Here is a 288,358-nt window from a genome sequence, read left to right as displayed (position 1 = left end):
CAGATAGCAGGGTGCTATTAGCCAATGGGTGTTCATGTATTGTTTTGTTTTTGGATGATAATACTGTATCATATGACTGGGGACGGGGTTTTGGCGGGGAGTCGGAGGAGAGACGGGGAGGATGGTGGACATGCAGAGAGGCTCCAGTCGATCACTTCGGGTGGTCCCGAGCCGTGAGTCGACAGGATCCGGGTGGTCGTCAGGAATCGATTGAGCTCCAACGGTTGCGCGTGAAGAAGTTGGACTTTGATAAGTCTTGGTGCCTTTTTTCATTACTTCCTTTTCTGTATCGAATTTATATTAATGTCATAGAATTAGTAATATCTATAAAGTGTACTTGGTAAAACGTACTGGGTGTGCTGGCTGATGATTGATGTTTGGGATTGATTCGGGTGGCAACTGACTCCGTGGGAAACGTTGAGGCAGGTGCTGGGCGGGATTTCCCCTAGACATATAAGAGCCAATATAACTGAGCGTTACATATAGATACACTCAGGTTGACTGGCTGAAGGAAAGATTCAAGCCTATTAGTAATCCTATTGTAATGTACCAAAAAGCAAACTGACAGTCTTCTTTCTTGAAGTTAGAATGTTGTATACTGGATTTTTTAAAGCCATTGAAAATTGTGGGAATAATCAATATATGAACAAAAAATCTTGTGTAGGCCATGCCATTCATTTCCTTAATCCTACTTCCTGATGCTAGAACTGGTTTTGATGCTTTTACTGACAATGTTTCCCATAATAATTAAAGATGTCCCCAGCTGCATTGTAAATCATTATGTCAACATTCCTCATTTTATCTTGTTGCATCACAATGTGTTGGCATGCTGGGACCACAAGGTGGCCCGCTAGACTACATTTCCCACCTCTCTTTCCAAGTTAAGTCACCATCTTAATAAAAACTTGCATCTATTTTGTCAGCCATGTACAGAGCCAAAAATTATTAACATAACCATTATGTTCCAGTTTCTTCCTTGAAAGCTGTTCTGGAAACTGCAGCATTTCAGTAGGAAGTTAAAGCAATTACCAAACCAAGCTAAAAAATGTAATATCCAACTGTTCAGTCTTCCACTTTTCTGCACACTATGAAATTAAGGGTCGCACAGAGGGATTTTTAAGCAAACTGTTGACGAGTGCACTCTCAGGTACCAAGACAACTTTATCCTAGCCATTCATTTGTATACAGTTGAGCCTACATTAAGTAGTGCTACATTGTTAGCTGATTAGTAGTGAACAAAATGAGATAATGATCCATGATTATAGATTGACTGATAACATTTAAGCCTCCACTATGAGAGCTATTTTTTGCATGGTCAATAAGGCACAATTTTTTCTCTGGTTCTAACAATTTGCTAATCCTGTAAGAGTTCCTGCATTATGAAAAGGACAGACTGTAGAGGACGTCAGCATCTTGCCTCTCCATTATGAGGTGTTCATTAAGATAAAGGATTTTCTAAATCTGTAAAAGCAGTAAAATTACTTCTGCTTTTAATCCTAACCATGGCAACACCTGAACCATCATATTTCGATTCTCATTATCTCTACTGTTGTTAAAAATTCCTTACAGTATGCACTCACCTGACTCTACATCTAATAAAATTGATGAAGTACATCATTGTTAATAATGATCCACATCCATCCATTTGTCCATCAACCTAATGTAGAGTATTTAAAGCAACACACACAAAATGTTGGAGGAACTCAGCAATTCAGGCAGCATCCGGCGTTTTGTTCAAGTTAAAGTCTAATGATTATTGAATGCAGCCAAACAAAACAGCATTCCTCTGGGGCCACAGTACCAACAGCCACACACAGCACAAGGCACACTTAGCACATGTAATTATGATTGCACAAGAAACACACAGTCACAAGGAACATAGCCCAAGTAGCTGAGTGTCATGGTCTATATATTGATGGCACACAGTCACAAGGAACATAGCCCAAGTAGCTGAGTGTCATGGTCTATATATTGATGGTGCCTGTAGATTGTGTGTGTTGATCTGTGAACAACTGCCGTTATGTTGCAAGTGAAGAATTCTTTTTTCCATCCCAAACATGAAGTGTTGGTGCTATGATTCATTGAGCACATCATAAGAACCTTATCTATATGTTCGGGGATACAGATTTAGAAACATAGAAACATAGAAAACATACAGCACAATACAGGCCTTTTGGCCCAAAAAGCTGTGCCAAACATGTCCCTACCTTAGAACTACCTAGGCTTCACCCATAGCCCTCTATTTTTCTAAGCTCCACGTAGCCATCCAGGAGTCTCTTAAAAGACCCTATCATTTCCGCCTCCACCACCGCCACTGGCAGCACATTCCACTCACTCACCGCTCTCTACTTAAAAAAAAATTACCCCTGACATCTCCTTTGTACTTACCTCCAAGCACCTTAAAACTATGCCTTCTCATGCCAGCCATTTCAGCCCTGAGGAATAGCCTCTGACTATCCACACAACCAATGCCTCTCATTATCTTGATCACCTCTATCAGGTCACCTCTCATCCTCCGTCACTCCAAGGAGAAAAGGCTGAGATCACTCAACCTATTCTCATAAGGCATGCTCCCCAATCCTGGCAACATCCTTGTAAATCTCCTCTGCACCCTTTCTATGGTTTCCATTTCCTTCCTATAGTGAGATGACAAGAATTGAGCACAGTACTCCAAGTGAGGTCTGACCAGGATTCTATATAGCTGCAACATTACCTCTCAGCTCCTAAACTCAATCCCACAACTGATGAAGGCCAATGGACCGTATGCCTTCTTAACCACAGAGGCAACCTGCGTAGCAGCTTTGAATGTCCTGTGGACTCGGACCCCAAGATCCCTCTGATCCTCCACACTGCCAAGAGTCTTACCATTAATGCTGTATTCTGCTATCATATTTGACTTACCAAAATGAACCAGCTCACACTTATCTGGGTTGAACTCCATCTGCCACTTCTCAGCCCAGTTTTACATCCTATCAATGTCCCATTGTAACTTCTGACAGCCCTCCACACTATCCGTAACACCCTCAACCTTTGTGGCATCAGCAAATTTACTAACCTGTCCCTCCACTTCCTCATCCAGGTCATTTATAAAAATCACAAAGACTAAGGGTCCCAGAACAGATCTCTGAGGCACGCCACTGGTGACTGACCTCCATGCGGAATATGACCCGTCTACAACCACTCTCTGTCTTCTGTGGGCAAGCCAGTTCTGGATCCACAAAGCAATGTCCCCTTGGATCCCATGCCTCCTTACTTTCTCAATAAGCCCTGCATGGGGTACCTTATCAAATGCCTTGCTGAAATCCATTTTCACTACATCTACTGTTCTTCCTTCATCAATGTGTTTAGCCATATCCTCGCAAAAATTCAATCAGGCTCGTAATGCACGACCTGCCCTTGACAAAGCCATGCTGACTATTCCTAATCATAAATCTCTCCAAATGTTCATAAATCCTGCCTTTCAGGATCTTCTCCATCAACTTACCACCGAATGAAGTAAGATTTACTGTTCTATAATTTCCTGGGCTATCTCTACTCCTTTTCTTGAATAAGGGAACAACATCCGCAACCCTCCACTCCGGAACCTCTCCCGTCCAATGATGCAAAGATCATTGCCAGAGGCTCAGCAGTCTTCTCCCTTGTCTCCCATAGTAGACTGGCGTACATCTCATCTGGTCCCGGCGATTTATTCAGCTTGATGCTTTCCAAAAGCTCCAGCACATCCCCTTTCTTAATATCTACCTGCTCAGGAAGAAGTCCCAATGACCCAGAAAACTGAATCCCTGCCCCCTGCTCCAAGCCCTCAGCCATGCATTTATCCTCCACCTCATGCTATTCCTATACTCACTGTCTCGTGGCACAGGCAGTATTCCCGAGATTACTACCTTTGAGGTCCTGCTTCTCAACTTCTTTCCTAACTCCCTGTAGTCTGTTTTCAGAACCTCCTCCCTTTTCCTACCTATGTTGTTGATACCAATATGTACCATGACCTCTGGCTGTTCTCCTTCTCACTTCTAGATATCATGGACATGATCAGAAACATCCCGGACCCTGGCACCTGGGAGGCAAACTATGATCCGTGTTTCTTTCCGGCGTCCACAGAACCCTTAACTGAACCTCTAACTATAGAGCCCCCTATCACTGCTGCCATCCTCTTCTTTTCCCTACCTTTCTGAGCCACAGGGTCAGACTCTGTGCCAGAGGCATGACCAGTGTTGCTTCACCCAGGTAGGCCGCCCCCCCCGCCCCCCAACAGTACTCAAGCAGGAATACTTATTGTTAAGGGGGATAGCCACTGGGGTACTCTCTAGTACCTGCTTCTTGCCCTTCCCTCTCCTGACTGTTACCCACTTCTCTGTCTCCTGTGGTCCCAGGATGACTACTTGCCTATAGCTCCCCTCTGTCACCTCCTCACTTTCCCTGACCAGATGAAGGTCATTAAGCTGCATCTCCAGTTCCCTAACGCAGTCCCTAATGAGCTGCAGTTCGATGCACCTGGTGTCTCTAGGACCTCCCATATCTGACACCGAGCACAGAGAACCGGCCTCATATACATACTTTCAGTCTTTATTCTAAACAGATAACCTGCCTGGCCTCAACCCTTTATCACCGAAGCCCTGTTGAACCAAAGCCTTCCTACTCTGTCTCCCACTACTCCATTGCCCGCTCCTCCAACACCCACTCTGAAAATCTGTCTTCCTTTTAAACTCTTTCCGCTGTTCTCACTGGCTGACCTCCATGTACTTGTGCAGTCGTGCCCCGTTCAAACGGCTGAAGAAATAACCATCACCTTGTCAACTCTGTTCGCTTTTAAAATCTTCTCGCTGTTCTCACTGGCCGACCTCCATGCGCTTGCGCAGTCGTGCCCCGTTCAAACCGCTGAAGAAATAACCATCATCTTTTCAACTCTTTCTGGATAATTGGGACCTCTTCTGGGGCCGGTGGGACCTCTACAAAAGGGACAGGCTGCACTTGAAACCAGGTTGGGAGTGGTTTAAACTAATATGGCAGGGGGATTGGAACCAGGATGATCGAGCTGAGATGAGCTGTCAAGTTTACAAGTAGATGATGGGCGTAAGATGAATGTAAGGAAAGCAAGCCCTACTGAAGGATTTCAGCCCAAAATGTCGACTGTGCTCTTTTCCTAGATGCTGCCTGGCCTGCTGAGTTCCTCCAGTATTTTGTGTGTGCTGCTTGGATTTCCAGCATCTGCAGATTTTCTTCTGTTTGTGACTTGATTACTACACTGCAAAGTCTCTTCCAGGGATGTCTACCCTGAAGAAGTTTAAATTTTTCCTTCAAGGAGAGTTCAGTGAAACCCTCTCTCACTGCTCTACCTCTGTGATCCCTGCTGTTCTCCAACGCTTTGACCATGTCCTTACCCAGACCTGCTACTACAGCCATGTATCCTTTCTGGGAGCATACCTTCACTGCTAGCTTGTATCATATGGTTTCCAGATTCGTTTTCAAGTTCCTCGATTTCGACCCTCTGATGAGGGTCTCACAATCAATTGACTACTTCTCCCAAACAAGAGAAAATCTGCAGTGGCTGGAAATCCAAGCAACACACACAAAATGCTGAAGGTACTCAGCAGGCCAGGCAGCAACTATGGAAAAAGATTAGATTGGTTGTTGTGTAGTAACCCAGACCTTATTAGGGAACTTAATGTAAACGAACCCTTGGGAGATATTGATCATAATATGGTTGGACTCATGCTGCAATTTGAGAGGGAGAAGCACAAGTCACAGATATCAGTATTGCAAGGGAATAAAGGGAACGACAGAAGCATGAGCAAGGAACTTGCCCAGCTGGTTTGGAGGAGGAGACTGGCAGTATGATGGCAGATCAAAGGTTGTTGAAGTTTCTGGGAATAGTTCACAAGGCGCAGGACAGATATGTCCCACAGAGGAAGAAGTTCTCAAATGGCAGGGGTGGGCAACCGTGGCTGACAAAGGAAGCTAAGAACTGCATAAAAGCTAAGGAAAGGGCATATGAGGTAGCAAAAATGAGTGGGAAGTTGGATGACTGGGAAGCTTTCAAAATCCAGCAAAAGACAACTGAAAAAGCTATAAGAAGGGAAAAGACGAAATATGAGGGCAGACTAGCCAATAATATCAAAGTTTTTTCAGTTATTTAATGAGTAGAAAGAGAGGTGAGAATTAATATTGGACCACTGGAACATGATGCTGGTGAGGATATGATGGTGGACAAAAATGGCAGATGAACTAAATGAGTACTTTGCATCTGTCTTCACTGTGGAGGACACCAAGCAGTGTGCCAGAGGTCCAAGAGTGTTAGGAACAGGAGTGAGTTGCATTGCTATTACAAAGGAAAAAATGCTAGGCAAACTTAAGGTGGTTAAGTCACCTGGGCCAGATGGACCACACCCTAGAGTCCTGAGAGAGGTTGCTGAAAAGATAATAGATGCATTGGTCATGATCTTTCATGAATCACTTCATTCTGATGGTCCTAAAAGACTGGAAGGTTGCAAATGTCTCTTCACTCTTTAAGAAAGGGGGAAGACAAAAGAAAGGAGGAAGAGAAAAGAAAGGAAATCAGTGGTTGGGAAACTGTTGGAGTCTATTATTAAGGATGAGGTTTCAGGTACTTGAAGACTAATTATAAAATATATCAAAGTCAGCATGGTTTCTGTCAAGGGAAATCTTGCCAGACAAATCTCTTAGAGTTCTTTGAGGAAGTAACAAGCAGGGTTGACAAAGGAGAGGCAGTGGATGTCATTTACTTGGATTTACAGAAGGTGTTTGATAAGGTGCCACACATGAGGCTGCTTAAAATACAGGAAAGATACTGGCATGGATAGAGGAATGGCTGACAGCCAGGGGGCAGCGAGTGGAATAAAAGAGGCCTTTTCTGGTTGGCTGCCGGTGACTAGCAGTGTTCTTCAGGGGTCAGTATTTGGGACCGCTGATTTTCACATTTTTGGTCAATGATTTAGATAATAGAATTGATGGATTTGTGTCAAAGTTTGCGGATGATACAAAGATAGGTGGAGGGGTAGGTAGTGCTGAGGAAGCAATGTAATTGCAGCAGGACTTAGACAAATTGGAAGAACGGGCAAAAAGTGGCAGATGGAATACAGTGTTGGGAAATGTATGATAATGCCTTTTGGTAAAAGGAACAATGGTGCGGACCATTATCTAAAGGGGCGAAGGTTCAAACATCAGTGGTTCATGGGGATTTAGGAGTCCTCGTGCAAAACTCCCAGAAGATTAATTTACAGGTTGAGTCTGTGGTAAAGAAGGTAAATGCAATGTTGGCATTTATTTCAAGGGGAATAGAATATAAAAGCAAGGAGATAATGCTAAGCCTTTATATGACAGTGGTCAGGCCACACTTGGAGTATTTCCAACAGTGTTGGGCCCCATACCTCAGAAAAGATGTGTTGTCATGGGGGGAGTCCAACGGGGGTTCATGAGGATGATTCTGAGAATGAAGGAGTTAGCATATTAGAGTATTTAACAGCTTTGGGCCTGTACTCACTGGAATTTAGAAGAAAATGGGATAATGTCATTGAAACCTACTGAATGTTGAAAGAACTAAATAACGTGGATGTGGAGAGGATGTTTCCTATGGTGGGGGTATGCAGAACAAAGGGCTGAACCTCTAAATTGAGGGAAACCCTTTAAAACAGAAGTAAGGAGGAATTTTTTTTAACCAGAGATTAGTAAATCTGTGGAATGCTCTGCCACAGACTGCGGTGGAGGCCAAGTCCATGCGCATATTTGACATTTCCTGATTGGTCAGGGCATCAAAGGATATGGTGAGAAGGCAAGTGCATGGGGTTGCGTGGAATCTGGGATCGACCATAATGGAATGGAGAGCAGGTTCAATGGGCTGATTGGCCTAATACTGTTCCTATGTCTTCTGGTCTTATGTTGACTACAAGAAATTGCTCCATAGAATAATCCTCCACTTATCAAGCAATTGTTGTCAAGGTATGAAGATTATAAATAGTTCAAGTCCAAATTGACACTCAACCATACTTGAGCACCCTTGAATATTGCTGAAAGAAACAGTGTTACTCCGGAGCCAAGGTACAAAACACAGTACCAACAGTCATACACAGCACAAGGCACAAATAGCACATGTAAGATAGCAGTAAAATATAGTCACCCAAAAAATATAGTCCAAGTCCCTGAGTCCATGAATGTTGCAGCAGTCTATAGTCGAACACAATATGGTTTGTCTTCCGCCCAGCGAACACTGGGGGGGCAGCACTGGCTCCAGTATGGATGTTGTGCTACACCACTTCCAACACCCTGGTGGAGCACCTGACTCTGATGCCTCTGGCTCTCCTGGGCTACTGTAAACAGGTGACACTACAGCTTGATGGCCAGTCCTCTTTTCAACCAAAGTCACGCAGCGCTCCCTGCATCTGCTTTTGAGCTTTAAACCTAGGGACTTGAATATCTCAGCCACCTCTATGTCAGCATCAGTGACACAGAGATAATTTCATTCAAGCTTTAAACAAGTGAACAAGATCCATTTACAGTTATAGATCTAAGCACACAACTAACAGGAAAGCAAACCTGCTAACATTTGGCATCAAAGGTAGATTTCACAAGCTCTCAGGACCTTGAAGCAAATTGTAGATCATTAGACGTTGGAAATTTTATGCTCCCTTAGCAAAATTTTAATATGTGCTAAACCACTTTTAACTGGATGCTGGGCAACAGGAACTTTATTAAAGGTGTCTGCAAACCAGGCATGGGTCTGAAGTTGCTGTGGATACAATCCTTTCACAAGAAAATTTTGACTTTTCCTCCAGTCAGTAATGACATCTTTAATAATAGCTTATAATATTTCTCCTGTGATTCATGTTAAATTAGCTGGCAGTTTCCTACATTCCTTCCTTTTTGAATAAACAGATTACATTTATCATCTTCCAATCTAATAGACCTACTCCAGGTTAAGTAAATATACAAAAATAAAAACCACAGCATCAATAAATAATTAGAAATCTTAGGGTGAAGTCCATCAGAACCCAAAACTTGTTGGTGAGTAATTCCCACATTATCGTCAGCTCAAATTCCTTATGGAGGTTGGAGGGGGAGAACGCTAGAGATTGAGGCTCAGAGGGAAAAAGACTTTATTCTGCTCCTATGTCTTATGGTCTTATGATTTGACCTTCCCTTTCTTCTTTGCATTTCTAGTAGTTGTGCAATTGTTCAAGCCAAGTATGATGCTGTCCTAAGGTGGACCCTTGGGTGGCTGTAGAGACTGACCAGGGATCTACATATTCTGGAGCAGTGTGGGCAAGAGTACATGGTGGCAGTGGTTCGTAGCTGGTCTTTTGTTTCTTCAGTCTCTCCTTTCACTGATGCCAATTGTTCTCTGCAATACAGCCCAAGTTTTTCTCATTCAGCAAATGTCAACCAGGTCCATGTATTGAGGGCAACGTTTTCCCAATTTTTAGATGTAATGTTGAATTTCTTCAGGGTGATTTTGATGTTATCTTTGAAACGTTCCTTTGCCCAACAGGCGTGAGCTAACCTTCCTTCAACTGGGAGGAAAGGATCTATTTGGAGAGACGTGAGTTCGGCATACAGAAGACATGACCTATCCATCGGAATTGCTGTTGCTATATCAAGGTGGAGATGCTGTTCATGTCGGCCGCATCCAGTACACTGGTGTTAGTGCATCTGTCCTTCCAGCTGATTTCGAGATCATTTGTATGTGTCTTTGCTGGTATTGTTCTAGGGCAGGAATTCCCAACCTAGGGTCCACGGAGCCCTCGGTTAATGGTAGTCATGCATGGCATAAAAAAAAGTTCGGAACTCCTGTTTCAGGGTTTTCAGGTGTCTACAGTAGATGGTTCATGATTCAGCATTTTGGCAATTCTGAATGACAATGTGACTGGAGTGTTACTTGTCTCCTCCTCTATAGTGAAGGCTGATGTAAAATACCAGTTTAATTCATTTGTCATCTACTTTACCACCAATTTTAATTCCCCAGACTCACTAGAAAGTGAGAACCAAATGCTTACTTTAACTCTTTTCTTTTTTAAAATATCTATAGAACTTCCAACTATCTGTTTTTGCATTTCTGACTAGCTTTGTTTCATATTCTATTTTTTCCTTATATAATACAATAAGTAAGCTGAAAATTGAGTTTATTTTCATATGCACAAGTAATATGCGGTGCAGGTGCACTGAAAATCTTGCTTTTACAATGAAAATCATAGACACATAGATTCAGTCAACACAGAGGACATAAATTATACATGGGTTTTACATATATTATACAAGACAGTGAAGAAGAAAGACTACAAAACAATAAATCCGTGTAAAAAACACAAGTGGAAGCAAGAAGAGAAAAGAGACTGCAGACACTGAAATCTGGAGCAATACACAAGATGCTAGAGGAACTTAGCTGGTTGATCAGCACCTAAAGAGGGAAGTGGACAATTGAAATTAGAGGTCAAAAAACAGGTCCATAGCAGTGCCAAAGGTAGTGTGAAATGTTCTGTGGCTGAGCTAAGATTAGGGTGTGCAGGGCAGTTGGTAGAAAATAGTTCTTCATAAACCTTGTGATATGGGACTTCAGGCTTCTATACTTCCTGCTTGATGGTGGTATAGAGAAGAGGATCATAGGAATCCTTGGTAAAAGATGTAACCTTCTTGAGGAAGAACTTAATGGAGATGCTGTCAATAGTGTGGAATACTATGCCTGAGATAAATTGGGCTGTGTCCACTACTCTTTTCAGACATTGTGTGTTGGAAGTGCTGTATCAGGCCATCACGCAACTCATCAGTAGAGTGTAGAGTGCACCTATAGAAGCTTGTTAGAGCTTAGGCATTCAGACATTCTTTGCTCTTTTCAAATGCTGTCCAATCTTTTATAAATTTATGATTTTTCTTCAGCCTTTCTGGTGACCAGAAGAATGCCAAAGCAGGAGGTCAGATAGTTTAGAAACTGTAGATTGAGAGAAAGTTGTTTTTTTTTTCTAAATTTAATTGGAATAGGGAAGTTTAGATTATGAGGACACTCAGTTCTTGTTTATTGTCATTTAGAAATGCATGCATTAAAAATTGATACAATGTTCCTCCAGAACAATATCACAAGAAACACAGGACAAACCAAGACTAAAACTGACAAAACCACATAACTATAACATATAGTTACAACAGTGCAAAGCAATACTGTAACTTGATAAAGAGCAGACTATGGGCACAGTAAAAAAAAAGTCTCAAAGTCCTGATAGCCTCATCATCTCTCCCTGCCATGAACCTCCAAGTGCCGCAAACTTGCAGATGCAGCACCATTGGAAGCACTCAACCCAATCTGTACAAAATTGGTATAAAGAATTAGAGAAAATATGTTTAAAATAGAGAGCTATATATGAAGAATTAGATTGATTTTAGCAAAGATTGAAAGGGCAACACAATATCATGGGCCATAGAGCCTGTACTGTGTTGTATTTGTCTATGCTCAGTGGGCAATATCCCACCCCTGGGGCTGGTGGGAGTTTCTAAAGGGGTGATAAATACAAAGGGGGTGGTGAGGCACTTAGGAGCAAGAAGGGCAGCTAAGGCCTTGCAGACAACTTAAGGGATGAATTACTTATTATAAGTATTTGATCAGTGCCTCATTTTTGATTACAAAGATCACATAATCACCTCATCTCTTGCTAACTCCCCATCCTCTTAGATATATACAAAATGCTGGAGGAATTCAGTAGGCCAGGCAGCATCTATGGAAAAGAGTACAGTTGACATTTCAGGCCAAGACCCTGCATCAAGACCTATTCTTTCAGACTTTGCTCAAAACACTTTATAGTTGTCTTCGAGGGGGTTCAGTGAGGTTTCAAGTAAAGTGTGGGGCCTTGAGGCCAAGAAGCCTGAGGCTAGTAGCGAGTTTATGATTGCTTCTACTTCTTAACAGTCACACTGATTAAAGCGTCAAGGAAGGTTGAAAATCATTGAGGACGAGAGCTGAAAGCGGGCAGGTGTTCCGTGCAATCTACCTGCATGTGACTAGTCTCTTTTTAACTTTTGTCCGCTGCTCCTGGAGGAAGGTCCTTGTGTTCAAGTGCAAAATAATCTGCAGATGGTGGGGTCAAAGCAACACTCACAACACGCTGGAGGCACTCAGCAGGTCGGGCAGCATCCGTGGAAAAGATCGGTCGACGTTTCGGGCCGGAACCCTTCATCAGGACTGTAGGGGGAAGGGGCAAAGGCCCTATAAAGAAGGTGGGGGGACGGTGGGAAGGAGAAGGCTGGTAGGTCCCAGGAGAAAAAACAGTAAGGGGAACGATAAAGGGGTAGGGGAAGGGAGGCAGGGAGGTGATAGGCAGGAAAGGTGAAGAAAGAATAGGGGAAAACACAATGGGTAGTAGGAGGAGGCGGAACCAAGAGGGACGAGGTAGGCAGCTGGGGGAGGGGGCAGAGTCACATAGGGATAGGGGAAGGGGGGGGGGAGGAAATTACCGGAAGTTGGAGAATTCTATGTTCATACCAAGGGGCTGCAGACTACCTAGACGGTATATGAGGTGTTGATTTCTCCAACCTGAGTTTAGCCTCATCATGGCAGTAGAGGAGACCATGGCACTGACATCTTCTACAAACCCACTGACTCTCATAACTACCTCAACTATACCTCTTCCCACCCCGCCACATGCAAAAATGCCATTCCCTATTCCCAGCTCCTCCGTCTCCGCCGCATCTGCTCCGAGGATGAGGTTTTCCGTTCCAGGACATCTCAAATGTCCTCTTTCTTTAAGGATCATGGTTTCCCTTCTGCTGTCATCAATGATGCCCTCACCTGCATCTCCTCCATTTCCTGCACTTCGGCTCTCACCCCATCCTCCCGCCACCACAACTGGGACAGAGTTCCCTTTATCCTCACCTACCACCCCACCAGCCTCCAGATCCAGCACATTATCCTCCGCAACTTTCGCCACCTTCAACAGGACCCCACCACTAAGCACATCTTTCCCTCTCCACCCCTCTCCGCCTTCCGCAGGGATCGGTCCCTCCACGACTCCCTGGTCCACACGTCCCTCCCCATGGATTTCCCACCTGGCACTTATTCCTGTAAGCGCAAGTGCTACACCTGTCCCTACACCTCCTCTCTTGCCACCATTCAGGGCCCCAAACAGTACTTCTAAGTGAGGCAACACTTCATTTGTGAGTCTGTTGGGGTCATCTATTGTATCTGGTGCTCCCGGTGCGGCCTCCTCTACATCGGTGAAACCCGATGCAGATTGGGGGACCGCTTTGTCAAGCATCTGCGCTCTGTCCGCCACAACAGACAGGATCTCCCAGTAGCCACCCACTTCAACTCTGCTTCCCACTCCCATTCAGATATGTCCACACATGGCCTCCTCTACTGCCATGATGAGGTTAAACTCAGGTTGGAGGAGCAACACCTCATATACCGTCTAGTGGCTGGATGGGCGACCCCAGAGAGTAGTGGTGGATAACTGTTTGTCAGATTGGAGGCCGGTGACAAGTGTTGTGCCTCAGGGATCTGTACTGGGTCCAATGTTATTTGTCATATACATTAATGATCTGGATGATGGGGTGGTAAATTAGATGAGTAAGTATGCGGATGATACTAAGATAGGTGGAGTTGTGGATAATGAAGTAGATTTTCAAAGCTTGCAGAGAGATTTAGGCCAGTTAGAAGAGTGGACTGAAAGATGGCAGATGGAGTTCAGTGCTGATAAATGTGAGGTGCTACATTTTGGTAGGACTTATCAAAATAGGACATACATGCTAAATGGTAGGGCATTGAAGAATGCAGTGGAACAGAGGGATCTAGGAATAATGGTGCATAGCTCCCTGAAGGTGGAATCTCATGTGATAGGGTGGTGAAGAAAGCTTTTGGTATGCTGGCCTTTATAAATCAGAGCACTGAGTATAGGAGTTGGGATGTAATGTTGAAATTGTGCAAGGTATTGGTGAGGCCAAATTTGGAATATTGTGTACAGTTCTGGTCACCGAATTATAGGAAAGATGTCAACAAAATAGAGAGAGCTTAGAGAAGATTTACTAGAATGTTACCTGGGTTTCATCACCTAAGTTACAGACAGAGGTTGAACAAGTTGGGTCTTTATTCTTTGGAACGTAGAAGGTTGAGGGGGAACTTGATAGAGGTATTTAAAATTATGAGGGGGATAGATAGACTTGACGTGGATAGGCTTTTACCATTGAGAGTGGGGGAGATTCAAACAAGAGCACATTAATTAAGAGTTAAAGGGCAAAAGTTCAGGGGTAACTTGAGGGGGAACTTCTTTACTCAGTGAGTGGTAGCTGTGTGGAACGAGCTTCCAGCAGAAGTGGTTGAGGCAGGTTTGATGTTGTCATTTAAAGTTAAATTGGACAGATATATGGACAGGAAAGGAATGGAGGGTTATGGGCTGAGTGCAGGTCGGTGGGACTAGGTGAGAGTAAGAGTTCGGCATGGACTAGAAGGGCCGAGATGCCCTGTTTCTGTGCTGTAATTGCTATATGTTTATGTGATAAGCCTTTCAATCCATGAATAATTTTCTTGACCCTCCTTTGAATCTTCTCTAATATCAGCACATCCTGTCTTAGAAAAAGGGAACAAACTGCTCACATTACTCCAAGTGAGGCCTCAACAGTTGTTTTATAAAGCCTCAACATTTACATTCTTGCTTTTATATTCCAGTTCTTCAAAATGAATGTTAAAATCGCATTTGCCTTCCTCACCACAGACTCAATCTGCAAATTAACCATTAGGGAGTCCTGCACAAGAACTCCCAAATCCCTTTGCATTTCATATTTTTGAATTTTCTCCCCATTTAGAAAATTGTCTATGCTTTTATTTCATCTACTGAAGTGCATGACCATTCACTTTAACCAACACTGTATTCCATCTGCCTCTTCATAGGCCATACTCCTAATATGTCTTAGTCCTTCTGTAGTCTCTCTACTTCTTCAAAACTACCTGCTTTCAACCTATCTTCATATCATTCGCAAACTTGGTCACAAAGCCATCAATTCTGTTATCCTAATCATTGATATATAACATTAAAAGAAGTTGTCCCAACACAAATCCTTGTGCAACACCATCTGTCATCTGTTCCAAACCTTTATTTCCACTCTACTTCCTGCCAATCAGCCAATTTTCTATCCATGCTAGTATCTTTCCTGTAACACCATGGGCCTGTAGCCTGTTAAGCAGCCCCGTATGTGGGAACTTGTCAAAAGCCTCCTGAAAATCCAAGTAACGTAACATCCACTGATTCTCCTTTGTTTATTTTGATTGTTATTTCTTCAAAAGAATTCCAACAGATTTGCAGGCAAGATTTTCCCTTAAGGAAACCATGCTAACTCTGGCTTATTTTATCATGTGCCTCCAAGTATCCCAGATACACATCCTTAACCATCAATTCCAACACCTTTCCAACCACTGAGGTCAGAATAACTAGCCTATCATTTCCTTTCTCCTGTTTCTCTCCAGTCTTGAAGAGTGGAATGACATTTGTAAGTCTCCAGTCTTCTGGAATCATCCGAGAATTAGTGATTCTTGAAAGATCATGACTAGTGCCTCCACAATCTCTTCAGCCACCTCTTTCAGAACCCAGAGGTGTACACCATCTTATCCAGGTGACTCATCTATCTTCAGACCTCTCAGTTTCCCAAGAACCTTCTCATTCGTAATGGTAACTTCACACACTTCATGACCCCTGACACCTGGAACTTCACCATACTGTTAGTGTCTTCCACAATAAAGACTGATGCAAAATACTTATTCAGTTCATCTGCCATTTTCCTGTCCCCCATTACTACCTCTCCAGCAGTCCATTATCCACCCTCACCTCTCTTTTACACTTTATGGATCTGGAGAAACTTTTGGTATCCTCTTTAATATTATTGGTTAGCTTACTTTAATATTCCATCTTTTCTTTCCAATTGACTTTTTCAGTTGCCTTCTGTTGGTTTTTAAAAACTTCCCAGTCCTCTAACTTCCCACTATTTTTTTCTCTATTATATGCCCACTCTTGGGCTTTTATGATGGCTTTGACTTTTCTTGTTATCCACAGTTGTGTCATCTTTCCTTTAGAATACTTCTTCCTCTTTGGAATGTATATATCCTATTCCTCCCCAATTGTTTCCAGAAATTCCAGCCGTTGCTGCTCTGCCATCATCCCAACCAGTGTTTTTTTCCAATCAACTCCTCTCTCATGCCTCTGTAATTCCCTTTACTCACTGTTACACTGATACATCTGAATTTAGTTTCTCCATTTCAAATTTCAGGGTGAATTCAATTATATTATGATTACTTAACTCTAACAGTTCTTTTACCTTAAATTCTCTAATCAATTCTGGTTCACTGTACAACACCCAATACAGATTAGCTAATCCCCTAGTAGGCTCAACCATGAGCTGCTCTAAACAGCCATCTCCAGTGAGCAGTTTCAACTTCCTCAGTATACACAACACTGAATATCTCACCGGGACTGTATGTACCAGCTCTGTGGAGAGAAAAGCACAACAGCGCCTCTTTCACCTCAGATGGCAGAAGAAGTTTAGCATGAGTCCCCAAATCTTCAGGACTTTCTACAGGGAACCATTGAGAGCATCCTGACTGACTGTGTCACCACCTGGTATGGGAATTGTACTGCGATCAATTGCAGGGCTCTGCAGAGAATGCTGCGGACAGCCCAGCGCATCTGTGGGTGTGAACTTTCCTCTATTCAGGATATCTACAGCAGCAGGTGTGTAAAAAGGACCCAGAGGATCATCAGGGATTCCAGCCACTCCAACCACAAACTGTTTCAACTTTTTCTGTTGGGCAAATGGTACCGTAGCTTTAAGGGCAGGATCAACAAGCTATGGGACAGCTTCTTTAACCAGGCCATCAGATTGATCAGTAGACATTAATCTGATTTCATATCTGACTGTACATTGATCTGATTGCATATCTGACTGAACATCGATCTGACTGTGTATCTGACTGGACATTGATCTGACTGTGTATCTGACTGTATATGTGACTGGATATTGATCTGATGGTGTATCTGACTGTACATTAACCTGACTGTGTATCTGACTGTACATTGATCTGACTGTGTATCCGACTGTACATTGATCTAACTGTGTATCTGACTGGACATTGATCTGATTCTGAATCTGACTGTACATTAATCTGATTGTGCATATGACTATACATTGATCTGACTGTGTATCTGACTGTACATTGCTCTGATTGTGGATCTGACTGTACATCGATCTGATTGCATATCTGACTGTACATCGATCTGACTGTATATCTGACTGGACATTGATCTGATTGTGTATCTGACTGTACATTGATTGGACTGCGTATCTGCTGTACATTGATCTGACTGTGTATCTGACCATACATTCATCTGATTGTGTCTCTGACTGTACATTGTCTGATTGTGTATCTGACTGTACATTTATCTGACTTCATATCTGGTTGTATGTACATGCATACAAAACAATTATTTTCATAGAAAATAGGTGCAAGAGTAGGCCATTCGGCCCTTCAAGCCTGCACTGCCATTTATTATGATCATGGCTGATCATCCAACTCAGAACCCTGCACCAGCCTTCCCTCCATACCCTCTGATCCCCCTAGCCACAAGGGCCATATCTAACTCCCTCTTAAATATAGCCAATGAACTGGCCTCAACTGTTTCCTGTGGCAGAGAATTCCACAGATTCACCACTCTCTGTGTGAAGAAGTTTTTCCTAATCTCAGTCCTAAAAGGCTTCATCTTTATCCTCAAACCGTGACCCCTCGTTCTGGACTTCCCCAACATCGGGAGCAATATTCCTGCATCTAGCCTGTCCAATCCCTTTAGGATCTTATACGTTTCAATCAGATCCCCCCCTCAATCTTCTAAATTCCAACGAGTACAAGCCTAGTTCATCCAGTCTTTCTTCATATGAAAGTCCTGCCATCCCAGGAATCAATCTGGTGAGCCTTCTTTGTACTCCCTCTATGGCAAGGATGTCTTTCCTCAGATTAGGGGACCAAAACTGCACACAATACTCCAGGTGTGGTCTCACCAAGGCCTTGTACAACTGCAGTAGTACCTCCCTGCTCCTGTACTCGAATCCTCTCGCTATAAATGCCAGCATACCATTCGCCTTTTTCACCGCCTGCTGTACCTGCATGCCCACTTTCAATGACTGGTGTATAATGACACCCAGGTCTCGTTGCACCTCCCCTTTTCCTAATCGGCCACCATTCAGATAATAATCTGTTTTCCTATTTTTGCCACCAAAGTGGATAACTTCACATTTATCCACATTAAATTGCATCTGCCATGAATTTACCCACTCACCCAACCTATCCAAGTCACTCTGCATCCTCTTAGCATCCTCCTCACAGCTAACACTGCCACCCAGCTTCGTGTCATCCGCAAACTTGGAGATGCTGCATTTAATTCCCTCATCCAAGTCATTAATATATATTGTAAACAACTGGGGTCCCAGTACTGAGCCTTGCGGTACCCCACTAGTCACCGCCTGCCATTCTGAAAAGGTCCCGTTTATTCCCACTCTTTGCTTCCTGTCTGCTAACCAATTCTCTATCCACATCAATACCTTACCCCCAATACCATGTGCTTTAAGTTTGCACACTAATCTCCTGTGGGGTACCTTGTCAAAAGCCTTTAGAAAATCCAAATATACCACATCCACTGGTTCTCCCCTATCCACTCTACTAGTTACATCCTCAAAAAATTCTATGAGATTCGTCAGACATGATTTTCCTTTCACAAATCCTGTCTGATGAATTATGTATACAGTCCTACTGCTTGGGCAATATCCTCCCACATTTCCCTTCCTTAGTGCCTCAGCAGAACAATGGAGACACAACATAAAGATTTTCACTTCCTCTTGTTGTGTGCTTGATGTAATAAATAAAATTCTATTGTCTCTGGAAACTCCCACTCTTAGAATCCAATACCAACCAGATTTTCCCAATCGACCTACATACTGAAATCCCCCGTAACTGTGGTAGCACTGCCCTCTTGGTATTTTCTATCTCCTATTGTAATTTATAGACCACATCCTTACTTGTGTTTGGGGGTCTGTGTACATCTCTCATCAGGGCATTTTCACCCTTGCAAATCCTTAGCTCTAACCACAATTATTCAACACCTTCTGACCCTATGTCACCTCTTTCTAATGATTTGATTTTATTTCTTATCAACACAGTAATGCTGACCTCTCTGCCTTCTTGCTTATCCTTTTGATACAATGTGTAGCTTCAGACATTTAACTCCCAGCTATAATCTTCTTTCAGCCACACCTACATCATGCATGCCAATCTGCATCAGTTCTACAAGTTCACCTACCTTATTCCATTTACTGCGCACATTCAAATATAATACCTTCAGTCCTGTATTCACCCTTTCCAATTTAGTTTGCCTTTAATGTTGAAACACATCCCATTGACTGCAATTTTGCCCCAGCAACAGCCTCCCCTCACTACACATTGCCTCTGTTTGTAAACCAGCTACCTCATCTTCAGCATTATTATCAGCTTTTTCTATAATATTTCTTGCATTGAAATATGGACAGCCCAGGACACTAGTCGCACCATGGTCAACCTTTTGATTCCTAACTTTGTCTGAGGTTTCACCAACATCTGCCTCCACAAACTCTCCACCAACTGTTCAGGCAGTCTGGTTCTCACCCCGCGCCCCCACCACCCCACAACTCTATTTTAACCCTCACCATACAGCATTAACAAACCTTCCCACCAAGATATTAGTCCTTCTCCTGTTCAGCTGTCACACCTTCTCTGGAAGAGAGCCCAATGATCGAAAAATTGTATGCATTCCCTCCTACTCCAACTCTGAAGCCATGTATTAAACTGTATAATCTTCTTAGTTCTGGCCTCACTAGCACATGACGTGGGTAGCCCTGGAGGCCCTGCCCTTTAATTTAGCACCTGACTTCCTGAACTCCCTATGCAGAACCTCGTCACTTGTCCTACCCATGTCATTGGTAACTACATGGACCATGACCTCTGGTTTTTCACCCTCCCACTTTAGAATAATGACAGCTCAATCCGAGATATCCCAGACCCTGGCACCTGGGAGGAAGCATACTATCCTAGAATCTTGTTCACAACCACTGAACCTCCTGTCTGTTCTCCTAATTAACAAATCCCCTATCACCACAGTGTGCCTCTTTTTCCCCCCTCCCTTCAGAGTCACAGAGGTAGACTCAGTGCCAGAGATCTGACCACTTTGACTTCTGTTTGTAAGATCAACCTCCTGACAGTATCCAAAGTTATATTCTTGTTGTTGAGGGGATGGCCACAGGGGGACTCCGCACTGTCTTCTTAACCCTTTTCTCCTTCCTGACTGTCACACAGTTTCCTGTGTTCTGTAGCTTGGGTGTAACTACCTCTCTATACGTCCTATCTATCACCTCTTCTTCCAGTTCCAGCTCTGACTCCGACTCCTTATTGTGGATAACTAGAAGCTGTAACTGGATGAACTTCTTGCAGTTATAGTCATTAGTAACACTGCAGGTCTCCCTGCCTTCCCACATCCTGCAAGAGGTGCATTTCACTATCTTGCCTGGCATCCCTATTGTCCTAATTGCGCAGATATAAAGAAGTGAAGGGAAAAAAAACTTAACTGAGACCTTTTCTTTTCTTTTGCTTCCTCTGACTGAAGCCTCCCTTCACTGAAACTTCAAAGAGCTAAAGCCTCAAGATCACCACTCTGACTCTGTCCACTCAGATGGTGGCCATTGAGCTTGACCCTGTCTCCCTCTAATTTGCTCTTGCTAATCAATCCCAAATGCCGATTGGTTACTGGTTAAAGTTCTATATCGCTGTAGACATGCACTGCATTTTTTGTACTTGGGCAGTGGACCTGAGTGAAATTCTCTCTTTTCAAAACTTGTGATGTCTGAATTGGTTGCTGGTCAAAGCTCTTCTATGCCCTTTCTTTGGCTTTTATGTTGGCTTTGACTTCCCTTGTCAGCCATGGTTGTGTCATCCTGCTTTTAGAATACCTCTTCTTTGGGATGTATATTACCTACAGCTTCTAAATTACTCCCAGAAATTCCAGCCATTGCCACACTGTCGTCACCCCTGCCAATGTTCCTTTCCAATAAAATTTGACCAGCTCTTCTCTCCTGCTTCTGTAATTCCCTTTACTCCACTATAATACTGATACATCTGACTTTAATTTCTCCTTCTCAAATTGTACGGTGAATTCTATTAAATTACAATCACAATTCCCCTAAGAGTTCCTTTACCTTAAGCTCTCTAATCAATTATATTCCATTGCACAACACTCAAACCAGAATAGTTGCTCTCCTAATGGGCTTAACCATGAGCTGCTCTAAAGAGCTATCTTGTAGGCATTCTAGAAACTCCCCCTCTTGGGATCTAGCACCAACCTGATTTTCCCAATCTACCTGCTTAAAATCACTCATGACTATCATAATATTACCCTTTTGACATGCATTTTCTATCTCCCATTGTAATTTGTAGACCACGTCTTTACTACCGTTTGGGGTCTGTATATAACCCCCTTCAGTATTTTTTTACCCTTGCAGTTCCTTAGCACTATCCACAAAGATTCTACGCCTTCTTTGTTTTCTTTGTTTTGTGGCTGTCTTACTTTGATAATAAATGTACTTTGAATCATTGAATCTTTGTACTTGGCATATCATGAGAAATCTGTACTGAAGAAATCATGTTATTTCTCTGTCTGATCCCCGCATTTTGGCCATTCTCTGCAGTAGTACAGTGCTAACTAGTATGATTTCCATACTCGAATCATACAGTGATGCAATTACTGTGAATTAGATTATGGTGTTCAATGGGGTAATTTTCAGAAGCTGCCCTTTGGAATGCTCTTGCCCTCCTTTTCCCTCACCCACAGCCTAACTGAGATATCGCTGCCTCACTTTATGTACTTTTAGGCTGTGAGTCAGTTATTGTCTGAGCTATGATGACTTCATAATTTTCCCCTTTTATTGATCGCAGCATCTGAAGTTGGACTTAAACAATAGCTGATTGACTATGGATGTTTTTCCAGAACAGAAATGGCAGAAGCAGACCAACAAAAAAAGAAGAGAAACAGTGCAGTGTGGAGTATGTGAAATATTGATTTATAATATAATAGCAACACGTAAACAACAGAAGCCAATGTGTCTATTATTTGAAAAATTTTTTTCAAATAAGGTAATGAAACTATTTAAGTTCCTTGAACAAAAACTCAGCTTATTTTCAGTCAATTTGCGAAAACTTTCAGAAATAGAAAACACTTTAAAACACGTTTGCCAGCACTTGACAACAAAACAGTAATGCTTTGTATGCTTCATAAGACGTTTCATTGTTCATTGCTAAATCTGAAAGGCCCCATACAATAGAGAAGAACTGATTTTGCCAGCAGTAATGGAGGGTCTGACTACAGTTTTGTATAAGTCACCAGAACAAATAATTAAAGCAATTCCACTCAGTGACAGCTCTGTTCAAAGATGTATAGATGAAATATATGAGAATGTCGAAGACACATTGTGCAACATATTTAGGACAAAAGAATTTGCTCTGTAGTTGGATGAGTCAACTTTGCCGGGCAACAAGTCTTTGCTTCTTGATTATGTTCCCTTCATAAAAGACAAAATCATGACTTAAGAGTTGTTATTTGCAAGGGGACTAGAAACAGATACAAAAGGGGAGTCAATGTTTCAAGTTCTTGAGCAATTTTTCAAAGGGAAGGACATTCGACTCCCCAACATATTTGCTTGTGCAACAGACGGGGCACCATCAATGTCAGGAATCTACCATGGAGATATTAATTTTTTGAAAAATGCTGTATCTAACAGATTTATCATTCATTGTGTAATTTACAGACAACATCCTATCACAAAAAAATCTAAGCGATTGGCTTAACAAATCATTAAATTGTAGTTGCGCGCAAACACACTACTCTGGAAACACACAGAGGCAGAGAGAGCTGAACTCAGAATGCCTTTACTGATTCAAAATCGCGCTCTTAAATCTCCCCTCCCATGGGCCCCTGTGACCCGCGGGGCGAACGTGACGTCAGACTGTCCCCGAAAGGTCCGCCCCGAGCGGGTAGTTCCAAACGTGCTACCGCGCGTCTGCCCCCAGCTCCCGATGGCAGTTCGAGTCCCACATGTGTGGGCTGCCACCCACCCCCCGCTGGAAACATCGATCGGGGGAGTGGAGCCCTTGGTCTGTGTGGCTTGCCTGGGGGGCCGGCCTCGCCGGCGCGGTGCGGCTACCCTCACTGGTTGCTCAATGTCCAAGTGTGCTGGTTTGAGGCAGTCCACTGTAAAAGTCTCTTCCCGGCCACCCACCTCCACGACACAGGTGGTTCCATTGTGCCAGATCACCTTGAAGGGTCCCTTGAGCGGCCACTGTAGAGGTGACCTGTGAATGCCCCTGCGAATAAAAACATACTCATGGTCTCAGAGGTCTTCAGGGGTGAAGGATGGCATGGGACCATGCCTGGAGGTTTTAACCGGTGCCAGGGTCCCTTCCTTGTCCCGCAGTCTCGTTAGCACCGCTACTGGAGTGTCTTCCGAACCTCGGGCCTTTGGTACATAGAAACATAGAAAATAGGTGCAGGAGTAGGCCATTCGGCCCTTCGAGCCTGCACCGCCATTTATTATGATCATGGCTGATCATCCAACTCAGAACCCCGCCCCAGCCTTCCCTCCATACCCCCTGACCCCCGCAGCCACAAGGGCCATATCTAACTCCCTCTTAAATATAGCCAATGAACTGGCCTCAACTGTTTCTTGTGGCAGAGAATTCCACAGATTCACCACTCTCTATGTGAAGAAGTTTTTCCTAATCTCGGTCCTAAAAGGCTTCCCCTCTATCCTCAAACTGTGACCCCTCGTTCTGGACTTCCCCAACATCAGGAACAATCTTCCAGCATCTAGCCTGTCCAATCCCTTTAGGATCTTATACGTTTCAATCAGATCCCCCCTCAATCTTCTAAATTCCAACGAGTACAAGCCCAGTTCATCCAGTCTTTCTTCATATGAAAGTCCTGCCATCCCAGGAATCAATCTGGCGAACCTTCTTTGTACACCCCCTATGGCAAAGATGTCTTTCCTCAGATTAGGGGACCAAAACTGCACACAATACTCCAGGTGTGGTCTCACCAAGGCCTTGTACAACTGCAGTAGTACCTCCCTGCTCCTGTACTTGAATCCTCTCGCTATAAATGCCAGCATACCATTCGCCTTTTTCACCGCCTGCTGTACCTGCATGCCCATTTTCAATGACTGGTGTATAATGACACCCAGGTTGCACCTCCCCTTTTCCTAATCGGCCACCATTCAGATAATAATCCGTTTTCCTATTTTTGCCACCAAATTGGATAACTTCACATTTATCCACATTAAATTGCATCTGCCATGAGTTTGCCCACTCACCCAACCCAACCAAGTCACTCTGCATCCTCTTAGCATCCTCCTCACAGCTAACACTGCCACCCAGCTTCGTGTCATCCGCAAACTTGGAGATGCTGCATTTAATTCCCTCATCCAAGTCATTAATATATATTGTAAACAACTGGGGTCCCAGCACTGAGCCTTGCGGTACCCCACTAGTCACCGCCTGCCATTCTGAAAAGGTCCCGTTTATTCCCACTCTTTGCTTCCTGTCTGCTAACCAATTCTCCACCCACACCAATACCTTACCCCCAATACCGTGTGCTTTAAGTTTGCACACTAATCTCCTGTGTGGGACCTTGTCAAAAGCCTTTTGAAAATCCAAATATACCACATCCACTGGTTCTCCCCTATCCACTCTACTAGTTACATCCTCAAAAAATTCTATGAGATTCGTCAGACATGATTTTCCTTTCACAAATCCATGCTGACTTTGTCCGATCATTTCACCACTTTCCAAATGTGCTGTTATCACATCCTTGATAACTGACTCCAGCAGTTTCCCCACCACCGACGTTAGGCTAACCGGTCTATAATTCCCCGGTTTCTCTCTCCCTCCTTTTTTAAAAAGTGGGGTTACATTAGCCACCCTCCAATCCTCAGGAACTAGTCCAGAATCTAACGAGTTTTGAAAAATTATCACTAATGCATCCACTATTTCTTGGGCTACTTCCTTAAGCACTCTAGAATGCAGACCATCTGGCCCTGGGGATTTATCTGCCTTCAATCCCTTCAATTTACCTAACACCACTTCCCTACTAACATGTATTTCACTCAGTTCCTCCATCTCACTGGACCCTCTGTCCCTTACTATTTCTGGAAGATTATTTATGTCCTCCTTAGTGAAGACAGAACCAAAGTAATTATTCAATTGGTCTGCCATGTCCTTGCTTCCCATAATCAATTCACCTGTTTCTGCCTGCAGGGGACCTACATTTGTCTTTACCAGTCTTTTCCTTTTTACATATCTATAAAAGCTTTTACAGTCCGTTTTTATGTTCCCCGCCAGTTTTCTCTCATAATCTTTTTTCCCCTTCCTAATTAAGCCCTTTGTCCTCCTCTGCTGAACTCTGAATTTCTCCCAGTCCTCAGGTGAGCCACTTTCTCTGGCTAATTTGTATGCTACTTCTTTGGAATTGATACTATCCCTAATTTCTCTTGTCAGCCACGGGTGCACTACCTTCCTTGATTTATTCTTTTGCCAAACTGGGATGAACAATTGTTGTAGTTCATCCATGCAACCTTTAAATGCTTGCCATTGCATATCCACCGTCAACCCTTTAAGTGTCATTTGCCAGTCTATCTTAACTAATTCACGTCTCATACCTTCAAAGTTACCCCTCTTTAAGTTCAGAACCTTTGTTTCTGAATTAACTATGTCACTCTCCATATTAATGAAGAATTCCACCATATTATGGTCACTCTTACCCAAGGGGCCTCTCACGACAAGATCGCTAATTAACCCTTCCTCATTGCTCAAAACCCAGTCCAGAATAGCCTGCTCTCTAGTTGGTTCCTCGACATGTTGGTTCAAAAAACCATCCCGCATACATTCCAAGAAATCCTCTTCCTCAGCACCTTTACTAATTTGGTTCACCCAGTCTACATGTAGATTGAAGTCACCCATTATAACTGCTGTTCCTTTGTTGCACACATTTCTAATTTCCTGTTTAATACCATCTCCGACCTCACTACTACTGTTAGGTGGCCTGTACACAACTCCCACCAGCGGCTTCTGCCCCTTAGTGTTACGCAGCTCTACCCATATCGATTCCACATCTTCCCGGCTTATGTCCTTCCTTTCTATTGCGTTAATCTCCTCTCTAACCAGCAACGCCACCCCACCTCCCCTTCCTTCATGTCTATCCCTCCTGAATATTGAATATCCCTGAACGTTGAGCTCCCATCCCTGGTCACCCTGGAGCCATGTCTCTGTGATTCCAACTATATCATAATCATTAATAACAATCTGCACTTTCAATTCATCCACCTTATTACGAATGCTCCTTGCATTGACACATAAAGCCTTCAGGCGCTCTTTTACAACTCTCTTAGCCCTTATACAATTATGTTGAAAAGTGGCCCTTTTTAATGCTTGCCCTGGATTTGTCGGCCTGCCACCTTTACTTTTCTCCTTTGTACTTTTTGCTTCTATGCTCATTTTACACCCCTCTGTCTCTCTGCACTGGTTCCCATCCCTCTGTTGTGAACTAACCTCCTCACACCTGGCCTCTTTAATTTGATTCCCACCCCCCAACCATTCTAGTTTAAAGTCACCTCAGTAGCCCCCGCTAATCTCCCTGCCAGGATATTGGTCCCCCGAGGATTCAAGTGTAACCCGTCCTTTTTGTACAGGTCACGCCTGCGCCAGAAGAGGTCCCAATGATCCAAAAACTTGAATCCCTGCCCCCTGCTCCAATCCCTCAGCCACGCATTTATCCTCCACCTCATCGCATTCCTACTCTCACTGTCGCGTGGCACAGGCAGTAATCTCGAGATTACTACCTTTGCGGTCCTTTTTCTCAACTCCCTTCCTAGCTCCCTATATTCTCCTTTCAGGACCTCATCCCTTTTCCTACCTATGTCATTGGTACCTATATGTACCACGACCTCTGTCTCCTCACCCTCCCACTTCAGGATATCTTGGACACGATCAGAAATATCCCGGACCCTGGCACCAGGGAGGCAAACTACCATCCGGGTCTCTGGACTGCGTCCACAGAATCGCCTATCTGACCCCCTTACTATCGAGTCCCCTATCACAACTGGCCTCCTCTTCCTTGCCCTACCCTTCTGAGCTACAGGGCCAGACTCTGTGCCGGAGGCACGGCCACGGTCGCTTCCCCCGGGTAAGCTGTCCCCCCCAACAGTACTCAAACAAGAGTACCTGTTGTTAAGGGGCACAGCCACCGGGGTACTCCCCATCACCTGACATTTCCCCTTCCCCCTCCTAACCGTGACCCACTTGTCTGCCTCCCGTGGCCCCAGCGTGACCACCTGCCTTCCACTCCTCTCTATCACCTCCTCGCTCTCCCTGACCAGACGAAGGTCATCGAGCTGCAACTCCAGTTCCGTAACGCGGTCCCTTAGGAGCTGCATCTCGATGCACTTGGCGCAGATGTAGACGTCCGGGAGGCTTGGAGACTCCAGGGCCTCCCACATCCGACACGGAGAACAGCAAACTGCCCTCACAGTCATAATGCCCCTCTCCTCAAATAGCAACAGAAAATGAATGTCAAACCTTCCTCGCCTCGCCCGCTTCCGCCTAAGCCCGTTGAGCCGAAGCCTTAAGTCTTCACTCTGCTCCTGGCTCACTCCGCAGCCCGCAAACTACGCTGCCCGCGTACAAACTCGCCTGAGACATTCAGGGGGGCGCCGTAGACCAGTTCCACCAAGGAGGTGTCCAAGTCCTCCTTGGGGGCTGTATGGATGCCCAGTAGGACCCAGGGAAGCTCATCTGTCCAGTTGGGGCCCCTGAGGCGCGCCATCAGGGCCAACTTGAGATGCCGGTGGAATCGCTCTACCAAACCTTTGCGCTGGGGATGGTACGCTGTGGTCTGATGCAGCTGGGTGCCCAGGAGCTGCGCCAGTGCTGTCCACAAACCAGACGTGAACTGCGCCCCTCTGTCGGAGGTGATGTCCGTTGGGAGGCCGAACCTGGCGATCCAGTTTGCAATGAGCCTCAGTGGACATGTCTGCAAGCGGAATGGCTTCCGGCCATCTGGTGAACCTGTCTACCATGGTAAAGATATACTTGGTGCCCCAGGAGACTGGCAGGGGGCTGACGATGTCCATGTGGATGTGTTGGAATCTCCTGTGCGTCGGCTGGAACTGCTGGAGGGGAGCCTTCATGTGCCGATGGACTTTGGCGGTCTGGCAGTCTACACAAATGCTGGGCTTGGGGAACTGGTGGATGGCCTGGACCTTGTCTGGTAGGGGAACTGCGCCATGTCGATTGACTCTGTGGCCCAAGAAGTCGATCTCCGTCAGCCTGAACTGGCACTTCGCCTGATTCATTGCCAGTCCGTGGTCGCTCAGGCATTGGCAGAGCTGTCACAAATGTGCCATGTGCTCTTGGTGCGAACTGCTGGCCACTAGGATATCGTCCAAGTAAATGAAAACGAAATCCAGGCCGCGTCCCACCAAGTCCATGAGCTTTTGGAAAGCTTGGACTGCATTCTTGAGATGGAAAGGTATCCTCAGGAATTCGAACAAGCCAACCTGGGTGATGAGTGCTGTCTTGTGCATGTCGTCGGAGTGCACTGGGATCTGATGGTATCCCCTGACCAGGTCGATTTACGAGAAGATGGTCGCTCCGTGTAGGTTCGCTGTGAAGTCCTGGATGTTGGGTACCGGGTATCTGTCAGCGGTTGTGGTGTCATTGAGCCTTCTGTAGTCTCCTCAGGGCCTCCATCCTCCTGCGGACTTGGGCACCATGTGCAGCGGGGATGCCCACGGGCTATCTGAGCGGTGTACAATTCCCATCTCTTCCATCTTACGGAACTCCTCCTTGGCGAGGTGGAGCTTGTCGGGTGGGAGCCTGCGAGCTCTAGCACGCAGCGGTGGTCCTTGAGTGGGGATGTGGTGCTGCACGCCATGCTTGGGATCGGCCGTGGAGAACTGAGGGGTGCCTATGGAAGGGGATTCCACCAACACCTCGGCGAATTCGTTACCCAAGAGGGTCACTGAATCCAGGTGGAGGTCTGGTAGCCTGGCTTCTCCGAGCTGGAAAGTCTGGAACGTCTCAGCGTTCGCCAAACGCCGGCCTTTTAGGAGGCAATTGGCTCGTAGGAATTCTGCCCCTAGCAGTGGCTGTGACACCACTGCCAACGTGAAGGTCCAAGTGAAACAGCTGGACCCGAAACACATTGAGATAGTTCGCTGGCCGTACGTCGGAATACTGGTGTCATTTGCAACGGTGAGTTCAGGGCCTGGGACCGCGTTACATAGAAACATAGAAAATAGGTGCAGGAGTAGGCCATTCGGCCCTTCGAACCTGCACCGCCATTCAGTATGATCATGACTGATCATCCAACTCAGAACCCTGTACCAGCCTTCCCTCTATACCCCCTGATCCCTTTAGCCACAAGGGCCTTATCTAACTCCCTCTTAAGTATAGCCAATGTACTGACCTCAACTGTTTCCTGTGGCAGAGAATTCCACAGATTCACCACTCTCTGTGTGAAGAAGTTTTTCCTAATCTTGGTCCGAAAAGGCTTCCCCTTTATCCTCAAACTGTGACCCCTCGTTCTGGTTACGAGTGTCTATGTTCAAGGGGGGGAGTACGCAGATTTTGGCCCCGGTGTCTACCAGGAAGTGCCGCTCGGTGTGTCGGTCTTAGAGGTACAGGAGACTGTCTCAGTTGCCAGCCGTCAGAGCCATTAGCAACGGCTGGCCCCGCGGTTCCCAGAAAAGCACATGGTGGACGGCAGCAGCAAGCGCCTGAGCCCCATCTTTGGTGAAACACCATTGTTCCGAACTTTCGTCTTTTTCCCCCATGGGTCTCGACGGCTTCAGTTGCGGGGCCTGGGCTTTTGGGCGCACGATCATGGCTAGGCCAATGGAGGCTGCTCCACGTTGCTTGGTCTGCCAAAGGACGTCTGCTTTAGCTGCAACCCTGCGTGGGTTGCTGAAATCCTCACTCGCGAGGAGGAGGTGAATGTCCTCTGGCATTTGCTCGAGGAACAACTGTTGAAATAAAAGGCACAGCTTATGGCCGTCCATGAGCGCCAGCATATTATTCATGAGCTCGGATGGTGTGTGGTCGCCCAGGCCATCCATGTGTAGGAGCCGCGCGACCCGTTCGTGGCGGGAGAGTCCGAAGGTACGGATCAGGAGCGCCTTAAGCGTAGTGTACCTGTCCTCCATTGGTGGCTGGCATAGGAAGACAATGATCTGGCCTGCCAACTCCTGGTCGAGCGTGCTGATCCCGTAGTAGTACCGTGTGGCGTCAGCTGTAATGACTCTGATATTAAACTGCGCCTCAGCCTGCTTGAACCAAACGTGGGGCTGAGTGGCCCAGAAGGTCGGGAGCTTCAGACAGACTGCGCTGTGCAAGTTGCTCGAGCTCATGGCTGGTCGCTGAGTAGCCGGCTCCAGATGCCGTCTGGAAAGTCGGGGTCACCAATATAGTCGTGTGCAAACAGGCTACTAAGGAAACGCACTGAGGCAGAGAGAGCGGAACTCAAAATGCCTTTACTGATTCAAAATCACGTGCTGAGAATGTTCTATGAGTCTGTGGTGGCCAGTGCTATCATGTTTGCTGTTGTGTGCTGGGGCAGCAGGCTGAGGGTGGCAGACACCAACAGAATCAACAAACTCATTCGTAAGGCCAGTGATGTTGTGGGGATGGAACTGGACTCTCTGACGGTGGTGTCTGAAAAGAGGATGCTGTCCTAGTTGCATGCCATCTTGGACAATGTCTCTCATCCATTACATAATGTACTGGGTGGGCACAGGAGTACATTCAGCCAGAGACTCATTCCACCGAGATGCAACACAGAGCGTCATAGGAAGTCATTCCTGCCTGTGGCCATCAAACTTTACAACTCCTCCCTTGGAAGGTCAGACACCCTGAGCCAATAGGCTGGCCCTGGACTTATTTCCTAGCATAATTTACATATTAATATTCAATTATTTATGGTTTTATTACTATTTAATTATTTATGGTGAAACTGTAATGAAAACCAATTTCCCTCGGGATCAACAAAGTATGACTATGACTATGACTATTAAATCTCCCCTCCCATGGGCCCCTGTGACCCACGGGGTGGATGTGACGTCAGACTGTCCCCAGAAGGTCCGCCCTGAGCGGGTAGTTCCAAACATGCCACCGCGTGTCTGCCCGTGGCTCCCGATGGAGGTTCGAGTCCCGCGTGTGCCGGCCACCACAAAATACTGTTATTACAGTGGTAAATAAAGTCAGTCCACACTCTCAATTCTCAAATATTTTTCAAACTTTCTGTTGAGAATGATGAACAGTTTGAATGCTTGCTGTTGCACTCAGAAATCATATGGTTCTCAAAAAGAAACTGCATGACAGCCTTTTATGCCTTTTTTTGAAACTATAAAAACATTTTTGAAGACTGGAATGTTTCATTCAATAATCATCTCAAGAATATTAGATATGTTTTTGCTTATTTCTCACAATTATTTGTAAAGTTTAATGAAATCAATCATCAGTTACAAGGAAGTGATATAAATCTCCTCAAAATCAAATCGGTTGTCTACACATTTCTGTGTAAATTAACCCTATTTAAGTGCAACTTTAGCCATTGCGAACTTTTCCAATTTCCGAATCTTTCTGAGTTGGAAGTGGAAGAAAAATACCAGATGTTGATCTTCAGATATACTGTGCCCACCTGGTTGAGCTGTATAAAGACATGTCAGAAAGATTTCAAGACTTCCTCTCGATCCAGGTTGCAAATTGGGTAATGAAGGTGCAGGATGGTTGCATGTACATGCTGAATCAAGGCAGCAGGAATGAGCCAATCTTTGACTGCTGGACTAAACTTGAAGGTGGAACCAAGACGAGGGAAAGTCGAAGGGCAAGGCAGAACTGCAAAGGTCGGCTCTGGGCTGAACTAAGGCGGTGGATTCTGGGCCCAAGAGTGTATTGAAGGGGCAAGTCCAGGTACAAAAGTGAGGAACCATCCACTGTTTGGCCAATCTAAACACCGGACCAGATTGAAAAGTCAGGGTGTTGGGGTTGGTGCTGAGGGATGATCCACTGTTCAGTTCACTGCAGTGTGAGGTTCACTCGTCCCTGCACTGAACTGGGGCTGTGACCTGCAACTAACGAGTTACAGCGATGACTGGCTTTATGGCTGTGGATTCACTTTTGTGAAATTCAGTTCTGAATGTTATTTGCTTATTTTTATTATTAGATGACTTATTTCTCTTTTTGGGTGTTTGACAGTCTTTTTTAATGGTTTCTATTGGGCTTCTTTGTTTTGTGGCTGTCTGTAAGGAGACAAATCTCAAGGTTATATATAGTATACATAGCTTGATAATAATATATCAAGAATTTTGGCTGCAAAAAGAAATCTCTGAATGCTATCCTTCCTGCGCTGTGGAAAGTAGTCAAGATGTTCTTTCTTGCCTGGCAGCATCATGTTAAGTGGAGTGCAGTTTCAGTGCAGTACCCGACATCTTTCAAAGCACTGAAACAAACTGCAAAATGCTGAATGTGGGCATCTGAAACTCCTTCTGATTGACATTCAGTTTACTGTCGAGAAGTTGTTATCCCTGCACCAAGCCCATCCATCTCCTTGAAAGGTGTAAAAGCAATGAAATAGTGAATATTTGCTATACTAAAGTATGCTCTAAAATTTGTTGTTGAAAATTGTTTTGCTGTAATTAAATAACAAAATAATTTTATTTGCAGCTTTAAATTGTTTCAATTTTTAAATTATTTGACACTGCTTTCAATTTGCAGTTCCTGTTTTCTTTCACTGTGCATCATAAATCAAAATTCTCTATCGTTTTTATGTAATGGCTGCAAAGGGTGGGGGGTGGGTGCTGGGGTTGTGGTCTGCGAGCTAACGGGGTGGTAACACAAAAAAGAGTTTGGGAACCACTATTCAATGCTCTAAGATGACAATTATTTGCTTGTTGATTGGTATACATTTATGCTAAAGAATGTAATGGTATCGAGAAAAATTAGCACTTTTTTCATATAAATCAGCAAAGAAGATATGCATCCTATTTGATATTACTAATCCTGTACAAAATCTATCTCAGAGAAACACAGAAGTCAGCAAATGGTGGAATCTATCGCAACAAAAAGTCTGCTGGAGGAAGTCAGTGCGTCGAACAGTATTTGTGTGGAGAAAGGAATTGTTGATGATTCAGGTCAAAAGTCTGCATTAGGACTATAAATTTATCTATGAGTATTTGAAATTATTAAAATTCATACAGAACATATTTTTCCAGTCTCCTCTCACAACAACTTTTTTTCCAATTCCAAACCCATGCACAAGTGATAGAAGGAAACAATGAATTTAAAAGTGACCATTTAGCCTGTAAAGCAGGTAAAAGTGTTTTTCTGTTTGTCCTGTTTATCTTTTCTTCTAAGTAGGTGACCATGGGATTTCTGTACTTCATTGCTCCCATCCCTCTCAATCAAGTCTTTGTCATGGTCCTTGATGGAACGGGAAGAGATTTGGCCGCTTTATGTTGAATGGATTTCAGACAATAATGAAACAGACCATTCTTCATTGGCTTGTGCCACATGTCTACCCCCAACCATTTTCTTCCTTAAACATAGGTACAGAAAGGCACAACAGCAGGTCATTCACCCCCTGCAGTCTGTGCTGAATACCAAACAAACACAACAAAATCTTGTTATCCCTGTATCCTTCACTTCAAAAGGTCCCTTGCAGAACAAATCAACCCCTGAAGTGTGTTGCCATGGCATCCGCAAAATTGAGCAGCAATATAACTGGCAGCTATATTGCTCAGGAGGCAGATCCATGCAGACTCCCTCACTTTGCCCTTTGGCTGTTTGAAAAACCTTTTTATCTGTTTTTCAATGGTAATCAGAAATTTGAAGAAAGTAGTTAAAATACATGTAAATAATTTAAAAAGTATAATATAGAATAGTACAACAAAAAAAGGCCTTTCAGTCCACAATATTGTGCTGAACTAATTAAATCAGTTGCCAATTGCTTAACTAAACTAATTGCTTCTGCCTAACCGAGGTCCATATTCATCCATTTCCTGAATATTCAGATATCTATTCATGAGCCCCTTGAGAAGGCCATTTTCATATTTACTTCCATCACCATCCCTGGCAGCAAATTGCAGGCACCCACCACTCTCTGTGAAAAAAACTTGCTCCGCAGATTCCCTTTGAATTTAGTTAGCTCCACTCGCCTTAAAATCATGCCTTCTGGTAGTTAGACATTTCAACCCTAGGAAAAAGATATCAGCTATTTAGTCTATCCAGGCCGCTCAGCTATCATATCTCTCCTCAGCCTCCACCACTCCAGAGAAAGCAACCCATGGGTCTGTACAAACTCTTCATATTCAGGCAGCATCCTGGTAAACCACTTCTACACCTACTCCAAAGCTTCAATATACTTCCTTGTCTTTAAATACTTTCCACATGTTAGATGTGGACTTGTCCAAAAACATTGGCTCCAAATCAGAACCAGAATCATGTTTATCATCACTGACATATGTCATGAAATGTGTTGTTTTGTGGCAGCTGTAGAGCACAACACATAAAAATTACTACAATAAATAACTAGAGCAAAAAAGGAATTACAAGATAGCGTTCACAGGTTCATGGATCATTCGGAAATCTGTTGGTGGAGCGGAAATAGCTGCTCCCAAATCACTGAACATGGGTCTTCAGGGGATTGAATCTCCTCCCCCATTATAGTAATGAGAAGAATGCATGGCCCAGATGGAGAGAGTTTAAGCTACCTTTCTGAGGCATCACTTTTTAAGGATGTCCTTGATGGTGGGTTCCTGCCTAAATACACTCATAATTTGTCCTGCTCTAATGTAGTACTCTTCCACAAGGTCCATACTTATCCTTACCTGTTGCTTTCTTCAAACTTAAGGAGTTGTGATCTCGGCTCTGAACTGTTCTCCCACTGAAAAGTCAGATGCCTGGCCTGGCTCGTTATCTAACACCTACATTCACTGGAGTATCAACATAATGATTTAAGAAACCCTCTTGTATGCATTGAACAAATTCTGCCCTGCCTAAACTTTTTGCACCGAAGTGATGCCACTCTATACTACGGAAGTTGAAGTTACCTACTACAGCAACGCTGATGTTTATACACCTTTCCTTAGCCTGCCTTCTTATCTGTTCCTCAATGTCCAGAGGCTATGGGGGGTGAGATCTGTAGTATCATCTCATGCTTTTTTAAAATTTTTGAGTTTACCCATACAGATTCAGAGGATGAGCCCTTCACTTTATCCCACTGAATGCAGTTGTGATATCATCTCTGAGTAACAGTGCAACTCCATCCCCTCTTTTAGCTATTTCCCTATCTTTTCTAGAAACCCTGGAACATTGAACCTGTCCTTCTCTCAACAAGAGAGAAAAGGCTGCATGAAGTTTGTCAGATCTGTGGCTCACCTCCAACATTACAGAGATCAGCTGTTTAGATGATGATAGGTATTATTTTGATTTCTATATCGCTACTATAGCATTCATAGCAAGAGGATTCGAGTACAGGAGCCGGAAGGTACTACTACAGTTGTACAAGGCCTTGGTGAGACCACACCTAGAGTATTGTGTGCAGTTTTGGTCCCCTAATCTGAGGAAAAACATTCTTGCCATAGAGGGGGTACAAAGAAGGTTCACTGGATTGATTCCTGGGATGACAGGACTTTCATATGTTGAAAGACTGGATTGATTAGGCTTATACTCTCTAGAATTTAGAAGATTGAGGGGGGATCTGATTGAAACATATAAAATTCTAAAGGGATTAGACAGGCTAGATGCAGGAAGATCATTCCCAATGTTGGGGAAGAAAAAAAGGAGGGGTCACAGTTTGAGGATAAAGGGGAAGCCTTTTAGGACCGAGATAAGGAAAAACTTCTTCACACAGAGAGTGGTGAATCTGTGGAATTCTCTGCCACAGGAAACAGTTGAGGCCAGTTCATTGGCTATATTTAAGAGGGAGTTAGATAAGGCCCTTGTGGCTACAGGGGTCAGGGGATATAGAGAGAAGGCAGGTATAGGGTTCTGAGTTGGATGATCAGCCATGATCGTACTGAATGGCGGTGCAGGCTCAAAGGGCCGAATGGCCTACTCTTGAACCTATTTTCTATGTTTCTACGTTTCTTACTACTGTAAACTTTCTTGTTTTTCTTTCCGTATTACATTTGTGCTAGTTCTAATAAAGTGTTTTCCCGTGGCCTTGAACAAGTGCTTGTTTGCAAATGCATATGCGAGTACTCCGAGCTGAATCAGAAAAGAACACAAAATGAATTTTAAAATAATTTTCATTGCAGAGCCTCAAACAAAATAATGCTAATGATTCAATTTGAAATCATTTGGAAATGCTAAAGTGGATTCAGACACAATAGGGTCTATGGAGAAAAGTAACTATTCTTTCACCTACAACATAAACAAATAAAATACATCAATAGCAAGGACTTAGTGCAAACATTTGATTTTTATTTTAAGATATCATGAGAATAGTATATTGGACAATGAAATCTGTTTGGATTTCTGAATAAGATAAAATAGTGATTACTGCATGAAACTGAATGAGGGGAAGCAATTGAGGATGTAAGATAAGATGGAAAATTATACCACCAAAAGGGATTTTTTTTCTAAAACTATTTTCGAAGCTGAATTGGAATAAATCGCCTGGGTGCAACTCATCAAAAGATATTTATCTAGGTTTAGTATTTATGCTAGTAGAAATCCACAAGAAGTAGATACAAATAGTTACTTGATTGCTTTCTCTGGAGATGTCAATGTCCTTGCCTTGTCTAAATTGAACAATAAGAAAAGTGACTTCAAAGGCATGTTCGTCAAGACATTGATATCATTGGGAATGAATGGGAGCAAAGCAGGCATGTCTGATCTTTTGAAAACTGATACACAGCTTAATAGCATGAACAAGATAGCAATATGTGTGTGTGTGTGTGTGTGTGTGTGTGTGTGTGTGTGTGTGCATCTGCCTGTAGTTGTACAATGCAATTTCATAATCAGTATCAGATTCAGGTTTTATACCACTGGCATATGTTAGGAGATTTGTCGATTTCTGGCAGCAGTAGTTACAATAGGTAATATTAACTACTATAAATTACAGTAATATATATGTAGATATACACAAATATATATATTTGAGATTCAAATGCAATATGGAAAATCCTGATTGCCAGGCGAATTGCTCTAAAGGGAAAATCTTCAGACAAGTATAATCATCAACATGATTTGGAAATCGTTGAGGTGCCTCAGGAAGGTGAGAAAACATTGTAAAACAGAAATGCACAGCACATAGCCCATAGTGAGATTGACTTTGAGTCGATTCGGTTCGAATTAAACAAATCAGTACTTGTTAGAGGGATTACATTAAGAGGGACATGCAAAAGTAATCAAGACAATTAAATATCAAGAGAAAAATACCTCGGAGATTATCCACAAGATTTCTATGTTTAAAATGGAGCACTAGAAAAATCATGAGGTTCGTGATGTCTTGGTTACATAGCAAATTATATCTATACTTAGTGATAACTTTATTGGGTGAATGTGTATACCTGTTTGTTAAAGTAAGTATAATCAGCCAGTCATATGGCAGTGATTCTATGCATTAAAGCATACAGACATGGTCAGGAGGGTCAGTTGTTGTTCAGACCAAACATCAGAATGGAGAGGAAATGTGATCTAAGTGATTTTGACTTTTGGTGCCAGATGGGTGGTTGAAGTATCTAAGAATCTCCTGATCTCCTGGGATCTTCATGCACACACTGTCTCTAGATTGTACAGAGAATGGCGTGAAAAACAAAAAACATCCAGTGAGTGGCAGTTCTTTGGCAAAAATGCCATGTAAATGAAAGAGTTCAGAGGAAACTGGCTCAAGCTGACAGAAAGATGATATTAACTTAATTGTGTGCAGAAGAGCATTCTTGAATGACCAATATGATAAATTGGATGGGCTACAAAACAAAAGACCATGAACATGCATACAGTGGCCACTTCATTAGGTACAGGAGGTACTGAATGAAGAGGCCACTGAAAGCTTTTCTATACCAGGATGTATTACTTGGAAATATGTTTAAACAATTTGGTCAACAAAGTAAATGATGTAGTGGGCTCAGTGAAGAAGGATAAGAATTAAGACAAAGTGAACAGGTAGCACTTTTCTCCCTCAGGGCTGGGCTGAGGGAATTTAAGAAGCTGATAGAGGAATGAGGTTTTAAGATAAAGCTTTTGACTGTAATTACTATTTTGCCTTAAAGGAATTAAAGCATAGTAAGTGAACAAACAACAAGTGGACGATGTCTATTTCAAACAAGAAAGTAGTTATTGCGGGGTAAATACACAATAGCTGGGATGAAAGGTGAAGCATCCGTACAGATCATCACAGAGGTCTGCTCTAAAACTGAATTCCCTTTCAGTGTTTCTCACTATCAAGGTACTGTTAGATTGTGGTTTAATATTAATGACTGGAAGTCAGACTTCAGCCATTTCAATAGGCTGAAGCATGCAGTGCATGTGCTAATTCTATTAAGAAAGTCTGATCTTTATGGACGTATGTTGCTCATTTAGAGTATTAAACCTGACCTGTGGTTTTCAGAGACACTGCTATTTGCTGCCACGGAATTCAGAATCAAGTTCAGCGTCACTGGCACTTGTCGGGAAACTTGTTGACTTGCGGCAGCAGTACATTGCAATACATAGTAATAAAAAAACCATAAATTACAGAAGTATATATAGAAACAATTAGTTAAACTAAATATGTAGTGCAAAAAGAGAGGGAAAAATACTGAGGTAGTGTACATGGGTTCATTGTCCATTCAGAAATCCGATGGAGGTGGGGAAGAAGTTGTTCCTAAAACGTTGAATGTGTGTCTTCAAGCTCCTTTACCTTCTCCTTAATGGTAGCAATGAGAAGACAGCATGACCTGGTTGATAGTGGGAGGCTAAGGTCCATGATGGAGCTGGCTGAGTTTACAACAGTCTGCAGCTTTTTCTGATCCCTATGCAGTGGCCCCTCCATACCAGACAGTGATGCAACCAGCGTGTGCTCTCCTCTGCTTGTAAGTTTATCGACTTACAGACAGTGGGTCAACACTTTTATGGTGACAGTGAGAAGGAAAGGAGATAGGAAGGTCCCCTTGTGAAGGGGTTGGGAGAGGGGAGGAAAATGGGGAAGGGATGGGAGGAGTTAACTGCACACAGGTATCCCCAACTTCTAACTGTTGAGCAGGTGTCTCGTGGACCTGAGCTTCCTTGATCAGCAACTTACTGAGTCACAGCTGAACAGATCAAAGGATTTGGATTAGTGCAAGACAGTGGCACTGAGGTAAAAGATCAGTCATAATCCTTTCCATTTGCAGAGCAGGTGTGAGCTGAAGTAACTGACTCAAAGCCCCTCACTGGATCTTCAAAGAGGCTTGCTATGTTAGAATAAAAATTACTGTTTTTTCATCATATATGCAACCTGAAGAAATAAATGCAGTACTGAGCCATTCAGTCCCTTGTGCCTGCTCTAGTATTCAGTAAAAAGGCTGATCTTTTACCAATGCACGACTTTCTTTACTAACCTTTGATTCCTTTCATAACCTTTTCGGGAACAAATTAAAGAACTGAGCATCAGTAGCCCTCCAAGTTTTTAAATTATACAACTGCATACCTTCATCTATATTTTACACAACAGAGAACTTTATACCCTCTGGATGAAGCCCTTTCTTCTCATCTCTGTATTTGTGTCCTGAATGGAGCACCTCTCATTTTGAGACTCAGATCTTAGTTCAAACAGCCATCCAGGGATATCCAACCTATCAAGCCCTGTAATAATTCTGTGCATTTACCTGCAATCACCTCTCTTCCAAACTGTGTGCAGTTCTGGTCTCCTACCTACAGGAAAGATGTCAATAAGATTGATAGAGTGCAGCAAGCATTCACAAGGATGTTGCAAGAACTTCAGGAGATAAGTTATAGGGAAAGATTGAATAGGTTAGGTCTTTAATCCGTGGAGCATTGAAGAATGAGGGGAGATTTGATAGAGGTAATCACAATTATGAGCAGTATAGATAGGATAAATACAAGCAGACTTTTTCCACTGAGGTTGGGTGAGACTAGAACTAGAGGTCTTGGGTTAAGTGTGAAAGGTGGGATGTTTAAGGAAAACGTGAGGGTGAACTATTGCACTCTGAGGGAGTGAAGTGTGGAATGTACTGCCAGTGGAAGTGATGAATTCAGACTCGATTTCAACAGTTAAGTGAAATCTGGAGAGGTACGATGATGGGAAGGATATGAAGGGCTATGGTCCAGAGCAGGGTCAATGGGACTAGGCAGCATTATAGTTCTGTAAAGACTATAATGGGCAAAGGGCCTTTTTCTATGCTGAACTGTTCTCTAAACCCAGTCTCTTTAATCTTTCGTCATACAACAAACTTAGCTTCCCAGCAATAAATCTTAACTTCACTTCCTCATTTGCAACAATAGCTTTGCTTAGGTAGAAAGGTGAGGTAGTACACAATGTTCCATATACCTTGGGGGTCACTTTAATTAACTTAGAGTTTATTACTTTGAACATGATGTACTCCTTGCTTTATTGAGTTCTTATGCAAGATTGCAAATTTTAACCTTTTGATTGAAATGATGCCATTAAATGAACAAAGAACCGAGAACAGTACAGCAGAGGGACAGGCCCCTCAAACCATGATGCAGTGGAAACTATTTAAACTAATGTCACTCATCCCTTCTGTCTGCACATGGTCACTTCATATCCACGTGCACTCATGAAGGACTGGACCCCATGTGGAAAGGAACAGCAGGATCCCCAGGAGGAGACAGAATTAAGTGGTTAAATGTCAGAGTCAAAGTCTTGGAGGAGAGACTAAGCAACAGCACGAGGTAACTCATCCTCACTGACACAAACTTATGCATCCCAGGAGCGGCGGACAGCAGGCTCATGACAAACTAGGAACAGAGGATCAGCAGGAGCCCCACAAAGAGTCAGGAACGAGAAGTTAGTCATTGGAATAGCAACAGAGTTTCAGAGCAACTGAGCAAAACCACAAGACATTTCATTCTCCCTAACACAATTACCTCACTAAGGTACTACTTCTTATTTTTAATGGTGATTGGCAGTCCAAAGTAAAGGTGCATTACAATCACCAAGTGGACTGGAGTGTGGTGTAGAGAGTTGCAAAATAAAACCCCTGCTTGTTCTTTATCAAATGAAAACTAAATTATCCCCAAATGTCCTACAGATTTTAAATAATGAAAGACAATATTGTGAATTAAGTTAAAGTCACTTCCATAACTTAGTAAAGTTTCTAAATGAAAACTGTCAGCCCCCAAAGCAGTCTGCATTTGCTTTCTTTCAACTTTGTATGCTTCCCATTGTCTGTCTGTCTGTCTTTATCTTGTTTTACGGCGGTTGGCATCCAGCTTAATGGTGCATTACCGCCACCCTCTGCTTCAGAATGTGCACTAGACATACATTCTAAATCCCTTCACCCTATCGCGCGCACACACACAAACCTACACTTCACCCTCCCATCTTTGACCATCTTAGTATCCTATTCCTGTTTATTCGTCATATTCTATAAAAAAACCCTGTGCCCCTTAATAACGCTAAAAATACCCGGACTTGTGCTCTCTCACCCCACTTCCCATTGTAAACAAATGTGTTCCCAATAAGGCACTGCATGGGAGTTCTCTTTAAATAATCATAGGAAACAGGAACCATGTGCCAGCCACAATTACCTTGACAAGATTAAACTGAAAACACAAGTGCTTGCAACACACACAAAATGCTGGTGGAACGCAGCAGGCCAGACAGCATCCATAGGAAGAAGCACAGTCGCCATTTCAGGCTGAGACCCTTCATCAGGACTGACGAAGTGCTTCACAACTCTAATTCAGATAATTATTAGTAAATACAAGTGGTCCAAAACCTGAGAAGCTCAATGCTCTATGGCAAATTGCAGGGATTCTGACGGTGCCTATCTGGGTCTTTATAGTCCAGGTTAACACATTCTCTGCATAAACCACTTCAAGTTAAAGTTTATTGCCATTCAACCATACATCTGGCTACAGCCAATGAAACATTGTTCCTCCAGAGCCAAGGTGAAAAACACCATACATATGGTCACACATACACACACATACACACACACACACACACACGGCACATAACGTCACAAAATAATATTAGCACAGGCCTCTGATTGACATGGCCTGAAGATTGACAGGTTGACATAAAGTGCGAGAAGCACGTTTATGTAAGACAGTATGATGTTACTGGCACTATCATATTAAAACAGTCATATAAGTATGTGGAACAGCAGCAATAAAAGTTGAAAAGTGATAAGTGCAGGATGAGAGTATGTCTGTGAATTGGGGAGGAAGGAGGAGAGGGGCAGGGGACATTCAGTGAAGGTGTACAAGTGTGCTGGGTGGCCTGAATATCTGCTTTGAACTTTCCCATTTCACCTTAAATGCATGCCCCTTATTGCATTAAAAAATAATATTAACTTCAAGCATTGATGATGTTGTTATTCAACATTTAAGAGAAACACAAAGTGTTGGAAGAACTCAGCAGATCAGGCAGCACCTATGGAGGAGAATATACAGTTAACGTTTTGGGCCAAGATCCTTCATAAAAGAGCTCAGCCGAAAATATGTGCTGTTTTTACTCTCCATAGATGTTGCCTGACCTGCTGAGTTCCTCCAGTGTTTTATGTATGTTGCACAATAAGACCGTAAGACCATAAGACAAAGGAGCAGAAGTCGGCCATTCAGCCCATTGAGTCTGCTCCGCCATTTTATCATGAGCTGAACCATTCTCCCATTTAGTCCCACTCACCCGCCTTTTCACCATAACCTTTGATGCTCTGGCTACTCAGATCAATCTCTGCCTTAAATACACCCAATGACTTGGCCTCCACTGCCGCCCTTGGCAACAAATTCCATAGATTCACCACTAAGGAACTGATGCCTCACCAACAAGGGAAAATCTTCTGAGCTGGAAATCCGAGCAACACACTCAAAATGCTGGAGGAACTCAGCAGGCCAGGCAGCATCTATGGAAAAGAGTACAGTCAACAGTGAAGTGGGATCCACACAAAAGCAGGATCTCCTAGTGGCCACCCATTTCAATTCCACTTCCCATTCTGATATATGTATCCATGTCCTCCTCCACTGTCGTGATAAGGCCACACTCAGGTTGGAGGAATAACACCTTAAGTTCCATCTGGGAAGCCTCCAACCTGATGGCATGAACATTGATTTCCAGTAAAGCCCCCCCTTCACCATTTCCCATCCCCTTTTCCATCCCTCACCTTATCTCCTTGCCAGCCTATCACCTCCATCTGGTGATTCTCCCCCTTTTCTTTCTTCTTCTATCAGACTCCCCTTCTCCAGCCCTGTATCTCTTTCACTAATCAACTTCCCAGCTCCTTACTTCATCCCTCCCCTTCCTGATTTTACCTATCACCTTGTGTTTCTCTCTTTCCTCCCCCCCACCACCTTCGAAATCTACTCCTCATCTTTTTTTTTTCTCCAGTTCTGTCGAAGGGTCTTGGCCCAAAATGTTTACTGTATTCTTTTCTGTAGATGCTGCCTGGCCTGCTGAGATACTCCAGTATTTTGTGTGTGTTGCAAGGAACTGATCTTTGTTGTCAAAGATGCCCATCACTAAAAATACCTGATACCATGCCCTCTGCTGTCAAGTGCTGAGGAAGATGAGCCCCTGTATAGTTCAAGATCTAAAGCAAAGGAAAAGACACAATTCTTCTGTGTTAATGGCTTCATAAATGTTATTATGTTCGTATTTGTTCAGATAATAGCAGCTTTACTCATAAGAAGTGAAGTTAAACCATCCCCACTGTCACGTACCCCGTGACAGGTTAAAGAACCAGCAGAAATAGAAAACACCTTGGAGTCTGGTATTGTGGTTAAATTACGCTCGTTTATTAGTAACTACACAATACAGTAATATAAAATCAGATAAATCAAACAGGTTAGCAATGTTCATGCATATATGTGTGTAAATATAAAAACCAAGCTTCTTCAAGCCTAGGGGATAAATGGATACAGTCTTCTGATGATGGATAAAGGGAATCAGTTAATTTCATGGTATTGAGTTGAGTAGTAATGGAGAGAGAGAGGTGTTGTGGTTGTCCAAGTAAGCCGATGCCGTCGATTCTTCCCATTGTCCTCCAAAACTTCCAAGTTAGCCAAACTTGACCAACTTAAGAGCACCATCTTCAAGTGATAGTCTACCAACCCAGAAGAAGATTAGACACACTAGTAGAATCCACAGGGTCACTCTTTCACACGCTAATAATCACAGATCAATCCTTCACAATCGATCCTCAGTCCCACACTCCTGGACACCTGAACAGGATAGTGGTAACTTCACCACACCTTAGTGAGTCTGCGTGTCTTGTGAAACAAGCAATTACACTGGTTTAAATACTGTTGTGCTGAACACCAGCTGTCCATCAAGTAGCTCCTCCCTTCTCTCTCTGTAGGAACTCAGAAGCTGGCAGTGTCCTTGCAGAAATTCCAAACAAACTGTGATCAGTCTTCGCCTCTCTTTCCCTTAATTACAAGGTGTTTGTGCTGTACAGCTCTCTCTCTTTTTAAAAGCACAGTCCATAATGAATAATCCTTCAGATCTCATCACACCTCCCTCCTTTTAGGAAAAATTTTGATCAAGGAGCAAAATTTTTGTCTTAACTAGCGATTATACAGCTGAAAGCAATACATGTGTAAGTATCAGGTAACATAGTAAAGTGTATACAAACTTGAACTTAACATCCAGACAAGCAGTCTGCTATAATGTTGTCAGTACCCTTCACGTGTTTTATTTTTAGGTCATATTCTTGCAAAATAAGACTCCAGTTTAATAACCTTCTATTCTTATCCATCATTTTCCCCAAAAACACTAACGGATTATGGTCTGTGTAAACCACAAGTGGTTACTGGGCAGGACAAACAGAGACTTCAAAATGTTGTAAAGCCAGAATAAATGATAGCAACTCCTTTTCCACTTTGGAATAATTTTTCTAGTGTACATTAAATTTCTTTGAGAAATAAGCTACTGGATGTTCAATTTCATCATCATCCTTTTGCAACAATACTGCCCCGGCAGCTTCATCACTAGCGCCTGTCGCTATAGAGAATGGTTTTGAAAAATCAGGTGCTTTGAGCACAGGTTGGTAACACAGAATAGTTTTTAGTCATTCAAATGCCTCCTAGGAAAGGTCTCTCCATACAAATCTATCACTCTACCCTAGGAGTTTTGTTAGGGGGAGAGCGATGTCTGTGAGGTTCTTACAAAACTTACGGTAATACCCAACCATTCCTAAAAACCTTCCTAACACTTTCTTGCCCATCGGAATGGGAACCTCAGCAATAGCTTTAACCCTGGCCTGCACAGGAGCCAGTTGGCCCTGGCCTACTACATAGTCAAGCTAGGTGACAGTGACATGGCCAAACTCACTTTTAGCGAGGTTTACAGTAAGATTCGTCTTGGGCAGCCTTTCAAACAGTATCTCTACTGCTGAGATATGCTTTTCCCATGTGTCATTCCATACAACCAGATCAACAATATAAGCTCCTGTATTTCCTAAACCTCGAATCACAGAATTGATCATCCTTTGGAATGCCCTGGAGCATTTTTCATCCCAAAGGGTGAAACATTGTACTTATACAGTCCAGATGGTGTTACAAACACAGATATTTCTTTAGCCCTTTTTGTCAAAGGACCACAGCAGTACCCTTTTAGCAAGTCAATTTTTGTGAGGCATTTAGCCTTTCACACTTTAACAATACAGTCATCTACTCTCTTTTCTTGTTCTTTCTTATTTCCAATTTCTTGTTCAACCATTTTACTTCTCTCTAAATTCATTCTGTAGGGATGCTGTTTGATCGGCTCAGCTGAGCCTACAATGACATCATGCACTGCAGCCGTGCACTGTATTGGAATGTCAGGGAATAAATCTTTATACCTGTACTTCCTAATTAATTCTTTCAATTGTTTTTGCTGTGCAGGCTCCAAATGATGGACTTCGTTATCAATGTTTTTCAAAACAATGGAATTCCCGAGCCTTGTTGAGACTATCCTCGCTACAAGCCTCAATGACTCCACTTTTTTTCATAACAGTACTCACAGGTGCTATCCTATCATACCAGTGTTTCATTTTAATTTGAGTGTTCTGCAAATTCTGCTTTGCAATGTCACAAGCCTTGCTAAACCTATCTCGAAACTCCAAAACATTATCCACCACACTGATACATACCTTCGGATCAGACCACTGTTCTCTGAGGAAGGCGAAAGGTCCTCTGGGCCTGTGACCGAAAACCAGTTCAAACGGACTTAACCCCAATGATTCTTGATTCGAATCCTTAACAGCAAACAAGAGTAGGGGAGCCCCCTCACCCAAGTTTTTTCCATTTTCCACACAATATGTTTTAATCATGGTCTTAAAAGTGGAGTGGAACCATTCACAGGCTCCCTGGGACTCTGGGTGATATGCAGATGACACAATGTGCTTAGCTCCCAGTCCTCTAACTATCCCCTGGAATGCTCTGGAAGTAAAGTTACTACCCTGGTCAGATTTAATTTCTTTGGGAAGACCTACCTGTGTGAAAAACTTGATGAGTGCTTTTACCACAGTCTTGGCCTGGATATTTCTGAAAGGCACTGCTTCGGGGAACCTAGATGCAGCACGCATAATTGTTAACAAGTACTGATGACCCGCTGCAGTCTTTGGCAATGGATCAACACAATCCACTATGACCCCAGAAAAAGGTTCACCAAAAGCAGGTATCGGTTTAAGTGGTGCTACTTGAATAACCTGATTAGGTTTCCCCACAACCTGGCAGGTATGGCAAATCTTGCAAAAATTCACAACATCCTTTCTTAAATTAGGCCAGTAGAATTCCTTCATAATCCTGTTTGATGCCTTTCTCCCTCCAAAATGTCCACCTAAAGGCATACTATGAGCCATGTTTAAAATTTCAGCCCTGTAAACTTTCGAAACCACTACCTGGTGCACAATAGCCCAATCCTCACTTGCAGGCACAATGGATGGTCTCCACTTCCTCATTAACACCCCATCCATAAGATAATATCCTACTGACTCTCTCTGAACCTCCACTTCTGTGAGAGCTGTCTCCTTTAAAGCCACAATTTCAGTATCTCACTTCTGTTCCTCTATAAATTCTTTCTTAGATAAGGACAAGCCTCTCTCATTCACCTATCTCTCATCAGCTTTACTACCCTCTAAGTCCTACTGGAATAGGGACGGCAAGAATGTCTCTGATAAATCATCATGAGCATCAGCAGACTTTTTAGACATGCTTCGAGTGACTACGCAGGCAGGGTAAACATCTGTCTCCATGTGTGGGTCATTAGCAGCAGCTTTGCTCGTTAGCTGAATTGCTGGATAAACATCACCTTGGATAGGCGTCAACTAATGTTAACTAAACTCAGCACTTTCACCAGACTTACGAAAACCATGTGTATATTGTAAAAAAATCCCAAACAATCCATTTATTCCATTCCTACAACCTTCAACTCGATCTGTCTCCATAGTAATCTCTGCAAATGGCCTCTCAAAACCAAAACAATCCTTTTTCTCCACATCACAATCGTGAAAAGCAACTCCATAAACTTGAAGGTGTTTACATCCAAATGTTAAAACAAAATTCAACAGAGTGGCATATACTTCTTTAGCAGGCCATTGTCCTGAAAGCAGGGTCAAAGGGTCGAAACCAATCCAACCTTCACAAGTACTTTATTCAAAATTCCTGAAACAGCACTCTTCTCAATATCTTTAGTAACATTTACTTCACCAATTTTTATCTCATCACTAACTTTTAGAACATTGCCTATTACAAGTGACTGAGAATCCTCAATATCCACTGGCACCAAGGTTAACCCCATATTCACTGAACCAAGACCATCTGACATAAAAGGGCTACATTCCTTTTCAGCCGAGTCAGACACCTCAGACCTTAACTGAGCTTCAACACAAGGTTCAGTACCCTGTGAATTCACAGATACTTCAAAAACCTGAACACAGGCAATCAGGACAGCTGCCTCTTCTAGGATTTCATTACTAGTCCCAGTTTCAAATTCAAGGTTACCCTGATCTTCCCAGCTACTCTCTGGGAAACTCTCAATCCAGAGTAAACTCAACCTCGTGGGTTAAAACGACCTTGTCTGCTATCTTAGCAGACACCCACAAGGTAGCAGCATGCTTTTCATCTCGGTATTTTGGGAACACGCTTCTCAAATTCTTCAATCAACACAAGCTCTTTCGAGCTGTAAAAATCAGCAGGGTCCAACACTAGACAACCCAGCTACCACCTCTCCCTCTTGAACTGTCTCTGTTTTTCCGCCTCTCTAGCCTCATGGACCCTCTGCTTTTCTGCTTCATCATCCTCGAGCTGTTCTAATTGCAATTCATACTCCATCTTTAATTTTGCCAACTGAAGCTGAACCTCAGCCTCAGTAAGTACTTTACCTTCAGCAAACACTTGCAACGCTTCCTCCTCAAATGATCCTTTGGATACATAATGCTGTGCTATTAACGTCTGCATCTGAGCCCTCTTCATTCTAGTAGTCACCTTAACTTTTAACTTATGAGTAATTCCCACCAACACATCCCTTTTACCATCATCTAATGCTTCAGGGGTGGATTCTGCCACAAACCTATTAACCTCAAACTCCATTTCTGCTGATATTCCACTCATGCAAAGCAGAAGGGATTTTCCCCAATCATTTCAAATGAGCCCCCAAACAATTTGTTCAAATCCTGGACGCAGGTCCCAATTTTGTCACGTACCCCGTGATGGGTTAAAGAAATGGAAAACGCCTTGGAGTCTGGTATTGCAGTTAACTAACGCTCATTTATTAATAACTACGCAATACAGTAATATAAAATCAGATTAATCAAACAGGTTTAGAAGCTGGCAGTGTCCTTGCAGAAATTCTAAACAAACTGTGAGCAGTCTTCGCCGCCATCTCTCTTAATAACAAGGTGTTTCTGCAGTACAGCTCTCTCTCTTTTTAAAAGCACAGTCCATAATGAATAATCCTTCAGATCTCGTCGCACCACCACTGGGCACATCTACAAGGTGTGCTATCATAAGAACGCAGCATTCATCATCAACAACCCCCTCCATCTAGATCACGCTCTCTTCTCACTTGTACCATCAGGAAAGAGGTACAGGAGCCTTAGTTCCCATGCTACCAGGTTCAGGAACAGTTATTATCCCACAACTATCAGGCTCTTGAACCAGAATGGATAACTTCACTCACTCCAGCACTGCAACACACACAAAATAGTGAAGGAACTTGGCAGGGCAGGCAGCAGCTATTTAAGATAGTACAGTTGATGTTTCAGGCCGAGACTCTTCAACAGGTCCTGCTGAAACGTCTTGGTCTGAAACGTCGACTGCAGTCCTACTGAAAGGTCTCGGCCCAAAACGTCAACTGTACTATTTTCCATAGATGCTGCCGTGCGTGCTGAGTTCCTTCAGCATTTTGTGTGTGTTGCCTGGATTTTCAACATCTGCAGAGTTTCTCTTGTTTGTGATTGCACCCCAACACTGCACTGATACCATAACCTATGGACACACTTTCAAGGATTCTACAACTCATTCCCATTAGTCACTTCTGATTTGTTTATTATTATTTTGTTTCCTTTGTTTTTCTTTTTTTTTGCACATACTTGCACAATTTATTGTCTTTTGCACATTGGTTATTCATACATCTTTTTTGTGTACAGTTCTTCATTGATTATATTGTGTTTCTTTGTACTTACTGTGAATACCTGCAAGAAAACGAATCTCAGGGTAGCATATGATGATATATACATACTTTATAATAAATTTACTTTGAACTTTAAAAAAGGAAAAGCCAGAGACTTTTACAATGCTTCTACCATCTCTTTTTTAATACTGATTCTGATTTAAGCTTGATTAATACTGTACTGTTTATGCATTTGTATAACAAGTGGCATTGGTTTCAATTGTTACATACCTTATGGATGTCTTGTGACTGTCTTATGACCATGATGTAATCGTGTGTCTTATAAGCATGATGTAATGGTCTTGCGGAGGTCACATGATGTAATTTTCCTGCTGATGTGAGATCACGTGATGGCATGTTCACCATGGATGTAAAAGGGAGACCACTGGTGACGCAGTTAGTTTCAGTTCAGATCGTCAGTCAGTTACTCTGTTTTGCTGCGTATTCGGCTTATGGGCCAGTTTTGTTTTAAAGTGGAGTTCGACTTTCTATTGTAAGAAGTATTGGAGAGTGAAGACCTTACCAAAGTACAGGAATTCGCCGAGTTGAGTAAAGCTGATATCGTTTGGCAGTTTTGGAGAGGATTGACCTTTATTGAATCTTCGTTCAATAAGAAGTGAGCTGCAACTGAGATATCCCCTGCTAAAGTAGGAAGGATAGTGCAGTGTCTATTCTCCAGAGGAAAAGGTCAGTTTCTTTAAACTGTTTTATTTCTGTTGTTGTGAATCCTGCGGACAAGGCAGGTTCCGGCTGGGGTCAGCTGTAACGTAATGTTCTCAATGAATTCTTTACTTCAGGAAAGTCTCCTCTAATTGACTGTATAAACCCCTTGGACTTTCAAATTTACCATTCTAAGAACTGTGTTCGAATTTACCACTTTAAGAACTGTTTTCGCATTTACCCTTTTAAGAACTGTTCCAGAGTTGCCGTATAACCGTTAACTTCCAGTTACTTTAGTCGTTTAAATACATTTCTCTATTTTTGAGCAGAGTTTAATAAATGTTTGTTTGTTTTTATAAAACCTGACTCGATTCCATATTCATTGTTGCTGGTCACGTGACACAATACACTGCCAAAGCAGTCTCCACTGTTCATTTATAATTGACTCTTTAATAAAGGATTTATTTAGAAAATCACAGGTTTTCTTAATAGCAATGCCAATGGCCTAAAGACTCTGTACTTGAAACACAGAATTCAAGAATCATATTCAATAGTTCAGGAAAAAAAAGACTTTTGAGTGTAGGTTTAATAATTTCAGCCATCGTCTCATTATCTGCACAGCTGCACTGATTTTGATAAGGTGATAAGGTTACCCTTGTCATTTCCCTGCCTCTTTAATTTTAACCATCAAGCAGCCCTTGGCCTGTCTGGATAAGTGCAATCTCACTGATTCCCTTTCAGATCATTTCCACAGGTCAGATGTTCACATGGATATCTTTGCATATTGACCACATCTTATCATATAACTCATGTCCTTGCCTGCTGGTACAGTGGAAGATGTAGTTCTGAATCCACTCAGTTCAAGACTGTAACAGAATGTGCTGATATCTTTATATAGAGTCATAGAATACTACAACAAAGAAACAGGCTCTTTGGCCTATCTAGTCCAAGCTGATCAGATCTTCTGCCTAGTCCTACGTACCTGAACCCATACCATACCCCTTCAAATTCCTCCAATCAATATTACTATCCAAACTTCTCATAAATTGAATTTGCGTTCTCACTTGCGCAGGGAACTCATTCCACACTTACATCACCATTTGAGTGAAAAAGTTTTTCCTTTGATTCCTCTTAAATACTTCACTTCTTCTTCTTAAGCCCATCACCCCTACTGGGGCATAAGCTGCTGACAGCGGCTCACAAGATCCCTCAGTGCAGAGCCAGACTTTTAAGTTGGCACTTCTTCTTGTTGTATCCTTCCTCTTCCAGGGATGATGTCTTTGGAGCTTCTGATGCCTTGTCTGTAGTTCGAGATTTTTACAGGATGGCAGGCTAGCCCCATGCCCAACCTTCGTGCCTTCGTAGCTGGGCTTGGGATCATTCATGGTGGCATTTAAATATTTCTCTTTTCATACCAAACCTATGACTTCTGCTCTCAGCTAGCCCAAGGGGAAAAACCCTACATGCATTCACCCTATCTGTACCCCTCATCATTTTGCATACCTCTATAAGCTATCCCCTCATTCTCCTGCATGGCACCAAATAAAATCCTAACCTATTCAACCTCATGATCTGGAATTCGCCAGTAGAATTGTCCAACTCTTCCTCTTCCAAAAAAAAATTCCTAATACCCACATCACTGTTCATCTATCAAATTTTGTTCTATATTGCTGCCTGGAAGCACTTTTGGAAACCTTACTGTTAAAAGTGCTCAATAAATGTTAATTATTCTCAGAAATGTGAGCAGTGTAATGTGGCAGTCCCATTACTGGATGATTGAACAGATAACTGGACTATGCATTTAAATCTCAGCTGACCTGATATGGCATTAAAATTCAATTTATAAAGTAAATCTAGAATTAAAACCTAACACCTGCAATGATCATTTGGTAAAAAAAACATCTGCTCTCCTATTTCCTTTCAGTGAAGGAAACCCACCATTGTTTAACATTTTGACCAGTGTGTGACTCCAAATTCATGGCATTGATTCTGGTTAAGCCACTGGAGAAAGAAACTAGTAGATGATGCAGGAGCCTTTACTCAGTGATTCTTTTGGAGTCACTCTCAGTAGGACCTCCCCCTACTCAAACACATCTCATACAGTGCCGATAAAAAGGATCCCCCCACTTCATAATTTTCGTCTTTTATTGTTTTACAACATTGAATCACAATGGATTTAATTTGGCTTTTTGATAACGATCAACAGAAAAAGACGTGTGTCAAAGTGAAAACAGATCTCTGCAAAGTGATATAAATTAATTGAAAATATAAAACACAAAATAATTTATTGCAGAAGTATTCACCGCCTTAAGTCAATATTTAGTAGATGCACCTTTGGCAGCAATTTCAGCCTTGAGTCTGTGGGGATAAGTCTCTATCAGCTTTACACATTTGGACTCCGCAATTTTTCCTCATTCTTCTTTACAAAACTACTCAAGCTCTGTCAGCTTGCATGGGGATCATGAGTGAACAGCCCTTTCCAAGTCCAATCACAAATTCTCAATTGGATTGAGGTCTGGGCTGTTACTTGGTCACTCCAGGACATTAACTTGGTTCTTTTTATGCCATTCCTGTGTAGCTTTGGCTTTATGCTTGTGGTCATGGTATTGCTAGAAAACAAATCTTCTCACTAGTCTCAGTTCTCTTGCAGACTACATCAGGTTTTCCTCTGGGATTTCCCCGTATTTTGTGCATTCATTTTGCCCTCTGTTTCACTCCTTCTAAGTTCGGCATGACAAGCACTGACCACACTTCTTGCTGCGATGACGTCAGGATGTTTTGAGATCCGGCTCTTCTTGATTCGCTTCACAGTCGGCAAACTCTTTGCTGCTTCTGTGTGTGTGTCTATAAGCTGTTGATAGTGGTTGGTGGCAGTCTTTTCCTCCTCCCTTTCCAGTGGCCCGAAGCGGTTTCTCACCTCCACTGTGTACTGGGCTTGAAGAACAGGTTGTGAGGAGAATGCCTTCCAGTCTAGCTTCTCCTTGGGACCTGTGGCTTTGGGTTGCCGCAGGCTCAGTCTCACTTGCATTGACACTACTCTGTGATCAGAACTGACCGAGTTGAAAGTGCTGTAGGCTTCTGTGTTGATCACAGAATTACGCCATTTTGTTCTTGCGAGGATGTAATCGAGCTGTTTCCTGTAGGTGGAGGCTCTGTTTTTGTATGTCCACAGTTTACCAGCTCGCTTCTTGAATTGTATGTTGGCAACAATGAGATTGTGTTCCTGGATGAAATCAACTAGATATTGTCCATTTATGTTGGTAAAGTCTCGGTATGAGTATGGAACATCTTCCAGTATGACCTGGGCATTAAAATCGCCGAGCACAGCCAGGAAGTTAGGTGCCAGTATTGAAATGACAACTTCGTGAAGTTTCCTTCTCCTTGCTGCAGTTATGCTTGTCATGCTGAACTTAGAAGGAGCGAAACAGATGAGCTAAGAGACAAGTTCAAGACAGCAAAGAAGAATCTCTTTGCCACCTACGACCCACTGAAGGAAGATAAACTAGCTGAGAGGATTAGAGAGATAGAGGCTGCTAATGAAGACAAGCAGCATGGAGAAGCATGGCGTCTAGTTAATAAGATCAGTAGATGGAAGAAGTCCCCATCAGGTCAAATAAGTGGTAAAACAGCAGAGGACCATGTCCAGACATGGTTTACCCATTTTAAGAACCAGCTGGGAAGCTCTCCCATGATCACAGAAGAAGAAGAGGACATACCCACGATACTAACGCAAGTCGACATCGGTGATGGCCCATTCACCGTTGAGGAACTGAAGAAGGCCAAATATGCACTCAAACAGGGCAGGAGCGCTGGACCAGATAGGATACCACCAGATGTCCTGAAGAACTGCGACCTGGATGACATCTTGCTGGACATACGTAATACGGCACTGATGAAAGGCGAAAAACCAGAATGGTGGTCACTCTCAATCCCAGTCCCCAAGTTTGGATCCCTCACAAAGACAGATAACTACCGCGGTATCAGCTTGATCTGCATCTTAGCAAAGCTATACAATCGGATGATCTTGAACAGGATTCGCACCGCCATTGACCCTAAGTGAAGATTCAATCAGAATGGTTTTCGGCAGAAGCACACAATTGTAATGCAAATACTTGCTCTCCGTAGAATCATCGAGCAAGTCAAGAAGAACCACCTACCAGCCGTGCTTACTTACATTGATTTTCACAAAGCTTTTGACTCCATTCACCGAGGTGAAATGCTGAAGATCCTGAAAGCTTATGGAGAGCCAGGCCATCTACTGAGAGTGGTAGAGTCCAGCTATACCAAAACTATGGCAAAAGTTGTATCACCAGATGGAAAAACAGCAGTGTTCGAGCTCCTAGCTGGTGTGCTGCAAGGAGACACTCTGGCACCTTACATCTTTATAATCGTCCTTGATTGCGCTCTGCGTCAAGCTACCAAAGATCATCACAAGCTTGGTTTTACCATAAAACCAGGGCGAACCAAAAGGGTCAGACCAGTTACGCTCACAGATCTCTATTTTGCAGATGACATAGTCCTGCTCTCTGACTAGATGGAGGAAGCACAGTAGCTACTGACAAAAGTGGAAATTGAGTGCAATAAAGTTGAACTTCACCTAAACGTTAAAAAGACAGAGTACATGGTGTTTAACTGTGACGAAGGTACTTTCAAGACCGTAGAGAATGATGCCATTAAGAAAGATTTTGACTACAAGAACCTGGGGTCAAGAATGATGAGTTTGGAGAAGGGCATAAAGATACGGAAAGCACTGGGCTATGAATGACATGAAGGAAACCTGGAAGTCGAACCTAACCAGTGGGCTTAAAAAGAGGACTTTCATAGCAGTCATAGAGTCCATTCTCACGTACAGATGCGAGATGTGAACACTCTCCAAGACTATGCAAAAGTCTCTAGATGGTTGCTATACATGAATGCACTGGATGGCTCTTGACGAGAGTTGGCAACAGCACATGACAAGCGTTGAGCTCTGTAACAACCTACTGATGCTCACCACTAAAATCGAGGCGAGAAGACTGCAACTAGTGGAGCACTGTCTATGCCACCCCGAGCTACCTGCCAGCCTAGTCATCATATGGGAGCCCAAGCACGAGAGGATGAACCCTGGGTGCCCTCCCAAGACTATGGTCAACACGCTCCTGGAAGATAGTGGTGCAGCTAATGTAGATGAATTGAACACACTGATAAGGAAGAAGGAGAAGTGGAGAGTCCGTCATCGTGCCCGATACTGGCCCCTTAGGCCTGAGATGATGTAGTAGTAGTAGCATTTTGCCCTCTACCTTCACAAGCCTTCCAGGGCCTGCTGCAGTGAAGCATCCCACAGCGTGATGCAGCTACCTCCATGCCCCCCGGTAGGGATGATGTTTTTTTGATGACGTGCGGTATTTGTCTTACACCAAGCATAGCGTTTAGTTGATGGCCAAAAAGCTCAATTTTGGTTTCATCAGACCATCGGGCCTTCTTTCAGCTGACTTCATAGTCTCCCACATGCCTCTGGCAAACTCTAGCTGAGACTTCATGTGAGGTTTTTTCAACAGTGGCTTTCTCTTTGCCACTCTCCCATAAAGCTGTGACTGGTGAAGCACCCAGGGAACAGTTGTAGTATGCACAGTCTCTCGAATCTCAGCCACTGAAGCTTGTAACTCCTCTAGAATTGTCATAGGTCTCTTGGTGGCCTCCCTCACTAGTCCCCTTCTTGCACAGTCTCACAGTTTCTGAGGACAGCCAGCTCTAGGCAGATTTACAGCTGTGCCTTATTCTTTACATTTCTTGATGAATGATTCAACTGTACTCCAAGGGATATTCAGTGACTTGGAAATTTCCTTGTATCTATCTCCTGACTTGTGCTTTCCAATAACATTTTTGCAGACTTGTTTAGAGTGTCCTTTTGCCTTGACGGTATAGTTTTTATCAGGATACTGACTCACCAGCAGTTGGACCTTCCAGATACAGGTGTATTTTTACTAAAATCAATTGAAACATCTTGACTACACAGGCCTCCAACAACATTTCCATTTAACCAATTATATGACTTCTAAATCCAATTTGCTGCACCAGTGATTCTTTGGTGTGTCATATTAAAGGAAGGTGAATACTTGCAAATTATTTTGTGTTTTCTATTTGTAATTAATTTAGTTCACTTTGTAGAGATCTGTTTTCACTTTGACATGAAAGGTTTTATTTTCTGTTGATCAGCGTCAAAAAAAAAAGATTAAATCCACTCCACTTCCAAGGGGGTGACTACTTTTTATAGACACCATTTATCAAGAGGTTGAGCTGTTTTCTTTGGAGCAGCGGAGGCTGAGGGGAGATCTGATAATGGTTTATAACATCATTAGAGGCATAGGTAAAGTAGATAGGGAGTATCTGTTTCCCAGGGTTGAAATACCTAATACCAGAGGGCATGAATTTAAGGTGAGAAGGGGTAATCTCAAGACAGATATGAGGAGCAAGTTTTTTACGCACGAGTAGTGGGTGACTGGAACTTGCCGACCATGATGCTGGTAGAGGCAGAATACATTTCTTCAGGGACTTTCAAAAGACGTTTAGATCAGCACATAAATGTGAAGATATAGATATTTTGTAGGCAGAGGGGATTAATTTAGTTGGCCATTTGATCACTAATTTAATTGGTTCAGCACAATATTGTGGGCCAAAGGGCTTGCACCTGTGCTGTAGTGTTCTATGCTCTAAAGATCCAATTTTTAGAACTTAGATAACAGCATGTGATTCGAATTGTTGCAATGAATTCCATATAGTATTTATAATGGCTGGACACTGTAACTGCCAAGGCACCTCTGAATTTTCAAACACCTTTGCTCTAAAAGTTTAGACAGCAGAAAATGTTGACACACAAGATTGTTGTGGCGAGGGCTGACTCACTGTGTACAGAAATATCCCTATTATTTATAGACAGAACAAATATGCCTTTGACAATGTTTGATGTTCTAAGCGACAAAAAAATCTGGAATCTTCCTTGATCCCTATCAAAGTAATACAAAATAATGAAGCTGAATGTGTTTGATACAGGCCAATTAACATGCCCCGTTATCTAATGTTTAGTTGACATATAACAGGATGTCTTACTGTCAAGTCCGTTTGCAGAAAATATCTCCTGAGTAGCCCCCTGCTGTCAGTCAATAGACTGTTCTTTGTAGACGGTTCTGTGTGCATCTAAAGCTGTTAATTTAATTTCCAAACTGATTTCTGCTTGTGATCTACATTTGCACAGGTTGCTTTGAAGACTGATTCTCGTTCTAATTAACTAGCTGCTTCTCCACTCCATAAGTCTTCTAGTCATTTACTACCATATGCATGAGTACATGTATGCACAGGTGCGATTAAAAACTTATTTGCAGCAGTAGATGACACATGGCATCTGAAGCACAGCACTTGCTGGAAAAACATAAACATACATTATGCAAAATTATATCAGAAGGAAAATGATCAGAATAAAACAGCTAAAGTGCATTGTAGTGCAAAATGGTCAAATTGTTGCTATACTGAGGTCGTGATTAAGGATGTACAGTTTGGGTCAAGAACCTAATGGTTGAAAGGATGTGGCTGTTCTTGAACTTAGTGGTGTCGGACTTCAAGCTTTTGTATCCTCTGCCCGTTGGTAGTGTAACACCCTGGGAAAGGTTTCACTGCTGTGGGCTCTCTGTAGAAGCAGTGTTTGGGTTGTGGTTAGAGATAACGGGTGCATTGGAATGTGAGCCGTCCAGTGAGGGGAGTGTGTTTTCATGCTGTGTGCCTGACACCGAGGTGATCTGCGTCTTCTGTTCGGTGGAAAATGGACAGAGATGTCAGAAAGGGGAGGTCGTAGACACCAGAAAGGAGTGGTCTTGGACAAAGCCTGAGGAAATCAACAAGGATCAGAGAAAGGAAAACCGTGAGCTCCAACTTGTGCACATTAGACTGTTTCATTAAAATGGGCCCTTTCCTTTTTGCTTTACTTTACTAACCCTTTAGTCAAATTAAGAATTATAAAGCTAAATAGTTTAATTGCATATGGTGTACTATCTGTTATTTCGTAGTACTGATTTGTCATGACTTTGCTTCGCGAACAAAGATTTAGGAAGGGGCTGCCACGTCTTCTGCGGGCTCACTGGTGGCTGACGAGGCCAATACAGGACAGGCAGGCCCGGCCACAGCAGGAGGATTGTTGTAGATGTGGGCGTGTCCTTCAGCCTGCGCAATGGTTTTTTAGGTGGAGTGCAGTGTGCGCGGTACTGGCCCCACCCTTTATACCCAGGGTTCATCTGCCATAGCCTAGCTAGCTGGGACGGTGACAGCGAGGTTCTCGGGTCGTAGGATTTACGTCAGAGTGCCCTTCTCTGAGGTGGATGGCCTGACAAGGCCAACGAGCTCTACCTGGCCGGGTTTGGATTCAGAATTGTCCTTCTAACGAGCTAACGAGCCCAGCCTACCCATCCAGTTATACCACCAGACACTCGGTAACAAATCACACAGCATCCACACAAACAGAAGGTTTTGCACCTCAATCTCACACATCTGGTGGGGCCAGAGATTGTCTTCCCAAGACTTACTCAGCCGTCAGAACCTGACGGGTCACAATGACATGGCCCGGATGATGGTCATTTTTGATGATGGGGGCAGCCCCCCCTATAGACACTGCCAATGGTGGAAAGGACTGCATCTGTGATGTACTAAGCAGAATCTACTACTCTCTGTGACTTTTCACACTCTCGTACATTCAAATTGTCATACCAGACCATGATGCAACCAGTCAGAATACATTTAACGGTACAACTGTAGGAGTTTGTTAGATCACTTGATGATAAGCTGAACCTCCTTATCCTCCTAAGAAAGTAAATATACCCTTGATTGCGTCTCTGTGCCAGTCAGGACAGGAGTACCCAGGAAGTTAAAGCAGTCTCACCACTACTGATCCTCCAGTGTAGATTGGCACATGTTTGCCCTCTTTCCCATTCCTGAAGTCAGCAATCAGCTCTTTAGTTTTGCTGACACTGAGTGAGAAATTGTTATTGCCCCACCACATAACCAAGTATCCCATCTCACACCAGTAAGCTGACGTCACTTTCTGTGGTCTGTCCAAGACCAGTAATGACATTAGCGAGTTTGAACATAGCATTGGAGTTGTGCTTAGCCACACAGGCATGTCTATTTAGAGACTAGAGGAGAGTCTAAGCTGGCTGCCTTGAGGTTTACCCAGGCTGATGATCAGCAATGAGGACATGTTGTCACTAATGCTTGCTGATGAGGAAGTAGAGTATCCACTTGCACAGTTAAGTAGAGAGGCCCAGGTTTTAAAGTTTAATTCTTTCTTTAGACAGGAAAGATAGGCCCACATAATCCCTAGCAATGGCAACGTGATTTACTTTGAACTAATCTCTAAAATCCAGTAATCATCATCTACTTTCAAATGGTAAGTACAGATGGAGCATAAAACTTGCCTTGTCAGCGACGTTCCAATCCAACAAACAAATAGCAAGATATTATTGGCTACGAAGCGTCGTCAGCATCTGGAATATTATGGAATTAATCATGCCTCTCCTTCTGTTTGCTCCTTCATTCAGTGAGATCGTGGCAACCTTCTCTTTGATTTTAATATCAACACTAGCGTGGGCAACTGAAAGGTAAAAATAATGCAGATTCAGGAATTTTTGAAATAAAAATAGATGATTCTGACAATACTCAGCAGGTCAGGTAGCACATGTGGAGAGACAAACAAAATGATTTATTAAATTAGATTATGAGGACATTCAGTCCTCGTTTATAGTCATTTAGAAATGCATGCATTAAAAAATGATACAATGTTCCTCCAGTATGATATCACAGAAACACAGGACAGACCAAGACGGAAACTGACAAAAACCACATAATTATAACATATAATTACAACTGTGCAAGCAATACCGTCATTTAATAAGAGCAGACCATGGGCATGGTAAAGGAAAAGTCTCAAAGTCCCGATAGCCCCAACATCTCACGCAGATGGTAGAAGGAGAAACTCTCCCTGCCATGAGCTTCCAGCGCCGCAAACTTGCTGATGCAGCATCCGAGAAACACCCGACCACAGCCGACTCTGAGTCCGTCAGAAAACTTCGAGCCTCCAACCAGCCCTCCGACACTGAGCACCGAGCACCATCTCTGCCGAGCGCTTCGACCCCGCCCCGGCCACTAAGCAACAGGCAAAGCCGATTCGGGGCCTTCCCCTCCGGAGATTCTGGATCACACAGTAGCAGCGGCAGCGAAACAGGCATTTCAGAAGTTTCATCAGATGTTCCTCCATGCTCTCACATCTGTCTCCATCAAATCAGGATTTTGCACGGCACCCTACTTGACAAATAACAGATATTCATCAATGGACTGGCCGCGCACGCTGCATCGCGTCGCCATCTTCTCCTCCCCTCTTATTTTTCAAATTGTAAGCTTTTAATAAAAAGTTAGAAATGAAACAATTTTAAATTACAGCATAAGGTGCAGGAGGGGAGAGCGATTAGAGTTATAGATTTATTCAGCAGAGAAACAGGTGCATAAGTCCCTCTTGTACTACCTCAAAGCACTAGGTAATGAATTGATCTGTGTGAACAGTATGTAAGACAGGTTTTTCACCAATCCGCAGTATGTTTGTTCTTTAGGTATCATGTTCTATGACGTACTCAGTCATAGATTTTCCACAACCATGATTGTTCTTGGCAAATTTTTCAACAGAAGTGGTTTGCCATTGTCTTCATCTGGGCAGTATCTTTACAAGATATGGTGACCCCAGCCATTATCAATACTCTTCAGAAATTGTCTGGTGGCAGTGATCACATAACCAGGACTTGTAATATGCACCAATTGCTCATACGACTATCTACCACTTCTCCCATGGATTCATGTGACCGTGACTGGGGGCGGGGGCTAAGAAGGAGCTATACCTCACCCAAGGGTGAACTGTAAACTAGCAATGGGAAGAGCACCTTATACCTCTTTTGGTAAAGGTGTATTTTCACCCTGTTACACAGTTCTTCAGTAAAGGTGACAAAAATAAACTAATTATCAATTTACTAAATTTGTCCATGCTGACAAAGTTGACTAATTGTGTTAGCCAATCTTGTCCATGCCAACCAAGTTCCCACCTGAACTATTCCAATATACATGCATTTGGCCCCATATCCCTTGAAGTCTTTCATATCCCAGTACCTGGTTAAGTGACATTTCAACATTGGACCCACCTCTATCACTTCCTCTGGCAGCTCTTTCCACATATTCACCATTCTCTTTGTGAAAAGTTTTCACTTTAAATATTTCCCCTAGATCCTTAAATCTGTGTCCTCTGGTTTGGACTCCTCTACCCTCTGAAAATTTTTTGGCCATCCACCTTATCAATCCTTCTAATGAGATTAGAATCCTTCTAATTTTAAACACCGCTGTAAGACTCCTTCATTCTAGGGAAGGAAAAAACACATTGTCATGAAAGGTGTTGCTTTGTAGAGGCAGTACGGTGCAAGATCTAAAATGTACAATAAGATACAAATAAATGAATAAGTAAATAAATGGAATTACAAGATGGTGCTCATGAGTTTATGGAATGTTTAGAAATCTGATGGCTGAGTGGAAAAACCTGTTCTTCAAACATTGAGTGTGGGTCTTCCGGTTCCAGAACCTCCTCCTTGATGGTAGTAATGAGAAGAGGGCAAGTCCTGGATGCTGAGGGGCTTTCATGATGTATGCCATCTTCTGGAGGCACTGCCTCTTGAAGAAGTCCTCGCTGGTGGGGAGGGTTGTGCCCATGATGGAGCTGGCTGAGTCTACAATTGGGCACACTGGAGCCACCATACCAGGCAGTGATGTAATCAAACACAATGCTCTCCACAGTAAATTTATAGGAATTTGGAAATATTATCTAAGTGAAGACATTGTTATAATATAGGAATCACAGCAGCCTATTTTTGTACAATAAACTCCCACATAGTGACTTAACAAACTGTTCCAGTGATGTAGACAGAAGAATAAATATTATTTTTGGCATTAAGGAGACTTCTGCACAGATTAAAATGCACTAGTTTATTTCAAATCAGCTAAGCATCAGGCCCATGCTGTGGAACATAAGCTGCCCCTAAGCAATGGTAGAGCAGTTGCTATCAGAAACAAATTCAGCAATAAATGAAAGGATCAAGTTCTGAGAGGATAGCAAAATGAAAAGATTTGTTTCATGTTTCTATGGATATACCCTAGAAATGTGAGTGAAATCTGAATCTTGGGGCAAGGCGTTCTCTCAGTTGTGTGATTAATCAGCTCCTCCGTTACTGGAGATATAGCCTCCAACCTTTGGGCATGTTTGATAGATTCACTGGGCTGTTATTCAGTCTTCTAGATGCATGAAGGAGGTACGAAGGTCAGTAGCCAAGATAAGAGAATAACTGAGGGCAAAATGAGTTACAGAGTGGCAATAAACAGGATTTTTTTTTAACAAACTGTAATGAAAAGCCAAATATATTATAACAAATTGTCTGAAAAAGAAGGAAACTAAATGAAAATAGATTTATTTTTTGTGTACTGTATTACTTGGACTGAAAATATAAACCTTCAGCAAGACTTTCAAATTAATTCAATAGAAGGGCTAGCTGGCAAAAAAGATTAGTGATAGTGAATTTAACCCATGTTGATAGGATGCATGCCATCAGTCTCTGTTGGTTACAATTGATTTGAATAAAATGCATTTTGACATCACTAAACCAAATCACAATGAACTTTCCAGCATACCCAACATGTTCATAAAGGCAATGAGCTTGACTTGGCAAAATTTTTTGATGAAATTAAGTGTGTAACTGGAGAAGGCCTGGACAGAGTGGATGTGGGGAGAATGTTTCCTGTAAGGGGTGAGACTGGACCAGAGGGCACAGCCTCAGAATAGAGGGACATCAATTTAGAACAGAGATGAGGAGGAATTCCTTTAGTCAGAGGGTAGTTAATCTGGGGAAATTATTGCCACAGATAGCTGTGGAGGCCAAGTCATTGGGCATATTTAAAGTGGAAGTTGATAGTTTCCTGATTAGTTAGGGTTTCAAAGGTTACAGGGAGAAGACAAGAGAATGGTGTTGGGAGAGATAATAATAAATCATCCATGATGGAATGGCAGAGCATTCTCTATGAGCCAAATGGCTGAATTCTGCTCCAATGTCTTACGGTCTATGGAGAAGCAAAAATCTTGTTTATTTTGAATATATGCAAGAGATGAGAATATTACTATAAATTTAAAACAAAATATGAAAATAAATACAGAAAACTATGCACAAAAGGAATAGCGGTTATGTACATCAGTTCATAGACCAATCAGAAATCCTATAGAAGAGGAAAGGAAACTTGTTCCTAAAATATCGAGTCTGGGTCTTCAGGTTACTGTACCTCCTCCTTGATAGCAGTAATGAGAAGAGTGCTTGCTTTAGATGATGAGACTCCTTAATGATAGATGCTGCCTTCTTGAGGCATCATCTTTTGAAGATGTTCTTGGTGGTGGGGAGATCTGTGGTGGAGCTAGCTGGGTCTACAGCCCTCCAAAACTTTTTCAGTCCTAGGCTCCATGCAGGCAGTGAGGAACCAGTTAGAATGTATGTACATCTGTAGAAATTAGATAGAGTCTTTGGTGATATAGTTTTAAGATAATTATGGTTGAAGAACTGGACTTGTCAGGTTGAGATTCTCAACTGAAGAAAGGCCATTTTTAATAGCATCAGAAAAGATCTGGCAGGTGTATACTGGCATAGGTTGTTTTCTGACAAAGGGAAGCTTAGTAAGTGAGAAGTGTTGCAAAGTGAAATATCAAGATACAGAATCTATATATTCCAGTTGGAATAAAAGGTAATATTATCATGTTTATGGAACCTTGGTTGTAAACATCAAACAGTTAAGCACAGTCCAGGTCCTTTGACCCATGATGTTCTGCCAACCTTCTAACCTGCCCTAAGATCAATCTAACCCTCCTTGGTGTCACGTACCCAGTGACGGGTTAAAGAACCAGCAGGAATGGAAAACACTTTGGAGTCCAGTATTGCTATTAACTAATATTATTTATTAGTAACTACGCAATACAGTAATTTACAAACATAAATGCAGATAAATCAAACAGGTTAGCAATGATCATATATAAGTAAGTGTGGAATATATATACATGAAAACCAAGCTTCTTCAAGTCTAGGGGTAAATAGATAGTCTTACGACAATGAGTAAAGTTCAATTCAGTTCATGGTATTGAGTTGAGTGGTGATGACGAGAGAGAGAGGGAGAGATTCGAGTCTTCAGTTGAGCTGACGCCATCGATCTTCTCGTTGTCCTCTGAAATCCTTTAAAAATCACCGACTGTGACTTCAACAAAGGGGACCGTTTTTCTGTGGTGGAGCTATCAACCCAGGCAAGGGTTGGACACATGGACAACTCCCCACCGGTCAATCCCTTTCCTCACAGCAAGAGCCACTGATCGATCCTCCAAAAAGCCACTTTTTCTGTGGGCACAACAAAGCTCATTCAGTGTCCAAAAACATGTGCCTGAGGTCTATCATCTGACCTTCTATTTATCTCAACATACTGAGTACCAACTGTCTCTCAAATAACTCCTCCTTCCTTTGTCTGTGTAAGATGTGCACTAGCATGCTATGTCCTTGGGAAGTATGAACACGCTGCTGAAAAATCATAACATCGATTGTACATCAAATAATGCCGCCCTCGGTCACCATAGCGACTTACGAGCTGCTCGGTGCTCTCTCTCTCCAGCTCAGCAGAAATCCAAAAGTTACTCCCAGTTCCTCCTCGTGCCTTAAAGTGACAGTCCAAAAGTTAGTCTTCGTCTCTCTCTCTCTCTGTCTCTTTTCAAAACACAGATGTCGGGGTCAAATAACTCTCTCTCTCTCTTTTCAAAAGCACAGTTCATAGGGATAATCGAGCACAGTCTATATGGGCAATTTAGGACCCCGTCACACTGGTCATCAATCAATTCCCCAGTCTTTCTGGTGTTGAGTGCAAGGTTGCTGTTGCAACCGCATTCAACCAGCTGATCTACCTCACTGCCGTATGCCTCCTTGACACCATATAAGATTCTGTCAATAACAATGGTGTCATCAGAAAATTTATAGATGGAATTTCAGCTCCATCTAACCACATAGTCATGACTGTAGAAAGGTTAGAGCAGCGGACTAAGCATGCATCCATGAGGTGCATCTGTGTTGTTTGTCCATGATGAGGAAATTGTCTTGATCATCTTGATGAGAAAGACCTTCTTCAGATCTCTTCAGAACCTTTTGCCTTTACCAACATCTGCGTCCTTTAGCTTTAAACGGCTCTGTTAAGTGAGAAATAAAAATCGTTACAATCTACTCCCATTACAAACCCAACTCCCAGCCTCCTCCGCTCTAAGGAAAGCCAACCCTAGACTATCCAGTCTCTTGTCAGTCACCTTATGTACAGACACACGTGCCTAGCATCACTTTATGGACATACAGTCAATCTATGTATATAAGCTATATGATGTGTTTATAGTTATTGTGTTTTATTATTATTATTGTGCTTTTAGCTTTTGCTTTTTTTTTGCGCTGTGTCGAATCCAGAGTAACAATTATTTCATCCTCCTTTACACTTGTCTGCAGGAAATGACATTAAAGAATCTTGAATCTTGATTATTCATAACTGAAACATCAGGGTGAATCTCCTCTATTCTCTTCTATTGCTAGTTTAGTTTCTGTCGATTAAATTGTATCTGTTGGGAACAGGCAATGATTCCTGCCTACTCCAGTTTAGCAGCTCTGAGCAAGCCTTGTGGCACTTTTGTGTTAACAATTGTAGCCTTGACAAAAATGTGCCACTGACTCTGAATTGCTTTGATCCAGAATCAGAAGAAACCCATTGTTTAAAGGGCAAGTTACTTTGTTCTTACTCTACCCTGACCTGGGCTTTTGAAAGCAAACCACCTAACACAGATCGACATGAAGAGGTGTGGCTTTCTAAAGAAAAGTGCTTGCCTCTGGTGAAATCTTCAGGCAGAAAGCACAGGTGGAAATCAGACAGATAGCTCCCTCCACATGTGGCCTGTTCTACCATAGCTTGAAGTGCCAGTTAGCTTATATATTTGGTGATGACTGACAATTTCAAAAAGGAAATTCTACATCCAGCATTGAGGAACTATTTCAAAGTTTGCACCATGAAGTGAAAATAGTTTCTCACTCTTTGCTTGCAGACAAGATGTATTTAGTAACTAAAAAAATAATCACTTGCATTTCTTGCAAACTGCTGTAGTACTAAAAATGAATATCATGTTTAAAGATTTGACAGCCACTATTATGAACTTACCTTCTGAAAACTCAGTCTAATTGTGCTGCCACATTTATCACCTTTTTATTCTTATGGATCATGGAGGGGCATGTGTTGACATAAGCTATAACTGCTTCCTGTTAGAGTCTGATTCATTAATCAGTAATAACTGTGTGTAAATTACTTAGTGACTGGAAGGGATATTTTTTTTATCAGACTGACTCAGAATCAAGTTTGTTTCACTAACATAATTTATAAAATTTGTTGCTTTGTGGCAGCATAATAAATCACAATTTACAATAAATCATGCAAGAAAAGGACTGATAAGGTAATGTTCATGGAAGATCCTTAAATCAAATGGCAGAGTGGAAGAAACTGATCTAAAAGATTGAGTGTGCATCTTCAGGCTCCTCTGATAGTAGTGTTAAAAAGAGGGCCTGTCCTGGATGGTGAGTATGCTTCATGATGGAAACCAAATTTTTGCATAAAGCAAGACTGCCTTTAAATTACCCTTTGGGTCCTGATGCCATGTATCGACCAAAAGTATTGAAAATACCATTCCTCCCACTGATGATGCTCAACCTGCTGAGTTCTTCTAGCAGACAGTTTCATGCTAACAATTTAGTAGATTGTCAATGAGGCAATAGATTTGTAGAGATCATGGAAATATAGATACTCTTGACAAGAAGGCAACATCCAACATCAAAGATCCCCACCAGCTAGGCAATACTATCTCCTCTCAGCTACAACCAGCAGGAGGTACAGAAGACTGAAGTGTCACTCTATTAGGTTCAAGAATAGCTAATTCTCTTCAACTATATGACAGTACATGGGTTCTCTTCTAGTGACGGCATCACCGTACAAAGAAAAAGATTTCAAGGTTTCACCTAGACTCAAGGGTGGGGGCAATATCCTTGTGGACAGGTTTGGTAGAGATATTGGGGAGGGTTTAAACTTGTTTAACTAGGGATGGGAACCAGAGTAATAGGTCAGAGATGGAGCTGTTTGTCTAAAAGTAGTGCAGTGCATAGAGAGATTGTGAAGAAGGATAGGCAGTAGATGGGGCATAATAGCTGTCAGTGTGAGGATTGAAATGTGTCTACCTATGTCAGTATGCCATTTATTCACTGTAGCTCAGCATTTAACTCCAACATTCCAACAGTTCTAATTGAAAAGCTGCAGAACCTGGGCCTCTATACGACCCTCTACAAATGGATCCTCAACTTCCTAACCGGCAGACCACAATCTGTGCGGATTGATGATAACATCTTCTCCTCGCTGACTGTCAACACTGGCGTACCTCAGGAACGTGTGCTTAGCCCACTGCTCTACTCTCTATACCTGAGACTGTGTGGGTAGGCATTGCCGAAATGCCCTCTATAAATTTGCGGATGACACAACTATTGTTGGCAGAATCTCAGATGGTGATGAGGGGGTGTACAGGAGTGAGATGTACTAGCTAGCTGAGTAGCAACAACATTTGGTGTCAGGAGTAGGATACCTTCGTGACTCATCGTGTGGCCAGTGATCTTAGCAGTCTAAGTGGATGAGATTTTTTTTTAAATTAGCACTCACACTTGGATCTGTTCAGGTCAATGGACAACGGGAGCACGAGGTATCATGAACACGGAGAGCTGAACTGGTAGATATAAAGGTGATGTGTGCGCGTGCATGTGTGTTAATGTAAGTGACTAAACTTCGGCCTTTAAATTGGTGAGACAGAGCCATCACTTGTGAAGGGTGGGTACTGAGGCTCGAGCTGCCACAGTGGGGTGTGTATATTCATTTGGGAAGCTGCATTTTAGCATATATGTTTTGTGAATGTGATGCAAAGGAATACAGCAGGCATCATGAATTCAGGTACTCGAAAGTGGTAGATTGTGAAGTACATACTCTGTGGTTTTAACTCTGCAGTTTAACTGGTACCCATCATTTATATTTTGTGCAGTGTGGGGATCAGTGTGGAAATATTTCAGGGAGAGGTTTTACCCAGATATATCTGTCAGGATGGCACCTATTGAGGTCAGGCAACGTCAGGTCGAGAACCCTGATGATTCAAGCCAGCCCGTGACTCTGATTACAACCATTCATGAGCCCTTCACCCCCGGGGAGAAACAGCACTTTGTCAGAGTTGTCCACACTTAAAGTCGCATGTGGGAATTCAGAATTCTGGCACAAGCTCGAGGAAATGGTTGAAATTCACCAGATACACCTAAACATATACACATGTTGTAAAAGCGAAGTGCTCGAGGAATACGTTGGAGAGTATGGCCAGGGGGTGCGGATGGTGCATGGGCAACTACCGGGAATGCTGGTGATGAAAAAATATATCGCTCTTTTAATGAGGAAGTGAGGCAGGGATTGGGGGGAGGTGAGAGTAACGATAATGGCAGTGATTTAAAGAGCTGATGAGACAGCTATGGATTATGCAGAATGTAAATATTGAGCATATAGGGAGTAGTCAGGGTTGGATAATCCAGCGATGGACAATCCAGTCTTCCTGAAAATGTTGAAGGAGAGCCTGAGCTCAGCCCACCAGGAAGTTTTAGATTTAGGCATAGCGGTAGGGCCGATCTATTCTGCGACAGTTTCATAGACCAGTCAGATAGACCAAAGAAAGTACAAGAGAAATAGTAAAGTGGCTACAGTGGATGCAGCTGCCATGATGTCCCAGAGGGTTTGTTTTGCTTGCTGGTGACCAGGACATGAAACAAGGAACTGCTGGAGTAAACATGGGAGGGCAAAGGAGTTGATATGCTACAGGTGTGACTTACCGAGACCTGGTTGGAGGCAACATGCAAAACAAAGGACAGAAGTAGGTGAGATTCACTGCTGACACACAATCTCTCACCCCATCAGTGACCAGTCTGACTAAATGACCAATTCGACTGGCGATCAGATTATAGAGCTGGTGAAGATGGCTTCTGGGCCAGAAAAGATTTGGCAGCTCTGCCAGTGCTGGTGACCCACAGATGTCCTGAACAGTGGGCCGGCAATACGATAAGTTAGTCGACACAGGGGCACCGGTATTGATAACTGACCTACCCTTGCCAACAATCGGACAGGCTATTCATATTACCGGTGTAGGAGGGAAAACAGTGAAAGCAGAAAGAAATGAGTCAAAAATACTAGAAATACTAAAACACTACGGGATACTCAGAGAAACTGCATCAACTCTTAACTCACCTAGATGGCCAATAAAGAAGGCCGATGGATAATATTGATTAACAACAGTCTATATCACCCTTAATAGACATAGACATAGTCATAGACATACTTTATTGATCCCGAAGGAAAATGAGTTTCATTACAGCTGCACCAACCAAGAATCGAGCATAAATATAGAAATACAAAAAACCACAAACAATCAAACAATAATATGCAAACTATGCTAGATGGAAATAAGTCCAGGACCAGCCTATTGGCTCAGGGTATCTGACCCTCCACGGGAGGAGCTGCAAAGTTCGATGGCCACAGGCAGGAACAACCTCCCATGACGTCCAGTGTTGTATCTCGGTGGAATATGGCCGGCGTCCAACAGCAAAATGTTCAATATCAGGTCTACAAACACGTTCCTCGATCGTAATATGACCAAGATTGTACCATCCGTGTTAACCAGAACAGCAAGCCCCTGACTCCTTTATGCTTACTGCTCTCAGTGCACTTCCGGTCAGCCCGAACGGTCTGGAAGCCCTCCATGAAAAAGTTTTGGTCGGGTATGACCACGTGCAGTCCAAGTGGAGAACTCCTCTTCTCCATAAGTCTCTGTTGTCCTCTTTCCTCGCCTTTTTGATCCCCCTCTGCATCCTCTGTGTGTTTTCCTCCAGATTTCAGCCGGTGTGTCCGCCGCTCTGTTTGCTAAACCAGCCGGCATAAGCACAATCAGCTGGTCCCTGGAATAAACAATGCGGCCATCCTGCTGCCACGCTAATGAGACGTGTTCGAATGTAACTATTTCCAGCGCTAAAAACCCAAATAAAACTCTCTCCACCAGCATGTTAGAGAGGGCGCAGCTTCAACATGTTACCGTGAAAAAAATACAACAAATAACGTAAGTTAAAAAAGTAAGAAGAAAAAAGTAAGAAAACTGGTCGGAACGGCTGTAGCAGGCTGCATGCACGACCGGCGCATGTGCACTAGAATGAGAGCATGCTGAGATTGCATCCCATTGTGGGGAGCCCTGCAACAATCCTGAATGGTCTGTCTCCAGAACAGAATGTTTTTTCAATCCTGGATATCAATAATGGATTTTGAGGGCTCTCCTTAGCACCCGAGTCCCTTGACTGATTTGCCTTCGTCCTGGGTATTCAGCAATATACATGGACCAGACTCCCCCAGGGACTCCACAGCAGCTCGGCCATTTTTCATAAGGTCATAGTGCAGACTTTGGAAAGCTCTACCGGTCGACCAGTTTACAATATGCAGATAATCTACTGATTGCTTTGGAAGATGAAGCAGGTGATTTACGGCGATAGAGATACTGCGTGAAGAGGGGTTTAAAATCAGTGCACACAAGGCTCAGATAGGAAAGCTAACCATACAGTACCTAGGCTACACCATTTCCCGGGGGAAGAAGGACATGTCAGATGACAGGCGTTCAGCAGTCAGCCTCATGCCCGCCCAGTAAATGTGAGCAAATTAATGGGTCTATACAATTACTGTCGTAATTTCATACCAAGTTTTCAGCATTAGTGGCCCCGAAACAGGCTTTGATTAAAGGAGGGAAGCTCCCTTGGGAGAAAGTAAGATGGGGCCAAATAAAGAAAAAGCCTTTACAGATATCACGAAAAGGATGGTCTCCGCACCACGCTAGGATTACCAGGGGTGGCTCACACTTTCTCCTATACGGCAGTGTTGGGGGAGAGTATTATAATGCAGTAGTGGTGAAGGACCATGCGGACACGAGAAGGCCACTGGCATATTATTCAACAAAACAGACACTGGTTGTAGCAGACTTCCCCGCGGCATCGCAGCTTTAGACTGTCCCTCCGGGCAGCGCGGGATTCCCGCTGTGTTACAACTTTAGACCGTCCCCCACGGGCAGTGCGGGATTCCCGCTTTGTCACAACTTTAGACTGTCCCCCACGGGCAGTGCGGGATTCCCGCTGTGTTACAATTTTAGACTGTCCCCCATGGGCTGTGAGGGATTCCCACTGTGTCACAACTTTAGACTGTCCCACAGGCAGTGCAGGATTTCAGCTGTGTTACAACCTTAGACTGTCCCACAAGGGCAGTGCGGGATTCCCGCTGGTTACAACTTTAGACTGTCCTCCACGGGCAGTGCAGGATACCGGCTGTGTTACAAATTCAGACAGTCCGACGGTCAGTGCGATATTCTGGCTGTTTCACAGCTTTAGACTGTCCCCCACGGGCTGTGAGGGATTCCCACTGTATTACAACATTAGACTGTCCCACATGGAAAGTACAGGATTCCCGTTCTGTTACAACTTTGGGCTGTCCCACACGGGCAGTGCGGTATTCCCGCTGTTACAAGTTTAGACTGTCCCACGGTCAGTGCGGGATTCACGCTGTCACAACTTTAGACTGTCCCCGACGGGCAGTGCGGGATTCCCGCTGTGTCACAACTTTCGACTGTCGCCCACGGGCAAGACGGGATTCCCGCTGTGTTACAACTTTAAACAGTCCCCCACGGAAAGAACAGGAATTTTGCAGATGCTGGAAATTCAAGCAACACACATCAAAGTTGCTGGTGAATGCAGTAGGCCAGGCAGCATCTATAGGAAGAGGTACAGTCGACGTTTCAGGCGGAGATCCTTCGTCAGGACTAACTGAAGGAAGAGTTAGTAGGAGATTTGAAAGTGGGAGGGGGAGGGGGAGATCTAAAATGATAGGAGCAGACAGGAAGGGGAGGGATGGAGCCAAGAGCTGGACGGGTGATTGGCAAAGGGGATATGAGAGGATCATGGAACTGGAGGTCCAGGGAGAAAGACAAGGTGGAGGGGGGGGGAACCCAGAGGATGGGCAAGGGGTATAGTCAGAGGGACAGAGGGAGAAAAAGGAGAGAGAGAGAGAAAGAATGTGTGTATATAAATAAATAACGTATGGGGTGCAAGGGGGAGATGGGGCATTAGTGGAAGTTAGAGAAGTCAATGTTCATGCCATCAGGTTGGAGTCTACCCAGATGGAACATAAGGTGTTGTTCCTCCAACATGAGTGTGGCTTCATCTTTACAGTAGAGGAGGCCGTGGATAGACATGTCAGAATGGGATTGGGATGTGGAATTAAAATGTGTGGCCACTGGGAGATCCTGCTTTCTCTGACGGACAGAGCGTAGGTGTTCAGCAAAGCGGTCTCCCAGTCTGCGTCAGGTCTTGCCAATAAATAGAAGGCCACACTGGGGTAGTCTGTTGTAGTTTGGCATACTGACCTCTACCTTGCTGAGGCACAGCGACAACTCCCGGATACCTCCTCTTATTTACCCCTCGATCGTGACTCCACTGAGGAGCACCAGGCCATTGTCTCCCACACCATCACCGACTTTATCCGCTCAGGGGATCTCCCATCCACTGCTACACACACCTCCCGTTTCTACCTCCTACCCAAGATCCACAAACCTGCCTGTCCTGGCAGACTTATTGTCTCAGCTTGCTCCTGCCCCACCAAACTCGTTTCTGCATACCTCGACACGGTTTTATCCCCCGTTGTTCAATCCCTTCCTACCTATGTTCGTGACACTTCTCACGCTCTTAAACTTTTCGATAAGTTTAAGTTCCCTGGCCCCCACTGCTTTATTTTCACCATGGATGTCCAGTCCCTGTATACTTCTATCCCCCATCAGGAAGGTCTCAAAGCTCTCCACTTCTTTTCGGATTCCAGACCAATCAGTTCCCCTCTACCACCACTCTGCTCCATCTAGCAGAATTAGTCCTTACTCTTAATAATTTCTCCTTTGGCTCCTCCCACTTCCTCCAAACTAAAGGTGTAGCTATGGGCACCCGTATGGGTCCCAGCTATGCCTGCCTTTTTGTTGGCTTTGTGGAACATTCTATGTTCCGTGCCTATTCTGGTATCTGTCCCCTACTTTTCCTTCGCTACATCGACAACTGCATTGGCGCTGCTTCCTGCATGCATGCTGAGCTCGTTGACTTTATTAACTTTGCCTCCAACTTTCACCCTGCCCTCATGTTTACCTGGTCCATATCTGGCACCTCCCTCCCCTTTCTAGATCATTCTGTCTCTATCTCTGGAGACAGCTTATCCACTGTTGTCTACTATAAGCCTACTGACTCTCACAGCTATCTGGACTATTCCTCTTTTCACCCTGTCTCTTGCAAAAATGCCATCCCCTTCTCGCAATTCCTCTGTTTTCGCCGCATCTGCTCTCAGGATGAGGCTTTTCATTCCAGAACGAGGGAGATGTCTTCCTTTTTTAAAGAAAGGGGCTTCCCTTCCTCCACCAGCAACTTTGCTCTCAAACGCATCTCCCCCATTTCACGCACATTTGCTCTCACTCCATCCTCCCGCCACCCTACTAGGAATAGGTTTCCCCTTGTCCTCACCTACTACCCCACCAGCCTCCGGGTCCAACATATTATTTTCCTTAACTTCAGCCACCTCCAACGGGATCCCAACACTAAGCACATCTTTCCACCCGCCCCGCTTTCCGCAGGGATAACTCCCTACGCGACTCCCTTGTCCATTCGTCCCCCCCATCCCTCCCCACTGATCTCCCTCCTGGCACTTATCCTTGTAAGCGAAACAAGTGCTACACATGCCCTTACACTTCCTCCCTTACCACCATTCAGGGCCCCAGACTGCCCTTCCAGGTGAGGCGACACTTCACCTGTGAGTTGGCAGGGGTGATATACTGCGTCCGGTCTTCCCGATGTGGCCTTCTATATATTGGTGAGACCCGATGCAGACTGGGAGACCGTTTTGCTGAACACCTACGCTCTGTCCGCCAGAGAAAGCAGGATCTCCCAGTGGCCACAGATTTTAATTCCACATCCCATTCCCATTCTGACACGTCTAACCACGGCCTCCTCTACTGTAAAGATGAAGCCACACTCATGTTGGAGGAACAACACCTTATATTCCATCTGGGTAGCCTCCAACCTGATGGCATGAACATTGACTTCTCTAACTTCTGCTAATGCCCCACCTCCCCCTCGTATCCCATCTGTTATTTATTTATATACACACATTCTTTCTCTCACTCTCCTTTTTCTCCCTCTGTCCCTCTGACTATACCCCTTGCCCATCTTCTGGGTTTCCCCCCAACCTTGTCTTTCTCCCTGGACCTCCAGTCCCATGATCCTCTCATATCCCCTTTGCCAATCACCTGTCCGGCTCCTGGCTCCATCCCTCCCCCTCCTGTCTTCTCCTATCATTTTGGATCGCCCCCTCCCCCTCCCACTTTCAAATCTCTTGCTAACTCTTCCTTCAGTTAGTCCTGACGAAGGGTCTCAGCCTGAAACGTCGACTGTACCTCCTCCTAGAGGTGCTGCCTGGCCTGCTGCATTCACCAGCAACTTTGATGTGTGTTGTACCCACGGAAAGTGTGGGATTCCCACTGTGTTACAACTTCAGACTGTCCCCATGGGCAGTGTGGGATTCCCGCTGTTTTACAGATTTAAACTGTCCCCCACGGGCAGTACGAGATTCCCACTATGTTACAAATTTAAACTGTCCCCCACGGGCAGTGCGGGATTCCCGCAGTGTTACAACTTCAGACTGTCCCACACGGGCAGTGCGGAATTCCCACTGTGTCACAGCTTTAGGCTCTCCCCTGCGACCAGTGCGGGATTCTCTCTATGTTATAACTCTAGACTGTCCCTCAACGGCGATGCGGGATTCCCACTGTGTTACAACGTTAGACTGTCCCCCACGGGCAGTGCGGAATTCCCACTGTGTTACAACTTTAGACTGTCCGACGGGCAGTATGGCATTCCCAGTGTGTTACAACTTTAGACTGTTCCACACGGGTAGTGCGGGATTCTCGATGTGTTGCAATTTTAGATTGTCCCACAAGGGCAGTGTGGGATTCCCGCTGTGTTACAACTTTACACTGTCCCTCACGGCAGTGCGGGATTCCCGCTGTGTTACAAATTTAGACTGTCCCACGGTCATTGCGGGATTCCCGCAGTTTCACAGATTTAGACTGTCCCCCACGGGCTGTGCGGGATTCCCGCTGTTACAAGTTTAGACTGTCCCACGGTCAGTGCGGGATCCCGCTGTGTTACATCTTTAGACTGTCCCTCACAGGCAGTGCGGGATCCTGCTGTGTTTCAAGTTTGGAGTGTCCCACGGTCAGTGCAGGATTCAGGCTGTGTCACAACTTTTGACTGTCGCCCACGGGCAGGATGGGATTCCCGCTGTGTTACAACTTTAAACATTCCCCCACGGAAAGTGTGGGATTCCCGCTGTGTTACAACTTCAGACTGTCCCCATGGGCAGTGCGGGATTCCCGCTGTGTTACAAATTTAAACTGTCCCTCATGGGCAGTGCGGGATCCTGCTGTGTTTCAAGTTTGGAGTGTCCCACGGTCAGTGCAGGATTCAGGCTGTGTCACAACTTTCGACTGTCGCCCACGGGCAGGATGGGATTCCCGCTGTGTTACAACTTTAAACATTCCCCCACGGAAAGTGTGGGATTCCCGCTGTGTTACAACTTCAGACTGTCCCCATGGGCAGTGCGGGATTCCCGCTGTGTTACAGATTTAAACTGTCCCCCACGGGCAGTACGGGATTCCCACTATGTTATAAATTTAAACTGTCCCCCACGGGCAGTGCGGGATTCCAGCTGTGTTACAACTTTAGACTGCCCCCACGGGCAGTGTGGAATTCCCGCAGTGTTACAACATTAGACTGTTCCACGTGGGAAGTGCAGGATTCCTGCTGTGTTACAACTTCAGACTGTCCCACACGGGCTTGTGGGATTCCCGCTGTGTCACAGATTTAGACTGTCCCACACGGGCAGTGCAGAATTCCCACTGTGTCACAGCTTTAGGCTCTCCCCTGCGGCCAGTGCGGGATTTCTCTCTGTGTTATAACTTTAGACTGTCCCTCAACGGCGGTGCGGGATTCCCACTGTGTAACAAAGTTAGACTGTCCCACACGGGCAGTGCGGAATTCGCACTGTGTTACAACTTTAGACTGTCCGACGGGCAGTATGGCATTCCCAGTGTGTTACAACTTTAGATTGTCTCCCACTGTCAGTGCGGGATTCCCGCTGTGTTACAACCTTAGACTGTCTCCCACGGGCAGTACGGAATTCCCACTGTGTTACAACTTTAGATTGTCCCACACGGGCAGAACGGGATTCCAGCTGTGTTACAGCTTTACACTGTCGATCACGGGCAGTGCGGGATTCCCGCTGCCGTTACAACTTTAGACTGTCCCTCACGGGCAATGCGCAATTTCCCGCTTAGTTACAACTTTAGACTGTCCCCCATGGGCTGTGCCGGATTCCCGCTGTGTTACAACTTTAGATTGTCCCACACGGGCAGTGCGGAATTCGCACTGTGTTACAACTTTAGACTGTCCGACGGGCAGTATGGCATTCCCAGTGTGTTACAACTTTAGATTGTCTCCCACTGTCAGTGCGGGATTCCCGCTGTGTTACAACCTTAGACTGTCCCCCACGGGCAGTGCGGAATTCCCACTGTGTTACAACTTTAGATTGTCCCACACGGGCAGAGCGGGATTCCATCTGTGTTACAGCTTTACACTGTCGATCACGGGCAGTGCGGGATTCTCGCTGTGTTACAACTTTAGACTATCGCACACTGGCAGTGCCGAATTCCCGCTGCCGTTACAGCTTTAGACTGTCCCTCACGGGCAATGCGCAATTTCCCGCTTAGTTACAACTTTAGACTGTCCCCCACGGGCTGTGCGGGATTCCCGCTGTGTTACAACTTTAGACTGTCCCTCACGGGCGGTGTTGGATTCCTGCTGTGTTACAAATTTAGACTGTCCCTCACAGACAGTGCTGGATTCCGACTGTATTACAACTTTAGACTGTCCCCCACGGACAGTGCGGAATTCCCACTGTGTCACAACTATAGATTGTCGCTCACGGGCAGTGCGGAATTCCCGCTGTGTTACAACTTTAGATTGTCCCACAAGGGCAGTGCGGGATTCCCGCTGTGTTACAACATTAGACTGTCCCTCACTGCAGTGCGGGATTCCAGCTCTGTTACAATTATAGACTGTCGCTCACGGGCAGTGCGGGATTCCTGCTGTTTTACAACTTTAGACTGTCCTACGTGGGCAATGCGGGATTCCCGCAGTGTTACAAATTTAGACTGTCCCAATGGGCAGTGCGGGATTCCCACTGTGTTACAGATTTAAACTGTCCCCCACGGGCAGTGCGGGATTCCCGCTGTGTTACAAGTTTAGACTGTCCCAATGGGCAGTGCGGGATTCCCACTGTGTTACAAATTTGGACAGTCCCACACGGGCAGCGCGGGATTCCCGCTGTGTTACAACTTCTGACAGTCCCACACGGGCAGTGGGGGATTTCCACTGTGTTACAACTTCAGACTGTCCCCCACGGGCAGCGCGGGATTCCCGCTGTGTTACAACTTCTGACAGTCCCACACGCGTAGTGCGGGATTTCCGCTGTGTTACAACTTCAGACTGTCCCCCACGGGCAGTGCGGGATTCCCACTGTGTTACAACCTTAGACTGTACAACGTGGGCATGCGAGATTCCCGCTATGTTACAACTTTAGACTGTCCCCCACGGGCAGTGCGGGATTCCCACTGTGTTACAACCTTAGACTGTACAACGTGTGCATGCGGGATTTTCGCTATGTTACAACTTTAGACTGTCCCACGGGCAGTATGGGATTCCCAGTGTGTTACAACTTTAGATTGTCCCCCACTGTCAGTGCGGGATTCCCGCTGTGTTACAACGTTAGACTGTCCCCCACGGGGAGTGCGGAATTCCCGCTGTGTTACAACTTTAGGCTGTCCCTCGCGGCAGTGTGGGATTCCAGCTGTGTTACAACTTTAGACTGTCTGCATGGGCAGTGCGGGTTTCCCGCTGTGTTACAACTTCAGACTGTTCCACGTGGGCAGTGCGGAATTGCCGCTGTGTTACAAGTTTAGACTGTCCCCCACGGGCGGTGTGGGATTCCTGCTGTGTTACAAATTTAGAGTGTCCCTCACAGGGGTAGTCTGTTGTTGTCTGGCGTACTGACCTCTACCTTGCCGAGGCACAGCGACAACTCGCGGATACCTCCTCTTATTTACCCCTCGATCCTAACCCCACTGAGGAGCACCAGGCCATTGTCTCCCACACCATCACCGACTTTATCCGCTCAGGGGATCTCCCATCCACTGCTACACACACCTCCCGTTTCTACCTCCTATCCAAATCCACAAACCTGCCTGTCCTGGCAGACTTATTGTCTCAGCTTGCTCCTGCCCCAACGAACTCGTTTCTGCATACCTCGACACGGTTTTATCCCCCGTTGTTCAATCCCTTCCTACCTATGTTCGTGACACTTCTCACGCTCTTAAACTTTTCGATAAGTTTAAGTTCCCTGGCCCCCACCGCTTTATTTTCACCATGGATGTCCAGTCCCTGTATACTTCCATCCCCCATCAGGAAGGTCTCAAAGCTCTACGCTTCTTTTTGGATTCCAGACCTAATCAGTCCCCCTCTACCACCACTCTGCTCCGTCGAGCGGAATTAGTCCTTACTCTTAATAATTTCTCCTTTGGCTCCTCCCACTTCCTCCAAACTAAAGGTGTAGCTATGGACACCCGTATGGGTCCTAGCTATGCCTGCCTTTTTGTTGGCTTTGTGGAACAATCTATGTTCCGTGCCTGTTCTGGTATCTGTCCCCAATCTTTCCTTCGCTACATCGACGACTACACTGGCGCTGCTTCCTGCACGCACGCTGAGCTCGTTGACTTTATTAACTTTGCCTCCAACTTTCACCCTGCCCTCAAGTTTACCTGGTCCATTTCCGACATTTCCCTCCCCTTTCTAGATCTTTCTGTCTCTATCTCTGGAGACAGCTTATCCATTGATGTCTACTGTAAGCCTACTGACTCTCACAGCTATCTGGACTATTCCTCTTCTCACCCTGCCTCTTGCAAAAATGCCATCCCCTTCTCGCAATTCCTCCGTCTTTGCCGCATCTGCTCTCAGGATGAGGCTTTTCATTCCAGGACGAGGGAGATGTCCTCCTTTTTTAAAGAAAGGGGCTTCCCTTCCTCCACCATCAACTCTGCTCTGAAACGCATCTCCCCCATTTCACGCACATCTGCTCTTAGTCCACCCTCCCGCCACCCTACTAGGAATAGGGTTCCCCTGCTCCTCACCTACAACCCCACCAGCCTCCGGGTCCAACATATTATTCTCCGTAACTTCAGCCACCTCCAACGGGATCCCACCATTAAGCACATCTTTCCCTTCCCCCCCCCCCCACCGCTTTCTGCAGGGATCGCTCCCTGCGTGACTCCCTTGTCCATTCGCCCCCCCCCCCCCACCAATCCATCCCCACTGATCTCCCTCCTGGCACTTATCCTTGTAAGCGGAACAAGTGCTACACATGCCCTTACACTTCCTCCCTTACCACCATTCAGGGCCCCAGACAGTCCTTCCAGGAGAGGCGACACTTCACCTGTGAGTCGGCTGAGGTGATAGTCTGCGTCCGGTGCTCCCGATGTGGCCTTCTATATATTGGTGAGACCCGACGCAGACTGGGAGACCGCTTTGCTGAACACCTACGCTCTGTCCGCCAGAGAAAGCAGGATCTCCCAGTAGCAACACATTTTAATTCCACATCCCATTCCCATTCTGACATGTCTATCCACGGCCTCCTCTACTGTAAAGATGAAGCCACACTCAGGTTGGAGGAACAACACCTTATATTCCGTCCGGGTAGCCTCCAACCTGATGGCATAAACATCGACTTCTCTAACTTCCGCTAATGCCCCACCTCCCCCTCGTACCCCATCCGTTATTTATTTATATACACACATTCTTTCTCTCACTCTCCTTTTTCCCCCTCCGTCCCTCTGACTATACCCCTTGCCCATCTTCTGGGTTTTCCCCCCAACTTGTCTTTCTCCCAGGACCTCCAGTCCCATGATCCTCTCATATCCCCTTTGCCAATCACCTGTCCGGCTCCTGGCTCCATCCCTCCCACTCCTGTCTTCTCCTATCATTTTGGATCTCCCCCTCCCCCTCCCACTTTCAAATCTCTTACTAACTCTTCCTTCAGTTAGTCCAAATGAAGGGTCTCTGCCTGAAAGATAGACTGTACCTCTTCCTAGAGATGTTGCCTGGCCTGTTGCATTCACCGGCAACTTTGATGTGTGTTGTCCCCTCAGAAAGTGCGGGATTCCCGCTGTGTTACGACTTTAGACTGTCCCCATGGGCAGTGGAGGATTCCCGCTGTGTTACAGGTTTAGACTGTCCCCATGGGCAGTGCGGGATTGCCGCTGTGTTACAACTTTGGACTGTCCCACAAGGGCAGTGCGGGATTCCCGCTGTGTTATAAATTTAGTCTGTCCCACACGGGCAGTGCCGGATTCCCGCTGTGTCACAACTTTAGACTGTCCCACACGGGCAGTGCGGGATTCCCACTGTGTTACAACTTTAGACTGTCCCACGAGCTGTACGGGATTCCCACTGTATTACAACTTTAGACAGTCCCCCACTGGCAGTGTGGGATTCCCGCTGTGTTACAACTTTAGACTGTCCCTCACGGGCAGTGCCGGATTCCCGCTGTGTTACAATTTAAGACAGTCCCACATGGGCAGTACAGGATTCCCGCTGTGTTACAACTATAGATTGTCCCACACTTGCAGTGTGGGATTCCCGCTGTGTTACAACTTTAGACTGTCTCCCATGGGCAGTGCGGGATTGCCGCTGTGTTACAACTTTGGACTGTCCCACAAGGGCAGTGCGGGATTCCCGCTGTGTTATAAATTTAGTCTGTCTCCCACGGGCAGTGCGGGATTCCCGCTGTGTTACAATTTTAGACTGTCTCCCACAGGCAGTGTGGCTTTCCTGCTGTATCACAGCTTTAGACTGTCCCATGTGCAGTGCGGGATTCCCGCTGATTAACAACTTTAGACCGTCCCTCACTGGCAGTGCAGGTTTCCCGCTGCTTTACAACTTTAGACTGTCCTACGGGCAGTGCGGGATTCCCACTGTGTTACAACTTTAGATTGTCTCCCATGGGCAGTGCGGAATTCCCGTTGTTTTACAACTTTAGATTCTCCCAATCGGCAGTGTGAGATTCCCGCTGTGTTACAAGTTTCGACTGTCCCACGCAGGGCAGTGCAGGATTCCAGCTGTATTACAACCTTAGACTGTCCCCAGGGGTAGTGCGGGAGTCCCGCAGTTTTACAACTTTAGACTGTCTCCCACGGGCAGTGCGGGATTCCCACTGTGTCACAACTTTAGACTGTCCCACATGGGCAGTGCGGGATTCCTGCTGTGTTACAACTTTAGACTGTCCCTCACAGGCAGTGCGGGATTCCCACTGTGTTACAACTTAAGACAGTCCCACACGGGCAGTACAGGATTCCCGCTGTGTTACAACTTTAGACTGTCCCACGGGCAGTGCGGAATTCCGTTTGCGTTATAACTTTAGTCTGTCCCTCACCAGCAGTGCGGGATTCCCGTTGGTTTACAACTTTAGACTGTCCCCCACGGGCAGTACGGAATTCTCGCTGTGTTACAAGTTTCGACTGTCTCACACAGGGCATTGCAGGATTCCAGCTGTATTACAAACTTAGACTGTCCCCAAGGGCAGTGCGGGATACCCACTGTGTCACAGCTTTAAACTGTCTCCCATGGGCAGTGCGGGATTCCCGCTGTGTCACAACTTTAGACTGTCCCACACGGGCAGTGCAGGATTCCTGCTATGTTACAACTTTAGTCTGTCCCCACTGGCAGTGTGGGATTCCCGCTGTGTTACAACTTTAGACTGTCCCTCACAGGCAGTGCGGGATTCCCACTGTGTTACAACTTAAGACAGTCCCACACGGGCAGTACAGGATTCCCGCTGTGTTACAAATTTAGACTGTCCCACGGGCAGTGCGGAATTCCGTCTGCGTTATAACTTTAGTCTGTCCCTCACCAGCAGTGCGGGATTCCCGTTGGTTTACAACTTTAGACTGTCCCCCACGGGCAGTACGGAATTCTCGCTGTGTTACAAGTTTCGACTGTCTCACACAGGGCATTGCAGGATTCCAGCTGTATTACAACCTTAGACTGTCCTCAAGGGCAGTGCGGGATACCCACTGTGTCACAGCTTTAAACTGTCTCCCATGGGCAGTGCGGGATTCCCGCTGTGTCACAACTTTAGACTGTCCCACACGGGCAGTGCAGGATTCCTGCTATGTTACAACTTTAGACTGTCCCACACGGGCAGTGCAGGATTCCTGCTATGTTACAACTTTAGACTGTCCCTCACGGGCAGTGCCGGATTCCCGCTGTGTTACAACTTAAGACAGTCCCACATGGGCAGTAGAGGATTCCCGCTGTGTTACAACTATAGATTGTCCCCCACTGGCAGTGTGGAATTCCCGCTGTGTTACAACTTTAGACTCTCCCTCACGGACAGTGCCGGATTCCCGCTGTGTTACAACTTAAGACAGTCCCACATGGGCAGTACAGGATTCCCACTGTGTTACAACTTTAGACTGTCTCCCATGGGCAGTGCAGGATTCCTGCTGTGTTACAACTTTAGACTGTCCCACGGGCAGTGCGGAATTCCGTCTGCGTTATAACTTTAGTCTGTCCCTCACCAGCAGTGCGGGATTCCCGTTGGTTTACAACTTTAGACTGTCCCACACGGGCAGTGCGGGATTCCCGTTGGTTTACAACTTTAGACTGTCCCACACGGGCAGTGCGGGATTCCCGTTGGTTTACAACTTTAGACTGTCCCACACGGGCAGTGCGGGATTCCCGTTGGTTTACAACTTTAGACTGTCCCACACGGGCAGTACAGAATTCTCGCTGTGCTACAACTTTAGTCTGTCCTACGCAGGCAGTAGAGTGAACCCGTCGTAATGATGGGAAAACTCATACTACACACACCCCATAGCATTGTAGAGCTCCTGAATACCGGGAAGCTGAGAGCAGTAACTGGCAGCAGAAGGGCCGGTATTCAGCACAGGCATCGAACACAACTGCTGAAAGCAAAGAGTCTGACCGCAGAGATGACATTAGTTAAAATAAAAGCTCAGCAGGAGGGGAATGGTAAGGAGCAGGAAGGGAATGAGTGGAATGACATCAGTGTGGAGAAGGCAGCAGAGGGTCAAGAGGCAATGGAAATTGCAAGTGTGCAGGAAGAAACGATGGAACCCAGTTTAGTAAAACTAAATGAAGAGGTAAGAACACAACATAAGAGCAGGAGTCGGCCATCTGGCCCATGGAGCCTGCTCTGCCATTCATGGCTGATCTGGCCATGGACTCATCTGCACCTAGCTGCCTTTTCCTGTGTGGTACTGTTGGGATCACATCACTGCTTTGGAGAAGTCAGACTTCAGAAGTTCGAAAGTCCAGGTGCAAACAAGGGAAGGCCATCATAAGAGTGAAAAGTGTGAACAGCATAAGTGTGAACTTAGAGACACATTTAGATGCATAGCAGCTGTGATCAGGTTTGCATGACATTACCTCCTATAAGGAAAAATCTAGCAGCATAAAGGGCATGATGCTTCACTGCCCAATCTTTTATGCTTACTTTGAAAAGGCAAGTGAATGCACACTGTGCAAGTTGTGACCTCATGACCTCTGTCTCAGAGGCCGATGTCGGAGCATCCTTCAAGAGGGCGAACCCCTGCAAGATGTCAGGCCCTGAGCAGCTTCAGCTCCTGCATGATAACATCTCCGAGGTTCTTACTTGGGCCCAGCATGTTGATGCAATCAAGAATAAGGCTATACATTACAAGTTTAAAAATTAGCATGTCATCGCGTAGTCTAGAAAATCTCTACATATGTAGTGTGAAGTGCATTGTGGTTAGTTGCATTACCAGCTGGTATGGAGACACTAATGCACAGGAGCAGAACAGGCCTCAGACAGTTGTAGACTCAACCAGCTCTGTCACAGGCTCCAGCTATCCCAAAATCAAGGGCAGTGCAGTCGACAAAAAAGCCTTGCAGAGGGTGGTTAGGGGAGCAGAGAAGGTTATTGGGGTCTCCCTACCTTCTGTCCAAGGCCTCTTTCAGAGTCGATGCCTCCAGAAGACACAGTACAGCATTAAACACCCCTCACACCCTCTCCATGAACTGTTTGTTCTTCTGCCATCAGGCAAACGTCACAGGAGCATCAAAACTAAAACCACAAGGCTACTAAACAGCTTCCTCCCACAGGCAGGCAGACTGCTAAATAGCTGCTCCACCTGACTCTGCTTTGGACACTTATAACTTGATTTTAACTGAGATGTGGCTGCTGTGTTTTACTATTTATTGTTATGTTTATTATTTAGTGTTGTGTTTGTTATGTTATGATTGCGCTGCCCCTGAGAAACGCTGTCTCATTTTGCCCTGCAGAGCTGATGTACGGTTAGAATGACAATAAAGTTTTTTTGAATCTTGAATCTTGAAAAGGTGCTGCCTCAAAAGCATAGCATCCATCATTAAGGACCCATGGAAAATTACCTCTTCTCAATAATACCAACCGATAGGAGGTACAAGAGCCTCGAGGTACACCCTCAGCATTTAAGGAACAGCTTCTTCCCCTCTGCCATCAGATTTCTAAAAGATTCATAAACTCATGACACTATGTCACTAATCTTCTTTTGCACTATTTATTTATATTGTAACTTACAGGAGTTTTATGTCTTAGACTATGCTGCTGCCACAACACAACATATTTCACAATATATATCAGTTATAATAAACCTGATTCTGATCAACTTCTATACCTAGAGCAAGCAAAAAGATGGAGGTACACAAGATGGCTTTGGGGCCATTATCAACGAGTCTATTTTTTTAGATAGAGACACAGACTGAAAATGCTGGAATCTGCAACAAGGCGCTGGAGGCAATCGGTGAGAAGAGCAGCATCAATGCGAGGAAAATGGAAATTGACATTTTGAATCAAGACCCTTCATCTCCTAAGTTACAGAGAAAGGTTGAACAAGTTAGGTCTTTATTCTTTGGAGGGTAGAAGGTTGAGGGGGGACGATAGAGGTGTTGAAAATTATGAGGGGGATTGATAGAGTTGAGGTGGATAGGCTCTTTCCATTGAGTGTGGGGGAGATTCAAACAAGTGGACATGAGTTGAGAGTTAAAGGGCAAAAGTTTAGGGGTAACATGAGGGGTAACTTCTTTACTCAGAGAGTGGTGGCTGTGTGGAACGAGCTTCCAGCAGAAGTGGTTGATGCTGGTTCGATGTCGTCGTTTAAGGTTAAATTGGATAGATATATGGACAGGAAAGGAATGGAGGGTTATGGGCTGAGTGCAGGTCGGTGGGACTAGGTGAGAGTAAGAGTTCGGCATGGACTAGAAGGGCCGAGATGGCCTGTTTCCGTGTTGTAATTGTTATATGGTTATATGGTTAAATTTGGACTTAAGAATAGAGGGGAAATGGCCAGTGTAACAATGTGAAGGGAAGGGGGTGGAGCAACAATTGGCATGGAATAAGATATATCTAGGCATAGAGCGGTGATTTGCAAATGGAGGAGGAGAAAGTGGAAATCATGACAGAAGCTGGGAGGTGATGGGTGAAGTTGACACTGGACTAAAGATGATGGAATCTGAGAGGAGAAGAAGGTGGAGCATGGGATCAAGAGAGAGAGGTGAGAGGTAAACAATGAGGGGAGGTGAGAGGTAAACTATGAGGGGAACCGCACTAGTGGGAGGAATATCTGGGTTATAGCAGGTGGCGCGAGTGTTGATGGGGAAGAAAATAGGATGCTTGGGTGGGGAATGCTGGATTTTTAGATATTAAGCAGTCAAGGGATGTAAGGTGAACATTGCTCCCTCTAATTTGTGAAGACCAGTATGTGCAAAAATCTAGTGTTGTGCAATTCTTTGCCCAGTGACAAAAATATGTGCACACTGAAATTTATATATAGAGGTAGTCATTTTAACAGTTAGCAAAACACAGACAACATGAACTTTTATCTCCTCTGGGTCTTATTGTTTTCGCTCATTCATCTGCACTCTGACAAAATGTACATAGCAGACCTATAGTGGGTAATGTAGGATTTTCTCGCCAGAGCTTTTGCACACTGTCTGTATGCGATTTTCTTGCTAATTGATGCTTCAAAAAGTGAAGTTTCCAAATATCACAACACTTCTTTCCACTTGCAAATTCTCCAGCATCTTTTGCATCGCCACAATACACATAGGTTAACATCAGTTTCTGTATTGTACATAAATATTTCTCGGAGCTGCACATTCCTGACCTCATGAGCTTTCGGTGTAGCAGTTTCTACTGTTTCATTAAGCCAGTCCGCTTTAAATGAACTAGCAGCTCCTTTGTGCTTCAGCCCTCTGCTTCTCTGGAATTCAACATAGTGCATCAATAAGCCAGTTCTAAAGTCTGCAGGCAAATCATGCAAGCTCCATATTATCAACATTGCCCGCATCAGAAACCGGAAAAGGAAATATGATTGCATACGATGATGAAATATACTTCATGTGCCAACAAGGCAGAGGGTGATATCCTTTTGTGTGCAGTTTAAATTCTTTTGTACGTTAGTAGCAAAACAGGGAACATTGGTGGTGGGAGTACCCTTCTCCAAGGAATGTCACCTTAGAAACATAGAAACATAGAAAATAGGTGCAGGAGTAGGCCATTCGGCCCTTCGAGCCTGCACCGCCATTTATTATGATCATGGCTGATCATCCAACTCAGAACCCAGCCTTCCCTCCATACCCCCTGACCCCTGTAGCCACAAGGGCCATATCTAACTTCCTTTTAAACATAGCTAATGAACTGGCCTTAACAGTTTGCTGTGGCAGAGAATTCCACAGATTCACCACTCTCTGTGTGAAGAAGTTTTTCCTAATCTCGGTCCTTAAAGGCTTCCCCTCTATCCTCAAACTGTGACCCCTCGTTCTGGACCTCCCCAACATCGGGAACAATCTTCCCGCATCTAGCCTGTCCAATCCCTTTAGGATCTTATACGTTTCAATCAGATCCCCCCTCAATCTTCTAAATTCCAACGAGTACAAGCCCAGTTCATCCAGTCTTTCTTCATATGAAAGACCTGCCATCCCAGGAATCAATCTGGTGAACCTTCTTTGTACTCCCTCTATGGCAAAGATGTCTTTCCTCAGATTAGGGGACCAAAACTGCACACAATACTCCAGGTGTGGTCTCACCAAGGCCTTGTACAACTGCAGTAGTACCTCCCTGCTCCTGTACTCGAATCCTCTCGCTATAAATGCCAGCATACTGTTCGCCTTTTTCACCGCCTGCTGTACCTGCATGCCCACTTTCAATGACTGGTGTATAATGACACCCAGGTCTCGTTGCACCTCCCCTTTTCCTAATCGGCCACCATTCAGATAATAATCTGTTTTCCTATTTTTGCCACCAAAGTGGATAACTTCACATTTATCCACATTAAATTGCATCTGCCATGAGTTTGCCCACTCACCCAACCTATCCAAGTCACCCTGCATCCTCTTAGCATCCTCCTCACTGCTAACATTGCCACCCAGCTTCGTGTCATCCGCAAACTTGGAGATGCTGCATTTAATTCCCTCATCCAAGTCATTAATATATATTGTAAACAACTGGGGTCCCAGCACTGAGCCTTGCGGTACCCCACTAGTCACCGCCTGCCATTCTGAAAAGGTCCCGTTTATTCCCACTCTTTGCTTCCTGTCTGCTAACCAATTCTCCACCCACACCAATACCTTACCCCCAATACCGTGTGCTTGTTGTAGTGGAAAGGCTTATGAATTCCTCAAATCCCAAGAGTGGAGTTTAGCCATCTGGAGCTTGGCTCCTGGTCGAGTCACTCATGGCAGTAAGGTCAAAAGCGAAGTTCCAGACAAAGGGTGACCCAACCAAGGCCTCAACACTGGAGCTGATGGAGGGTGATGACACATCACAACAGCAGTGAAGGTGGAGAAAGGCCGCAGCAGTGAAGGGTTCCCAGTCATCTTGCATTCCATGTCACGAACCCCGATCCCATTTTGTCAAGGCCTGTGTGGTGGCTGTCTGTGCATCAGCCTCCCCACATTAAACGAAGTCACGCAGAGATGTTCTCCACTTACGTAGACCCTGGATCAGCCTCCACAGCCACCTGAAGACACACCAATAGACAACCTCTTAGGAGACTTGACTCCAGGGATCACACAACCAGATGAATGTACAGAATTGGCATTCAGTAAGATATCAGTAGTAAATTTATTGAATAACCAAGGGCCACAAGGGCAATCCATGCTCTATTTCTTAAGTTCTTAAGCCTTATAAATTAGTGACTTTGGCAGCAAAGGAGAGCAGTAATTTATTACTGATGCGCTTCCTGTCCATATTAAAGTACAACTTCAGAGGAAGGTCCATGTAACATGTTGAACATGTAATTAGGTCCAAAAGCATGGTCCTCGGGCAGAATTTAGTATAAATTTCTGGTTTAAGATGGCACTATCGAACACGTGTGACAACTAACTGGCAACAAACTTGACTAAGAACATTACTAATAATACCTTTTCTGAAGTAAATTATAGTAAATTATCACCACAAACAACAAAGAGGTGAGTGAATTCAAGGGATGACCCATGCTGGTACATTACAGAATTGATGCAGATGGACTGAGCCATTCGGAGAGTTGAGGCAGAGGAGATCCGATGTCTGTACAACTAGCCCAGGGGCAATGTGGGATCACTCTGAGAGTTGAGCTGATTTGGAGAAATTGAGAGCGGCTTCGGACGGGAGGCGAAATCTCGGCCCAAAGTGAGTCACTGGGTGGCGTGTTCTGCGCCTAGAGCCTTTTGCTGCAGCAGTGCTGGGTCCTAGTGTGATGCTGTTTGGTCAATTTAAACACTAGTTCCAATTTACTGGAAAAATAGCGTGTCAGGAATGGAGGTGAGAGCCGATTTTGTGTCCTCTTCTGTGATGTTCACTCCTCCCTCCATGGCGTTGAGGCGATGAAGGCTGCCCCGGCTGCTGTGCTTCGTACCTGCTATTATGATGGACTGATACCAAGGCCTGGGCCTACTTCGGGCTGCTCAGGGATTCGGATCTAAGGACTCCATTTTGTTTGGAATACTGTTGCTCGCTTCTGCAAACGTATTTGCCTGCATGGTTTGTGTTTTTTTTTGTGCATCAGGTGTTGGTCTTTATTTTATTTTTATTTAATTGGGTTCTTTCGATTTTCTTGCTTTGCGGCTACCTGTAAGCAAATAAATCTCAAGGTTGTATAATTTATACGTTCTTTGATAATAAATGTACTTTGAATCTTTGAATTGCCAAATGATGTCTTGCCGCTGACACAGTCCTTTTCAATGAGCGAAAGATGCGGTCTCACAATGTTTGTGACTACTCTTGGGTTAATACAGCTATTCGGTGAACTGGAATCAACTGTTCTCCACGATCACACAGTCTCAAAGTAAAAGTTTATTGTCATATGTACTTGTATGCACAGTGCAATGGGAAACTTACTTGCAGCAGCACTACAGGTACATAGCATCAGATGAGTAGCATTCACAAGAAAAACAGCTTAATCATCAATTATACACAATTTTGCAAAAAATAGCATAGTTAGAACAAAATAAGTCCGTTGTAGTGCAATGTGATCAAGGTGGTCCAAATATTAATTAGGGTTGTGCATTCTGACTGACAAATTGAATGATTAAAGAGAGTCATATCCAACATGTATTCCTCTCCCAATATAACTACAATAGATGATCTCATTATTACTTATTTGCGGGAGCTACACGCGTTGTAATTGTCTACCATATTTCCCATGCTATGACTGAAAGCTATTCAAAATTACCTCCCTAACTATAAAACATTATGTAATGTCTTAAGATTATTGACAGGTACCATATAAATTTACATTCCCATTTTCTTCCATATCATAAGTGCCCATTTCTCAATATTACAACATTTGGGCATGACAGAATGTGAATGACAGAAATATTGCCAAACTGCAATCAAACTTCTGTTTATGCACTACTTCTTTTAATTTAATATACATATATAAACTTACTGTAATTCAGATTTTTTCTATATGTAAGGGGGTTTCGTCTTTTATGTTACTGCGGAGGCTAATTAAAATGGCTTCTTTGTTATGCTATAATCGGGAATGCTTCTTTGTTATGTTAAATGCTGAGAAAGTCTTTAGCTAGACATTTGCTTGGGTTAATACAGATAGCAGGGTGCTATTAACCAATTGGGATAGTTGTTATGGTTTTGGTGTATTTGAAGATACTGTATGCGCGGGGTTTTGAGGTAGAAGGCGGGAGAGCGAGACAGAGGATGGACCAGGTGCTGTGATGTCCGCTAAAGGGGTCGGACCCCGAGGAGGGCGTTCGGCGAGGAGACGGAGACGGACTCGTGTGGAGTGTCTGGTCGACCACTGTTGTTGGTCCCAGGCAGCCGGTCGAGGTGGTCCGAGGGGTCACAGGGTGAAGAAGAAGGTTCTTGAGCTCCAACTGTTTTGTGCACGAAGAGATTGAACTTTGATGAGTGTGGCGCCTTTTATTTTCCTTTTATATTTTATTCTCTATTAATTATATAGTTCCAGTAATATCTATAAACTGTAAATTATTTAATCGTATCTGGTGTATTGTCTATTATTTGGGCGGGGTGGGGTACATCACACAGCATCCACACAAACTAATTACCCAGTTTGGTGGGGCCAAAGCTGTTTCCCTAGACAACAGCGAGCCGAGCGACCCTGAGGGTAGCCAGGGGGGCTACATTGTGTGGGCTTTGTCTGGGATTGAGTCTGCTGGTATGCTGTGTGGGTGCCCTGTTTAAATCTGTAATGTGTGTCTCTGTGGGTTATTTTCTGGTGATTGCTGTATGCGTTGTGGGTGCGGTCTTTGTTCGAGTTCAGGCTGGCATTGACGAGTTGGAGGTGGCACTCGGGGCTGTCCATGCGGTTGGGAGAGAGAGGAAAGAGTGGTCTGATTTGGAGGTAGGGTTCTATATGTTCTAGCTCTGGCAGGCTCCGCCTGGTGCTTGGGATAGTGTCCACCCCAAGAGGGGTAGAGGCGTGCGAGACGTGGGCGGAGTGGATCTCTCAGTTGTTAGATGAGTGGCAGTGCTCGGTTGAGGGAGAATGACAGGGAGTGTTTGAAAGTTTGAGTCGGCGGGCTGGTGACGATGTTAGAGCTGTCAGGTTCACTTACACCGTAGTGACAGCTGCCAGTTATTTGAAAGAGGGGGGAAAGTTTTCAGCGTGTCTTCTCTGGCTAGGAGGGCGGCTAAATTGCTTGCAGTGCCAGGGGGATCATTTCAGGGGATCAGCCCCTGCTTCAGTTGTTCAGCTGATCAGAGAGGTGTCGGGAAACTTAGTGGAGGCCCAGTGGGGGAATGGCTTGGGGTCTCTGGGGAAGCACGTTCCCAGCAATGTACCAATGAACTTCCGCAAGGAAAAGACCCTATTCCTGAAGGTTTAGAGGGACCACGCCCCAGGGTGTCGTTATGAATAGAGGGAATTGATGCTAAAGCTATCCTCGACCCCGGGGCACAGATCAAGTTGTTGTACAGTTCGTTTTACAACAGGTGTCTGAAGCATTTATCCTTGACAACCGCAAGGGCACCGGAGACTTTGGGTACTAGTGGCAGTAGTTATCCAGAAGACGATGATTGGTTAATGACCCTGGAGTTCATGGAGGCATTTTCTGGGCACCCAGCATGTCCAGTTGCTTCTGAGGACGTGTGTAGCAGCCTTGAGCCGGTACCGAATTTAAACGAGACCCAGTGGTGGTACGGCCTGGGGAAAGTATCTGAGGGTGAGACCCTCTTAGTAGATGCTCCGAACTACCACGAGGGAGGGGAGTTGACCGCTGAAGACACCTCAGTGAGAGAGAGGTCGCGGCAACTGGATCCTAGCGGCGTGGAAGATGAAGGCAGAGTGTGTGTGGATTATGCGATGTGGTTTAATGTGCTGCATCTGAGGAGTGGATGTTGCCAGATCCTGAGGAGTGCGGCTGTTGAGCTGAAGACGGCCGTTACTAGTTCCCTAGGATTCTTCCGATCCGAAAAGATGCCCAAGGGCATATCCGGACCCCTGCATCCTTCCCGCGGGGCATGAGGAAGACCACGGGGGAAGTGAAGGTGTGTGGAGTTTTGGCGTATGTGGATGACCGCCTAGAGCTTGGATTCGCCTGGGGGGACTATGAGGCGAGGCGAGGCGAGTGGCTGAGCCCGGGCGACCGAAGCGAAGTGTCAAATGTGGAGGAGTTTTTGGCCAGAGGAGTTTGGTGCAATGTGAGGAAAATGACCCGACATACCAGTTGAACTTCCTGGTGTTGGAACGGACGGTGGTGGACCGGGGGATGGAAACCCAGGTCGTCAATCTGAATGAGACAGAGGGGAGAGAGGGGATCTGCACCGCTGAACTGAGTGCTCAGAAATGCCGGCTGGAGACTGAGTGCCGTACTTGTGGGACGACCATTGCAGACTTGGAATTCATGCTCGTCAACGTGGAGAAGGAGCAACGGAATTCCAAGCCAACACTGCGGCATGTACTGATGAATTAATCCAGCGAGAAGAAACAATGACCCGCCTTCGAAGGGATTAGTGGAAACTCAAGATGGCGATTTAGGAAAGATTGGAAGACGTACAAGTTGGGGAAGATCAAGGAAGTGTTCTGAGTAAGGCCAGCAGAAGACCGAGAGCCCAGGGAGGGGAGTTTGACTACACTCCGGGAGAGGTGAAGAAATGGAGGACAGATCTCGGGAAAGGGAGGCAGACACTTGAAAGGAACCTGAAGATGACTATCACGAGTTTAAATGAAGTGGAAAAACTGAAAGTTGACCTGGAAGACGTCCTCAGGAAGAAAACACTGGAGGCTGAACATTCTTTAACTGCTGCTTTTCAGGTCAGGGTATTAGAAGCTGGTGGGGTAACTGCGTCCCAGATTGAGATGACCAAGGACCCTGAGTCAGAACTGCGGAGGCTGTGGCGAGAGTTGAAGGAGTCCCCGAAGCTGACATCTCGACTGCAGGAGGCTGAAGGGGTAGCCCCGGCTAAACGTTTCAGTTGGGAGAAACTTAAACAGCAGCTACCAATCGAGGGAATGAGGAAGAATACGGATTCGAAGGATGATGTGCTGCACATGTGGTACATGCTGCCTTTCGCTAACTTCCCTGTGATTGAGGAAGAGACCTTTGGCCCTTCTCCCACTGAGTCAGGTGTAGTGGGGAGGGCTAGCTGTGGGCAGTCTGAGTTACAGCAGGATCAGGAAGGAAGAGAGGCAGGGCCCCGGACATGGGACAGGGGGCTCTGAGCTGTAATGGTGGCCTGAGTGAGAGAGGAGTTGGCAAGCAGGTCCGAGGTATCCCTAGTAGTGTCTGAGCCTTTTGGGTTTAGGTGAGGGGGTACGGAGGTCTCGGAGGGTTAAGAAGCTCCCAGATAGGTTGGCCTACGTAGCGCCCGTGGGACGAGCGTAAGGTCCACTGTTTGGGGAGCACTGTCACTGTACGTATCTGTGTATGTGTGTGTTGTGTGAATGCAGGACTGGTTGGTGAGTTATTTAGAAGTCATGAGGACATGACTTTATTAGGTGGGGGGAGAGTGTAAGGGGGAATGCTTCTTTGTTACGTTAAATGCTGAGAAAGTCTTTAGCTAGACATTTACTTGGGTTAATACAGACAGCAGGGTGCTATTAACCAATTGGGATAGTTGTTATGGTTTTGGTGTATTTGAAGACACTGTATGTGCGGGGTTTTGAGGCAGAAGGCGGGAGAGTGAGACAGATGATGGACCAGGTGCTGTGATGTCCGCTAACGGGGTCGGACCCCGAGGAGGGCGTTCGGTGAGGAAACGGAGATGGACTGGTGTGGAGTGTCTGGTCGACCACCGTTGTTGATCCTAGGCAGCTGGTCGTGGTGGTCCGAGGGGTCGCAGGGTGAAGAGGAAGGTTCTTGATCTCCAACTGTTTTGTGCACGAAGAGATTGAACTTTGATAAGTGTGGCGCCTTTTATTTTCCTTTTATATTTTATTCTCTATTAATTATATAGTTCCAGTAATATCTATAAACTGTAAATCATTTAATCATATCTGGTGTATTGTCTGTTATTTGGCTGGGGTGGGGTACATCACACAGCATCCACACAAACTAAGTACCCAGTTTGGCAAGGCCGAGGCTGTTTCCCTAGACAACAGTGAGCCGAGCGACCCTGCGGGTGGCCAGGGGGGCTACATATATTTATTATTATTGCATTGTACTGCTGCTGCATAGTTATCAAATTTCACAACATCTACCGATGATATTAAACCTGATTCTGATTCAAAATAGAAAGGCTTTGTTTAGGACCCAACACGAAATCCTTGCCAGTTCCAGTTAAAACTTCTATGGAGCAGGTTTAACATTCCATGGAACACAGAATGAGTAATCTATTACACTCTTTTTAACCATTTCATGGAATCAAAGAGTGATAAAGTAGAGAAGAACATTGCTAGACAAGTAAATCCAGAGGTCTGCACTAATGACCTAAGACAAGATTTCAAAACCCCTGTCAGTGGCTGATGAATTTTAACTTAATTTAATCAAATAATCTACAATGGGAATCTAGTGACCATGAAAGCCCATCTGTTTTATTAATGTCCCTTAAGGGAAGGAAATCTTCAGCCCTTATTTGGATTGGTTATAGATAACTTAGATGTGGTTGACACTAGATTGCAAGCCTCTCAATTCTATGAAACCACTATGAGGCAACATATTGACCTGTATCATGCCAGCAGCATTCATGCATTTGTGACTGTGCACTGCAATATGCAAATATGAGAACAGATGGCGGTGTGTTCAAAATACCTCTCCTCTTCTGGACTCACCACTGACTCTAACAGCTTTCTGTAATAATAGAGCTACTTTGCACCCAGCCCTTAACATTACACTGACCAGAGCTGGCGTATCCGTGAAGATGGCACTGCTGAGACACGGCAATGCTTTGCAGGCAGCAAACAAAATTACTAGCAGTTGTACTTTTTCAGTAACAGAATCACTGTAATACTGTATATAGCTTGTAATTTCCCACTACGTGGTATGCTGATGACTTCTCTAGGCTTGTCATTTCTGTGTATCCTGAAATAGTTGGTGAACTGGTTTCTGGAGAATGCAGGTATGGCCTCGGTGGACATTGCCAGAGTGGACTTGTAGCCAGAATGAAACACTGGGCTGGCCACTGGTGTAGTGCCATCAACACTGGACTTGAGACCAGTGGTCCAAGGTTTAAATCTGGCCATCTATTTGAACAATTTGCATCCATATTGGGTTGAATGTCAAGGCAGCAACTCAGCTTCAGGTTGCTGTCCAATGCACCACAAGGAACATAAAATCTCAAAAAGAGTGGGAGAGCCCAAGTCCGAGAGTGGAAAATGAACTAATGTTTGGCCAAATTAAGCACCAAACCAGTTTAAAGTGATTAAGGTGTCAAGGCCAAAGGCAGAGGAAAAAGTTCAGGTCACTACTGTGTAAGGCTTTACTCACCTCAGCCCTGAAGCTGGCTCCATGGCTGTGGCCTGCAGCCATCAGGCATCAGGCTCCCGGACTGGCTGCAGTACTGAACTGTCTCTGCAGCTGTGGACTTACTTTCACAGATTCTGTGGATTGTTTATTTGCATTTTTTATTGTTTGCATGATTTGATCTTTCTTTTGGATGTATGACTGTCTTTGTGGTGTGAGGTTTTTCATGAATTTTATTGTGTTTCTTGTTTTGTGGCTGCCTGTAAGCAGATGAGTCCCAGGGTTGTATATGGTATGCATACCTTGATATAAAAGTGCTCTGAATTTTGAACTTTGAGCTTTATCCAGTTATAACCACCTGAATGGGGTCTACAAACTTCAATTTTAGCCAAACATCTTGAAAAACAAACATAAAATCTGCATACATAGTCTGAAAGAAAAACAAAAAATACTAGAAAACTTAGCATTCAGTTATAACTGTCTTTGCTACTAAGAAGAAATTGTTCTTTTACTCAAAGTTCAGAAGTTCAAAGCTCAAAGTAAATTTATAATCAAAGTGCTACCCTAAGATTCATTTTCTTCTGGGCATTCACAGTAGGATAAAAGAAATATAAAATGTATTCAACCCCTTGGAAGTTTTCATGTCTGACAATATTGAAATACAGTGGATTTAATTTGGCTTTTTTTGAAACTAATCCACAGAAAGACTACTTCGTGTCAAATTGAAAACAGATCTCTACAAATTAATTACAAATATAAAGCACGAAACATTTGATTGCACAACTATTCATCCCCTTTAATATAACGCAACAAATCATCACTGGTGCAGCCAATTGGCTTTAGAAGTCATATAATTAGTTAAATGGAGATCATTATGTATAGTCAAGGTGTTTCAATTGATTGTAGTAAAAAGGTCCAACTGCTGGTGAGTCAGTATCCTGGTAAAAACTACACCATGGAGACAAAAGAAAACTCCAAGCAACTTGGCGAGAAAGTTTATTCAAAAGCACAATTCAGGAGATGGATACAAGAAAACGTCCAAGTCACTGAATATCCCTTGGGTACAGTTAAGTCAATTATCAAGAAATGGAAGGAACATGGCACAGCAGTAAACCTGCCAAGAGCAGGCTGTCCTCAAAAACTGAGAGACTGTGCAAAAAGGGGACTAGTAAGGGAGGCCACCAAGAGGCCTATGTCAATTCTGGAGGAGTTAGAAGCTTCAGTGTCTGAGGCGGAAGAGACTGTACATACAACGACTGCTGCCCAGGTGCTTCACCAGTCACAACTTTATGGAAGAGCATCAAAGAGAAAGCCACTGTTGAAAAAAGCTCACATGAAATCTTGGCTAAAGTTTGCCAGAAAGCATGTAGGAGACTTTGAAGTCACTTGGAAGAAGGTTTTATGGTCTGATGAAACCAAAATTGACCTTTATGACCATCAGTCTAAATGTTACATTTGGTGTAAGCCAAACACCACTCATCATCAAAATCACACCATCTCTACTGTGAAGGATGGTGGTGGCTGCATCATGCTGTGGGGATGCTTCACCGTAGCAGGCCCTGAAAGGCTAGTGAAGGAGAGGGTAAAATGAATGCAGCAAAATACAGGGAAATCCTGGAGGAAACTTGCGGCAGTCCCAAGAGAACTCGGGAGAAGATTTGTTTTCCAGCAAGACAGTGACCCCAAGCATGAAGAAAAAGCTACTACAGGAATAGCTTAAAAACAACAAAGTTAATGTTCTGGAGTGGCCAAGTCAGAGTCCAGATCTCAATCCAACTGAGAACATGTGAATGGACTTGAAAAGGGCTGTTCACTCACGATTCCTGTGCAGTCTGACAGAGCTTGAGCAGTTTTCTAAAGAAGAATTGTCTAGATGCGCAAATCTGATGGAGACCTATTCACACAGACTCAAGGATGTAATTGCTGACAAAGTTACATCTACAAAATACTGACTTGAAGGGAGTGAGTAAATATGCAATCAATTATTTTGTATTTTATAATTGTAATAAATTTAGATCAATTTGTGGAACTTTGTTTTCGCTTTGTCATGAAAGAGTCTTTTCAATTGATTGGTGTCAAAAAAGCCAAATTAAATCCAATATAATTCAATGTTGTAAAACAATAAACATGAAAACTTCCAGGGGTGGGTGGGGGGTTAATACTCTTTATTGGCACTATACAATAGAATCAATGAAAAACTACACACAAAGAGAGACAATCTGTGCAAAAAGAAAAATAAACAAATAATAATAATAAATAAATAGTAAATATAAATGTACTGAGAATATGAGTTGAAGATTCCTTGAAAGTGAGTCCATAGGTTGCAGAATTGCTTCAGTGATGAGGGAAATGAAGTTATTCATGAAGTTACTCAAAAAAGGTATGTGATCTGAAATGTTTTATTTATATTCATTTAATTTATGATAAACATCTATTTAATCAACTGAAGATTAATGCTTTATAATATTTTTAATGAATTATTTATGTCACCTTTGATTATTTTAAATATTAGATTAGATTAGATTCAACTTTATTGTCATTGTGTCGAGTACAGGTACAAAGCCAATGAAATGCAGTTATCTTCTGACCAGAAATGCAAAGAATAGTGTTATTTACAAAATAATTGTGAATAAAAACTAAGTGCTACAGCACCCAAATATAAAAGTACTGAGACAGTACAATATGGGTGCAATATTGCTTAGCACTGTGATCTGAGGTTCAGCAGGGTCACAGCCTCAGGGAAGAAGATCTTCCTGTGCCTGCTGGTGCAGGAGCAGAGGCTCCTGTAGCACCTACCAGATGGGAAGAGGGTAAAAAATCCATGGTTAGGATGAGATGCATCCTTGATAATGCTTTTCGCCCTGCCCAGGAAACGTTTATGGTAGATGTTCTCAATGGTGGGTAATTGGATGCCAATAATCCGCCGGGCAATTTTCACCACACGCTGGAGTGCTTTGCGGTCTGATACGGGACAATTGCCATACCACACTGAGATGCAGTTGGTGAGTATGCTCTCAATGGTACAGCGGTAAAAGTCCATCAGTATCCTGGGACAGACATGAGCTTTCTTGATGTTCCGCGGGAAATAAAGGCGCTGTTGCACCTTTTTGTTCAGGATGGAGGAGTTCAGGGACCAGGTGAGGTCCTCAGAAATGTGGACACCAAGGAATTTGAAGCTTGATATACACTCCACTACAGCTCCGTTGATGTAGATGGGGACATGAGTGTGGCTCCTAGCATGCCTGAAGTCCACAATGATCTCCTTGGTCTTCTGGGTGTTAAGGGCCTGGCTGTTGTCAGCACACCACACAGCCAGGTGCTGAACCTTGATGCCTGTAGGCCATCTCGTCATCCCCTCTGATCATGCCAACCACCGTGGTGTTGTCTGCGAACTTGATTATGGAGTTAGAACCATGTACAGGAACACAGTCATAGGTGAAAAGGGAGTATAGAAGAGGGCTCAGCACACAGCCTTGAGGCACGCCGGTGTTCAGGGTGAGAGTGGAGGAGGAGAAGTTGTCTGACTTAACTGATTGGGGTGTGTTAGTCAGAAAGTCCAAGGTCCAATTGCAGAGGGATGAGCTGACACCAAGCTGGCGAAGTTTTGCAATCAGGTTGGAGGGGATCACAGTATTGAATGCCGAACTAGTCAATGAACAGCGTTCTGATGTAAGAGTTGGGGCTGTCCAGGTGGGTCAGGGCAGAGTGAAGTGCCGTGGAGATGGCATCCTCTGTTGACCTGCTGGTGTGATAGGCAAATTGATGGGGGTCCAGGGTAGTGGGCAGACAGGATTTCATATGTGATAGAACCAGTCTCTCAAAGCACTTCGCAATGATGGGGGTGAGTGCAACTGGGTGGAAGTCATTCAGGCCTGTGGCAGTGGAATGCTTTGGCACTGGCACGATGGTGGCAACCTTGAAGCTTGTGGGGACAACTGCCTGGGCCAGGGACAGATTAAAAATGTACGTGAAGACCCCAGCCAACTGCCCTGCACAGACTCTGAGCACACAACCAGGTATTCCACCCGGACCAGCTGCCTTCCGTACATTCACCCTGCTCAGGGTGGTGCAAACATCGGACGTGGAAAGTGAGAGAGGCAGTTCACCAGGTGGGAGATCCGCTTTGAGGGTGACCTCCTTGTTCTCTCGGCCAAAGCAAGCGTAGAAGTGATTGAGCTCATCAGGGAGGGAAGCAGAGCTGGAAGGGGGCACAGTACTAGTCGGTTTGAAGTCTGTAATGGCCTGTATGCCATGCCACATGCTCCGGGGGTCCGAGGAGTTGAAATGCTCCTCAATTCTCTGTTTGTGTTTAGGCTGAGAGATTCCCCTCCTCAGGTTGGTCTTGGCTGAGCTGTAAGCCTCCCGGGTCTCCAGACCTGAAGGCTGAATCTCTAGCTTTGAGCATGAGACGAGCTTCTCTGTTCATCCATGGTTTCTTATTGGGGAAAACTTTTATTTGTTTTTGTGATGTCACTTTATCTACACACTTGTTGATGTGCTCAAGGACAGAGTTGGTATATAAATCAATGTTAATCTGAGATTCTGTGGTAGTGTGGGCAGTCTGTGTGCTGGAATTGGTGCAGAAGAGCAGAGTCAGCACCCTTCAGCCAGATCTTAATAGCCTTATTAAGGTGTTAATATGTATGATTCCTTAAGGTTGTTATAGCCAGGGTGGTAACGGGCACAAGCTCGCATTGCATACTAAATGCTCCCAGTGTCGTGCACCTCAACTAGCCTCTGACAACCAAGTTAGCTACTAAGCCTGGTGGAACTGTTTCTATTGACAGGAGAAAGGGCAAAAGCAGGTTACTGATGCCTCAAAACCAGGGCAGATGGGGCTCATCAGCCATGGTTGGCAGCTCATCTAGGAGAAAGAAAACTCCTATCTCAAACATTCCCTGCATTGCAGCTATACCCACTCATGCGGAAGGCTTTGGGAGTAAACCCCAAGGTAAAAATATGGAGCTGGACTCTACTATAGAGGTAGGGTTCAACCTTCTATAATTTCCTGGTTTATTCCTAGAGCCTTTCTTAAACAGCTAGACATTAGCTATCCTTCCATCATCCTGCACCTCACCTGTAGCAAAAGATATCTTAAAAATTTCTGCTATTGCCCTACAGTTTCTGCACTAGCATCCAGCAGGGTGCGAATGAACTAATTGTCAGGCCTTGGAGATTTAAAAATAAAGGAGGCCTTTCAGTACATCAGCTTGTCATCACTTGCAAACTATTTCATTTTAACTTGTTATTGATGCTTTGAGAACTTTGGCATCCGTATGTGGGTGGGCAAGAGGAGCATGATTTAATATGGCTCTTTGGATAAATACCACATTCAGTTAAAGATGAAATTTGTCCTGATCCCCTGCTCCTTCCACAGTGTCATACAAATGGTTGACTTTGTGCCAAGCATGGCTCTCCACTGGCAACAAAGAGATCTCTCAAATTCAAGCCAGCCCCTTCTTCTTTGGGTTTTCCCTCCCTAATATGGTAAGATTCAATTCCTCAACCAAAAATGTTCTCACAGTACAGTCTGGTCATGGATGTAGTATTGTCTACATGAGGAAGTTAATGTGAAAATGGGTCTTTCAATGTGAGTAATCTTAATGAGGTTTATTCTCCCATTCTATTAAGAAATTCTAGCATTTAGTTTGCAAAACTATTTTTAAAGAAAGTATTATCATAATTTACATAATAATTATATGCAAACATAGCCCATTACCATGTTAAAGTGGATCGTTTTTCATGCTGTGGTAAATAAGCTGATTTGATGTTGGTTCTATTTGTTTATATGAATTCATTACAAATACTGTATGTATAGTTGAATACAGCATACAAAATATAGCTAGCTCATTATTAGATTTTAGTGTTATTTTATTAACTGATTGGTTACTATAGTTATTTGACCACAGGGCTGCAATCATTTATACATCTGTTCCCGCCATAGAAAATGTTATTTCAGAAAAAGGACACTTGCAAATAAATCTGTGAAGCTCTCAAAACAGATTACAAGTAAAAAATGCAACCCCGGTTATATCACCGACTGTGAAAGACTGGGAACCTTGAATGATTTAAAAATGACTGTCCTGCTGTTTTCATAAAGCATACATAAGCTGAAGAGAAATGGTAAGATGAGGCAGAATCACTTATCTGGTAGAGGGTAGAGAGATAGATACAGAAATGTACTACCTGCTGTGAGAATTAATAATTATCAGATTTAGGAATCTGTCTGGTTAATCTCATGAGAAGCTGAGCTGGTAGAAAAAGATAGACTACTTATTCCTGAATCTTCTCAGTAGTTTCCCAGCATCTTGAGCATTGGTCGCACCAATGAGCCATGAAAAGAATATATGGAATGAAGTTTTGGTCTCTGTGTATGTGTTACTATAATTAGCAAATATTATGAAGTGGGCTTATGCTTTCATAGGACAGATCTTTCAAATCATTGCAAGGAATTGTGGCTATGATGTATTTGCCATCAATATCAGACATTATTAAATTGTTACACTCTAGACAGGAAGGATTAAGGAAATACCCAAGGCACCCTGCATGAAGAATGAATAGAGTGAGGGTAGAATTGCTCATTAAAAAAGGGGCTACTCAGGGATAAAATGCGATCTCAAAGAAGGCATGATAACACTCATATTTTCTTAGAAATTTGTGTAGATTTGATACTTCACCAAAAAAATTGACAAACTTCTATAGATGCACAGTGGACAGAGTCCTAACTGGTTGCATCATGGCCTGGTATGGAAACATCAATGCCCTGGAATAAAAAAAGTCTGCAGAAAGTGGTCAATACAGCCAAATGGAAATTTGCCTGTGTGGATTGAGAGATGGCTTGTCATCAGGAAATAAAGGGTGGTAATAGATAGAATTTACTTTGCTTGGAGGTCAGTTGCCAGTTGTGTTCTATAAGGATCTGCTGTGGGAACCCTGCGTATTATGAATGACTTGGATAAAGAAATGGAGGGACGGATTAGTAACTTTGAAAATGGCATGAAAATTGGTGGTGTTATGGATAGTGTAGGTTACAATTTGACATAGACAGGATGCAGATTTGAGCAGATGAGTGTGAAGTGATCACTTTGGAAGATCAAACTTGAAGGTGGAATACAATGATTAATTTATTTACTTATTTTATTTAGAGATAGGCCTGGAATATGCTCTTCCAGCCCCTCGAACCACAAATCCAGCAACCCACTGATTTAACCCGAGCCTAATCACAGGTCAATTTACAATGACCAGTTTACCTACCAACTGGTATACCTTTGAATGAGAGGAAACCGGAGCACCTGGAGGAAACTCACGAATTCCACGAGGAGGACATGCAAGCTCCTTACAGAGGACACTGGAGTTCAACTCTCAGCTCCAATTCCCCAAGATGTAATAGCGTTGCACGAGTCACAAAAATTTTTTGCAGTTTGAGGAACAGAAGGATCTTGGGGTCCAAGTCCATAGATCCCTCAAAGTTGCCAGCCAAGTTGATAAGGGAATGTGTGCTGGCTATCATCAGTTAGTGACTTAATGTCAAGAGCCATGAGGTAACATCCTGCAGATCTATAAAAGTCTGGTTTCACCACATTTGGAGTATTGTGCACTGTTTTGCTCACCCCATTACAGCTTTAAAGATGGTGCAGAGGAGTTTTGCTAGGATATTGCCTGGATTAGAGTATATAATTTATGAGGAATTGTTGAGCAAGCTAAGGCTTTTCTCTTTGGAGTGATGGAAAATGAGAGGTGACTTGACGTAGTAGGCAGCAGTCGATCCCAGGGGATCTTGAGTTTGCGCCTCTGGTAGACTGTGTCCTTTCCAGAGCTCAAGCCTGGGCGGGAGGATTTGAAGAACCGGCTCTTGCCCAGGCGGCAGATTCCCCCTCTCTGCAAGGGAAAGGCAAGTGCCGATACAGCTTGGCACCGGTGTCATCGCAGATGTTGCCAAAGTGAAGTTGTAAACAACATCAAACTGCCTCAGGGACTCTGGCTCCGGATTTCTTCTTCGGGGTTTACTCCCAAAGCCTTTCCCATGGGTGAGTATGACTGCAACGCAGCGGAGGTTTAAAATCAGAGTTTTTCTTTCTCCTCGGCGGGCTGCCATCCAAGGCTGACGAGCCCCACCTGCCCAAAGCAACTGGTTTTGAGGTGCCAGTGGTCCGCCTTTACCCCTTCTCACGTGAAGGCCAAGAGTTGGACTTGGTTATCAGAGGCTATTAGAGGTGCATGCCATTCGGAGCAATTTATAAGTAGTGGGAGCTCATCCCCACTACCACACCCACTCCCCCTCCGGCTATGACGACCTTAAGAACCAGACAGAGGTGTATAAAATTATAACAGTCATAGCAGAGTCCTTGTTTTCCAAAGCAACAATGGCCTTATAGAAAGGGGACATCCTTTTAAAAGTGAATAGATGAAAGTTTAAGGGAGATGTCAGAAATAGTTGGGTTTTTTTACATACAAAATGGTGTATGCCTGGTGTGCATTGATGCGGTTGGTGGTAAAGGCTGGTATAATAGGAACATATAAAAGAACCTTAGATATGCACATGGATGAAAGAAAGAAGAGCCTGGTTTGTTCTGTGCTGCTTCCTGTTCTATATTCTATCATTTTAACAACATGGGAGGGTTATAGCCTAAGTTGGAGGGATGCATTAGATTAATTTTAGAGTCAATTATTTGAGGGTGGTACAAAATTGTGGGCCAAATAGTCCATACCGTGCTGAATAATCAACTTTCTATGTTAAGTTCTCAGCAACACACACAAAATGCTGGAGGAACTCAGCAGGCTCGGCAGCATCTATGGAAAAGAGCCCAGTCGATGTTTCAGGGCTGAAGCCCTTTCAACCTCATTCTCCCGACTTCGCCCATAAACCTAGACGCCCATCACAACTCGCCTCCATGTCCCAAGAGTTGTGGTTTAGGTTTTCCCGCACCTGGATAAAAAACGCTGCGGAGTAGATTTAAAATGTGGGGGGAGGGCAGTGAGAAACACCGGGTGACAGGCAAAACCCGGAGGGGGAGGTACGAAGTAAAGAGCTGGGAAGCCAACTGGTGAAAGAGACAGAAGACTGTGGAAGAAAGAATAAGGGGTGGGTGGGAGGAGCACCAGAGGGAGGCGACAGACGGGCAAAGAGATAAGGTGAGAGAGGGAAAGGGTGAAGGAGGGGTCTGCTCTCAGGATGAGACTTTTCATTCTAGAGCGAAGGACATGTCCTCCTTTCTCGGGGGGGGGGGCTTCCCATCCTCCACCATCGGCGCTGCCTTCAGCCACATCTCTTCCATTTCACACGTCTTCTCTTCCTGCCACCCCGCCAGGGATAGGGTTCCTCTTGTTTCTCTGGGCGGAATCCCACTAACAAGAACATTCCCCCCCCCCCACTTTCTGCTTTCCGCAGGGATTGCTCCCTATGCAACTCCCTTGTCCATTTGTCACTCCCCACTGATCTCCCTCTTGATACTTATCCTTGCAAGCTGAACAAGTGCTACACCTGCCCCTACACCTCCTCCCTCACTACCATTCAGAGCCTCAAACAGTCCCTCCAGATGAGGTGACACTTCACCCATGAGTCTGTTGGGATCATATTCTGCGTCCGGTGCTCTCGGTGTGGCCTCCTGTATACCAGTGAGACCCACATAGACTGGGACACTGCTTCGCCGAGCATCTATGCTCCCACCACCAGCAAAGCGGGATTTCCCAGACCTACCCATTTTAATTCCATTTCCCATTCCCATTCCGATATGTCCATCCATGGCCTCCTTCACTGTGATCATGAGGCCACACTTAGGTTGGAAGAACAACACCTTATATTGAGTAGCCCCAACCTGATGGTAGGAACATCGATTTCTCAAACTTCCGGTAATGCCGCCCCCCCACCCCCCTTCACCATTTCCCATCACCTTTTCCCTCTCTCACCTTATCTCCTTGCCCGCCTGCCTGTTGCGTCCCTCTGGTGCTCGACCCCATTTTTCTCTTTCCCATGTCCTTCTCTCCTTTCACCAATTGGCTTCCCAGCCTCTTGCTTCATCCCTCCTCCTCCGGGTTTCGCCTGTCGCCTGGTGCTTCTCTCTGTTCACCACCACTCCCCCTCCACATTTTAGGTCTACTCCTCAGTTTCTTTCTCCAGTCCTGATGAAGGATCTTGGTTCAAGACATCGACTGTGCTTTTTTCCATAGATGCTGCTTGGCCTGCTGAGTTTCTCCAGCATTTTGTGTGTGTTACTCGGATTTCCAGCATCTGCAGATTTTCTCCTGTTTGTGATGTTAAATTCTCAGCTTTGATGTTTGTCTTCAATGAGATTTATTGTGTAAATAGCATGTGAAGTTGAAACAAGACTTTGATGGATAAATTTCCAAATGCATTTTATTTCTCTCTGCTCTGAAATATATGACAAAATTTTTTTTTGGAGTCCAGTTGTTTCATGGAGGAGTGACACTTCATGCAATGTTGTGAAGTGATTGTGTTGAACTTCTCAAGAATCTGCAAGTAACCTTACAAGATCGGTCTTGCTGTTCAGGAGACACTTTTCAATAATAATTTGCATTGCTGCTATTGTATATTTAACGCAGATCTTTGTAGCTGCATCATTGGAACCAGATAGTCTATGGCCGTGTGAACATGATAGGACAGGATAGAATGTTGATGTGAAAAATGGCTTGCCTGTCACTTTTGCCACTTTGCCCTTGGATGGTGCTGTGTTTCATTGCTTGAACACTCATCTGGGCAAGCCAGGGGTTCATTCTATCAAATGTTTGAATTATGTCTTATAGCTAATGGAAAGGCTTGGGAAGCTATTTTCCATTGGACACCTTGCCGCTGGTTATATAGTGAACAGGTTTGGCTAATCCATTGACTGTAACACCTCAAGTGTTAATGGTGGGAGAGCTGGAAACGATTATACCAGCAGGGAAAAGGCTAGATTTTCTCTGACACGCAAACAATCGTTATAGCATAGAATAAGATCATTCAGTCCATTGCGTCCACTCTGGAACTATAAAAGAATCATAAAACATAGGAGCAGAATTAGGTCATGTTAATGGGCATATTTAAAGCAGCAGTTGATAGGTTCTTGATCAGTAAAGGTTACGTGAAGAAGGCAGGAGAATGGGGTTGAGAGGAATAATTTATCAGCCATTTACCCACCTCATATCACTGCAAATTAGATCCTGGGCGATATTCAGTTGCTTTTAATACTAAACATGAATCTGCCTTCCGTTCTCTCTTTGGCTGTGCTTCTCAAGTCTCATCCACAGATTTTTTTTCAACCACTTTTGATTCTTTTCACATGACTTTCATTCTATGCTCCCTGGTTCTTACAAACAAGAGTAAATCTGCAGATGCTGGAAATCCAAGCAATGTACACAAAATGTTGGTGGAACTCAGCAGGCCAGGCAGCATCAATGGAAAAGAATAAACGGTCGATGATTCAGGCCGAGACCCTTCAGTTCTTCCAGCATTCTGTGTGTTTCCTGGTTCTTAGACAGATTACCAATTCATAGTCATAGTCATAGTCATACTTTATTGATCCCAGGGGAAATTGGTTTTTGTTACAGTTGCACCATAAATAATTATATAGTAATAAAACCATAAATAGTTAAATAGTAATATGTAAATTATGCCGGGAAATAAGTCCAGGACCAGCCTATTGGCTCAGGGTGTCTGACCCTCCAAGGGAGGAGTTGTAAAGTTTGATGGCCACAGGCAGGAATGACTTCCTATGACGCTCTGTGTTGCATCTCGGAGGAATGAGTCTCTGGCTGAATGTACTCCTGTGCCCAACCAGTCCATTATGTAGTGGATGGGAGACATTGTCCAAGATGGCATGCAACTTGGACAACATCCTCTTTTCAGACACCACCGTGAGAGAGTCCATTTCCATCCCCACAACATCACTGGCCTTACGAATGAGTTTGTTGATTCTATTGGTGTCTGCTACCCTCAGCCTGCTGCCCCAGCACATAACAGCAAACATGATCATTAGAGTTTCTCTCCACCTTGCCTCTTTACGTCCCTTAATGTCTTTAAATATCACCGTCAGATCCGTATGCAACCTTTCTTTGTTCCAAGTTCCAATGAGAAAACTTTATTTTCTGCACTATTCTCTGTAAGCTCTTGAGAGTGTTGTGTGTGAAAATCCCAGGAGATCTGCAGTTCCTGAGATACTCAAACCATCCTGTCAAGTACCAACAATCATTCCATACTGAAAGTTACTGAAATCACTCTTCCTCATTCTGGTGTTTGATCTGAACAACAACTGAATCTCTTCACCTTGATGCCTATTTTTCTGCTTTGAGTTGCGTAAGGAAACATATTTGTCCTACTCTCATCAGGGAGGAGGCTATGTCAGGACCACCAGACTCAAAAACAGTCACTTTCCCCCAAAACTAGAATTGATCAACATCTCCACCCACTGAATCCACTACTAAGTTTTTATTTTCTGTTAGTCAGCTCATGTACTGACAAGTGTCACTATATGGTCATACAATCAAGTATATCTATGCATATACATTATTTTATGTATTTGTATTTATTGTGTGTTTTTCTAGTTTTATTATTGTGTTATCTTTTGTGATTTTTTTTGTGCTGCATCAGATCCTGGGTAACAATTATTTCATTCTCCTTACAATTGTGTACAGGAAATTACATGGAACAATTTTGAATCTGGAGTGTACAGGGAGTGGAGTAGTGGCTCAGGACACATCCTTGTGAAGGACCAGTGCTAAGAATAATTCTGGTAGAGGTGTTGCTATCTATTCTTACTAACTGTAGTCTGTTGGCCAGGAAGTCAAGGATCCAATTGCAGAAAGAGGTGTTGTCATCGAAATGTTGGTTATAATTGATACCTATACCTGGCTGGAAATCTGAGAAGAGTCGGTGGATGGAGATTTTGTCTTACTTTTGGGAGAAAGTAACTGTTTTTGAATCTGGTGGTCCTGACATGCTTGCTACATAGCCTCCTCCCTGATGAGAGTAGGACAAATATTTTTATTTATGCAACGCAAAGCATAAAAATATTCAGACATGGTGAAGAGATTCAGTTGTTGTTCAGATCAAACACCAGGTTGCAGAGATGGTGATGAATTTGGTTGGAATTATAGTATTGCAGTTGAAGCTGCAGATGCTTTTATTGTCCTGATGTACCAGAGATAGAAACATAGAAACATAGAAACATAGAAAATAGGTGCAGGAGTAGGCCATTCGGCCCTTCCAGCCTGCACCGCCATGGCTGATCATCCAACTCAGAACCTCGCCCCAGCCTTCCCTCCATACCCCCTGACCCCCATAGCCACAAGGGCCATATCTAACTCCCTCTTAAATATAGCCAATGAATTGGCCTCAACTGTTTCCTGTGGCAGAGAATTCCACAGATTCACCACTCTCTGTGTGAAGAAGTTTTTCCTCATCTCAGTCCGAAAAGGCTTCCCCTCTATCCTCAAACTGTGATCCCTCGTTCTGGCCTTCCCCAACATCGGGAACAATCTTCCAGCATCTAGCCTGTCCAATCCCTTTAGGATCTTATACGTTTCAATCAGATCCCCCCTCAATCTTCTAAATTCCAACGAGTACAAGCCCAGTTCATCCAGTCTTTCTTCATATGAAAGTCCTGCCATCCCAGGAATCAATCTGGTGAACCTTCTTTGTACTCCCTCTATGGCAAGGATGTCTTTCCTCAGATTAGGGGACCAAAACTGCACACAATACTCCAGCTGTGGTCACACCAAGGCCTTGTACAACTGCAGTAGTACCTCCCTGCTCCTGTACTCGAATCCTCTCGCTATGAATGCCAGCATACCATTCGCCTTTTTCACCGCCTGCTGTACCTGCATGCCCACTTTCAATGACTGGTGTATAATGACACCCAGGACCTATTTCAGTGGTAAGTGGATTGCAGAGGGTTGACATTGTCTGAAGGCTGCAGTTAATGCTTGCATGCATTTTAAGTGCATTTCTGGGATGCAAGGACAACACAAAATTAAAATCATGATTTCTAACATTAATGCAGTGTACTTGTAGTAAAACTGCAGATATCTAGATAGCCTTTTCACTGACCAAACAAGTTTATGAATGCAAGCAAGTTTAGAAAGTCCCCGAATAAACTCTTCTCAGATTTCCAGCCGTATATAGGTATCGATTATAACCAAAATTTTGATAACAAACTCCGCCATCTTTATTCGTTATATACATCTGGGAAAGAAATGGATCCTTTTCTCCCCAGGAAATTAACTTACACTTAATCTCCATTGTGTGAGTCTCTCACTGTTCCTCCAGGTGCTCAGTTGAGACCCAGACTCATCGTAGCACAAGAATTAACTTTCACATGGACATCAGAGCCTGCGCTTGCAATGGAAGCTGAGATTCTTTAACATAAGTCATTTGTAAGACAGGTCTTCTCTTAAAAGAATATAGTTCTGGAATTTCTTACTTCTCAGCACTTAGAAAAAGAGTGTATATATTATTTGGCAATCCAGAATTAACAACTTGTGTCAAATTAAACCTAACCTGCAAACTGAAGGAAGATTAATTTAGAACTGACTTCCACAAAGTTATAATTAATCTGACGTTGGTGATCATAATTAGATAAACTTCTTATTCATTACTATTTTGAGATTGGATACCAGTGCCAATAGCACCATTTATTACCTAAATATCCGCATAGAGGTAGTGGTGAGGCACTAACCTGACCAACTGCAGTTGTTCTCTTGGTTTATTATTGTCATATGTACCAAGATACAGCAAAAAGCTGAAAAGCAGTGCACTCTCTTTACCGTTAAAACAGATTAAGTCACTACACAGTGCATTGAGTAAGAATGCAGTAACAATGCAGAATAAAGTGTAAAAGCTACTGAAAAAGTACAGAGTGGGTTAATGATAAAAGGTGTTAGATCATAATGAGGTAGTGCCCATCTCATTGTACAATAGATTCATTCAAAGTCTGATAACAGAGGGATAAAAGCTGTCCTTGAGCCTCATGGTACGTGCTTTCAAGATTCTGTATCTCTTGCTCACTGAGGCAGTGAGAAGTATAGAGTGAACAGAGGGGAGGCTGTTTCCTGTGATGTGCTCAGCTGTGTCCACAACTCTCTGCAGTTTCTTGTGGCCACAGTTAGAGCAGTCGTCATACCAAGCCATTATGCATCCAGCAGAATACTTTCCATGTTGCATTGATAAAAATTGGTAAGTCAATAAACACATGCTGAATTTCTGTAGTCTCCTGAGGAAGTAGAGATGCTGTGACATCAACATGTTTGGAGCAGGGCAGACTACTTGTGATGTGCATTCCGAAGACCTTGAAGCTCTCAGCGCTCTTGAATGCAATACTGTTGATGTAGGTAGGAGCATGGACACTGCCTCTTCTGTAGTGCATTTCCTTAATGTACTTTTATAATCTATTGAATTAAGAAAGCCAGGATTTAAATTGAATGATATTAAAGGTGGGCAATATGTTTTTGAGTCAGAATAGAGTATATCTGGAAGATAAATCTGTAGGTAACAGTGGTCTCAAGCACCCTCTGCCCTTGGTTCCTTTTTGACAGTGGAGGTCATGGGTTTGGGAAAGGATGTGTAAGTATTGGGAATTATTTTTTTAGGCAGCTGAATGAAGTGCCAATTACTTTGATCTCAATGTTGTCAAGTTTGTTATGGGCTGTTGGTGTAGCACTTACCCAAGCTAGTGTAGTATTCACACTTCTAACTCGTGCTTTGTAGATTACAAAAAGGAATTGGGATGCCTAGTCAAGGCCAATATACCCCCACATACACAAACTGGTGAGATTGCAGTTCAAGGACTAGTGTTTAGGGTGCCATCAACAGTGAGTCTGGAGTTTGAGGCCTTGTGTCTGATGATTGGTGGGTCATGGGGTCAACGCCAAGGATCGAAGCTCAAAGGTTGATTGGGAACTGAAAGTTAAGGCCCAATGGCCAGAACGCCGAGTCTGTGAATCTCTGTGAGTTCGCTGGGGAGGTTGAAGGCCCAATGTCTGCGAGTCAGATTCGGGGTTCACTGGGGAGGCTGAAGGCCCAATGTCTGCGAGTCAGATTTGGAGTTCGCTGGGGAGGTTGAAGGCCCAATGTCTGTGAGTCAGATTCGGAGTTCGCTGGGAGGCTGAAGGCCCAATATCTGATTCAGATTCGGAGTTTGCTGGGGAGGCTGAAGGCCCAATGTCTGATTCAGATTCAGAGTTCGCTGGGGAGGCTGAAGGCCCAATGTCTGAGACAGATTCAGAGTTCACTGGGGAGGTTGAAGGCCCAATGTCTGAGTCAGATTCGGAGTTCGCTGGGGAGGCTGAAGGCCCAATGTCTGAGTCAGATTCGGAGTTCGCTGGGGAGGTTGCAAGCCCAATGTCTGCAAGTCGGAGTCTGGTTCCACTGGTGCTTGGAGGACTGTGTATGTGCATGGGGAGGTTAGGTGGGAGAAATAGGCCTTGTTTTGTTCTTGCTGGTTTGTTGCTTGTATTCTGTGTAGTTCTCATGAGTTTTGTGGGCATGCTAATGTTGGCGCCAGAATGTGTGGTGACGCTTGCGGTCTGTCCTCAACACATCCTGGGTGTGTTGGTTGTTAATGCAGGTAATACATTTTGCTGTGGTTTTCAATGTACATGTGAAAAATAAATCTGAATCCTGATCTTGATTTTGAATATTGTGGCTGCTGCATTCATGTGGGGAATCCAACTGTATTTCTGATCAATGACACTTAAGATTTGTTGGGAGAGCTTTTTCAGCACATTAGTCGATGCCTTGGTTCTGCATGTTGATGATAAAAAATCTTAAATTCAAGATTGTTTATTGTCATTGTTCAGTACAAGTGTAAGGGGAATAAAATAATTTTTACTTCAAATCTGATGCAACATATAGCGAGAGGATTCGAGTACAGGAGCAGGGAGGTACTACTGTAGTTGTACAAGGCCTTGGTGAGACCACACCTGGAGTACTGTGTGCAGTTTTGGTCCCCTAATCTGAGGAAAGACATCTTTGCCATAGAGGGAGTACAAAGAAGGTTCACCAGATTGATTCCTGGGATGGCAGGTCTTTCATATGAAGAAAGACTGGATGAACTAGGCTTATACTCGTTGGAATTTAGAAGATTGAGGGGGGATCTGATTGAAACGTATAAGATCCTAAAGGGATTGGACAGGCTAGATGTGGGAAGATTGTTCCCGATGTTGGGGAGGTCTAGAACGAGGGGTCACAGTTTGAGGATAGAGGGGAAGCCTTTTAGGACCGAGGTTAGGAAAAACTTCTTCACACAGAGAGTGGTGAATCTGTGGAATTCTCTGCCACAGCAAACTGTTGAGGCCAGTTCATTAGCTATGTTTAAAAGGAAGTTAGATATGGCCCTTGTGGCTACAGGGGTCAGGGGGTATGGAGGGAAGGCTGGGTTCTGAGTTGGATGATCAGCCATGATCATAATAAATGGCGGTGCAGGCTCGAAGGGCCGAATGGCCTACTCCTGCACCTATTTTCTATGTTTCTATGTTTCTATGTAACACAGTAAGTGTAAATAACACAATAAAAAAACAAAAAATTGAAAAATACACAATGAATATAAATATAAAGCAATCCTATAAAACATATAGTAACTTATACATTTATGTGGACTGATTGTAAGTACATAAAGATTCAAGATTATTTAATATCATTTCTAGTAAACAAATGTAAAGAAGAACAAAATAATTGTTACTCCAGGTCCAATGCAACACAATAAAACACAATAAGGTAAAGAACACAATTCTAAAAAAATCAATAAATAAAAATACATAAGATAGCTTAAGTACACTGATTATACATCCATAAAGTAATGCCTGACACAGGAGTGTGTGTACGTAAGGTGACCCTGATAGGAAATGATAAAATAGTGGTGGTGGGGATGTGGAGGGATGTTAATGGGTGGAGGTGTTGATCAGCCTTACTGCTTGGGGAAAGAGCACTTCCATTAAGACAAAGGCAAATCATCTATTGATTTGGGTCTAGTGGTCCTGGCATGGATCCCATTCTTCCTTGATGGGAGTGGGACGAACAGTCCATGGGCAGGGTGTGTAGGAACCTTTATGATATTGCTGGCCCTTTTGCTGCACCTTTCTGTATATGTGTCATTGATGGTTGTTAGGTTTGGTGTTAGTGATGAATTAAACAGTTTTTTGCCCATTATAGAGCCCTCCCACCTACCACAGTATAGTTTCCATATCACACAGGAGCTTGAAGAGAACTGCTTTCTGCTCATAAGTACTCATGACCTTGTAGAGATGTGCATTAGAAGCATCCTCAGAAAGTAGAGATATTGGTGATATTTCTTGTGCGAGATGAGCACTCCAAGAGTTTGAAACTGCTCGCAGTTTCTACAGCTGTGCCGCCAATGTGAAGTGGTATGACTTCTCCTGAAGGCAGTAGCAATCTCCTTTGAAGAGTATAAAACAATGATGGTATTACTATCGAATGCAACAATATATGATTTGCCTTTGTCTTAGTGGAAGTGCTCTTCCTCTGGTTCTTGCGTAGCTTAAGTGCTACTTGCCATTTATCAGCCCATGTGTGAATGTTGTTCAGATCGCATTGCATGTGGGTATGGAGTGCTTCATCTGCTGAGAGGTTCCGAATGGAATTCAGCATTGTGCAATCACCAATTCACAGTTCAAAGTAAATTTATTATCAATGTACACATATGCCACCATATACTACCTGGAGGTCCATTTTCTTGGAGCTGTTCTCAACAGAACAATGAAATACAATAGTATCAATGAAAGACTGCGCACAAAGAACAACAAACCATCAATCAAAGAAGACAAACTGTGCAAATACTAAAAAAAAAGATAGATGAATAGATAGATAGATAAATCTGAGAACATGAGCTGTAGAGTCCTTGAACTTGTTCATTGTTTTTGGAATCAGTTCAGAGTTGAAGGGAGTGAGGTTATCCACTCTGGTTCAGGAGGCTGATGACTGAAGAATAATAACTGAAACATGACACACCACTGGTGGAGGGTAGGTCATTGATGAAGCAGTAATGATTGGACCTAAGAGTCTGTCTTGAAGAACTCCTGCAAGGAAATTGAGGGGGTAGTGTATCCATGAAAGGTGCAAGGAAATTAAAAAAATAAAGCGATAATAAACTTTATATTCTGGAAGAATGAATCAGCCTGTCAAAGTCAAAGAATTCTTCTCAAAGATCTATTAATGTATTATAATATCACAGAGTTTTAATGAAGCATTATTGAAATTGCTTCATGAATACAAATGTGATTTAAAGATCAATGTTCAATGGATGAAATCATGCTTGTTGAGAACACCAGGAAAGTGCTGAAGTATTTCTTGCGTGTCAGTATTAGTGCACAGGAGAACTGAGGTTAACAGTCAAATTTTATTGGAGAAAGCTTTTCACATCAAGTGCACTAATACATGGCACGTGCTGATTGTTAAGTATATACATAAAAGATTCAAAGATTCAAGATTTAAAAAAACTTTATTGTCATTCTAACCGTACATCAGCTCTGCAGGGCAGAATGAGACGTCGAACCAGCCTCAACCACTTCTGCTGTTCCACACAGCCACCACTCTCTGAGTAAAGAAGTTACCCCTCATGTTACCCCTAAACTTTTGCCCTTTAACTCTCAACTCATGTCCACTTGTTTGAATCTCCCCCACTCTCAATGGAAAAAGCCTATCCACATCAACTCTATCAATCCCCCTCATAATTTTCAACACCTCTATCGTCCCCCCTCAACCTTCTACCCTCCAAAGAATAAAGACCTAATTTGTTCAACATTTCTCTGTAACTTAGGTGATGAAAGGTCTTGATTCAAAATGTCAATTTCCATTTTCCTCGCATTGATGCTGCTCTTCTCACTGATTGCCTCCAGCGCCTTGTTGCAGATTCCAGCATTTTCAGTCTGTGTCTCTATCTAAAAAAATAGACTCGTTGATAATGGCCCCAAAGCCATCTTGTGTACCTCCATCTTTTTGCTTGCTCTAGGTATAGAAGTTGATCAGAATCAGGTTTATTATAACTGATATATATTGTGAAATATGTTGTGTTGTGGCAGCAGCATAGTCTAAGACATAAAACTCCTGTAAGTTACAATATAAATAAATAGTGCAAAAGAAGATTAGTGACATAGTGTCATGAGTTTATGAATCTTTTAGAAATCTGATGGCAGAGGGGAAGAAGCTGTTCCTTAAATGCTGAGGGTGTACCTCGAGGCTCTTGTACCTCCTATCGGTTGGTATTATTGAGAAGAGGTAATTTTCCGTGGGTCCTTAATGATGGATGCTATGCTTTTGAGGCAGCACCTTTTCAAGATTCAAGATTCAAAAAAACTTTATTGTCATTCTAACCGTACATCAGCTCTGCAGGGCAAAATGAGACAGCGTTTCTCAGGGCAGCGCAATCATAACATAACAAACACAACACTAAATAATAAACATAACAATAAATAGTAAAACACAGCAGCCACATCTCAGTTAAAATCAAGTTATAAGTGTCCAAAGCAGAGTCAGGTGGAGCAGCTATTTAGCAGTCTGCCTGCCTGTGGGAGGAAGCTGTTTAGTAGCCTTGTGGTTTTAGTTTTGATGCTCCTGTGACGTTTGCCTGATGGCAGAAGAACAAACAGTTCATGTTGAGGGTGTGAGGGGTGTTTAATGCTGTACTGTGTCTTCTGGAGGCATCGACTCTGAAAGAGGCCTTGGACAGAAGGTAGGGAGACCCCAATAACCTTCTCTGCTCCCCTAACCACCCTCTGCAAGGCTTTTTTGTCGACTGCACTGCAGCTGGAGTACCAGGTTGTGATGCAAAAGGTCAGCACACTCTCAACCATGCCTCTGTAGAATGTAGTTAAGATGTTAGTGGGGAGTGATGCTTGTTTAAGCTTCCTCAGAAAGTGCAATCTCTGCTGGGCCCATTTCACAATCCCAGTGGTGTTCCTGGACCAGGTGAGATTGTCCGAGATCTGCACCCCAAGGAACTTGATGTTTTCCACTCTCTCCACTGTGGAGCCGCTGATGCTGAGGGGTGTGTGCTCAGTCTGAGACCATCTGAAATCAACGATCATCTCCTTGGTTTTGGTGACATTAAGCATCAAGTTGTTATCCCTGCACCAGCTCTCTAGTTGTTTGACCTCCTCCCTGTACATTGTTTCATCATTTTTGCTGATGAGCCCCACCACTGTGATATCATCTGCAAATTTAATGATCATGTTCTCCTTGAATCTGGCTGCACAGTCATGTGTTAGCAGTGTAATCAGCAATGGGCTAAGCACACAGCCTTGTGGGGATCCAGTGCTCAGCGTGATGGAGTCAGAGATGTTCCTGCCAACATGGACTGACTGTGGTCTCTCCGTCAAGAAATCCTGAATCCAGCGACACATGGCAGTGCTAAGGCCAAGCAGCGACAATTTCTCCACAAGTCTCTGCAGGATGACAGTATTGAACGCTGAACTGAAATCAATGTACAGGATTCTGGCATAAGTGTCTTTGTTGTCCAAGTGAGAGAGAACTATGTGCAGTGTGGTGGATATTGTGTCCTCCGTAGAGCGATTTGGACGATAAGCAAACTGTAGAGGATACAGTGATGAGGGGAGGCTGGCTGTGATATGAGGCTTGACAAACCGTTCAAAATATTTCATCACTATGGTGGTCAGGGCAACGGGATGGTAATCATTCAGACAGGCTACAACTTCAGTGGCCACTTTAATTAGGTACACCTATACACCTGTTCAAAAATGCAAATATCCAATCAGCCAATCATATGGCAGCAACTTGATGCGTAAAAGCATGCAGACATGATCAAGAGGTTCAGTTGTTCAGATCAAACAGCAAAATGAGGAAGAAATGTGATCTAAGTGACTTTGACTGTATAACATAGAACATAGAACATAGAATAGTACAGCACAGTACAGGCCCTTCGGCCCGCAATGTTGTGCCGACCCTCAAACCCTGCCTCCTATATAAGCCCCACCTTAAATTCCTCCATATACTTGTCTAGTGGTTTCTTTAACTTCACTAGTGTATCTGCCTCCTCCACTGACTCAGGCAGTGCATTCCACGCATCAACCACTCTATGAGTAAAAAACCTTCCTCTAATATCCCCCTTCAACTTCCCACCCCTTACCTTAAAGCCATGTCCTCTTGTATTGAGCAGTGGTGCCCTGGGGAAGAGGCACTGGCTATCCACTCTATCTATTCCTCTTATTATCTTGTACATCTCTCTCATGTCTCCTCTCATTTTCCTTCTCTCCAAAGAGTAAAGCCCTAGCTCCCTTAATCTCTGATCATAATGCATACTTTCTAAACCAGGCAGCATCCTGGTAAATCTCCTCTGTACTCTTTCCAATGCTTCCACATCCTTCCTATAGTGAGGTGACCAGAACTGAACACAGTACTCCAAGTGTGGCCTAACCAGAGTTTTATAGAGCTGCATCATTACATCGCGACTCTTAAACTCTATCCCTCGACTTATGAAAGCTAACACCCCATAAGCTTTCTTAACTACCCTATCCACCTGTGAGGCAACTTTCAGGGATCTGTGGACATGTACCCCGAGATCCCTCTGCTCCTCCACACTACCAAGTATCCTGCCATTTACTTTGTACTCTGCCTTGGAGTTTGTCCTTCCAGAGTATACCACCTCACACTTCTCAGGGTTGAACTCCATCTGCCACTTCTCAGCCCACTTCTGCATCCTATCAATGTCTCTCTGCAATCTTTGACAATCCTGTACACTCTCTACAACACCATCAACATTTGTGTCGTCTGCAAACTTGCCAACCCACCCTTCTACCCCCACATCCAGGTCGGTAATAAAAATCACGAAAAGTAGAGGTTCCAGAACAGATCCTTGTGGGACACCACTAGTCACAATCCTCCAATCTGAATGTACTCCCTCCACCACCACCCTCTGCCTTCTGCAGGCAAGCCAATTCTGAATCCACCTGGCCAAACTTCCCTGGATCCCATGCCTTCTAACTTTCTGAATTAGCCTACCATATGGAACCTTGTCAAGTGCCTTACTAAAATCCACATAGATCACATCCACTGCACTACCCTCATCTATATGCCTGGTCACCTCCTCAGTGAACTCTATCAGGCTTGTTAGACACGATCTGCCCTTCACAAAGCCATGCTGACTGTCCCTGATCAGACCATGATTCTCTAAATGCCCAGAGATCCTATCTCTAAGAAGCTTTTCCAACAACATTCACCACCTTCCAATCCTCCGGTACCATTCCCGTGGACAACGAGGACATAAAGATCCTAGCCAGAGGCTCAGCAATCTCTTCTCTTGCCTCGTGGAGCAGCCTGGGTAATATTCCATTAGGACCTATCTGTCCTAATGTATCTTAACAACTCCAACACCTCCTCTCCCTTAATATCAACATGCTCCAGAACATCAACCTCACTCATATTGTCCTCACCATCATCAAGTTCCCTGTCATTGGTGAATACCGAAGAGAATTATTATTGGTGCAAGACAGGGTGGTTTGAATATTTCAGAAACTGCTGATCTGGTGGGGTTTTCACACAGAATAGTCTCTAGAGTTTACAGAGAATGGTGCAACAAACAAGAAAAGAAATCCAGTGAGCAGCAGTTCTGTGGAAGATAATGCTTTGTTAAAGAGAGAAACCATAAGACCATAAGCTATAGGAGCAGAATTAGGCCATTTAGCCCATCAAGTCTGCTCTGCCAGTTCATCATTGCTGGTCCAATTTTTCTCTCAGCCCCAATCTCCTGCCTTCTCCCTATATCCCTTCATGCCATAACCAATCAAGAATCTACCAACCTCTGCCTTAAATATACATAATAGTCTTGGCCTCCACAGCTGCATGTGTCAAAGAATTCCACATATTCACTACTCACTGGCTAAGTAAATTCCTCCTCATCTCCATTCTAAAAGGATGCTCCTCTATCCTGAGCCTGTGTCCTGTGGTCTTAGACTTTTCCATTATAGGAAACATCCTCTCCACATCCACTCTATCAAGGCCATTCACCATCTGATAGGTTTCAATAAGGTTAGGCCTCATTATTCTGATTTCCAGTGAATTCAGGCCCAGTGCCATAAAATGCTCTTCATATGATAAAGCATTCAATCCTGGAATAATTTTTGTGAACCTCCTTTGAACATTCTCCAGTTTCAGCGCATCCTTTCTAATATAAGGGGCCCACAACTACTCACAATACTCCATGTGAGGCCTCACCAGTGCTTTCTAAAGTCTAATCATTCAATCCTTGTTTTTATATTTTAGTCCTCTTGAAATGAATGCCAACATCACATTTGCCTTCCTCACCACTGACTCAACCTGCAAAGTAACCTTTAGGATTTCCTGCACAATAACTCCCAAGTCCCTTTGTGTCTCGGTTTTTTGTACTTTCTCTTCATTTAGATAATAGTCAACTTTTATTTCTTCTACCAAAGTGCATGACCATACACTTCCTGATACTGTATTTCATCTACCATTTCTTTGCCCTTTCTCCTAATCTGTCTAAGTCCTTCGGTAGCCTCTCTCCTTCCTCAAAACTACCTGGCCCTCCACCTATCATCATATGGTCTGCAAATTTTGCAATAAATCCATCAATTCAGTTATCCAAATCATTGGCATATAACATAAAAAGAAGTGGTCCCAACATAGATCCTTGTACAACACCACTTGTCATTTGCAGCCAACCAAAAAAGTGTCCCCTTTATTCCCACTCTTTGCCTCCTGCCAATCAGCCAGTGCTTTATCCATGCTAGAATCTTCCCTGTAATACCATACGTTCATAGCTTGTTAAGCAACCTCATGCGTGGCACCTTGTCAAAGGTCTTCTGAAAATCCAAGTACACAACATCAACCAATTCTCCTTTGTTTATCCTGCTTGTTATTTCTTCTAAGAATTCCAACAGATTTGCAAGGTAAGATTTTCCCTTGTGAAAACCAGGCTGACTATGGCCTATTTTATCATATGCCTCAAAGTACCCAGAATAATTAATAATTTAATAATTAAATAATTGACTCTAATCCCAACTACTGAGGTCAGACTAACTGGCCTATACTTTCCTTTCTTCTGACTCTCTCCCTTCTTGAAGAGTGGAATGACATTTGCAATTTCCAGTTTTCTGGAGCAATTCCAGAGTCCAGTGATTATTGAAAGATCATTACCAATCCCTCCAGGATCTCTTCAGTCATCTCTTCAGAACTCTGGGCTGTACACCATCTGGTCCAGGTGATTTATCTACCTTCAGACCTTTGAGTCTCCCAAGAACCTTCTCTCTGTTTATGCTAACTTCACACACTTCATGACCCCTGACACCTGGAACTTTTACTACACTGCTAGTGTCTTCCACAGTGAAGACTGATGAAAAATACTTATTTAGTTCATCTGCCATTTCTTTGTCCCCCATTACTACTTCTTCAGCATCGTCCTCCAACTCGAACCTCTTGTTTACATTTTTAGTATCTTCTTTAATATTATTGGCTAGCTTAATTTTGTATTCCACCTATACATTCTTAATTACTTTTCTTCCTTCCTTCTGTTGGTTTTTAAAAGTTTCCTAAATATCTAACCTCCCACTAATCTTTGCAAAGGCAGGTTTCTGACACCTTAAAACCAGTCACTTTGGGCAAATGGGGTTCATTAGCTATGGTGGGCAGCTCATCCAGAAGGAAAACTCTGATCTCAAACCCCTGGTGCCTTGCAGCTATACACACTCATGGGAAAGGCTTCGGGAGTAAACCCCAGAGGTAAATTCAGGAGCTGGATTACCCAAGGCTGTCCTACATTGAGTTTAATGTTGATAGCAACTCTGTGATGCTGTTGGTAACAAACTGTATCAGCCTCTGTTATTCCTTTGGGTTCATCAGTTGCATGGAGAGGAGGAGCTTGCTACATGGGCAATAGATTGTTCTCCATATCGTACTGCCCAGGATTGTGTATCTGGACAGCTAGGACACAATATCCATGGTCAGCTCTGACCCACAGAGGCCTTCCCCTCACTATATGCCCTCTCTTTGGCTTTTATGTTGGCTTTGACTTCTTTTGTCAGCCATGAGAGAGGCCAGAAGAGAATGGCCAGACTGGTTCAAGCTAACAGGAAGGTGACAGTAATGCAAATAACTGCACGTTACAACAGTGGTGCGCAGAAGAGCATCTCTGAATACACAGCACATTGAACCTTGAAGTTGATGAGCTACAGGAGTAGAAGACCCTGAACATACACTTACTGGCCATTTCATTAAGTACAGGAGTTTTCCAATGAAATGGCCATCATTTACATAGTCTCACAATTGGTAACATGATAATGACAAAAAAGTCTGGTTTATTTATGTCAATTAAGAAACATGTACTGAATGAGAACATGTACTATGAGAACTCTCTCACTCTTTGAATAATGTCATGGTGTATTTTATTTCCAATTAAAAATCTAGAATGAGTTTAGTACATTAAAATACTAGTCCAGACAGAGCTGCTGCGTTATTGCTTCCAGAAAATTGCATTCAATCCTGACCTCTGATACTGTCTGCATGGAGCCTGCAGATTTTTCCTGCTGTCAGACTGCACTTGGGATATTATATCCCTTATCTAAGAAAGGATGTGCTTCCATTTGAGAAAGTCCAGAGGAAGTTCAGAAGAATGATTCTAGGAATGAAAGGGTTAAAGTATGAGGAGCCTTTGATGGCTCTGGGCCTCTACTCACTGCAGTTCAGAAGATTGACGCGGGACCTCATTGAATCCTATTGAATACTGCAAGGCCTAGATATTGTGCACATGGAGAGGATATTTCCTATATTCCAGGATCAGAAGGCACAGCCTCAGAATAGAAGGATGTCCCTTTAGAACAGAGCTAAGGAGGAATTCCTTGGCCGGAGCCTGGTGTGGAATTCATTGCAACAGATGGCTGTGGTGACCCAAGAAGAAGAAGAAGAAAGCTATTAACTCCGAGTGGAGTCATCGGGACGCAGATATGACGGCGTTTTTTAAGCAGGCTTTCTTATTTTTATGAGTTGTTAGCTCGACGCTCAACCCAGCACAGGTGGAAAGCGTGTGAGAGAGCCGGCTGGATTTGGACTCAGAAGCCTTCGCTCTGATGCCACTACGCCACCAGCTGGCATGGTGACCCAAGTCATTTGGTAAACTTAAAGTGGAAGTTGATAGGTTCTTTATTAGTAAGGGCATCAAAGGTTATGGGGAGAAGGCAGGAGAATGGAGTTGAGAGGAATAACAAATCAGCCAGGATGGAATGGTGGAGAAAACTTGAAGGGTTGAATGGCCTAATTCTGTTCCTACATCTTATGGCCTTATGGACCAGAAGCATTTCTGTTTGTTTCCATCCACATCCCAAAGACCATTTTGTGGATTAATTGTCTTCAGTAACTACTATCAAATGTGGCAGCAATAGGGAGTGGGGTGTGTTTAAACAAAAATGGGATTACTAGATTAGTATATATGTGTGATTGATGGTCAGTGTCAGATCAGTGGGCTGGGAGGTCTGTTCCTGTCTTGTATAACTCTCGGACTCTATTCTGTTTCATCTAGCAATTAATCCATTCAATTTGTTCTGGCACCCTTCTTTCAATAATGAACGGGTTTATTTAGACACTGTACCAATTCAACAAAGATAAATAAATAAATCTTGCACAAAGAATTCATTTCAAATCACAAGCAAGTAAATATTCACGGCAAAGCAGTCATTACTTTAACTGCTCTAATTTGAGAGTGTCCTCTCTTGAACTAACTGCTCAATCTATGGAAGACTGTGAAGTTTGCTTTGCATTCTACAGAAGGAGAATTTATTTGTAGGGCACTGCATCTCTCTGGCATTCCCTTCCTACAACTTCTTTAGAATTTCATATATACTATTGTTTCCCTGAATGTGATTTGAGTGTGGTTGTCCATGATTCCATATTATAGCCAGCACTAAATAGTTGCTCTTTATTCGACTGATAATGATTAATACTTCATCAGTTCTCTTATTATTGGAGAATATTTCATTTAATTCACTGAGTAGGAAATTGTGAGAAAAGGATCATAATTTTATTCGTAATCTATCATAACTCATTGGTTCCTTGAGATTGTTATAGCTGGGGAGGGGGCGGGTTTAAGGTAGTGGAGATGAACTCCCACTAACTATTAACTGCTCACAATGGCATGTGTCTAAAATAGCCTCTGACAACCAAGTCCAGATCATGGCCTTCACAGGAGCCCTAGCTACTAAGCCCAGTAGAATCAATTCTACTCATATGAGAAGGGGCAAAGGTAGGTTACTGGTGTCATAAAATCAGTCGCTCTGGGCAGATGGAGCTCATCTGCCATGGTTCGCGGCTCATCAAGGAGAAGGATCTGAACTCTGATCTCAAACCTTCACTGCTTTGTGGCTGTACCCATTTGTTGGGAGAAAGCTCAGAGGAAAAATCCAGAGGCAGTCCTAAATTGTGTTGATCTCTGAAGGGCAACATCTGCTGGTGCCAAACTGTGTTGGTCTCTGGTGTTCCGTTGGATTCATCAGCTGTGTGGAGAGAGGGAGCCTGATGCATGGGCAGCAATTTGCTCTCCATATCGTACTGCCCTGCGTTGTGTACTGGCTTACGTATTGACTGATCATAGACAGCCATAAAGTAACATCCATGATCGACCTCGACCAATGGAGGGCCTGACGTATAACTCATCATCAAAGGAATAAAATCAGGTTTAAATTTAAGGATATTTGTTTGCCTAAGTGTGCTGGAAGTTAAGTGTATGTTTATGGTTTTCTGCAGCTGTAGCCCATCCACTTCAAGGTTCAAACTGTCGTGAGTTCAGAGTTGTTCCTCTACACATTGCTGTCGTAGCACATGGATATTTGAGTTATTGTTGCCTTCTTGTCAGCTTGAACCAGTCTGGCCATATGCCTCTGACCCCGTTCATTGACAAGGCACTTTTGGCCACAGATCTGCTGCTCACTGAATGTTTTTCTTTGCTTCTTTCTCATACCATTCTCTATAAATTCTAGAGACTGTTGTGTGAGAGAATCCCAGGAGATCAGCATTTTCTGAGATTCTCAAACCACCCTGTCTGGCACCAACAATCATTCCAAAGTCAGAGTCACTTAGATCACACCTCTTCCTCATTCTCATGTTTGGTCCAAACAGCTGAACGTCTTGATCGTGTCTGTATGTTTTTTATGCATTGTGTTGCTGCCAAAAGATTGGCTGATTAGATAACTGCATTATCGAACATGTACATCAAGCATTCTGGCTAGGATGTAAAAATAAAATAAGCCATTCATAGAAGATAGAACATTACAGCACAGTTGAGGCCCTTTGGCCCATAATGTTGTACCAACATTTTAACTTGCTCTAAGATGAATTTCCTCCCATGTAGCGGTGTGAGTGAATGTTTTGGACTTTTTTTTTGGAATTGCAAGACTCTGTTGGAGATTGGTAACACAGAATACTGCAAGTCTGGTTCACTGGTTCATTGGCGAAACTAATAGCAGGGGAGTTGTTTTGCTCGGTTGTGGCATGGATTAGGGCCAAGTTGCATGCTCACTTGTTGCAGTCACCTAGTGGAGGAGATGCCTAGGTGGTGTGGGACAGCTATTGTGGGGCATGCTTGGATCCATACTAGGCTGGGGCCTGGGCCTTCCTGTCAGTGCTGCCCTCCAGCTTTCGCTTGGTGAAAAGAATTGTAAACATCTGTGCTGTGTTGTTAGTAATGTGTGATGCACCTTGGACCCAGAGGAATGTTATTTTGTTTGGCTGTATTCATGTACAATTGAATGATAATTAAGCTTGAACGAACATTTTCCTATCATCCAGTTGCCTATCTAAGAGTCTCTTAAATGGCCCTGATGTATGTGCCTCTACCATCACCCCTGGCGGCATGTTCCTCGCACTGAAAACTCCGCTTGTAAAAAAACTTAGCCCTGACATCCACCCTCCACCTTCCCCCAATGCCCTTAAGATTACTCCCCCTCGTATTAGCCATTTCCACACTGGGAACAAAGTCTCTGGCTGTCCACTCGATCTTGTACACAAAACCTCTGTCATCACTTCTCATCCTCCTTTGCTCCAAAGAGGAAAATGCCTTAGATATCTCATGCTATGATTTCCTATCCAAATAGCAGTCTGGTAAAACCCCCTCTAAAACTTCCATACTTTTCCAATAATGAGGTGACCAGAACCAAGCACAATATTCCAAATGTGGTCTAACCATTGTTTTCTAGAGCTGCAATATTTTCTCATGGCTCTAGAGCTCATCCCCTTGACTACTAAAGACTAATAAAGGACAACACATCAGACACTCGCTTAACAACCCTATCAATTTGCATAGCACCTTTCAGAGATTTGTTGAAATCGACTCCGAGATCCCTGTTTTACCACACTGCTAGAATCTTGTTATTTACCCTATATTCTGTAATTGAGCTTCTTAAGTGTACCACTTCATACTTATCTGGATTGAACTCCAGCTGCCACTTCTCAGCCCAGCTCTGCATCCTGTCAACGTCTCATTGTAACCCACAATAGCTTCCAAAACACAACCAGCCTTCACATCATCTGCAAACGTACCAAGCAACTCTTCCATTTCCACAACCAAATCATTTATAAATATCACGAAGAGCGGGGATCCTTGTGGAACTCGACTGAGGCAGAAGACACTACATCTACAACCATCCTCTGGCTTCTACTGGCAGCCAATTCTGAATTGCCAAAGCCAAGTTTCTCTGGATCCCATGCCTCCTGTATATAGATAAGCCAGCAAATTTATCCTCACGGCCACCCTGTAAGGGAAGCAAGCCCATGTCAAAACAAAGTTTGTACTGTGTGTGTGCATGTGAGTGTGCGCGTGTGCACAAACAAAGAGACAGAGAGAAGCCCTAATGATTTAAAACTGGCATTAAATTAACTTTATTTGAATTTCTATTGTTCACAACAAAGCTTATTTCAATTGTTTGGAATAATGTAACTCTTGTGAGATGGTTCATATTGTAACCTTTCAAGTGCATTAAATGAGAGTACTGGTCCTGTAATTATTTTTGCTTTGTGTGAGGTTTTATTTCATTCATTTTGCTGCTATATGCTAGCATCAGTTTTAGTTTCTAATGATGTTGCTGGAACATTGAGAGAGCTGAAAAATACAACTGGTCAGCCCTTCTAAAGTAGTTAACAAAAGAGATAAAAATAACTGAGTGGGAGAGGGCAGTTAAGAGTCAGAAGCGAGATTGGGAGGGAAGCCTAGTAGCAAGTAAAATACATTTACTTGCAGATCCACATTCGGACAATCAGAACACAGGATATGAACAAGAAGAACTGAATTAGATATAATTTCTTTGTGCATGATGGCTCTGGGTCTGTACTCACCAGAGTTTAGAAAAATTAGGGGGAATCTCATCAAAACCTATAGAACATTGAATGGGCTGAGTAGAGTGGACATGGAGATGATCTTTATTGGGGGAGTTGAGGACCAGAAGGGCCAGCCTCACAATAGAGGAATGGCTATTTAGAACAGAGATGGGGAGGAATTTCTTTAGCCAGAGGGAGGTGAATCTATGGAATTCATTGCCACAGGCTGTTGTGGAGGCAAAGTCATTGGGTATATTTAAAGTAGAGTTTGGTAGGCTCTTGATTAGTAAGGGCATCGGAGGTTACAGGGAGAAGGCAGGAGAATGAGGTTGAAGATAGAACATAGAATAGTACAGCACAGTACAGGCCCTTCAGCCCACAATGTTGTGCCAACCCTTAAACCCTGCCTCCCATATAACCCCCACCATAAATTCCTCCATATACCTGTCCAGTAGTCTCTTAAATTTCACTAGTGTATCTGCCTCCACCACTGACTCAGGCAGTGCATTCCTCGCACCAACCACTCTCTGAGTAAAAAACCTTCCTCTAATATCCCCCTTGAACTTCCCACCCCTTACCTTAAAGCCATGTCCTCTTGTCTTGAGCAGTGGTGCCCTGGGGAAGAGGTGCTGGCTGTCCACTCTATCTATTCCTCTTTTAATATCTTGTGTACCCCTATCATGTCTCCTCTCATCTTCCTTCTCTCCAAAGAGTAAAGCCCGAGCTCCCTTTATCTCTGATCATAATGCATACCCTCTAAGCCAGGCAGCATCCTGGTAAATCTCCTGTGTACCCTTTCCAATGCTTCCACATCCTTCTTATAGTGAGGCAACTGGAACTGGACACAGTACTCCAAGTTCGGCCTAACCAGAGGTTTATAGAGCTGCATCATTACCTCGCGATTCTTAAACCCTATCCCTCGACTAATGAAAGCTAACACCCCATAAGGTTTCTTAACTACCCTATCTACCTGTGAGGCAACTTTCAGGGATCTGTGGACATGTAACCCCAGATTCCTCTGCTCCTCCACACTTCCAGGTATCCTGCCATTTACTTTGTACTCTGACTTGGAGTTTGTCCTTCCAAAGTGTACCACCTCACACTTCTCAGGGTTGAACTCCGTCTGCCACTTCTCAGCCCACTTCTGCATCCTATCAATGTCTCTCTGCAATCTTCGACAATCCTCTACTCTATCTACAACACCACCAACCTTTGTGTCTGCAAACTCGCCCACTCACCCTTCTACCCCCACATCCAGGTCATTAATAAAAATCACGAAAAGTAGAGGTTCCAGAACTGATCCTTGTGCGACACCACTAGTCACAATCCTCCACTCTGAATGTACTCCCTCCACCACGACCCTCTGTCTTCTGCAGGCAAGCCAATTCTGAATCCACCTGGCCAAACCTCCCTGGATCCCATGCTTTCTGACTTTCTGAATAAGCCTACAATGTGGAACCTTGTCAAATGCCTTACTAAAATTCATGTTTGAGAGGGATGACAAATTAGCTCTGATGGAATGGCAGAGCAGACTTGATCAGCTGAATCGCCTAAATCTACTCCTTTGTCTTAGGGTCTTGTTTAATAGAATCATTCATCATATCTTTCATTTTAGATTATATTGGTTTAGTTCATGGAATCACCTAAGAAACATAGCACAAAAAGTCAGGTTCTTTCAGCCAGCTAGTCCATGCTGACGGTGATGCCTATCCGCATTAATGCTATTTGCCTGTATTATGAACATAATCCTCTACCTTTTTCCTAAATACATGTCCGACTGTCCTTTACACATTGTGATTGCAACTACTTCTACTACCTGAGCTCATTCCAGATAACCACCAAATTTCATAAGAAAAATGTACCCATTAGACCTTTAAATTTCACCCTCCCACCTTAAACACATAACTTCTGGTTCTACTCTCCCTTCCTCTGGGAAAAACACCCAAATTATCTGTCCTATCTATGTTTCTCATTACCCCCCAACTTCTGCATTCCAGTGAGAATAATCCTAGCCTATCCAAACTCTCATATAGTTATTGACCATAAAAACAGAAGACGTAGGTCCATTGAATTTGCTCTGTGATTCCATCATGGCTGATTTATTATCCCTCTCAACCCCAGTCACCTGCCTTCTCCCCATAACCTTTGACACCCTAATTAAACCAGAACCTATTCACCTATGCTTTAATTATACTCAATGGCTTGGCCTCCACAGCTGTCTTTGGCAATGAATTCCACAGTTTCATCACCATCTAGCTTAAAAAATTCCTTCTCATCTCCATTTTAAAGGGACATCCTTGTACTCTGAGGTTGTGCCCTCTGTTCCGAGACTCCCTCGCCATAGAAACATCCTCTCCATAGCCACTCTATGTATGCCTTTCAATATTTGATAGGTGGTCTTCCATGCCAGGCAACATCATGGTGAACTTCTGTACATTCTCTCTATTGGTACCATGATCTTCCAGCAGTTTGGTGACCAGAATTGTGCACAATATTCCAAATGTGGGTTAACTAATGAATTGTACAGTTGCAATACAACATTCCAATCCTTACACTCAATGTTCTCACTTTTGAAGGCAATAAAATCAAATGCCTTCCACGCTCTGTATCCAACTGTGTCACTGCTTTCATGAGATAGAAACCATAGAAACCATAGAAACTACAGCACAGAAACAGCCCTTTTGGCCCTTCTTGGCTGTGCAGAACCATTTTTTGCCTAGTCCCACTGACCTGCACATGAACCATATCCCTCCATACACCTCCCATCCATGTATCTGTCCAATTTATTCTTAAATGTTAAAAAAGAACCTGCATTTACCACCTCGTCTGGCAGCTCATTCCATACTCCCACCACTCTCTGTGTGAAGAAGCCCCCTCTAATGTTCCCTTTAAACTTTTCTCCCCTCACCCTTAACCCCTGTCGTCTGTTTTTTTTCTCTCCTTGCCTCAGTGGAAAAAGCCTGCTTGCATTCACTCTATCTATACCCATCATAATTTTATATACCTCTATCAAATCTCCCCTCATTCTTCTACACTCCAGGGAATAAAGTCCTAACCTATTCAAACTTTCTCTGTAACTGAGTTTTTCAAGTCCTGGCAACATCCTTGTAAACCTTCTCTGCACTCTTTCAACCTTACTTATATCCTTCCTGTAATTTGGTGACCAAAACTGAACACAATACTCCAGGTTCAGCCTCACCAATGCCTTATACAGCCTCATCATAACTTTCCAGCTCTTATACTCAATGCTTTGATTAATAAAGGCCAATGTACCAAAAGCTCTCTTTACGACCCTATCTACCTGTGACACCACTTTTAGGGAATTTTGTATCTGTATTCCCAGATCCCTCTGTTCCACTGCACTCCTCAGTACCTTACCATTAACCCTGTATGTTCTACCTTGGTTTGTCCTTCCAATGTGCAATACCTCACACTTGTCTGTATTAAACTCCATCTGCCATTTTTCAGCCCATTTTCCCAGCTGGTCCAAGTCCCTCTGCAGGCTCTGAAAACCTTCCTCACTGTCTACAACACCTCCAATCTTTGTATCATCAGCAAATTTGCTGATCCAATTTACCACATTATCATCCAAATCATTGATATAGATGACAAATAACAATGGACCCAGCACTGATCCCTGTGGCACACCACTAGTCACAGGCCTCCACTAGGAGAAGCAATTCTCTACAACCACTCTTTGGCTTCTTCCATTGAGCCAATGCCTAATCCAATTTACCACCTCTCCATGTATACCTAGTGACTGAATTTTCCTAACTAACCTCCCATGCGGGACCTTGTCAAAAGCCTTACTGAAGTCCATGTAGACAATATCCACTGCATTCCCTTCATCCACTTTCCTGGTAACCTCCTCGAAAAACTCCAATAGATTGGTCAAACATGACCTACCACGCACAAAGCCATGTTGACTCTCCCTAATAAGTCCCTGTCTATCCAAATGCTTGTAGATTCTGTCTCTTAGTACTCCCTCCAATAACTTACCTACCGACGTTAAACGTACTGGCCTATAATTTCCCGGATTACTTTTCGATCCTTTTTTAAACAACTGAACAACATGAACCACTCTCCAATCCTCCAGCACCTCACCTGATCTGAATTTGTATCCCAAGGTCTCGTTGTACATCAGTGCTACTAAGGTCCCTGCATATAAGGCTACGTCTACACTACGCCGGATAATTTTGAAAACACCGGTTTTGAGTAAAAACGACAGGCGTCCATACTAAACATTTTTCAAAATATCTCCGTCCACATTAGGCAGATATTTGGGCGAATCTCCTCCTACTGGACATGCACAGGACACACAGAAAACAAGCGAAGAGGAAACGGTATATTTGGTGCGCGTTTGTCCAGTTACAGAGTAGAAAAACTTTAAAGGGATTGCTCTTGGCTCTCACGCAGGAGGACTTAAAATTAAAAAAAAATACTGGAGCATATGGAGGCAACCAACAGGGAGTTCACGGACAGTATGACCCAGCTGACGACGAACATTGAAATACTGACTAACTCTGTTGCATTAATAAAGCACCTTGTTAAATGTATAAAACATGTCTGCATCAGTGTTATCTTGTATTTCCATACAACGTTACACATCTATTGTCAGAGAAGTACTTGCATAAGTAGGTAAACCACCCTCATACAAGCAAGGACAGAAAACAGGGCAAAGTGAGTATACTTATTTATTCAGTAAGCTATGGGTCAAAGTATTTGGTGAGTACATTTCTAACTCTTCTGGCTTCAGTCTCGTCGCCATCTGTTCTGAAATTGTTAGGTTATGTGGGGGGGTTGCGTTCAAGAAAACAACAAAATGCCGCACTGTTGCCATCTGTTCCGGCACGTCATGACAGCGTTTTTAAAAAGTCAAAAAAGCTCACTTTACAATTCAACTCTCACACCGTTCACACCGACTGCGTGTTATAACAGCCGTACGGCAGTGTTTGCGCAGTATCAAGCAGAAGCAAAAAAGCATTGTTGTTGTGGTGTTGTCATGACAGCTTTTTTAAATCTCTCCATTTACCACGTACACACTACAACGGATATTAGGTGTTTTCAGATTTATTCACTCAGGAGACTGTTTCTGAAAATCTCTGTTTTCGGGGGATAGAAACGCTGTTTTAGTGTGGACAGAGGGTCAAAACGAAGAGAAAAAGCTTTGTTTTCAAAATTATCCGGTGTAGTGTGGACGTAGCCTTAGACATGTATGTCTACATATTAGACCAGACTTTGACTTCCAAAATTTAATTAATTCACTCTTGTCTTGATTTGGAATTTCTCTGCCCAACATTCCAGCTGGCGCGTGTCTTCAGAATCAGAATCAGGTTTATTATCACCAGCATGTGACGTAAAATTTGCTAACTTAGCAGCAGCAGTTTAATGCAATACATAATATAGAAGGAAATGAATAAATCAATGAATATATCAATCAATCAATTACAGCACACATATATTGAATAAATTAAATAATCATGCAAAAAAAAACAGAAATACTGTATATTTAAAAAAAGGAGAGGTAGTGTCCAAGGGTTCAATGTCCATTTAGGAATTGGATGGCAGAGGGAAGAAGCTGTTCCTGAATTGCTGAGTGTGTGCCTTCAGGCTTCTGTAACTCTTACCTGATGGTAACTGTGTGAAAAGGGTGTGCACTGAGTGCTGGACGTCCTTAATAATGGATGCTGCCTTTCTGAGACACCGCTTCCTGAAGATGTCCTGGGTACTTTGTAGGCTAGTACCCAAGATGGAGCTGACTAGGTTAATAACCCTCTGCAGCTTCTTTCGGTCCTGTGCAGTAGCTCCACCCCCATACCAGACAATGATGCAGCCTGTCAGAATGCTCTCCATGGTACATCTATAGAAGTTTTTGAGTGTATTTGTTGACATGCCAAATCTCTTCAAACTCCAATGGAGTATAGCCACTGTCTTCCCTTCTTTATAACTACATCGATATGTTGGGATGAGGTTAGATCCTCAGAGATATTGACCCACAGAAACTTGAAAATGCTCACTCTCTCCACTTCTGATCCCTCTATGAGGATTGGTATGTGCTCTTTCATTTTACTCTTCCTGAAGTCCACAATCAGCTCTTTCGTCTTGCTGTTGTTCAGTGCCAGGTTGTTGCTGTGGCACCACTCCACTAGTTGGCACATCTCACTTCTGTATGCCCTCTCGTCACCACCTGAAATTGTACCAACAGTGGTTGTATCGTCAACAGATTTATAGATAGTATTTGAGTTATGCATAGACACACAGTCATGGGTATATAGAGAGTAGAGCAGTGGGCTAAGCACACACCCTTGAGGTGCACCCGTGTTGATGATCAGCAAGGAGGAGATGTAATCACCAATCTGCATGGGCTGTAGTTAGGAAGTTGAGGATCCAGTTGCAGAGGGAGGTACAGAGGCCCAGGTTCTGCAACCTCTCAATCAGGATTGTGGGAATTATGGTATTAAATACTTAGCTATGAACAGCATCCTGACATAGGTGTTTGTGTTGTCTAGGTGGTCTAAAGCCGTGTGGAAAGCCATTGAGATTGCATCTGCCATAGACCTATTGTGGTGATAGGCAAATAGCACTGGGTCCAGGACCTTGCTGAGACAGGAGTTCAGTCTAGTCATAACCAACCTCTCAAAGCATTTCATCACTGTTGATGTGAGTGCTACCGGGCGATAGTCATTTAGGCAGCTCACATTATTTTTCTTAGACACTGGTATAACTTTTGCCTTTTTGAAGTAAGTGGGAACTTCTGCCTATAGCAGTGAGAAGTTGAAAATGTCCTTGAATACTCCCACTAATTGGTTGGCACAGATTTTCAGAGCCTTACCAGGTACGCCATCAGGACCTGCTGTCTTGTGAAGTTTCACTCTCTTTAAAAACAACCTAACATTGGTCTCTGAGACAGAGATCACAAGGTCATCAGGAGCAGCTGGGATCTTCAAAGCTGTAGCTGTGTTCTCTCTTTCAAAGCGTGCATAGAAGGCATTGAGTTCATCTGGTAGTGAAGCATCACTGCTATTCATGCTATAGGGTTTCACTTTGTAGGAAGAAATGTCTTGCAAACCCTGCCAGAGTTGCCGTGCGTCCAATGTTGCCTCCAACCTCGTTCTTCATATGACATACAAACTTTGCAACAAAGCCGTCAATTCCATCATCCAAACAGAGAGCAATGGTAAGGTGGTATACATGGGTTCATTGTCTGTGGAAAAATCTGATGGTGAAGGGGGAAAAGCTGCTTCTAAAATGTTGAGTGATCTAGGTTCAGTTCTACCACTATCTGCAAGGAGTTTGCGCATCCCCTCCATGACCACTTGGATTTCCTGTTACCATGTTGTGTCTCTAAATAAAATAAATCAATAAATAAATAAGTCCTGATGAAGGGTCTCAGCCCAAACCATTGCCTTTTTACTTTTTTCTATAGATGATGCCTGACTTGCTGAGTTCCTCCAGCATTCTGTGTGGTGTTGCTTAAGACTTGCAGCATTTGCTGATCTCATCATGTTTGTTGATAATAAGACTAATGCATCTTCCTTGACAGGTCACATAACTGCTCAGAAAATAAATACACAGATAGCATTTCACTTTGAAGATCCTTCATCTGAACGGATCTGGTATTTTTTTCTTATACTTTCTGATTTCCAACCTTGGCACTTGGTTTTCAGTTTGTCTTCCTAATGTCTAAGCAAACATTATTCCTTCAACCAGAGGTACCAACAACATCATGGAGACACAAATAACTGCAGATGCTGGCATCTGGAGAAAAAAATAAATGGCTGAAAGAGCTCAATAGGTTGAGCAGCATTTATGGAGACAAAGCGACAATCTGTACACCAATATTGATGTGGGGTCTCAAACAAGAGCTTTAACCATCTTTGAGCCTTAACAGATGCTGTTTGACTTCCTGAGCTCTTTGAGAAGTTTATCTTTTGTTACCAACAATAACACTGGACAACAAAGATTTTGCTTCCTGAATACTTTTAAGACCATAAGATAAAGGAACAGAATTAGGCCATTTGGCTCATCGAGTTTGCTCTGGCATTTCATCATTGCTGAAGCAATTTTCCTCAGTCCCAATCTCCTGCATTCTTCCCATATCCCTTCATGCCCTGAACAATCAAGAATCTATCAAGCTCTGCCTTAAATATATTTAAAGACTTGGACTGCATAATGTCTGTGGCAAAAAATTCCACAGATTCTCCACTCACTGGCAAAATATATTCCTCTTCATTTCAGTTCTAAAGGGATGCCACTCTATTCTGAGGCTGTGTCCTCTGGTTGTAGACTCTCCCACCATAAGAAACATCCTCTGCACATCCACTCTATCAAGGCCTTTCACCATTTAATAGGTTTCAATTAGGTCACCCCTCATTCTTCTGAATTCTAGTGAATACAGGCCCAGAGCCATCAAGTGCTCTTCATATGACAAGCCAATCAATCCTGCAGTCATTATCATGAACCACCTTTGAACCCTCCCCAGTTTCACCAAATCCTTTCTCTGACATAGGGGCCCAAAACTGCTGCAATACTCCAGTCCTGCTGAAGGGTTTCAGCTCGAAATGTCAGCTGCACTCTTTTCCATAGAGTTCCACTAGCATTTTGTTTGTGCTGCTTGGATTTCCAGCATCTACAGATTTTCTCTTGTTCACAATATTCCAGGTCATGCCTCACCAGTTTATAAAGTCTCAACATTCCATTCTTGCTTTTATATTACTCTTGACTTCCTCAACACAGACTCGACCTGCAAATTATTCTTTAGGGAATCCAGCACAAGGACTTCCAAGTCCCTTTGCACTTCAGTATTTGTATTTTCCGTCCATTTAGAGCGTAGTCAACTCTTTCATTTCCTGTACTCTATTCCATCTGCATTTCCTTGCCCATTCTCCTAATCTGTCTGTCCTTCTGGAGCCTCTCTACTTCCTCAAAACTACCTGAGCCTCCACCTATCTTCAATCATCTGCAAACTTTGCAACCATTCCAGAATCTAGTGATTCTTGAAAGATCATTACTAACAGCTTCATGTTCTCTTCAGCTCCCGCTTTCAGAACTCTGGGGTGTACACCATCCGGTCCAGGTGACTTATCTACCTTCAGACCTTACAGTTTCCCAAGAAATTTCTCTCTATTTATGGTATTCCCAATATACCTGCATATTGAATCCCCCATGGTTACTGTAACATTGCCTTTTTGTCATGCATTTTCTATCCCCCATTGTAATTTGTAGGCTACATCCTTACCACTTTTAGGGGGTCTGTATACAACTCCCATCATGGTCTTTTTACCGTTGTAGTCCCTTAGTTCTATTCACAATAATTCAAAGGTTTCAGAGGTATACTTAATGTCAGAGAAATGTATACAATATACTTTATACTTCATTGTCACCAAACAATTGGTACTAGAATGTACAATCATCACAGCGATATTTGATTCTGCGCTTCACACTTCCTGGATTACAAACATCAAATATTAAAAATAGTTATAATTAGTAAATATTAAAAATTTAAATTCTAAATCATAAATAGAAAATAGAAAAATGGGAAGTAAGGTAGTGCAAAAAAACCGAGAGGCAGGTCTGGATACTTGAGGGTACAGCCCAGATCCGGGTCAGGATCCGTTCGGCAGTTTTATCACAGTTGGAAAGAAGCTGTTCCCAAATCTGGCCATATGAGTCTTCAAGCTCCTGAACCTTCTCCCGCAGGGAAGAGGGACGAAAAGTCTGTTGGCTGGGTGGGTCGTGTCCTTGATTATCCTGGCAGCACTGCTCCGACAGCGTGCGGTGTAAAGTGAGTCCACGGATGGAAGGTTGGTTTGTGTGATGTGCTGCGCCGTGTTCACAATCCTCTGCAGCTTCTTTCGGTTTTGGACAGGACAACTTCCATACCAGGTTGTGATGCACCCTAGAGGAATGCTTTCTCTGGTGCACCTATAAAAATTAGTGAGAGTTTTAGGGGACAGGCAAAATTTCTTTAGTTTTCTCAGGAAGTAAAGGTGCTGGTGGACCTTCTTGGCAGTGAACTCTGCTTCAGGATGCAATATACGTCCTGAAGTGCTTTTTCTTCACAACCATCCACAAAAGCAGAGAAGTGCCCCCAAAGAATGAATGACAGTTAAATGTTAGAACCCCGAAGTCCCCCCCCCAGCTCCGCTCCCCTCCCTCCCACGTGTAAGTGGCAGCAAGCAACAATCTTCCCTCCCCGCACTGGAAAAAAAAGCATCGGCACCCGCCACCAAGCAGTCAAGCGTGAGCAAAGCAACAGCAAAGACACAGACTTGCAGTAACCCCAAGACTGCTAGTTCACCCGGTATTTGACACACCACAGGTTCTCTCTCTCCCTAATAAGGGAGAAAGAGATGTCTCCATTTCATAGTGAGAGGAGAGACATAACAAAAAAATTGTTGGTTCACGATGTTAAAAAGTCAGTTGTGTCATTTTTCCTGAGCTCTGTGCATACAGCCGTAGATCTTCCACCTCCCGCAACACACCAGTCTTCTACCCGGATCCCCATCTCCAGAACCATGAAATCTCAGCCCTTCGAAGGCGAGCAAAGCTCTGAGGCTGAGCCCTTAGTGTGCCGAATAACGGCCATTCGTGAAACCCCGAGAGCAGGTCGCATTCCCACAAAGAACCGAAGTCAGCAAGTAACTCCAGGTCAGGGTCTTCAAAAGAACCATGAAAGGGAAAAATAGAAATATTAAAGATGGAAATGGAGCTGTTTCTGAAGATGCAAGCAAAGGAGTAGCCGTTAGGTGCCATTCCACCATACCAGAGGTTCAAACCTACAGGATTGTGACAAGTGTTGGTCATATTCAGTAATCAATACGCTTGACTTGGGAGTAGATTTCCCCTTATTTTCCCACAAACCTTCCCACTAGGATTCAACACCTTCTGACCCTATACCACCTCCTTGTAGTGATCTGATTTCATTTTTTGCCAACAGAGCAATGCCACCCCCTCTGCCTTCCTTCCTATTGCTTCGATACAGTATGTATCCTTGGACATTAAGCTCCCAGCTATATTCTTTCAGTCACGATTCAGTGATTCCTACAACATCTTGCCTGCCAATCCACAACTACGCTGCAAGTTCATCTACCTCATTCCATATAGTGCACACATTCAGATACAGCACCTTCAATGCTGTATTCACCCTTTTCGATTTTGTCCACCTTTTGTGTTGCAACTTATCCTGATCACTGCAATTAGCTATATTAGCAGCCTCTGTTTGTAAAACAGCTTCATTATCTTCAACACTATTGTCTGCCTTTCCATGATACTTCTTGAATTGAAAAATAGGCAGCTCAGGACACCAGTTACACCATGCTTACCCTTTGATTCCTAACTTTCTCTGAGGTCTTATCAACATCTCCACTAGCTGTTTTGGTTCTCTAGTTTAAACCCCATTGTGCAGCATTAACAAAACCCTAGGATTTTAGTCCCCCTCCAGTTCACGTGCTCTCTTCCCTGGAAGAGAACCCAATGATCCAAAACTCTTATGCCCTCCCTCCTCCACCATCTCTCTAGCCATGAATTAACCTGTATAATCTTCCTTGTTCTAACCTCACTAGCGCTTTTGGGCATATCTATGGACTGTGGACTGCTGATCATGAAAATCACCAGAAATTCCCCTATCACATACTATTTTTTTAAAAATCACCTATATTTGTTATTTTAATTCATATTTCAAGTCAGAATAATTGATGCCAAAATTAAAAAAGTCATTTTTGCTAGTCGATAAATGAAAAACATCATCAATGACAGGCAATTCGAAGAAGTTCTAGTTGGACCAGAGAAAGTCTCAGGGAAGCCATTCAAGGATGTTGTTGAAAATATTTTTGGCAACTACAAAGACCAAAGTACATGCAGCTGATTGATTAGACCATAAGATACAAGGGCAGGATTGGGCCATTTGGCCCATCAAGTCTGCTCCGCCATTTCTTCATGGTCAATTCAACCTCTCAACCCCAATCTCCTGCCTCCCCTCCCATCTGTTCATGCTCTGACCAATCAGGAATCTATCAACCTCTGCCTTAAATATAGATAAACACAGGCCTCCACAGTGCCTGTGGCAACAAATTCCATAGATTCAGTATTCTCTGACTAAAGAAGTTCCTCCTCTTCCCTGTTCTAAGAGGATGCCACGTACTTCAAACATACAAAACTAAGAAGTGCAACATGTCACTAAAGGTTTCTTTTCTGCCTTCCCATTTGGACTTCTTCCCTACAAGTCTTGGCACTCTCATTGATGAGGATGGTGAGAGGTTTCACCAGGACATTCTGGTCATAGAGAAACGGTATCAGGGCAACTGGAATCCATCAATGCTGGCTGATTATTGTTGGACACCTAAGTCAATTCAATTCAATTTAAGTTTAATTTTCATTTACCCATACCTGAATACTCATGAATACACCCATATAAGACAGCATTATGATGGGATCAAGGTGCAAAGACACAATACCAATAGTCACGCGCAGTAAGCACACACAAAATCACAATCACATAATAAGAGTCCCATTGCCCACCTCCCCCCTACCCCCAACAATGCCACGGCTTAATGAATGCAAGTCAGCAAACCCATATAGAATATCAGTAACAATACAATGATGCAGAATATGTGTGTGTCTATACATATATTAGTCCAGAACCCCAGCCCACCGATATCATCTGTCGAATGGCCCCTGACGATCACTAGGCCACACCATGGTTTTGAGGCCCAGTTAGCGCCCCAATGCCCAACTCCAGCTGAATGAATCCATGGCTTTGAGGCCCAGTCCTCGCATATTCAAGCACATATAGATTAGCAAAAACACAACCAGACAAATATATACATATATATCCAAGTGCAAGGGCTTGGACACCTCACCTCGATGCCTCTTCTCCAGCAGCTGAAAAGCAATTGACCCCACAGCTTGAGGCCCAAGTCCATTGAGTGCCACAACAGAGTCTTCCGCCAAGCAAATCTCTGGGAGGGTAGCTCCGACTCTGTTCTCGACACAATGCCACACCGACCCAGTGATGTGCAACAGCTTCCTCCCCTCATGCTGAGCGGCTGCAAGCAGGTGACACCATGGCTTCAGGCCTAGTCTTTGTTACAACAGAGGAATAGGCTCCCTCCATCCATCCCTGCTCGCATCTAATAAAACGGTGAATCTAACCTGCGGCGTACCACATTTACAACGTTCTAAGGGGTCTTGCGATCAGAAGGAAAGTGACTGTGACGGCCACTCGCTATTTGACTGTGAGCCTCCATAGACTCAGGCAGCAACATGTTGCACAGCTCCTTTATTATTTCTGCCAGCAGGCAACTCTTGATGGTGTAGACCTGCAGTCCTTTGAGTTCTTAATGTACGGCAGGATCTTGCGATCATTTGATGTACGTTTAAGTAGAACAGTAGCACCTTAGAAGCCGCTGTGACCGGTCACACTGCCAGCTTGCTGGAAGGAACCTAAGTGAGAAGCCTCAGACACTGAGTACAAACGAAAATCGTCAACAAAACATTTTTAGCTTCGTTGAACTATTGCAAAGTATCAACACCATTATGCAATTAAACAATTTATATATTCAATAAAAGTTAATTTCTTGTTTCTTCAAATTCCTATGGGTAGGTAGTCTGAAATCATATTTGTGTTTGACTCCGTCGTCTATCATAAATAAAAAAAAGTTCTGAGGAAGTAAAACTTTTGAAAATATTTGCCTTCCAGTGTATTGCAGTAGTCTCTTCAGCTAAGACCGTAAATAAAATGTCCCATGATCCTCTCGTATCCCCTTTTGCCTATCACCTGTCCAGCTCTTGGCTCTATCCCTCCCCCTCCTGTCTTCTCCTATCATTTTGCATCTCCCCCTCCCCCTCCAGCTTTCAAATCCCTTACTCACTCTTCCTTCAGTTAGTCCTGACGAAGGGTCTCGGCCTGAAACGTCGACTGCGCCTCTTCCTATAGATGCTGCTTGGCCTGCTGCGTTCACCAGCAACTTTGATGTGTGTTGCTTAATAAAATATTATACTGACTCGTTGGTTATTGGCATTCAATAGGTCTGTATTGTCACCTGTTCATGGTACACTTACCTTTTTATTTTGTACCAATGACAACTAACAGATAAATTATAAGGTGTGCATGCAATGGATGGGTGCTCCTCTAAGCATCTTCTTAGTATTAACCAAAAAAACCATTGATGAAATCAGAGTTTGCATTTGTATTTCAATATGAGCAAAGTTTCTCACTGAAAAATTCGGCTTTACAGAAATTCTGAACTTATTCTAAAGCCCAATTCAGGACATGAATTATGCTTCTCGTTAAAGGCAATCTGCCTCAATTTTATTCAAAAAGTACATGTCTCAGCAAACAGATTTTAGCTTGAGTCCCACAATCACTTCAAATTATTTTCTGCTGGCTCCTCGCTATAGTAGGTTGGTAATTCTATATCTTCAAGCCCAAAATAGGAGCAAAAGTGGGAATGTGTGCCAAGAAATGAGGCTTAAGTGTCACCTAAATTTAGTCCTCTGGTTAATTCAGCTTACTGACAGTGAGCTTTGTTAGCCACACAAGAATAAAATGAAACTGGCTGCCTTTCCAGAGTTCCATTCAGGCAAATCACAAAATGGATAGCAACACATACAAAATGCTGGTGGAATTCAGCAGATCAGAAATAAACAGTGAATATTTTTGGCTGAGATACTTCGACAGGACTGGAAAGGAAAGAGAAAAGAGTCAGATCAGGGTGGACGGAGGGGAAGGAGTAAAAGTTCGTAGGTGATAGGTGAATCCAGATGGGTGGGGGAGTGGGATAAAGTGAAAAGCACAGAGGTGATGTGTTATAAAGGTAAAGGACTGAAGAAGAAGGGATCTGAAAGGAAAGGAGAGTAGACCATAGGAGAAAGGGAAAAAACAAACTGGATAAGATTTGAATTATAGAGTGATGTCATCATAAAAGGAAACATTTCAGCTACTGTGTCTGTGCCATTTCTCTGCTAGAGGAACTCATTAGTTTCATTATTGGCCTCTTCTGTCAACTTTGGAAATAGTTCCTCACTGTATTGGAGGAAAGTATAGCAGGGATGTCAGAGGTAAGATTTTTTTTTTTATGCAGTGTATTATGCAGAGTGGTGGTAGCGGCAGGTACATCAGAGACATTTAAGAAACTCTTAGATAAGCATATGTATGTTAGAAAAATGAAGGCCTATGTAGAAGAGAAAGGTTAAATTGATCTTATAGTAGGTTATAAGGTCAGTGTTGTGGGCCAAAGGGCCTGTATTGTGCTGTAGAGTCTACGTTCTATGGTTTCAGATCATCCCTAATCATATTTTACAGAGTAATTTGTTCAGGTCTAACAGATTGTAATTTACAGTGTCTAATTCTAGTTCAACATCTGTCCATAGATTATTTTACTTATATGTGCTGATGATATCACTGGCAAATTTATCTGTTGTTTTCCAGGTTGTGCCAGAGGGCAGCTAGAAGTTAAACACTTGCTGCAGTTTCAGAGTAAAGTGCAACCAGACTGCAAAAAAAATCTGATTTTCATCTCCGAAGGAAGTTAATGAATCAAAAACTTCACCAATCTGGTCAATTCAGCATGAATTAATAACTTTTTAGCATCCAAGTGTCATGGTCTGGTCCGTGAAATCCGCATTCCGGTTCACAATCCTTATTCCATGTTCCTTATTCCAGGTTTTCCATTTTTTCCCAGTTTCTGTTGAGGCACCTGATTCTCGTTTGGGCTGGCTTCATAAATAGCTTCAGGATTCAGCCTCTGGCTGCTGGATTGTTCCTGTCCGTACCCCCTGTCTGAATCCCTTCCCTTCCCTTGCCTTTGTTGCTACACCTTGCCTCGTCTGAAGCCTTGCCTTGCCTGTAACCCTTGCCTGCACCGCTGTCAAGTTCAACCTCTAGAGCAAGATAAGGAACTGTCTATTGTTGTTTTGAACTGTCTCTGTGTCCATGCCTTTGCTAGGTAGGTCTGGCTGTTTGCCGCTACCTAGTGTGGGGAACTGTCTGTATCCACGCCTTCGCTAGGTAGGTCTGGCCATTTGCCGCTACCTAGTGTTGGGAACTGTCTGTATCCACGCCTTCGCTAGGTAGGTCCGGCTGTTTGTCGCTACCTAGTGTTGGGAACTGTCTGTGTCCATGCCTTCACTAGGTAGGTCCGGCTGTTTGCTGCTACCTTGAGTGGAGAACTGTCTCTGTGTTCTGTGTATGAGTCACAGCCCTACGCCCTGTTTCCAAGGAGGAGTCCTGGCTCTGTGTTCCATGTTCCTGTCTCTCCATTGACCAAGGCTCTGCGTTCCCATCTCTCCCTTGACCAAGGCTCTGTCCTCGCCTAGCTCTGGAGTCCGAGTCCAAGTCAAGTCCAAGGTTCTGGGTCCTTGCCCAGTCTCTGGCTTCGAGTCCATACCCAAGCCTTGAAGAAACCCAAGCCATGTCCAGTCCTGTAGCCACGTCATGGCCTCACCTAGTTCCAGGGTCCGAGCCCGAGCCAAGACCCACATTCTGGGTCCTTGTCCAATCTCTGGCTCGGAGTCCAAGCCCAGGCTCCTAGTTCCCAGTTCCATGTCCTGGTTCCACCATCCTAGTCAAGTCCTAGCCCAGGCCCTTAATCCTTGTCTCGTCCAGGGCCTGTGTCAATGTCCAGCGTCATTTATTCCCCTCTTCCCTTGCTTCCTAGTCACGCCTAGTCCTGTTCTTAGTGCTTCTGTGTCTTGCATTTGAATCCGCCACCAATGCCCTCCCCGTATGACACCAAGTTTAGTCTTTTTAACTTGCTGGTTGTAGGATATACAGCATAGAAGCAGCCCCTTTGTCCACCAGTGAATTATTTGCTTCACAAGCTCAAGTAATTGAGCAGTATCCGTAGGGGGAAGAAACCATCCATGTTTCAGGCCAGAATGCAGGTTTTCAACCCAAAATATTGGCAATTTCTTTCCTCTTAATGGATGCTGATCGACCCGCTGAGTTCCTCCAAAAGGTTTTTATTGCTGCAAATTCCAGCATTTGCAGTCTCTTGTGTTTCCTTTAGCCAGCAAGACTGCATCAGTGATAAAGCATCTGATTTCTTAGTAAAATCATACTAATCAATTTAATTCTTCCCACAATCTTATCAGTTCCCACCAGATCCCACACATCTACATATTAAGTACAATTTGCACATTTACAGTGGCTAATTCACCTCTAGACCCACACAGTTCTGGGACCTAGGATGAAAGCAGAACATCAGGAAGAAATGCAACAGTCACAGACAGAATGTGGAAACTATGCACAGAGAACAGTGAAGGACAGCATACAAGCAACACACATCAAAGTTGCTGGTGAACGCAGCAGGCCAGGCAGCATCTCTAGGAAGATGTACAGTTGACGTTTCAGGCCGAGACCCTTCGTCAGGACTAACTGAAGGAAGAGTGAGTAAGAAATTTGAAAGTTGGAGGGGGAGGGGGAGATGCAAAATGATAGGAGAAGACAGGAGGGGGAGGGATGGAGCCAAGAGCGGGACAGGTGATAGGCAAAAGGGATACGAGAGGATCATGGGACAGGAGGTCCGGGAAGAAAGACAAGTGGGGGGGGGAACCCAGAGGATGGGCAAGGGGTATATTCAGAGGGACAGAGGGAGAAAAAGGAGAGTGAGAGAAAGAATGTGTGTATAAAAATAAATAACAGATGGGTTACGAGGGGGAGGTGGGACATTAGCGGAAATTAGAGAAGTCAATGTTCATACCATCAGGTTGGAGGCTACCCAGACGGAATATAAGGTGTTGTTCCTCCTACCTGAGTGTGGCTTCATCTTTACAGTAGAGGAGGTCGTGGATAGACATGTCAGAATGGGAATGGGATGTGGAATTAAAATGTGTGGCCACTGGGAGATCCTGCTTTCTCTGGCGGACAGAGCGTAGGTGTTCAGCAAAGCGGTCTCCCAGTCTGCGTCGGGTCTCGCCAATATATAAAAGGCCACATCGGGAGCACCGGACACAGTATATCACCCCAGCCGACTCACAGGTGAAGTGTTACCTCACCTGGAAGGACTGTTTGGGGCTCTGAATGGTGGTAAGGGAGCAAGTGTAAGGGCATGTGTAGCACTTGTTCCACTTACAGGGATAAGTGCCAGGAGGGAGATCAGTGGGGAGGGATGGGGGGGACGAATGGACAAGGGAGTCGCGTAGGGAGTGATCCCTGCGGAAAGCAGAGAGGGGGGGGAGGGAAAGATGTGCTTAGTGGGGGGATCCCGTTGGAGGTGGCGGAAGTTATGGAGAATAATATGTTGGACCCGGAGACTGGTGGGGTGGTAGGTGAGGACCAGGGGAACCCTATTCCTAGTGGGGTGGTGGGAGGATGGAGTGAGAGCAAATGTACGTGAAACGGGGGAGATGCATTTAAGAGCAGAGTTGATAGTGGAGGAAGGGAAGCCCCTTTCTTTAAGAAAGGAAGACATCTCCCTCGTCCTAGAATGAAAAGCCTCATCCTGAGAGCAGATGCGGCAAAGACGGAGGAATTGCGAGAAGGCGATGGCGTTTTTGCAAGAGACAGGGTGAAAAGAGGAATAGCCCAGATAGCTGTGAGAGTCAGTAGGCTTATAGTAGACATCAGTGGATAAGCTGTCTCCAGAGACAGAGACAGAAAGATCTAGAAACGGGAGAGAGGTGTCGGAAATGGACCAGGTAAACTAGAGGGTAGGGTGAAAGTTGGAGGCAAAGTTAATAAAGTCAATGAGCTCTGCATGTGTGCAGGAAGCAGCGCCAATGCAGTCATCGATGTAGCGAAGGAAAAATGGGGGACAGATACCAGAATAGGCACGGAACATAGATTGTTCCACAAAGCCAACAAAAAGGCAGGCATAGCTAGGACCCATACGGGTGTCCATAGCTACACCTTTAGTTTGGAGGAAGTGGGAGGAGCCAAAGGAGAAATTATTAAGAGTAAGGACTAATTCCGCTAGACGGAGCAGAGTGGTGGTAGAGGGGAACTGATTAGGTCCGGAATCCAAAAAGAAGCGTAGAGCTTTGAGACCTTCCTGATGGCGAATGGAAGTATATAGGGACTGGACATCCAGGATGAAAATAAAATGGTGGGGGCCAGGGAACTTAAAATCATCAAAAAGTTTAAGGGCGTGAGAAGTGTCACGAACATAGGTAGGAAGGGATTGAACAAGGGGGGATAAAATTGTGTCGAGGTATGCAGAAACGAGTTCGGTGGGGCAGGAGCAAGCTGAGACAATAGGTCGACCAGGACAGGCAGGTTTGTGGATCTTGGGTAGGAGGTAGAAACAGGAAGTGCGGGGTGTGGGAACTATAAGGTTGGTAGCAGTGGATGGGAGATCCCCTGAGCGGATATAGTCGGTGATGGTGTGGGTGACAATGGCCTGGTGCTCCTTAGTGGGGTCATGATTGAGTGGTAAATAAGAGGAGGCATCCGTGAGTTGTCGCTGTGCCTCGGCAAGGTAGAGGTCAGTACGCCAGAGTACAACAGCACCCTCCTTATCGGCGGGTTTAATAATAAGCTTAGGATTAGTGCGGAGGGAGTGGAGAGTAGAGCGTTCCGAAGGAGTGAGGTTGGAATGGGGACAAGGTGCGGTGAAGTCGAGACGGTTGATGTCCCGTCGGCAGTTAGCGATAAAGAGATCTGGAGCAGGCAGAAGACCAGAGCGGGGTGTCCATAAAGAAGAGGAGGTTTGAAGACGGAGAAGGGGTCATCGGTGGGGGTGGACGAGTCCTTGCCGAAGAAGTAGGCTCGGAGACGGAGATGGCGGAAGAAGAGTTCGGCACCATGGCGAACACGGAACTCGCTGAGGTGTGGGTGAAGGGGGACAAAGGTGAGGCCCTTACCAAGGACAGAGCGCTCTGCCTCCGACAGTTGAAGGTCGGAGGGGATGGTAAAGACCCGGCACGGATGAGAGCTGGGATCAGAGGGGGGAGGGAGGAGGCTGGGGGTATCAATGGAAAGGGGAGGGTTGGGGTGAGAGGAAGATGGAGCCTCTGAGGACCCAGGAGCTGGTCAGCATACAAGCTTGGTTGCTGAAAGTGTAAGGCAGCAGTTCTACCTGCACCAGTGCTTCCCCATGCTCCTCATTTATTAACTCTGTAAAAATTACAGCTGCCATAGTGGAGTTTGAAATTTAATCAACAATTCATCAATGCAGGATTTTGGATCACAGAGACAGAGGTCAAACCACAGTGGTGCAATGCCTTTTTACAGATCACCTAACAGGTTTCAACCCCCCAATCAATGTCAATAAGAATAAGGAACTGATTGTAGACTTCAGGAGAGAGAAACCAGATGTCCATGAGCCAGTACTCTTCAGAGAATCAGTGGTGGAGAGGGCCAGTAACTTTAAATTCCTGGGTATCACTACCTCAGAAGACCTCTCCTGGAACCATCATATGAATATAAGTGCAAAGAAAGCTTGACAGCACCTCTACATCTATAGGAGTAGGTGGAGATTCAGCATGTCATCAAAAACCTTGGCAAACTTCTGTAGAACTTATGTGGCACTGTAGATCAGAGGTAGTGTCACGGCTGCAGAAAAGGAGGAAGTCATGGAGCGGTTGTCTACGGAGTCTCTGTAGGTGGAGGTTAGGAATAGGAAGGAGTTAATAACTCTACTGGGTGTTTTTTATAGACCACCCAATAGCAATAGGGACATCGAGGAGCAGATAGGGAGACAGATTCTGGAAAGGAGTAATAATAACAGGGTTGTTGTAGTGGGATATTTTAATTTCCCAAATATTGATTGGCATCTCCCTAGAGTGAGGGGCTTAGATGGGGTAGAGTTTGTTAGATGCGTTCAGGAAGGTTTCTTGACACAATATGTAGATAAGCCTACAAGAGGAGAGGCTGTACTTGATCTAGTATTGAGAAATGAACCTGGTCAGGTGTCAGGTCTCTCAGTGGGAGAGCATTTTGGAGATAGTGCTCACACTTCTATCTCCTTTACCATAGCATTGGAGAGATATAGGAACAGACAAGTTAGAGAAATGTTTAATTGGAGTAGGGGGAAATATGAGGCTATCAGGCAGGAACTTGGAAGTTTAAATTGGAAACAGATGTTCTCAGGGAAATGTATGGAAGAAATGTGGTAAATGTTCAGGAGATATTTGTGTGGGGTTCTGAGGAGGTACATTCCAATAAGACATGGAAAGGATGGTAGGGTACAAGACCCATGGTGTACAAAAGCTGTTGTAAATCTAGTCAAGAAGGAAAGAAGAGCTTACGAAAGTTTCCGAAAACTAGGTAATGATATTATTCTAGAAGATTATAAGGCTAGCAGGAAGGAGCTTGAGAATGACATTAGGAGAGCCAGAAGGGGCCATGAGAAGGCCTTGGTGGACAGGATTAAGGAAAACCCCAAGGCATACTAGAAGTATGTGAAGAGCAAGAGGATAAGATGTGAGAGAATAATACCAATCCAGTGTGACAGTGGAAAAGCGTGTATGGAACTGGAGAAAATAGCATCATCAATGAAGACAGGAGAGGTTCCGGAGGCCTGAAGGGTTGTGGATGTTGTTCCTTTATTTAAGAAAGGGAGTAGGGATAGTCCAGGAAATTATAGGCCAGTGAGTCTTACTTCAGTGGTTGGTAAGTTGATGGAGAAGATCCTGAGAGGCAGGATTTATGAACATTTGGAGAGGCATAATATGATTAGAAATAGTCAGCATGGCTTTGCCAAAGACAGGTTGTGCCTTATGAGCCTGACTGAATTTTTTGAGGATGTGACTAGACACATTGATGAAGGAAGAACCGTAGATGTAGTGTATATGGATTTCAGCAAGGCATTTGATAAGGTACCCCATGGAAGGCTTATTGAGAAAGTAAGGAGGCATGGGATCCAAGAAGACCTTGCTTTGTGGATTCAGAACTGGCTTGCCTACAGAAGGCAAAGGGTGGTTGTAGATGGGTCATATTCTGCATGGAGGCCGGTGACCAGTGGTGTGCCTCAGGGATATGTTCTGGGTCCCCTACTCTTTGTGATATTTATAAACAACCTGGATGAGGAAGAGGAGGGATGGGTTAGTAAATTTGCTGATAACAAAAAGGTTGGGAGTGTTGTGGATAGTGTGGAGGGCTGTCAGAGGTTACAATAGGACATTGATAGGATGCAAAACTGTGCTGAGAAGTAGCAGATGGAGTTCAACCCAGTTAAGTGTGAGATTGTTCATTTTGGTACGTCAAATATGATGGCAGAATATAGCATGAATGGTAAGACTCTTGGCACTGCGCAGGATCAGAGGGACCTTGGGGTCCGAGTCCATAGGACACCCAAAGCTGCTACGCAGGTTGACTCTGTGGTTAAGAAGGCATACGGTGTATTGGCTTTCATCAATCATTGGATTGAATTTAAGAGCCGAGAGTTAATGTTGCAGCTATATAGGACCCTGGTCAGACCCCACTTGGAGTGCTGTGCTCAATTCTGGTCGCTTCACTGCAGGAAGGACATTGAAACCATAGAAAGGGTGCAGAGGAGATTTACAAGGATGTTGCCTGGATTGGGGAGCATGCCTTATGAGAATAAGTTGAGTGAGCTCAGCCTTTTCTCCTTGGAGCGACGGAGGATGAGAAGTGACCTGATAGAGGTGTATAAGATGGGCTGAAATGGCTAGCACAAGAGGGCATAGTTTTAATGTGCTTGGAAGTAGGTACAGATGAGATGTCAGGGGTAAGTTTTTTACGCAGTGAGTGGTGAGTGCGTGGAATGGGCTGCCAGTGACGGTGGTGGAGGCGGAAATAATAGGGTCTTTTAAGAGACTCCTGGAAGGATACATGGAGCTTAGAAAAATAGAGGACTATGGGTAAAGCCTGTGTCATTCAAAGGTAAGGACATGTTCGGCACAGCTTTGTGGGCCGAAAGGCCTGTGTTGTGCTGTATGTTTTTTATGTTTCTATGTTTCTGGATGTGTGGTGGAAAGTGTGCAGACTGGCTGCGTTATGGCCTGTTTAGGGAACACAACTGCATTTGAGCAGAAAATCTAACGAAATATATTGTAATCAGCCCAGTATACCATGGGTAAAACATTTCCACCTGTTGAAAATAAGAACATAAGACATAGGAGCAGAATTCGGCCATTCAGTCCATTGAGTCTGCTCCACTATTCCATCATGGCTGATCTTGGATCCCACTCAATCCCATACACCTGCCTTCTCATCATATCCCATGATGCCCTGACTGATCAGGAAATGATCAACTTGCGCCTTAAATATACCCAAGGACTTGGCCTCCACTGCAGTCTGTGGCAGAACATTCTACGGATTTACTACTCTCTGGCTTAAATTATTCCTCCTTACCTCTGTTTTAAAATGCCACGCCTCCGTTTTGAGGCTGTGGTCTCTAGTTGGGGATACCCCCACCATAGGAAACGTCCTCCCCATATCCACCTTATCTAATCCTTTTAACATTCGGTAGATTTCAATGAGATCTACCTGCATTCTTCTAAATTCCAGTGAGTACAGGCCCAAAGCTGTCAAACACTCCTCATATGTTAACCTCTTCATTCCTGAAATCATCCTCGTGAACCTCCTCTGGACTCTTTCCAATGACAACACATCCTTTCTGAGATATGGGGCCCAAAGCTTTTGACAATACCTCAAGCGTGGCCTGACTAGAGTCTTATAAAGGCTCAGCACTATCTCTTTGCTTTTATATTCTATTCCCCTTGAAATAAATGCCAATATTGCATTTGCCTTCTTTGCCACAGACTCAACCTGTAAATTAGCCTTTTGGGAGTCTTGCACGAGGACTCCTAAATCCTCTGCACCTCTGATATCTGAACCTTCTTCACATTTAGATAATAGTCTGCACCCTTGTTCAATTTACCAAAATGTATTATCATACATTTCCCAACACTGTATTCCATCTGCCACCTTTTTGCCCATTCTTCCAATTTGTCTAAGTCCTGCTGCAATCCTCAACATTACCTACCCCTCCACCTATCTTTGATTCATCTGCAAACTTTGCCACAAAGTCATCAATCCACTATCCAAATCATTGACAAACAATGTGAAAAGTGGTGGTGCCAATTCTGACCCCTGAGGAAAACAACTAGTCACTGGCAGCCAATCAGAAAAAGCCCATTTTATTCCCACTCTCTGCCTCCTGTCTGTCAGCCCTTCCTCTATCCATGTCGGTATCTTTCCTGTAATGCCATAGGATTTTATTTTGTTAAGCAGCCTTATGTATGGCACATTATCAAATGCCTTCAGAAAATCCAAGTATATGACATCCACTGCCTCCCCTTTGTCCACCCTGCTTGTTACTTCCTCAAAGAACTCTGACAGATTTGTCAGGCAAGATTTCCTTTCACAGAAACCATACTGACTTGGACTTATTTTATCATTAGTCTCCAAGTACCCCAAAACCTCGCTCTTAGTATTAGACACCAACACTTTCCCAACTACTGAGGTTAGACTAACTGGTCTATAATTTCATTTGTTTTGCCTTCCTCCCTCCCTAAAGAGTGGAGTGAAATTTGCAATTTTCCAGTCTTCTGGGACCGTCAGAATCAAATGGTCATGACCAATGCATCCATTGTCTTCAGCAACCTCTCTCAGGACTCTGGGATGTAGTTCCATCTCGGCCAGGTGACTTTCTACCTTAAAACCTATCTGTTTGTCCAGAACTTTTTCCTTTGTAACAGCAATGGCACACACTCCTGCTCCCTGACACTCTGGCATGCTGCTAGTGTCTTCCACAGAGAAGACTGAAGCAAAGTACCCATTAAGTTCATCTGCAATTTCTTTGACCCCATTACTATCTCACCAGCATCATTTTCCAGTGGTCCAATATCAACTCTCATCTCCCTTTTATTCTTTATGTAACTGAAAATACTTTTGGTATCATGCTTTATATTATTGCCTCGTTTGCCATCAAATTTCGTCTTTTCCCTTCTTATAGTTTTTATAGCTGCCTTTGCTTGGATTTTGAAAGCTTCCTAATCATCCATCTTTCCACTAACTTTTGCTACCTCATATGCCCTTTCCTGCAGTCCTTAACTTCCCATGTCAGCCTGGGTTACCTAGCCCTGCCCTTTGAGAATTTCTTCCTCTGTGGGACATATCTATCCTACACTTAATGAACTATTCCCAGAAACTTCAGCCATCTCTGTTCTGCTGTCATTCCCATCAGTATCCTCCTCTAATCCACCTGGGCAAACTCCTCTCTCATGTCTCTGTAATTCCCTTTATTCCATTACGATACTGGTACATGTGACTTATAGCTCTCCCTCTCAAACTTTAGTATGAATTCAACCATATTATGATCATTGCCTCCTAAGTGTTCCATTACGTTAGCTCCCTAATAAGATCTGGGTTATTATGCAACACCCAATCTAAGATAGCCTTTCCCTGAGTAGTCCCAAGCAGAAGCTGCTCTAAAAAGCCATCTCATAGGCATTCAACAAATTCCCCCCCTTGTGATCTGTCACCAACCTCATTTTCCTTTCTCCTTGCATATTGAAGTCCCCCATTACAATTGTGACATTACTCTTATTACATGCCTTTTCTAGCTTCCTTTGCAAACTCAGCCCCACATCTTGGCCACTATTTAGAGGTCTATATATGGATGCCATAATGGCCTTTTTCATGCTTGTATTTTCTTAACTCCACCCACAAAGATTCAACATTCTCTGATCCTATGTCACCTCCTTCTAAAGATGTAATTCCATTTCTTACCAGCAGAGCTACACCACCACCTATGCCTTCCTGCCTGTCCTTTGATGTTAAGCTCCCGACTATAACCTTCAGTGATGCCCACAACATCATGCCAACCAATCTCTAATTGCGTCAAAAGTTTGTCCACCTTTTTCTGAATGCTATGTGCATTTAAATCCAGCATCTTCAGTCCTGCATTCTTCGCCCTTATACACTTTGCTTCTGTGGTACAATTTAACTCTTTACTCTGTCTGCATTTGTAACCAATCATTGGTTTGTCCTTCCTTACATCCATGTTACAACCCTCATTTACTTGTAAACATGCTAGATCATCCTCAGCTCTATCATACTGGTTCCCATCCTCCTTACATATTAGACTACAACACATTGCCGTAGAAAAGCAGCATCCATCGTCAAAGATCCTCAGCACCCAGGACATGCTTTTTCTCACTGCTGCCAGTAGAATTCAGGTAGAAATTACAGGTGCCTCAGGAGACACACCACCAGGCACTAGAAGTGTTACCACTTCTCAACCATCAGACTCTTGAACAAAAGGGAGAACTACACTCATTTACGGATCATTTAACTTGTAATTTCATACTCGTTATTTATTGTTATTTGTTTATATTTGCATTTGCACAGTTTGTTGTTCATTGATCTTGTTTACAGTTACTGTTCTATAGATTTGCTAAGTATGCCCACAGAAAAAATAGTTTCAGGGTTGTATGTCATTACATGTATGTATTCTGATAATAAATTTTACTTTGAACTTTGGTTCAAGATTCGAAATTGTTTAATGTCATTTCCAGAACATAAGTGTGAAGAAGAACAATATAATTGTTACTCTGGATATAATGCAATACAAAAAGAAAAACGATATATAATAAAGACCTCAATCATTTAAAAAGAACAAGAAAGATGAATGCGTAAGATACCTTATCTGTATAGATTTATTGTATGTTCATAAAGTGACCATCAGCACAGGAGTGTTTGTACATAAGGTGACTGACTGGAAATGATAAAACTGTAGTGGTTGGGGTTGCGGAGGTCTACGGTTCGTGGGTGAGGTGCTATCAGCCTTACAACATGGGGAAAGTAACTGTTTTTCAGTCTGGTGACCCTGGCATGGATGCTACATAGCCACTTCTTTGATGGGACAATCAGTCCATGAACAGGGTGGCCAGAGTTGTTCATTATGCTACTGGCCTTTTTCCGGGACCTTTCTGTATACATGTCCTTGATGGTGGGTAGGCAGGTGTGGGTGATGTGTTGAATAGTTTTGATTATCTATTGCTGTGTCATTCCATCTGCACCAGTTCATTTTCCGTACCATACAGTGATGCTGCATGTAAGAATACTCTGCTATTCGTCTGTAGAAGGTCGTGAGCATTGAGGTGCATAGTCCAGCTTTCTCAGCATCCTTGGAAGGTAGAGGTGTTGGTGTGCTTTCTTGATCTTGTAGGATGTGTTCTGGGGCCATGAGAGGTTGCGCTAGATGGTACCCTCCCTAATGGAATTAATGGACAATAACTCCTAATGAAATCTACAAATCATATTTTCCACACAGTGCTTGAAATAGTCCCTTAAAGCCACAAAGTTATAACTTCTATCCATACACTACTCTGCAACAACGAAACCGAAGTAAGCGTAATCTTGTTCTCATCTGCTGGAGCACAATATGCAACCTACAGAACCTAGAATGCTACAGCACAGTACAGGCTCTTTGGCTCTCAAGGTATCCTTTAGACCGACCCTTCCTTCTTACATAGCGCTCCTTTTTTATCAACGATACACCCATATAAGAGTTTCTTAAATGTCCCCAGTGTATCTGTTTCTACCACTGTTGGCAGGTGATTCCTTGCACCAACTACTCTCTGTGTAAAAGGCTTACCTCTGCACTTCCCCCCCATCACCTTCTTGTACTAGCTATTCCCATTCCGGGAAAAAAATTCTTTGGCTATCTACTTGATCTATACCTTTTGTCATCTTGTACACCTCTATCAAGTTGCCTCTCATCCTCTTTCTCAATAAAGAGAAAAGCCCTATCTCACTCAGAGTATCCTCACAAGAATTGCAATGTTCTATATGCTTGTGTTCATCATTCCAACTCTTTGAGGAAAAAAGCTTCCTTGGGTATAAATTTTTGAAATAGTAATTAATTAGATTTTGTTAAAATATAACCACTTAATATTTGGTATTTTAATGAGACTGCCAGTCATTTGATCAAAAAGTTTAGTCTTATTATTCAATAATAAGCTTGTTATAAACCTTGGGAAGGTTTGTGTGTGTCGTTTGCTCTGTAATGATGATCTTCCTCATGACCTTTGAAACGCTGCTATTAAAACACTCTGTTTGTGGCTTTTGTCATTTGCTACCAGTAACGGCTTCTTTCTGTTCCCTGATTTGCACTGGCCTTCCCTTGCTGCAGTCTGGCTTTTAAGAGTGCATGGGTATTATGCAAAGCATGCAGCCCATGCACACAACTATTTTTCACGAGGGAAGAGTGTATGCTTCAGATCTAGCATCTTTGGCTTGGAACCTTTCGCTGCAGAAGGTGTGATTGCTTGTGACTGCCATCCTTTCCTTAATGAGTGCGATAAAAATACAGCTTAGCAAACAGAATCGAATATCAATAATGAACAAGCTTTGGATGATTTAGCAATCTAAGGAGAAAGTGCAAAACCAGAAACCACACAACAGAATCTGCAGAGTCCTGGAGCCAAACTACTGCATATATTTAAGAGACCATAATTTGAAGGACATTGATCTGAGCTACCTAAACAAGCTCGGGAATTCTGATAATGATTGCTACATGTGTTGATTAGACTTTAATTGTAAGGAAAAAGCTCTAATTTCAGCAACAAGCCTCAAAAAAAGTACTAAGTAATTGTTGCATTATCTGTAATGAACAATTCAGACTCATAGGACCACAGTCATTTGGCCCAACAACAACATGAGTTAGCAATTGTGTTTTCAGTACCTGAACTTTCAGCCCAATTGAACATCTGATTTACAAACTGATCTCTCTCAAACCCCATGTAATATAATTAGCTCAAATAAACCCCTTTAGGAGCCTTCCTTTTTCTCTTCCATCCATTGGTCGCATTGGCATCCTATCTCCATAGTTGTCAATCATATTTAATTGGACTGCAACATGATAGATTGCAAGTTAAATTTGAGAATAGGGTGGAGGAGATGTTGTCAACTGACTCGATGTTAATTACAAAAAGTTCATCAGTAGATAAGCAAGTTCCCGAAAAGCATAGAGATGATGACCTGATAAATGTAACGCTCTGTTTTCCCCTCATGAGCATCCAGTGTCTTGTAATAAGAGAAAACTTTAACGAGATCCACCAGCAGCTGACAAACGATGATGAAACAAGCCTGTGGGGGAGCATTTACCAGATTTCACTTGATGTAAGATGCACAATGTAACTTCAACTCTTATAAAAGTCATATTTAGCTCCCAAATGCCACAAGGCATCTGGCCCATGTTCTGGTTTTAATTCACTCCCAACTCAGCTTGTGCATCATGAAAATGTAATTGAAGCTCTGGGTCACGATAAATAAAATTGATATCCTAGATACTCTTTTTAAACAGGAAACAAGTTCATCAAATAAGCTGTAGAATAAAAATTAACATGTGCTACATCAGAGTATTCAGCAATGGAACCTGGGGAAAACCCCTGCAGATGTGTTACACTACCCCACCTGTCTCTGAAATACACAGGCACGAAAATACAGATATACTGTCCTTAATGGAATCATAGCAAACACAGTATATCATAGAAATACATGAAATACATGGGGTGCCACAGTAGCGCAGCAGTTAGCACTATGCTATTATTGCTCGGGGCACTGGAGTTGAGAGTTCAATTCCAGCATCTTCAGGATTAAAGGCAAAGTGAATAGGAATAAGGAACCTTGGTCTCAAGGGATATTGCAACTCTGATAAAGAAGAAGAGGGAGTTGTATGACATGTATAGGAAACAGGGAGTAAATAAGGTGTGTGAGGAGTATAAGAAGTTCTAGAAAATATTTAAGACAGAAATCGGGAGGGCTAAAAGAAGACATGAGGTTGCCTTGGCAGTCAAAGTGAAGGATAATCCAAAGAGCTTTTACAGGTATATTAAGAGCAAAAGGATTGTAAGGGATAAAATTGGTCCTCTTGAAGATCAGAGTGGTCGGCTATGTGCGGAACCAAGGAAAATGGGGGAGATCTTAAATCGTTTTTTTGCGTCTGTATTTAATAAGGAAATTGGCATGAAGTCTATGGATTTAAGAGAAACAAGTAGTGAGATCATGGAAACTGTACAGATTGAAAAGGAGGAGGTGCTTGCTGTCTTGAGGAAAATTAAAGTGGATAAATCCCCAGGACCTGACAGGGTGTTCCCTCAGACCTTGAAGGAGACTAGTGTTGAAATTGCAGGGGCCCTGGCAGAAATATTTAAAATGTCGCTGTCCACAGGTGAGGGGCCGGAGGATTGGAGAGTGGCTCATGTTGTTCTGTTGTTTAAAATAGGATCGAAAAGTAATCCGAGAAATTATAGGCCAGTAAGTTTAACGTTGGTAGTAGGTAAGTTATTGGAGGGAGTACTAAGAAACAGAATCTACAAGCATTTGGATAGACAGGGACTTATTAGGGAGAGTCAACATGGCTTTGTGCGTGGTAGGTCATGTTTGGCCAATCTATCGGAGTTTTTCGAGGAGGTTACCAGGAAAGTGGATGAAGGGAAGGCGGTGGATATTGTCTAGATGGACTTCAGTAAGGCCTTTGACAAGGTCCCGCATGGGAGGCTAGGTAGGAAAATTCAGTCGCTAGGTATACATGGAGAGGTGGTAAATTGGATTAGACATTGGCTCAATGGAAGAAGCCAAAGTGTGGTAGTAGAGAATTGCTTCTCTGAGTGGAGGCCTGTGACTAGTGGTGTGCCACAGGGATCAGTGCTGGGTCCATTGTTATTTGTCATCTATATCAATGATCTGGATGATAATGTGGTAAATTGGATCAGCAAATTTGCTGATGATACAAAGATTGGAGGTGTAGTAGACAGTGAGGAAGGTTTTCAGAGCCTGCAGAGGGACTTGGACCAGCTGGAAAAATGGGCTGAAAAATGGTAGATGGAGTTTAATACAGACCAGTGTGAGGTATTGCATGTTGGAAGGACAAACCAAGGTAGAACATACAGGATTAATGGTAAGGCACTGAGGAGTGCAGTAGAACAGAGGGATCTGGGAATACAGATACAAAATTCCCTAAAAGTAGCGTCACAGGTAGATAGGGTTGTAAAGAGAGCTTTTGGTACATTGGCCTTTATTAATCAAAGTATTGAGTATAAGAGCTGGAATGTTATGATGAGGTTGTATAAGGCATTGGTGAGGCCGAATCTGGAGTATTGTGTTCAGTTTTGGTCACCAAATTACAGGAAGGATATTAATAAGGTTGAAAGTGTGCAGAGAAAGTTTACAAGGATGTTGCCGGGACTTGAGAAACTTAGTTATAGAGAAAAGTTGAATAGTTAGGACTTTATTCCCTGGAGCGTAGAAGAATGAGGGGAGATTTGATTGAGGTATATAAAATTATGATGAGTATAGATAGAGTGAATGCAAGCAGTCTTTTTCCACTGAGGCAAGGGGAGAAACATACCAGAGGACATGGGTTAAGGGTGAGGGGGGAAAAGTTTAAAGGGAACATTAGGGGGGGTTCCTTCACACTGAGAGTGGTGGGAGTATGGAATGAGCTGCCAGACGAGGTGGTAAATGTGGGTTCTTTTTTAACATTTAAGAATAAATTGGACAGATACATGGATGGGAGGTGTATGGAGGGATATGGTCCGTGTGCAGGTCAGTGGGACTAGGCAGAAAATGGTTTGGCGCAACCAAGAAGGGCCAAAGGGCCTGTTTCTGTGCTGTAGTTTTTCTATGGTTTCTATAGTTTATATCTTCTATAAGCAGATTTGTACATCCTTCCTGTGTGCGTGTGCATTTCCTCCAGGTGCTCAGGAGGTTTTCTCCCACAGTCCACAGACTTAGCGGTTAGGTTATTTGGTCATTGTAAATTGTCCCATGATTAGGCTGGGGTTAAGTTGGTGGTTTGCTGGGTGGTGTGGCTTGAGGGGCCAGAAGGGCCTGTTCTGTGCTTTATCTCTAAATAAAAGTAATAGGCCGATGATATTTCCATTATCCATTGAAGAGTCACTTTAGCTTATCTTATGCTCAGTAGCTACTAGAGCAGGGGTTCCCAGCCTGAGGCCCAGGGACCTCTCGGTAATGGTAGGAGTCCTGCACTAGGGTATAGCATGTCAATTATTCATCTGGGTAGTTTTATTTAATGGAGCTTCTGGTTCCACATTTACTCTAGAAACTGAGTATTCAATCCCTCCTTTTTTAATTTAATTGTTTTGCCTTAATTCCTCACTAAGCTCCATGATACCTGCTTTACATCATAAACATAGAAGATTCTGTAAAATGCTGGAAATCCAGAGCAACACACAAAATGCTGCATGAACTCAGCAGAACAGTCAACATCTATGGAGGTGAATAAACAGTCAGGGTTTGGACTGAAACCTTTCAACAGGATTGATATAGGATCTCTCCCCAAAACATTGACTGTTTATTCTTCTCCATTGATGCCACTTGAACTGCTGAATTCTTCCATAATTTTGTGTGTTACCTATCAATATCAATACCATGGGTTATAACATCACTGCTAAGAGAAAAGCATTGTTCACTCTAGTTAGGCCTCTTAAAATGTTACAAAAATCTCTCTTTAGCCTCTTATGATCCAAATAAACCAAATCTAGTCAGACCAGTTTCACTTATTAATGAACATTTTCTAAACTTCAAGTCATCATGAAATCCTCTTGGGTGAAATCACCCTCTTGAGTATGTGGCAGCAAGCAATGATCCACCCTCCCCCCACCGGCAAAAGTAGGTATAAAGAAATATAATCGATTCAATGAAAAACCACACACAACAAAGACCGACAAACAAGCAACATGCAAAAGACAACAAGCTGTGAAAATACAAAAAAAACCTAATAATAAATCAATAAATATTGAGAAGACGAGTTGTAGAGTCCTTAAAGGTGAGTCCATATATTGTGGAATCAGTTCCATATTGAGTTGAGGTTCAAATGTCTTATGGTAAAACTGATGGTGTGGGACTTGAAACTCCTGTACCTCCTGCTTGATGGCAGCTGTGAGAAAAGAGCATAGCCTGGATGGTTTGAGTCCATGATGATGGATGCCGCTTTCCTGTGGCTGTGCTCCTTGTAAATGTGAGTGGAGTGTATGCATAAAACAGGAGAATGACTAGAGTGAGCTTTATTATAGGAAGAATATGGAAGCTTTAGAAAAAATGCAGAAGAGATTCATCAGGATGCTACATGGATTAAAGAGCATGTCTTTTGTGGAAAGGTTGAGCAAGCTAGGACATTTCTCTTTCGAGTGAAGGTTCGTGAGAAACAACTTGATAGAGGTGTATAAGATGATAAGAGATATAGGTTGAGTGGACAGCAAGCATCTTTATCCTAGACTGGTTATAGATAATGTGAGTGGACATACTTTTAAAGTGCTTGGAGGAAAGTATAAGGGGGATGTCAGAGGTGATTTTTTTTTACATGGAGAGTGGCATGTGCATGGAACATACTGCTGGGTTTAATGGTAGAGGTAGATACCTTAAGGACACTTATAAAACTCTTAGATAGGCATGTGGATGAGAGAACAATGAAAAATGAAAGCTCTGTGGAAGCAATGGGTTGGTTAAAAGGCTGGTGCAACATTGTGGGCTGAAAGGCCTGTACAGTGCAGTAATGTTCTGTGTTCTAAAGGATTCCACCATTTGTGATGATAGAATTGGATGGGCAAGAGGAGGAGGTGGTGCATTGCTTGTCACAGAAAATATAACAGCTGTGCTCTGGCAGGATAGATTAGTGGACTGGTTTAGGGAGACTATTTGGGTGGAATTGAGGAACGGGAAAGGTGTAGTAATGCTTATAGGGGTGTATTATAGACAACCTAATGGGGACCGAGAACTGGAGGAGCAAATTTGTAAGGAGATAGCAGATATTTGTAGTAAGCACAAGGTAGTGATTGTGGGAGATTTTAATTTACCACATATTGACTGGGAAGCCCATTCTGTAAAAAGGCTGGATGGTTTGGAGTTTGTCAAATATGTGCAAGATAGTTTTTTGCAGCAATACATAGAGGTACTAACTAGAGAAGGGGCAGTGTTGGATCTCCTGTTAGGGAATGAGATAGGGCAGGTGATGGAGGTATGTGTTGGGGAGCACTTCGGGTCCAGTGATCACAATACCATTAGTTTCAAGATAATTATGGAAAAGGATAGGACTGGACCCAGGGTTGAGATTTTTGATTGGAGAAAGGCTAACTTTGAGGAGATACGAAAGGATTTAGAAGGATTGAATTGGGACAATTAGTTTTGTGGGAAGGATGTAATAGAGAAATGGAGATCATTTAAAGGTGAAATTTTGAGGGTACAGGATCTTTATGTTCCTGTTAGGTTGAAAGGAAACATTAAAAGTTTGAGAGAGCCATGGTTTTCAAGGGATATTGAAAACTTCGTTCGGAAAAAGAGAGGGATCTACAATAAATACAGGCAGCTTGGAGTTAATGAGGTGCTCAAGGAATATAAAGAATGTAAAAAGAATCTTAAGAAAGAATTTAGAAAAGCTAAAAGAAGAAACGAGGCTGCTTTGGCAAGTAAGGTGAAAATAAATCCAAAGGGTTTCTACAGTCATATTAATAACAAAAGGATAGTGAGGGATAAAATTGGTCCATTAGAGAATCAGAGTGGACGGCTATGTGCGGTGTCAAAAGAGATTAGGGAGATTTTGAACAATTTCTTTCTTCAGTATTCACTAAGGAGAAGGATATTGAATTGTGTAAGGTAAAGGAAACAAGCAGGGTAGTTATGGAAAGTATGACAGTTAAAGAAAATGAAGTACTGGCGCTTTTAAAGAATATAAAAGTGGATAAGTCTCCGGGTCCAGACAAAATATTCCCTAGGACATTGAGGGAAGTTAGTGTGGAAATAGCAGGGGCTGTGACAGAAATATTTCAAATGTCATTAGAAACGGGGATGGTGCCGGAGGATTGGCATCTTTCTCATGTGGTTCCATAGTTTAAAAAGGGTTCTAAGAGTAAACCTAGCAATTATCGACCTGTGAGTTTGACGTCAGTGGTGGGTAAATTGATGGAAAGTATTCTTAGAGATGGTATATATAATTATCTGGATAGACAGGGTCTGATTAGGAACAGTCAACATGGATTTGTGCATGGAAGGTCATGTTTGACAAATCTTATTGAATTTTTTGATGAGGTTACTAAGAAAGTTGACGAAGGTAACGCAGTGGATGTTGTATGTGGACCTCAGTAAGGCTTTTGACCAGGTTCCACACGGAAGGTTCAATCATTAGGCATTAATATCGAAGTAGTGAAATGGATTCAGCAGTGGCTGGATGGGAGACGCCAGAGTGTAGTGGTGGATAACTGTGTGTCAGATTGGAGGATGGTGTGTAGCGATGTGCCTCAGGAATCTGTACTGGGTCCAATGTTGTTTGTCATATATATTAATGATCTGGATGATGGGGTGGTAAATTGGATTAGTAAGTATACAGATGATACTAAGATAGGAGGCATTGTGGATGATGAAGTAGGTTTTCAAAGCTTAGAGAGAGATTTAGGCCAGTTAGAGGAGTGGGCTGAAAGATGGCAGATGGAGTTTAATGCTGAAAAATGTGAGGTGCTACATTTTGGTAGGACTAATCAAAATAGGACATACATGGTAAATGGTAGGGCATTGAAGAATACAGCAGAACAGAGGGATCTAGGAATAATGGTGCATAGTTCCCTGAAGGTGGAATCTCATGTGGATAGGGTGGTGAAGAAAGCTTTTGGTATGCTGGCCTTTATAAATCAGAGCATTGAGTATAGGAGTTGGGATGTAATGTTGAAATTGTATAAGGTATTGATGAGGCCAAATTTGGAGTATTGTGTACAGTTCTGGTCATCGAATTATAGGAAAGATGTCAATAAAATTGAAAGAGTACAGAGGAGGTTTACGAAAATGTTGCCTGGGTTTCATCTCCTAAGTTACAAAGAAAGGTTGAACAAGTTAGGTCTTTATTCTTTGGTGCGTAGAAGGTTGAGGGGGAACTTGATAGAGGTGTTTAAAATTATGAGGGGGATAGACAGAGTTGACGTGGATGGGCTTTTTCCATTGAGAGTGGGGGAGATTCAAACAAGAGGACATGAGTTGAGAGGCAAGTCGTCGGGTATATTTAAGGCAGAGCTTGTTAGATTCTTGATTAGTCAGGGCATAAATGGATATGGAGATTTGGGCTGAGAGGAAAATAGATCAGCCATGATGAAATGGCAGACAAGACTCAATGGGTCAAATGGCCCAATCCTGCTCCTACATCTTACTGTCTTATAGTGTGGACTACTCCGAAAAGAAAAACTCAGCCCATATTTCATAATCAGTTGAAGGGCAAAAGTTTAGGGGTAACATGAGGGGGAACTTCTTTACTCAGAGAGTGGTAGCTGTGTGGAACGAGCTTCCAGCAGAAGTGGTTGAGGCAGGTTCGATGTTGTTGTTTAAAGTTAAATTGGATAGATATCTGGACAGGAAAGGAATGGAGGGTTATGGGCTGAGTGTAGGTCGGTGGGACTAGATGAGAGTAAGAGTTCAGCATGGACTAGAAGGGCTGAGATGGCCTGTTTCCATGCTGTAATTTTTATATGGTTATATGGTTGTTGTCTCCCTTACCCATCACTATCTGCCAGTCATCTTACACCCCTCCTCAGGCCACTAATTGTTTTGTAATTCTTTCTCACCACTGCTCTTTTCCTCTTTATATTGGCCATCTCACCTCTCCACTCTCAGTCTTGATACATGGTTTCGACGTGGAATATTAATGAGTGTTTTCCCCTACAGATTGCTTACTGCTTAAGGTTTTCCAATATGTTGGCATCCACACCTTAATTAATCAAAGCACCCCATATACCATTCTCACCATCTTTTCTGTCTGTTCTGGTATGTTCAGTGGCCTGTTCACCTGCAAATGAAAATCTTCACACTCCTATATTGATTATTCAATGCACAGCCTCACACTCTTACCTGACCAAGTCAGTCATTGATATCTCCTTGTCGCTTCTAACTTTTTTCCTCACTATCAACCCATTCACCAGTTCTGTAATACCTTGAGAATCATGACTCCTACCTATATTCATATCTTTGATGAATACCACATAAAACGTACAGGGTTACCAGTGAGTCCGATGGATATCCACTATATACACAATCAAAGTCATCAAACCGCAGGTCAATTTTTAAACTTTTGTTTGAATTAATAACCCTAAAATCTACATCAATTCATGAACAAACTGACATGATGTTATTAGGCTTAATAGCTCTATAAATTGTAATAAAGGGTTATGAGAACGATTGTGAAGAAAATCATTTAGTCAGCATTGTGGAAATAACTAGATAGGGCAGCACAGTAGTGAAGTAGTGAAGCACAATGGCTAGCTGTAAAATTGGGGTTCAACTGCACCTACTGTCTGTGTGCTCTTTCCAGATTGTGTGGGTTTCCTCCATGTGCTTTGGGTTTCTTCTACATTCCAAAGACATACAGGTTTAGGTTAGGGTTTGCAAATTGTGGGCACACTATGTTGCTGTCAGAAGAATGGCAACACTTGTGGGCTCCAGCACACCCCCAATGCAAGTGGCATGTTGTACCGTATGTTTAGATATTTTGATGTACAAGTAACGAAAATCCTATCTATCTTTAGACGACCTTAATGCTCTTATGATCACTGGAACAATATCTAGACAGCTGATTTGTTAACAAGATACAAATTCTACCATGACAGAATTTAGGTAATTTAAATTATATGTTAATTTAAATTAGGTAAATAACCAAATCTAAAAGGTAGATGGTGACCATGAAAGTGTTCGGAATATTGTAAAAAGTCAACTGGTTCATTATTGTCTTTCCAAGAAACAAATCTATTAAACTCAACTCTCAGGTCTGAAGCAGATTATTGTTGGATGCTGATGTTTTCGATTCAAGGTTCTTTAAGAAGTCAGGAACGAGGCACACAACATGTTGTTTCATGTTTGTTTCATTAAGAGTTTATAGAACAAAGGAAAGTTGAACAGTGATAGAGGTCTACTAAGCAAAGGAACTAAGATGGTGCTGACCATACACCGGCTGTTTTTATACCCAAAAAAAGGAAAATTCAATTCAACTTATAAGTGTTAACCAGTTAGAATGCTATTACTGTATTTGAATTATACAGTCCAAAGAAGCTTTCCGAAGTATACTTTGTACAACCATTAGATGTATATTAAACTTGCAGTAACATCTAAGAACTAGTTAAAATACAAGCAGATAATTAATTGTTTAACTGCAAAGAAAATAACAATGAAGCAATCTAATCTAAGGATTACACAGTCGAATCCAAGAGTATCAACCTGAAACATTGGCCATTCCTTTGCTCTTCCCACTCTTTCTTACATGGTCCTCTCTCCTCTCCTATCAGATTCTTTCTTCTCAGGCCATTTGCCTTTTCCATTTCCCAGCTTCTCTCTTCGTTTCCCCCTATCCTACCCACCTGGCGACACCTATCACCTTCCAGCTTGTCCTCCTTCCCCACCCCGAAATTCTTATTCTGGCATCTTTCTGCTTCCTTTCCAGTCCTAACGTAAGAGTCTCAACCCAAAACAATGACTGTTTATTCATCTCCAGAGCTGCTGCCTGACCTGTTGAGTCCCTCCGACATTTTATCTACGTTGCTCTGGATTTCCAGCATGTGCAGAATCTGGTGTTTTTCATTGCTTTCCTCCCACAGATGCTGTTCAGGCTGCTGAGTTCCTCCAGCAGGCTGCTTGTTGCTCCAGATTGCAGCCTTTTCTGATTATTGTTCCTCCAACAGCACCAATGTGACTATTTCCTAAGTTCAATTGCACTTGGGGATGAACAATAAATGCCAGCCTGACCAGTGATGGGTATGGTCCAATTTAATAAATATAAACTTTTCCATACAAATATTATTTTATTTTATTCATTTACGGGATGTGGGCATCACCAGCTAAGCCGGCATTTATTGTCCATCCCTAGCTGCCCTTGAGAAGGTGGTGATGAGCTGACTTCTTGAACTGCTGCAGTCGCTGAGGTGTAGGTACACCCGCAGTGCTGTTAGGGAGGGAATTCCATGGTTTTGACCCAACAACAATGAAGAAACAATGAATATGATCTCAGAGGATCAGCATGTAAGTGCAATTACAAAGAAGGCATGGCAGCACTTTCTTAGAAATTTGTGCAGATTTGGCATGTCATCTAAAAGTTTGACAAACATCTGTAGATGCACAGTGGAGAATATTCTGACGGTTGTATCCTGACCTAATATGGAAACAACACTGTCCATGAATGGAAAACCCTAAAAAAAAGGAGTGGATATAGCCCTCCCCACCATTGTGCACATCTACAAGGATCACTACCACAAGCAAACAGTATCCATCACAAAGGACCCCCACCATCTAGGCCCTACTTTCTTCTTGCTGCTGCCATCACGGAGGTACAGGAGCCTTAGATCCCACACCACCACATTCAGGAATATTTATTACCCTTCAACTCCTGAACCAGTGTGGATAACTTCACTTACCTCAACACTGAACTGATTCCACAACCTATGGACACACTTTCAAGGATTTTAAAACTCTTGTTTCGATATTATTGTTTACTTATTATCATTATTTGTGTTTTTTTGTATTTGCACAGTTTGTCTTAATTTGTACATTGATTGTCTGTCTTAGATTTTTATGGATTCCATTGTATGTTTTTATATCTATTGTGACTTCCCACAAGAAAATGAGACTCAGGGTAGTACATGGTGTCATGTATTGTACAAACTTTCATAATAGAGTTACTTTGTACTTTGAAGATATTGAACTTACCTATGTGGTCTACTCACCATCTATCTAGGTCTACTCACAATCTATATGATTTTAAAATACTGATCTCATTTCTTCACTCCTTTCCAATCTGCTTCTCCTTTTTCCAACCATGCTTGTGTTTCATTCATGGAAATTTAATTGCAGGAGAAAAAATAAAAATTTCTTCAGGTTTAAGTTATAACACAGCCTCAGTATGTCCTATTCTCTATGCTTATTATCTCATGGGAAAGGGGGACCTACAGGTCAATATTCATCTGAAGTAATCTGCAATTGAAGTAATTAAAATCCACCTTGACAGTTGCAATGATTAATAATGTCACAGTTTGGAGAGGGAGAGAGGGGGAGAATGAATGAAGTGAATGGCAACTGGAGGATGAAGTTCATCAAAAAACACTGAAAATTTTGGATTGCTTCAGTCCAATGAAGTGGAAGAAAATGCATAATATGGCAAAATGAATTAGCACATAGACCACACTAAATAATTAAACCAGATCTCATTTGTCAGCTAAATAACTTGGATGTACAGCAGTCTCAATAACTCATTTTATCTCAGTCAATGCTGGAGAAATAATAACTGTAGATCAATGATCTCAACAGAGCAACCAAGTTCATTTCCCTTACATAAACGCAAGCATCTGGTATGCTTCACTTTCACACACCAGATATCACTTCTTTCTATAGATGCAAGATATTAGGCCAATAGTTGGTTTAAAGCTCGGTCTTAATTAAGAAGCTGCAATTAATCTCTAACTGGTTTCACCCAAGTGTCAATGAGAACATTTATTTTTAGGTAGCAGAATAATATACAGTGCCTAGAAAAAGGATGTTGCTTTGATAAAATGGCAAATTACTTAATTACTATTTGTATACCATAAGGGGATGTGATCAGACTTCAGGCTCAGCAGAAAGGTTTGTATTTACCTAATGCATTTCACAAGCTCAGAATTTCACATTTAACTAAAATGCATCTTCAAAGCACACATACTCATTGTTTTAGGAACAGCTTCTTCCCCACCACCATCAAATTTCTAAATGGACAGTGAACTCATGTACACTACCTCACTAATTTTTTTTGTTCCGGCTCTGCACAATTTATGTAATTTAATTTTATATATATACATACACTATATATTGCTGTATTTTATAGTGTTTTAAATTATGCATTGCATAGTACTGCTAACACAAAACAATGTATTTCATGATATATACCTTGATGTTAAAGCTGATTCTGATTGTGATTCTCATAATTAGTAAACGTGGCAGCCAATTTCTACACAGCAAGGTTTCACAATGACCAATGGGGTGACTGATCAGATAATCTATTTTTTAATGGTCAGGTAATCACAGAAACACCCCTTTTCTTTGTTGAACAGTGGCACTGGATGATTTATGCTGACCTGACAGTTCAGCTGGAGCCTCTGAAGCTCTTCCAATCTGGAAGGTGATAATCCTCAGAAGAGCACTGCCTCGGTACAACATGTTACTGTCACCTACATTTTTGTGCTGATGTGCCTGTTATGGCACTACCTTCTGTCTTGGAGCTGGGCAGGGTACTATATTGAAATTCTAACACATTATATTGCTCCAGTACAACATTAACTCACTTGGAGAGTTCAGCAAAGAAACAGGCCTCATAACAACTTCTGTCGTCCATTTCTCTCATCAGAAATCATGATTTACGTACATTTTTCTTTCTTTCTCATGTTACTATTTACCACTGACTTCAACTAATCTGAATAATTTTTGTGTGAAGGCATTTCTTCTAAATTCTCTATTGGATTCATTAGTGCCTAGCTTTACTTAGAATCTTTAAGAAGAAATATTTTTGTCTTATCAATCAGCCTTCTCATCACTTTAAACCTGTAGCAACACACAAGATGCTGGAGGAACCCAGCAAGTTATGCAGCATCTATGAAGGGGAATAAGCATTAGATATCCTGGGCTAGGAGCCTTTATCAGGACTGGAAAGGCTTTTTACTTTATTACCTCTCGCTCACCCACACGCTTTCCCCCTCACCTGGTTTCACTTATCTCCTACCGGCTTCCCTTCTCCCTATTGGGCTTCTGAAACCTTCTTTTAGAACTGATGATGTATCTCAGCTGAAAACTTTGAAAACAGTTTATTCCCCTCTATAGACGCTGCCTGACCTACTCAATGTCTCCAGCATCTTGTGGGTTTTGCTCAAGATTTCCAGCATCTGAAGAATCTCTTGTGTTTTTCATTTTAAACCTCTCTTTGAGAAAATTCGATGCCAACCTAATAAATGCTTCCTGGTATTTAGACATCACATCATCTTGATCTTGATGATGTCATACTAAATGATGAAGTTCACAGATATACTGTGGAATATCCTCAAAATATTTCAGTATTTGTCAACAACCATCTGTTTGTTGGTTCTTGGCAACCATTATAACTTAACAGTACTGTGTTCTATTATTGAAAATCAAAGTTGTATTTATTGTTCTATGTACAATTACATGTCTGCACAGTACAAACTTACTTACAGCAGCATCCCGGGTACACAATATTAGAGACAGGCTGTTAGTGGTTAGTGTGATGCTATAATAGCTCGGGGCATTGTAGTTCGGAGTTCAAACCCGGTGTCCTCTCAGAAATCTGTCTCCCCATGGAATGCATGGATTTTCTCAGGATGCTCCAGTTGCCTCCTACATACTGGGTAAATTAATGGATTATTGTAAATTGTTCCACGTTTAGGTTAGAGTTAAATTAGGGTTGTCAGGGGTTGAAGGACCAGAAAGGCTGTCATCTCTAAATAACTAAATAAAAACAATGGGCAGTTTCATTGCCATAGTTTCAGATCATCTCTTTATTCCAGATTTTTGTTTGTAATTCAATGGACTAGAATTTTAAAACACCAGCTGCTGTGATGGGATGTGCATTAATCCCTCTAGATTATCAATTTACTGCATTCCCAGTAAACAGTACTAATGTAAATTGTTCTCACTCAGTAGTCATAATAATTACTGTAAGAAGGAATCTGCAGTAGAATTGCATCATTTTACACCATGCACTGTCCTGTCAGCTCCATAGCTCAGGAAATGACGGGCCAGTGATTTCTCATAGTGCACTCTCTCCTGGGAACACTCATATTCAGTATATCAATGAAGCTCAACATTGAATGCAAATTAATTATCGAAGTCTGAATACATTGCAATTTACTACCTTGAGATTAATTTTCTTGTGGGCATTTACAGGAAAAAAGAAATAAAACAAGAGTTTTACAAAAAAAATATGGCAAAGACCATCAAAGAAATGATTTTCAAAAGAGATAAACTAAACAGGAGATTCTGCAGATCCAGAAATTCAGAGCAACAGACTAAATGTTGGAGGAACTCTACAGATCAGGCAGGACCTATGGAAATAAATGGAGTCAATGTTTTAAGCCATGAATCTTCAGCAAAAGAAGGCAAACTATTCAAATAAAAATAATACTGATAAAATAGATGTAATGAGTCCTTCAAAATAAGCCTGTGGGTTGTAGAATCAATTCAGAGTAGTGTTGAATGAAGTTATCCAAGTATTAAATTGTGCATCTTTAGAAAACCATATACATGACTCAGTGGAATTACTGTGCACAGTTCTAAAGATTGCATCATATGAAGCAAGTTACAGTCTGGGAGAAAAAGAAACAGGATGGCATTATAGGTGTTGAGACACTGAGAAGTTAGGATGCTTCTCTCAGCAGTCTGATAATTATATTTCACACTCTTGAAATGCACATGTTGTTAATGCCCAGTTGGAATATCCTTCAAGAATCTGTGAGACTTTGCATTAATTTTAGACCATATAATACAGTAACAGGATTAAACCATTCAGGCCATTGAGCCTGGTCCGCCATAGCTGGTTTTCTTCTACCCCATTCTCCCAGCTGCTCCCCACAGACTCAGCCAACAGCATCACAGGCACGAGCCTCCATGGAGTGGTGCCTCCAGAAGATGCTTCCATCAGGACTTCCTCCAGGGCATGCTCTCTTTGCACTGGAGCCTGAAAACTTACACTTACACTGAAAACTGCCTCTGCCTTCAGGTCTCTGAATAGTCCATGAATCCACAAACACAACCTCATTATTTGTCGTTTGTGTTATTTATTTTTGTAACTTATGTCAATTTTTATGTCTTGCCCTGCACTGCTACTACAAAATAACAAACTTCACAACATGATATAAACCTGATTCTGATCGTGATATCCTTGAATACCCTTACTAATCAAGAAACTATCAATCTCTGATGTAAATACACTTGATGACTTGACCTCCAGAGCCCTCTGTGGCAAAAAATTCACAGATTCACCACTCTCTGGCTGAAGAAATACCTCCCCTTCTCAGTCTTAAAGAGACATCCCTTTATCCCAGACGCTTCTACTAATGGAAACATCCTCTCAGTACAGGCCTTTCAGTATCTGGTACATTTCAATGAGATCTCCCTTTATCTTTCTGAATTTCATCAGGTACAGGATCAGAAATATAATTTGCTTTTCATATGCTAAAATTTTCATTCCTGAGATCATTTATATGAACCTCCTGTGGATGGCCTCCAGGACCAACACATCCTCCCTAAGACATGGACCCCAAAATTACTCATACTTTTCCAAAAGTAGTCTGACCAATATACCCATGAAGCCTCAACAGTACACCCTTGTATTTTCAATCACTGACCACTTTATTAGATTCACCTGTACAGCTTCTCGTAGCAGACAGTGCCAAGCTGTAACAGCTCAGGGCATCGGAATTTAGAGATCAAACTCTGCATCTTCTGAATGGACTTTGTACGTCCTCCCTATGGAATGCATAAATTTCCTCCAGGTGCTCTGGCGTCCTCTATAACCTAAAGATATACCAAGTTAGTATGCTGACTGGTTATTGTAAATTTCTGTGATAAGGCTGGGGCTGGTAGACTGGCTTAAGGGGCCCAAAGCACCTGTTCCATGCCACATCTCAAATGAAGTAAATAAAAGCATGCAGACAATGTTAAGAGGTTCAGTTGTTGTTCAGTCCAAGCATCAGAATGGTAAAGACATGTGATCTAAGTGACTTTGACTGTGGAATGATTTTTGGTGCTGAACAGGGTGGTTTGAGTATCTCAGAAAATGCTGATCTCCTGGGATTTTCACAGTAAAGTGCCTAGAGATTACAGAGAATATTGCAAAAGACAAAAAAAAATCCAGTGTGCTGCAGTTCTGTGGGTGAAAACGCCTCGTTTCTGAAAGAGATCAGAGGAGATCGTCAGACTGCTTCATGCTGACAGGAAAGTAACAGTAACTCAAACAACCACACATTACAACAGTGGTGCACAGAAGAGTATCTCTGAAAGCACAGCACCTCCAACCTTGAAGTTAATGGGCTACAGCAGCAGAAGAGCATGAACATACACTCAGTGACAACTTTATTAGAAAATACCTAATAAAGTGACCACCGGGTATATATTCTAGCCCTCTCAAAATGAATGCTTACATGGCACTTACCTTCTATGCTATCAAGCCAACCTGCAATTTTGTCTTACTAAATTTTTGCTAAGATATCTGCCTCTACCACAGCCCATGTTCTGCCCACTCTCCGTGTAAAAAAAACATATATTTGACATCCCCAAATCACTTTAAAATAATGGCTCATCACAGTAGTTATTTCTGTCCAAGGAAAAAGTCTGAGGCTTCCCACCTTATGCCTCTTATTATCTTATACACCTCTATCATGCCACCTCGCACCCTTCTACATTCCAAAGGGAAAAGCCATAATTCGCTTAACCATTTATCTGTGAATAATCAACAGAAATCATAGGATGCATCAAAAAAAAATCCAATTTATCCAAGGAACAGAATAAATAAAACCAGAAAAAAGTCAGCTGCTTGGTTCATATAGGTAACTGTCCGGGCAAATTTCCATTTGTAGGATTTCACTCAGAAACTATCAGCTGCACAGTTTCCCTGGATAGAATTGCTTTCATGAGACGTTCAAAATTATCATGGTTTTTGATGTAATAAGAAAGCTTTCATTCCTCATGTCACTTTTGGTTCCTTTTCCAATCACTTCAGTTCCTTTGGTTCTAAACATTTCTGTTTGTAGCACTACTAGAGGAGCACTATTTCAGCTTTCATGCAAGTTTACGTAGATTCAGCATGTCATCTAAAACTTTCACGAACACCTATAGATGCACAGTATTGACTGGTTGCATCATGGCTGGTCTGGAAACATCAATAACCAGAAATGGAACCTACAAAAAGTAGTGGACACAGTCCAGTCCATCACAGGCAAAGCCCTCTCCACCATTGAGCACATATACAAGGAAGCACTGTAACAAGAAAACAGCATCCATTGTTAGAGAGCATTCTGGAGTTACGTGTGAATGTAGCAGATAATGATACAAACAAGAACCAGTCTTCAGTTCTTAATGTAAATTGTAAACTGCAAGCAGTAAATTGAAGTTAAACTGGCCGCCCATAGATTAAGAGAGATGGTTTGCAAAATGGTGACCATGAAATGTTTGCATATGCATCAGCTAACCATTAAGACAATAAGGTTGTGTTAATTGGTCTTCATCAATCAAGACAACAAGAGGTTTAAGAAATTGCTGCTGCAAGGGCAGAAAGGACTCGCTTTGTGTGCCAACAACTAGGACATCTAACAAAGGCCTGCCAGAACAGACATAGAAGGGTAAAGGCAGTGGTTTGTTACAGGTGTGACTTCCCAGGCCTTGGTCAGAGGCAATGTTACAAGAAGGAATGAAGGTGTGACAGTTACCTACCAAGACAGGCAGAAGCCATTTGCAGAATCTTCTGCTGACCGGATTATAGAATTAACAAAGACAGCATCCAAATCAGACAAACAGCTACAGGCAGCACCCATTATCAGTACTGGTCACCCACAAATGTACACCAGAACTTTAATAGGAGGCTGACAATACAGTATGTTAGTGAAGAGAGTAGCTCTTAGAAGAGAGTGTCCATAACAGCCCTACCCTTGTCCATGACTGAAGAAGCTATTTATCTTACAGGTGTAGGAAGAAAAACAATGATGGAAGGAATGAAATGAGCCTCAGGTACTTGAGGTAGAGGGAGTGCACTTTCCAGTGGATTTCTGTGTGTGCCCGAACAATGAGGACACAGTTCTGTGGTTAGATGCACTTAGTAAGGCAGGTGCTGTCATGAACTCATGTGCAGGAATGAGTGACTGGTTGTCAGTTTATTCTGATAACTGTCTGTCATGGAATGATATGTGAACTGTTGCCTGTGAACCTGAAACAAAGTAACCCTGCTGATGTCCCTGCTCACAGAGCAACTACTGATAGCCAATTGTTGTGAGTTTCAGTTTTCAGAGATTGAAGGTGCAAAGATAATGGTATGATTTAAGTGCAATTGACCAGCAGGGAAGGAAGCAACAAGCATGCATTTTAAAGATAGGTTGAATTCATTGAGATGATAAATATTTCCAAGAAGACGATGTGGCTGAGTGCCTGGAATGTTTTATTGCCATCTCTGCTTAGACCAAGTGTTCCCAAAGTATTTTTATGCCATGGAGCCTTACCATTAACTGAGGAGTCCATGGACCCCCGGCTGAGAACCTCTGCCTTTGAGTCATGTAGATAGCCATGGGGGATGATAATATAGATATATAGAGACATGATAAGTTAGTAATTGGGGAGGGAATCCGAAATGAAGGGCATTTTTCTTGCCCTGATTAATTCGATTCTCTTTAAAGTTTGGCCTTTCTGGGAAAGAGTTCTGTCCAGGGGCCAAACGGAGTATGTTCTGGAGTATTATGAGTTATGTAAATATATCAGATATTAACTCAACCATGAACAAGGTTTCAGTACTCAATATAAATTATAAATTGCAAGCAGTAAATTGAAGTTAAAAGCATAGGATCCCCCACAAACTTTCAAAGTAGTGACCATGAAATGTTTGCAAATGCATCAGCTATGTTAAAACAATGGGGTTATGTTAATTGGCCTGTATCAACCCAGGCAACTATGGGTTGAAGTAATTAACACCATTGTAGACAGACTCAAGGAAGATTGCAGAGCGGGCTGGTACTATCAATTAGCTCTATCAATAGATGGGCATCTGGCTGTCTGCAGTCACAGATTATTTAGAATATCTGTGTCAATTAGTTTTTTCAGCAAAGATGATTAAACCTTCAGACATGCCTTATCAATTATGATGTGCTTCCACTGTAAATATGTATCTTAAATGAACCATCTATTAACCCAGAACAATTGAAAATGTATTGAATCACCTCCTATTATCCTTAATCTTAAGGGTATAAAAACATAGAAACATAGAAAACCTACAGCACAATACAGGTGCTTTGGCCCAGAAGTTGTGCCAAACATGTCCCTACCTTAGAAATTACTAGGGTTAACCATAGCCCTCTATTTTTCTAAGTTGCACGTATCTATCCAATAGTCTCTTAAAAAACTCTGTCATATCCGCCTCCACCACCATTGCCGGCAGCCCATTTCACACACTCACCACACTGCGTAAAAAAACTTACCCCTGACATCTCTGCTGTACCTACCCCCCAGCACCTTAAACCTGTGCCCTCTTGTGGCAGCCATTTCAGCCCTGGGAAAAAGCCTCTGACTATCCACATGATCAATGCCTCTCATCATCTTATACACCTCTATCAGGTCACCTCTCATCCTCTGTTACTCCAAGGAGAAAAGGCTGAGTTCACTCAACCTGTTTTCATAACGCATGCTCCCCAATCCAGGCAACATCCTTGTAAATCTCCTCTGCACCCTTTCTATGGTTTCCACATCCTTCCTGTAGTGAGGCGACCAGAACTGAGCACAGTACCCCAAGTAGGGTCTGACCAGGGTCCTATATAGCTGCAACATTAACCCTCGGCGCCTAAATTCAATTCCACGATTAATGAAGGCCAATACACTGTATGCCTTCTTAACCTCAGAGTCAACCTACGCAGCTGCTTTGAGCGTCCTATGGACTCGGGCTCCAAGATCCCCCTGATCCTCCACACTGTCAAGAGTCTTACCATTAATGCTATATTCTGCCATCATATTTGACCTACCAAAATGAACCAGCTCACACTTATCTGGGTTGGACTCCATCTGCCACTTCTCAGCCCAGTTTTGCACCCTATCAATATCCCGCTGCAACCTCTGACAGCACTATCCAGAACACCCCCAACATTTGTGTCATCAGCAAACTTAAGAACCCATCCCTCCACTTCCTTATCCGGGCCATTTATAAAAATCACAAAGAGTAAGGGTCCCAGAACAGATCCCTGAGACACACCACTGGTCACCGACCTCCATGCAGTACATGAGCCGTCTACAACAACTCTTTGCCTTCTGTGGGCAAGCCAGTTCTGGATCCACAAAGCAATGTCCCCTTGGATCCCATGCCTCGTTACTTTCTCAATAAGCCTTGCATGGGGTACCTTATGAAATGCCTTGCTGAAATCTATATACACTAGATCTACTGCTCTTCCTTCATCAACATGTTTAGTCACGTCCTCAAAAAGTTCAATCAGGCTCATAAGGCACGACCTGTCTTTGACAAAGCCATGCTGACTATTCCTAATCATATTATACCTCTCCAAGTGTTCATAAATCCTGCCTCTCATGATCTTCTCCATCAATTTACCAACCACTGAAGTAAGACTCACTGGTCTATAATTTTCTGGCCTACCTCAGCTCCCTTTCTTGAATAAAGGAACAAAATCCGCAACCCTCCAATCCTCCGGAACCTCTCCCATCCACATTGATGATGCAAAGATCATTGCCAGAGGCTCAGCAGTCTCCTCTCTTGCCTCCCACAGTAGCCTGGGGTACATATCATCTGGGGTCCCGGTGACTTATCCAACTTGATGCTTTCTAAAAGCTCCAGCACATCCTCTTTCTTAATATCTACATGCTCAAGCTTTTCAGTCCACTGCAAGTCATCACTACAATCACCAAGATCCTTTTCTGTAGTGAATACTGAAGTAAAGTATTCATTAAGTACCTCTGTAATTTCCTCCGGTTCCATACACACTTTCCCACTGTCACACTTGATAGGTCCTTGATGCACTATCAATTACTCCAAAAGACTGGAAGTAGAGTAAATACTGAAAGGCTTTTATTAGCAGTAAAATGTGACCTTGACCATGCTGAGTATCTGTCCTGGACTGAGAGGAGGAGCCAAGGCCCAATCGCCTTTATTCAGGGGTCTGTGGGAGGAGCTACAGGGGGTGTCAGCAGAGGGGCGTGTCCAGACAGGTAACCCAGTTACAACATATATATATGGTTTACCACAGTCCTATTCTTTCAAGTCTTATCCTCTTGCTCTTCATATACCTGTAGAATGCCTTGGGGACTTCCTTAATCCTGCCCACCAAGGCCTCCTCATGGCCCCCTTCTGGCTCTCCCAATTTCCTTCTTAAGCTCCTTCCTGTTAGCCTTGTAATCTTCTAGATCTCTAACATTACCTAGCCCTCTGAACCTTTCGTAAGCTTTTCTTTTCCTCTTTTGAGTTTGTGGAACTCTAGTGAGAGGGTCTCCGACAGAATGTCTGTTTATTGTGATGAATAAAGACTTTTATATCCAAAACTTCTCCATTTTCTCCAGTGACTTAGTCACAATCACAACACCTTTATCAAGGACCCTCATCTTAATGCATGCATTACTAAATGACAATAAAAAAGAACCGCGTGTCCTCATAATCTGATCATCTAGGCAATGCTACTCGATACTACGATCAGGCAGGAGGTACAGGAGCCTAAGGTACCAAAACGCTAGGTACAGCAACAGCTATTATCCTGAACCATCAGGCTCCTGTACGAGTGTGATTTACTCATCTTGACAGTGAATTGATTTCACAAACTCTAGGTTCAATTTTGAGACCTCTACAACTCATGATCTCAGTATTATTTATTTATTTTATTTATTATTTGCAATATTTGCCTTCGTTTACACATTGGTTGCTTGTCTGTCTTTGTTATTTATACGTTTTCCTGCATTCTATTGTATTCCTTTATTTTCCTGTAAATGCTTGTAAGAATATGAATTTCAGGGTAGTATATGGTGCCATATACATAATTTGATAATAAATTTACTTTGATCTTTGATTTCCTCAATCAAAGTCCATTGAGATTTTGAACAACTGAATTAGATCTCCACTAGACCACTTCTAGTCCAAGAAAAATCACTCCAAAATCTTTCACATAACACTTCTCATTCTTGAACCAATCTGATAAATGTCTTTGGTCTTCTCACTTTCTAGAAGTGTGACAGGTCTCAACCAAGACAATTGGCAACACACACAAAATTCTGGAGAAACTTAGCAGGTCAGGCAGCATCAATAGAAATGAACCAACAGTTGATGCTTTGGTCTCAGGCCCTTATTTAGGACTGGAAAGGATGAGGGAGATGCTGGAACAAGAAAGTGGAGTGAAGGGAAGGAGAACAAGCTAAAAGGTGATAGGTGAAACAGGTGAGTGGGGGAGGGGGGATGAAATAAGAAGACAAAAGGTTGGAGAAGGAGGAATCAAATAGAAGAGGAGAGTAGACCATCGCAGAAAGGGAAGGAGGTGGGGCACCATTGGAGATAGGCAGATGAGAAGAAGAGATAAAAGGCCAGAGTGGAGAATAGAAAAAGAGGAAGGAGAGGGAAAAGATTACCAGAAGGAGAAACTGAAGTTCATGCTATCAGGTTGGAGGATACCCAGATGGAATATGTTTATTAATGTTCATGTTTCATTTGAGAACTCCATCATATCTTTAAATAGTACTCATCAGGTAGAATCGGGCCATTAAAAATGCTTAGGGGGGTCAGTAGTGGTTGTAAGTTAACTAATGGGTCTACCACAGCAAAGCATTGCTACGTATTCTGTCCATGGTGACGCAGTGCCCACAGCATTGAGAGCCTGAGAGAAGGTTATAATTCTCACAATGGATTTAATAATAAACAACTCTTGTTGTCAGCTTTAAAGGGTCAGCCACAACAATACAGTTCTTTTGCAAGTAAATGAATTGCACTCTTGGAGCACATGATAATTAGGCTAGCTTACGTAATTGAGAAACAATAGATTAAAGGAGTTGAATTATTAAGATAAAGACTTGCCAAGATTCAGAGAAAAAATGAAAGTCAATGGATAAAATAAATCATTTCTGACATTTAACCTCAAAGAGTCACACATTACTACTATTATACACACATTACTACTAATATTATTTATTCTGGGATTGATTTCCCCACATTTAAAATGTTTCACATTACACTCAGTGGCCACTTTATTAGGTACACCTGTTCGTTAATCCAAAAATCTAATCATCTGATTATGTGCAGCAACTCAATGCATAAACATTTGCAAGCATGGTCAAACAGTTCAGCTGTTGTTCAGACCCAGCATTAGAATGGTGAAGAAATAAGTGACCATGGAATGATCGTTGCTGCCAGACAAGGTAATCTGAATATCTCAGAAACTGCTGATCTCCTGGGATTTTCAAACTCTGCAGACTCTAGAGATTGCAGAGAATGGTGCGAGAAACAAAAATTATCCAGTGAGTGGAACTCTGTGGGCAAAAACACTTTGTTAATGAAAGAGATTAGATGAGAATGGCCAGACTTCTTCAAGCTGACAGGAAGGTGACAGTAACTCAAATAATCACATGTTACAACAGTGGTGAGCAGAAGAGCATCCCTAAATGCATAATGCATTGAACCTTGAATTGGATGGGTTGCATACACTCAGAGTTTAGTTCAATTCTGGCATGCGTCCATAAGTTCCTTCTCCTACGTGTGTGGTTTACTCTGGGTGCTCTGGTTTTCTCCCACAGTCCAGAGGTTAAATTTGTCATTGTAAATTTTCCTATCAGTAAGGTGGGGATCAGTAGGGTTGCTGGGTGGCATGGTTCGAAGGTCCAGAAGGCTCCGCTCTGCGCTGTATCTCTAAATAAAGTAAAATAACTTTAAAGATGCAGCTGGGTGTACTCTTGGTCAGCAAGCCACAGAGTCAGCTCTCAATTTTCTTTCTGTTGACGACAGACGTTGCAAATAGGGAAACAATTATGCTCTCCCAAAAATAACATAAGAGACAGCTAGGAAATATCAGATGATATTTATTATGATTAATGGAAGGATGAGAGTTTTGGACTTAATAAAGGGTTCTAATTATAACTTGATGTTACAGGCATGACGTTCTGAGAAACTTCAAGGTAAGTTCAACATTTCGGTGCAGCATTTAAAGTAGCCAGCTCATTTTCATTTACTTTCAGATTTGTCATAGTAATATAGTTAATGAGGACACATATAACTCCAATATTTAAAGGTTCAGGTTGAAGTCAGAAGTAAGAATGCAAAAAGAGATTCATAATTTATTCGTAATCCTATGCTTACTGCTCCCATTGTTTTTAATATTTTGTGTGTATTACTCTAGATTTCCAGCAACTGCAGAATCTCTAGGGTAAATTTTATGTTTATTTTATTTTTTTATTGTGAATGCTACTTAACTGATCACAAGAGGTTCTGCAGATGCTGGAAATCCAGAGTAATACACACAAAATATTATGTTGTACTCACACATCATGAATCCTAATGAATGGTCTTGGTCCGGAGTGTTGGTTCTTTTTTTGCTTCAAAAATGCTGCCTAACTTGTTGAGTCCCTCCGGCATTTTATGTGATATTATCCCACTTTTTCAGCCAGACAAAGTATAGGTGTTCAGCAAAGCAGTCTCCTGATCTATAGTGGGTCTTACTGATATACAGGAGGCCACATCAGGAGCACTGGATACAATAGGTGACCTTAACAGACACACAGCTGAAGTGTTGCCTCAGCTGGAAGGACTCTTTGGAACCCTGAATGTTAATGAGGGAGGAGGTGCAGGGGCAGGTGTAGCATTTTTTCTGCTTGCAAGGGTAAATAGCAGGAGGGAGATCAAGTGGGGAGGGATAAATGGAGAAGGGAGTCGTGCAGGGACCGATCCCTACGAAACGCTGGAAGTTAATGGGGGAAGGGAAAAATGTATTTGGTGGTGGGTCCCACTGGAGATGGTAGAAATTACATAGAATTATGTGCTGGACATGGAGGATAGTGGGGTGATAGTTTCAAAGGTTCAAAGGTTCATTTATTATTGAAGTATACAACTGCGAAATTCTTCTCCAGATAGTGACAAAAGCAGGAAAGAAAAGAAAGGCAGCACGATCATCAACCCTCAGTCCCGCCTCCCCGCAGCAAAAAAACAAACAAAAATGGAACAGGCATATCGGCCTCCAAATCCTCCTCCAAAAAAAAACGAGAAAGAACGGGCGAAAAACACAGAATACGAAAAGAATCTCATAAGACAGAAAAAAAGAAGTCCACAATCCAAGTCCACATACAGAATGCAGAAAACCTGGGCAACATTCTCCCCCACCAAAGCTGAGCGATCTCACCAGCAATAAAAAGGCAGTCTCTCCTCTCCATAGCAGAGCCATGTCACTGGCAATAAAAAGGCTGTCTCTCCTTTCTGGCAACAGAGCAATCACAAAGTGGTGAGAAGGCAAGCAGCCAGCATTTCAATCTCCCTCATCATTTTAATCAACAAACAATGGAAGCTATACTTGACAAAATGGAGTCAAACACTGGCTTGCACCCTTCTCGCCACATGGTTTCAATACCCTGCCTGTGCCTCCCAGAATCTCCTCAGAGACTGTAAAACACTGAAACACCCAAACCATCTCTAAACTGTAAATCACAGGCTCCAACAGTTCCAGAGACACATTCAAGATGAAAAAAAAAGGTAAAAGATATAAAAGAAGTGAAATATATGATTTCCTGATCTATCCAGAAGATGTTGACTGAAGGATTATTGTACGAAGCTGCCATCTGGACCGGAAGATCAGGTGAGGTCAAGAGGACCCCTATCGCTGGTGGGGTGGTGGGAGGATGGGGTGAGGGTAGCGTTAATGGTGGATGAAGGAAAGCTCCTTTCTTTGAAGAAAAAGGACATCTCTTTAGCTCTAGAATGAAAAGCCTCATCCTGAGTGCAGTTGCAGTGGAGATGGAGGAATTGACAGAAAGGAGTGGCATTTTTACAAGTAACAGGGTGGTAGGAGGTATAGTCCAGGTAGCTGTGAGTGTAATAGACATCGGTGTATAAGCTGTCTCCAGAGATAGAAACAGAGACAGAGAAATCAAGAAAAGGAAGGGAGCTATTGGAAATTAACCAGGTAAACTTGAGGGCAGGGTGGAAGTTGGAGGCAAAGTGGATGAAATCGACGAGTTCAGCACAGGTGCAGGAAGCAGCACAAATACAGTCATTGATGTAGCATAGGAAAAGTGCAGGATGGTTACCAGTGTAGGCCTGGAACATAGACTGTTCCACGTAGCCGACTGGAAGGCAGACATAGCTGGGACCCATGCAATTGCCAATGGCTACTTCTTCTGTTTGAAGGAAGTGCAAAGAGTCTGAGGAGAAATTTTTGAGTGAAGACCAGTTCTGCCAGATGGAGGAGAGTGGTGGTGGAGGGGAACAATTTGGGTCTCATCAGGAGGGCCTTAATGCTCTCCACTTCTTTCTTGACAAGAGACCTCCTTTCACTTGTAAAAATGCCATTCTGCTTCTCAGTTCCTCCATCTCCTCCACTTCTACTCTCAGGACGAGGCTTATCATTCCAAAACTAATGAGAAGTCCTCAGTCTTGAAAGAAAGGGGCTTTCCTACCTCCACCATCAACACTGCCCTCACCTGCATCTCTTCCATTTAGCTCACAGCTGCCCTCACCCTATCCTCCCACCACCTGTTCAGGGATAGGATTCCTCTAGTACTCACCTATTGTCTCTTACCCCACTAGCCTTCATGTCCAGTACCTAATTCTCCGTAATGTGCCATCTCCAATGAAGTCCCACCATCAAGTACATCTTCCCCTTCTCCCACTTTCTGTTTTCCACAGGGATTGCTCCCTATGTGATTCCCTTCTCAATCCATCTCTCCCCACTGATCTCCTTCCTAGTACTTACCCTTGCAAGCTGAACAAGTTCCACACCTGCCTCTACACCTCCTCTCTCACTGACATTCAGGGCCCCAAATAGTCTTTCAAAGTGAGGCGACACTTCACCTGTGAGACTGTTGGGGTCATCTACTGCACCTGGTGCTCCTGTATGTCACTGAGACCTGTCGTAGATCGGGAGACTGCTTTGCTGAGCCCCTAGGCTCCGCCTGCCAGAAAACGTAGTATCTCCCTGTGGCCACCTTCAATTCTACTTCCCAAATGTATTCCAACATGTCAGTCCATGGCCTCCTATACTGCTGCAATGAGACCACACTCAGGTTGGAGGAGCAACACCTTATATTCTGTCTGGGTAGCCTCCAACCTGATGGCACAAACATCAATTTCTTGAACTTCCGGTAATTGCCCCCACTTCTCCTTCACCATTCCCCTTTCCTATTTTCCTCTCTCACCTTCTCTCTATAATTGCCCATCTCCTCCTTCTGGTGCTCCTCCCCCTTTTCTTTCTTCAGGGCCTTCCGTCCTCTCCTATCAGATTTCACCTTCTCCAGCTCTTTACTTCCTTAAACAACCAACTTTCCAGCTCTTTACTTTGCCCCCCTCCCAGTTTCACTAACCACCTGTCACCCTATACTCTTCCCCACCACCTTACTCTGACCTCATCATTTTTTGCAGATCTGATAAAGAGTTTTGGCCTGGAACATTGACTGTTTATACTTTTCCATAGATGCTGAGTTCCTCCAGTATTGTGTGTGTGTGTTACCTAGATTTCCGGTATCTGCAGATTTTCTCGTGTTTGTGAAACTATAGATCAGTTAGCTTGGCATTAGTTAGAAAACAAAGAGAAAAGAAAATGCTGTAGTCTACTATTATAGAAATGGTATAAAACAAAAATAGGATTGGCAGAGTTAAGCAACACAGATAGAAATTGCTGGTGAATGCAGCAGGCCAGGCAGTATCTATAGGAAGAGGTATAGTCAATGTTTCAGGCCAAGACCCTTCGTCAGGACTAAATGACGTACACCTGATGAAGGGTCTCGGCCCGAAATGTTGACTATACCTCTTCCTATAGATGCTGCCTGGCCTGCTGCATTCACCAGCAATTTTTATGTGTGTTGCTTGAAATTCCAGCATCTGCAGATTTCCTTGTGTTGGCAGAGTTAACATGGTTTATGAAAGGAAAATCATATTTAAGATAATTTTTGGCAAATCTGTTGAAGCAGTAATAAATAGAATAGATTGTGTGAAACTAGTGGATATAATATAGTTCATATTTTCAGAAAGTCATGACTAATACTCATGATTAATGCTCAATATTGATACAACCATACAAGAAATTCTTGAACAAAATTAGAATTCATAAAATTAGGGTTAATCTTTTAATATATTGAGCATTGATGGCCAGTAAAGATAAATGGATCATGTTCAAGTTCAGAAGCTGTGATGAAGGGCCCATGCCAGGTTATTTTTCCAACTGTTCACATCTGTACCAATGATGTAGGTCAGAGTAACAGGTGGACTATTGTGGATTCTAGTTAACTGGGCCATCAGTTAATCAGAGAAGCTGTTTATTTGGGACAACTCTTAAAAACAAAATCTAATTGAGAAAATAGCTGGGATTCCCTTCATTTAGTTTGGACACTATAACCACTTAATTGCGACAGAAGACTATTGTCGACGACTTTCTAACTAGTATCAGTCGTGTGCAGTTGTGTGGCTGTTAGACACTACACTGTACTTAGAGCAAACTGTTTTTAAATAACATCAGTTGTGTGTGTTTGTGGTCAAAAAGAAGAGTGTTTTGTTACTTAAAATTACCGATAAATAAGCAGTAAGACCACCTGGACACGAGGAAATCTGCAAAGATGCTGGAATTTCAAACAACACACATAAAAATTGCTGGTGAACACAGCAGGCCAGGCAGCATCTATAGGAAGAGGTACAGTCGGTGTTTCGAGCCGAGACCCTTCGTCAGGACTAATTGGCGAACTAACTAACTGACCCTTCATCAGACAACCTGGAACTGTTTCGCTCACTGCAGTTTTAAACATTCAGAACTAGACATCCCAGAAATGGTTGGAATGAAATGATTACATTACTTCAACAAGTTAGGAACTACAAATAATTTTAAGGTATCAATGATCAAATTAAATGTTTCTATCAAAAGGAAGATTTGGATGATGCAATCATTGTATGAAGGAAGTCCATTATATTTACAAGCTAATTTTGTTCATTTACAGTTAATCAAAAGAGCATGGCAGCATACATCCTCTGTCGATAAATATTAGGAACTAATACACAGTTTTATGGTACTGCTGAAGTATTGGTTGTGGTCTAATTTGTTCTGTATTTCATTTAAATTGTTACTCATTTAAATGGTAGTTTGTCTTTATTATACCTTTTTAACAATTTTCATGAATATTTGGCTAATTGAGCCAAAATATACTGGTCCCAATATGTTCCAATGAACTGGAATCCACTGTATATCCAAACTTACACGTTTGTACTTACGATACAAAGCTGGATGATGTTGTGAGTGGGAGGAGGATGCAGAAGGATATAGAGAGCTTAAATGAATGACAGAGAACATGGAATATAAAGTGAGAAAATCTGAAGTCATCCATAGAAACCATAGAAACCATAGAAATTACAGCACAGAAACAGGCCTTTTGGCCCTTCTTGGCTGTGCCGAACCATTTTCTGCCTAGTCCCACTGACCTGCACACGGACCATATCCCTCCACACCCTTCCCATCCATGTATCTGTCCAATTTATTCTTAAATGTTAATAAAGAACCCGCATTTACCACCTCATCTGGCAGCACATTCCATACTCCCACCACTCTCTGTGTGAAGAAGCCTCCCCAATGTTCCCTTTAAACTTTTCCCCTCTCACTCTTAACCCATGTCCTCTGGTTTTTTTGTCCCCTTGCCTCAGTGGAAAAAGCCTGCTTGCATTCACTCTATCTATACCCATCATAATTTTATATACCTCTATCAAATCTCCCCTCATTCTTCTACGCTCCAGGGAATAAAGTCCCAACCTATTCAACCTTTCTCTGTAACTGAGTTTCTCAAGTCCTGGCAACGTCCTTGTAAACCTTCTCTGCACTCTTTCAACCTTACTTATATCCTTCCTGTAATTTGGTGACCAAAACTGAACACAATACTCCAGATTCGGCCTCACCAATGCCTTATACAACCTCATCATAACATTCCAGCTCTTATACTCAATACTTTGATTAATAAAGGCCAATGTACCAAAAGCTCTCTTTACGACCCTATCTACTTGTGACGCCACTTTTAGGGAATTTTGTATCTGTATTCCCAGATCCCTCTGTTCCACTGCACTCCTCAGTGCCTTACCATTAACCCTGTATGTTCTACCTTGGTTTGTCCTTCCAACGTGCAATACCTCACACTTGTCTGTATTAAACTCCATCTGCCATTTTTCAGCCTATTTTTCCAGCTGGTCCAAGTCCCTCTGCAGGCTCTGAAAACCTTCCTCACTGTCTACCACACCTCCAATCTTTGTATCATCAGCAAATTTGCTGATCCAATTTACCACATTATCATCCAGATCATTGATATAGATGACAAATAACAATGGACCCAGCACTAATCCCTGTGGCACATCACAGGCCTCCACTCAGAGAAGCAATTCTCTACCACCACTCTTTGGCAGGCAAATATAGTTTGGTAGGCAAAAAGTGTTGGGAGTCAGGGACAGGTTCATTAAATTATGAGAGATATAGACAGGGTAGATAGTGAAAATCTTTTTCTCGTGATAATGGTATAAATTACAAGAGATAAAAGTTTTGAAGGTAGGCAAAGGATTTTTAAGGAAGATTTGAGGTGGTAAGTTCTTTACACAGAGTGGTTGACATCTAGAATGTGCTGCTAGAAGAGGTGATGGAATCAGAAACAATTGCTATGTTTAGGGTAACACTTCCTTAACTAGACAATACACTGAAGAATATGATCCAAGTGCAGGAAATGGGATTAGTGCCAATGGACAGAAAAGTCAGGATGGACAGGATGGCTAGAAAAGGGGTGTTTCTGTGCTGGATGACTTTATGAGTCTACGATAACGTCATGGTCTGGATCGGGGTCCCTTTAAATTTAGCTTGTTCATGTTACGATCAGGACTGTTGATTCCCTGTTTTCCCGTGTCCCTCGACTTTGGTGATTAGAGGCAATTAACGCTCGGCTGAACTGGTAGTTTATAGTCTCCGGCTTTCTGCCGTTCGGCGCGGGAGCATCTGCAAAGTCACGGCGTGCCAATGTCATCTGGCTGGAGCAAGCCTAGTCTCTGCCGAAGCGAGTGACGATATTTCGCCCTTCCTTACTGGAGCAACCCAGTCCAGTTACCTCGCCGAAGTGAGCCTGCAAACTTTCCTCATCAAGGTGGGTCCGTCAGTTAACCCACTGGAGGAAATCAAGAACCGCTGTCTTCTGTTCCCGGGCAGAGTCAAGAGCTCGCCACTACCCGGAGGTTCCAAGTCAAGTCCTGACCCTGGCGGCATTCTAGCACCAAGTCAAGACCTGGCCCTGGCGGCTTCCCAGTTCTGAGTCAAGTCCTGGCCCTGGCGGTCTGTGATTCCTGTCCTACCTACTTACCTGAATCCCTTCTCTGCCCCTCTCGCCTCTATCCCTCGTCTGCAGCCCCTGCCTGCACTTCGGTCTAGTTCCATCACCAGAGCTAGATAGGTACTGTCTGGTGTTCATTCGTGTTGGTCTTGTCTTGTCTTGTCCTCGCCTCTGTGGGGTAAGTCAGGTCGTCTTGCTGTTGCTCCATGGGGGGTCATGTTTTGTCTTGTCTGGTCCTCGCCTCTGTGGGGGTAAGTCTGGCCGTCTTGCCGTTGCCCCACAGGGAGTCATGTCTTGCCTGTCCTTGCCTCCATGGGGTAAGTCAGGCCGTCTTGCCATTGCCCCGCGGGGAGTCATGTTTTGTCTTGTCTTGTCCTCACCTCCGTGGGGTAAGTCAGGCCATCTTGCAGTTGCCCCATGGAGGGTCATGAGTCCCGACCCTATGTCCTGTACCCAAGGAGGGGTCCCGGCTCTCTGTTCTGTGCATGAGTCCCGGCCCTATGTCCTGTACCCAAGGAGGGGTCCCGGCTCGCTGTTCTGTGTATGTGTCCAAGGTTCCATGTACCTACTCTCCCGAGACCGAGGCTCAGTTTTCCATGTTCCTCCTCTCCCTAGCCCATGTCATGTCCATGCCTGGTTCTGGGGTCCGAGCCCCAGGCAAGACCCAGGTACTGGGTCCTTGCCCAGTCTCGGGCTCGGAGTCCATACCCTAGCCTCTTCGTGTCTCCTCTAGTTCTGGGAGCCGATTCCGAGTCCAAGCCCAGACCCTTGGTCCCAGTGTAGTCGTAGTCCTGAGTCCTTATCCTGTTTGCTATTCCTGCTTCTGTCTTGCTCTCCTGGTATCGTACAATAAACTAAACCTAAGTAACCTCACAAGATGTGTCTTGCATTTGGGTCCACCCTTGCTCCCCATGCCCCCGCCATTGTGACAGATAATGCTCTTCGTGATAGTGACATGGGACAGACATCATCAGATACTGCTATTGAAGTTAATATCTTCAATATTATTTCTTAAATGTGTTGTATTTTCACTCTTTTTATATCTTTCAGAGTGCATAATCTCTATGAACTAGAGATTAGTCCGTATCAAGAAATTCCAAGCCATTGAAACAACAATCAATCTACGTTTTTTTAACATCTGAAATCCATGGTCCTAGCAATTCTGCAGGGTATCTTGCAGAACAAAGCATATAATCCCTATGATAGAATCAAATTATAAGCTGCTCATTTGTGGAACATCCCACTGTGATGGTTACAATAGTTGAAGTCAAAGATGAAGAATGAGTTGACTTTTCAGATTAAGGATATTTCAGAACAGAGAAAGTGGATCATTTTTCTTTCTCCTTCCTGGTTCACTCAAAGTGACTTGATCATCAACATTAACTTTCTTTCTCCTTCTACTGATGCTGCCTTATCTGATGAGTGTTTCCATCAATTTTCTGCTTTAAATTGGGCTTCTGGTATCTGAAGTTTATTTCTAAGATTGATAGCTAGAGAAAGCATCAGTCTCGGATTGTGAGGTTGTGGGATCGGTTGTTGAAGACCGAGCTGAGGAGAAATTTCTTAATAGGATGCTGAATCTTTGGAATTATTTATCATGGTGTGCAGAGAAAGATCCAAAAATGTACGGTTAAGGTTAGGGTTAGTAAATTGTAGGCATGCTATGTTGACATCAGAAACTTGATGACACTTGCGGGTTGTGCCCACCGCAATCCTTGCTGGTTTGTTTTGATGCAAAGGACACATTTCACCGTTTGTTTCAATGTACAATGTATGTGACTAGTAAAGCTATTCTTTACCTTTTGATAGATTGCTGAATATTAAGGGAATTGAAGGATTCAGGGATCGTGCTTGAAAATGGCACTGAAATAGAAGTTCAACCCTGATCTCAATAAATGGTGCAGTAGATCATGTGATCCATCTTATTTTTTTACTTCTTATCTCAGGCCAGCAAGTAACCTTTCAAACACCATTTCCCAAGAACAGAAACGCCTTCAAGAAGTGGTGGATACAGCCCAGTCAATCACAGTAAAGGCCTTCCACATCCCTGAGCACGTTGAGAAAGAGCACAGCCACAAGAAAGCAGCATCCATCATCAAGGACCACCAAAGCAGAACAGAAGCCATGTCTCTTCTCATTGTTATCATTGAGAAGGAAGCACAGGAGCCTTAGAGTTTCCATGCTAGCAGGTTCAGGAACAGTTCTTACACATTCAACCATCAGGGTCCTGAATCAGTGTGGATAACCTCACTCAGCACAACACTGAATTGATCACTGAGCACAACACTTTTGAGGGCTCTACAACTCAACAAAATCAGAATCAGGTTTAATATCAGTGGCATATGTTGTGAAACTTATATGCAGCAGCAGTACATAATAATATAAACTAACTTATAGCAAGAAATATATATCTATTTAAATAGTTAAATTAAATTAAGTAAGTCGCGCAAAAAGAGAAGCAGTGCAACAAGAAGGAGAGAGGTTGCACTCATGGGTTCAACATCCATCAGAAATCTGATGGCAGGATGGCAGGCGGTAGGAGCTGTTCCAAAATCATTGAGTGTGTGTCTTCAAGCTCCTGTACTTCCTCACTGATGGTAGCAATGAGAAAAGGGCATGTCCTGGGTGCTGGGGCTCCTTAATGATGGATGCACGTTTTTGATGCATCACTCCTTGAAGGTTCCTGGAAGTTAGTGCCCGTGATGAAGGTGGTTGAGTTTACAACTTTCTGCAGCTTATTTCAATACTGTGGAGTGCCCCCTCCATACCAGATGGTGATGCAACCAGTTAGAATGCTCTCCACAGTCCATCTGTAGAAACTTGCCAGAGTCGTCGGTGACATACCATATATGCTCAAACAATGAAATAAGATATTCCACATCACTGAGCACATTGACAAATTAAATATAGTCATTGTCTTTGTAGCTGCATTGATACTTTGGATACAGAATAAATTCTCAGAGATGATGACACACTGGAACTTGACATTGCTAACCCTTTCCACTGCTGATTGCTCAATGAGGACTGGCATGTGTTCCTTCAACTTCCCCTTCCTGTAATTCACAATCAATTCTTTGGTCTTACTGACATTGAGTGCAAGGTTGTTGCTGTGACACCACTCAACTAGCTGATCTATCTCGCTCCTGTACACCTTCTCATCACCATCTGAAATTCTGCAAAAAATAGTTGTGTCGTCAGCAGATTTATAGATAGTATTTGAACTGTGCCTAACCACACAGTCTTGGGTGTAGAGAGAGTGGAGCAGTGAGATAAGCTCACATCCTTGAGATGCACCAGTGCTCATTATCAGCGAGGCAGAGATGTTATCTCCAGTCTGCACAGACCGTTATCTTCCAGTGAGGAAGTGGAGGATCCAGTTGCAGAGGGAAGTACAGAGGCCCAGGTTCTGGAGCCTTTTAATCAGAACTGTAGGAATGATTGTGTTAAACACTGAGCTGCGGTCAATAAACAGCAGCCTGGCTTAAGTATTAGTATTGACTCAGCATTATTTATTTACTTGTTTATTATTATAAATAATATTATTATTATTTTGCAGTGCACAATTTGTCTTCTATTTTTTGACTTTGTGTTTTGTTTTTCATTGATTCTCTTTATTTCTTTGTTCCACTGTGAATGCCAGCAAGAAAATGAATCACGGAGCACTATTTGGCGACATATATGTACTTCAACAATAAATTGACTTTGAACTCTGATCTTTGAGCTATTTGGCTTCTGAGTATTCTCTTAACAGTTTGCTGACTTGTGGAAGGAATCTTTTCATAATTTAGCTAAGTTATTTTCTGTGTATGCCTGAATTGCAGGGAAGCTCAAATTAAGATGTAAAAACAATATTGTTTGACCTTGAGATCAGGTTCCTTGTTATCAATATGAACACTACCACTCACAGCAGTGTTCTGCAAGCTTTTAACCTTGATGATTTAATAGAAAATGGATTCTTCACTTGACCTCGTTTCTTCAAGAACATCCTCTTTATGGGAAATGTGGAAGATCCATCCCTCATTTTACTGACATTGCCTGGATTTGCAGTCATCAGTTTCCATATCTCATATGACTGTAAGAAAGGCAAATGAAATGTTAGCATTCATTTCAAGAGGACCAGAATATAAAAACAAGAATGTAATGCTGAGACTCTATAAGGCATTGTCCACACCACATTTTGGAGTATTGTGAGCATCTTTGGGCACCTTATTTGAGAAAGGATGTGCTAACATTGGAGAGGGTCCAGAAAAGGTTCTCAAGAATGATCCCAGAATGAAATGGTCTGTGTATCTGGAGTGTTTGTTGTCTCTGGGCCTATACCTGCTGGAGCTTAGAAGAATAAGAGGGAATATCATTGAAACTATCCTGGACAGAGATTGCTGTCAGCATTGCTACTTGTGCCACGTGCAGGCAAAGGCAAAAATAGTCGGATTAGGCAGATGAATGTGTGGCTCAGAGACTGGTGCAGGGGGCAGGGCTTCAGATTCTTGGATAATTGGGATCTCTTCTGGGGGAAGTATGACCTGTTCAAAAAGGACAGGTTACACCTGAACCCGAAGGGGACCAATATCCTGGCGGGAAAGTCTAACAGAGCTGTTAGGGAGGGTTTAAACTAATTTGGCAGGGGGATGGGAACCGGAATGACAGAGCGGAGGAAGGGGAAAACAGAAATAAATCTAAGATAGTGAGCAGTAAAGATGTCAGGATAGACAGGCAGGTGATGGGGCAAATTTGTAGCCATTGGGATGAGTTGCAGTGCAATAAAGTTGCAGTGAAATCAACGCGAAAAGTATCAAATACCGGTCTTAAGGTGTTATACTTAAATGCACGCAGCATAAGGAATAAGGTGGATGATCTTGTCATACAGCTACAGATTGGCAGGTATGATATTGTGGCCATCACTGAGATGTGGCTAAAGGATGCATGTCTCTGGGAGCTGAACGTCAAAGGATACACAGTGTATCGGAAGGATAGGAAGGTCGGCAGAGGGGGAGGCATGGCTTTATTGGTAAGAAATGATATTAAATCATTAGAGAGAGGTGATATAGTATCAGAAGGTGCAGAATCTTTATGGGTTGAGCTAAGAAATAGCAGGGGTAAAAGGACCCTGATGGCAGTTATTTACAGGCCTCCAACCAACTGCAGGGATGTGGACTACAAATTAAAACTGGAAATAGAAAAGGCTTGTCAGAAGGGCAGTGTTATGATAATTGTGGGGGATTTTAGCATGCGAGTGGATTGGGAAAATTAGGTCGGCACTGGATCTCAAGAGAGAGAATTTGTAGAATGTCTACGAGATGGCTTTTTAGAACAGCTTGTTGTTGAGCCCACTAGGGGATCGGCTGTACTGGATTGGGTATTGTGTAATGAACTGGAGGTGATTAGAGAGATTGAGGTGAAGGAACCCTTAGGAGGCAGTGATCAGAACATGATTGAGTTCACTGTGAAATTTGAAAAAGAGAAGCCAAAATCTGATGTGTCGGTATTTCAATGGAGTAAAGGAAATTACAGTGGCATGAGAGAGGAACTGGCCAAAGTTGACTGGAAAGGGACACTGGCAGGAAAGACGGCAGAGCAGCAGTGGCTGGAGTTTATGTGAGAAATGAGGAAGGTGCAAGACAGGTATATTCCAAAGAAGAAGAAATTTTCGAGTGGAAAAAGGATGCAACCGTGGTTGACAAGAGAAGTCAAAGCCAAAGTTAACGCAAAGGAGATGGCATGCAAGGAAGTAAAAATTAGTGGGAAGACAGAGGATTGGGAAGTTTTTAAAACCTTACAAAAGGAAACCAAGAAGGTCATTAAGAGGGAAAAGATTAACTATGAAAGGAAGCTAGCAAATAATATCAAAGAGGATACTAAAAGCTTTTTCAAGTATATAAAGAGTAGAAGACAGGTGAGAGTAGATATAGGACTGATAGAAAATGATGCTAGAGAAATTGTACTGGGAGATAAGGAGATGGCAGAGGAACTGAACGAGTATTTTGCATCAGTCTTCACTGAGGAAGACATCAGCAATATACCGGACACTCAAGGGTGGCAGGGATGAGAAGCATGTGCAGTCACAATTACGACAGGGAAAGTACTCAGGAAGATGGAATGCACCTGCGTGTTCTGAAGGAAGTAGCTGTGGAGATTGCGGAGGCATTAGCGATGGACTTTCAAAAGTCGATAGATTCTGGCATGGTTCCGGAGGACTGGAAGATTGCAAATGTCACTCCGCTATTTAAGAAGGGGGCAAGGAAGCAAAAAGGAAATTATAGACCTATTAGCTTGACATCGGTGGTTGGGAAGTTGTTGGAGTCGATTGTCAAGGATGAGGTTACAGAGTACCTGGAGGCATATGACAAGATAGGCAGAACTCAGCATGGATTCCTTAAAGGAAAATCCTGCCTGACAAACCTATTACAATTTTTGAGGAAATTACCAGTAGGCTAGACAAGGGAGATGCAGTGGATGTTGTATATTTGGATTTTCAGAAGGCCTTTGACAAGGTGCCACACATGAGGCTACTTAACAAGATAAGAGCCCATGGAATTACGGGAAAGTTACATACGTGGATAGAGCATTGGCTGATTGGCAGGAAACAGAGAGTAGGAATAAAGGGATCCTATTCTGGTTGGCTGCCGGTTACCAGTGGTGTTCCACAGGGGTCCGTGTTGGGGCTGCTTCTTTTTACATTGTACATCAACGATTTGGATTATGGAATAGATGGCTTTGTGGCTAAGTTTGCTGACGATACGAAGATAGGTGGAGGGGCTGGTAGTGCTGAGGAAATGGAGAGTCTGCAGAGAGACTTGGATAGATTGGAAGAATGGGCAGAGAAGTGGCAAATGAAGTACAATGTTGGAAAATGTATGGTTATGCACTTTGGCAGAAAAAATAAATGGGCAGACTATTATTTAAATGGGTAAAGAATTCAAAGTTCTGAGATGCAACGGGACTTGGGAATCCTTGTACAGGATACCCTTAAAGTTAACCTCCAGGCTGAGTCAGTAGTGAAGAAGGCGAATGCAATGTTGGCATTCATTTCTAGAGGAATAGAGTATAGGAGCAGGGATGTGATGCTGAGGCTCTAAAAGGCACTGATGAGACCTCACTTGGAGTACTGTGGGCAGTTTTGGTCTCCTTATTTAAGAAAGGATGTACTGACGTTGGAGAGGGTACAGAGAAGATTCACTAGAATGATTCCGGGAATGAGAGGGTTAACATATGAGGAACGTTTGTCCGCTTTTGGACTGTATTCCTTTGAGTTTAGAAGAATGAGGGGAGACCTCATAGAAACATTTTGAATGTTGAAAGGCATGGACAGAGTGGATTGGACAAAGTTGTTTCCCATGATGGGGGAGTCTAGTACGAGAGGGCATGATTTAAGGATTGAAGGGCGCCCATTCAGAACAGAAATACGAAGGAAGTTTTTTAGTCAGAGGGTGGTGAATCTATGGAATTTGTTGCCACTGGCAGCAGTGGAGGCCAAGTCATTGGGTGTGTTTAAGGCAGAGATTGATAGGTATCTGAGTAGCCAGGGCATCAAAGGTTATGGTGAGAAGGTGGGGGAATGGGACTAAATGGGAGAATGGATCAGCTCATGATAAAATGGCGGAGCAGACTCAATGGGCCGAATGGCCGACTTCTGCTCCTTTGTCTTATGGTCTTATGGTCTTATGGACATGGAGAGGATGTTTCCTATAGTGGGGGAGTCTAAGACCAGAGGGGACATCCTCAGAATAGAATTGCTTTCCTTTAGAACAGAGGTGAGGAGGAATTTCTTGAGTCAGAGTGTGATGAATTTGTGAAATTCATTGCCATAGACAGCTGTGGAAACCAAGTCACTGGGTATATTTAAAGTGGAGGTTGATAGGTTCTTGATTAGTAAGGGCATCAAAGGTTGTGGGGAGAGGGCAGAAGAATGGGTTGAGAGGGATAATCAATCAGTCATGATGGAGTGGTGGAGCAAACTCGATGGGCCAAATGGTCCAATTCTTCTCTTATGTCTTATGGTTTTATTACATCTTCAAATTATAACTCAAAACTTAATCATGTTATGTACTTAAAGTATCTTCCAATAAATTTTTACTATTGCCTGGATAAATACTGCCATTTCCTCCTGTTTTATTTTAAAAACAATTGTGGTACATTACAAAGAAATTGAGACCAATTGTTTTGATTGGAACTAGGATTCTGTAATATTTAACTCTTGATCCTATAACAGAAAGCTGAAATGTGGTCACATGACTTCTAACTCAGAGTATAATGTGTCTTTAGAACTATCTAACCCAGAGGTTTACAGAGGACCAACAGTTGAGGCCTTTGAAAGAGAAATTAAAACATTTCTGCTTTTAAATGAATTAAGGGATATGAGGTGGAAAATATTCAGCTCAGCTGAGTGATTATAATTAAAAATAGTAATTGAGAAATTGTCTCCAGCTTGTTGCTGTTTTTTTGGATCTAATGAAAAGTGGATAAAGGACAGCTACTAATGTTCTTGCAGGAGTTAGTTTTCAATTGGTGACCTGAGATTTAACCTAGCTTGGTTATGTTGGATAAGATCATAAGATATAGGAGCAGAAGTAGTCCATTTGGCCCATTGAGTCTGCTCCGCCATTCAATCATGGGGTGATCCAATTCTTTCAATTATCCCCACTGCCTTGCTTTCACCCCATACCCTTTGATACCCTGGGTCTCATGTTTATATCCAAGGTTCTTTCAGAAGTCATGAAAGAGGCACAAAACCTGTGGCTTCATGATAATTAATTGTTAGACTGCAACAAAAATATCCATTAAGCAGGCTAATCTAAAACTTAAACAGGCAGACCTAGCAGTGAGTTAACAATGTGCATATTTGCCTTGGGAAACCCTGTCAGTTCAAGGAAGTAAGTGCAGCTTTGAGAAGAACGGAAGAACATGTTGACATTGTTTCTGGGCCAAGCAGGACTGTCTCAACCATGGATTCGGCAGCGCAGTAGATATGGCAATTGTGCTTGTGAATTTGCATGTGTCAGCTAATTATTATTTAATTGTGATAGTATTTAACTCCATACTTGTCATCGTAGTGCTCGTCAAGACTTAGACAGAGCATAGCAACACTTTGCTGCTGTTTTGCATTTGGCCTTCCCTGAGAAACTGGACTTTCGAGTCAACTGACTCTGAATACTAGCCGTATTCATTTAATGTTTAGATGTATTTTTCAGCCGCAGTGTAGGCTTTGTTTCCCGTTTGAGAATTTTAGTTAACGGCCCCATTTGGCCTAGTGTTTATCGTTTGTTTTCCCTTTAACACTGTTCACATTTGTGAACTATTGACCTGCTTCAGTGTCTCTCACTCCACACTTGAGCCATTTCCGAACCTGGTGACAGCAAGTCTTGACCATACAAAGATGGACCCAACAGAAATAGAGCAGACTTGGCCGTGAGATTCATTGGTCAGATAGGAGAAAGCTACAGGCAATGGAATCTGTTCTCAATTATGTTACGGATGCAATGAGGCAGATAATCTCGTGCCAGCTAGTCCAGTCTCACTTGGAGGGACAGGTATCGTCCCTAGTCGCAACTGTTCAACAGGTCCCCACAGACAATCGGACTCAGGTGTCTGCAATTTCCGCACTCACGGCCACCATCCACGAACTTACTGTGAACAGCCAGCATCAGCTGACAGCCACTAATTCAGCAGCTTCAGGCCACCTCAGTCCCACTCCCACCATCTCGCAGGTCCTCCTTTTCTGCTGCCTCGACAATCTCTGCTACTAATGCTCCCAAACCAGAGCCTACTCTCACGATTGCACAGGAACCGAGTATTCCACCATCAGGCAGATATTCTGGTGATCCCGATGGTTGCAGGAATTTTATCACCCAATAAGAGCTGACATTCCAAGCCCAGCCTGTTCGTTTTGGTGATGATGTGCGAAAATTGGCGTACATGATCAATCTTCTTGATGGATCTCCCCTCAGCCTGTTCAACGCTTTTACAGGAGCAAGGATACCCCGCAGCCCAGTTGTTCCGACACTTTGTGGCGGAGTTAAGGAGGGTTTTTGATCTTCCAGTACGGGGTCAGGAGGCTGTTCGCAGACTCTTGGACCTGCGCAAAGGCAGAGCAATGGTGAAAGCCCATGCAGTTAAATTGCAGTAGAGACGGGATGGAATGAGAGATCCCTCATCACTGCCTTCCAACGTGGACTGAATGCAGGGGTCTGGCATGAGATCACTGTCCGGAACGAGCAGGATAGTCTGGATGACCTGGTTAATCTGGCTATTCAAGTTGACGACCGGGTAACTGAGTGGGGCAGGGAAAGAATGTTTCAAACTTCCTACGCGCCATCAGATCACCATCTTTCCTCACCCTCTCCCCCTCCCTCATCTGATCACCATCTCTCCTCACCCTCTCCCCCTCCCTCACCTGATCACCATCTCTCCTCGCCCTCTCCCCCTCCCTCATCTGATCACCATCTCTCCTCGCCCTCTCCCCCTCCCCCATCTGATCACCATCTCTCCTCACCCTCTCCCCTCCCCCATCTGATCACCATCTCTCCGCACCCTCTTCCCCTCCCTCATCTGATCACAGACTTTCCTCACCCTCTCCACCCCTCCATCACCACCCAGCACCCAGCCCACAGACATGGAGGAGCCTGTAGAAGTGGGGCGCATCACCTGTCTCAGAAGGAAGGAGAGCGGTGCCAGAGAGCAGTTTCCTGCCTCTATTGTGGTGATTCAGGACACCTCCGGGTGGCATGTTCCAAGCGTCCAGTAAAAGAGAATTTCCCGTCAGCAGGCAGGGGAATCCTGACGGGTCGGTTCTCTCTACCGTCAGCTTCCCCTAATTCTGTAATGCTCGCAGCTTCCTTGTCATGGAGGTCTCAGACCCATGAACTTAAGGCATTTATCGACTCTAGTGCAGCCAGGAATTTTATGGACATCTCTCTCGCTCAAAGATGGGGAGTTCCAACTCAGGAATTAAGAGAAAAGATCAATGTCAAGGCGTTGGATGGTCGACCTCTAGGAATTGGCCAGATCCACCTTTCCACCCAACCCCTCCAACTGGTGCTCGAAGGCAACCATCATGAAGAAATATCTTTCTATCTGGTCAATTCACCTGAACTGCCACTGGTACTTGGTCTCCCCTGGTTATCCCAACATAACCCACAGATTGTTTGGTCTCTGAAGGTACTCCAAGACTGGGGACCGGCATGCTTGTCTACCTGTCTGGGTCCAGCTCAAGCTCCATTCCATGAATCCCCTCCTGTGTTAACCAAGGATTTGGATCTGTCTGGGGTCCCGGCTGAATATGCCGGTCTCCTTGAGGTTTTCAGTAAAAGAAAGGCCAAAACCCTGCCCCCACACCGGCTGTACAACTGTGCCATAGACCTCTTACCTGACACTAGTCTTCCCCAGGGCTGGCTCTTTTCCCTCTCTCGTCCTGAAACGGTGGCCGTGGAGGAATATATTAATGAGGCATCGAGCATGGGGCTTATCCATCCGTCAACCTCACCGGCAGGAGCGGGATTCTTTGTGAGCAAGAAAGACAGCAAGCTCCATCCCTGCATCAATTATCGGCCCCTGAACAACATCACTGTGAAGAACCGCTACCCTCTTCCTTTGCTGGGTGTCTGCATTTGAACAGCTCCAGGGAGCAACAATATTTTCCAAAATTGATCTGTGCAATGCTTACAATCTGATTCGCATAAAAGACGGGGATAAGTGGAAAACAGCTTTCAACACCTCTAATGGCCACAGTGAATACCTGGTGATGCCTTTTGGTCTGACCAACATGCCTGCTGTATTCCAGGCCTCGGTTAATGATGTGTTCAGGGACATGTTGAACCAGTTTGTGTTTGTGTATTTAGATGATATCCTTCTCTATTCCCGCTCTCATCAGGATCATGCCCAACATGTCTGGAGAGCACTCAGATTACTTCTTGAAAATAACCTGTATGCCGAGCCTGAAAAATGTGAATTCCATAAAGACCAGGTGTCAAATTTGGGCTATAGATCTTCTTTTTCAGCCTCAGTTAGGCTTCGTTTCCCTTTTGAGAGTTTTAGTTAACGGCCCTATTTGGCATAGCGTTTATTGTTTATTTTCCCTTTGACACTGTTCACATTAACGTTTGTGAACTATCGACCCACTTCCGTCTCTCTCACTTGGCACTTGGGCCATGTCCGAACTTGGTAACGAGGACAGAGAACTTCCCTCCTGTCCCTCAGTCTTCAGGCTGACCACCCCTCCATCACCCTCCTTATTGTTTTCACATCCTTCTTGCAGGGCGGTGTGCTCTATTCCAGATATTGTAGTTTTGTGCATCTAGAGTATGAAATCCCCAATATTACTATCCATGCCTTGGCCTATTAAAAACAAGTATACTAAATTCCTCCTTCATTACTCTATCCACCTGTGTCAACACTTACAGCAAGCTTTGGACATGTACTCCAAGGTTTCTCCGCACAGCAACACTCCTAAGGTTCATAAGTTCTATTTCTACTCTATGTATAAGATTCAAAAGATTCAAAAGATTCAAAAAACTTTACTGTCATTCTAACCGTACATCAGCTCTGCAGGGCAGAATGAGACAGCGTTTCCCAGGAGCAGTGCAATCATAACATAACAAACGCAACACTAAATAATAAACATAACAATAAATAGTAAAACACAGCAACCACATGTCAGTTGAAATCAAGTTATAAGTGTCCAGTGCAAGTTAAAAGTGTCCAAAGCAGAGTCAGGTAGAACAGCTATTTAGCAGTCTGACTGCCTGTGGGAGGAAGCTAAGTACTTACTCTATGCATCCTATTACAATTCTATTTCAGGAAAGACATAAGATTATAAATTCTGACTTATTAACTACTTTCTCAGCTTACTCTCTGTCATGTCAACTCATGCCCCTAGGTCTTGGACCATACGACCATAAGACATAGGAATAGAATTTGGCCATTCAGTCCAATGAGTGTGCTCTGCCAGTCCAGATCCCACTCAGCTCCATACACCAGCTTTCCCACCATATTCTTTGATAGCTTGACGGATCAGGAAATTATCAATTTCCGCCTTAAATATACCTACAGTCTTGGCCTTCACCGCAGTCTGTGACAGAGCATTCCATAGGTTCAATACTCTCTTGCTAAAAAAGTTTCTCCTTACCTCTTTTCTAAAAGGTCACCCCTCAATTTTGAGGCTGTGTCCTCTAGTTCTGATAACCTCCACCATCTGAAACATCCTCTCCACATACATGCTATCTAGTCCTTTCAACATTCGGTAGGTGTCAATGAGATCCTCACGCATTCTTCTAAATTCCAGTGAGTACAGGCCCAAAGCTGCCAAATGCTCCTCATATATTAACCCCTTCATTTCCAGAATCATCCTTGTTAACCTCCTCTAGACTCTCTGTAATGACGACACATCCTTTCTGAGATGCGGGGCCCAATACTGTTGACAATACTCCAAATGTGGCCTGACTATAGTCTTATAAAGATCCAACATTATCTCTTTGCTTTTATGTTCTATTCCCCTTGAAATAAATGCCAACATTGCATTTGTCTTCTTTACCACAGGCTCAACCTGTAAATTAAACTTCTACAAGACTTGCACAAGGATTCCTAACTCCCTCTTTACCTTTGAACCTTTTCCCCATTTAGATAATAATCTGCACTATTGTTCGTTTTACCAAAATGCATTATCGTACAGTTCCCAACACTATTCCATCTGCCACTTTTTGGCCATTCTTCCAATTTGTCTAAGTCCTGCTGCAATTGCATTGCTTCGTCAGCACTGCCTAGCCCTCCACCTATCTTTGTATCATCCACAAACTTTGCCACAAAGCCATCAATTCCATTATCTAAATCATTGACAAACAATGTGAAAAGTGGTGGTACCAATACTGATCCCTGAGGAACACCACTAGTCACTGGAAGCCAACCAGAAAAGGCCCCCTTTATTCCCACTCTCTGCCTCCTGTCTGTCAGCCATTCCTCTATCCATGTTAGTATCTTTCCCATAACACTACAGGATTTTATCTTGTTAAACAGCCTCATGTGTGGTACCTTTTCAAATGACTTCTAAAAATACAAGTAAATGACATCAATTGCCTTTCATTTGTCCACCCTACTTGTTACTGCCTCGAAGAACTCTAACAGGCCAAGATTTCCCTTGACTTTGAAACTATGCTGACTTTGACTTATTTTATCATTAGTCTCCAAGTAGCCGAAACCTTATCCTTAATATTGGGTTCCAGCACTTTCCCAACCACTGAGGTTAGGCTAACTGGCTTATACTTTCCTTCCTTTTGCCTTCCTACCTTCTTAAAGAGTGAAGTGACATTTGCAATCTTCCAGTCCTCTGGGACAATGACAGAATCAAGTGATTCTTGAAAATCATGATCAATGCATCTGTTATCTCGTCAGCAACATTTCCCAGGACTGTGGGATGTAATCCATATGGTCCAAGTGACTTATCCACCTTAAGACCTTTGAGTTTGCCTTGCACTTTTTCCTTTTTAATAGCAATGGCACTCACTCCTGCTTCCTGACACTCATGGACCTCTGGCACACTGCTAGTGCCTTCCACAGTAAAGATAGATGCACAGTACCCATTAAGTTCAACTACCAGTACTTTATCCCCCATTACTACCCAACCAGCATCATTTTTCAGTGATCCAATATCAACTCTCACCTCCCTTTTACTCTTCATAATACTGAAAATACTTCTACTATCCTGCTTTATGTTATTGGCTAGTTTCCCCTCATATTTCATCTTTTTCCTTCTTATAGCTTTTTTAGGACTTGGGAATCCTCGTGCAAGACTCCCAGAAGATTAATGTACAGGCCGAGTCTATGGTAAAGAAGGCAACTGTAATGTTTGCATTTATTTCAAGGGGAATAGAATATAAAAGCAAGGAGATAATGCTGAGCTTTTATAAGACACTAGTCAGACCGCACTTGGAGTATTGTCAACAGATTTGGGCCCCATGTCTCAGAAAGCATGTGTTACCATGGAGAGAGTCCAAAGAAGGATCAGGAGTATGATTCCAGGAATGAAGTGGTTAATATATGAGGAGCATTTGGCAGCTTTGGGCCTGTGCTCACTGAAATTCAGAAGAATGAGGGGAGATCTCATTGAACCTCCCCAAGTGTTGGAGGGACTATATAAGGTGGATGTGGAGAGGATGTTTGCTATGGTGGGTGTCTCCAGAACTAGAGGGCACAGCCTCAAAATTGAGGGGCAACCTTTTAGAACAAAAGAAATGAGGAATTTTTTAGCCAAAGAGTAGTGAATCTGTGGGATGCTGTGCTACAGACTGCAGATGGAGGCCAAGTCCATGGGTATATTCAAAGTGGAAGTTGATAGATTCCAGAATGGTCGGGGCATCAAAGGATATGGAGAGAAGGTAGGTGTATGGGGTTGTATGGGATCCGGGATCAGCCATGATGGAACGGCAGAGCGGACTCTATGGCTGAATGCACTATTTCTTCTCCTATGTCTAATGGTCTTAATTGACTTTAGTTGGATTTTAAAAGCTTCCCAATTATCCAACTTCCCACTCACTCTTGGTACCTTATATGCATTTTGCTTGGTTTTTATGCAGTCCTTAACTTCCCTTGTTAGCCATAGTTGCCTCCCCTGGTATTTCAGAATTTCTTCTTCTGTGGGACATACATATCCCGCATCTTGTGAACTATTCCAAGAAATTTCCGCCATCTTTGCTTTGCCATCATCCCTGTCAGTGTCCTCCTGCAATCCACCTAGACAGGCTCCTCTCTCATGCCTCTGTCATTCCCCTTATTTCATTGCAGTACTGAAACATGTGACTTATGCTTCTCCCTCTCAAATTGGAGTATGAATTCAAGCATATTATGATCACTATCTCCTTAGGGTTCCTTTACATTAAGCTCCCTAGTAAGTTCTGAGTTATTACACTAAGCCTTTCCTTGAGTAGGCTCAAACACAAGCTGCTCCAAAAATCCATCTTGTAAGTATTCCTCAGATGACCCTATACCGGTTTTAGTTACCTGCACATGCAGTTCAACTCTTTGAGTGATTATGCAGTAAGTTTGAAGTTAATAACTCATCAGGGGTGATTGATAGGTCCATGGCCAAAGGTAGAAGGAGATGAGTTATCAACTTCAAACTTTCTGCGTAATAACACAAAGAGTTGAACTGCATGTGCATGTAGCGAGAGCTGTATAGCTCATCTCTTTCTACCTTAGGCTACGAACTTATCAATCACCCTGCTGTGGACACTTCCTGGAGGCCCAAGTTCAGTACATTCCATGACTGCTGGACTAAGTGTGTAAATATAGGAGGGGGGTATGTTGAAAAGTAAATGTTCTAGGTTTTCTAAAACTGACTCCTTCTACCTTAGGCCATAAACTTATCAACCACCCCTCATATATTCTTTGATGTTAAGCACCCAACTATAGCCTTCTTTCAGCCATGACTCAGTGATGCCCACAATGTCATACTGACCAATCTGTAATTGCACCAAGAGTTTGCCCACCATATTCCGAACACTACATGCATTTAAATACAGCATCCCAGTCCTGCATTTTTCACCCTTATGAATTTTGCCCTTTGGTACAATTTAACTCTTTATTTTGTCTGCATTTGTAGCCAATCATTGTCTTGTCCTTTCTTTCATTCATGTTATGTCCATCATCTACTTGTAAACCTCTTGGTTCATCCTCAGCTTCTTGTTCTTCTTCTTCCTACACCCCATTCTCACTCCAACATTTCTAGCCATGACCATTTCCATTGCCATGATGAGGCCAGGTGCAAGTCTGAGGAGGAACCATCTCATATTCAGTCTTTGAAGGCTCCAAAATCAATGCATCAACATCAATTTCTCTATCTTCTGGCAACTACTCCCTTCTGTTTTCCTTGTTTCCCCCCCCCCATTTGTTTTCCATCATACCAGTGGCCCTCTTACTCTTCCTTTTCTCCTCCCCACCCTCATTATCTGATAATTACCTCCTTCTAGTTGCCCACCTCCTTTCGTTTATCCCATGGTACTCTTTTTCTATCAGATTCCTTCTTCAGCTTTTTGACTGTCACATATCACCTCCCATCTTCTCACATTATTCTTCCCCCCCCCCACTCTATCCTCCTACCTTCCCCCTTTCACCTGGACTAGCTCATTTACTACCAACTGTGATCCTGCTTCCCCTACCTTTTTTAATCTGGCTTCTGCTCCCTTCCTTTCCAGTTCTGATACAGGGTCTTGGCCCAAAGATGTTGACTGTTCATTTCCCTGCACGTATGAGGGGAAATGAAACTGAGTTATAAAGATTGAATCAGATAGGATTCCTTAGACCAACAAAGAATGAGGGGAGATGTATACATATGTACAAAATTATTAGGGTGAATGCATGCATGTTGGGTGAGACTAATATCAGATGTCATACCTTGGGTTTAGGATGAAAGGTATAATGTTTAAGGGGAAGATGTGGGAACTTCTTAGATGGAGCTCTTTGCCAACAATGGCCGACAGAGAGGAGATGGAAGAGCTCAAGGAATGTTGCCAGGCAAATAACCTCTTTCTTAATGTCAACAAGGCAAAGGAAATGGTTATCAACTTCAGGAGAACTCATACCACTCACACCTTTCTTTACATCAGTGGCACAGCAGTGGAAACTGGGAGCAGTTTCAAACTCTTGGAAATGCACATCTCACACAAACTCTCATGGTCCCAGAAACATCCTACAGAGTCATGAAAGCTCATCAATGCCTCTACTTTCTGATAAGGCTGAAGAGAGCTGGACCTTGCACATTCACACTCATGTCAATCAGCAGGTGTGTATGAGAGAGCTTCATAACAAGATGCATCACTGTTTGGTATGGAAACTGCACTGCAGTGGACAGGAAGGCTTCATGCACCTATGCTGAGCTCGTCAATTTCATCAAATTTGCCTCTAGCTTCCACCCTGCTCTTATGTTCACTTGGTCTTTTTTGACACCTCTCTCCCCTTTCTCGATCTCTCTGTGTCATGGTTCCATTTGGTTGTTCCCCTTTAACGCTCCTTTCTCCCTGATTATGCCCTAATTACAGCCATTAGATTTCCAGTTGCTGCTAGTTTACTTAATTACGGTACACCTGGTTTGCATCAGAGACTGTGAAATAAGTACGATAGCGTAACTACACAGGTCGCCAGTTTGTTGGTCTATTCTTGTGTGATACTTCGTACTCTCGTCCGCTTAGAACCATTAGTTCTAAGTTTAGTTCCAAGTTCTGCTCTAGTTTCAAGACAGTCCCTGTAGATCCCGTCTCCTTGTCAAGATTCCTCCAGTTTGCTGTTCTACGTTCACGTCTACGCCAGCATCCCCAACTCAGTCGACGTGCTGGTGTCCTGCACTTGAGTTCTCCTCAGTCGCCCCGTGCAACACTGTCTCCATCTCTGAAGACAGACTGTCGACAGGCATCTTTTATAAATGCTACCAATTCCCACAGTTATTCCCTCCCACTCCCCATCCCTCCTCTCTATTTCCAACTTGGCCTCCCATCTATTCTCGCCTGCTTATCGCTTTCCCTGGATCCTCTCCTTTTTCTCTTTCTCCAATGGTCCACTCTCCTCTCATGTCAGATTCCTTTGCTTCCAGCCCTTTATCTTTCCTCACCACCTGACTTCTCCCTCCCCCCACCTTTTTATTCTAACCCTTTCTTTCCAATCCCGAAGAAGGGTCTCAGTCTGAAACGTCAACTGTTTATTAACTTCCATAGATACTGCCTGACGTTGAGTTCCTTCAGCATTTTGTGTGTGTTGTTTTAAACTTCCAGCATCTGCAGACTTTCTCGTGTTTATATTAACCTGAGGAAGTTCAGTGGCTACTATTTCCTCTCCTGTCATGGTAGAATGAAAATTTGACTTGCTGATTGTTTTGTGTGATATGATAGTACAGCAGCATATCAGTTAGGACAGCTGAATTACAGCTCCTGCGACCTGGGGTGTGATCCTGACCTCTCACGCAAACCATGGAAATTGCATAATCTCCTGTGACTGTTTACATTTCCCCTGGGTTCTCCTGTTACCTCCCACTTCCAAATGATATGATGGTTGTTAGGGTAATTGGCTACTGTAAATTACCATTGGTGGAGATGGATCCCAAATCCAAAAGACATGCTAGTTAATAGACAGTGTTCAGTTCTCATTATCTACATGAAATGTCAGAAAGCCCTCTGCACTCAATATACTTCCAGAAAATATAAACCAAATAAGAAGAGAGATTAAAAGTCTGCAGATGCTGGAAATCCAAAGCAACATACACAGACGGTATCTTTCAATGGGCTTCAATTGTCACAAGCATTGCTTGTTTGGTTATGATGATGTAAGGTTTAAAAAGAGCTCGAGGCCTTTCCGGACTTTTCAGTGGACTTTAATCAGAACGATCTAATAGGCAATCCACAAAGGCCGATAAAAAGAAGCGAGGTGTGAGTGGTCAGGCTTTGGCTTTACAGGGCTGAAGCAAGAACAGTGATATGACTGAGGATGGGGTAGCTGGTATACAAATGATGTAGTGTAGTGAGACTATGAGGAAGGACAGGCAGATGAATGGACAAAATTGCAGTCAGTGGGATGATTTAAAGTGTAACAGGAGACTAAAATTAAAAAGGTGATGAATATAAGATTGAAGGTGTTATATTTGAATGCATGCAGTATACAGAATAAGGTGGATGATCTTGCCATGCTGTTAAGAAGTTGGCAGGTATGATGTAGATATCACTGAGTCATGGCTTCATGAAGATCATAGTTGAGAGCTAAACATCCAAGGATATACTTTGAAGCAAAAGGATAGGAAGGTAGACAGAAAGTGTGGGGTGACTCTGTTAGTAAAAGATGAAATCAAACCCTTAGAAACAAGTGATATAGGCTTAGAAGATTTAGAATTATTGTGGGTGTACTTAAGAGACTGCAAGGACTAAAATACCCTGATGAGAGTTATATACAGGCTTGCAAACAGTAGTCTGGATGTGGGGTATAAATTACAACAGGAGATAGAAAAGGCCTGTAAAAAGGGCAATGTTGCGATAGTCATGGGGTATCTCTACATGCAGGCAGATTGGGAAAATCAGGTTGGTGCTGGATCCCAAGAGAGGGGACTTGTAGAATGGCTACGAGATGAAAGCTTGTGGTTGAGCCCACTATGGGAAAGGCAATTTTGGATTGGATGTTGAATAATGAACCAGATTTGATTAGGGAGTTTCAGGTAGTGAACCCATAGAAAGCAGTGATCATAAGATAAAATTCACCCTGCAGTTTAAGAGGTAGAAGCTGAAATCTGCTATATTCGTATTACAGTGGTGTTACGTAACAGGCAACAATGAATATCAATCGAGTCAGGTTACATAAAAACAACCAAACATTTACTAAACACGGATAAACAATAAAAAACAAACAAAAACCTTAACCGGAAGTTAACCACCATGCGGCCGTTCAACAAATTGCCACTCGGTACTGGTTCTTAAAGCGATAAATGCGAAAACAGTACTTAAAGCGGTAAAGTCAAATACAGTTCCTAAAATGGTAAATTTGGAAGTCCAACAGATTTATACATTCAAATTGGGAGAGACTTCTCTGGAGAAGGATTTCTTCATAGATGCGACTTTCCTGCTGGTTCTGTCGAAAGGATTCACGATGAAGGAAATAAACGGCTTAAAAACAACTGACCTTTATTTCTAGAGAGCAAACCTTGCATGAACTTCCTTGCTCTCTTGGCAGGAGTTATCTTCGATGCAGGTCGCTACTTTTTCAACGAAGACTCAATAAGGTGGATCCTTTATTAAACTGCCGAATGATATCAACTTCTCTTAATCCTTCAGGTTCTGTACTTCGATAAAGTCTTCACTATCCAATACTACTAAAAAGGTATATCAACAAATCTGGCAAAAATAGGTAAACTGCCAGTCCAGCACTATTGTACCTTACAATAGAACATAAAGCTCCGTTTTAAAAATGTGGCTGCGTCATAAAGCAAATACGCAATGTAACGGAGACACTGATTAACGTTCTAGCTGGAAAACTAACTGCGTCACCAGGGGTCTTCCCTTTTATACCCATGGTGAACATGTCGTCACGTGACCTCACATTGACGGGAAAATTACATCAGGTGACCTCCAAAAGACCATTCTCACAAGAAAGTCGCAAGATCTCCTTGAGGTATGCAAGAGTGGAGTAAAGTGTATTACAAAGGCCTGAGAGAGGAGATGAACAATATTGATTGGAAGGGGACCCTAGCAGGTATAATGGCAAAACATCAATGGCTGGAGTTTCCAGGAGCAAGCTGGAAGGTGCAGGAAAGATACATCCTAAAGATGAAGAAATAGTCTAAAGGGAGGATGAGGCAACTGCAGCTGAAAAGGGTAGTCAAAGGCAGCACAAAAGCAAAAGAGAGAGTATATAATATAGCAAAAAATTGTGGGAAGGTAGAAGATTGGGAAGCTTTCAAAAATCAACAGAAGTCAACTAAAATGTGATAAGGAGCAAAAGGATGAGATATGAATGTTAGCTAGCTAATAATATTAAAGAGAATTTTAAAAAAGATTTTCAATTACATAAAGAATAAAAGAGAGGCGAGAGTGGACAGCAGACTACTAGAAAGTGATACTGGAGAGGTAGTAATGGGGGACAACGAAATGGGGAATGAGCTAAGTAAATAGAACAAACAGAGAAAGAAGAAATACAAACATAGTAATCTGATGTTTGAAAGGAAGAAGCTGTTCCTGAAACATTGAGTGTGTATCTTCAAGCTCTTGTACCTCTTCCTTGATGTTAGCAATGAAAAGAGGGCATGCCAAGGATGATGGGAGTTCTTAATGGTGGATGCCACATTTTGAGACATCCACATTTGAAGGTATCCTTGATGCTGGGAATCTGGCTGAGTTTAGAATTTTCTTCAGTCTGTTCCAAACCTGTGTAGTGGCCCCCACCGCGCCCCCCCCCCCATACCAGTTAGAATGTTCTCCACAGTACTTCTGAAGAAATTTGTAAGTTTCTTCGGTGACGCCCCAATTTTCTGCAAGCTCCTAATAAAATTGAGCTGCAGTCGTGACTTCTTTGTAATTGCTAAATACGTTGGGCCCAGGGTCGATTTTCAGAGATGTTGACATCATTCCACTAATGATCCCTTGATGAGGACCGGGGCATGTTCCATTGACTTCCTCTTGCTGAAGTCACAATCAGTTCCATTGTCTTACTGAATTTGAGTGCATGGCTGTTGCTGCAATACCACTCAATCAGCGAATCTATCTCACTCCAGTACAACTCCTCATCACATCTGAAATTCTGCCAATAGTTGTGACATCGGCAAATTTATGGATGGCATTTGGGCTGTGCCTGGCCACACAATCGCTGGTGTAAAGGAAGTAGAGCAGTGGGCTAAGCACACCAGTTTTGATTGTCAGTGAGAAGGCGATCCGTACAGACTGTTGTCTCCCGAAGAGGAAGTCAAGGGTTCAGTTGCAGAGGGAGGTATAGAGGCTAAGGTATTGGAGCTCGCTGATTCCAACCAAGGGTCAGATTGTGTTTAATACTGAGCTGTGGTCACTAACCAGCAGCATCACTGAGGTATTACCACTGTCCAGATGATTCAAGGCTGAATAGAAAGCCAGAGTGATTGCATCCACTGTGGGCCTATTGCGGGGACAGGCAAACTGCAATGGGGACAGGCACCAGGCAGTATATTACATTTCAGCACATCCTGGTCCATAGAACAAGAACATGTCAAAGTCAAAGTAAATTTATTATCAAAGTACATTTATGTCACCATATATGACCTTTAGATACATCTTCATGCAGGCACTTATTGGAAAACAAAAATACAACAGAATGTATGAAAAACTATAACAAAAGACTGGCATGGAATCAATGTGCAATAGATGAAAAGTTGTGCAAATAATAAAAAAATACTGAGAACGAGTTGTAGAGTCCTTGAAAGTGATTCTATACGTTGTAGGTATATAGGGTTATCAATAGGAATTCACACATTCAGTACAGAATCTATAAGACCATAAAACATAGGAGCAGAATTTGGCCATTTGACCCATCTGAAATAACATATATATTTTATAAGCACATTGAAACTTAGACTAAGTCTATCACACATAAAAGAGGGAACAGAAGTTTGCCACTACTTTGATAGCCCGTAAGTTACTTATCTGGTGGTGAATTCACATTAAGGGTTGCATGATTTCACAAAATTAGGATTTTAAATTAAAATGGTCTGTGAGGCATAGGCATCCATGTGAAAATACCCATGGCCCAAGGACTAACGCAAACCACAACTTATAGTAAATGACATGCTAAAATACTCAGTTTGTCACAATACAATTTAAAAACTGATGGGAATTAAACTTAATGTTTGAAATTGTGATAAAGTTTGGTGAAGTGGAATGAGAGGAATTATACAGAACAATTTAATCTTGACCATGTATCATTGTGCAGACAGTAGAAGAAGAAAACCATTTGCAGAAGCATCCAAGAAGTGAAACTAATGAAAGCTTGGACTTAAATCATCTCCTTCTTGAAATTGAACAAGGGTTTTTGTCCAAATTGTATTCTAGATTATGCAGTGAATCATTCAGATTTTTTTTTCCGATAGGATAGTTCTCATCATGCCAAACTGGTAGTGGTAGAGGCAGGTTCAATTAGAAGACATCTGAACAAGTAAAATAACAAGTAATGTTCAGCGGGATGTTGGAATAGGCATTGGAATTGCTTTATTATTGTCGACTGTACCACTTTCAATCATTACACAGTACACTGATGTAGTACAAGGAGAAAACAACAACATAATGCATAATGGTTCCAAGGTTGTCAAGCCGAGGAGTGGTAGTGGGGACAAGCTCCCATCACCTAAAAGTGCTCCTCACGAAATGCGCCTCAAATAGCCTCTGACAACCAAGTCCAACTCCTGGCCTTCTCGTGTGGTTTAGCCTCTAAGCCCGGCGGAACTGTTTCTACTGACAGGAGAAGGGGCAAAGACAGGACCTGGTGCCTTAAAACCAGTGCTTTGGGTAGATGGAGCTCATCAGCCTGGGAAGGCAGTGCATCTAAGAGAGGGAAAACACTGATTTCAATCCTCCGATGCCTTGCGGCCACACCCACTGACAGGAAAGGCTTCAGGAGTAAACCCCAAGGTCAAATCCAGAGCTGGAGTCCCTAAGGCAGTCCGACGATACCTTCAACCTCGTCGACACTGGTGCCAAGCTGTATCGGCCCTTTCCCTTCCCTTGGACAACATTGGTGTCGTGGAGAGGGCAGACTTGCTGCATGGGCAACTGCCGGTCTTCCATACAACCTTGCCCAGTCCTGCGCCCTGGTGAGGACACTCCAGCGTCACCTCACCGCGACGGCACAACACAGAAGACTTTCCAGGCGCAGATCCATGCTCTCGCAAGACTAACGGATGCCACCACCAATGCAGAATAAAGTGAAACAGCTACAGAAGAAAGTGCATTGCAGGTAGTCAATACGGTGCAAAATTATAACAAAGATTGTGAGGTCAAGAGTCCAATTTATGATACTAAGGAACCACTTAATGGTTTTATAGCCATGGTGTAGATGTTCTCTCTGAGTCTGGTGGTACATGCTTTCAGATTTTTGTATGTTCATTTTAATCAGAGAGGGGAGAAGGGAGAATATCACGAGTGGGTGGGCTGCTTTACTGAGACAGTGGGAAGTTGAGAGTCGGCTGGTTCTGTTATAGTTGAGTTGTGTTTACACCTCTCAGCAGTTACAGGGAGTGCAGTTACCATACCAAACTCTGATGCATCCAGATAAGATTATTTCTATGGTGTGTCAGGAAAAATTGGTAAAGGTAAAGGTAGATTATGATGCATTCATTATGAAAGACCCTCACTATCCAAGACATGCCGTTTTCTCATTACTACCGTTGGGGAAGAGGTACAGGAGCCTGCAGACCCATATTCAGTGATTTAGAAGCCGCTCCTTTCCCTCCAACATCATATTTCTGAATACACAAGAATCCATGAATGCTGTTATGGTGTGGATGAAATCATCGGAGAACCATAATTACTGGTAGATACAAAGCAGCTTCTTTACTCGACACATCGAGGTACAGCAGGCATCATATGGATGGAGATGCTTTTGGTAGAAAGGTCTGCTAGCCCTCTGTGGGCTCGATATTTACAGCTGGCCCTCCTTATCCGCAAGGGATTGGTTCCGGGGCCCCTTGCGGATACCAAAAAACGCGGATGCTCAAGTCCCTTATTCAACCTGGCTCAATGCAGTGGACCTTAGGACCCAGCGGAACCCCAGACCTTATTTAACCTATCTCAGTGCTGTGGGCATTAGGATCCAGCGGCGGAGCCCTGAATCCGCAGTGTTTCTGTTCACGAAAATAATCGTGATCACGATTTAAAATAAAGTGGAAATAAAAAAGCGATCAGAAAGAGGGGAAACGCCATCGGTCATTGGAAAAGCGTTAGGCTACAGTCGGTCAACGATCCGAACAATTTTAAAGGATAAGATGAGAAAGGCCCTGCCCCGATGAAAGCTACAATTATTACTAAGCAACAAAGTGTTTTAATTATTGGGTTTTGGGGTTCTGGGTTTTTGATCCTACACATCAACCTGGCAGGGATGGAGAGCGCTCGGGAGTGGTCTGTCACTGGATCGAACTCGGGAACTTCCGGTCCCGAGCCCAGCGCTGAAACATACGTTTCTTAAGTATTTTATTTGCATAGAAAGGTAAAATATATACTATATACTAAGACAAATGTTTGATTAACTGATGCTAAATAATACCCAATGTACCTGTTCCGGCTTACTTAGTAAGAGAACTTCCGTTTTTTTATCCATCCTGATCCATGATAACCTATGCACATCCTCCCGTATACTTTAAATCATCTCTAGATTACTTATAATACCTAATACAATGTAAATGCTTTGTAAATAGTTGTTAAACTGCATTGTTTAGGGAATAATGACAAGGGAAAAAAGTCTGTACATGCTTGAACAGCAAGTGCTGGAAGAGCACTTCCAGGTTTTCTCGATTCGCGGTTGGTTGAATTTGCGCATGCGGAACTCGCGGATAAGGAGGGCCAACTGTATATGCTAAACACAAAAGGCAATCACTACTTACAAAGTTATAGACAATGCATGGACAATGCTTCCTTTTGAAGCTACATACAAGACATCACACCTTCTGACTTCATCCTTTCCTCCTGATGCCAACCTGTCTAGGTTGATACTCACAGCCTTTGGGAGTGCAAGTCAAATCCACAATACATTTATTTGGTATTTTACATGCTAAATTAATACTCATAAAGTATGGATATGGCTGTCTTCGAAACTACCCATAAACTTCACACCTCCATCTGCAGCATCTGGCTAGTATTCCGATATTTTCTGCTTTTAGGAAATGCATTGCTGTGAACTCAATCTACAGTGCTTCATCAAACAGAAGGCTGGTGGCCAGAGTAAATTAAGTGTAAATGAATCACTTACCCAAAAACTCACTTTAACAATCCCTTCTCTTGACCCTCCTGGACAAAAGTTAAATTTGTACCAGGAAAGGTCAACTTAAGAGGACCTGTTCAAATAGGGCAGCAAAAATGTCCTGTCTTGAAATCCCGCCCCCCCCCCAATTTTGTGTGCCTCGATATTTATCCTAGCATTCCCTAATTTCCCTAATCCAGTGGACTCAAACTCCAGGCCGTGGACAGATACATTGCCGTGAAGAATGCAGCGGTAGTCGGAATGCACCCAGCACATCTTTAGGAGAAAAAGCCAAAATAAACAAACTAATTAATTAGGTGCCGCCCTGCACATAAATGTCGGCCCAGATTAGAGGCGACGCAATCGGCAATCGTCATCATCATCACACTTTAGCAGGCTATTCATGGTTTTCCAACATGCTCTCTGTGTCTTCTGCCATGCTCTCGGCGTTTTCTGCCTTTGCTTTTTCTCCGGGTATGTTTTCATCAGCTGTGGTCAGGTCTGCCATGTCCGGCTGGTGTTCCTTTCTTAGGTTCTCTGTAATTACATGGTTGCTGGGTACACTTGATCCCCCGCTCTGTCTGTGGGAGCCACAAGAGGGTGAGTTGTATGCTTTAACCTGCGTCCAGTGTTTCCACTGGCTGCCTCGCTGAGTCTGTACACAGACACACGTATCATTCGTTAAGAGTACCATCTGTGGTCCTATCCACCTGGGGGCAAACCCCGTCTTTCTGGCAGCACCCTCACCATAACTTGGTCGCCAGGCTGTGGAAGGACTATTTCCTTTCCCTCTGGGTCTTTCTCATCAGCGATTCACTGCTGTTGTTTTGCTCAGTCCTTCAACACTTTAAGTTGGTTACAAAGGTCTTTCACATATCGGGTCATTCTATCCCTGTAAGCCCCAGGCTCCCCGCAACCAGTAATTACCCCATAAGGGAGTCGCATTGCTTGCCCCATCAATAATTTGTAGGGGCTGAGACCCAACGTGCAGTTCGGGGTTGCGCGCAATCTCATCAGAACTCCTGGTAATACATCAACCCATGTCTTTCCTGTCTCAGCTATAGCTTTGGCTAATGCATTCTTGATTGTTCCGTTCATCCTTCCTACCATTCCTGAACTCCGGGGGTGGTAGGGTACGTGGAACCATTGTCGAATCCCTGGCAGTCGACACATTTCCTTCATCACTTTCCCTGTGAAGTGTGCTCCCTCATCTGAATCCACCTGAACTGGGGATCCCCACCTTGGGAGGATTTCCTGAACTAGGATCCACACAGCAGTGCGGGCAGTGCAGTCCCTTGTTGGGAAAGCCTCCACCCACTGGGTAAAGTGATCCATAATTACTAGACAATAGCTTTTCCCCCTGCTTTTTGGCAGGGGCCCGGTGAAGTCTATCTGGATGTTTTCCCAAGGTCCCCTCGGCAGAGGCTGATTTGCCAGCTGTAGCTTTCTGCCCTTACAAGGATATGCTGCGCACAAATGATACAACAGCAGCAGGATTTCTCAACACCTCTGCCCATCCCTGGCCGCCACCAGTCCTACCGGAGGGTTGTGATCATGCTCTGCCTTCCCTGATGCATCACCCCATGATATAACTTTAGTAGTGTCTGTCTAATAGAGGGTGGGGCCACCGCGACTCTTTCCTCCCCATGTGTCCAGCACCCATCTGGTCCCTCCTTTGCTCCTTTTCTCCTCCATTTTTCCTTCTCTTCTGCCTCTACCTCTTCATATAATTTTACTAAGCTGGCTTCTGTCGTTTCCTCCTGCACACTTGCAATTTCAATTGCCTCTTGTTCCCCTGCTGCCTTATTCTCAGTAATGTCTGCCCTCGGAGGAACTGGGAAAACTTTATGTTCTGGAGTGGCTGCAGTCTCTCTGAGTATCCCCTGGTGTTTTTGTTCCTTCGCTATACCCTGAACAGTGGTCAGTGTGGCAGTTTGTATAGGGTCCTGCTTAGGGGGTTTATACAGACCCTCCTTTATTTTAACTGGGTCTATCTTTACTTGACCATAATCTTGCTTGTGTGTAGCCCACACTGCTGGGAACTGCTGACAAGGTATCCCATAGACCCTATCCGGGCTGCAGTCTCTGGTGATCGGGGCAGCTGCGACTATGCTAGGCAGGTTGTGTATTCTGTTGGTTGTATGCGTTCGCTTCCCTGACTCGTCCATATTATTTCTCCTTTTCCTGAATCTATAACAGCTCCTGCTTCCCGTAGGATGTCTATTCCAAGGATCGTGCCCTCGTTATTTGGACATACCCAGAAATACACTGGAAGCTACACTCCCCCGATTTCTAGTATTTGCGACTCGCTTCTTTCTGCTTTTACTGTTTTCCCTCCTACTCCCCTGATATAACTGGCCTGTCCTGTTGTTGGTAAGGGTAAGTCTGTTATCAATACAGATGACCCTGTGTCCACTAACATATTGCATTGCCGTTCCCCTAACAATGCCGTGTGTACATCCGCGGGTCACCAGCGCTGGCAGTGGAGCCTGCTGCCACATCTTTTTCTGCCCCAGGAGGTGCCGTTACTAACTCTTTGATCTGATCAACAGTCAGACTGGCTGCTGATGGGGTGAGTGACTGTGTGTCTGCCGTGACCTTCACTTGGGATTTCCCCCTCCCTTTTGGACACTGTCGCCAGCCATGTCCCGATAGGCCATAGCTGTAGCATATCAACTCCTTCACTGTCTTATACTTTATACTTTATTGTTGCCAAACAATTGATACTAGAATATACACTCATCACAGTGATATTTGATTTTGCGCTTTCCGCTCCCTGGAGTACAAATCCATAGTAAATATTAAAAATATAAATTATAAATCATAAATAGAAAATAGAAAATGGAAAGTAAGGTAGTGCAAAAAAAACTGAGAGGCAGGTCCGGATATTTGGAGGGTACGGCCCAGATCCAGGTCAGGATCCGTTCAGCAGTCTTATCACAGTTGGAATGAAGCTGTTCCCAAATCTGGCTGTACGAGTCTTCAAGCTCCTGAGCCTTCTCCTGGAGAGAAGAGGGACAAAAAGTGTGTTGGCTGGGTGGGTCGTGTCCTTGATTATCCTGTCAGCACTGCTCCGACAGCGTGCGGTGTAAAGTGAGTCCAAGGACGGAAGATTGGTTTGTGTTTATTATACCTGGTCCGGCAGTCCTTTGCTAGGTGCCCTGGCTGCCAACAAGCAAAACAACTCTCCGGGACATCACAGCAGCTGCATCCACTATAACTACCTTCCGATTTCTCTTGCCTTTTCTTTGGTCTATCTCACTGGCCCACAAAAATATCAAAGAGTTGTTGGACCCCACCATTATGCCTAAATCTAAAACTTCCTGGTGGGCTGAGCTCAGGCCTTCCTTCAGCATTTTTAGGAAGATTGGGTTGACCCTCCCTGTATTATCCAACCCCGAATATTCCTCATATGCTCGATGTTTACGTTCTGCATAATCCATGGCTGTCTTGTCAGCTTTTTGAATCACTCCCATTTTCGCTCCCCAACTACTTTCACCTCCCCCCCAGCTGCTGCCTCACTTCCCCTTTAAAAGAGCGATATCTTTCTTCATTACTGGCGCTCCCGGTAGTTGCCCATGTACCATCCCGCACCCCCTGAGCCATACTGTCCCACATATTCCTCGGGCACTTCGCTTTCACCAACACATGTATATCTTTAGGGTGCATCTGGTGAATTTCAACCATTTCCTCAAGCTTAAAAAGGATGGGTTACACTTGAATTCTAGGGGGACCAATACCCTGGCCGGGAGATTTGCAAGGGCTACTGAGGTGACTTTAAACTAGAATGGTTGGGGGGTGGGAATCGAATTAAAGAGACTAGGAGAGAGGTTAGTTCACAACAGGGAGATGGGAACCAGTGCAGAGAGACAGAGGGTTGTAAAGTGAGGGTAGAAGCAAAAAGTAGTAAGGTGAAAAGTAAAAGTGGCAGGCTGGCAAAAATCAAAAAGGGCCACTTTTCAACATAATTGTATAAGGGCTAAGACAGTTGTAAAAGCGAGCGTGAAGGCTTTGTGCGTCAATGCAAGGAGCATTCGTAACAAGGTGGATGAATTGAAAGTGCAGATCGTTATTGATGAATATGATATAGTTGGGATCACAGAGACATGGCTCCAGGGTGACCAAGGATGGGAGATCCACATTCAGGGATATTCAATATTCAGGAGGGATAGACATGAAAGAAAAGGAGGTGGGGTGGCGTTGCTGGTTAGAGAGGAGATTAATGCAATAGAAAGGCAGGACATTAGCCGGGAGGCTGTGGAATCGATATGGGTAGAGCTGCATAACACTAAAGGGCAGAAAACACTGGTGGGAGTTGTGGACAGGCCACCTAACAGTAGTAGTGAGGTTGGGGATGGTATTAAACAGGAAATTAGAAATGTGTGCAATAAAGGAACAGCAGTTATAATGGGTGACTTCAATCTACATGTAGATTGGGTGAACCAAATTGGTAAAGGTGCTGAGGAAGAGGATTTCTTGGAATGTATGCGGGATGGTTTTTTGAACCAACATGTCGAGGAACCAACTAGAGAGCAGGCTATTCTAGACTGCGTATTGAGCAATGAGGAAGGGTTAATTAGCAATCTTGTCATGAGAGGCCCCTTGGGTAACAGTGACCATAATATGGTGGAATTCTTCATTAAGATGGAGAGTGACATAGTTAATTCAGAAACAAAGGTTCTGAACTTAAGGAATGGTAACTTTGAAGGTATGAGACGTGAATTAGCTAAGATTGAATGGCAAATGACACTTAAAGGGTTGACGGTGGATATGCAATGGCAAGCATTTAAAGATCGCATGGATGAACTACAACAATTGTTCATCCCAGTTTGGTAAAAGAATAAATCGAGGAAGGTAGTGCACCCGTGGCTGACGAGGGAAATTAAGGAGAGTATCAATTCCAAAGAAGGAGCATACAAATTAGCCAGAAAAAGTGGCTCACCTGAGAACTGGGAGAAATTCAGAGTCCAGCAGAGGAGGACAAAGGGCTTAATTAGGAAGGGGAAAAAAGATTATGAGAGAAAACTGGCAGGGAACATAAAAACTGACTGTAAAAGCTTCTGTAGATATGTGAAAAGAAAAAGATTGGTTAAGACAAATGTAGGTCCCCTACAAACAGAAACAGCTGAATTGATTATGGGGAGCAAGGACATGGCAGACCAATTGAATAATTACTTTGGTTCTGTCTTCACTAAGGAGGACATAAATAATCTTCCGGAAATAGTAGGGGACAGAGGGTCCAGTGAGATGGAGGAACTGAGGGAAATACATGTTAGTAGGGAAGTGGTGTTAGGTAAATTGAAGGGATTAAAGGCAGATAAATCTCCAAGGTCAGATGGTCTGCATCCCAAAGTGCTTAAGGAAGTAGCCCAAGAAATAGTGGATGCATTAGTGATAATTCTTCAATACTCTTTAGATTCTGGACTAGTTCCTGAGGATTGGAGGGTGGCTAATGTAACCCCACTTTTTAAAAAAGGAGGGAGAGAGAAACGGGGGAATTATAGACCGGTTAGCCTAACATCGGTGGTGGAGAAACTGCTAGAGTCAGTTATCAAAGATGTGATAACAGTACATTTGGAAAGCGGTGAAATCATCGGACAAAGTCAGCATGGATTTGTGAAAGCAAAATCATGTCTGATGAATCTCATAGAATTTTTTGAGGATGTAACTAGTAGAGTGGATAGGGGAGAACCAGTGGATGTGGTATATTTGGATTTTCAAAAGGCTTTTGACAAGGTCCCACACAGGAGATTAGTGTGCAAACTTAAAGCACACGGTATTGGGGGTAAGGTATTGATGTGGATAGAGAATTGGTTGGCAGACAGGAAGCAAAGAGTGGGAATAAACAGGACCTTTTCAGAATGGCAGGCGGTGACTAGTGGGGTACTGCGAGGCTCAGTGCTGGGACCCCAGTTGTTTACAATATATATTAATGACTTGGATGAGGGAATTAAATACAGCATCTCCAAATTTGCGGATGACACGAAGCTGGGCGGCAGTGTTAGCTGTGAGGAGGATGCTAAGAGGATGCAGGGTGACTTGGATAGGTTAAGTGAGTGGGCAAATTCATGGCAGATGCAATTTAATGTGGATAAATGTGAGGTTATCCACTTTGGTGGCAAAAGCAGGAAAACAGATTATTATCTGAATGGTGGCCGATTAGGAAAAGGGGAGATGCAACGAGACCTGGGTGTCATTATACACCAGTCATTGAAAGTGGGCATGCAGGTACAGCAGGCGGTGAAAAAGGCGAATGGTATGCTGGCATTTATAGCAAGAGGATTTGAGTACAGGAGCAGGGAGGTACTACTGCAGTTGTACAAGGCCTTGGTGAGACCACACCTGGAGTACTGTGTGCAGTTTTGGTCCCCTAATCTGAGGAAAGACATCTTTGCCATAGAGGGAGTACAAAGAAGGTTCACCAGATTGATTCCTGGGATGACAGGACTTTCATATGATGAAAGACTGGATGAACTAGGCTTGTACTCATTGGAATCTAGAAGATTGAGGGGGGATCTTATTGAAACGTATAAGATCCTAAAGGGATTGGACAGGCTGGATGCAGAAAGATTGTTCCTGATGTTGGGGAAGTCCAGAATGAGGGGTCACAGTTTGAGGATAAAGGGGAAGCCTTTTAGGACAGAGATTATGAAAAATTTCTTCACACAAGGAGTGGTGAATCTGTGGAATTCTCTGCCACAGGAAACAGTTGAGGCCAATTCATTGGCTATATTTCAGAGGGAGTTAGATATGGCCCTTGTGGCTAAAGGGATCGGGGGTATGGAGGGAAGGCTGGTACAGGGTTCTGAGTTGGATGATCAGCCATGATCATACTGAATGGCGGTGCAGGCTCGAAGGGCCGAATGGCCTACTCTTGCACCTATTTTCTATGTTTCTATGTTTCTATGTTACGCCAGAATTCTGAATTCCCACAGGTGACTTTAAGTGAGGGCAACTCAGACAAGATGCTCTGTTTCTCCCCGGGGGTGAAGGACTTATGAATTTTCGTAATCAAGGTCAAGGGCTGGCTCGGATCACCAGGGTTCTCAACCTGACATTGCTTGACCTCAATAGGTGCCATTCTGGTAGATCTATCTGGGTAAAACCTCTTCCTGAGATATTCCTACACTAATTCCCACACTACTCAAAATATCAAAGATGGGTAGCAGTTAAACAGTACATACTTAAAAAAGCGGAGCATGTGTTCCGCAATCTGCCATTTTTGGGTACCTGAACTCATGATGCCTGCTGTATTCCTTTGCATCACACTTGTAAACGCATACACTAAAATGCAGCTCCCCGAATGAGTATACACTCCTCTACTCTGGCGTCTTGAACCGTACCGTCGGTTACCATCTTTTGCAACTGGTGGTCCAAGTTAACCAAGTTAACACGTAAAGATTCCTCACTTACATAAACACACATGCACATGCACACACTACTTTTATACCTACCAGATCAGGTCACCATATTGGTGATACCTCATGTTCCCATGTACCACCGACCGACAGATCCAAGTGTGAGTGTTATTTTAGAAAAAATACTCACCAACTTAGACTGCTAGGAACTCTGGTCACATGACGAGTCATGAAGTATCTCACTCCTGACACCAAATGTTGTGGTGTGGATGAACTCACCGGAGTTACTGGTAGATACAAAGCACAAAAAGGTACAGCAGGCATCATATGGACGGAGATACTTTCAGTAGCAAGGTCTGTTAGCCCAATGTGGGCTCGATATTTATTTGCTAAACACACAGGGCAATTGCTATTTACAAAGTTATAGACAATGCATAGACAATGCTTCCTTTTGAAGCTACATACAAAACATCACACCTTTTGACTTCATCCTTTCCTCCTGACGCCAACATGTCTGGGTTGGTATTCACAGCCTTTAGGAGTGTAAGTCAAATCCACAATACATTTATTTGGTATTTTACGTGCTAACATAGAAGAAAATTCATATTTATAAAGTATAGATAAGGCTGTTTTCGAAACTCCCTGTAAACTTCACATCTCCATCTGCAGCATCTGGCTAGTATTCCAATATTCACAGCTTTCAGGAAATGCATTGATGTGATCTCTGTCCACAGTACTTTGTCAAACAGAAGACTGGTGGCCAGAATCATTTAAGTGTAAATGAATCATCTACCCAAAAACTCACTCTAACAAATGCTACCTCATTACTCCTATTTTGACATTATTTATTCATTTCGTAATTTATAACATTTTATGGTTTACATTGTCCTGTTGCTGCAGAACAAAAAAAATCATGTGATATAAAACAGTCATAATAACTAAATCGGGTTCTTTTTCTGAATTGGTCATGTTATGATCAATTCACAGCAAATTTGAGACTTATCCTTAGAGCCTGTGGCTGTGCAGATCTTAAATATTATTTCCATATTTCATTGTAACAGAAATAGGTCAATCATATTTTCTGGCTCACACAGCAATCCCGCTCTCTCACTAATTTGCCCTGTAACCGGTTCCATCTATTCCCCAAATTCTGCAATCCGACTACACTAGGGACAAATTGCCTTTAAACCACTTCTGTTCATTTACGCCGAACCTACTCCACTATATATCAGGAATGTTTTGAACAATTATTTCCAGCTCCTTTATCCAGATTCCTGATGATGCTTTCATTCACTGTGCTATAATTTAATTTTATTTTTTAACGTAACATAGAGCTACAGCATGGTACAGGCCCTTCCAACCGGATAACGCCGTGCTTCACAATTACACCCATATAAGTAATTAACCTACTAACACACACATCTTTTTAGTATGTGAGAGAAAACCACAGTTCCTGGCCAAAACCAATGCAGTCACAAGGAAAATGTACAAACTCCTTAAAGACTGCAGTGGGAATTGAACCCTGGTCACCAGCACTGTAATACCATTATACTAACTGTTACACTACCGTGCTGCCCCATGATTAACCATCTTTATCCATCAGTAACCAGTTACCAAACTGTAGTCACAAGGATTCAATTAATTTACTTTTCAACATGATTGCAAGCTCTTGAAGATAATGATTTTACTTTTGGGTTTGCCATTTCTTGGGTCAATGCTTAAGTTAGTCTTCAGCTTGTAAAATCATATAATTATTATTGCACAGGTGCCTTAAGACTATCACAGTTAGGTAGGAGGGTATTCTCGGGATAAACGTCCAGTACTCATTAAATGCTCTCAATGGCGTATGTCTCAAATAGCCTCTGACAATCAAGTCCAGCTCCTGGCCCTCACGTGTGGTTTAACTACTAAGCCCAGTGGAACCATTTCCACTGATGAGAGAAGGGGCAAAGGCAGGTTACTGGTCCCTTAAAACCAGTCACTTCGGGCAGATGGGACTCACTAGCTATGGTTGGCAGCTCAACTCGGAAAAGGAAAACTCTGATCTCAAACCTCCACTGCTTTACAGCAATATCAACTCATAGGGAAGGTTTCGAGAGTAAACCCCAAGGAAGTACCCAGAGCTGGAGTTCCTAAGGCAGTTCTATGTTGAGTTCAATGCTGATTGGCATCTTCTGCAAACTGTATCTGTTTTTTGCCATTCTTTTGGATTTATCAGCTGTGTGGAGAGGGGGAGCCTGCTATATGGACAACAGCGTGCTCTCCATATCGTACTATATTGGTCTGCATATCAACTGAACATAGACAGCTAGAAAGCAACATCAATGATCGACCCCGAACAATGGAGGGTCTCTCTTTGCATAGAAAGCCATTCTGTACATCTGTAGAGCAATGCACTCAGTGTCAGTTCCCCATCCCATCACTGTCATTTTGCCTAATAGCCAAATGACATTCACTACCCGATTTAGCATGATCTTAGTACTCTCTATATTAAGTAACCCTACTAAATCTTTCTCATCATCAAGGACTCCCCCTCGATTATCATTGCAGGCTACACTCTCTTCTCACTGCTGCAGTGGGATGATGATACAGGAGCCTTAGATCCTAAACCACCAGGTTCAGGAACAGTTATTACCCTTCACTCATTAGGCTCCTGAATAGGCATAAATCACTTCACTCACCTCAATACTAAACTAATTTGACAACCTATGGTCTCACTTTCAAGGACCCTACAACTCCTCTTCTCAGTGTCATTTATTTATTTATTTATTTATTTATTTATTATTTGCACAATTTGTCTTGTTTTGCACATTGGTTGTTTGTCCATCTTTGAATGCAGTTTTTCAATGATTTGTTTGTATTTCATTGTCAATATCTGCAAGAAGATGAAGTTTAGAGTAGCATATGTTAACATACAAATACTTTGATGATAAATTTACTTTGTAACCTTGAAACCTGTCAGTTCTCTATCTATTCTCCTCTTTACAATTATAAGTAATCTGACATATCTCAACACAATTGCCTGTATTTCCAGGAGAGAATTTTTCACATTTTCTAGATCATCTCTGTAACTACTTGTCTCTCCTTTCCACATCCTGCATGATGCCTTTGCAATTTTCCTGTAGTATGTCACCAGGACAGCCACAATAACCTAGTCATGGCCAAGCAAGCAAATAAGTACAGCACAGAAGTATGGACATCTTTCTGCAACTAGAGAGATAGTTGGTGAGGCCCAATTAGAATTCTGCATGCTTTTTGATGTCTTTATCTGAGAAAGGGTATTTTGGCCAAGAGTAGTGTGTCACAAAGATTTACTGTAGTCTAAAGTGGAAATAGCGACTGTCAATTTCTCTTATCAGATGCTGGGTTTGTCCTGCAGAGCTTGTCCCATATTTTGTATATTGCTGCAGATTCCAACAATTGCATTCCATATCTTTCCAAATAGATCTTTGATCAATTTGCCAGGATGGCAAGATTGATGTATGATGGGAGACTGAATAGATTTGATTGAGATACACTGGAGTTTTAAAAAGTGAGAGAAGATCATACAGAAGCTATTGAAATTCTAATGTGACTTGTGAGATCAGATTTGGGGAGGTTCATTGGGGGAAATCCAGAATCAGGGGTAACGGTTTTAAGAACAGAAGATGGTTAATGAGAGGAATTCGCGTCTAAGTCAATTTCAGGAATGAGGAAGGAATAGGGAGGAATATTTTTTGAAGCTAAAAATCAGCAAGGGGTATGGGGAGAAAGCGGGAAGGCCCTGGGTCTGTACTAACTGGAGTTTAGAAGAATGAGGGGAAGGGGATCACATTGAAAGTAATTGAATATTGAAAGGCTAGGATGGGGTAGACGTGGAGAGGACATTTCCTATAGTAGACGAGTCTAAGGCCAGAGGGCATGGTGTCAGTATAGAAGGATATTCCCTGAGAACAGAGATGAGGAAGAATTTCTTTAACCAGAGGGTGGTGAATCTGCCGAATTCATTGCCACAGGAGGCTGTGGAGGCCAAGTCATTGGGATACTTAAAATGGTGGTTGATAGGTTCTTGATTAATAAGGGTGTCAAAGGTTATGGGGAGGAGGCAGGAAAAATGGGTTAAGACAAATAATAAATCAGCCAGGATGGATTAGTAGAGCAGATTTGTGGGGTTGAATGGCCTAATCCTGCTCCTATATCTTATAGTCATTGACTTGTACAGTAGACCCAAAAGGGAATTGGCCAGTTCTTGATTCTATCATTTTCACGTTTCAAGATTCTAAATGGTTTAATGTCATTTCCTGTACAAAAGTATAAGGAGAATGAAATATTGTTATTCTGGCTCTGATGCAACACAAATAAGCACAAATGATAAAGAACACAGTGATAAACACACAATAAATGTAAGTATATTAGATAGCTTATATACATAGGTTGATTTCATGACCCTAAAGTGATGCTTGGCTGTACATAAAGCGACTGATGGGAAATAATAAAGTATTGGTGAACTTAGTGGGTGGAGGTGTTGATCAGCCTTACTGCTTGGGGAAAGTAATAGTTTTTGAGTCTGGTGGTCCTGGTGAGATGCCACATATCTCCCCTTTGCTGGGAGTGGCCTTATTTCTATTTCTACACCCTATTTTTAAAACATTGAATTCTGTTTTTTTCTTGAAGCATTACTCAATTTGACTTGTCACTTTTAGTGGTTCTATGCTCTGCTGCCCCCAGATTTCTCAATATTCTGCAGCAAACTGTTGGCATTAATTACTTCTCCTTCTCCTCTCCCAACCCATTACTGTCACCTCATCTGGCACTCAATCACAAACACATGAGAAACCAGGAGTGAGGAAGACAAAGTTAGGTATAAGGTCGTTGACATTTTTCATTAAATCATATTTTCTTTAATGTTCCTAATTATTGAGAAAATGTTTTAAAGTGGTTTTAATTAATTCAGTTCATTTTTAAAGCAATAATTTTCTAAAATATTTTAATTATTTAATTGATTATAATAGTTTTAGAATGACAAGGACATTAAGCGTTGAAAGTCCTTGGCAGTGTTTCAGCTATAAGATGTAACATATAAAAGCAGAATTAAGCCATTTGACCCATCAAGAATGCCCTACCGTCCGATCAATGCTGAGCCAGGAAGGCCTGGGTTTGCAACTTCATCAGCTGTCAGTTACATGCCAACATCTCACACGCAGGCTTGTTGCATCCAGCCCATCTCCACGCAATTGTCCTTTTGCAGGCATCATTGTTTATTTTCTAGATGTACTGGTAAGTTGACATTGGGAAACACACAACAGGTTAAGTATAAAGTAGCTTAGCTTTTCAGTATGAGTGGGGCCGACATCACTGACAGCAAGTTCTGCCTCAGTATCTCATCTTCCATAAATAAATACACCCAACATTTTACACTATAATACTGCTAGCTTCTATGAAAATAAGTTTTAACAATGTTGGTTTATGGACTTGATTCATCTTGGTCTTTGCTGTATTAAAACTGATAAAAGATATGACTTGAATTTATTTAACACCCCTGCGTGATTGACTTAAAGCACTTTGAGTCAACAAGTTATTTCTGAAGTGTTTTCCATGATGTAAGGTCAGGAAGGCAATGGGGGAAGAAATGTGATCCACGTAACTCTAACCATGGAATGATTATGGGATTTTCATGCATAACAGTCTCTACAGCTTACAGAGAAAAAGATGATAAAGAAAAAAATTTCTTCCAGCAAGTGGCAGTTCTGCAGGCACACATGCCTTGCTAATCAGTGAGGTCCAAAACTAGCCAGATTGGTTCAAGCTGACGGGAAGGCAACAGTAATTCAGATACCATGCATAACAGAAATGGTGTGTAAAGAGCATCTTTGAATGCACTACACATTAAATCTTGAAATGGATGGGCTACAGACACAGAAGATCACAAACAACCATTCAGTGGCCACTTTTGGATACTGGAGATATCTAATACATTGGTAACTGAGTGTATTTATTAGTCAATGTGGCTTGTGTGTGTGTTTTAACCACATTTTAAATGTCCTCAAACTGAATTCACCCACATGTTGTCTTCCCTCTCCATTCTCTTTTCAAAACAGCTTCATTCTCCCTTCTTCTGCTCATATTCAAACAATTTCTGCATCAGCTAATGTAGTCCAACAACATCACGATAAATGGCAAGTAGACCCGAGGAAAATTATTACACCATTAAATAGTACAGGACAGAAAGCAGACTTTTGGCAAATCTTGCCTGTCCAATTTGTTGTCTTGGCCTGGTCTTTCCCTATAATCGTACAAAGCGTACTCATTCTACCTGTTTTCAGGTATATGGAGACACTGAATGTAGCAGTAACAACTTGAAATAGACATAATTAGACTGTAGAGGTTTGCTGAATTCATTTGAATGGAGTATAACAACTCAGATAAGGATGTTTGGACCCAACAATAGGAAATTCAGTCTTGTGTAAATATTTTGAATACAATAATTGCACGTTTACACACGTAAAGCATATGGCTGTCATTTTAAGGAGTTTGAATGGAAAATGTGATTATATTAGAATGCAACAAGGAGTTCTTCCTCCTGGGTGACCCTTTGCATATTGTCTCCTGGTATTTATGGAACTGTCTGCAACTGTCAATAAGCAATTTCCATAACAAAATTCCAAATGCTTTGATGACAAGTCCGAACATTCTCAAAAAAATCAATATTCAAGATTATTTATGTGAAGGAGAATGAAATCATTTGGATCTAATGCATCACTTAAAAAACCATCATCACCATCATCATCAGCGATCACTTGTAGTCACCTATGATTCTTCTCCTGGTGGTTGATCTGGTCTCTTGCGGGTCTTGAGATGACTGAAGAGGCCGATCTGTGATCCACAAGTCCCGTTGCAGCGTTGGCATGTGTAGGTCATTGAAGTTGTAACCCAGGTTAATTAAATCCAAAGATGGAATGTGAGAAAGTTCTACCTGCGGAACGATGAAAACGAGGTTTACTGATTTAAAAAAGAAGAGAATTAGGGAAAAAAGCACTATGCGGGAAGAGATGTGGCTGATGCAGGTACGGACACAGAGGGGCAACAACGGTTAGAACCTGAAGAGATGAACTGTTAAGAGTGGAATTAGTAGTGAGTATCTTAACCTTACCAACTTGAAACCCTCAGGGTGAAACCCCTGGAGAAGAGACAATAGTGATAAAAGATTCATTAAAGCCGTGACTATAACACACAGCAGCTGTAACAAGACAATATCAGCAGAGATGAGTGTCCAAAATTCTTTAAAATTATACCAAGGGATTTGTTCTAGTTTTTGTACAAGTTTGTGAACTGACTTTCCATAGATGATCAACTATTTCATTCCAATAAACCAAGAAAAAAGATGGCGAACTGCCCAAGGTTCAATGAACAGCGTGGGGATGAAATGTGTAATGACGCAGAGGATTTAAAACGGTTGGATGTATAAGTTTATTTTCATTCAAAGCATCTGAAATTGATTTTCTGCAAGAACTGATTATTTTTGCAAAGACCTAGATAAGTTACTGAATGAGATTTACTTTGTTTAAAAGTAGTCATTTTGGAGAATTGTCATGAAAGTTAAACAGTGTATATGTAATTTTTGAATTTGAATTTAAACTTGTAGATATACTGCCTGGAACTGAAACTGAAGTTAACTATAATACTTGAGAATAGTAATTATATTTGGTTTTCTAACTAACTAACGATAAGTAAAAAGGGAAATCTAGCCTGTAAACTTTTAAATAGGGAATAACACTAGATTTAATTAATTAGAGAGATTACAGTGATAAAAGAATCTTACTGATTTAAATTAAAAGGGATTTGTTTTGGTTTGATATCTAAGATTTGGAACTGAAACAATGTTGGAATTCTGAATTGTTCTTGTTCATATAAATATTTTGTACGTATTGTTTTCTTATAAACAAACCTCATCTCCAAAAGTGTGTAGTTTCTATTCACTGCCTCCTTTGGATACCTAGAATCTTATGATGGCCTACTAGCATCCAGTGTGATTTTCTCAAAGAGTACGGTGACCAGTCACACACGATAAGACCAGTACTACAGAGGCGTTGCAAAGTGCTGGTGGATGTAACTGGTTGGGCCTTTCCCAGTCTCTCCTTATGATGAAGCCACTTAATCTCAGTGGTGTGGTGGAAGCATTCTTCGAGCTGTGCAGTCCCCTCAGAGACAGCCCTTCCCCAGCTTTTCCTACCCTGTGCTGAAAAAAAGCACAGGATTAAAGAACACAAAAAGAAAAAACAAAAAAATTAAACGTAACTGCAATACTATAATGGACAATGTACAAGAAGCTGAGTGTGGCTATATCAGACGGAGATCAAAACAGATTATGTTAGCCAAGACCCTCCACCTGAATTGGTCCTGTCGGCCTGCGTTTGGGCCATCTCCCTACTTCTCGCTACTTCCATCAGGAGGGAGGTGCAGGAATCTTGGGTCCAATGCCACCAGGTTCAGCAATGGTTGTTGCCCTGCAGTTGTCGAGCTCCTGAACGGGCTTCACTCGCCTTAGTATTGGACTGACTCCACAGCTGGGGACTCCCTTTCAGACTATCTGCAACACATGTTCTATCTTCCATTTGTTTATATTTGCATGACTTGACCTTCTTTGCATGTTGGATCTTTGTTGGCCTTTGTGTGTGGTTTTTCATGGATTCTGTTTTATTTCTTTGCTTTCCGGTGGGTGTCTGCAAGAAAATGAATCTCAAGGTTGTATATGGTAAACACTCCTTGATAATAAATTTACTTTGAACTTTGATTGCGTGTATATGAAGTGACGCTAGTTGCAGGAGTATCTGAGTATGTGAATACCAGCCAGATGTCAGTGTTACAAGTATTAATTCATTTGCCGGAGGCCAGCTAATGAAGTTCTTTGGGATTGAGAATGATTTGCTTGCACTGCAGTTCTGTGGATTGCATCCCATGCAAGATGTACAGACGTTCCTGCAAGAATAAGGGAGTAAACCTGAACACCCAGAGTAAATCCACATGGCCACGTTCCTTACAGAGAGTAGCAGCAATTGAACCCTGTTTGCTAGCACTGTAAAGTGATGCACTAACCACTATGCTATCGCAAACCTGGTGATACAGGTTTTCAGGCTACCTTGCTGTAACAGAGCTCAGAGCAGAATACCTTTCTGCAACCTGGTGTGGGGCGTGCAGGTGATACGTTGGTTGAGTGTGATTGAAGCCATGCTATTGGAAATGTTGTCCTGGGCACTGTGAACTTGGAGGTATTTGTGAAGGTGTTAATGACTCCCCTCACCCAGCATATGGCCTGTTCGCATTGCTACCATCAAAGAGGAGGAACAGGAGCCTGAAGACACGCACTCAGCAGTTCAGGAACAGCTTCTTCCCCTCCAGCATCAGATTTCTGAATGGACAATGAACCCATGAAAACTACCACACTGTATTTTCCTCACGTTTTGAACTACGTAATTAATTTACTCATATACTCTGGTGGAGTTAAGTATGAAAAAGGTGTTGCAATCATCTTAGACAAAGAAACATCCAAGACCCTGCTAGGATGCTGGCATATTTGAGACAGAATGATGTTAATCAAACTAAAAGGACTACAAAATAACATCAAGTCAAGTCAGGTCAAGTCACTTTTTATTGTCATTTCGACCATAACTGCTGGTACAGTACACAGTAAAAATGAGACAACATTTTTCAGGACCATGGTGCTACATGAACTATACCAAAACTACACTGAACTACGTAATACAACACAAAACTACACTAGACTACAAAACTACCCAGGACTGCATGAAGTGCACAAAACAATGGCATTACAATAAATAATAAACAAGACATTATTCACAGGAGAGGGCAGTAGGCTGGTGTCAGTCCAGGCTCTGGGTATTGAGGAGTCTGATGGCTTGGGGGAAGAAACTGTTACATAGTCTGGTCGTGAGAGCCTGAATACTTCGGTGCTGTTTGCCAGATGGCAGGAGGGAGAAGAGTTTGTATGAGGGGTGCATGGGGTCCTTCATAATGCTGTTTGCTTTACGGATGCAGCGTGTGGTGTAAATGTCTGTAATGGCGGGAAGAGAGACCCCGATGATCTTCTCAGCTGACCTCACTATCCGCTGCAGGGTCTTGTGTTCCGAGATGGTGCAATTTCCGAACCAGGCAGTGATGCAGCTGCTCAGGATGCTCTCAATACAACCTCTGTAGAATGTAAAAGTTGCTGGTGAACGCAGCAGGCCAAGCAGCATCACTAGGAAGAGGTACAATCGACGTTTTGAGCCCAGACCCTTCGAAAGGGCTAACTGAAAGAAGAGCTAGTAAGAGATTTGAAAGTGGGAGGGGGAGGAGGAGATCCAAAATGATAGGAGAAGACAGGAGGGGGAGGGATGGAGCCAACAGCTGAACAGGTGATTGGCAAAGGGGATATGAGAGGATCATGGGACAGGAGGCCTAGGGAGAAAGAAAAAGGGGAGGGGCGGAAACCAGAGGATGGGCAAGGGATATAGTGAGGGGGACAGAGGGAGAAAAAGGAGAGAGAGAAAAAGAATGTTTGTATATAAATAAATAATGGATGGGGTACAAGGGAGAGGTGGGACATTAGCGGAAGCTTGAGAAGTCTATGTTCATGCCATCAGGTTGGAGGCTACCCAGATGGAATATAAGGTGTTGTTCCTCCAACTTGAGTGTGGCTTCATCTTTACAGTAGAGGAGGCTGTGGATAGACCTATCAGAATGGGAATGGGACGTGGAATTAAAATGTGTGGCTACTAGGAGATCCTGCTTTCTCTGGAGGACAGAGCATGTGGCCTTCTATATATTGGCGAGACCTGACGCAGACTGGGAGATCGTTTTGCAGAACACTTACGCTCTGTGTGTTACTTGAAATTCTAGCACCTGCAAATTTCCTCGTGTTTGCCTCTGTAGAATGTGGTGAGTGTGGGGGGTGGGAGATGGACTTTTCTCAGCCTTCGCAGAAAGTAGATTCGCTGCTGGGCTTTCTTTGCTATGGAGCTGGTGTTGAGGGACCAGGTGAGATTTCCTGCCAGGTGAACACTAAGAAATTTGGTGCTCTTAACAATCTCTGCAGAGGAGTTATCGATGTTCAGTGGAGAGTGGTCGTTCTGTGTCCTCCTGAAGTCAACAACCATCTCTTTTGTTTTGTTCACACTCAGAGACAGGTTGTTGGCTCTGCACCAGCCCGTTAGCTGCTGCACCTCCTCTCTGTATGCTGACTCATCGTTCTTGCTGATGAGACCCACCACAGTTGTGTCATCAGCGAACTTGATGATGTGGTTCGAGCTGTGTGTTGCAGCACAGTCGTGGGTCAGCAGAGTGAACAGCAGTGGACTGAGCACACAGCCTTGGGGGGCCCCTGTGCTCAGTGTGATGGTGTTGGAGATGCTGCTTCCTATCCGGACTGTCTGAGGTCTCCCAGGATCCAGTTGCAGAGGGAGGTGTTCAGACCCAGTAGGAGCAGCTTTCCAATCAGCTTCTGAGGAATGATTGTGTTGAATGCTGAACTGAAGTCTATGAACAGCATTCGAACGTACTTGTCTTTTTTGTTCAGGTTGGTTAGGGGCAGATGGAGAGTGATGGCAATGGTGTCGTCTGTTGAACGGTTGGAACAGTACGTGAACTGCAGGGGGTCCGGTGAGGGGGGCAACAGGGTCTTATGTGCCTCATGACGAGCCTCTCGAAACACTTCATCATGATGGATGTGAGTGCAACGGGACGGTAGTCATTGAGGCAGGACACTGAAGACTTTTTAGGCACGGGGACGATGGTGGTGGCCTTGAAGCACGTTGGAATGACGGTGCTGTTCAGGAAGATGTTGAAGATGTCAGCGAGAATCTCAGCTAGCTGGTCTGCACATCCTCTAAGAACTCTGCCAGGAATATTTTCTGGTCCAGCAGCCTTCCGTGGCTTGACCCTGCACAGGGTTCTCCTCACATCGGCCACAGTACGACACAGCAACTGGTCGTTCGAAGGAGGGGTGGTTTTCCTCACCGCCACATCACTTTCCACCTGAAAACGAGCGTAGAAGTTATTCAACGCATCTGGGAGGGAGGCATCACCAGCACAGGCAGGTGGTGTTGTCTTGTAGTTGGTGATATCCTGAATGCCCTTCCACGTGCGCTGCGTATCGCCACTGTCCTGGAAGTGGCTGTGGATTCATTGGGTGTGTGTATACTTTGCCTTTCTGATGGCCCGGGACAGTTTGGTCCTCACTGTTGTTAGGGTTGCCTTGTCGCCTGCTCCGAAGGCGGAGTCACAGGTTCTCAGCGGCTCACGCACCTCCACGGTCATCCATGGCTTCTGGTTAGCGTGTGTAGTGATGGTCTTGGCCACAGTGATGTCATCAATGCTCTTGTTGATGTAGCTAGTCACTAATGCCGTGTACTCCTCTAAGTTGGTAGAGTTGCCATCGGTTGCAGCCTCCATCTCTATCATCCAAGTATATGCACCCACAATGGAAAGCTCAGAGGAAGAAATTGATGCCTTCTACCACTCCCTAGACAAAGCACTAGAAGAATGCAAATCACAAGAAGCCATCATAGTCATGGGCGACTTCAATGCAAAAGTTGGTGAGGGAAGAGAAGACAATATTGTTGGAGACCAGGGATTGGGAGAAAGAAATGGAAGAGGAGAAAATCTTATATCATGGTGTAAAACAATCAATCAGGTAATCACCAACACTTGGTTTAAACAATATCCAAGAAGGAAATGGACATGGAGAAGCCCAGATGGGAACAACAAAAATCAAATCGACTACAGAACAATCAATAACAGATTCAAGAACTCGATAACTCAATCTAAAAGCTACCGTGGAGCAGACTGTGGAAGCAACCACATACCAGTCATTTGCAAAATGAAAATAAAGAGAGAAAATTAAAGAAACCAAGAAGATCAGAACCACTGGATTATCAACAACTACAAAACAACCCTCATCTGAAAGCAAAATACACAATCAGATGCTGCCTGGCCTGCTGCGTTCACCAGCAACTTTGATGTGTGTGGCATCAAGGTGAAAAACCATTTTCAATTGCTGCAGGATGAACAAGGCAAATCTTCCTGGGACATACTGAAGGAATCCATGGTTGAAGCTGCAAAAGAAACCATCCCACGAAAAGAATGGAAAAGTAAGAAGAAATGGATAACAGAAGATATTAGATATTAGAACAGAAATGGATGCAACAAAAACAGACCATCAAACTAAGAGACAGTGAAGAATACAAACAACTTGATAAGACAATAAAAAGAAAATGCAGAGAAGCTAAAGACAGATGGCTAAATGAGAGATGCTTAGAGATAGAAATGCTACAAACCCATAACCATGGAACAAAGTTGATGCACAATAAGATTAAAGAACTAACGGGGAAATTACCTTGCTCAGCAAGTGGATGCATCAAGGCAAAAGATGGCAGCTTAATTATGAGCAAAGAGGAAATCCTAAACACATGGACAGAATATATAAAATAACTTTTTGAAGACCAAAGAGGAGAAGAAACGAACATAAGGAAGAATCATGAAGGACCTAGAGTCAGAAATTCGAGCAGCCGTAAATAAAACAAAACATAACAGAGCAACTGGTCCAGACAACATCGCTGTTGAAATGATACTGGGCTTAGAAGATTTTGGAACAGAGAAACTAGCAGAAATAGCAAATGAAATCTATGATCATGGAGAGATACCTGATGATTTAAGTAAATCAGTGTTCAGCACACTTCCAAAGAAAGAGGGAGCAACAGAATGTGAGTTACATCGTACAATAAGCTCGATGAGCCACGTGTCAAAAATTATACTCAGAGTAATCATGATGAGAGCAAGACGCTGTATAAAACCAGAATAAAGAACAATGCGACTTCGTGGAAAACACTGGAACCAGAAATGCAATTTTCATGCTACAGATGATCTGTGAACGAGCCATCCAGATACAAAAAGACATCTATCTATGTTTCATCAATTACACAAAAGCTTTTGATACTGTCAGACACCAAGATCTTCTGGAAATGCTTCAAGTTCTTAACATAGATGAAAAAGATGCATGTTTCTTAGGAAACTTATACTGGGACCAGACAGCATCCATCAGAATAGAAGGAGAAGTGAGTGAGTATGTGAATATCATGAGAAGAGTCAGGCAAGGTTGTGTCTTTTTAACAGACCTTTTCAACCTGGATAGTGAAAATATCTTGAGAAGTATCAAAGACATCAAAGGATTCACAATTGGAGGCCATAATATAAATAACATCAGATATGCTGATGACATCGTACTAATAGCTGACTCAGAAACAAAACTTCAAGAACTACTACTACTTTGGGGTGATATACTGCGTCCGGTGCTCCCGATGTGGCCTTTTATATATTGGTGAGACCCGACGCAGACTGGGAGACCGCTTTGCTGAACATCTACGCTCTGTCCGCCAGAGAAAGCAGGATCTCCCAGTGGCCACACATTTTAATTCCACATCCCATTCCCATTCTGACATTTCTATCCACGGCCTCCTCTACTGTAAAGATGAAGCCACACTCAGGTTGGAGGAACAACACCTTATATTCCGTCTGGGTAGCCTCCAACCTGATGGCATGAACATTGACTTCTCTAACTTCCGCTAGGCCCCACCTCCCCCTCATACCCCATCTGTTACTCATTTTTATGCACACATTCTTTCTCTCACTCTCCTTTTTCTCCCTCTGTCCCTCTGAATATACCTCTTGCCCATCCTCTGGGTCACCCCCCCCCCGTCTTTCTTCCCGGACCTCCTGTCCCATGATCCTCTCGTATCCCCTTTTGCCTATCACCCGTCCAGCTCTCGGCTCTATCCCTCCCCCTCCTGTCTTCTCCTATCATTTTGCATCTCCCCCTCCCCCTCCAGCTTTCAAATCCCTTAATCACTCTTCCTTCAGTTAGTCCTGACGAAGGGTCTCGGCCTGAAACGTCGACTGCGCCTCTTCCTATAGATGCTGCTTGGCCTGCTGCGTTCACCAGCAACTTTGATGTGTGTTGCTTGAATTTCCAGCATCTGCAGAATTCCTGTTGTTTGCATTTAAATTCAAGAACTACTCACTATAGTTGCAGCAGAAAGTAATCACAGAGGCCTCTCAATCAATACCAAGAAGACAGTAAGCATGGTCATCTCCAAAAAGACAAACATCCCACAATGTGTGATCAAGATTGGAAATACAAACATCAAACAAGTCAACAGATTCAGATATCTTGGCTGCCTAATAACAAGTAATGGCAGGTGTGACACAGATATCAAATACAGAATGGCAATAGTGAAAGAAGCTTTCCAAAAATGAAGACCATATTGAAAGACAGAAAGATAAGCATGCACACTAAAAACAGAATACTGCAGTGCTATATTTATTCTATCCTGACCTATGTAAGTGTATGCTGGACCATTTCCCCAGCAACGGAAAAGAGACTAGAAACAGCTGAATTGTGGTTCTACAGGAGAATGTTAAAAATATCATGGACCACACACACATCAAATGAAGAAGTTCTCAGAAGGACCCAAGCAGTTAGATCACTCATACCAACAATAAAAGAAAGACAACTCAGATTCCCATATCACATCATGCGGAAAGATGAACTAGAAAAACTCATGCTCTCTGGAAACATCGAGGGGAGCAAACCTAGAGGAAGACCTCGGCTTATGTACATCAAAAACCTAGCCAGGTGGCTACAAATCGAGGAAATGGAAGTCATCCAAAGAACGAGGGATAGATCAATACGGAAAACCATGGTCACCAATGTCCGCATTGACTATGGTACCTAGACAGACATTTAATTTAGTTTTTGTTATACTTAGTGCAATTTATATATTTTTTATTTACTGCTACTGTAGAACAACAAATTTCATGACATATATTAGTAATAGTAAACCTGATTCTGATATGTTGACCATGTCTAGTGTTAAGTTGGTGCTGGGTTTAAGACACAACCTCCAAATGCCTCTTCTTTATTCCGTATTTATTTACTTATTGGGATATAATTCATAATAGTCCTTTCCAGCCCTTTGAGGCACGCTGCCCGGTAACCCCCTGATTATTAATCCTAGCCTAATCATGGGGCAATTTACAATGACCAGTGAACCTACCAACCAATACATTTTCAGAATGTGGGAGGAGACAGGAACACCAGGAGAAACCTACATGATCACAGTACAAACTGCTTACAGGCAGCGGCAGGAACTGAACCTAGCTTGCCTGTACTATAATGTGTAGTGCTATCTGCTATGTTACCATGCTACAAACACCAGCATACATTAATCTGAAAACTGCTGAAGCATGAGGTGTATCAAAAATATGCCAAAAATATTGTCAAAAATAGGTTGACAGTATGGTTAAGAAGGCGTATGGTGTGTTGGCCTTCATCAACCGTGGGCTTGAGTTCAGGAGCCGTGAGGTAATGTTACAGCTATACAAGACCTTAGTAAGACTCCACTTGGAGCACTGTGTTCATTTCTGGTCACCTCATTACAGGAAGAATGTGGAAACTATAGAGAAAGTGCAGAGGAGACTTACATGAATGCCTGGATTGGAGAACATGCCTTATGAAAATAGGTTGAGTGAACTTGGCCTTTTCTCCTTGGAGCGGAGGATGAGAAGTGACCTGATGGAGGTGTATAAAATGATGAGGGGCATTGATTGAGTGGATAGCCAGAGGCTTTTTCCCAGGGTTGAAATGGCTAACATGAGTGGGCATAGTTTTAAGGTGCCTGGAAATAAGTACCAAGGAGATGTCGGGGTAAGTTTTTCACACAGAGAGTGGTGGGTGTGTGGAATGCACTGCCAGTAATGGTGGTGGAAGTGGATACAATAGGGTCTTTTCAGAGACTCCCAGATGGCCACATGGAGCTTAGAAAAATAGAGGGCAATGCACTAGGGAAATTCTAGGCCGTTTCTAGAGTAGGTTACATGGTCGGCACAACATTGTGGGCTGAAGGGCATGTAATGTGCTGTAGATTTCTATGTTCTATGCAAGAATAGAAATGCATCACAAACTTTTTCCATTATACTTTATTGTCGCCAAGCAATTGATACTAGAACGTACAATCATCACAGTGATACTTGATTCTGTGCTTCCCGCTCCCAGGATTACAAATCGATAGTAAATATTTAAAATTTAAATTATAAATCATAAATAGAAAATAGAAAAATGGAAAATAAGGTAGTGCAAAAAAAACCGAGAGGCAGGTTCGGATATTTGGAGGGTACGGCCCAGATCCGGGTCAGGATCCGTTCAGCAGTCTTATCACAGTTGGAAAGAAGCTGTTCCCAAATCTGGCCATAGGAGTCTTTAAGCTCCTGAGCCTTCTCCCGGAGGGAAGAGGGATGAAAAGGGTGTTGGCTGGGCTGGTCGTGTCCTTGATTATCCTGGCAGCACTGCTCTGACAGCGTGCAGTGTAAAGTGAGTCCAAGGACGGAAGATTGGTTTGTGTGATGTGCTGTGCCATGTTCACGATTTTCTGCAGCTCCTTCCGGTCTTGGACAGGACAACTTCTGTACCAGGTTGTGATGCACCCTAGAAGAATGCTTTCTATGGTGCATCTATAAAAATTAGTGAGAGTTTTAGGGGACAGGCCAAATTTCTTAAGTTTTCTCAGGAAGTAAAGGCACTGGTGGGCCTTCTTGGCAGTGGACTCTGGTTGGTTGGACCAAGTCAGGTCATTTGTGATATTGACCCCAAAGAACTTAAAGCTTTTGACCTATTCCACTTGCGCACCACTGATGTAAATTGGGTCATGTGGTCCGCTACTCCTGCTCAAGTCAACAACCAATTCCTTCGTCTTGCTGACGTTGAGGGATAGGTTATTGTCTTTGTACCATGCCACCAGGTTCTTAATTTCCTCTCTGTACTCAAACTCATTATTACCCGAGATATGGCCTACAATTGTTGTGTCATCAGCAAGCTTATATATTGAGTTCAATGGAAACTTAGCTACACATTCATGGGTGTACAGTGAGTACAGCAGGAGGCTGAGTACACAGCCTTGTGGGGCACCGGTGCTCAGAGTGATCGTAGAGGAGAGCTTGCACCTGTTTTTACAGCCTGGGTCCTGTCTGTGAGGAAGTTGAATATCCAGCTGCAGATCTGAGTGCTAAGGCCCAGGTTCCAGAGATTAGGAATCAGTTTATTTGGAATGAAGGTATTAAAGGCAGAGCTGTAGTTAATGAAAAGGAGCCTTACATATGCGTCTTTATTCTCCAGGTGTTCTAAGGAGGACATTCAAACTTTCCAAACTGCAAATTTTCCAGCAAAACATTTAAGTATGCATACAGTATCTTGGAAATCATTAGGTAAAGCATAATCACAAAATGTTAAACTGTCGTTTGGAAAGAAGAATGTTATCATTCAAATCATTTTTGGATTTTGGTGGCACAGTTTAATAGAAAGGATAAATCCCAATGATTCTTCAACATTTTGGCCCTTTTGCTTTGTGTTAAAGGCTCAATATTACAGCAGGCAATGAATCAAAGAAAGCCCTGTGATGTTATTTCAATGAAAGGTCTTATTTACAGATACCACATAGCTTATTCCTTTGTCCCGACTCATAATAATTCCTAAATAACTCCTCAAACAATTGAAATTGGTTTATTACTGTCGCAAGTAGAGAAGTACGGTGAAAAGCTTGTCTTGCATACTGTTCATACCAATCAAACTATTACACAGTGCATTCACAAGGAAATCTGCAGATGCTGGAATTTCAAGCAACACACATAAAAGTTGCTGGTGAACGCAGCAGGCCAGGCAGCATCTCTAGGAAGAGGTACAGTCGATGTTTCAGGCCAAGACCTTTCGTCAGGACTAACTGAAAGAAGAACTAGTAAGAGATTTGAAAGTGTGAGGGGGAGGGATCCGAAATGATAGGAGAAGACAGCAGGGGGAGGGATGGAGCCAAGAGCTGGACAGTTAATTGGCAAAAGGGATATGAGAGGATCAGGGGACACGAGACCTAGGGAGAAAGAAAAGTGGGGGTGGGGAAACCAGAGGATGGGCAAGGGGTATAGTGAGGGGGACAGAGGGAGAAACAGGAGAGAGAGAAAAAAAATGTGTGTATATAAATAAACAATGGATGGGGTACGAGGGGGAGGTGGGGCATTGGCCGAAGTTTGAGAAGTCAATGTTCATGCCATCAGGATGGAGGCTACCCAACAGAATATAAGGTGTTGTTCCTCCAACCTGAGTGTGGCTTCATCTTGACAGTAGAGGAGGCCGTGGATAGACATATCAGAATGGAAATGGGATGTGGAATTAAAATGTGTGGCTTCTGGGAGATCGTGCTTTCTCTGGCGCACAGAGCGTAGGTGTTCAGCGAAACGATCTCCCAGTCTGCGTTGGGTCTTGCCAATGTATAGAAGGCTGCATTGGGAGCACCGGACGCAGTATATCACCTCAGTCGACTCACAGGTGAAGTGTTGCCTCACCTGGAAGGACTGTCTGGGGCCCTGAATGGTGGTAAGGGAGGAAGTGTAAGGGCATGTGTAGCACTTGTTCCGCTTACACGGATAAGTGCCAGGAGGGAGATCAGTAGGGAGGGGTGGGGGGGACGAATGGACAAGGGAGTCACGTAGGGAGCAATCCCTGAGGAAAGCGGAGGGTGAGGAGGGAAAGATGTACTTGGTGGTGGGATCCCGTTGGAGGTGGCGGAAGTTACGGAGAATCATATGTTGGACCCGGAGGCTGGTAGGGTGGTAGATGAGGACAAGGGGAACCCTATTCCTAGTGGGGTGGCAGCAGGATGGAGTGAGAGCAGATGTGCATGAAAGGGAGAGATGCGTTTGAGAGCAGAGTTGATGGTGGAGGAAGGGAAGCCGCTTTCTTTAAGAAAGGAGGACTTCTCCTTCATCCTGGAATGAAAAGCCTCATCCTGAGAGCAGATGCAGCGGAGACGGAAGAATTGTGAGAAGGGGATGGCATTTTTGCAAGAGATAGGGTGAGAAGAGGAGTAGTCCAGATAGCTGTGAGAGTCAGTAGGCTTATAGTAGACATCAGTAGATAAGCTGTCTCCAGAGATAGAGACAGAAAGATCTAGAAAGGGGAGGGAGGTGTTGGAAATGGACCAGGTAAACTTGAGGGCAGGGTGAAAGTTGGACGCAAAGTTAATGAAGTCAACGAGCTCAGCATGCATGCAGGAAGCAGCACCAATGCAGTCGTCGATGTAGTGAAGGAAAAGTGGGGGACAGATACCAGAATAGGCATGGAGTTCCACAAAGCCAACAAAAAGGCAGGCATAGCTAGGACCCATGCGGGTGCCCATGGCTGCATCTTTAGTTTGGAAGAAGTGGGAGGTGCCAAAGGAGAAATTATTAAGAGTAAGGACTAATTCCGCTAGACGGAGCAGAGTGGTGGTAGAGGGGAACTGGTAGGTCTGGAATCCAAAAAGAAGCGTATAGCTTTGAGACCTTCCTGATGGAGGATAGAAGTATACAGGGACTGGACATCCATGGTGAAAATAAAGCGATGGGGGACAGGGAACTTAAAATCATCGAAAAGTTTCAGAGCGTGAGAAGTGTCAGGAACATAGGTAGGAAGGGATTGAACAAGGGGGGATAAAACAGTGTCGAGGTATGCAGAAATGAGTTCGGTGGGGCAGGAGCAAGCTGAGACAATAGGTCTACCAGGACAGTTAGGTTTGTGGATCTTGGGTAGGAGGTAGAAACAGGAAGTGCATGGTGTGGGAACTATAAGGTTGGTAGCAGTGGGTGGGAGATCCCCTGAGTGGATAAATTTGGTGATGGTCTGGGAGACAATGGCCTGGTGCTCCTTAGTGGGATCACGATCCAGGGGTAAATAAGAGGAGATATCTGTGAGTTGTCACTGTGCCTTGGCAAGGTAGGGGTCAGTGCGCCAGACTACAACTGCGTTGCTTGTCCATCATATCCAACAATAAAGTGAGAACTCTGTTGGGAAGGTTTTTAAAAGATTGATAAGTTTTGAATGATAATTATCATTCAAAAACAAGTTGTATAAGGAAAGGAGTGATGCTGATGGAAAGGAAAATTTAAAGCTAAACAATTGAAAAACAAGTACTTCTTGTGACTTTTAACAACACAAATGCAGTCCTAACTACATAAGTACAATGAAGGTATGCAAAGCACTGAGCAAGGAGGAAAACTGATTTGAGCCACAAACACGGGGTTTTCAAATGAAAAAAAAAGACTGGAGATATAAATAGTGTCTACAGTAAGCACTGCAATACCCATCAAAAATCCCTGCTATCCAGACCATGCCATCTGCTCACAGCTACCATCAGGACAGGCAGTACCGAAGCCTGAAGTCCCACACTACCAGGTTTATGTAAAGCTACTTCCCTTTAACAATTTGATTCTTGAACATTCCACTGCAACCCAGTCATGGCAGTTTGCCAATACAGGTTGACCTTCACTAATCTGACTACCTGTAATCTGGTTCCTTCGATAATCCGGCTCTGATTATGCTTAATGTGATCCATCTGTGATTCGGCAATTTCACTGATCTGGCACTCCTCAGGTCCCAATAGTGAAGGATTACTGAAGGTCGACCTGTACTATGATCACCTGAGTCACTTTGCACTAAAATGGGCATCATACCTCTTTTTGTTCCAATTGTGTTCATCCTTGTAAAAGCTGTGTTTAAATTATGTTTTTGCTTTCTCTTCTTGTGAATGTTGTTACGTGTGTGTAGTGTTGCTGCAAATAAGTTTTTCCATTGGATGTGTCCATTCACGTGCATATGCCAATGAACTTGAATTGATTTTAACTTTGGCACTGGATAAATTATAGGAGTTGTGGAAAAATTATAAACATGCATTTATTTTATGAATGTACAAATGGAGAACCAATTGCATGATATAGCTCACTGGTTCCATTTTCCCAGGAACATTTCATTCTGATTTTGAGATACAACACAATTCCATCATAGTTAAAATGAGTCAAAACCCCTTTGAACACTATTGTGGAATACTTTCACCACAAGGAGTGCAGCAATTCAAGAAAATGGCTCACCTTCACTTTATCAAAATTAAGTAAAGATGGACATTAAATACTGTCCTTGCCAGCAAAGCTAACATACAGCAAATGAATTTTAAAAATGCTGTTCTATTCTGTTGATTGGAATAATGTTTAACAGATAAACCATTCAGACAACTGCAGTATCTAATTGATTTCTGTAACAGGAAGATTTAAAGCACCCACTTATACATAATGTTTAATCACATGAAGTGCCAAACATATTTAAAAGTATATTATTCAGTGATATTTAACTCAACCAAAATTTTGTCATGTATTTAACGTTGTCACCAGTTTTTGTAATTCTTACACTTAAGGGATTTTTTCCTTCAATTTTGTATAGCATGGATCAATCAACTTTTACTCATTATTTAACAATAGCATCTATCAGACCATTATTTGCAAGCTGATCACAGTAAATAGATAGATAAATAGATAGATATACTTTATTAATCCCGAGGGAAATTTGATTTTGTTACAGCTGCACCAACCAAGAATAGAGCGTAAATATAGCAATACAAAAAACCACCAAAAAACCACCAAAAAATTATGGTATGAGAGGAAAATACGAATAGGAGAAGGGAAAGCCCAAAAAGCTTTGCTTGATTTATGATTAAACATTCCATTTTAATCATTTAATTTTATCATACACTTAGTAATTAATTATCCAATGATTTTGCTACATTTTTGAAACTAGCATGCTAAATCCAATATTTTAAGTCAATTTTGTGAAAACGCTACTTGCCTCTTTTTGTAAACCAAATTAACTTCAGAGTAAAATTGACCAAGTGACACAGCATCAACTGCCTTTTGAGGAAAAGAGTAAAAATATCAACTACCCTTTGTGTGTAGTTAGCATTGCCTACTTATACCATCATTTCAAATTTCCAGCATCAACAGTACTTTTATTTGATGTCACAAGAATCTTCAGATACTGGAATCTGGAGCAAAAAAATAAATAAACTGCTGGTGGAACTCAGCAGGCCAGGATTCATTGTGAGAAATGGACAAGGACAACATGTGTTTCGGGTTGAAATATTTCATCTCGGCTGAAAAACCAGAGTGGAGATAGCTAGTACAACAAAGAATTATAGTAAAACTCTCCATTTAACTTCAGTTAATGTGTTTAACATAGGACGTAATCAAATGTACAGTGCCCATAAAAAGTATTCCCTCCACCCCCCAAAAGTTATCATGTTTAATTTTTACAACATTGAATCACAATGGATTTAATTTGATTTTTTTTTTGACACTGATCAACAGAAGAAGACTCTTTCATATCAAAGTGAAAACAACTTTCTACAAGTCGGTCTAAACCTATAACAATTATTAAACACAAAATAATTGATTGCCTAATGACTCACCCACTTCAAGTCAGAATTTAGTAGAAGCAGACTGGACAGCAATTATGGCCTTGAGTCTGCGTGGATAGGTTTCTATTAGCTTTGCAAATCTGGACACTTCAATTTTTCCCCATTCTTCTTCACAAGACTGCTCAAGCTTTGTCATTTTGCTTGGGGATCATGAGTGAACAGCTGTTTTCAAGTCCAGCCACAAATTCTCAGTTGGATTAAGGCCTGGTCTCTGACTTAGCTACTCCAGGACATTAACTTTGTTGTTTATAAGCCCTTCCTGTGTAGCTCAGGCTTTATACTAGTGGTCATTGTCTTGATGGAAAACAAATCTCCCAAGTCGCATTTCTCTTGTGGACAGCATTAGGTCCTTCCTCCAGGATTTCCCTGTATTTTGCTGCATTCATTTTACTCTCTACCTTCACAAGCTTTCCAAGATTGCTGTAGTGAAGCATTCCCACAGCATGATGCAGCCACACCATACTTCAAGGTAAGAATGGTGTGTTTTTGATGATGTGCGGTGTTTGGCTTATGTCCAACATAACATTTAGTTCAATGGCCAAAAAGCTCAATTTTGGTTTCATCAGACCATAGAACTTTCTTCCTGCTGACTTCAGAATTTCCCACATGCCTTCTGGTAAGCTGTAACCGAGATTTTATGTGAGTTTTTTTCAACAGTGGTTTTCCCTTTGCCACTCTTTCATAAAGCGGCAACTGGTAAAGCACCCAGGCAACCGTTGTATGCACTGTCTCTCCCATCTCAAACAATGAAGCTTGTAACTCCTCCAGAGTTGTCATAGGCCTCTTGGTGGCCTCCCTCACTAGTCCCCGATTTTCACGGTCACTCAGTTTTTGAGGAGAGCCTGCCCTAGGCAGTAGAGCTACTAGGACTTGATGTTTCAATCCGTATGGTAAGTTGGCACTCTTGATGTTGGCAGTGGGTTTGGAGTGGTGACAAGGAGGGAGGGTAGGTACGTCATCGGGGTCATCAGGTGGGCACCCTCCTTCTTTGATGTTTCGTTGATAAGCCCACAACGTCTCCAGAGGGCTCAAAGGTGCTACCTGGCATCCCAGATACACCCCCCCTTAGTTCCATACTCTCCTGTCTTCATCTTGCAGCCCAGTTGTTGTCTTTCCTTTTAATCCAAATCCAGTTGCTGCTTTTTTCTGCTGCATTTGACAAGGACTTGATTGCTTGTTGGAGGGAGTGACCCCTCACCCCCATCTTCTTTAATAGACTGGTCGTAGATGTAGCAACAAATCCCCTGCATCCCACTTCTACAGGGAAAATCTTGGTCTTCCAGCCATTCTGGGCAGCTTCAGTTGCCAGTTCAAAGTACTTGGTCTTTTTCCTCTCATAAGCTTCTTCGACACCATCTTCCCATGGCACTGTCAATTCCACAACATATGCCATTGGCTGTTGTGGACCACAGGACCATGTCTGGCCAGAGTGTTGTAGCCGCAATGTCTGGGGGAAACACAAGCTTTTTTTTCCCAAGTCCACATCCATTTTCCAATCCCGAGCAACCTGCAGAACGCTTACATCTTTTGATGTTATATGGTGCTCTGGAGGTTGGCCTGCTGGTACAAATCGTGTAATGTGAACATTTCCTGCCAATGTTTGTGGGAGAGTATTTGTGATGATTCGCCTCTGTCCAAGATTGATGCCAGCTGTCTGAGAACTTGGTTATGCCGCCAAGTGTACCGCCCCTGGGTGAGGCTCGTGGTGCATCCTGTTAAAATGTGCCTTAGTGATCTGGGTGCTTGACAAAGAGAACAAGCGGGGTCTTCTCCCCACCACTGGATCAGGTTCTGGGGTGTGGGTAGGAGGTCATAAGTGGCTCTGATGACAAAACTTAGCCGAGGTCCCTCCAACTCCCAGATGTCACGCCAGCTAAGTTTCCTCTTTTCCAGGCTCTCCCAATTAGTCCAGTGGCCCTGCTTGGTCATTGAGACAGCCCTGGCGTGTCGCTCTTCCTCCTTCTGTCTTCTCAACTCCTCCACCACGAGTCGTCTCTTCTGCACTGATGCTGCCTTGGGCCATTGAGGAGCCTTTGGGACAAGCCCGAGCCTGGCTTTCCCATGTTGCACTTGGCCAACCATATCCCTGAAGCGAAGAGCAGACTTAGCACTCTGAACAGCTTCCGATGGGGTTCACTTCCTCCCCGTTGCCACACGGGGGGGCGGGGGGGGCGCTGTTCAAATAACAGTATCTTCAGATTCAGTGAAGGTCATGACCAACCTTGCTTTGGTGTATTTGAATTCTTCCACAAGACTTGCAATTGGTAATTCCGATTTGCCATTCCCGTACAGTCCAACAGGACTTAAGCATCGTGGAAGTCCAAGCCACTGTTTTACATGTGTGCTGATCGCTCTTTCGAGCTTTTCCACCTTGCTGATGGGGATTTCATACACTGTTAAAGGCCACATGAGTCTTGGGAGTAGGCCGCACTGGAAGCAATGTCTTGTTGATGCGAGCTATGCACATGATGGTATCCTTTCTGAGTTGTTTAAACTGCACTGTGTCCTTGAGCTTAGCATCATACCATCGGCCCAAGCTCTTCACTGGCATTTCTGAAACAGTTGGGACAGGTGTCCCGTCAATCTGAAATCTTTGATCTGTGACTTGACCTTTGACAATGGAGATGTTCCTGCACTTGCTGGGCTTGATCTTCATCCTCGCCCATGTGATGTTTTGATGAAGCTTTTCCAGAAGTCTGTTGGTGCAGGGGACAGTTGTCGTCAGTATCATTATATCATCCATATAGGCTCATATCGGTGGTAACCGTTGACCAAACTGTAGCCCTTTTCCTCCTGCATCTCATTTTGAGGCTCTGATAATGAGCTCCATTGCCATAGTGAAGGCCAATGGGGAGATGGTGCACCCCGCCGTGATGCCTACTTCCAGTGGTTACCACGCTGTGGTGAAGTTTGATGTTGTGAGACAGACTTGCAGATCCTGGAAGTAGGGTTACCAGATTTGTTATTGTTGCAGGCACCTGAAAGAATTCAAAAGCAGTCCACAGTAGGGAATGAGGAACTGATCCATAGGCATTGGCCAGGTTGAGGAACAAGACCTGCAGATCCTTTCTTTCTTTCTTAGCCATCTGGATTTGATGCCATATTACGCTGGCATGTTCAAGACATCCCGAGAAGCCTGCTATGCCTGCCTTTTGGATTGATGTATCAATGAAATGATTTTGTTTCAGATACTTTGTAAGTCTTTGCGACAACATGCTGAAAAAGATCTTGCCCTCTATGTTCAGAAGGTTTATTTGGCAAAACTGCTCGATGGTGGATGAATTCTTTTCTTTTGGGATCAGAACTCCCCCCTCTCTTCTCCAGGCTTTGGGGATAATTTGCTTTTCCCACGCAACCCTTATGTTTTTCCAAAGGAATTTCCGAACATCCAGGGTGTTCTTGTAGACACAATACGGAATACGGTTAGGGCCTGGCGCTGATGCTGATCTTACCTTCTTCACTGCCTCTTTCACCTCGCTCAGCTTGGGAGGGCTGATGTTAAATTGATGTTGTGGGGGTGAGATTGGCAGGATGTCAGCTGGGACAAATATGGGTTCATCTTTTTGCTTATCAGTGTGGATGATTCTGAGATGTCTTTCAACCTCCTCTTTTGATACTTTCAAGTATCCGCTTTTCTCTTTAGTGAAAATGCCTTCCATATAAAAGGAATCTTTGTAGAAGTCTGTTCTTGCTTTTTCCTTCTTTTTGCGTCATTTCCTTAAATTCTCTGCTCTGCGCAGTTCCGAGAGCCTCTGTTTTAGGTCCAATTGAAGGAGGTTGATGCCGTCCCTTTCTTCTGCTGTTGCTTTTTTCCACGACTTCCTCAGGCCTCTTCTCTCTTTAACAAGTTGTTGGATTTCCTGCAGACGACGGGATTTGGGGGGAGGTGGCATATCTTTCCTGCTGACTTGTTCCTTCACTCCAAATTTCTCCTTTCCGTAGCTGTAGATCAGGTCACCCATCCTCTCCGACTTCTTTTCTGCTGATCCCTTGATGCCACTTAAGATCAGACTCAGATCTGCATTGATGGTTTCCCACTCCTTGCTGTTAGACTTTGGCCATTTCACCAACGGCTTACGTCCCTGCACGTTCTCCACTTTACGACGTGCCTGGCTGTGTCTTGGACTACTGCTTGTGCCTGAAACTTCTTCCACATCCCGTAGGGTGCTGATACTCTGTGGACTGTGGGTTCCTTCCTGCCACTGAGTTTCATCCGACTGATTTGACCTTCCTCTTAACAGAATCTGGTCAAGGCGGGGCCCTGAGTTGGAGATTTTCAAGCATTTCTTCCATCCTTGATGAATTTTTAGACCACGAGTTGATGTTACTTTAGTCCAGCCACACCTACAAGTCTGAAGAACGTGTCCAGCTGCTGGTTTCTCAAGAGTATTGCCACTTTCTTGATTCATTGTTGTGTCCCTGCCAAGGTTCGTTACCGGGTGGTCAGTCAGAGAGTCTTCTTGTGCCCCTGCTCTCAGGTTTACAGCTGTTCCATATTCTTTCCATTTCTTGATGATTGTCTTATCTGTACTCCAAGGGATATTCAGTGACTTGGAAATTTTCTTGTATCCATCTTCTGACTTGTTCTTTCCAATAACCTTTTCACAGAGTTGCATGGTGTTTTCTTTTATGTTCATGGTGAAGTTTTTGCCAGGATACTGACTCACCAGCAGTTAGACCTTTCATTTTCAGTTGTACCTTTACTACAATCAATTGAAACAACTTGATTGCACGTAGGGATCTCCATTTAACTAATTATGTGACGTCTAAAACCAAATGGCTGCACCAATGATAATTTGGTGTGGTGTCATACTAAAGGGGGGTCAATACTCATGCAATCAATTATTTTGTGTTTTATATTTGTAATTAGCTTTGATTCCTTTGTAGAGATCTGATTTCACTTTCCAACACAGAAGAGTCTTTTTCCTGTTGATCAATGTCAAAAAAGTCAAGTTAAATCCACTGTGATTTAATGATGTGAATATAAAAACTTCCAAGAAGGTTGAATCCTTTTTATAGGTACTGTAGTTTGGAATTTTATATTAATACTATTCCTCAATTTTAATCATTTTTTTATTATGCACAACAATTAATTATCCAATGCTTTTGGTACATTTTTGCAAATAACATGCAATATTTTTAAGCTAGTTTTCTGAAATTGCTTCGATGAATAAATTATTTGAATTCCTTCTAATTTTAGATAGGATGGTGGTCTGTTGGAGGATGAAGCTGTGGAGGGGAGTAAAGTGTTGAAAAGATGATGCAGAGGTTGTGGGCTGGATTGTTCAGGGGTGAACGGTGGCTGTATGTGGGAGACGGATGTTTGAGCAGAGGGAAGTAGTCTTTTATTTATCTGTATAGTGTAAACAGTTTTAAACAGGTTTAAGAAAATAAGAATTTGGAGTTGAACTGTATTCGCTGGAGTTTTGAAGAATGAGGGGGGATCTCACTGAATCCCATTGAATAGTGAAATTCCAAAATAAAATGTATGCGGGTAGGATGTTTCCTATAGTAGAGGAGCCACAGACTAGAGGGCACAGCCTCAGAATAGAAGGACATCCCTTTAGAAATGAGATGAGGAGGATTTTCTTTAACCAGAGGGTGGTGAAATTGTGGAATTCTTTCCCACAGACATCCATGGAGGCCAAATCTTTGGGTATATTTAAAGCAGAGGTTGGCAGGTTTTTGATTAGTAAGGGTGTCAAAGGGTACGGTGAGAAGGGAGGACAATGAGCTTGAGGGGGGATAATAAATCAGCCATGATGAACAGCAGGGCAGAAATAATAAGCCGAATGGTCTAATTCTGCTCCAATTCTTATGCTCTTATGATGTTAAGTAGATCATCTGGCTCTTCAAGCCTTTTCTGTCATTCATCAAAATCATGGCTGAACTTCTATCTCTGTTACATTATCATGAACCCTTCCCATATCTATTAATTTCTGCAATATCCCACTCTCCCCTCCTATCCCTCCTCACAGTCCCCCACCCTGCTCTCATGACTATACCCCTTCCCCACACGAAACCACCACAGTGGGCTTCACAGCTGAACAGGTGAGAAGACAGCTGAAATGTCTCAACCCAAGCAAGGCTGCAGGACCGGATGGTTTCAGTACCAGGGTGCTCAAAGCCTGTGCCCCTCAGCTATTTGGAGTACTTTGCCATGTCTTCAACCTGAGCCTGAGGCTCCGGAGGGTTCCTGTGCTGTGGAAGATATCCTGCCTCGTCCCTGTGCTGAAGACACCGCGCCCCAGCGGCCTCAATGACTACAGACCGGTGGCATTGACCTCCCAAATCATGAAGACCCTGGAGAGACTTGTTCTGGAGCTGCTCCAGCCTATGGTCAGGCCACACTTAGATCCCCTCCAGTTCACCTACCAGCCCCGACTAGGAGTTGAGGATGCCATCGTCTACCTGCTGAACCGTGTCTACGCCCACCTGGACAAGCCAGCGAGCACTGTGAGGGTCATGTTTTTTGACTTCTCCAGTGTATTCAACACCATCTGCCCTGCTATGTTGGGGGAGAAGCTGACAGAGATGCAGGTGGATGCTTTCCTAGTGTCATGGATTCTCGATTACCTGACTGGCAGACCACAGTACGTGTGCTTGCAACACTGTGTGTCCGACAGAGTGATCAGCAGCACTGGGGCTCCACAGGGGACTGTCTTGTCTCCCTTTCTCTTCACCAATTACACCTCGGACTTCAACTATTGCACAGAGTCTTGTCATCTTCAGAAGTTTTCGGATGACTCTGCCATAGTTGGATGCATCAGCAGGGGAGATGAGGCTGAGTACAGGGCTACTGTAGGAAACTTTGTCACATGGTGTGAGCAGAATTATCTGCAGCTTAATGTGAAAAAGACTAAGGAGCTGGTGGTAGACCTGAGGAGAGCTAAGGTACTGTTTCCATCCAGGGGGTCAGTATGGACATGGTGGAGGATTACAAATACCTGGGGATACGAATTGACAATAAACTGGACTGGTCAAAGAACACTGAGGCTGTCTACAAGAAGGGTCAGAGCCGTCTCTATTTCCTGAGGAGACTGAGGTCCTTTAACATCTGCCGAACGATGCTGAGGATGTTCTACGAGTCTGTGGTGGCCAGTGTGATCATGTTTGCTGTTGTGTGCTGGGGCAGCAGGCTGAGGGTAGCAGACACCAACAGAATCAACAAACTCATTCGGAAGGCCAATGATGTTGTGGGGCTGGAACTGGACTCTCTGACAGTGGTGTCTGAAAAGAGGATGCTGTCTAAGTTGCATGCCATCTTGGACAATGTCTCCCATCCACTACATAATGTACTGGTTGGGCACAGGAGTACATTCAGCCAGAGACTCATTCCACCGAGATGCAACACAGAGCGTCATAGGAAGTCATTCCTGCCTGTGGCCATCAAACTTTACAACTCCTCCTTTGGAGGGTCAGACACCCTGAGCCAATAGGCTGGTCCTGGACTTATTTCCTGGCATAATTTACGTATTACTACTTAAGTATTTATGGTTTTATTACTATTTAATTATCTATGGTGCAACTGTAATGATAACCAATTTCCCCCGGGATCAATAAAGTATGACTATGACTACATAGAATTTATTTGATATTGGTTTTAAATTAACTCACTGTCAAAACCTCAACAACTTTCTTCCATGATAGAAAATTCGATAGGATCACCAGTCCAAAGAGTTTCTTTTCACCTCAGTGCTAGGTGGCCTATTTCTTACTCTGAGACTGTGATCGCAGGTTCTCGATCTCTGAGCTGGGGAAACCTCTTCACTGCCCCCACATAGATGAACATTGTAAGAATGTGGTGTGGACAATATGTTGAAATTTCAGCAATTAACTTCCTTCCACAGATGTTTCCTGACCTGCTGAGTTCCTCCATCAGACTGTACATCCCAACAACCAGTTGCTGGATCACTCTTTTGATGACAGGTCTATATCTTTTGGAGACAAAAACTACATTCAGTGCTCCCAGTGTGTTAAAATATCAGCAATGAAATATAATTGCTATGAAGTCTGACATATTTTTTATTGTCCTAACTATTTGCTACACCTGCACATTGACTTACAGGATACCGATGGTCCTTTAACCATATAACCATATAACAATTACAGCACGGGAACAGGCCATCTCGGCCCTTCTAGTCCCTATCACATTATACAAACTGTCTGCATTTAATAACACTACTGCACATTTCCACATAGAAGAAGTTAATTTAAAATTTATTTAACACAGCACAGTCAAATGCACAGTATCTCAGGAATGCAAATGTTAATTAGCTTTTCCTTCACAATTCAAACAATACACCAGGTAGCCAGTTTAATAGATGTACCTAATAAAGTGCCCACGGTCTTCCACGTTAAGGATCGACTTGTTGCATTCAAAGATGTTCTTCTGAATATTGCCATTGTAAATTGTGATTATTTGAGCTACTTTGCCTTCCTATAAGCTTGAACCGGTCTGACCATTGTCCTCTGACCTCTCTAATTAGCAGAACAGCTGCTCACTGGATGTTTTCTCTATTGTATCATTTTGCACCATTCTCTGTAAACTCTACCGACTTGTGTGTGAAAATCCCAGGTGCTTAGTGGTTTCTGAGATACTCAAACCACCCAGTCTGGCATCAAAAATGATTCCATGATCAAAGCCACTTAGGTCACATTTCTCGCCCATTCTGATGTTTGGTCCATACAGTAGCTGAACCTCTTGACCATGTTAGCATGCTTTCATACATTGAGTTGCTGCCACATCTCTGGCTGATTAGATATTTGCATAATATAGAGCAGATATCCAGAGGTACATTACAAAAGTGACCACTGAATGTATATTGAGAGCTGAAAACACAGGTACACAGGGGAAAATATACCGGCAGCAGCAATATAAAAAGGCATTGGCTGTGTTTAAGATGCAGAATTTACCACATAAGAAATCATCCCATTGTATTTGCTGTCACCAAGATCATTATCCCCTTGTTACTTTAATAAGGGCGTCTTTATTGAACGATACAAAAGTTTTATGATTACTAATGATTAGTCGGAGCAATATCTGGTTTCATTGTTTCATTTCAAGTTTTTCAATATGGAAGAAAGAAGTGCACTTTGTTCAGGACCTGTGATTGATGTTGCCTTATTCAGATAATCCTACATTTCAATTAGTCTAGTCTTTTGTTGGGAAAACATCAACCCATCTCATCAAACCAAAATTAATCTCATAATTTGTCAAACTAGTCATTATAAAGTAATACTCATTAAATCAAAAGCTTTAGTTGTCAATAAACACAAAGAAAACTGTCGTAATTGCCTTCAATATCATTATAGAAATGATGCAGCAGTTAGAGTAAAACATTGCACTGTTGATAATTTCTTGCAACTGTGTTGGATTCTGATCAATACAGTCATTTTAAAAAGCTCCCAAAACCTTTCATATATTAATACCTCATTACTTTTAATCAGATATATATTGTTCAAAAATACTCAATATTTCCTAATCTGGAATTCTGTCATTTATAATTTTCCAATTCGTGTGGTTGTTTTCAATTGCAAATTATTCTGATTCCATAAGACCGAGGAGAAGAATTAGGCCATTCTGCTCATCAAGTCTGCTCAGCCATTCCATCATGGCTCGTTTCTTATCCGTCTCAACTCCATTCTCCTGCTTTCTCTCCATAAACATTTATGCTCTGACTAATTAAGAAAGTATCAACCTCAGTTTTAAATATACTCAATGACTTGGTATCTACAGCTGCCATGGAAATGAATTCCACAGATTTACCACCCTCTAGCTAAAGACATTCCTTCTTCACTCTATTCTAAATAGACATCCCTCTATTCTGAGTCTGTGGCTACTGGTTGTAGACTCCCCCAATATAGGAAACATCCTCTCCACATCCATTCTATCTAGGCCTTTCAGTATTTGATAGGTTTCAATGACACCCCCCCCCCGCACCCCGCCCCCATTCTTCATAACTCCAGCAAATACAATCCAGAGCTAGCAAATACTCCTCGTATGTTAATCCTTTCATTCCCAACATCATCCTCATGAACATCCTCTGGACCCTCTCCAATGCCAGCACATCTTTTCACTCACAGTACTCCAAGTGCAGTCTGACAAGTGTCTTAAAAAGCCTCAGCAGCACATCCTTGCTAGTCCTCTTGAAGTGAATGTTAACATTACATTTGCTTCCCTCACCGCAGTCTCAATCTGCAAGTTAACCTTTAGAATGGGAGTTCCCAACCTGGGGTAATCGTATTGGTCCTTGGCATAAAAAAATGTAGAGAACCCCTGCTTTGGAGAATTCTTCACAAGGACTCCCAAGTCCCTTTGCTCCTCTGATTTTTGAATTTTAGCCCAATTTAGAAAATATTCTATCCCTTTATTCATTCTACCAAAGTGCATGACCATGCACCTCCCTGCACTCTCTGCCACTTCTTTGCCCATTCTCCCAATCTAGATCCTTCTGTAGACACCCTGCTTACTCATCACACCTTGTCCCTCACCTATCTTTGTACCATCTGCAAATATGGCCACAAATCCATCAATTCCATCATCTAAATAATTGACATATAATGTGAAAAGTAGCAGACCCAATACTGACCCCTGCAGAACACCAATAGTCACTGGCAGCCTGCCTGAATAGGCAGCATTTATTCCCATTCTTTGCTTCCTGCCAATCAGTCAGTCACCTATCCATGCTAGTATCTTTCCTCTAATACTATGGGCTCTTATCTTGTTCAACAGCTTCATGAGTGACACTTTGTCAAAGGCCTTCTGAAAATCCAAGTAAATAGCTTCCACTGACTCTCCTTTGTCTATCCTGCCAGTTATTTCCTCAAAGAATTCCAACAAATTTGTCTTCAGAACAAGCCGATGATTGTCCGGGTAAGGAAAGTTGAACCAGGAATGGTCCATTCAGTCTACGAAGCTTTCTCTCCTATTGCATCACAAATGGCCGATCTTCTATTCCCCTCTATTCTATATCCATTGCTTCCATTTGTATCCAAAATGTTACAATTTCAAATACGTTCAAATGAATATCCACACTAACAAACTTCAAAGTACTTAAGTATTTTTAAATCAAAGTACAATATGGCACCATATGCTGCCCTGAGATTCATTTTCTTGAGAGCATTAGCAAAGAAACACAATAGAATCAAGGAAAATCTACACATAACAAAGATTCCACACCACCAGGTTCAGAAACAGTTGCTGCCATCAGGGAGGAGGTACAGGAGGATGAAGATCCACACTAAATATTTTAATATCTCCCCCTCCACCAACAGATTTCAGAACGGTTCATGAACCCACGAACACCATTTCAGTTAATTATTTTTGCACTCTTTGTTTATTTTGTAATTTATAGTAATTTTATGTCTTGCACTGTACTGCCGCCACAAAACAAGAAATTTCATGAGATATCTCAGTGATGATAAACCTGATTTAGATTCAGTTTCTGACTCTATGTCCCTCTCGTCTAACATCAGCCACTCACTATTCAGTAAATTCTGTGTTGCTTCTTGAATTTAACATTTCTAGGCATGGTATTCCCTCTGAAATTCTTTGTCCAAATTTCCATGATATGGCCAATTTCTTCATTAATTTACAACTACTGACTCATAAAAGTTTGAGTTTAGTAGAAGATCACCCTTTAACTCTCTGCCCACAGATTCTGCAGGGCTGCTGCATGTTTCGACTATTTATTGATTTTTTTTGAAGATTTCTAAGTTTGCTTTGAGGCATTTTTTAAGATGTTTAATTGCTACAAATACAAACAGCTGCATAATATGGAAATATGAAATATAAACCAGGCACATTAGAAGTTGGCAGCATCTTCAAAGAAAAGAGTGAGAGCTAAAGGACTTAATCTTTCAAATTCATGAACTTCTTGATTAAATTTACTGACCTGAATATTTAGTCTTGATTCTCACTCCACTGACACTGTGTGGTCTGCTAGCTCCACTATTTTCTGTTGATAACTAATAGCTACTTGTCAAAAGTGCTGAGTTCTATCTGATAGGAACATCTGTTCTCGTACCTATGTCCTATATGGAATGTCTTTATAGTTATTTATATAGATCTCCAAAGGGTAGCAATTCGATGTACGAACGTACATTATTGTGTTCTAACACTCTGATTACATAGGTTTGAAGTCCTTTGTCACATTTATCAAGATTAGATCAGGTTTTAGTATTTTTCAATTATTAATCAATATATGCCTATTTGACTGCCACTGGATTTCAAGAGTTCATTGGATCAAATATTTCACTTATCCAGCAATTCTATATGAAATACACATTATGATCAGAAGGACAGTTCTATACCACAGCAATCAACCACAAATTCCATTTAGATAATGCCATAATCTCAGGCTGCATAATTATTAGTGTTGTTTCAGAGAATTTGTTTCTGAGAGATTTTTAATCTCATGAATTGAGAATGTTCTTTGATCAATCCCGTCTCTTTCTTGCAGTTTAAAGTTTATTTGCCTTATTTAACATTAATGATATTCACATGTTTAAACTTGATCAATGCAATCTTAGTGAGATTGTTTTCAACATGCGTCCACTGATTTACAATTCATTCAGGTGGAGACAGTGACATTCTGAAAGAACACAGTACTAATGCCCCCCCCCCGCCCCATTACTTACAATGGGCATGCAGCAAAGCATCAATAAAGACACAGACTCGCAGTACCCCAAAGACTACTCGTTCACCCGGTAATTCGACATAGCACAGGCGCTCTCTCTCCCTAGTAAGGGAAAGAGAGGAATCCCCATTTCACAGTGACAGGGGAGACATAACAAACAACTCACAGGTTTATGATGTTAGAAGTCTGTTGTGTCGCTTTTCTGAGCCCTGTGTCCAAAGAACTCAAATCTCTGGGCACACAGCCAGCTTGCTGCTTTTGATCTTTGGTGTACTCCCACAACACACCAGTTTCCTGCGGAGTCACTGGCCTTGGTCCACCCGACCCCACAGCCATGAAATTCCAGAACCTCAAAGGCACACTAGTCTTCTAGGCCCATTCCCACAAAGAACCAGTCAGCATGTAACTCCAGGTTAGGGTCTTCAAAAGAACCCTGAAAGGGAAAAATAGGGATTTTACTTCTCTTCTCCATCTTGTTTTACGGCAGTTGGCACCCAGCTTAATGGCTCTTTACCGCCACCTTCTGCTCCGGAATGTGCAATAGACTTACATTCTAAATCCCTTCACCCAATCACAAACACACACACATACCCTAAACTACATTTTATCCTCCCATCTTTGGCCATCCTAGTACCCTATTCCTGCTTATCCATCACATCCTATAAAAAACCCCTGTACCCCCTAAGAGATTTTAAAGATAGAAACAGAGCTGTTTCCGAAGATGTAAAGAAAGGAGTCAGCGTTAGGTGCCAGCGTCCTCCTAAGCTCCATGTCTATAAGTTACTATAAATACAGTGAGTTATGGTTAATTGGTATACAATGGGATCAGTGCATTGACCCAATGAATCGGTTGCCCAATTAGTCGAATTTTCATGGAAATAATCAGAAAATTAGAAAAAAATGTCAAACTGAGTAACAAATTATGTATTTAAATAAAATGCAGAACAAATTAGATCAGGATTATAAAACTGCATATTATTTCCTAATAGTTATCAACAGAGGATACAATCAACAAAATCAGCATAGACACCCAGTGCAGATAATGGAATGCCTTAATAAATGCCAATGAAGAATGCATCTCCAAGCCTGAATGATTGAAACCGCAGTAAGCAAAACAGTTTGGAATTGCCTTACTATTTATTTTCGGCCAGCTATCAGTGATAGAAGTACGCTTGAACACAAACACATGCAAAAGAAGCTTTTTAGAAGCAGTTTGCTCTAAGCATGATGTAGAGTCTAACAGCCATGCAAGTTAGAATCTGTTTGGCAACAGTCTCCTGCTCCAATTAAGCAGTGTTGTGTTCCAAATAAACGAAGGGAGTCCTGGCAATTTTCTCAAAGTTTTGTTCTCTAAGAGTTGTCCCAAGTAAGCAAATGTGAGATACACGCTTCAGTGTAGTATCACACTTTCAATACACAATGGATTCTAGTTAACTAGACCATCATTTCATCAGGGCAGCTACTTACTTGAGACAACTCTTAAAGAACAAAAACTAATTGAGAAAATAGCTGGGATTCCCTTCCTTTATTTGAGGCAGTATGCTGCTTAATTGATGCAGGAGACTGTTGATTAACAGTTTTTAATTAGCATTGGTTATCTGGCCATTGGACACTACGCCATGCTTGGAGCAAGCAGTCAATTACGTGTGCTTGTGTTCAAAAAGCAATGATTTTTGTCACTGATAGTTGCTGAGACACAAGCAGTAAGACAATTCAGAACTGTTTTGCTCACTGCAGTTTCAAGCATACAGGCTAGGAGATGCCAGAAATGGCTGGGATGAAAATGAAATGATTACACTAGAGCAGGGGTGGCCAACCTTTTACATTTCATGTGATAATTTTTTCACTCACAAGTTCAGATGCGCCATACAACTCTTGTACCCTCATTCAATTCTTGTAATATAGAACTCGTGCATGAAAAAAATCACATCTGAACTTGTGCGTGAAGAAATTGACGCATGGAATGTAAAAGGTTGGCCACCCCTGCACTAGAGTCATAGAAACAGGACCATTAGCACATCTAGACCATGCCGAACAATTTAAACTGCCTAGTCCCATCGACCTGCACCTGGACCATTGCCATGCCCCTCCCAGTGGAAAAAGCCTACTTGCGTTTATACTATTTATATCCCTCATAATTTTGTACACGTGTATCAAATCTATCCTCAATCTTCTACGCTCCAAGGAGTAGAGTCCTAACCAATTCAATCTTTCCCTATAATCAGGTCTTCCAGCCCTGGAAACATCCTTGTAAATCTCTGCACTTTTTCAATCATATTTACATTTTTTGCTGTGGGTAGGAGACCAAAACTAGACATAATAATCCAAATTAGGCCTCACCGATGTCTTTTATATCTTCAACAAAACATCCCATCTCCTTTACCCAATACTTTGATTTATGAAAGCTAATGTGCAAAATGATTTCTTTACAACCCTATCTACCTATGACATCACTTTTAATGAATTTTAGATCTCTATTCTCAGATCTCTTTGCTCTATCACACTCCTCAGTGACCTATCATTCTCTGTGTAGGACCTACCCAAGCTGAAGTCCAACACCTCACACTTGCCTGTATTAAATTCCATCTGCCATTTTTCAAACCATTTTTACAGCTGGTTCAGATCCCACTGCAAGCACTTATAGTCTTTCGCTCAGTCACCTACATCCCTAATCTTGGAGTCATCTGCAAATTTGCTGATCTATTTAATCACATTATCATCCAGATCATTGATATAATTAGCAAGCTACAACAGACCCAGTACCAATTCCTGTGGCATTCCACTAGTCACAGGCCTCCAGTCAGAGAGGCGACCATCTACTACCACTCTCTGGCTTCTACAGAGCCAAATTCTAATCCAATTTACTACCTGATCTTCAATGCCAAGTGACTAAACCTTCTTGACCAACCTCCCATATGGAACCTTTTGAAATGCTTTGCTGAAGTCCATGTAGTCAACATCCACTGCCTTGTCTTCATCAACTTTCCTGGTGACTTCCTAAAAAGCTCTACAAGTTTGGCTAAACATGACCTACCATGCATAAAGCCATTCTGGCTATCCTTAATCAATCCCTATCTATCCAAATACTCGTATATCCAGTCTCTAAGAATACCAATAACTTTCTCATTACTGATTTCAGGCTCACTGGCCTGTCATTTTCTGGTTTATTTTTAGAACCTTTCTTAAACAGTGCAATAACATTAGCCATCCTCCAGTCCTCTAGTACTTCACCTGTCACTAAGGATAATTTAAATATTTCTGATGCAGCCCATGCAATTTCTGCATTGTCTTCCACAGGATCTGAGGGAACACCCTGTCAGGCCCCGGGGATTTATCCACCCTAATTTCCTCAAGATAGCAAACACCTCCTCATAATTCATCTGTATGGGGTTCATGACCCCATGCTGTTTTGCCTCACTTCTATAGACTCTGTGTCCATTTCTTGAGTAAATACAGATGTAAAAAATCTATTTAAGATCTACCCCATCTCTTTTGGCTCTACACATAAATTACCTTTGCACCTTTGATATCTGAATTTTCTCCCTATTAATAGAAGAATTGTTTTAAGCTTTACAGTATTAAGAACTTGAGATTGGAACAGTACTTACTATTCCCCCTGCCAACAACCCCATTTAATGAGATTATTCCAGCTCTGAGGTTGTCAGCTCTACTTTCATGCCAAATCCCCACAACTCTTGATTCCCTTACCTAAAGTGCAAAAATCTACCTATAATCAGTTACGAATATATTTAATAATTTAGCTCTCTACAGTGCTCTAAGATAGTGAATTCCAAAGTTTCATTAGCCTCCCAGAGCAGTTCCTTCTCATCTCAGTCTTAAATGAGTTCCATTTTATGCTATGGATCAATTACAATATAAATAGATAGATTATTCATTGTATGAACTCAATGACCCTCAGAAAGTGAGGAAAATGACCTATTAATCTCTTCTGTTAGAAAAATAATAGCTGAAACACCAGTAGAAATCTCCCTATGCAGCATTTCAATAGCTTAATTTGAATTACCTGAAGAGGCTGCTGTGGTCTTGGTTTAATATTTATATAAAACTGAGAACTGCGACAATGTGGATTTCTCAGTATTGGATGTCAATTTAGCTTGTGTAAATGAGGAGAACTGACAATCAGGCACATTACTGGAAAGGTTGGGGCTTTCTATCTGCAGGTTCTCAGATAGTGAAGAAGCCTTCATCTACACGTTATAAGATTCAGACAACATACCAGTGTGCGCTAATCAGTGGTGCACACACATACTAGATTTACAAATGGCTTAATGGAAAATTGTTGGGATTTTGCCATGTGACCAGTGTTTCTTTTACTGGGACAATGCTGAGAGTAAAACTTCTCAGTCTTTCTTTGCCTCTGCACAGAAGTTTCCTGTCTTTTTCAGAGTAAATATCACTATAGGACGGCACGGTAGTATAGAGGTTAGCACAACGCTTTACAGTACCAACCACGCAGGATCAATTCCCCCTGCTGCCTGTAAGGAGTTTGTGCATTTTCCCCATGACCACATTGGTGTCCTCCGTCTGTTCCAGTTTCCCCCCCACAGTCCAAAGGTGGGTTAATTGGTCATTGCAAATTGTCGTATGATGAGCCTAAATCAGGGGTTTTTTGGCGGTGTGACTTGAAAGGCTGGAAGGGCATATTTCAGGCTGTACCCCAGTAAATAAATAGAGATAAACTTTATTTGTCACATGTACATCGAAACATACTGTATATACAGTGAAATGTGCTGTTTGCATTAAAATCAGCTAGGATTACACTGGGGACAAGCCTCAAGTGCCAGTGCCAACATAACCTGCCCATGATTCACTAACCCTAACCCATATGTCTCTGGAACGTGCAGGGAAACCAGAGCACCCAGAGGAAATTTATACTGTCATAGGGAGAACATACAAACTCCTTAGAGACAGTTGCAAGGATCAAACCCAGAGCTTACAGCTGGCACTGTAAAGCATTGCACTAAACACTGCACCACCATGCCGCCCACACAGTAGTGAGATGCTACTTTACAATTTAGGTTTTTCCAATAAATAGAATACGTTTGTTTGTTAGATTAATGTCTATTCTCCAGAAACTTAATTACTGAATGAAAGAAAGATGTTGAGACAAAACTAATTAGCAAGTCGAGAGTTGCTACCACCATCATAGAGTATCCCGCATTTAACATATTGGAGGTCACCACTGGCTAAAACTTAATATGACGAGCCACAGAGACCAGACTAGTCTGGAGTAACAGATGATGTGCTGGGGGAATTCAGTGGGTCAAGCAGCATCTGAAGATTGGTACTTTTCTTGATTGCCCATCTCCTGAATCCTCAGGACTCATGACCACATTATGACTGTTTCAGAATTGATTCTGCTTCTCTTCCAACAGCACTGAAAAATCTCAACAGGCATTCTATCTTGTTCAAGAAAAAAAACCCAAAATTCTGCAGGAATTTAGCAGATGAGGCAGCATCTAAGGAGAGGAATAAAGAATCAACATTTTGGAGTAAGGTCCTTCATCAGGATTTATGAAGAATGGTCTTGGTCTGAAAGACGGACTGCTTTTTCTTCTCCATAGATGCTATCTGATGTACTGAACTCCTCCAGCATTGTGTGTGTGTGTGTGTGTGCTCCACCATTGCCAGCTTCTCAAAGTTCAAGAAGTTCAAAGTACATTTATTATCAAAGTGTGTATACACAATACAACCTTGAGATTTGTCTTCTTACAGACAGCCACAAAACAAAGACACCTCAAAAGAGCCCACCAAAAAAATTGCATCAAACACCCAATGCACGGAGAGAGAGAGGAAGAAGCAAATCACGCAAACAACAAAAGCAAGCAAATAGCTTTAGAACTTGAGTTTTAGAAAAGACACAAAGACAGGCATCACTCCAGCTGGCACAGGCAACAGCTACAGTTCATTCCAAAGCCAAGTCAATGTCGAAGCCAGGCATCACTGCAGCTGCTACTGCAACACACATCAAAGTTGCTGGTGAACACAGCAGGCCAGGCAGCATCTCTAGGAAGAGGTGCAGTCAACGTTTCAGGCCGAGACCTTTCGTCAGGACTAACTACGACTACTAACTAGCTGCTACTGCAGTCCATTGTAGAGCTGAGCAAACATTGTAGAGCAGCGATCAGAACTGGCCTGTCCCTCACCTCTGGTCCCAACACCCTGACCTTTTCAATCTGCTCCGGCACTTGAATTGGCCAAGCAGGAATTGTCTTTCCTTGCTCTTGGTCCATCCTGGTGCCTGGGCCCTGCCACCACGATTTGACTCGCCCCTGACCTTTCCAATTGAGCCTGGTGTTTAAAGACTTCTGATATTGGGACTTTCCTCACTCTCGGGGACACCAAGACTTTGCATTGACTCTGCTTCAAACCACATTCCATATGCCATGACCAGGTCTTTCCTGCACCTCTGACAATGCTCATCTGTACTTGCTACAACCAGGACTCCCCCGCACCTCAGCCTCCATTACCGCTCCCCTCAACTTGCCTTGACCACACTTTTCTCACCTCTCCATTGTTAACATTGATCATTATTAATAAAGTGTTATTAATAAAGCATTGGGACCGGATGGTGTGAATTCCAAGGTCCTGAAGGAGTGTGCTAAGCAGCTGTGTGGAGCTCTCCAGCACATTTTCAATCTGAGTCTCAGCCTGGAAAGGGTCCCGACTGTGTACAAAACATCATGTATGGTCCCAGTACCCAGGAAGGGCCGACCGAAAGTCTTCAATGACTACCGTCCAGTGGCCCTAACCTCACACATTATGAAGGTCTCAGAGAGGCAAGTCCCTGCTCACCTCAATCTCTGGTCAGATCGGCCCTCGATCCCCTGCAGTTTGCTACCAGGAACACTTTGGAGTCAATGATGCTGTCATCCACCTGCTGAACAGAGCCTACTCCCATTTGGATAAGCAGGGCATCACTGTGAGGATCGTGTTTTGTGATTTCTCAAGTGCCTTCAATGCCATACAGCCCTCATTGCTTGGGGAGAAGCTCCGTTCAATGCAGATTGACTTGTCCATGGTATCCTGGATAATGGACTACCTGACTGGCAGAACACAGTTTGTGTGGCTTCAGAACCATGTGTCAGACATGGCTATAAGCAGCTCTGGGGTCCCACAAGGGACTGTATTGGCTCCCTTCCTGTTTACCCTGTTTATCTCGGGCTTTAGATACAGCACTGAGTCATGTCATCTGCAGAAATTCTCTTTCGACTCAGCAATAGTTGGGTGTATAAAGGGAGGACAGGAGGATGAATACAGGGCCCTGGTGGAGGACTTTGTCAAATTGTGCAAGCTGAATCATCTGCAGCTCAATATCAGTAAGTCAAAGGAGATGGTGATGGATTTTAGGAAGACTAAGCCTGCGTTGCTCTCTATTACTATTAATGGTGCGGACCTGGATGTGGTGATGACAGAAAGTATTTGGGAGCATCAACACACAGAGGATGTATACAAGAAGGGCCAAAGTTGCCTCTACTTCCCGAGGAGACTGAGGTCCTTTAGGGTATGCAGGCCTCCTCTTCACATGTTCTACCAGTCTGTTGTCACCAGTACAATCTTCTACGCAGTGTTGTGATGGGGCAATGGTATCAACACAGGTGATGCCAACAGGCTCAATGAACTGATTAGAAAGGCTGGCTTTGTTATAGGGGTCAAAATGGACACACTGGAGGCTGTGGTAGAACAAAGGATCCTATGGAAAATCCCAGCAATTCTAGACAATGTTTCTCATTCTCTGCATGGCACCTTGGCTGAACAAAGGAGCCCCTTTAGTAATAGATTAAGAAAACTGCACTTCTTCAAAGAGCAGTAGATAAAGTCTTTCTTACTCTCGGCCATTAGGCTCTATAATGAGTCAGCCCATAGCTGGGGAAGTGATGACCCCTCCTGTTAGACTGTTTGTGGTAACTTATATTTTATTTTTTATTTCTCTTCTAATATTCGTATATCTGTGCATTTGTAATGCTACTGTGACACTGTAATTTCCTTTGGGATTAAAAAATATATCTATCCTCCTGTCCATCTGTTACTAAGACACATAGTAGTTTCCATTGTTTTGTTTTTGCCGCCTGTAAGTAGTCACTGGGCATCATCAGCACCATCTTAAACCAGAATCTGCTGCATCCCTAGCGTTTATATCTTGTTGAAGGGACTTGATGACATTGAAGAACTCAGTTGTTGGTTGTCAATGGTCACTTGACCACTTTCTGACCAAGCAGAGGCCTCTAAATTGGAAATTTGCTTATTATTATCACGTGTACAGTGAAAAGCTTTGTTTTGCATGCTATCCATACAGATCATTTTAGCAAATCAGGGCACTGAGGTAGAACGAGGGAAAGCAATATAGAATGCAGAATGAATGTTATAGAGAAAGTATGGCTCATGCAGACAATAAGGTGCAAGTCCATAATGAAATAGATAGAGGTCAAAAGCTTATCTCATCCATTGTCTTTCACACCTTCACCAACCTAATCTCCTCTGCAGATCTCCCATGCCCTGCCACCAACCTTATAGTTCCCTTACCCCACGCATCCCAAGATCCACAAACCTGACTGTCCAGGTAGACCCATTGTTTCTGTCTGCTCCTGCCCACTGAACTTGTGTCTGCATACCTCAAATCTGTTTTATCCCCTGGGTTCAGTCCCTTCATACACTTCATACACTCTTGATCTTGATCTTTTCAATGCCTTTAAGTTCCCGGGCCCCGATCATTACATTTTTCACTATGGACGTCCAGCCCCTATACATTTCCAATCCCATCAGGTGGGCCTTAAAACTCTCTGCTTCTTTCTGGACAACAAACCCAATCAATTCTCCACCACCACTATACTGCTCCATCTGGCAGAACTGGTCCTCATCTTCAACAATTTCTCCTTTGGCTCTTCTCACTTGCTTCAAACAAAAAGTGTATTCATGGGCACCCACATAGGCCCCAGCTATGCCTGCCTTTTCGTCAGCTATGTAAACAGTCCATATTCCAAGCCAACATCGGTATTGCCTCCCAGCTCTTCCTACGCTACATCAACTACTGCATTCGGGCTGCTTCCTGCACTCACGCTGAGCTCATCAATTTCAACAGCTTTGCCTCCAACTTCCACCCTGCCCTCAAAAATATCATATATATCATTTTTAACACCTCTCCATACTTTCTTCATCTCTCTGTTTCCAGCTCTGGAGACAGGCTATCCACTGATATCTTCTATAAACCCATTGACTCTCACAGCTATCTGGACTTCACTTCTTCTCGCCCTGTCACTTGTAAAAATGCCATTCCATTCTCTCACTTCCTCCGTCTCCACCACGTCTCCTTACAGGATGACACGTTTCCTTCCAGAAAAATTGGGACGTTCTCCTTCTTCAATAAAGGAGGCTTACCTTCCTCCACCGTCAATGCTGCTCTCACCCACATCCATTTTGTGCTCATCTGCCCTCACACCATCCTCCTACCATGACATCAGGGATAGGGTTTCTCTTGTCCTCACCTACCACTCCACTATCCTCTCCATTACTGCCACTATCTCCCACCACCAAGCACATCTTTCTCTCCCTCTCCACTTCAATTTTGCACTTTCTGCAGGGATAGTTCCCTACACAACTATCTTGTCCACTCATCCCTCCCCAATGATATCTCTCCTGGTACTTTCCCTTGCAAGCAGAACAACTGATATACCTACCCCTACATCTCATCCCGCACTACCATTCAGGCCCCTAAACAGTCCTTTCAGGCAAGGCACCGCTTCATCTGCAAGTCTGTTGAGGTATCTACTTTATCCGGTGCTTCCGGTGTGGCCTCTTGTATATCAGTAAGACCCAAATATAGATTGGGAGAATGCACATTCATCGTGCACATTCACTCCGTCCTTCACAAAAAGCGGGATCTGATGGTGGCCACCCATTTCAATTCTACTTCCCATTCCCATTCTTACATGTCAGTCCATGGCCTCCTCTACTACCATGATGAGGCCACACTTGGGTTGGAGGAGCAACACCTTATATTCCATTTGGCTAGCCTCCAAATTAATGGCATGAACATCGATTTCTTGAACTTCTGCCCCCCCTCCCCTTCAACATTCTCCATTCTGGTTTTTCTCTCTCACCGTAGCTCCTTACTTGCCTATCATCTCCCTCTAGTGCTCTTCCCCATTCCCTTTTTTCCATGGTCTTTTATCCTCTCCTATCAGATTCTCTCTTCTCCGGCCCTTTATCTTTTTCACAAATCAACTTCCCAGCTCTTTACATCACTTCCTTCCTCTCTCCCGGTCTCACCTCTCACCTGCTACCTTGTACTTGTTCCTCCCCACACCCACCCTGACCTTCTTATCCTGACTTCTTCTTTTCCTTTCTAGTCCTAATGAAGGGTCTCTGCCCGAAACGTCGATTATTTACTCTCCGTCAAGAGATGTTCATGGCCAGCTGAGTTGCTCCGGCATTTTGTATGTGTTGCTTTGGATTTCCAGCATCTGCAGATTGTCTTGTGCTCATCTTATTGTACTAAGGGACTGATCAATCGTCTTGTAAAAGCAGGATAGATGCTGCCCTTAAGCCTAGTGGCATGTACTTTCTGTCATTTGAATCCTCTGCCTGATAAACACGGCGGGGAGGGGGGTGACATACGGTACATCTTGTCAATACCTCCAGTTGACCTTTATCTTTTTGTGTGTTTTTCCTCTTGTCATCAGTCTGTGGTTTTGTATTGCCATGTGCTCTTGTTTGTTTTCATGCCTCATGTGCTCCTGTCCCCGCTGCTGCTCTACTGCTGCCCCTGTATTACTGAGTACTCTGCCTCTCACCTGTTTCTCATTATTACCTGTTTTGTTGCCACTCCTGTCTCATTGTGCTCCACCTATCATCTGCCTCTCTGTTTATTGCTCAGTGTATTTCAGTCCTGTGTTTTCACCTGTTTGTTGCCTGATTGTGCCAGTGAATTTTCCTGAGCCTTTCCAGCATTTGTATCTGTACTCTATCTGTCTGAATATCAACTCTGCCTGTTTCCTGATTCTGGTTTTTGGATGTTTTGATCTCTGCCTGAACTTTGATGCTGACTTTGTTTGCACCTCGGGATTGTACTCCGTCTGTCTGAATATCGACTCTGCCAGTTTCCTGATCTGTTTTTTTGGATTTCTCTGAGTGTTTTGATCTCTGCCTGAACTTTGATGCCGACTTGTTTGCACCTTGGAATTTGTTACTCTATTAGTATCACTGTGTGCACAGTGCTAGGTCTGCAACTGGATCCCCATTCCAGCATCCTGACACATCTATAAAAATTGGTTATGATCAAAGGAGTCACACCAAACTACTTCAGACTCCTAAAGAAGCAGAGACACTAACGTGCTTCCTCTGCATGCTGAATGGCCACTATCTGTCCTAAAACTGATGCAACACAAACAAATTAGTGATTTTCTTAATGCATTAATAATATGTGAGTAAGTTAAGCTTGGGTTTTAGCTGCTTTATCTATGACCGAAAGATTTCGGAGTCATATTTTAATGGGACCTTTGGTCACTTGCTAGATACTTTGTCCACCTTTGGTCCCCACCTGGCACTCAGCTCTCACCTGTGGCTCCCTGTAGCTGTTTGCATGTGACAGCGGCCACACCCCGGGCTACAGTTTTGACAAGCTGGCTAAACCAGGCGAGGGTAGCCGACGGGTCTCAAACCCTTGGTGAGATAGGGAGTTATCTATCCCAGCATGGGAAGACAGACTCCGGCGGATTGAGCAGACAAGACTAATGGAAGATCCAACGGTCAAGAAGGCGGTCTCTGCAAGCGTCGTGGAACGTGTAGAGCACGACAAGACACAGAAGATGTCCTGGTCACCCACTGCGCCTAGTCCCATCTCCAGCTGTCTCGACTCCTGTTTTGCCACTGGATCCAGATGAGAATTGGGAAGAGAGAGTGAGGCTGACGCTGCACAACTTTCCCTCACTTAAATCCAAATCAAGCTCTAGTCTCGACACCATCTGCCGGCTGGTGGTGCAGTGACATCGGCGCCGGACTCCAGCAGTGAAGGTTCCGGAGTTCGAATCCAGTCAAGCTGCTCCCGGCACTCTTTCCATCCGTCTCGGGTTGAGTGTCGCGCAAGCAACGCGACCTTATAAGAAGTACTAATGGTGACGAGGTCTTCATTGATGATGATGGACGAACCTTCTTTAGGTACTTCTAATGTGGAAAGGAAAATACTGAGCTGAACAATCATTCTTTTCTAGGGAAGTCAACATTTCATTGCTTGGCAAAATTATCTTTAACAGAGACCATTGCAATCTCACAGCTTTCTTCTTACTCAGTTCCTTAGATCTTAAAATCTGAGTATAGGTCTTCAAGCTCCTCTGCCGCCTTCAATGGTGGTAACATGAAGAGGGCATGTTCTAGATAGTGAGGGTCACATTCAGCTCCTGGCTTAGCTACTGAACCTGGTGGATCATTTCTACTGACAGAAGAAGGGGCAAAGGATCTGAGAGCACTGTCTCAGAATAAACCAATTTCCCCTTTAAAAATAAGATGAAGAGGAATTTCTTCAGCCAGAGGGTAGTGAATCTATGGAATTCAGTGCCACACTGCGTTATGGAGGCCAAGGTATTGAGTATATTTAAGGCAGAGATTGATGGTTCTTGATTGGTAAAGGGTCAAAGAAGAATGCAGGAGAATGGGGTTAAAAAATCCCGATATGGTGTACCAAACTCTGTGGGCTTAATGGCCTAATTCTGCTCTTAGATAGTTACTTTAATATCACAAGGTATAAGTTTCTCTCATTTGCCCTTACCTCTCTATCCTTTCCTAACAATTTACATACTGAAGTTCTTAAATGTTGTTAATGTACCTTCCTCAACCACTTCCTCTGGCAGATGCTTCTATATACTTAAAACACTCTGGTTAAAACATTATTCGCCAGGTTCCTATCGAATTGCTCCTCTCTCATCTTAAACCTATGTCCTCTAATTCTTGATTCTCCATCTCAGGGAAATAAACCGTGTACTTTCATCCCATCTATGGTCCTCGAAATGTTATGTACCTCTGTAAGAGTGCATGTAATTCCTCTATGCTCTGAACTAGAGAATGAAGTCCCTACCGATTCAACCTTTTTCCATAATTCAGTCCCTCCCGTCCCAGCAACATCCTTGGAAATACCCTCTGAGCTCTTTCTAACTTAAAGGATGCTGCTCTATAGTAGAGTTATTGGGCTTGGACTGAGCTTGTCTTTTCCAAGCCTATTTCAGAATCATTATGGGTGCCTTATTTAGCTTTCTTCTTTTTTTATATCTGTTTTAAATACAAGTACCCAACAATTGCACATTGTTAAAAGAATCACTGATCAGCTTGGCAGGTGGGAAAATGGATCAGCCAAGATGAAATGGTGGAGCAGGCTCGAAGGACCAAACGGCCTAATTCTGCTCCTATCTCTTATGCTCTTCTAGTTTAAAGTGGTCAGTTATATAGCTGATGCAGAATACCATCGGAAACATACCATCCCTACCGTGAAGCATGGTGGTAGCTGCAGCATGCTGTGGGGATGCTTCACTGCTGCAGGCCCTGCAGGGCTTGTGAAAGTAGAGAGTAAAATGAATGCAGCAAAATACAGGGAAATCCTGGAGGAAAACCTGATGCAGTCCGCAAAAGAACTGCGACTTGGGCGAAGACTTGCTTTCCAGTGAAACAATGACCCCAAGCATAAAGCCAAAGCTGCACAGGAATGGCTTAAGAACAACAAAATTAATATCCCGGAGTGGCCAAGTCAGAGTCCAGACCTCAGTGCGATTGAGAACTTGTAGCTGGACTTGAAAAGGGCACTCACAATCCCCATGCAATCTGATAGAGATTGAACAGTTTTGTAAAGATGCAGTTTTGACTAAATGTGCAAAGCTGACGGAGACCTATCCACACAGACTCAAGGCTGTAATTGCTGCCAAAGGTGCATCTGCTAAATACTGACTTGAAGGGGGTGAATACTTATACAATCAGTTATTTTGTGTTTTATATTTGTAATTAATTTATATCACTTTGTAGAGATCTGTTTTCACTTTGACATAACAGTCTTACTCTGTCTCAAAAAATGCCAAGTTAAATCCACTGTAATTCAGTGTTATAAAACAATAAAACTTGAAAACTTCTTGGGGGGGGGGTGGGGGTGAATACTTTTTATAGACACTGTATATATACAGTGGCATGCAAATGTTTGGGCACCCGTGGTCAAAATTTCTGTTACTGTGAATTGCTAAGCAAGTAAAAGATGACCTGATTTCCAAAAGGCATAAAGTTAAAGATGACACATTTCTTTAATATTTTTAGCAAGATTACTTTTTTATTTCCATCATTTACAGTTTCAAAATAACAAAAAAGTAAAAAGACTGGAAGTGATGGGATAAAGAGCCAGCAGAAATGGAAAATACTTTTGAGTCCAGTATTGCTACTGACTAATGATATTTATTAGTAACTATGCAATACAGTGATATAAATGCAGATAAATCAAACAGGTTAGCAATGAGACAATGATTATATCTAAGTAAATATATCAGTAAGTGTGGAAATATATGAAAACCAAGCTTCTTCACGTCTAGGGGTAAATAGATAGAGTCTTACGATGATGAGTAAAGTTCAGTTCAGTTCGTGGTACTGAGTTGAGTAGTGATGGAGAGAGAGAGAGAGAGAGAGGGAGAGATTTGAGCCTTCAGGTGAGCTGTTGCGGTCGATCTTCCCGTTGTCCTCAGATATCCTTTAGAAGTCGCCGTCTGTGACCACAACAAAAGGGACCGTTCTGTGGTGGAGCTATCAACCCAGGTGAGGGTTGGACACAAATAACTCCCCACCGGTCACACCCTGTTCACACTGCAAGAGCCACTGATTGATCCACCTGATCGATCCTCCAAAACCCACTTTTTCTGTGGGCACAACAAAACTCATTCAGTGTCCAGAATCATGTGTCTCAGGTCTATCATCTGACCTTCTATTTACCTCCCCGTGCTGAATACCAACTGTCACTCAAATAACTCCTCCCCTCTCTTTCTGTAAGAACGCACAAGCAGGCAATGACCTTGGGAAAGTATAAACAAACTGTGAACAGTCTTTGTCTCTCTCTCTCTCTCTCTCTTAAAAACAAGATGTTGGTGTTAAATAACTCTCTCTCTCTTTTCAAAAGCACAGTTCATAGGGGTAATTCAGGACCCCATCACACACCCTTCCTTCAGAGAAAAAACTTAGACGAAGGCAAAATTTTTGGTTTAACTGGAAATTTCAGAGTTTGAAACAATACATATATAATCATCAGATGACAGAGCAAAACATGTACAATTTCCAACTTAACATCTGGACAAACAATCAGCTATAATGTTGTCAGTACATTTCACATGTTTGATTGTCAGGTCATATTCTTGCAAGATCAGACTCCAATTTAATAACCTTCTATTCTTATCCTTCATCTTAGAAACACGAACGGATTGTGATCCGTGTAAACCACAAGTGGTCTCTGGGCAGGACAAACATAGACTTCAAAATGTTGTAAAGCCAGAATAAGTGCTAGCAATTCCTTTTCAAAAGTGGAATAATTTTTCTGGTGCCCATTAAATTCCTTTGAGAAATAGGTTACTGGGTGTTCAATATCATCCACTCCCTTCTGTAACAGTACTGCCCCAGCAGCTTCATCACTAGCATCTGTTGCTATAGAAAATGGTTTGGAAAAACCAGGTGCCTTGAGCACAGGATGATAACACAGGATGGTTTTCAGACATTCAAATGCCTCCTGGCAAAGATCACTCCATAAAAATCTTTCACTCTTCCCTAGGAGTTTTGTTAGGGGGAGAGCGATATCAGCTAAGTTCTTACAAAACTTATGACAATACCCAACCATTCCTAAAAGTCTCCTTAAAGCTTTCTTGCCCATTAGAATGGGAACTTCAGCAATAGCTTGAACCTTGGCCTGTACAGGAGCCAGTTGGCCCTGGCCTACTACATAGTCCAGATATGTAACCGAGGCATGGCCAAACTCACTTTTAGCAAGGTTCACAGTAAGATTAGCCTTGGACAGCCTTTCAAACAGTTTTTCTACCACTGCAATATGCTCTTCCCTCGTGTCATTCCAGACCACTCAATCATTGATATAAGCCCCTGTGTTTTCTAAACCTCTAATCATAGAATTGATCATTCTTTGAAATGTCCCTGCAGTATTTTTCATCCTGAAGGGTAAAACATTGTACTCATGCAGTCCAGATGGTATCACAAATGCTGATATCTCTTTAGCCCTCTTCTGTCAAAGGAACACACCAATATCCTTTTAACAGGTCAATCTTTATAAGGTAATTAGCCTTCCCCACTCCATCAGTACAGTCATTCACTTTCTTTCCTTGTTCCTTCTTGTTTCCAATTTCTTGTCCAACCATTTTACTTTTCTCTAAATTCATTCTGTAAAGATGCTCTTTGATCAGCTGGGCTGAATTTACAATGATGGCATGCCCTTCAGCTGTACACTGTATTAGAACGTCAGGAAATAAATCCTAATGCTTGCTAATTCATTCTTTCAATTGTTTTTGTGGTGTAGGATCCAACTGATGGACCTTATTAGCAATATTTTTCAAAACAATGGAATTCTTACATCTTGTTAATACTAGATTTAGTGGGTAAAATTGCTTTTTCACCCCATTATCAGCTTCCACAGCCTTTACGACTCCATTTCGTTTCAGAACAGTTCTCCCAGGTGCCATCCTATCAAACAAGTGTTTTATTTTAATTTGAACATTCTGCAAACTTTCCTTTGCAAGGTCACAAACCTTATTACGTCTCTCCCAGAATTTTAAAACATAATTAAGCACACTGACACATTTCCACATCAGACCACAGTTCTCTCAGTAGGGTCAAAGGTCCTTTTGGCCTGTGACCAAACATAGGTTCAAACAGCCTACCCTCGAATGATTTTTGAATCATCTTTCCAACAGCAAATAAGAATAAGGGAACCCACTCATCCCAAATTTTCCCATTTTTCACACAATATGTTTTAATAATGGTCTTAAGAGTGGAGTTGAACCATTCCAAGGCTCCCTTGGACTCTGTATGATACGCAGATAACTCAATGTACCTAGCTTCCAATTCTCCAACTATCCCCCGGAATGTTCTCGAAGTAAAGTTACTACCCTGGTCAAATTGAATTTCTTTGGACAGACCTACCAGTGTGCAAAACTTACTGAATGCTTTTACCACAGCCTTAGCCTTGATGTTTCCAAAAGACACGGTTTCAGGGAACCTAGACACAGCACACATAATTGTTAACAGATACTGATGACAAGCTGCAGTCTTTAGCAATGGACCCACACAATCCACTATGACCCTAAAGCAGGTATCACCAAAAGCACCAAAAGCAGGTATCGGTTTAAGTGGTGTTACTTGAATAACCTGATTAGATTTCCCCTCAACCTGGTAGGTTTGGCAATTCCTGCAAAAATTCACAACATCCTTTCTTGAAATAGGGCAGTAGATTCCCTTCATAATCCTGTGCACTGTCTTTCTCACTCCAAAATGTCCACCTCAAGGCATACTGTAAGTCATGTTTAAAATCTCAGCCCTGTAAACTTTTGGAACCACTACCTGACTTGCAGGCACAGTGGCTAGTCTCCACTTCCTCATTAACACCCCATCTTTAATATCTCACTGACTCTGTCTGAACCTCCTGTTCTGTGAAAGCTGTCTCCTTTAAAGCCACCATTTCAGAATCTTTATTATATTCCTTTATAAATTCCTTCCTCAATAAGGACAAACCTTTCTCATACACCTTACTCTCCAAACCCTGTTGTAACATGGAAGGTAGAGAAGTCTGTGACACGTCATCATACTTTAAACATTTGATTTTGCTATCATGGGCCTCAGCAGACTTCCTAAATATGCTTCGAGTGATTGCGCATGCGGGATAAACATCTGTCTTTCTGTATGGTTCATTAGCAACAGCTTTATTCATTAGTTAAATAGTTAAATCACCCTTACCTTAGAGAGGGGTCAACCTCCCCACATTGTTTACTAAACTTAGCACCATCACCAGACTTACAACTATCATGTATACATTGTGGAAGAGGCCAAACAATCCATTTATCAAATTTCTACGACCTTTACTTCGACTTGTCTCCATAATAATTTCCACCAATGGTATTTCAAACCCATAACAAACTTCCTCCTTCTCCACAACATCATCATGAATAACATTATAACTTTGAAGGTGATTACCTCCAAATGTCAAAGCAAAATTTAACAGAAGGAGGCATGTTTCCTCAGCAGGTCTTTGTCCTGCAAGCAGGGTCAAAGGTCGCACAACCAATCCAACCTTTAAAAGTACTTTATCCAAACGTCCAGGAACAACACTTTTCCCAAAACCTTCATTAACATTTATCTCATCAGTAACTTTCAGAGCACTGTCTAATACAAGTGACTGAGAATCCTCAATTTCCACTGGTACCAAGATTAACTCCTTATTCACTGAACCAAAACCATCTGACACAAAAGAACTGCATTCTTTTCCAACCAAGTCAGACACATCAGAACTTAACTGAGCTTCAACACAAGGTTCAGTACCCTGTGAATCCACAGGTACTTCAACAACCTGAACACAAGCAATCAGGACAGCTGTCTCTTCTGGGCTTTCATCCCTTGTCACAGTTTCAAATTCAAGGTCACCCCGATCCTCCCAGCTATTCTCTGGGTAACTTTCATCTGGAGTAAACTCAACCTCGTGGGTTAAGACAACTTCGTCTGCTTTCGTAGCAGACCCCCACAGGGTGGAGGCATCCTTTTCATCTAGGTCTGCCCTTACATCATAGGGGACTCAACTTTTAAATTCATCAAACAAAACAAGCTCTTCCGAGCTATAAAAATCATCAAGGTCCGACACTAAAACTCTCAGCTGCCACATCTCCCTCTCAAACTTTCTCTGTCGTTCTGCCTCTTCTCTCTGTTTTGCTGCCTCTCTAGCCTCTCTCTCGAGCTGTTTTAATTTCAATTCATGCTCCATTCTGAATTTTTCCAACTGAAGCTGAAGCTCAGCCTCAGCAGGTTTACCTTCCTTGAACATTTTCAACACATCCTCAGTAAATTGCTGCATTGAAATATAATATTCAATTATTTTTCTTTGAGGTTCTACCTTAGTCATACCCTTCTTTACCTCAATTCTGAATTCTTTAGCAATGTCCTGCACATCATCCTTTTTAGTTATCTTCAAAGACACCGGGTCTGGCAATTTCAGAAAGTCCCTAACATCCATTTCTGCTGTTTTTCCACACAACCAAATCAAAAGGTATTTTCCCCAATCAATTCAGACAAGCCTCCCACACAATTTGTTCATATCCCGGATGAGTCCCCAATTTTATCACATACCCGTGACAGGATAAAGAACCAGCAGAAATGGAAAACACTTCGGAGTCCAGTATTGCTACTAACTAATGATATTTATTAGTAGCTATGCAATACAGTAACATAAATACAGATAAATCGAACAGGTTAGCAATGATTATATCTAAGTAAATATATCAGTAAGCGTGGAAGTATATGAAAACCAAGCTTCTTCAAGTTTAGGGGTAAATAGATAGAGTCTTATGATGATGAGTAAAATTCAGTTCAGTTCGTGGTATTGAGTTGAGTAGTAATGGAAAGAGAAAGAGAGAGAGAGGGAGAGATTTGAGTCTTCAGGTGAGCTGTTGCCGTCGATCTTCCCATTGTCCTCTGAAATCCTTTAGAAGTCATCGTCTGTGACCACAACAAAAGGGACCGTTCTTCTGTGGTGGAGTTCTTAACCCAGACAAGGGTTGGACACACAAATAACTCCCCACCGGTCATGCCCTGTTCACATTGCGAGAGCCACTGATCGATCCGTCTGATCGATCCTCCAAAACCCACTTTTTCTGTGGGCACAACAAAGCTCATTCAGTGTCCAAAAACATGTGTCTGAGGTCTATCATCTGGCCTTTTATTTACCTCCCCGTGCTGAATACCAACTGTCACTCAAATAACTCCTCCCCTCTCTTTCTGTAAGAACGTACAAGCAGGCAATGACCTTGGGAAAGTATAAACAAACTGTGAACAGTCTTTGTCTCTCTCTCTCTCTCTTAAAAACAATATGTCTGTGTTAAATAACTCTCTCTCTCTCTCTATTCAAAAGTACAGTTCATAGGGGTAATTCGGGACCCCGTCACACACCACCTTTGGCAAGTATCACAGCTTGTAAACACTTTCTGTAGCCAGCTAAGTGTCTTTCAATTCTTGTTTGGGGGATTTTTGCCCATTCTTCCTTGCAAAAGGCTTCCAGTTAAACCATAGAACCATAGAAACTACAACACAGAAACAGGCCTTTTGGCCCTCCTCAGTAGAAAAAGCCAGCTTGCATTCACTCTATCCATACCCATCATAATTTTATATACCTCTATCAAATCTCCCCTGATTCTTCTACGCTCCAGGGAATAAAGTCCTAACCTATTCAACCTTTCTCTGTAACTGAGTTTCTCAAGTCCTGGCAACATCCTTGTAAACCTTCTCTGCACTCTTTCAACCTTATTTATATCCTTCCTGTAATTTGGTGACCAATACTGAACACAATACTCCAGATTCGGCCTCACCAATGCCTTATACAACCTCATCATAACATTCCAGCTCTTATACTCAATACTTTGATTAGTAAAGGCCAATGTACCAAAAGCTCTCTTTACGACCCTATCTACTTGTGACGCCACTTTTAGGGAATTTTGTATCTGTATTCCCAGATCCCTCTGTTCCACTGCACTCCTCAGTGCCTTACCATTAACCCTGTATGTTCTACCTTGGTTTGTCCTTCCAACGTGCAATACCTTACACTTGTCTGTATTAAACTCCATCTGCCATTTTTCAGCCCATTTTTCCAGCTGTCCAAGTCCCTCTGCAGGCTCTGAAAACCTTCCTCACTGTCTACTACACCTCCAATCTTTGTATCATCAGCAAATTTGCTGATCCAATTTACCACATTATCATCCAGATCATTGATATAGATGACAAATAACAATGGACCCAGCACTGATCCCTGTGGCACACCACTAGTCACAGGCCTCCACTCGGAGAAGCAATTCTCTACTACCGCTCTTTGGCTTCTTCCATTGAACCAATGTCTAATCCAATTTACCACCTCTCCATGTATACCTAGCGACTGAATTTTCCTAACTAACCTCCCATGCGGGACCTTGTCAAAGGCCTTACTGAAGTCCATGCAGACAATATCCACTGCCTTCCCTTTATCCACTTTCCTGGTAACCTCCTCAAAAACTCCAATAGATTGGTCAAACATGACCTACCATGCACAAAGCCATGTTGACTCTCCCTAATAAGTCCCTGTCTATCCAAATGCTTGTAGATTCTGTCTCTTAGTTCTGTAAGATACTTGGACTGTCTTGCATGCACTGTTCTTTTGAGGTTATATCCACAGATTTTCAATGATGTTTAGGTCGGGGGACTGTGAGGGCCATGGAAAACCTTCAGCTTGTGCCTCTTAAGGTAGTCCATTGTGGATTTTGAGGTGTGTTTAGAATCTTTATCCTGTTGTAGAAGCCATCCTCTTTTTATCTGCAGCTTTTTTACAGACGGTGTGATATTAGCTTCCAGAATTTGCTGGTACTTAATTGAATTCATTCTTAAAAATCTTCTACCAGTGAAATGTTCCCCGTGCCAGTGGCTGCAACACAAGCCCAAAGCAAGATCGATCCACCCCTGTGCTTAACAGTTGGAGAGGTGTTCTTTTCATGAAATTCTGCACCCGTTTTTCTCCAAACATACCTTTGCTCATTGCAGCCAATAAGTTCTACTTTAACATCATCAATCCACAGGACTTGTTTCCAAAATGCATCAGGCTTCTTTAGACGTTCCTTTACAAACTTCTGACACTGAATTTTGTGGTGAGGACACCGGAAAGGTTTTCTTCTGATGACTCTTCCGTGAAGGTCATATTTGTGCAGGTGTCGCTGCACAGTAGAACAGTGCACCACCACTCCAGGGTCTGCTAAATCTTCCTGAAGGTCTTTTGCAGTCAAACAGGGGTTTTGCCTTTCTAGCAATCCTATGAGCAGTTCTCTTGGGAAGTTTTCTTGGTCTTCCAGACCTCAACTTGACCTCCACCATTCCTGTTAACTGCCATTTCCTAATTACATTACAAACTGAGGAAACGGCCACCTGAAAACGCTTTGCTATCTTCTTATATCCTTCTCCTGCTTTGTGGGCATCATTTTAATTTTCAGGGTGCTAGGCAGCTGCTTAGAGGAACCCATAGCTGCTGATTGTTTCGGCAAGGTTTGAGGAGTCAGGGTATTTATAAAACTTTGAAATTTGCACCACCTGGCCTATCCTAACGATGACTGTGAACAAGTCATAGCCCTAACAAGCTAATTAAGTTCTGAGACCTTGGTAAAAGTTATCTGACAGCTCAAATCTCTTGGAGTGCCCAAGCTTTTGCATGGTACTCCTTTCCTTTTTTTCACTCTAAAATTGTACAAAATAAATATAATACACTAATCTTGTTTAAAATGTTGAAAAGAATGTTTCGTCTTTAACCTTACGACTTTTGGAGATCAATTCATCTTCTACTCACTTAACTATTCACAGTAACAGAAGTTTTGACCGGGGTGCCCAAATCTTTGTATGCCTCTGTATTTACTATATTTTAGTTTTTTTATTATTATATATTGCAATGTACTGCTGCACTATAACAACAAATTTCATGATAGACGCCAATGATATTAAACATGATTGTGATTATCAAGCCCTTCAAAGTGAGTTACAGACTATGATACATGATAAATTAATGATTATTTTGAAGTGGATACATTTTGGAGAAAGCTTCCCAGTGGCTCCATTTCATTAGGAGTTTGAGGAGTTTCAGTTGTATAAGAAGATGAGAGGCATTGATCATGTGGATAGCCAGGAGCTTTTTCCCAGGGCTGAAATGACTAGCATGAGAAGGCACAGTTTTAGTGTGCGTGGAAGTGGGTACAGAGGAGATGTCAGGGGTAAGTTTTTTTTACGTGGACACTGTGTGGAATGGGCTGCTGGTGACGGTGTTGGAGGCAGAAACAATAGGGTCTTTTAAGAGACTCCTGGACAGGTATATGGAGCTTAGAAAAATAGAGGGCTATGGGTAACCCTAGGTAATTTCTCAGGTAAGGACATGTTCGGCACAGCTTTGTGAGCTGAAAGGCCTATATTGTGGTGTAGGTTTTCTATGCTTCTATGAGATTTGATATGTCACCAAAAACTTACAAATTTCTACCAAATGCACGGTGCAAAACATTTGGACTGATTGCAACACAACCTGGTATGGAGGTTTTAATGCACAGGATCACAAGTGACTGCAGAGGATTGTAGACTCAGTCAGTTTCATCATGGGCTCAACCTTCTCCACCATCGAGGTCATGCATCAAGAAGGCAGCATTCATCATTAAAGACCTTTACCATCTGTGACATGCCTTCTCCATGTTAACTACAATCAGAGAGTAGACAAGGAAGCCTGAAGACCCACACTCAACATTTTAAGAAACAACTTACACTTTGAGATTTCTAAATGATTCATCAACTCATGAATACAACTTCATTATTCATCTTTGGCATTATTTATTTACATAACATAGGAATTTTAATGTATTGCACTGTAATCTTGCCACAAGACAATAAATTTTATGATACATATCAGTGACATTATACTTTGTTCTAGTTTGGTTTAAACAACATGTAAGCTTGTCAATGCAGATTAGGAGAATGGGCAAAGAGGTGGAAAATGGAATGCAGTGTTGGAAAATGCATGGTCATGCACTTTGGTAGAAGGAACAAAAGTGATGACTATTTTCTAAAGGGCGCAAAATTCAAACCTGCAAGATGCATAGGGGGCTTGGGAGCCCTTGTGCAAAATTCCCTAATGGTTAACTTGTAGCTTGAGTCAGTGGTGAGGAAAGCAACGACATTGTTAAAGGTCTAGAATATAAAACAAGCTTGCATTGCTGACACTTTATAAGGCAAAGTAAGGCCTCACTTTAGAGTAGTGTGAGCTGTTTTGGGTCCCTCAGAAGAAAGGATATGTTGACATTGCTAAGGGTTCAGAGGAGGCTCACAAGAATGATTCCTGGAATGAAAGGTTCATTGTACAAGGAGAGTTCATTGATTGTGGAGCTGTACTCTCTGGAATTTAGAAGAGTGGGGGGTGGGGGGCGGGAAAGATCTCATTGAAATATATCACATATTACAGTTTATGTGGAGAGAATTTAGGCTAAATGGCCCACATCTGCTCCTATCTGTTATGGTTTTATAATCTAGAGGTGACCAGGTAAGAAAGGAACATTCTGCTAATATTGAGGAGCTTGAGCCACATCAATGGACAGTGGACAGAGCTAGTTTCCATAAAACCCAAAGACCATAAGCATTGGTAGCTTGGGGCTATACTCACTGGAAATGAAAAGAATGCATGGGGATCTCACTGAAACCTCCTGAACGTTGAAAGGACAAGGTGAAATTGGAAAGAATATTTACTTTGGTGGGGGTATCCAGAACTAGAGGACACAGCCTTAAAACTGAGAGGCAACCTTTTAGAAAAGAAGTAAGGAAGATTTTCATTTTAGTCAAAGAGTGGTGAATCTGTCGCATGCTCTGCCACAGACTGCGGTGGAGGCCAAGTCCACGGGTATATTCAATGCAGAAGCTGATAGATTCCTGATTGGTCAGGGCATCGAGGGATATGGTGAGAAGTAGGTGTATGGGCTTGAGTGGGATCTAGGATCAGCCATGATTGAAATGGTGGACAGATTCGATGGGCCGAACAGCCTAACTCTGCTCCTGTGTCTTATGGTCTTCATGTCAAAGATCTTTAATTTGAGTGTTTGGAACTTCAGATTTCATACAAAAAATTTCTGCTGTAGTAACTCAGCAAGATAAAGTCATAGAACACTATAGCAAAAAAAAAGGCTCTTCAGCACATCTGATCCATGCTGTACTTTTATTCTGCTAGTCTCATCGACCTACATCCGGACCACAGCCCTCTCTACCCTCTCCTATCCATGTAGTGATCCAAACTTCTCTTAAGTGTTGAAATCACACCGACGTCCACCACTTCTGCTGGCAGCTAGTTCCACACTCTCCTGAGAGAAGCAGTTACCCCTCGTAGCCCTTAAATATTTCATCTTTCACCCTTATATAGATATATATAGCTATGTAAAAAGGAAAAGACTGGTAAAGACAAATGTAGGTCCCCTGCAGACAGAAACAGGTGAATTGATTATGGGGAGCAAGGACATGGCAGACCAATTGAATAATTACTTTGGTTCTGTCTTCACTAAGGAGGACATAAATAATCTTCCAGAAATAGTAAGGGACAGAGGGTCCAGCGAGATGGAGGAACTGAGTGAAATACATGTTAGTAGGGAAGTGGTGTTAGGTAAATTGAAGGGATTGAAGGCAGATAAATCCCCAGGGCCAGATGGTCTGCATCCCAGAATGCTTAAGGAAGTAGCTCAAGAAATAGTGGATGCATTAGTGATAATTTTTCAAAACACGTTAGATTCTGGACTAGTTCCTGAGGATTGGAGGGTGGCTAATGTAACCCCACTTTTTAAAAAAGGAGGGAGAGAGAAACCGGGGAATTATAGACCGGTTAGCCTAATGTTGGTGGTGGGGAAACTGCTGGAGTCAGTTATCAAGGATGTGATAACAGCACATTTGGAAAGCGGTGAAATGATCGGACAAAGTCAGCATGGATTTGTGAAAGGAAAATCATGTCTGACGAATCTCATAGAATTTTTTGAGGATGTAACTAGTAGAGTGGATAGGGGAGAACCAGTGGATGTGGTATATTTGGATTTTCAAAAGGCTTTTGACAAGGTCCCACACAGGAGATTAGTGTGCAAACTTAAAGCACACGGTATTGGGGGTAAGGTATTGGTGTGGGTGGAGAATTGGTTAGCAGACAGGAAGCAAAGAGTGGGAATAAACGGGACCTTTTCAGAATGGCAGGCGGTGACTAGTGGGGTACCGCAAGGCTCAGTGCTGGGACCCCAGTTGTTTACAATATATATTAATGACTTGGATGAGGGAATTAAATGCAGCATCTCCAAGTTTGCGGATGACACGAAGCTGGGTGGCAGTGTTAGCAGTGAGGAGGATGCTAAGAGGATGCAGGGTGACTTGGATAGGTTGGGTGAGTGGGCAAACTCATGGCAGATGCAATTTAATGTGGATAAATGTGAAGTTATCCACTTTGGTGGTAAAAATAGGAAAACAGATTATTATCTGAATGGTGGCCGATTAGGAAAAGGGGAGGTGCAACGAGACCTGGGTGTCATTATACACCAGTCATTGAAAGTGGGCATGCAGGTACAGCAGGCGGTGAAAAAGGCAAATGGTATGCTGGCATTTATAGCGAGAGGATTCGAGTACAGGAGCAGGGAGGTACTACTGCAGTTGTACAAGGCTTTGGTGAGACCACACCTGGAGTATTGTGTGCAGTTTTGGTCCCCTAACTGAGGAAAGACATCTTTGCCATAGAGGGAGTACAAAGAAGGTTCACCAGATTGATTCCTGGGATGGCAGGACTTTCATATGAAGAAAGACTGGATGAACTGGGCTTGTACTCGTTAGAATTTAGAAGATTGAGGGGGGATCTGATTGAAACGTATAAGATCCTAAAGGGATTGGACAGGCTAGATGCAGGAAGATTGTTCCCGATGTTGGGGAGGTCCAGAATGAGGGGTCACAGTTTGAGGATAGAGGGGAAGCCTTTTAGGACTGAGATTAGGAAAAACTTCTTCACACAGAGAGTGGTGAATCTGTGGACTTCTCTGCCACAGGAAACTGTTGAGGCCAGTTCATTGGCTATGTTTAAGAGGGAGTTAGATATGGCCCTTGTGGCTACAGGGGTCAAGGGGGTATGGAGGGAAGGCTGGGGCGGGGTTCTGAGTTGGATGATCAGCCATGATCATAATAAATGGCGGTGCAGGCTCGAAGGGCCGAATGGCCTACTCCTGCACCTATTTTCTATGTTTCTATGTTTAACCTTTAGTTCTACTCTCACACAACTTCAGTGGAAAAAGTCCGCTTGCATTTACCTTTTCTAAACTCCTCATTAGTTTCTATACCTTTGTTAAATCTTCCTCATCAGCCACTCCCCTACACTCCAGGGATAACCTATTCAACCTTTCCCTAGAACTCAGGTCCTCAAGTCTCTGCAACAGCATTGAGCGCAGGTTGAGCAGCATCTGCGGGGCGGGGGAGGGGGGTCTTATTATGCATCTTATTATTGTTAATCTCTTTCCTGGTAATATTATCTAATATTTTTGTCTGTCAATTATATGTACTGTTATGCACCTTGGTCTGGAGGAATATCGTTTCATTTACATAGTTACACAAAAAATGGTAAAAATTTGAAACTTGAACATGAAGAGAATTATCACTACTTTGGTTAGAAACTAAGCATCAGATTATATTTTAAATTTCTAGTAGCTGCAGCTGAAGTAACTCTCTGCTGTATTTCCAAGTAGTGCCATCAGATCTCTTGACCTATCTTAGCAGAAATATCCACCTCCATTGTAGTACAAGGGAAACAATGCAATTTCTGACTCAAACAACACTGCTCTGCATTTAGCAATGAAGAGATAGTTCAATTTTTTTGTGCTCAGAAGCTGTAGGGTAGGAATCAGTATGCTATTTGCAAAGGCATTGTTCATACACACAGCAAAATCAAATAATTATCACACCACAAGCCGACAAGATCCTTAAGTTTATAGGCTATAATCAGTGAAACCCAAATGTGGCTTGTTGAACAAGCTGAACATACATTTCTGAAAGAGCAAAGATTCTGGAATTTGCAAGTTATGTGCAAAAACACAAGGTTCAATATTCAAACATGCAGAATGCACAGCACACAATTAAAATTACAACCAGTGGCCATGTTATTAGGTACACCTGTACACCTGCTCATTAATTGAAATTTCTAATTAGTCAATCAAGTGGCAGTAATTCAATGCATAAAAGCATGCAGACATGGTCAAGGAGTTCAGTTGTCATTTATAACAAACATCAGAATGGGGAAGAAATATGACCTATGTATCTTTGACTGTGGAATGATTGTTGTTGCCAGAGAGGATGGTATGATTATCTCAAAATCTGCTGATCTTCAGGCATTTTCATGCACAACAATCTCTAGAGTTTATAGACAATGGTGCAACAAACTTAAACATTCAGTGAGCTAGAGTTCTGTGGGTGAAAACATCTTGTTAATGAGAGAGGTTGGAGAAGGATGGCCAGACTGGTTCAAGCTCACAGGAAGGTGACAGTAACTCAGATAACCGTGCATTACGCCAGGGGTCCCCAACCTTTTATGCACCACGGACCGGTTTAATGTTGACAATATTCTTGCGGACCGGCCCACCGGTGGGGTGGGCGTGGGGAAGTGTTAAACACAATGGAATATAGGTAATAAGTTGATAAGTCAACTATAAGTCACTTATAAGTGCCTAATACACTCAATTTCATTTCTAAAGCGGTTTATCTAACAAATTTAATATTAAACACACAGCGCATATTTTCCTCGCATGAATATAGTCATAAGTCAATTATAATAGTGGTCCCAAACCTCCAGACCGCAAAGAATGCAGCCATACAGCGGTGGCTGGAACGCACCCCGCATATCTTTAAGAAAAAAGCCGAAATAAACAAGTTAATTGATTAGGTGCTGTCGGGCACGTAAATGTCGACCCAAATCAGAGGCGACACAATCAGCAATCGCCTCTGATCTGGGCCAACATTTACATGCCGGTGGCACCTGATTAATTAGCTTGTTTATTTTGGCTTTTTTCTTAAAGATGTGCTGGGTGCGTTCTGGCTACCGCTGCGTTCTTCGCGGCCCGGAGGTTGGGGACCACTGAATTATAAGTCATTCATCAGTCAATAGCATCATAACATTTTAAGTAACGTTTGGATATTAAACACACAGCGCATATTTTCCTCGTATGAACATATAAAATCATTGCAATGCACCAATATGGCTGAATCAGTGGGAGCCCTGGGCTTGTTTCCCTGCAACAAGATGTTCCCATTGAGAGGTGATGGGAGACAGCGATACTCGAAGGGGGTTCCTTATGTCCAGTCTATTCTGCAATTTAGTTTTCGTTGCATTCATTGCGGAAAACTCCGCTTCGCAACGATATGATGTTGGAAATGGAAGCAATATTTTCAATGCTTTCATGGCTATCTCAGGATATTCAGCCTTGACTTTGATCCAGAATGCCGGCATTTGCAAGCTCGAGGAGTTGATTTTTTTCCCACGCTGACATGGAAGATTCACCGGGGACATTCACAAATGGGTCACGGACCCATTCCTTTGCACGTCTTGGGTCACTGATGACCTCGCATGCGTTAAAGTTCAACAGTGGGCGTGACAGGGAATGAGGAAAGGTGCAGCTGACTCATATCATTTCATACCATTTCTTCGCGGCCCGGTAGCACATGCTTTGCAGCCCGGTAGTTGGGGACCACTGCATTACGCCAATGATGTGTGGAAGAGCATCTTTGAACACACATGTCAAATCTTGAAGTGGATGGGCTACAGCAATAGAAGACAACAAACATACACTCTGGCCATTTTATTAGGTACAGGAGGCACCTAATAAAGTGGCCACTGAGTGCAGAGTATTGATTATTCACAGCCCAAAAGTCAACTGCATGCAGCACTGAAGGTGCTCCATTTAAATTTGCATAGCTTTTGGAATAAGGTGGGCAAACTCGTGGCGCGATTAGATATTAGTCGGTATGATGTTGTGAGCATCACTGAGTCGTGGCTGAAAAAAGGCCATAGTTAGGAGCCTAATTTCAAAGGATATACTTTGTATCAAAAGGACAGGCAGGAAGATATAGGTGATGGTGTGGCTCTATTGGTAAGAGATGGAATTACATCTTTAGAAAGAGGTACTCACTGGAATTTAGAAGAATGAGTGGGGATCTCATTGCAACCTACTGAATGTTGAAAGGACTCAATAACGTGGAGGTGGAGAGGTTGTTTCCTATGGTGGGGCTATCCAAAACTAGAGAGCACAGACTCAAAATTGAGGGGCGATCTTTTAGAACAGAGGTAAGGAGGATTTTCTTTAGCCAGAGAGTAGTGAATCTGTGGAATGCTCTGCCACAGACTCAAAGGAGGCCAAGTCCACGGGTATACTTAGAGCAGAATTTGATAGTTTCCTGATCAGTCATGGCATCAAAGGATATGGCGACAAGGCAGGTGTATGGAGTTGAGTGGGATCCGGGATCGGCCATGATGGAATGGTGGAGTAGACTCGGTAGGATGAATACACTAATTCTGCTTCTATGTCTTATGGTCTTATGTCTTTTTTTGGTTTCCTGTTACTAACAGAAGCTCTTCTGAGCAGAATTATATCCAAGCTAATTTTTGTGCCTGTAGCTGTTTCACGCCTTCTGATACACCAGAGATTAACATAAAAATACTTGTTATTATCTACAAGTGTGTATCTAAATAGCAGGGTCCTTCACTGAATCATACTGCAAACTGAGCTCAGTGATAAATGAATGCTGTGCTTGTGTATCTGGATACTCAGGGAGAGACCATTCCCCAGGCAACTATTTTAAAGTTTATGAGAGCTTCAACCCAAATAAACTTTCTATTAGAGCATTGCAACCAGTAAATCCTAGGGAGATTCAAAAGATCACTTTTAAAGTTGAATTTTATCCTAGGCTTGAGTTATACCATATCTAGAGTACAGATGCAATAATATAAAACTGCCTATGTACTCATTGCTGT

The sequence above is a fragment of the Mobula hypostoma genome, chromosome 5 (genome assembly GCF_963921235.1).
Source record: "Mobula hypostoma chromosome 5, sMobHyp1.1, whole genome shotgun sequence".
Lineage (NCBI taxonomy): Eukaryota > Metazoa > Chordata > Chondrichthyes > Myliobatiformes > Myliobatidae > Mobula > Mobula hypostoma.
The sequence above is the reverse complement of the archived record's forward strand: the minus strand, read 5'-3'. Positions refer to the sequence as shown.